General features: G+C 38.3%; 1 protein-coding gene across 1 annotated transcript; it reads left to right on the top strand.

Annotated features, from left to right (window-relative positions):
- The first annotated feature begins 162,056 nt into the window (after positions 1-162,056).
- Positions 162,057-277,883, top strand: tmem132e (transmembrane protein 132E). The gene is made up of 9 exons (XM_053331500.1): positions 162,057-162,135; positions 162,795-163,755; positions 212,083-212,223; positions 224,676-224,868; positions 236,239-236,382; positions 247,358-247,563; positions 255,501-255,780; positions 270,746-270,940; positions 276,810-277,883. Exons 1-9 carry the CDS (start codon positions 162,057-162,059, stop codon positions 277,881-277,883), a joined length of 3,273 nt encoding a protein of 1,090 aa, XP_053187475.1.
- The last annotated feature ends 10,475 nt before the right edge of the window (positions 277,884-288,358 follow it).

Raw genomic sequence — 288,358 nt, 5'->3', positions numbered from 1 at the left:
AAAACGGGCAGAAAAATATGTTGAAAAAGCAGAGTGTAGTCTTAGAGAGTGGGCCTTGTGGTCTCTGTTTCTAATCCTGTGAGTCAGTTTATACGAATATTCATACCCTGTCAAGATGAACTTCTCCCTGAAGCCAAACATGTAAAAATATATATTGAAATCAGGCTACATGCTTATACTTAGTGCAATCTAAGAAAACCGTTTGATAGACGGCTGTGGCTCAGGAGGTAGAGCGGTTTCCTCCAATTGGAAGATTGGCGGTTCAATTCCTGGCTCCTCCAGTCCACATGTCGATGTGTCCTTGGGCAAGATACTTAACCCCAAATTGCTCCCGTTGCTGTGCCAACGGTGTATGAATGAGGATGAATGGTTAAAGCAGGTTGGCACCCTGCGTGGTAGCTCCTGCCATCAGTGTATGAATGTGTGTGAATGGGTGAATGATATGTAATGTAAAGCGCTTTGAGTGGTCGTAAAGACTAGAAAGGCGCTATATAAGTACAGTCCATTTAGACTCTAATAACCTTTACACTTCATGTAAAGATAATGCAACAGGTGAAATTTGTTGTAAAATTGTATACATTTCTCTAGGTTGATGCAGTTTGAGTATCTGTAGGTGGCCTTTTCTGTTTCTTTATTGGCTTATCACATCGTCACCCAGCAGCAACATAATGATAGAGTGAGGTCATGGATACTACATAATACAGGGGTATAGTCATTTCATGCACTCTTGATACTTAAGAAAGAAAACAAAGAGAAAACAAACTGCCAAAATTCCTTGTTTGTTCCTCTTTCGGCACAAAGGCTTTTAAGTTTGAAATGTGTCAACCAGAGTTTTTTTGGTGGGGTTACCCAGAGTTCCAATGTAAAGTAGCAGAAAGGAGAAGGTCTAGAAGAGGTAATGCTGGAAATCAGTCGTGACTGAACTTTTGAGTCAGTGACTGCTTCTTGTAACAGTAAGCGTCTGTACTGTCAGTTTGAGGACTCGTTTATGGGCTGTTTGTCTCCACAAAGACAGGAAATCCACTCCAGCAGTCAGAATGAGCTGAAAATTCACTTCACTATGCACACATTTTTTTTAATTATCTCCAACCACTTTGTTCACTGAGATGAAAGTTTATCTTGGATTAAGCAGGAACTAAGATGGACTGATTTAGGGAAGAAAAAAAAAAACAATATGCTTTGCACTCTATCCACATCACTCTGGTACAACTGTTCGGGAACCAGTTGATAACATTTCCTTCATATTGATCCATCCTAAGTAAAACGATTCATCCACATAGTGATTCATCTCTCAGCTCTTTGATACTTATCATCAAATATTGAGCCAATATTAATCGTTACACCCTCACTGCTTGCTCTGTTTGTTCATTACTGCTGTTACCAATAAAGTAAAGATGTTTGACTTCCTGTGCAATTTATATTGTTTTGTCCTACTCACCACCAAGCTGTATACAATAACACAGCATTTAATGTTGCAATATCATTCAATATTATCATTTGTGCAATGTCAATATCCCTTAAAACTGCCATAAAAGACTACAGAAATACCCTTTGGAGTTTAGTAGCTGCCACACCCCTCCCAAGCTATGATTCAGCAATATTTACAATATTAAGGACAGACTACAGCCAAAACTAATAGAGGCATCACTCTTAAAAAATATAATGCATGCATTCTCTGCAGAGTTAAGTTGTTAAAATGCACCAGCAATCCATAAAATGCCCCCTACTTTGTCTGGAACATTGTAATTTCATTTAGATAGGGGGTTTAACTGCACCAACAAAACAGGTCAGACAGATGTGCCTCTGTCTGACTTGGGTTTTTTTTGGTACAGTTAAACCCTATGGCTACACACATACACACATGGATAAACTCAAGAGAAGTATAGTAATAATTTACTGTACAAAAGTCAAATGAAAGTAGCTTATATCTGTGCCAAAGACCTTAACACAAACAACCAGCAATAGACATAACAAACTGTCCTGAAAATAGAGTCCATATATCCATGACCGAGAGGCGTAACAGTATTTTCGATATGATGCCAAATGTAACATGACAATCTCATTGGCTTTTCTCTGGTTGAGAGAATCAAGGCTTCAAGGTTGAGCAAATTAATTTAAGAGTCACTATGTGTTTAGCTGTAGCTTTTCTCTGCCCCATTTACTATATTGAATGAGGCGTCAGTGTGAGTTTGGCAGCTGACATAAGGTGGTGTGTGTAAAAGCCTGTGTGTGTGTGTGTGTGTGTGTTGTTGAGAGCTCGGCCAGAAAGTACATCGTCATTCACAGTTTGCTGCCGAGCGATTCCTGGAACTATGATAGGATTGTGGTGACTCCTTTTTTTTTTTTTTTTTTTTTTTTTTTTTTTTTGGAGATAATCTGAATTTTCCAACACGCATCTAGAATCCAAAGACTTTTACTAATTTGTCATATCACTCAACATAATAAGCTTCCCACTGCTGTTTTGCTGATGTGAATTAATGTCACTGTACCTTCATACTCCTTCCTGAGCGCTCCCAAATTGATCATAATCCTCTGGAAAATCCGAGAAGGTGGAGACAGAAATGAATGCATGCAGAAAGTTTTTGCCCCCCAAAAATAGTAGGAGATTAACCAGAAATAAGTGTGTGTGTTCTCCTGGCAACTTTTTTCTTGATCACTGAAAGAATTCAATACCTTTCACATAATAAGCACAGACCTCTTCTGATGATTCTGACAAAAAGTTTGCCTTGAAGATACCCTAAAGGATCAGCCTGAAACTGTACCTGACAATCAAGCTAATGATGGCACGAATAGAAGAGAAGCACAAATCCTGTAGGTGTACATGACTGCTAAGGCCTTCGCTTCATTATATATCTCACATCTATCACTCTGTAGGTGTGCACTCACATCCACATATGATATTTAAGTTGATATAAATTTGACCTGGATTTGATTCTTTTTCATGTTTTTTTTTAATATATTATATTTTTGTGTGTAGTTCACCTTTAAAACACACACTGGATTCAGTCAGTGTTTTTGTCTACACTGATTCAGCCAGAAGCATTGAGCATATCTTATGTTAGTGTTATCTAACTCAAAGGAAAAGATAACATCTCTTATTTTTGATGAAGATAGTTAATTTATAATTTTAGCAGTATAGCTCATACACAATCATGACACAGTAAAAGAGGGGATGGGGAGTAGGTTAATTGAAGGCCTAATTACTAATGATGAATACTGTCCTGGGATTTTAAAAAAAAAGGTCAATTTCCACTTCCCAAGAACATGAAGCGCTTAATAGATTTTAGTGATGAACTGAAGAACCAGACTGCATTAAGGTCACAAAAAAAGGACCATAATATATCTTTACTTTATTAGATTTCATGTTTTCAAAGTTGAAGCTTAAGGCTAAGGACGTGTTTCTGATTGATTAACATTGATGGCTTTTTACACAAGAGAAAGCATTTGATTGATGTTGAAGGTGTTCTGTGGTAGATTTGACCTCCAGTTGCTCTATGGAGAAATGTTTTGAAAAGTGTGTCCCTGTTTTAGTTTGTAATCTATAGTTTGTATGTATGAGCCATATAACACAGAAAAGAAGAATATGAACAGATGAAACAAGGTGCAGAGGAAGAAAAGTAAAGCAGCAGGCAAATAAAAATGTACAAGCATGCCAGTAATACTGAATAAGGAAAACATCAAGAGAATAATAATTGCAATGGTAAAGGAACTGTAAGATATCTTTAAGTTTCCCAACATTTAATTGATTTTATGGCTCAACAGTTGGTGGCAGTAATGTGCCAACAATTGTAGCTATGTGCTATCAAAAGGCAGAGAAGAAGACAATTGGTAGTAAGACTGTTTTTCTAAGATTATTATCAGTTTAAGTATTTTTTTGTCAGGAAATGGAGGAGTTGTTGATTTTCTTTGTCTAATGGAGATTTTTGCACTATTAGTCACACAAAAGAGTCCATTTAAAGATGTCAAGTTGGACTTAAGGATATTTTAACAACCTTCTATATGTGTTGATATTTTATAGACAGGATGATTAATTGATTAATTAAAGTTCCAGTGATGTGCAAATTCAGCTCGAAACAAGCAGTTATGAGAACACAATTATACAAAATGCAAATAAAAACTGTTTCGAAATGACATCAGAGACCTTAAAATCCTGATTTCATGGACAGACATTGGCAGTAGCTGTGCAACGGCGCACACATCAGAAGTTAAATTACAATACCACACTGACTACACTGACCAAACTTACAATATTTCGAATGCTCAACATCGGCACAGGCTGCTCTGTTTGATCCTCCAAAACATACAAATCCAATCCAATTCCATCTAATTTTCCAATCTGACAGCAACTGAAAAGTACAGACTGTTCTGTGTGTTTGCTCTGTTTATTTACTCTCTACAATTAAAGTTGCCTCCAGGGCAATCAATATTGCCAGTACCTCATGTCGGATTCATAAAAGCTTTTCACAACATAAACTTGTCCCTGGATTCCCTTTCTTACCTCTGTATCCCTACAGCCTCTCTACGCTTGGGGGCCTGTTTGGTGTTGTGGTGTTGAGGGGAAGGCATATCCTGTCGCTTCAGGCTCCACAGTGCATTGGGAATTATTGCTTTGCCCTCAACACTGTGAGACACATAGAGGTTGCGCAGAGGCAAGCCAGAGAGAGAATAACAGAGATGAAGAGATGGTGTAATCCAATGGGCCTTACTGCTGGGACACTCAAAATAGTCCAAGATTGACAGGGATTGTTCTTTATGTCTTTGTCACCATCGGATTTGGGGCCTAAAAATCATCGCTCTTCCCCTCGGCAGCATTTCCTTTGAAAATCAAACAGACCAACATATTGAGTAGCGTAAGGAGTTGCAGCTGCTCAGGGATCTTTCTGTAAGCCTTTTGTTGATGCTATTAGCCACTGCTTGACCTGTTCAATAATGAACATGTGTAGAAGTGAAGGCTGTTAATTCACAATATGGTGAATTACAACTGAATACATGTTCTTAGGTTGTGAGGTTTTCTTCATGCTTTATCTAGTCCAAGGACAAGGAGTATATAGATGTACTGTAACAGCACAAAAGCTGCAGTACAACTTAAGTTACTGGATTAAGTTACATCAGCCAGTCACAGCAGGTTAGTTTGAATCTAGATCATTATTATTATGATGTGTAAGATCTGTGATCCCATCATCCCATGAGATTTTAGATACTGGAAACTCAAATTAAGGAATTAATAGCAGTTACAGTTCAAGTTTTATCATCTATATCACCAGAATCAAATTGGTTTTGGTAATTTTGTCATTATAGATAAAGATGGTCATGTCATTAGTCTATTAGAGTTGAGAGAATGCCAACTTGCTGAACTTTGTGCAGTGTGAGACAGTACAGAGACTTTTATAGGACAAACCTTTCCATGTGGTCTGATTTTACAAAAAAAGTGAGGACGAAAAAAACCCCAACACATTTGTATGCAGCACATATTTCAATCAGGAGTCAATACAAAACAATCTGAGCCGGTAAACAAGATTTAGTGCAGGTCTATTGTCGGCATTTTGTGGAGCTCAGCAACTAGTTTTTCTAAACAAATGGTGATGATTATATATTTATTATTTGGACATATTTTACAGGTATTGCTGTAGCATTGGACAGCTCTGGCATCTATATGAAAAGTGAATCAACAAAAAATGAGTTTTTCTTTCTCAGTTGTTTGATGTTATGTGTAATGTGTTATGACATGTCTAAAGTGGCCATAACAGATATATACAGGGAGTGGATGTCAGTTATATAAGTGTGCATGCGTGATACATTTGTGTGTGTGTGTGTGTGTGTGTGAAGCAAGGATAAGGATATACTTAGGACAGCATAACAGGGTTCATCTCACTAAGTATGCAAGTCATTGGGTGTGAATATCATTAGCATCAGTGGTGTTATGGTGTGCCTGAGTATAAGATTTGTGTGTGTGTGTGTGTGTGTGTGTGTGTGTGTGTGTGTGTGTGTGTGTTGAAAGGTGCAAGAAAAATAAAGCAAAACTAAGTAAGGCAACATAACTAAACCAGACCGATGCCTGTGGGAGAGGGGGAGGAGAGTTGCAGTAGCAGCTGCAGCCTCATGGTAGAGCTGCAGACAAAGAGAGGGCAGGAACATACCGGGGCCCTTGGGTGGGGGAAATCTCCTCAATACCCACAGTGTCCCGCCTTGCACCTCATACCTCAGCAACAGGATTTTGGAAGCCAATTAAAAGGAAAGACAGAGTAGAACAGAAAGGCACTGATGGAATCTCCAAAGATAGTCTAGAAAATTAACCCTCTGGGGCTGACTAACCAATCCCAGTTGGGACAAAAAGTTTAAGCAGCGGCTGCAGGACCTGAGGATTTAGCAGCCGGTGACACACACAGATCCCGGGCAGCAGAGCTTAAGTGGGAGCTTTTTAGACTACAACACGAGACAGGAACCTCAGGAGCATTAATGTCCCCCTCACAATCTAAACTCCCAACAGGAATGTCAGCTTCTGAACACAGAAAAGTAGTCACAAGTGTGGGAATAATATTTACTTCCTGAGCTACAGAGTCACTTGCATCACCAGGGCTAAATGTTTGATGGTCATACAGTTTTTTTTTAACCTAACCTTGCATACCCTCCAAATTTTTCTGTGCCACTTCAAAACCAAAGGGCTGGTTACTGACTGGACTGGGACAGAGCAGAGGAGAGCAGGCTCAACAACTTGACTCCGTTTCCCAGTGAGCTAGTGCTTTGATGTAAGCAGAAATATCACACTTTAACTTTAAAAAAGAAATACACTTTAATACCTTTTTATTTATCCACAGTTATGTCCACAGTTGTCATGCAGTGTTTGCAACACCCATAGACTGGACGTCACATTCCAAAGAAATGGGGACGTCACCCATTGGTTTGTGGACTGCTGCTCAGAAGCCAATAGTTTCGAATCTAGACTAATCTAAGTCCTTTTGACACCAATATGGTCGCCCCCTGGTGGCCTTTTGATAGAATGCAGTTCTAAGTTACTTCCGCATTGGCTTCATTTCAGAGGACCAGAACTCCCCACCTGGCAACACCATATCCCACAAGTTACTCGCCACAAGAACCTGAAAACTCATTTCCCACTTTCTTACCAGCAAATTCTCCTGGACAAAGTACCCATGAGCAACATAATAGAAGATCAGTCAGTGAAACCATGTACAGCTTATTGCTGCCTTCAGATCACTCCGACCGCTCTGATTCAGCTCCCCAGACGCTAGCGGTTTGGAAATAACCACATACACTGCAGCACATCAGCCCACACAGCACCACCAACCAGGCCATTGCCCAAAATCATAACCACATTGTCTAAGTGGCAACATAGGGCATAACCCGACTGGAACAATGCCCTGTACCAGCTTTCCTCGCTCCTCATCTCCTCCAGGTTCAAGAAGATCCTTGACAATGGCGGAGGAAGATTGGTTTCCGAGTCAGAGCTGGACAAACTGCAGTCAGACTTAAATAACCTGGGACAATTTTAACATAATGAGGAAGAAATGGTCATTATTAAACCTCAGATAAAGCATTGTAAAGGAGATGATTTTCTGAAATGAGTCTTTTATATGTGACATGTAAGATAAAAACAGGACTCATACACAGGAGCTACTGTTGTAAATGAGGTGACAGAGTTCTTAAACTTTCTATTGAGACTGCTGGGAAAGAGCAATTGGCAAGGACAGAATTTCAAGGGTGTTGATTCCTGACATTTTTCCATGAATATGTTTTGAGATTACATCTCTATAAGCAACCCTGATTACATAATCACTAGGCCTCCTCATCAAGTGCTTCTGTAGATCTGAAGCCAAGGCGGAGAAAATTGAATCTTTGCACATCCAGCACTGTCTTTTAATGTAGCATGGCATCACCAGATGATGAAAGTTGCATCAAAGCGATGGACTTAACCAAAGTGAAAGTCTACAAAAACACATCAGACCACAATGTTAAAATTAGTATGACCATCATGAAAAAGCACATTTTCACACATCTAAAACCTTTCAAACAAGAATCAATGTTTGAGGCTGTATCTTGCGTTTGCTGCAAATACTTTCACAATTTGGGATAGGTGTTATACCGTTAAGCCAGTGTTCTGAATGCTATGTTTACATTTCATTACACTATATTACATGCATGTTTTACCTTATATTACATTAGCATACCCATTTAAAGGATAGGCGGATAGGAGCCCAAATGAACAATAAGACATCATTTCTCCTGTTCACATGCATCCACAATAAGCATATATCAAATAACCATACATCTACAATGACTCAAACACAAAGCATCAAAAGGAAGGACCAAAGCAAAATTGTCTTAGAAACCTTGCACATGCATAATTAGAGATAAGCCTGAAGTCCCCAGACATAATTACCAGATACACAATATTAACCCCTTCTATACTAGTCCACATTGTCCACCAGAATGTAGACTACTCGGATATTATATCAAAGAACAGGTGGGCCAGAAGCAGCAGATAAGCAGTCAATCAGATGTGAAGTCTATGGAGCATGATAATCATTCCCATTGTGTGCACCATTTATAGGTACAATATCTCAGATGTAACAATTATCTCAGTATCACTTTCTTCTTTGTTCCCAGTTTCCACACAGTCAGAATTGTGTTTTTAAGTTTGGTTTCCAAGCTTATTAAATCTGTACTTTACTCGAAAAATGGCACAGTTCATGTGGAATGCTCTTCATCTATGGATCTATGGATCAATGAGCCGTGGTCATAGCAGCCACAGCAGTTTACAGCTGAATGAAGGATATCCTTGGTTGGCAAGTACTGTTGACATTTATGTCCTCTCCGGTCCATTTATGTCCTCTCTGGTCCGTTATACCTGTATGTTCCAGCACTGACATTATTGTATTGGAAAACCTCTGAAGGTCAGTTTTCAATGACCATATTGAACATTCTTTATAGACCAGTTCAATGAAAAGAAAGCTCAAACGCTCAAAGAAGCAGTGTGGTTGGAGGTAATCTGTTAAGGACTTGCAGCTTATATTGTACATGGTAAGATCCAGATTCTGATTATGTAGCATAACTCTAATAACCCTGTTCAAATATGTCTAGTAACATCTATATTTTCCTGCAAGGAGCATTTGGTTTGCAAATTCAACACAACAAGTTATCACAAATTGTCTAAAAATGTGCCTACCAGATGAGTCATCCAAATGATACACTAGCAGTGCAAGATACATACATTGTTGTAAATCAACATCAGAGGCTGTAATTTCCTGTGCAAATTAAGAATCCCAACTAGGGGGAAAAATGGGTCTCTGGCTTTCTTCTCTGAATCATCCACAAGGCATCAGTTCAAACTGCCTTCAAAGGAATTATCAAGACAGCAGAGGATTGATTTAATGTGTTTCTTTCTTTTTTTCTTTCTTTCTTGTTTTGTCCACAACTCAAAGATATTCAGTTCATTGTCATAGAGTACTAAAGAAACAAGAAAATATTCACATCTGGCAAATAGAATCAGAGATTCAAAATGATTCATCAATTTCAATTAGTTGTGTAGTCTATAACATGTCTGGAAATAGTAAAACATTGACCACTGTCATCTTCAGATGTTTTACTCGATTATTAGAATAGAAGATTTTCTGTCAGTCATTGAAGCTCTTCTTTCCTCCCACTTTCCTTCTTTCCATATCTAGCTTTAACTTCATCTTAGCTTTGTTTCTAGTACTACTGTCACAATAGTGGTTTGTTGGTGAAATATGCTTTACAGCTGTGTTGAACATATATGAAGGTTTTCAAAACAGGCATATCTATGTAATCATAACTGTAATCCTTATACTAACTTTAACTGTAATACAAAGTTTTGACCCTGAGTCTTTTAAAGAAGTGAGAACTGGCCAAAAAAGTGCTCACTTTCCAAAATATCACAAAGTCTAAAGCTCATATATTCATCCTCATAAAGAAATACACATCCTTATTGGATATTTGTGGGAATTTATATGAATTAGTTTGTTCACTGTGAATTGTAAGTCGCTATTGAAGTATGTAATGCACATTATTGCAAATCAAAGTCCTTACATTGTGCTTACCAAGTTGAGCATCTTTTCATGTAAAAAAAGTTTTTACAGTTATGTTTGTTTGGACACTGGTAGAAGAGTTAGTGGGAGAATTCGTAAATTGCAGGTGTGAAAATCCCTTATGAACCTCCTACACATTCAGACAAATATATCTCACCAACAGTAGACCTCTTGCTCCTCTTGTCACTTTGTCATGAAGCCTTGTGGAGTTTACTGCTGCCATGTTACATGACACGTGGGAATTAGTACTCCTTCAAATTCACACTCAGCCTCTGCAAGTTTTTGGAGCTGCCAGTGTACAAAGTTTCTGAGTGCATCTTAAAGTAAATACGAGAAAGGAAATAAATGCTTGATATTATTAAAACACTACTTGACTTTAATTGGCCAACCACATATTTTCAAGCTGTACTCCCCTCATATGACCTGGCAGCAGACCACAGCGAGAGTGGAGACAGCATTAATACACCCGAGTGCAGCTACAAGACATTATGACAGGGGCTGCAGACTCTACCAGCAGCAGCCGTGTTGGTGAGGGCTGATGAAGAGAGATTGCCAATGCTCTTAAACCTTGAAGAATGAAACTGAAGATAACTTGATATCCGTCCTCCCCGCGGCTGATGTGTAATGATCCTGCATGACTGACACTAAAAAAGCTTTTCCTATGAACTGATAGTCTGACTCTCAATATACTGGCTTTAATCAGGCCCACAGCGAGCAATATTGCCTATCTTCTCTTCAGACTCAGCTTAGATCTCATATCGCCTCACCTTTGGGGAAAAAAATAAATTAAAATGTTGGCAGTGACTTTTTTCCTGCTGTTGTGTACTGATGGTAGATATCTGAGGCTTCTTTGCTTTTAGCCTAGATGACAAGCACGATCATTCAATGTCAAAGCCCCCCAGCGTTGCATTAATCAAAGGGCATTATCCCAAAATCACATTAATGGTTCTTACTTACAGCTAGCCAGTAGTGTAATCTTTCACTTTAGCTGCTTGTCATCTGTGCTGCCACTGAAGGAGTAATACACAGCTGGGCTAGTGAAGACAGGAGGGGGACACACCCAGACAGTTCCTCCCCTTGAACCAAAACCAAATAGAAAACATTTGAATTACGTGGTATTAATTTGGCACTTCAGACAGCTGTCCCATGGGAGATAGGTGTCAAGCAAATTTAAATTAATTTCCCACTGCAACACATCTCAGGCCACAACTAATCCAGCCAGAGTCGAAAGCACATCCCATTGATAATGAGTCAGTTGGCTACAACACAGATGTCTGCAGTCTTTCATGTGCAAATACAAGAAGGCATCTTTGCCAGTGGCAGATACTTACAAGTCAGGATGTAATAAATAAATTTGTGAAACTATCGCATTTGAAAATAAGCACTTAAATCCATCACTCAGCTGCGATCATTTTGTCTTCTATTTCAATTTAAATCATTTAATAAAATAGTTTTGGTCACATTTGTCCATCGGCTCTGTGTGATAACTTTGTATGCAGCTACAGAGCAAAGCACCTCTGGGCTTGCTGAAAGGGCATTATGTTCAGGTATGCCAGACAGAATTATAACCCAGTGGCAAAAATGTCACCAACAAGCCATTTGTTCCTCCTCCACCATCATTTCTGTGTCTGTTTACAGTCATCCACACAGCTGCAACATACTGCAGCTTTCTGTCAGCCATCGATTCTGTCTGTTTGTATTTTGAGTTAGAACTGTAAAATTGAAAGGAAATGCAAAGGTACATTTGGTAACTTTGATTAATGTATGTAATGACAGGTGTATTGATTAGGACTAATGATTATTTTTGTTATTGATAAAAAATCTTTTACCAAAGAAACCAGAAAATATTGAAGTTCAAGAAGTTGGATCAAGAGAATTTTAGATTTTTTTCTATAAAAATGTAAAATTCAGTTTGTATTTGTTTACAATGCAGTTAAAAATGTTGGATAGGGTGTAAGGCCATAAAATAAAGAGAAAAAAGTGTCCCTGTTCCATCATCCTTCAAGCAACTACGACCTGATATCTCATGCTGGGTGCAAGGTTGGTAAAAGGCGTTGTTTATCTTGATGACATGCTGCAGGGAGACAGCTTGTTGCCTGCAACTCTTCATCTTCAACACGTCTGCTCATACTCCTCTGGCCTTGCAAAATTAAAAACGATCGGTGAACAAAAAGTGTAGAAAATGACCGTGTCTTGATCCGTTGAAGCCTTACCGCTAACCTTGGTAACAAACAATGTGCATTCCCCATGTCTGCATCACAATACAAGTGTCCCTGTGGTTTAACAGTTGATTGTTTTTGATGTGAGGCAGCAGCAGTGGAAACTGTTCACTAAACACGGCTCTGATGTGGCTGTCAGAGAGTAATCAGTGCACAGGGAGCCTCCTATTAACAACAAATTCAGAACTACTTTACAGAAAGACTTTTACAGATTGTAAATACATTGAATTACTGTCGCTGTAAAATATGTTAACCTTTTAATAGTATAAAAAACGGAGGGTGGGAAGGTTATATAAGGCTTAGTTAAATGTTAATGTTGGGTTTGATACTCGCATGCCATTTCCACATTATTTGACTGCTTTGGATGGATGGATGGAAATGAATGGATGGATGGAGCTAGGGGTGGCGGGCTTCCCACAGAGTGTCATTATAAATTGTTTGGAGGGCTAGAAAAAAAAACATTAATAATGTATTAATGTGAACCGTGGCAACATAACATGCATGTTGCTTTGTTGTACTACCTGCTGTTTGTACTGATGAGAATAGAAACAATTGCATCATTGAATATGTCCATGGCCTTATGATTAAAACTCATAAGTGTGGTGAGAGGTCTCACTGTGAGAAACATCTGGCCTCCCAAGATATGAAAACATTGCTGCCCTGCACCACTGAAACACTCAAACCAATTACAGTAATGAGTCATATGCAGTGTACAAACTGTGCTGCTGGGAACATAATACGTGACATAACTTCATCCACAGCAACACCAATCTGATTGTCTTGATACAAATTAGATAAGCATCGTGTCATGCAGTTTATCACTCGCCCACTAAGAGTCCTGGTAACTGGAAATATCACAGTGTGACACCTGATTCACTATTAACTCCAGGCTGTAGTGATATAATGAATCTGGAGATGGGTCTTTCATGAGTGCAAATGGGTGAAATGCAACAGTGGGTAAATGCCTCAGTAGCATAGCAATGTACCACATGCAGTTTATTCAATTTAATTTGTGGTTAATTTGCTAATTCATATCAGAAGGGGCAAGTTTCTAAAGCATTAAAGGACTAAAATGTCAGTGGAGCTTAAACCTGCATTGATTTATTGTTTTTGACCACTGACAAACACAGCTGATCACAACACTGGCATATTATCATCCAATAAGTTTTCTTTTTGCTTGTATTTTTATGGTGAATATTGCAAATAGCTGTATTTACACATTCAAAGGATAAAAAGCAGTATTCACATTCATTTGAAGTTGTGTTTCCAGTCCCCAGATTAACATAAGTCCAATATTTTCTCTCCTTTTTAGCTCAGTTTCAGTCTCCTGTTGCTCCTTAGCTGCTAAATATTATGCTTTGTTTTTCCACCTAATTGCCAACTGTGTCTCTGCCATTTAATGCTGGGCTGGTTTACACAGAGTGGGTTTATCAGAGCTGTTTCTTACTGGAAATTGCCACCTGTTGCTGTTGAAAGTAGTGAGAGCCAACCCAAACAGTAAAGCTGATGGTTAGTAGTAGTGAAAAACCAATACAAGGGGATGTAAGAGGTTATAACACTCTATAGAGCAGAATAGTTTGATGATTATCTGATGATGCATCATTTACATTGAGTATGCTTTGTACTTGCTTAGTCAGCAATACTAGATGAACATCCATGTAGACTAAATAGAACAGCTCCATCTTCTGAGTAAACAAGTTAATGATCCAACTAAATAAACTCATATTTTTTAACATATAAATCCTTTGTTCTTAGATAAACTACTAATATAGGGCATGACAGAGATATAAATACTCAGTGAGATGAGTTCAGCCCATTATCAGTGCAGTACTTGATCTCTTGACATCATCCTCAGTTGCACTCAAGCAGGAAACTCCAGGTCTGAGAAATGAAGCGAAGTGTGGAAGTGCCTTAAACCTGTATTCTTTCTAATACTAATTGCTATGTCCAAGTCTTCTTCAATACAGCATGATGTTCATTTTGTAAATGGACATAATGACCCTCTAAGGAGTTGACTGTTCAGTTTTTAAGCTAAGTACATTTAGTTTGAATGGTTTTAGACCTGTTATCCGCAAGTGAAAATGACCATTAGCATTATCGTAGTTAAACATAGACTGTAAATGCACTGTGCTAACAATTTCCAAGTCTTCTTCAATACAGCATGATGTTGACTGTTCAGTTTTTGGCTAAGTACATTTAATGGTTTTTAGAGCTGTTATCCGCAAGTGAAAACGACCATTAGCATTATCGTAGTTAAACTGTAAATGCACTGTGCTAACAAAGCCAGCAGGTAGCATGAGGCTCAGCTCCACCCTCTCGTCCAAATATAGTCACTTTCGGCTTCAAAAATCCAGGATGGGGACAGTCAAATATTAGACTCAAGGCTTCAAAGTAGTACTCCACAAATGAATAAATGATGTCATGGTGACTACATCCATATATGTGTTTTTTTTTGTTAATTTAAAGTGTAAGCTCACACATTTTGAATTATCTTTTAGACATCGATGTAAAAATCATCCTTAGATGTAGCCAGCAGGCTGTTTAGCTGTGTAGATGATTTTACAGCTGTTCTAGGCATTAAGTTAGATAAGATACACTGAATTGTCAACCTAACAGAAATTGAGAGGAGCACCTCTTCCTTGTTAATTGTAAAACTAGTTTTGGCCTGTTTAACCAAATTAAATGTAGGTATTGAGTCACTTCAACGATTTGAAGTGAGTCTGCAATTGCTGTGCAGAGGCCTTTCCACCCCAACCAGACATCTATATATTATATACATTTATATATGTATGGTATATATTTCCCACTCATATGCTGAAGTTTATCTTTTTGGGCTCTGTTGACCCTTTTCCAAATAAAAACCTTCCAGCCTGGGTGATAAACGTGACTGTTCTGTCTGCAGTTTACTGACATAATGTTCCCTGCCACTGAAAGCAAATAACACAATTAGTTTCCTCTCAGAGCAAATTGCAGCTTCCTGTGTGCTAAATTACTTTGTACCGCATGAAAGAAAAATAAAATCCCACTAAAAACTCTAAGGCTGTATACACTGATCTTAATTTGTATTTTCTTGATTCATGTGTACAACTCACCAAATAGACAATGAGTTTATGTATCGATTAGTCAGTTCATAGACAAATAATCATCAGCGGTTTCATTATTATTATTATAAGTAAAATGTCAAACATTTGCTTGTTCTTTCTTTACAAAATAGGAAGGTTATTTGTCATTTGAAAAAAAAAAGCAATCGACAGATTAATTCATAATGGAAATAATCATTAGTTGTAGCTTTTAAAGGCAATATTGTCAAGATTTGTCAAGTGGAGCTGTAATGGATTTAGTCAGAAATATCCTTTGCCAGACCCTCAAAATCAAATCAAAGTCTTCTTTGTTAGAATTTCTATTTTTCACAGACGTTTCACAACTACAAAGAAATGTGTTTTATCCTCACAAAAGTTCTTGGAGGATGCCAAACCACATTCTTAACAAATCCAGAGTGAAATTGTGATTTCAAGTAACAGTGAGTCAGACAGGTTGAGGGAAAAAAAACATAAGTGGGTACAGCAAAAAAAAAAAAAAAAATTGTAACCTTTCTTCTCAATAAACCTCTTTAATAAATTCCACTTCACCATATTATAATTCATATTATTTGAGAACAACAGGGTGGATTTGACTTCATTCAGTTCTTCTCTTATTCCACCACATTGCCCCTAATGTAACTCCAATTTGCAGAAAATTAATATGTCCATTTCGTTTTCTCAATCCATCATGGGCTTGTTGCATTATGGGTAATTGATTTGTATGCTAAGTGATTTTCCCCTCGTCATTCACCATTGGCACTCAAGTAATTCACAGGGTTAAAGCATCCCAGCACTTACTGCGATATAAAGTATTGTATGCCCTGGGGGAGGGAACCATAGAGCAAATATGTCTCTGACATCTGGCTTCATAGAAGTCTATTTTATTGATGTACTTTGAATCTTTAAATTCCCCTTCAAATGTACAGTGCAGTTTAATTTTCATTACTGCTCTTCAGTCTAATGTGACATCCGTATATATATTTTGTGATGCAGGCAAAATAGTTGATAAGCATCATTGCAGCATTTAATCATCCAGTTCAGGAATATATAAAAAGAATCAGGGGAAGGAATTGTATGTTATGTTTGGAGCAATCAGCATAAAGATTTGCTTATCCAGCACACAAAAACACAAGTCTGTTCTACAATTCAGCACCACAGCCACAGAAAGAAGAGAAAATCACTGTTATCACCTGCAACTCCGAGCGCAAAGCCAGGAAAAGGGATGTCAGAACTGTGATAACAAACAGCCGAAGGCGACCAAACTCTACACCGATTACCTGAGACAGCTGATTACTGCACCGCCCATGATGATGATGATGATGATAAACAGCCCGGACATTGTATTCATCAATGTTTGTTTAACACAAACGGGGCATGAATAAAAATGTCCCGGTGACTCCTTGTAGCTAAATAGGAAAGATGAAGCCCTCCATCTTGTCCAACAGTAACTATACAGATACTTTGAAAGACTTATTAAAATGTGTTATGTTCATATAATATGGAAAGTGAACCATATGTTTTCCCTGGATGTCACTGACTGTCCTTTTGCTTGTAAATGAGAGCAGTGATGTCTCTGTTTCTTCTCCTTTGAAAGTAATCCTACTCATCTCCTAAACTGTGTCCCGGTTATTAAAACATGAACATGTTTTGCATAATGGATCACTTCAAAACATCATTAACCATGCATACATTCACTCATCTCACTGAATTTACCATTATTCATGTGATTTATGTCATTATTAGGTGAAAACTGTCCATCTTTGAAAAGGTCATGTTTTTGATCACGGTGCATTTTTTTTGACATGATTGAAAAGGTTTCATAAGCTTTCACTAGGATGTTTCCTACCCATAAATCATCAGGTGATTTATATCAATATTTGGAAGATATATTTGAAATGAGAAAGCCTTCACAATAACAATAACAATGACTTTTGTGGATGTGCGAGCATGTATTCCGACTCCGTGACAGATTCAATACTCTAATCCCTTAATTAAAAGAAGAAAACATCATTACAGGTTTAGATAATCAGTACAAGCTGAATCCCTCCTGATCTAATTGTGCCTGAACTGAATTTCATTTGCTTGACATCTCTGCAGTTAATCACTTATGTGTGATAGTAAATCACATTTATCTGCGCTATTTGTTGCCACTGGGTCCTGAATTCTTTTATTTTTTTATTTTTTTTAACAGATGGATATGTTTTTTATTTCTTATAAAGTTCTTAAATTATACTTGGCCAACCATGTTATGAGGGAGATTGACTGCATGTTGAAAAAAAATTTAAAAAGTTTAATTCACAGTAAAATCAACAAACACAAATGAAGAACATCAGAGTAGATTTCAACACTTTCAGGGTGTCTGTTTAAATTCCACTCTTTTTAAAGTGTCATTTAAAGCTGCAGTTGGTAAGTCTTATAAAAGTAACATTTTGTCATATTTGCTAAGACTGTCACTATGTAAAGACAGCATTACATGAAACTAGGAATCTGTAAAAAAAACAAAAAAACAGGCTCATTTAGCCCCGCCTACTGCTCCCACTGCAAATTGCCAGAATCCACCATGACCGGACAGAGCCAGGATTGTGTCTGATGGAGCGTCTGACAGCTGTCAATCACTGCTCACGCACACAGCCCCCTCCCCTTCCTCCTCACAGGCCCCTCCCTCTTCCTCATCAGCTCGGTCAAGCTCATATCTCCAAGTTTCTAGGTAAGGTATAGCCATGTGAAAGTCACTGTAAAGCGTTTTATATCTAGCTGTGTGGAGTGTAGGTCATATATTACTGGTCGCGTGCACATGTCGCATGCACGTGGTCGCGTGCTGGTGTCGCATGCACGTCAGCCTCCTCTGGGGGAGGGACTTTGGAAGCAGGGCAGGAGTGCAGTGGAGAGGGAGGGGAGTTGTACTTATTCAAATTTGATGCTAAGTCCTCTCTCTCCTCAAAGTTACCAACTGCAGCTTTAAACACTGAATTATAGTAATGATTGACTCTTTGTGTAGTTAAAATGTAACACTTCTCAACACTAGTGTTCTTTTACATATTTTGCCTCCCTTCCCTCACACTTCCTGTGAATGGATTCAAGTCCTTGATACATTTTGCTTTAATTCAAAGCCATCATTTTCTAAATTGTAACTTTAAACTGACACTGTAACTTTTGAAAGAAGAAATAAAACAATATTCCTCTTATAAATAGAAAGTTGACTTAACAACCAATCTAAGCAAAGCAGGTTGACAACAGCATTTCCATATCCATCATTGCCCAGCCAGGCGTCGCACCTGACATCAATAAAAGTGGACATTGATTGTACTCTGATGAATGAACATGGTGAGTACAGTCAATGTTGTGCAGCTGCTCCAAGCTATTACGTCTTTACTACAAGTAACACAAAGTAATGCTTCACAATCAGCTTCAATCAAAGGTATGATTAAGAAGAGGCAATTTCACAACACAACCGATCGGTTTCCAGAATGGCAACCTGTGTTAAGGACCCCACTAATATGAAAATCAATCCCTGTCAGACCCTTGTTGAGAGGAGGGTCTCATGTCAGAGCAGAAATAACCAGTTTCTCACTTGTAAATGCTAGGGGTGTGACGATACACTCAGCTCACGAGACGAGACACGATATTGAGTTCACGAGATCAAGACAAGACGAGATTTTAACTATAAGAAAACTTCAATGAGGAAATAAATGACTGTTCTTTTATTTGAAATTCACAAAATGGAAATTTAATTGAAATGTTTTAACTAATTATCTTGTAATGAATCAACAATCTGAGGCCGTAATGAATATAATTATACTTTCTAAATATATAATTATCATATGCAGTATGCAGCACTGGAAAAGGTTTCCCCATATAGATATTTTATAGATGGATCATTTTGATATTTATGGAAATAACCATAAATACAAAAGTTAGATACAATCACAAATACTAAAAAATGAAAGAGTAGAAACAATTCTAATATATAAATATAAATTAAATAAAGAATCCAATTATCACACATTATAACATATTGCTATTAAAAAAAACAGAAATAAAAGTAAATTGCACAAATCCTGTATCACATAAATACACAAGTAGAACAACATATAAATTGTGTTTATAAATTGTTAGTGTGACTCATTTTACTTTTGGCCTCATTAGGCTTCCATAGCTGCGCTAGATTCCTCCGCTCCTCCTACCTCAGGCCCTCAGTGTAGAGACCTGAGGTTAACCTGCTGCTCCTCTCCTCCTCTCATACTTCTTACTACTTGAGATCTTCTCAACACGTACAGTACAAGCTGTAACAAGGTTAATGATCCACAAGAGAAGACATGAAGTGCAAATGAGCGATAGAAAACCAAGTCTTTTTTTTTTTTTTTGGTGCACCACTTAATTATAGCTTTGCGAGACAAAATTCACTTCGACGAGAAATATCGTCACGTTTCATCTCGCGAGATCCCACGAGATCTCGTCACACCTCTAGTAAATTCATTTCAACATCGAAAGCTGGATATATCAGGAAACTATGAGTACATCAAACTCATGAAGGATGTGAAATGAACTTCAATCAGCCATTTTCATGTCATTGGAAGAGCAGCAGCCACAGTTCAGTAAAAGCTACATCCTCTCACTTTAATTCCTCTTAAATACAATAATATAGTTTTTTAGTTATAATGTACGGAAGCCTATTGCACTCATTTGGAAAAAAAAAATCCGGTTTTTCTGAGTAATTTATTTTTTGGTCTGTTTTTCAAGGTCATTATTTCTGTTTTTCTGAGTATTTTTCTCTCCAGTTTTTCTGACTAATCTTTTTTCCTGTTTTTCTGGCTATTTTTTCCCCTGTTTTTTGGAGTCATTTTTCCTGTTTTTCGGGGTAATTATTTTTCTGTTTTTCGTGGTATTTTTTTTTTCTCTGAATTATCGAGATACTTCGAAATGTTGCGAGAACATCCAACCTGTATCTTGTATCCATGGAGCATGCCATATATGTCTAGCTGCTCCTCTCTTCATCTCATACTTCAGACTGAGATCTTCTCAGCAGGTAGAAACTGTAGCACGTCATTGAAAGCTGGATTTATCAGGAAACTATGAGTACATCAAACTCATGAAGGATGTGAAATGAAATTCAATCTGCCATTTTCATGTCATTGGAACAGCAGCCACAGTTCAGTAAAAGCTGCATCCTCTCACTTTAATTCCTCTTAAAAATATATATATAGTTTTGTAGTTATAATGTAACTGCAGAGAATAAAAACATGTTTACTTTAGAAGAGAGAACAATGTCATTTGACCTGAATTACTATCTCGTTTCATCTATCTAGTTGTCAAAGAGTTATTCCCTCAAATCTAGATTAAAAAGTCTGATCTTCTATTCCTCCTTTTATTCATGGTTCAGAATCACATTTATAAGAACAGATAATATTTTAAAACATATTAAGAAAGACAGGAACACACAAGGAAACAGAATTTGTTCTCTCCATCTTTTTCAGAAGCTTAGTTTTGGGTCTCCAAACAGAGCTCTTTTGTGTGTTTCAAAGTCTAGATCAAAGACGAGATGATCAAGCATTTTTTTTTTCTGCAGTGAGGGCCCTTAAACTTTGGAACAACTAGCCTGAGGAAATATGCTGAACTAACTATAACTTTTTTTAAAGACACAACATAAAAGCCATTTTAAAAAACTTGGAATGTAATGAAAATGTATAATGGCTGCTTTTATGCTGCATGGACCCTGACTGTCCCCCGTCAGTTTTCTTTGGGTGGTCAGTATGGTATCAATTTATATCTAACCAGAGTTAAACTGCAACCTGCAAACCTGGATCTTGTTTTGTGATTTCATACCATCAAGATGATTGAAAACACTTGACATTTGGACCACTGTTCAGTTAATGATGAAAACTCCTCAGAGCCCAGATACAAAATAAGTGTACTTCACCTTTTAACCCTTAAACAGACAACGTGCACCAGGAGATACAGACTCTTTAACCTTCCTGTTAACCTCCCGGGTCCTTCCTCTGTCCTTCCTTCCTTCCTCTGTCCTTCCTTCCTTCCTTCCTTCATCTGTCCGTCCTTCCTTCCTTCCTCAGATCTAAGTTCAGCTGTTAGGGTAAATGTTCCCTCCTTCTGTCCTTTCTTCCTTCCTTCATCTGTCCTTCCTTCCTTCCTCCCTCCTTTCCTTCCTTCTTCCTCCCTCCCTTCCTTCCCTTCCTCCATCCTTTCCTTCCTTCTTCTCTCCTTCCTACCTTCCTTCCTTCCTCCCTCCTTCCTTTCCTTCCTTATTCCTCCCTTCCTTCCCTTCCTCCCTTCCTTCCCTTCCTCCCTCTGTTCCTTTCTTATTCCCTCCTTTCCTTCCTACCTTCCTTCCTTCCTTCCTCCTTCCTTCCTTTCCTTCCTTGCTTCCCTTCCTTCCTCATTTCCTTCCTTCTTCCGTCCTTTCCTTCCTTCCTTCTTTCCTTCATTCCTTCCTTACTTGAGGTGCAAATGACATAACTAGTAAGGTCTGTTTAAGGGTTAATGAGGCTAACAGACCAGCCTTTCACTCTATTTAAGATCATACTGTGTCTTCTTTGTCTTCTTCAAACTGTTGCATACCTTTCATTGTGCTGTTCATGTCCATATGTGTTACGTTTAATAACTGAAACATTGCATTCAACAGTTATCTACTTAAAATCGGAGAAAAACAGAATCTTTGTAAAAATGTAGTATATTCAGTTGTCATACGAGAATAAATCCATTATATAGGAGGCAGGGAAGCTAGTTTGTCCACCCACGATCTCACCTCTGTAGACCAGACAGCTGTTTAGCACCAGCACATAATAGTCTTTGAGTGCATGTACAAAGCAGTTAACTTTGTACTGGATGATTTTCTTTGTCACCCATGCTCAAGTATAATCATGCACAATTACATTTTTAAATACATATTTGTGATTCCTGAAAGAGAGTGGAAATATCTCAGTCTGTTTAGGATAAAATAAAACATCTTAATCTAGAGAATAGTCAATGTAAAGGTGCAGCGGCAGCAAATGAAACACATTAATACTAATTCTCAGGGGTTTGAGCAGTGCAGTTGAAAGGTTTTGGTTTTAACTCTCATCCATTCTGCATGAACTTTGCTTGTTCTCATGACTGTGCAAGTTGTCTTTTATTCCAGCCTGAGGACCTGCAGATGGGATGAAATTAAGAGTTTAAATTGCCCATACAGTGGTATACAAACATCTGGGTGTGAATATCTGCATGTGTGTTAGTCTATTAATTACAAATGTGCAGCCATAAGCATTTTAAAGTGTGATCCCTTATCAGCTTTTATTTGAATTGATATAGGATGGGCCTGTATTAAAATAGAGTTACTATTATTATAGTTACTCCTCTTCTACTAAACACAATACCAGTAACAATGTTAACAGAACAAAACCAGGCCTAGCTGCTCTGACACAGTGCTGAAGTTTTTGACTGCGGTAGACAGACAAAGTTTCTCCTCCTATGTAGCTCTGTACATCTCCTACAGGTTTTGTGCAGGGAAAAGCAGCATATCAACAGCCTCAGGCTCTCCCACAGACTGTATACTTAAGTCAGGAAGTGAGTGTGAGGAGAAGTAGTCTGGTAAAACACCTGTCTGTGTTTGACTTGGCCATCGGTGTTAACGAGCGGGCAGCAGACGGAAGACTCTTAGTAACAGGAACAGGAACACATTGGCTACCGGATAGTGAGCTAGCGTGGCTACATTAACCAGTAATGCTACTATTTATCATCATTTAAGGATACTAAACCAATGCTGAGAAGTTGCGGCTTGTGCTTGTGCTTATTGCTGATTTTGTTGGCATAGGACACCTTTATTTAGCAGTAGACTGACAGGAAACGTAGGAGAGAGAGAGGGGGGGGGGGGTTGTGACATGCAGCAAAGGACCTCCGATCGGGATTCGAACCGGGGTCAGCTGTGTATATATGCCATGTGCTCTAACCACTCGACCACCTGCGCTCCCTGATATTCATTTTAAAGCTTTATTTGCTATCATCTGAGCTGTTGTCTTTGAACCCGACAGCCTCACTCTCTACCTGGACTGCCGCTGTGTCTCTCATCTATTGCAGGTGAACTTTGTTAAAGGGTAAAAGAAGGGAGATGCAAACACTTATGTATGGCTTTTACAGAAGAAATGTGGTTTAACACAATATCAAACTTATATTGATGCAAAAGGTATTGTCTCATCCTATATCTCTCTCAGGGTGTGCGGTGAGAAGTCCTGTTGAGGTGGCGGGACTGCCCTTCACTTCACTTTTTATTATAAATGTCCTTCACTCTGCATGAGCACAGCAATGGAAACTGTAAATATGGTTCAAGCAATTGGCAGGAGGACTGATGCAGAGTTCAGCCTCCGCTCTCAGACAGCAGGAGATATCTGTTTGCATGTTAATTTGTTAAGTCCTGCTAGGCTGAGAGTACTTTTTTACTGCCTTTTGTTTTTTTGTTTTTTTTGAATGGAGTCTTATAAATATGGCTGATAAGGATAATGTTTAGAGCATTGAGGAAATACATCTAGATAATAGGCTGCGGTTATGAATTTGTTTTTTTCAGAGTGCATCCTACTATAAAGTGCTTTGTAATATGATGTAGTGATTTGTATTTAGCATAGTATTTTCTCTGCCAGAACAGTGTTTTTTGTTTTTTTTTTTAGTTCAGGCCGATTGGAAAACTAAGGATTAGTCGTATTTGCTATGTTTGCAGAATTTGTTTGCAAATTAATGAGCATCACCCCATACACAAGCGATACGAATTCAAAGAGACAGATGCCAGATTTAGTTCCAGCTGGATCTGGGACAATGTCAGACTCAACATACTTGTCAGAGTGCTACTGAATTTAACCCATGTAAACCTGAATGTGGTGTCAAATGGTCTTTAAACAGAATAGTATGTTACGTCATGTATTAAATGAGATGGGGGTATTATTAACTTTCAAATGATATATTAATGATATATCAAGGTGACTTCTGTCCAGTGTTTAGAAGCAGCACTGTGTAATTAGCACCATAATATATTTACATTAGGTTTCCATCTAACTTTCAAGCATATATTTTAACACAATGACTCCACAATGCTTTAATAATGATTTTACAATTATATTCAGAAGCCTTTATTGGTTTAATGTGAATATTTAAATGCATGCAGTCATGAGCCGTTACCAAGCAACAGTTAGGAGAAGACGAACCGGTGCCATGAGAACAGTTGGGGGGAGAAGGAAATGATCAAAATGTAGAAAAGTGATTTTTTTAAAGGAGTGAATTATTTGAAAAGTGGAAGCAGAGTCATGATTTTGAAAAAAAAACAGTGATATATCTGAGCTGAGATTTTTGCTTGATAAATGACTTAAATGATTGATTATGTTTTTTTAAATTGTTGGATAGTTGTATCACGCCTGGCTTGCTCTATCATCCCCACAGATGTTGAGGGGAAAGAAATAAGAAAATGTAGAAAAAGGCAAAATGAGTTAATTGCTTTTACTTTGCTATGATTTGGTTCCTGAAATTTGCAAAGCCACAGAAGCTCAGCTTTTTCATTGCTTTTTGGTATTTTGATTGCCCAACAATCTAACAAATGGGCTGTTTTCAATTGGCTCATTTCACTCATGGTATGATTCCATTGGCGCGTGGCTGCCATGGGTATAAAATCCCATTAATAATCAGGATAATAGGGGTTGACACCAGCGCCTCATGTAAGAACTTCACACACATGCCGTTTTATAACTCAGGTTTTTATTAATATAAAAAAAGCAGGTGGTAGAAACCTTTTTTATAATCAGATTAAGCAGATAAGTCATGTAAGCCCAGGTTCTTTACTTTTCTTTATCTTCTTTTACTGGGTTGAAATAACGTTTTTTTCTCCAGATGTTGGGCTAACTTAAAATTTCCAGCAGTATGTTCTGGGAATGTAGATTGTAGATTATTTAACCTTCATTTAAGATAAGATAATCCTTTATTAGTCCCATAATGGGGAAGGTTGCAGAGTGTACTATAACAAGAAGCATCAGTAGAAAAAACAATATATAATGAATACAAAGAAAATCCAAATATATAATATGTAGACAGACTGAACTGTTGAATTGAAATCATTGCACATAGAAAATATTGATATCACAGAGTTTATTATACATTTATTCAGGAAGGTTTCACTGAGAGGAAGTGAAGTGCAGATGAGGAAACTTTTAATTAGTTTTGGAAGGCAAGTGATACTGACTACTGACATGTTGATAAGAAAAACAGATGAGGAAAGGCTTGTATGTATAATTTAGAGGACGTGTTCGACAAGAAGTACATATGTTTGGTTTATCAGATGGTGGCTCAACAATCCACACCAGTAATTTATATGTAGTGTTACATTACAGTATTTGACACTTTTTGCTGTTGTTTTTTACTAGAGTCATAATTTTATATGACAGTACCTGAAGAATAATAATAATAGTAATTATTATCATATGATATTTATTTGGATAGCACCTTTCATTCACAAAATGCTGCTCAAAGTGCTTTACCGTTGTTATGACTGGTCATTTCTTTTGGTCTGCTGTTTGTGTGCCCTGTGTTTTTCTTTTTTTCCTCTGACATGTAAATAGGGGTGTGCCATAATGATACTATGATTGGTGGAAGAGGTTTGTGTCCTGGCCTGTGATTGGCTGCAGCTGGGAGGCCACTTGCTATAAAAGAGCCAAGATGGCAGCCGCTTGGTGGCTTCCTCCTCTCCCAACCGGCCACACTTCTCTTCTGTCTTGTTTTTGATATAGTTTTGATAGTTTATGTTGAGTAATAAGGGTGGTCTGCCAGTTTTCTCTTGTTCACTTAGTTAGGGAGTTAAGTTCTTGTAATTTGTTTTCTTAGAACAAGTTTCTTATTTTCTAGTTATTTTGGCCTTGGTCCATCCTGAAGTTTCAGTTTTGTATTTTATTTATATCTATAAATGTATTTATTGATTTGTGTAAATACATTTTCCTTACACACAACCTAATTTCCATTGTGGCTACTTGGGAATTGGGGAAGATGGGGCCTATTCAAGTTATGCCCTAGGCACCCCTAGACTGGGGCATAACACAATAAAATAAGTTAGATGCCAGTGCTTCACATAAAATGAACACAAAACATGTATGCACATAAGATAGAAAATATAACCCACTTGATAATATGAATAAATATTAGATAAAATAAAATGAAAATTAAAAAAACATAGAATGTGCACTTTACTGGTGTTAATTTGAAACTAAACAAGCACAAAACTCAAAGTATATTTCACCATGTGTACACAATCAGTGAATCAGTGGCCTGGTCTCTGAAGCCATAAGCAAACAGAACCTCCCTCTTCCCAACAGACACAACGGTCTTGATTAACCGAAATAAGCTTCTTTTGAACTTCCTCCAGAACGTCTTCCCACGGGTTTAACCTCACTGTGGGTCTTATCTGTGTTAGGCACAACCCTAAGCTGCCCCGGAAAATATAAAACCACCCTTCGTAGCGCTGTGGGGGTTAAAACACACACCACAGACCTACCAACTACTGACATCAGCACCCATGTAACATAAGATAGAAAATAAACCCACTTGATAATCATAGTAAAAATAATACGTAGCATGTTGTTCTTCAGTGGTGGTAATTTGAGACTTAAGAAGAAAGAGAAGTTAGTCTCTAAAGCCATACACATGATAGAACCTCCTTTTTTTCATGAGAATTCAATTAAGCATCAATTAGTGATTTTGATATTGAATGATAATCAACATTATACAAATATAATGAAATCTAAACCTGCTTTGTATAGAGTTGCTTTTCTGATGGCAGTGTTTGGGAGATGGCTTGTAGCTTACCTCAGTCAACATAGTTTTACTTCTTGTCTCTGTCTAACTTTAAGATTAACCCTTTACATACTGTTCATATTCTGACTCATAATCACCTATTAAATTCCCCATTAATCATTAATGAAAAATGTATTCTATTTATTTATGGGGAAAAAATACATTTAAAATCCCTATTTAATATTTCAGGAGAACATTTTATAGAATATAAATAATACAGCAACATGTTTTATTTGTTTTTTTAATTTTGTAATAAAAACATGCATGTAAATGTGTATCAGCTGCACAAAAATGTAAAAAAATTATGTTTTATCTCCATTTTTGTATATTCAAGGTCATATTAGGAAATGTGTCCACCTAGAGGAAATAAGTATTCACCCTGAACAGTATGCAAGGGTTAAAGCGTCATGATGTTTACATGCTATTCTCTAAATTATATGCTTTTTAATTAATTTATATTTTTTGTGCCAGGTCACTAACATATTCTCACCTCTTGCACAAACCTAATCAAAGTATCACACATGAAGCAAGCTATAAACATCCATGCTCTCAATTATTCTCATTAGGCTGAAATGCATTAGGACACACTCCACATTTGTCATTATCAGTTTCCTAACACATCCACTTTTCTCACTGACTGTGTTTCCTGTTCTATAAATACATACATCCTGTGCCTTCACCAGCAGCCACAGTAGCCAGTCCTGATCACAGACTGCATCATGTCACCTTTCAAAGATCAAAAAGCACTTCCAAGATAACACCGGATATTCATTGACCATGTTTCCAATTAAGTGTCGCCAAAATCAAGTTATCACTTGAATGTATTGTCGGCTGTTTGATTAAGGGGCGGCCTGAGCTCTCTGTTAGCATCTGTATAGAAACATATTGAAGTGAAATCAAACATGAAACCACTGCAACATATTTATAACTTTGACAAATATATCTACATTGGAAATCATCCATTGAAGTTAGCTGGCCAGATTTCTGATGGGAAAATATTTATCTGAGTAAAGGGTTAAATAAGCCTGAGTATCTGATATTAATATTCATTCCCCAGATGGCTAAGTATGGAAACAGGCTGCAGCTTGAGTCATAGAGTTATGAATGTTGAGGAAACTGAAAATGTCAAAGAAAGGCAAAATATTACCCTAGATTTATTTTTATTTTTTTTTGTATTACAACAGAGTATCTGTATTTATCAGTGGGGGCTGACAGCGGAGCAGTTGTACCTAGAAAACAATCAGCTTAACTTGTGCTGGCAGCTTTAGAAAACAAACACATAAGACAAATATGACATTAAAAATATTTGTGCTGGAGGTGTTTTTTTGGAGCGGTGGAGCAATTTAAACTTTAGCGCTGCCATATTTTGTTTTTAGCTGTTGTTTTAAATATATATGTGTAAAAGCTACAAGGATTTTGTGATTCTGACTGTGATTTATTTTCAGGGGGTAAAAGCCTCTTGAAAAGCCTCATTCAGTGATATTTTAAGACTCTAATCTGACTCCAGTGTTACAGTTTTTCAGCGTAGCAGGCAGATAGTATACTGTATGTAGGATTAGCACTGAGGGCAGAATGACCTGTACACATCTGTTGTATAGTGGGTTATATGTTAATAAAGGTTTATTTTAGTTTATTTGGGACCAAATTGAACCAAAGCAGTAAAGCAAACAATGGGCTGCCTCTTACGAACCTGTTGCTTTTCCACCGGTAAGGAGCACTGTATAATAGCCTTTGAAGCATTTCCAAGATTCACCAGTGAGAGGCAGCAACATGGCGCAAGGCATCTAGCCTGCCGGAAACGAAGAAGAAGAACAAGCTTTGGCAAAAAAAGAGATAGTACTTTTAATCAACACATCTTTAACCCTCTGTAAATGCCATGTTAGTCTGCTAATAAACGTTAGCTCTGTTAGCTGACTAATAAACGTTAGCCCCGCTAGCCGGCTAATAAACGTTAGCCCCGCTAGCCGGCTCCCGTTCTGAGGCTCGGGGGCTGGAGCTTTGGCGGTGGAAAAGCAAAGAACCGGTGCTTAGTCAGGCTCTGGCTCCGAACCAGCACCAGCTCCAGCTCGGTGGAAAAGGGGTATGAGAGGCATCTTCCAATGGCTGGCCAATCAGAGCAGAGTGGCCTGTTTGGGAGGATTTAAAGAGACAGGGGTTAAAACAGTCTGTTTCAGATAGAGGCAGAACTTCAGGGCCTCATAAAGAGCCAGTATAACATAAATATATAAGTCATGCAAATCTATTAGAGTAGAGCCTCAGAATAAAAATATAGACCCGGAAATGTGCATAATTTCTTCCCTTTTAATATAAAATTATTGATTATAGCCATGCTAAATTTCAATGACATTTACTGTTCACATTACATTATATTAATTGTTACTGTCATCTTTGATCATAAAGTATATTGTTCAACTGCAAAATATCTTAAATCAGACATGCTAAATGTGATTTTTTTATTTTATTATTTTTATTATATTACTGGCCTCAAAAATCCAGTGTCAGTCGGTGTTGTAATCTTGAAGCTTGACAACCTGACTGACTGATATTTGATGTATGTAGTGACAGGCCGCAGTGTTGGCTCAGTGTTTCAGTCTATCAGCATTTTACTGTATACTAAAAGGAAATATAAGCACTCGGATGTGTGTTTATGATATGCAATGAGATAGATATAATCAGAAATCTGTTGTGACTAGCTCCCCGCTCTAGTCTCACATGTCTTATCAAATCTATTAAATGGCCACCTGCACATCCTGCTCTTACTCCTCTTCCCTTATCTAATTTTGGAAACACTTACCTGTGTATTGAACTCTTACTCTTTCTGCTCTATCAAATCAATTTTATTTTTTTATAAATGCTGTCACTCTTCTTAATCAAATCTGTACATGTAGCCCGCCTGCATACTTATTCATCTGTGCGTTATGTAGCAAATGTGTTCTGTGCAAGCGCTCTAACTCCTGTTTGTCTATAAAAAATGTGTGCCAGGCATCTCTGTTCATAAAGCTGTTCTATAAAATACAGATAGTGTGAGCACGCTGGGCTCCGGCTCCGCCAGTGTAAGTTATATTCCTGTTATAGGCAGCATTTTTCACAGGCTTGAGCGAAATTTATTACATTTAAGTTTTCAAACTAAAAAAAAAAATGTCATTGTCATTTATCCAAAGCTGAGATATGTGCACAGGAACTGAATATTTAAAGGAGAAAAAAAAGAAGCAAAACCCCCAATAAATGCACTTCAAAAGTAAATGTTAAGATGTGTGACTCAGCTTTGCTTGCCTGTCTGTCATGAATACGGTTAAAGTCGATGTTACTGTGGGTTTAGGAGCACTTTGTTAAGTTTAGAGAAGTAAAATAACAAAGTTGAGCCAGGTTCAGCAGTAGTTGTTCACGTTTCCTGCCTCAGTCCTGTGTCTCACTACCTGCTGCCACTTCCACAGTGGCTCTCTCCCACTCTGTCCCCTGTGTGTGATTGTGTGAGTGGAGACAGATGTGCTGGAGTTCAAGCAGAGCCCCACCAGCTGCAACCTGTTTCATAATCAAGAACACTTCTTACTTACTTCATATACTCTTATGCTCTGGCAAATCCACACTGCACATAGGGTCTGTTCCGAAACGGCATACTTTCCTACTACTCGTACTAACTCTGACGTCATTTGAAGTATGTAGTGTGTTTCAACTGCGTAGTATGTGAGAAGTTCCTGGATGGTTTACTACATTCTCCAGAAATGCGGATTGGACTACTCACTCAAATTACCCAAGATGCAACATAACTTCTGAAAAAAAACCCAAAATACAAATGTCACAGATCATCACCTTGGTGGTTTCAAGTTAGCGACAGCGAGGGTATGTTCGCTTCCTGTTTTCAAAATAAAAGCACCAATTATATCGTTATGGTTTTCTTAATAATAAAAGGTAACAGGTGTTTTATTTTGTGAAAATGACAGGAAGTGTGTTACTTGCTACGGCTAACTCTGAATTCTCAGGAACAAAACTTTAAACAGGTGTTATTTGGACAAATTAGCGTCACATTGTGGATCTAAAGGGCTACTTTACTTTCTTCCTAAAAAGGTTAGAAATGTGGATAAAGTGGTATATTTACAGAGTTAGAGCTAAAATGAAATCAGCTTCAGCCTGATGATTTCAGCTCGGGTAGGAATGAAATGCATTGTGGGTTATCGTGTAGTTTACTACAGTGTAAACAGTCTGCTTACTATCTGGTCGTTTAGTGTGTAGGATGGAAGTATGTAGTATAGAAGTATGTAGTATGTAGTATGCAGTTTCAAACAGCTGTAGTCTCTGCATCATCCAGTCTGCTCTAGCTCCCGTCTACCTCTCCTATTCTCTGCAGTCTTGTTAGCCCTGCTTCCCTGCTCTGGACCCCTGTAGCCCCAGCCTGCCTCAGCTCCTGTTCCCTGCTTCCATCCTAACCCTGTGTCTAGACAGCACATGTGTCTGTGCAGACTTCGTGTGTCCGTCGTATCTCACAGGCATAACTGTGACCTGTGGGAAGAATTTGCCCCGAGCAAGGAGAAAGAGCCAGAAGGCCAAATCAGACCAGGCAGAGGTCTTGTCCGTGAACTCGGAGGTGTTGTTTCAGAAGCAACGCGATGAGATGGAAAATTCTTCACCAACCACCCTGCTCCTCAACATACCATTAAATACATATAATAACACTTTAGCTGCTAATCACTATGACTTTTATCTCAATCAGGTTTATATTAGAAACATTAGCCTCTGCATTTTCTAAGTGTATGTTATCATATTTTAATAAGCTGCCCTGTGTTCTGATCTGATCCCATTTAAATGTCAGTCCTCCATGTTTACCAGTTAATTTGATAAAGGAGGATGTTTGTCCTCTTTATACAACAACAGTCATGTCATACTCTCTATACAAGTGACTCAAAGTTTCTCACTTCTTAGTCATTTCTGTTGGGTGTTAAGCTAACATCAGTGAATATGCATCATTTCCCATATAAAGTCTTCCAGGGGCTTCATTTGTATATTATCAGGTAGGCTTTTATACTAGTACTAATAATAATAATGATAATGATGTACTTTTCAAAACCCATGTAAAACAGATAAAACCAATTCTCTTTCTTTTCTGATAAAGATACAATGAAAGACGATTCAAATAAAATAAAAACTCAAGTAAAGCTCTTTGATAACGGTACGTTTCAGAGCCTCGGGGCCTTGACTTTTACAGAGAATCGTATTCGACATTTGTTGCGTTCACTGACAGAACAAAATACTGGAAATAATAGGTGTATGAGACCAGTGTTTGTGTTCCCTCAGTGATCCTCCTCTTAGTAATCATCTCATTATCAGCCTCTATCTGAACAGAAGTTAAACATGTGTATAAATGATAATTCTTTCTTTCTTTCTTTCTCCTCTTTCTTTCTCTTTCCTCCAACTTCTTGTTCTTCAATCTCTTTTTCCTCTTTCTGTCTTTCTTTCTTTTTTTCTTTCTTTCTTTCTTTCTTTTTTCTTTCTTCGAACTTCTTGTTCTTCAATCTATTTATCCTCATCTTTCTTTCTTTCTATCTTCCTCCTTTCTTTCTTTCTCTTTCCTCCAACTTCTTGTTCTTCAATCTCTTTTTCCTCATCTTTCTTTCTTTCTTTCTTTCATCCTTCCTTTCCTTCTACTTCTTGTTCTTCCATCTTTTTTCCTCCTCTTTCTTTCTTTCTTTCTTTCTTTCTTTCTTTTCTTCTTTCTTTCTTTCTTTCTTTCTTTCTTTCTTTCTTACCACCTTCTGAATTTCAATCAGGCGTTTCTGTGCTGTGGATGTGATTAAACATCTGTGCTGGTTACACAAGAGGGCTGCACATAAACGCACCGCTAGGGACATGGATGGATTACAGCTCTATATACTATATAAAACACTCCCAGCCTCGCTGACTGCAGTTTCCTGCATCCTACAGCGTAAATTGAATCGACTGCCATCGAGTGTGTGGACACCGTTTTGGTTTTGAATAGCAGAACAATTTAACAGTCAAGAGTTCTCATAACAGCTTCTTTTTTTTTTCTTGCTGCAGATTTTGATATGTATGGGGATTTGCTTTTCCATGTTTTGGCTCAATTCAGCTTTTTATACAGCTGCCAAAACTCCAGGAAGTAATAGGTGAAAGTTGTGATGTATGCTGCCTTTTTGTTTCCAGATGTTTCCTCCATCACATTCAGGAGTGACAGACATCTTTCCTCCCTTGTTTTTCTGTCAACATTAATCTTCATTAGTTTGAAAGACACAGGTTGGCAATTATCTGTGAACATTAATTTCATCTGGCAGTTCGGTCTCAAAGTTGTCTTCAACGAGGATTCATTTGCATTAAGTGCCTCTCCACCCCCACCCACTCACCCATCCACCTACCCACCCACCCACATTACATCAATCTGGAAAAAATATTCCTGCTTTTCTCCTGTGGACAAAATAATGGCAGTGCTTCAACCTCCTCCTCCTCTTCATTGTAGTTACTTTACTTTGCTCACACAAGACAAATCCCTAGCAAATGTCACACAGTTGTCGGGCTCCCTGTCACTGGGAGCTTTTATTCCTGAGCTGTCAGCTTATTTTAACAGACTCATAGAATTTGGCTAAAGGTATTGCACCCACTGTCATGAAGTTGATGTTGTCACTGTTTGACTTCCTAATGTTGTGAATGGATTCAGCAGTCTTTCAGATTGTGATTACTGTGTGTGTCTGTGTGTGTGTCTGTGTCTGTGTGTGTGTCTGTGTGTGTGTGTGTGTCTGTGTGTGTGTGTCTGTGTCTGTGTCTGTGTGTGAGGGCACGTGCAGGAAGGGGGTACTCTACCATGTGTAGATGCATGCAGATCCAGCTTGGAAGTCAAACTTGTGAAAATGCAAATGATGGATGATATTCTCACAAGATAGAAAAAGAAAGAAGCACGAGACTTGAAACTTTTAATAATTTCCAACAGTTTAATCTTTTTAATCTAGTTTTCACAGTTGCTTATGAACTAAAATGATGCATGCAGATCCAGCTTTTATGTTGGAAGTGGAACTTGCAGAAAATGCAAATGATGGATGATTTTCTCACAAGATAGAAAAGGGAGAAAAGAAAGAGGCACGTGACTTCCAATTTTTTAAAATAATTTCCAACAGTTTAATCTTTTCTATCTAGTCTTCACAGTTACTCATGAACTAAAATGAATCTTCAGTGTTCAGTCGATGCTTCCTCATAAGGGACGCGGAGGCTGTGTTAACTTTTCTATCCTTCTCTATTTAAGCTTTTGGGACGACAAGTGAAAAGTATCAAAGATTATAACTTCCTTACAGTTGAAGTAATGACCTCATACAGCATATGCATATAAGATTAAGTCCCTCTGCTTACTTGTGATCAAATTTTCATTTTGATCAGGCCATTCACACAATCTTATAATTCATGCACACATATTAATTTGCTTCCAGAGTTTAGAAACTATATGAATATTTCCTTCTTTTTTTTTTTAAAGCACAGGAACCTTTTGAAAGTAAAAGCTTCAGAAGTAGCCCAGGCATTGATTGCAGGGGACAGATATAGACTCATAATCAGTTGGATGTGGCTCTGATTTAATTTAAAAAAGCCTGTTTCCTGTGTTTATAGATGGAGATATGTTTAATAGCATTGTGGCAGATGAACTGATGTGGTTGATGTGACTAAGCAACACTTAACCATATATTTTGAGCCACTAACCCATACTGTTGTGAGGATGCTGACTTTATAGTTATTGTTACTTTATAGTCAATTAATTACATGGGCCCATAAGAAGTGGCTATTAGTTTTTTTCCCAGACCTACAGCATGTGTGTGTGTGTGTGTGTGTGTGTGTGTGTGTGTGTGTGTGTGTGTGTGTGTAGAGGAAGGTATTGATGCCAAGAAAGAAGACATAATGACCATTAATTCTCTGTATGACCCTGCTAACTGTAACAGTGTTGCCAAGGACGACCTCTCAGCTGCAGGCATCATTTATATTTTACAGAGGTCTCATTTAATCCGACCTTCATTCTGGTTTTCTATGAAATAGGCATGCTTTCAATCCCAGCTGGCTGGAGGCATTGTTACCAAGAGCAACTTTTTCAAAGCATTAGATTTGTAAAGCATTAAAGCACATTAGATCTCGCTGTGGCAGTGTCTCAATCCTGAACGTCATTGTGCTTTCGAAATGTGTGACAGTGAATACAGTATTGAAGCTTCAGCGGTGAGATGATGCACAACCAAAACAGAAAGCAAACAGAAATATAGATGACGAGGGGAGTCTTACTGAGACGGCTAGACGCAGCATCCAGCTCAAGAGGCGCTGAAGGATGATGGAGTGTTCGCTTGGGATTTCTTAGATGAAGCGTGAGTGCAGCAGTGCCTCGTGGCAATCATTCAGAGAAGCCAGTATAGATATCAGACTATGAATGCAATCTGGCAAATGTCAGCTACAGTTCAGCACAGATCATGCAATGAGATGGATATTAGGCTTAGTTAGGCTTAGACCAATAAATCTGTTTAGAGGCATAACAGGCTGCTTTTGGGATTTTATCTAGACAAGATTTTTGGTTTGTTAGGTCTGTCTAACCTTAACAGGATGAATATCTCCGTTTTTTTTTTGTAGTAATGACTGCAGAATTGATGAAATCCCATTTTTATTCCTTTTTAACATTTGCAGTAGCTATTACAGTATCTTGTAGAAGTGTGTTTTATTCAGAAGCCCTGGAGGAAGCTGTTACAAAAATGTAGCAACTCTATAATAGCTTGACACATGTTGTGCCTCATGCTTTCTTGGATCAATGAAAATGTCTTCTTTTCTAAGCTTACTTAGCCTCTGGGCTCACTGGAGAGACTTTAGTCTCTACTGTACACACTTTGAGAAGATGTACGTATGTACACAGTACCGCGGTCTTTGACCTCAGGGCCATCAACTAACAGAACGGTAAAATATTGTAAGCCTTTGTAAACCTTAGAAATTTTCTTTTTTATTGTCAATTTTTGCGCAGATAAGCAGAGGAGACGTAGGACATTCCCTTCTAACCTGAGAAATATCACAATATATCATATTTAGTTTTAGAAGTACAAAGAACAGACTAAACATTATGGAGAGAATAAATGTAGAATAAATACCTGTTGAAACTTAAACTCTCTCCCCCCTGTCCCCCCCCCCCTGCCTCTCCTCTATCCCATGTCCAATAAAGGCAAAAAGAGAAATAAACATCATGATCTAAATACAGCTAACCTGGAGTACATAAAAAAACAAGTCAGGGAATGATGGCTGATTCACTCTGACATTTATTTAGCTTAGAGCAAGTCAAATGTTCAAACTTTCAGCCGGTTTGGCTTTTTCATTGAATCATGTCTCTGACTTTAAACAAGGCAGGAAAATGGCAAATCACTTGTATGCAGTTCAGAAAATGACAAACTCAGGATAAGCCTCGGAACTGTTGTTTTATGTAAAAAAAATATGATAATTAGCCCGTTAGAATGAATACTTTAAGATATTTTTTCTAGCAAGTTCTTTGTGGCCTAGTTTATATCCATCACCTGGAGAGACTCAATTTTAATAGAATACTTTTTTTTTTCTTCCTCCCCATTAAATTAGCAGTAACCAATTAGAAGTGGAGCTGAAAGGTGTGTGCAGATTAATGATAGCCGTCTCTTTATCAGCGCAGATGGAAGATGACCTCTCATTTCCGCTGGGATATGAATGAGATTTCTTGCTGCTTTTCCAGTTGTTATTTTCAGGTTTATGACGCTTTGCTGAACTCTTGGGGGTAAATCATTTGCCAAGTGCTTTACAATGGGACACTGACACTTGATCACATGTATTGATGATGCCTCTTCTACAGCCTTGTTTCTCCATCTGTGAGAGCAGATTGTTCCGGATAGGAGCAGGTTGGAGGTTTCAAAACTGTTTTATTGGAACTTAAGTATGCAGTTTGTTGCAAAATGTTGAACAAAATTAAGACTTATATGGTATAAATGTGTAGTATAAAAGTAGACAGACATATCAGCTATGTACCCGGCCATGCATGTCCTTTTTTAGCTTCTCTTAGCAACCAGTAGGAACTATGACATTCAATATATTTTGCACTACACAAGCCACTGTTCACCCCCCCTATCAGCCCTCACAGATATGGTCATTTTGTTCTGCAGGGGGAAGAAATCTAGCTTTTTGTCCCTTTTTTAATAGAAATATTAGATTTTATTGTGTCATTAGGAGAATGGACAGATTAGGAGAGCGAACAGATTGTTCCGGCTCCCTCCATCCAACGTTATCCGTCGCAGCAATCCCCACCCCTTGATTCCATGTATCAGCCCTTTCAAGTTCCGACACAGTCAAGTGCCCACCCTGTCAGATAGCAAACAACATCATGCAAATGATTCAAAACATTGAAGATAGCAGAAATTCGATGCAAATTTGTGTGTGAGGGTAACTACAAAGCACCAAAGCAATATCAGCAGGATGTGCAAGCATCAGAAAAATGCCAGAGCAGAGATGAGAGCATGAGGGTTCATAGCTCACAGCAACACAAACAAATTTTCCAGGGTACATATTCCAATTGAAATTTATGAGACATCATAAATTTATCTACAAACGAATGTGGTATGATTTTTGGGCCTCTGGTGGGCCCACGTCTTACTTGGAAATCCTGCCGTAGCTCGATTGATGATGAAAGGAAAAATGACTGTGTAAAGACTGACAATCCAAATAGAGCTTTGGATGTGTAAGTTTAAACATCATGAATCTGCAAAGATTGTTCATGAAGTGGCTTATAAGGATTTGATTGATGACACAAGGAGGCACAATGTTTCCATGTAGAAAAACACACACATCTACTCAGTCTAAATCTAAAATTCTGCTCACGGGAAATGATGAAGAGAAATGAAAGCATGACAAAATGTAAAATGTAGTAAACAGCTCTTTGTCCAATGACAGCCTGACTCACCATTATTAGATCTGTCGCCTCTTCTTGTCCCTTCGGTATATGTTGATGTAAAAAGCAAAAACCATCACAGTCTGGGCTTGTAAACAGTAGCATGCTGTGAGCGGTTTACTGATGAGAAATTACGTAATTTCTGGGTTTTGAAGTTAATAATTTTCAAGCAGTGATCTCTCCATGCTATTTGGCCCCGCTGACATGAAGTTAACTGGAGCCACACAAAATCAGAATATGTTGCAGAATTTGAGACGAACAAGCAAGTCAGTGAGTCAGTGAGTCGGTGAGTCAGTGGTTTTCTGGTCAAATGTTAACTCGAAGTTAAATAGATACATTATTATGATTTGCTTAAAACTTTGCATTTTTATACAGTGGTGTGCTGACTCGCATTCCCACAGTGGAAGTATGCAGAGTGATCCTCATTACCCAATATCGTAGGTCATCCACATTTTCCGCTGCATGCATAACACTGTTGGATGATATTAACCATGTTGACATTACCAGTCAAAAGTCAAGCAGCACAGCATGCAGCATGTACTCCCTCTCCGAGTCTCCACACTTCACTTTATTGTTCTTTTGACTTTTGACTAGAGCTCGGTTCTGCTTGAGGTTTCTTCCAGTTAAAAAGGGAGTTTTTCCCTCTCTGCTGTCACCAAGTTCTTGCTCATGGCGGGATGTTAGGTCTCTGCAAATAAAAGAGTATGTGAACAGTGCCCTGAGATAACTTCTGTTGTGATTTGGTGCTATACAAATAAAATTGACTTGACTTGACATCTTGATTTTTAGCTTCTTCATACATTCTCACAGTGGTTTGCACCCATGACTCTGTGTAATCAGTTAAAAATTGTTTTCTTGATGCGTGTGTGGCGATATGCCCTCGTCTGACTTCGGTAGATGAAGGGTTGACACTTCGACATTTGAAGTTGTTCAGGACAACAATTTCATCTTAGTGGGAAGGTTTTTTGACTTCTAAGGGCTAACAGGACTTTTTTTTGTGGTTTTCTTTCTACCTTACTTCCTATTCTGTATTCAGTCCAGCTGCACTAACTTTTACTTGGACATAAAGAATGGAAATGATTGCCTCTGGGCTTTATAATAGGCCCTCAAACACCTAGGCTCAGTTCTGATGTCTCATTAGTCTGAAATGTCTAACTTGGTGCCAATATGTTCATGGATTTACTGCATATTTTTGCCTCTATAACCCATGATGTCTACCATAAGTTTTTGGCCACCAGTTTGAAATATATTGCTGGATATATCTCAGTCTTTAGTACCTGTTTTGGACCACTGAGCTAAGAATTTGACAAAAAAATGAAAGATAAATATGCAGTTTAGTTCTGCTGATGGAGTATTGTATATAAATTGTAAGGGTTAGAGTGTATTTTCAGTTTATTGTGATGCTGTGCTATAGCTGTATCAGAATAGAGCAAGGGTATTCAATTAAAATTCACTGAGGTCCAATTTGTGAACATTTCCTTTCCAAGTGAAGGAAATGTCCTACAGTCCGTGTTATTTTTCAGTACCTTGAAGTAGCATTGTAGTTACATCAGCATCTGTGTCTAGTGGCTAGATTATAGCCACTAGACACTGAACTTAGACACTGAACTTAAGGGATTCAAATAAACAATAAAATAAATAAAAGAATAACTGGAAAAGAATATCAAATAAAGATGGCATTTTAAAATAAAGTGCATTACATAAAGCTTTTTATTGTGCTTCTTAAATAAAGTGCTTAGTTTTAGAAAAAAAAAACTTTTACTTTTAAACTTGAATGAAACTTAAACCATGAACTTAATTTTCCATCTAATAACTTTATAACAAGACACATTTTTTTTCATGTGTATCTCACTGACAATCGATTCTCTCTGCGTGTCTGAATGCACGCATTTGATTGGCTGATAGTCACCTGAGCAGATTGGCTATGAGTTTCCGAGGACCGCTTCACTTTTACCGTAATAGCTGGAGAAGCTGCACCCCTTAAAATAGAATCGCTCACACAAAATTGAACAATCCTCAATATTTCATCAGTTCCATGTCTGGGTCCGGATAGGACGGTGTCTGGGTCCGGATCCAGACTGTGGTCCACATATTAGTGACCTCTGGAATAGAGGTTAGGCTTTTGGACTGACAGTTCATAAGATGCCTCTATAAAGAAATCCTTTGACACGGTCCACCATGTTGAGTTACCAGTGAAGAAACAACACTGCATCAACGCCGACAAACAGGTTTTTCATCCAATGTGTCACTCGGCTAAATTTGGACAGGAATGAAGAAGGGTGCCGTTTCAGAGATTTTACCATTAACCTTTAATCATTCCATCCTGTTAGCTTGTACAAAAAGCTTAATCTATTGGCTGGAGGTTGAACTTTGGTCAACAACAGAAGGCATATATGTTTAGCTGCTGCCTGATTAAGATGGATAGAATTAAGGAAACACACAGGACACATTTGGCTTTTTTATTCACCTCATTTTATGAGAGGACGGGGGGGAAAAATCCATTGGTAAGTACAGCTGCTGCTATGATTTGTTGTTTCCAAAGTGGCTCTCTGCCAAACATTTGAGTACCTGTGAGAGAGAGAGTAGCTTGTAGCTGTTTGAATTCCCTGTGCCATATATTTACTGCGCTGCATAGAACCGGGCCTTTGGCAGTTTTATGCACTTATCAAGGTCAGGGTTGGGATCTCATTTGAGATGTGTGCTTACTTAAGCAATAGCTGCACCATCCTCACAGATTAAAGCAAAGATTAAGCTACTGAAAATAGATAATTGTGATAGTGGATACAAACTGATGAAAGAGAAGTTTTGTCTCTTAAAGTTGTCGTCCCAGCATGACTTAACTGCCAAATTAATCAAGCCCATTTGCAGCAAATTTTCCATTTCTACCTGCAGCTTTTCATGAATACAAAAAAGGCCAACATTTCTGCAGGAGGGTTACAGGGCCATGGCTTATGTTGCAGCACAAATACCTCAGCATATCACAAAAACCGTGGAAAAGCCTTGAGCCTACCAAAGCCCCTTTGATCAGGTGTATGAGGCTGCTTATTGTGCTATGGGTGCAGAGAAGACGGGGACGGGGGGGGGGAGGCTTAGCACAGATTGATCTCAAAACACTAAATTTTTCGGCCGAAATGCAGCTATGTGAAGAGCTGATTCGTCCAGATGCCCACGCATTACCATGGCCACCAGCTACGCACATAGCTTGGCTTTTCAGCGTATGCGAGACTTGACGCTCTATGATTAATTCCATTAGACCTTCATCACGAGTCCTGCCAGAAGGTCTCCGTGTCTTAGTGCAAAAACTGATCTGTGCTCTCTCTTGTTTACTACTAATATCCTGTGGTGAGTAGCATGAAATGGTACGAGGTACTGCTACTGTTTTTTTTTTTTTTTTGTTTCTTTTAAATCTTTTAATACTGAGTCGATATTTACTGTTATTCAAATAGTTTGAACTCTAGTAGAGAAACTGAGGCTGTACTTGGGTTTGTAATGATTTCAAAGCTCAGATTTACAGTTTTTCTGGGCAAAAAGAAATCTCCAAAAAATGATCAATACCATATTGAAACTGAATTGCTCTGCAGTGAAGTTAAATATGTGTAATATCCTCTATCCTCCGAGTTTCAGTCAGAAGTGGGGCTGCAATTGTGGACTGTAATCTGGAGATATAATGCAGGCTGTGCAGGGAGTTAATGTAGTCAAGATGTGATTGAAAGCATAACCCCAGTTTTCAGGTTGATTAAATAAGGGGAAAAAAATGGAAATCTTATTTGGAAAGTCTCCCAACGATATGGCGTAACTGCTTAACATGTTTGACAAGGCTTTAATTGGATCTGAAAATGTGTCAGGATTCATCCAATTTGAAGATTGATTGACAAATCTTGTTTTCTACAAAGTTGTTTTCCTGTTTTAATTCAATTTAACGCTTGTGTGATGTCGGCTCCAGTGTCACTCTGGCTGTGGCTCACCACAGCGACCTGATATTTCCTGGATGGCTACTTTTGACATATGTTATAGACTTTGTACATGTAAAAGTGCTTTTAAAGATCAGATGTAGTCAGGTCACCTTTGACAAAGGCCAGGTAGAACAGGGAACATGACTAGCTGTCAGGAGCAATCTGGTTCCCTGGCCAGTGTGTGTATGTATGAGTCAGAGACAGATTTAATGTTCCATTTTATGTCAAAAAGATTTGGACTGTGATCACTGTCATGCTGTTCACTGGTCAGCTACATGCACAGTTTGCTAGGTTACATGCTGCTGCAGCTTTGGGATTAACTTGTCAGGGATTGTGCACAAAGGATGATTTCAGTTTATTACAATTTGGGTCTGATGGTTATTTGCCCAGTGTTTTCATCATATCTGTAACTCACTGTGTGTTTTTCAAGTTAATTGCTGAGATCTGGGAATGCAACACAATTATGAAAAATAAAGACATACAACGTTCATGGTTTGATTCCAGCTGAGTTGCAAATGTTTGTTTCATATTATAAAAATAAGTCTCTTTTAAAAAAAAAAGACTGGGATAAGAAACAAAAGTAATGAGATATTTTTTTAACCCTCCTGTTGTCCTCGAGTCAAGGAAGGAAGGAAGGAAGGAAAGGAGGGAGGAAAGGAGGGAAGGACGGAGGAAAGAAGGAAGGGGGGAGGGAGGGAGAAAGGAAAAGGAAGGAAGGAAAGAAGGACAGAGGAAAGAAGGGAAGGTAGGGGAGGAAAGAGAGAAGGAGGGAGGGAGGGAGGAGGGAAATGAAGGAAGGAAGGAAGGAAAGAAGAAGGGAGGGAGGAAGGAAGGGATGAAGGAAAGAAAGAAGGAAGGAAGGAAGGAAGGAAGAGTCAAAACTGACGGGGTCAATTTGACCTGGGAGGACGACAGGAAGGTTAACCATGACATAAATGTGATGCATAAAAGGATCATTGTCTGTTGTAAACCTTGATAACAGTTCACAGACCAACTTCCTGGTTCAAAGTAGACCTGCTGTACTGGAAACTATTTTCCTCTGCAGTGAGATAGCATTTCCCAGCTTTCAAGTGTGATCACATTATGTCTCAAAAGAATAGGATGATGTTTTGTGAACTATACTTATTTACTTACTTGCCAAGAGTTAGATAAGAAGATCAATACTATACTGTAATCTGAGAGTGGTATCGATCTTTTTGTGGAGCTCTTGGCAAGAAAGTGAATCATTTTTGCCATAAAACCAAAAAAAAAAAAGTTGATTTATTCCTTTAACTCCAAATACAATTTTAGATAATCTGACAAACTTTGCCTGATCATGTGCTTGCTCAAGGTTTAGTCCTGTCAACTGGTTGTAGCAAATACCCCCTGTGTTCACACATCACCGAAATGACTTGAAATGATGTCCAAAAACTATGAAAATAAGAGCCAAGGTTGTAATTATCAAGACATTGACATGTGCAATTTGCAGGGAGTGATAGTGGGAATGTGGAACATCACCATACCCAATGAGCCCTTTGACAGCTAAAAGAAAAATAACAGCTATGAACACTAAGACAGAAATATAACTAGCAGTATTTTGAACCACTTGAGCCAATCCAATTTAGTAGTCTGTAGACAAGATTCAGCTGTTCTTCTAGTTTTCTCCGAGGTTCACTCATGTTAAAGGTTGGCCCCCTGCTACTCATCGCCACCATATGTCACTCCATCACCCATCGTTACACCTTTGCTATGTGGTTAGTGAGGCGTAGGGCCAATTACTGTCTCCATCACCCACCACAGGCTTCTGTGCTCTCTCACCACTTGCCTGCATTGTCTCAAGGAAGAAAGGCTTTTTCACAGTGTAATTCATGCCTCAGAAGAGCAAGAATTAGGACTATTCCACTGGCTCTGCATAGTCAGACCTCTGAGAATACAAATGACAAAACAACTTTTCCTGTAATCACAAAATAAACAAAAAAAGAGAGTCAATTGATGCAACAGAAGCCTGGGAAGTGTGGTAATGTACAGTAGTAGGGACATGTGCCATGGTGAAAACAGGACATGTGTGAATCTGAATTTGCTGGAGCTGAGAGACGGTGATGGGTGCAGTGAATGTAACCTTACGCCTGGGTGCTGATGGGTGGCTCTGGGTCATGTAAGCAGTGGGATATATGGCAGGAATCTGTCACAAATCATGTTTTGGCAGAACGACGTCTCAAGGATTTCAGTAGGATTAGGAGCATTATGTGTTACTGATTAAGCTGTTGCCAGAGCTACGCTTTCAGTAGAATGTATAACAAAGTATATATAAAGTAAATTGATACCTAAATTCATTCAAAGTAAATAGGGTTAAAGCTATTAACCTGTTCAGTCTTTTGTTTTAAAGTGCAAAATAGTGAAAGGTTCACAACCTGGGATATTAGGAGCAATAAGCCCAGTGATTAAATGGTCCTGATTGTCGTCCTAATAGCATTATTAGCAATGCCATTTAAGCAAGGTCAATCTCACACCAGCCTCATTACTGGATAACTGGAAAAAACTGCCTCCAGTGCAAGTCTGGTTACCACCATAATCACGTCATAGCTCAGTTACAGCATCTCTTAAATTCATCAGGATATATTGTTATGTATTATTTGCTTAAGGATATTTTGCTCTAATACGAATACACACATGTATACACAGTGTGCTGTAGCCGGAGTGAAGTGTTAGGGAATGTTGTGGGAGGCATGATGAAAACTGCAGCCTGTCAAACATGAGATTTACATAATTGGAAGTTGCAAAGCATTATTTCTTATACGCTTGGGGCATATTAACGGTTATTCCATCAACAATATGATTCTCATGCAGCTAATACCTACGAACCACTCCCAAATCCTCAGAGCATTAATTACTTCAGGGGGTATATTATAATTGCAGTGCTTGTATCCTCCTCTCACTTCAGTTTGATCTCTCAGGTGTTGACTGCCGTCGGAATAACAGTTAATAAATAGAATCAGACGGAGGAGAGGTGTCTTCCTTGTGCCAAATGTGGAAAATATCTTTTTTAAATTGTCTTCAATAGCTATAATCAGGCACCTCCCTATGCCAAAATGACTACTTCTTTCGCCATGCCATTGAGTATTTTCCAATCAGTATGCGACTGCATTGTAATCACAAAGTCTTTTTTTCCTTCACATTCTACAAAGCAAATATGTCCACACTTGGCAGCTGGCACTGCAATTAATTCTGAAGTCCTTCAGCCTTTTCAGATCCACGGTCCAATGTAGGTGAGAAACTAATTTGTCATGTTTCCACTTCCCATTTTCCTTTCCCATCTTTCAACACGATCATCACTGTTCTTTCACATTAATGACTAATACTGTATTCATATCATCTAATATGAAACAAGAGCCGGCACATTTAATTATTCCTCCACAGGAGACGGGCACACTCCAATCCATTTTTTGGTGCAGTTATCCTTCACTTTTCCCTTGCTCTAATCAGACATATTTAAACATTGAGAGTGCATGCGTTCCTGATATGACGTCAAACATGAGGTATGCATTCGCTGTTTTATGGGAATTGCTAGTACTTAAGCTAATAAAGAAGCCAGATGCCTCATATTTAGCACCTAGTGATCGTAATTTCCCATAATAAGGACCAATCTGTTGTATAATGAGTCTATCTGTCTGCTAAAAGTACATTCAGTAGAAATCCGTGCTCTCATAGGTGATATAATCCTTTATGTGCACAATGTGGCCCAGAATATATGGACAGCATGTCTACATAGAGCACTATTGTGTACCTTTGGTCTGGGGCTGATTTTAGAGTACGAATTGGCCCTTTAGTTCCAATTAAAATAAATTATGACACATTACCTTATGCACAAAACCAGGTCCATAAAGAAATGATTTATTGTGTTTGGTATGGACAATTTTGACTGTCCTGCTCAGAACCTTGACCTCAACCTCATCCAACACCTCTGGGATGAACTGGAACTGCAAGCCAGGCCTTATCGGCCAATATCATTCACCAATATTACTAATGCTCTTATGGCTGAATTGGAGTAAATCCCTGCAGCAAGGTTCCCAAATCTCATGGAAAGCCTTCAAAGAACAGTGGGGGCTGTTATAGCAGCATGGTAATCATGGTAGTCTACGGTTTTTGCGATGAGATGTTCAACATTTGTGTATAATGTTCAGATGTCTACTTACATTTGGCCATCCCCTCTCAGTGTCAGAGCTAAGCTTTATACAGTCTTAAGTTAAACATAATTCTCCTAATTTTCATGACACTCCTCCTTTGTTCTATACTCAGAGAACCATGTCTTGCTCTGTGCCTTTGCTCTTTCTCTCCCTCTCTCCTCTGAAGAGCTCTATTTATGGTCCAGAGCTGAGGTGTTGATAAAAGTGTGTGCTTGCTCCCTACGAGGGGGCAAATGTAAAACACACAGCACAATAGAAGTCGGGATCCACGCACCCTGATTCTTTCTAGCCAAGCACGTCTTCTCTACGGAGCCCTCTGGCACATTGCCGTTCTCTTTGAAGCTTCTCCACTATTGATCGTGAACAGCAAAACCTAATGCATGCAGATAGTGGCTCCAGTCAACAGGGTTACGCCAGCAGATACTGTAGGCCTATAGCCTCCACAGAGCCTTTCCCCCCATTCTCAAACAACAAGCTTTCTCTTTTGTGTTTGATTTGTTTTATTTTTGCTTTGTTAAAACTGCATTAATATACTGTACCATGCTGCGAAGTCCCACTCCAGCACTCAGCAGCATTGTTTTGTTTAGTGCATTGATAAAAATAAAATAAAAAAAGTCTTCTTGGCCGATGTCTACAAGGACTCTCAGAATTACATTCATTAAAGAAAACTGCTTCGCTTGAATAAATCCACCCACATCACTCATTACATCTTGAAACTCATGATTCATGATTGTAATGTATTGTAAATTTGATTATTATTGATTATTACCGTAAACAGGATTTTTTAAATTAGGCTTCTGATGTGAAAACAGATGTCAGTCTTTTAAACCTAAAGTGGTATTTCGCAAATGTTACAAAAGTTAGTTTAGTATGTTTAAAGTTGAAGTATGTAACTCTGACACCAAGTGTTTAGAAATGGTACTGCGGCTCACGTTCAAAACACTGGAGAGAGCTGTCTCTCCTCGCCCCCCTCCCTGCCAGAGTTGACGTTCACGCGGGTTGCCAGTTGTTGGACGTGATCCTGCAAAGGCATCTCCTATACATACCCTTGTTTTGTTTCTCAAATTGTCACGACATATTTGAGTCATAACGAGGCTTTTTTGGTTTTGTAACATCAGACATTATCTGCAGTGTTCCTAGCTGCAGCTCAGTGGCAACTGGCAACCTGGATGCTGAACTGCTACTGACTCGGTGATTGGTAGATAGGTGGTGGGTGGCGCATCAGGCCAAAACACAGAATGACAACATAAACATTACTTGAGGGCTGCAACTGAGCTTTTCAAATGCAAATATTCTGGCTGGACTACTATTGTCAGTGATATCAGTGTTTGAAATGAACATGATTCCTTAATGTCTGGTTACATTTTAGGGCCATTTTATGATTATTTGGAATATAATTGTTACATACAGCTACTTTAAGTTAGTTTGATTTTGGTTGGTTGGTTTGGTATTACAAACAGAGCTGTGAGGAGCTTGACTCACTCATACTGTAACTAACACAGCACATCCTCAGTCTCTGTTGCTTCAATTTTGACTGGATTTATTTCATACGTCTCTATTGAGTTTCCCCAATTTAATAGAAGTGCAATGCTAAATCACTGGAGTGTCACTTCAAGTTGTCTGTTGTCTCATATTTCCTCTGACACAATACAATTATTTCAAGTTTGAACATCCTCTAAAACAACACTTCAGCAACCTCCAACCATGTAACAGCGAAGGATGAGAATCTACTGATCCACTTCAGTCCAATAGAAAAAAATAAGTGAGCAAATTTCACCCCTTTTTCAACTTGGGAGGAAGAACTAACCAATACAATCAGATATTGTAGCCTTTAATTGCACAGAAAACCTTTTGTTTTTTAGCCATTGTTGTTATGAAAGTGCAGATCACAAGACACTGAACCCCTCCAATGAAACCCATAGACTGATGTAATTCCTTGAGGGTTACCAGCTCGGTAAGATGTGTTGACCCACACCATCTGTTCAATGGTAGAGGAGCCTCCAGGATATATTAGGTCTTTAGATGATGAATCAATTTGCATAAAACATGAATGAAAAATTACATGAATAAGCAGTGTGTAATAAAAAAAAGTATATTGTAATATTATGTTCACATACTGGCAAATTAAACCCTTATGCACAGGCACAAATGACAATAGTTCAAGATGGTTGGCATGGTTACTAAGTGAATAAGAGAATGTAACTGATAGGCAACAAAAAGACTGTTCTTGCCCCGCATCTGTGAAATAAGAGGGCGAATGCATACAGTGAGGTGAAAGTTAAATGAAGAGGAGGGACATGTGGATCATTTCAGTCCTCTTCTTAACACTTTTATATTTCAAGGGTAGTTAGTTGCATCATTGCTAAAACCTCCGGTGGGCGTTGAGTAGCATTTGAGCTGGGCAGAAAGGTGAGAAAGATTTTTCTATTGATATGATTACTCAAGGAATTGTCATATAAACACATGCCAGAATATTAGTCGGGCAAGTGAAGAGATTCTGAGCATTATAAAGATATAATTTTATGACGCATCATCTGCAGATCTCTGTATCTCCTTATTGACTTTGCCAAAGCAAATATCTATATCTTTCCATCCTGTGCTTAAAAAAAGCTTATGTTTGTTTGCTTGTGTGTCTATAACCAGATGGTGTAATGTTTCAGAACAAATTTAGCAAGTACCAGAATCCTTTAAAAGGACCTTCTCATATCACTGACATCCCTCGAACCCTAACGTGTACTCCATCCACATAAATATCATGTATAGGATTGGAGATTTTGTTCAATGAAACCTCACGTGTAATTGTCTTGTCAATTTGTACAGCATGGAATCGCTGCCACATTATGCAAGAGCTTCACAATCCCCTCAGTAAGTGAAAATGACAACCCCTGACCTAAGAGCGTGACTGAGAGCAAGGCACAACTCCCATGTGAACCTCATTAAGACTAAATGGAAGAAATCTACAGTAGGGAAGCTGTGGGAGGAATGCACTGTGCTGCTATTAGTCCCTGTGCAAACAGGGACTAATGAGCAAAAATCATCATAAAAAGTCTCACTGCATTAAATTCTTGGGAACAGCAGTTTGGCTAAACTGTTAAACTAATTCTCATTTTTTCTGAGGATTCACTGGAATTTTTTCGCTATGGATCCCTGCAGCCTGCTTTAGGCAAACACATCTTGAAAGTGACAAGAGATTGCAAGAAATTGCAGCTATGGAGGGGGGAGTGTCCGTCTGTTCATTGGACCAGTTCGCTATAAGTCACTTTGGAAGTAGTAATAAGCATTAGGGCATCACTTAACTGATGTACAGTATGAGCAAATTAAAGTATTCGCCTGATTAAAACTGAATATATGTTCAGGGTTTGACAAGTTCAGCTCTAACGGCGCTCCATTAGGGGTGGGCTATGAAGGTTGTGTGTCAAGCTTCTGCTCGAATGTCTCCCTCTTCCTCATTCTGTCACGCCTGATTCCACAGCATGATATTCGTCCTCATGTAACTAGTTTTCTTAAAGGCAGATATTTTAAAGTATTTAGTAGTATATTATTTTAGTGTCTGTTTTTCCATAATGCCATGGTAACATGATTGGTCTAAGGGTCGTCCTTGAAGGCACCACTACAGAACGTCTGAGGCAGAGACTAGCAGTCTGAGCTGAAGTAGTCCTTGCCCCCAATTACGTCACCATACACATGAAATAACAGCGCTGGTAGCAGAAGAACAACAGCTGTGCCTCAGAGAGCTGTTTTTGTTTTTCACACTACATCCCTAATTAAAATACCTAGAGATAAGGTTGAAAATCGGCAAAGTGGTCCTTTAATATTTAATTTTACTGGTACTCTGCAGAACACCAATCACATGCAAAGGCACCAAAAGGTGATTGTGATTAAATGTTACAACTGCAAATAACTTAACAAGTAATTGTGTCTAAAATTAACAAACAAATACAATTAATTAATTTTATGTATAAAGGTTATTAACCAGATTTTAAAGCTGCCTTATTCCTAATGCTTAATTCCTGAATGTCTACTTTTTACCTTTCACAGATTGGTAGTTCTTCTACTATGAACTTTTATTCATATATTTTCAAAGGAAATTAATGAGTAACCACAATGAAGCAACACTGATGCCTCCTGCTGATCTGTATAGTTTGATCCTTTGGATCAAAACACCTGGGTGATCCAGGCATTTTGAGAGATCTATATTAGCTGTATATTCTTGATCCTTTGTTTGTTTCCTGTGTGTATGCAGCTATCAAATATGCCTCATTACACTGAAATGGTTTCTCAACATGGAGCACTGTGAAAAAAATGAACTGCGGAGCGGCATGATAAAAAACAAACATCAGCCAGCTGTTTTAATTACTGATATGTCAGTGTCCATCAGTAAACACTGTGAGCAATGCTTTGGGTTAAATACACAATCACTGTGTATCTGGTTCATTAAGAGTTTGCAGGTGCACCTCATCTTTTTAAAATGCAGCTGTTCAAAACTAAACTTAATGTTCATGCTGTAGATGAAGATAAGCTCAAGAAAATCCAAACTGACACACTAATATTATTAATAATAATAGTAGTAATAATAATAATATATTTTATTTATACAGCAGTTTTTAGTCAACATATGCTTTACTGATGTTAAAAGGTTCATTTAAAAACCATCTAGTTTGCTTTACAAATTATATAAATACAGTGCATTTTACTGCCTTATGTAATTAAAATAAACACATGTATAATAAAATATACTGTTACTGTATAATAACATTATCTTGTGAAAGATATTTGATAGCAGAAATAGTGCAGAGAAGCTTTCCCAACGCTTGTTGCATTATTTGTGCTGTGAATGCCTTCAGGCGTAACATACTATAGGATTCCTGCTTTTGGGGTCACGCTACAATACTAAGAAATAATGAAAAAAATACTTGTCCCTCTGGCAACAACACTAGAAGTACAGAATCAAAAGCACTGTTTTTTTGTTTTATATGTGGGCAAAATATTCAAAATTATTCATGGTTTTCATGTTTTTGAGAAAAACTGAAAGACGATTCCAGTAAATTGCACCCCAGTTGGATGGAGTACTTTTCATTGCATGTTCGGACTACCTGATGTTATCATTTGTCTCACTGGCCTCACTCATGTTTTCTGATTTTTCGACTACCAGTATGCTGTAAATAGTTCTTTGAAATAACTCTGGAGGAAAAAAACAAAAATCCTGTAAAATATTTCTATACTTTGTTTATACTTTGTTAAACAATCTATCTGTTACACCTTTTACAGTTGGTGTTGGCACATCACGGTGCCTGTTAATCCAAAATGACCCAAATGTGGTATTTAACAGATCTTAAGGTCCAGTGTTCTAAAGAAAGTCACTTTGATGGTCAAGACATCTTAGCAATTGTTGCATTACAGCACATAAAGACCCCCATGACCACAGTAAACAGCATGCAGAGGCATTGAGTAAATGCATATTTGGATAAATGTTAAAGGCATTGCATGAAATGATCAGTAAATTGAGCTTGCAGATGCAGGCCGGAGGTGGGGTTGCTATCTGTGACAGTCCAGCTGGAACATGGTGTGTGGTATAAATGAGAAGTTCAATGTATTTGATTTGGCCTGTGGCCTGTGGCCTTTCCTGAATAACAGCCTGAAGGCATTGGCTCTCACTCTTCCCACTACAGGTGACTATGAACTGTTGCGGTCAGTGATACCCCAGCTTTGCACAGGACCTGCTAATGCCTGGACATCAGCGAGGGCTGTATGCTCAAATAATGCTCTTTGGCACTTTCCTGTTATTGTATTTTTGTTTTTTTTTCAACCTCAAGCTTCTGAAATCAGTGCAGCAAAGGTGAGAATCCTCTTGATATACAGACCGGAGTCAGTACCAAGGTTTTCCACGTGGCCCCCATTGTTCAAGATTTATTAGCAGCAGGTGTAATAAACTATCCCAAAAACACAGATTTGGTGACCCTGAAGTGGTGCTATCCAGCTCACTTTGCTATTTTCATGCCCATCCCAAGATGCAACACACCACCCTGAAGAATACTTGATTTACTTCCCTTGTGGGCACTGCTGCAGCCATTTTCTCCTGCTCTACTTCCTGCTGCTTTTGATTGCTTTCCACTGTCAGCTCTTATGAAGAGTTTTTATTACTTCATATACCGTATAAGCTTAGATTTTGATCAATTTAGTGGCTAACTTTTTTCAGTCCTATGACAGGCTGCTATAAATCTATCTTTGACATGGCTAATTGATGTGTTTAACATGTACACTCCTTGTGAAAACAGAGCTACTTTAGTATAGTTTAAAGGGAGGAAACAGAGAAGGACGCAGTGAATGAGTATCTTCTCTCCAGACAGCATGCATAATTGCAGGTTGCTATGCAACTGATATATCCTCTGCAATAAATTATCTCTCTGTCAGTAGAAAGTTGAGATATGAAAAGATCTCCTTTGCATACAGTATGAATAAAGCAAAGTTGTATTTGCAGATAGGAGTGGTATCAATCAAGATAAAAATCCATATGCAAAACATGACTTGCATGATTTCACACAAGTGCCAGGATGGGGAAATGATGTAGAATTCACTGACAGGGAGGAAGACCGTTTTAATTTGTGTCAGAGTGTGTTCTTATCAACACTTCGATAACATCAGCCATTCTGTGCTTGAAGCGCCCATGTGTTGAATGTTTACATTTTCAGTTTAATTCCGTCAGCAAATCACAATGGCTGTAGGACATCAGGGCCACTGTAGAAATTGGTTTCATTCTCTATTTTGAATGTGTACAACTGATACAGCGGTACATTTTGTGCAGCACAAAGATGGTGCTTAGCAAGTCTACAGATTCTAGCTTGATATGTAACAGCTACTGTACTTGATGATAGTACATATTCAAAACGATCCCACCACACACTATTTGTCCTACTTAACAGCCTAACCCTATAACCACAATCTTTCCCAAAATTAACTTCAGATGCCTCGACTTTGACAAACTATTAAATGGCTACTCTGAACACTGTTACCATGACCATTACTCAATACATTTTTCTCTTGAGTTCTGTTTTATGATTAAAGCACATTTTATCATCAGGAAGAGTGTCAAATGTTAAATAAGGATGTATTCAAAACTGAAATTATACATCAAGTAAAATGGATATATAAATAACTGAATGTGTAATGATGTAACACAACATTGCTCTATGTTTTCTAACAAAAGAAATTGCTTCAATGCACTGAAGAAGTGAAACAGATATGCAAGCGCTACAGTATATAGCCTGAAGTCCGGTTCATACTTTTTTATATATTTTTTATTACTAGAGAATAAATTCAGAGCAGTGTGAAGACACTGATAAAGAGCTGTTTAAAAATCATCATCAGGAACATTTTATTGAAGCTTGATTGAACAGAACAAATGAAAAAAACTGTGCAATGCCACTCGTTTCTGCCATCTATTTCTGTATATGAGTATTTAAAGCCTTGACCAAATCCTTATCCTTACTATTTTTCATTATCTGTCGGGTATTGAACTATAAACAAGACACTACACTCAAGTCAAGTAGTCTGCGTATAGGTCATATGCAATCTATTCTAAAAAGAGAGTAGTCTGACCATCTGCACAAAGCACAGCGTATCTCCACCCGACCTTGGTTTCCATAGGACCCAGCCAGCCTTATCAAGACAGCTGCTTATCCAGCCAACCTCAGTGGGCAGACAGATGAACTGCTTTGGAAGACACGGGTCATGACCTTCTCCTCCCAGGATAGAAAATGACAAGAGACTGACCCGAGGAACACAAATCTTTCCCACACTGACAAGATTAGAATTGATTTATATTTAAAATACAACTAAATACGGTTTCTAGAACAGCTTACACCAGCAAAGTCACTAGGTGCACTCAATAATATATCTCTCACTGGACACAAATCTAAAAAGGTCAAAACAAAATCAAAATACTGAGAGAAGTTTGGAAAAAAATTAAGAATACAGGCAATAGTCAGTATGAGTCCTTCCTCCTGTCTTGCTTCTGATGGGATTCATTTCTGCATGTATAGCTGGTAGCTAAGTTTACAACAGTTTTAAGCATAGACTGTATAGAAGAAATGAACGTAACATCTGTGACATCACCCATTGGTTTGTGGACTGCTGCTCGGAAGCCAATAGTTTTGGATCAGGGCAGCGCCATCTTGAAAATTTCAGGTGCATGCTGGGAAAAATAAAAACATGGATTCTACTTATATGGGCATGAGGCGGAGCCATGGGCGGAGCCATGGGCGGAGAGGGGAGGTTGCTATGGTTGCGAGGACATTGGTCAATCAACCTGTCAATCAGGACGTAGCCACGCCCTAATGCATACCCTGCTTTATCGTCAAATATAAAATCAGGGAGGCCAAAATTTCACAAATGAACATCATACTGCATTGAAGAAGGCTTTAAACTAGCGATTGAAACCATAAACACATTTTGAAAATTTTTACTGAGGTTTGAAATCAAGTGAGAAATTTGTGAATTCTCCATTGACTTGTATAGAGACGGAAGTCCTTTTGACACCAAAACGGTCGCCCTCTGGTGGCCTTTTGATAGAATGCAGTTCTAAGTTACTTCCGCGTTGGCCTCATTTCAGAGGACCGAAACTCCCCGCCTTGTTTTAAGAGACATTTTAAGATTTGTGGCAAACTAAGCTGAATTGTGAGGCTACATACAGACAGCTTCTGTTTGATCTCGTCCATGACAATTTTGTATGGACAAAGCCATGAATCTGCTTGTTGAACAGGTGCTTTGATTAATTACTCTCATAGGCTTTTTTTTTACTCGCAAAGCTTTTCTTGCCCTTTCAGTAATGAGTGTAGTTGTGGTTGACTCAAGTAAAACTTTATCTTTCACATCATTTGGTTCAGTGTCTCCACAGCAGCCTCTCTGAGTGTGTGTGTGGAGACTCTCAGCATAGTTTCTTTCCTGCTCAATCAGCTCAGATGCTGTGATAAAATACTAAGACACTGTGCATAAGTCTTATAATAGTAGGGAAAACCTTGATTTTTAGAAATACCATCCACAATATTCTTCATTTTATAGTTTAGTCTATTTTTATGATCAAATTCTGCAAATCCATCCATGTTTTCTGCAGCGTGGAAATCATACAGCTCGATGTTTGACTGACCAGATTGTGGCTTTTGATGAAAACATGAGATGCTGTGGGAAACATTTTCAGGTCGTGTCTGTGTATACATGAAAGTATTTCCATTTGTCCTTTCTGCTATCAGAAATGTATGGGCAGCAGCTGTTGTGACTGTTCTGTATATTGCAGACTGCATGGTACAGTAACCTGCCTCCTTCAGGTCTTTGCTCATTACAGAATTCACTCACCAGATGATTGACTGCCTCTACTAGACAGCTTGACAGCATTAAGTGACAGGAAACATGCTGAGAGAGAGAGGGAGGGGGTGATTTTTGAATAAAAGGTTGGCTGGACTCAAATCAGCAAGGTTATTGTAGCTTGGTGAATTTTCTGAGACTGCAAGGCCACCAGAGGACGCTCCAGTTGTCATATTTGAATGTGCGATACTGCTCAACCGGACATTGGATAGCGTCAGAGGTGGATGAAGCTACTTATCAGGATGTATTTGTCTGTTGAGCTTCTCGAGTTTGAGCAAGTAGAAACAGTGTTGGCAGTAATTTGACACATCAAGAAGCATAAGGAGCATCAGCACAGGGCACCTTGAGGTTTGACTCCAGCCTTTTCATTATTTATGCCGTGGAAAACATCAGTGTGGACAACTATGTCCAGGGTTGCATTGTAATGAAGTACTAATATTCATGGAAGTGTGTATTTGAAGGAAGTACATATCTTGTATTCATTCCTTGATACAGTTTGAAACACTTTTAGAATGAAATAATTTTAAGGGGAACAATTTTTTTCATTGGTTTCTTACTGAAGTCTCTATTAGGCATTTAATGATACATTATGTGAGCTGTGAAAGTACAGCACATCCTTTTTATGTAGTTATTGGGTATTTTTTGTATGAATGTCCTGTCCATGCCTGTAATTTCTGCCTTATTAAATATATTTTATATTATTTTTTTCCTTTATTGTATAATGTCATTGTACAGAGTAGACAGGAAATGAGCAGAGAGAACTGAGGAATGACATGCAAGATATGACCAAAGTCTTTCCCAAAATTAACTTGAGCTGCCTCAACTTTGGCAAACTTTAAAATAACAAGTGACAAGTGTAAAATTTCATTTCTGACACAGCTCAGTGTGTCACGGTAGCTTTATGATTTGAATGTAAGATTGGCCATCTAGAAAGTAACGTAGGCTGGAGATGCTGCCCATACAATGACCACCAGCCCACGCTTTCACCACCACAAACCAATCCGAACCTATCAGCCCCCCCTGCATCTTTGTCACTTTCACCGCCATCAACGTTGGACAAGACTGTCATCATGGGAGGCTCCATTGTGTGAAATCTGGCCACAAACTTTTTAATGATTTTAAAGTACACTGTTTCCCCAGGGCATGAGTTTGTGATGTTGCGCATGTTGTCCACCTCAGTAAAAACAGACCATTTTACTACTGTTATTATTCATGCTGGTAAAAATGACATCAGGCTACAGAGATCCGAGACCCTCAAGAAAGATTTCATTTCACTTCACAGCAAGATAAAATCTTCGACTTGCAGAATCATAATATCTGTCCCGCTCCCTGTCGACAACCACAGCAGTGAAACTTTCAGTTGCCTGCAAACAATGTTGATTATATTGACAACTGGGACTGCTTCTAGGGGAGGCATCCATTGTTTAAAAGGGATGGTCTTCATCCGAGTCGAAACGGTGTGTCAGTACTGTCAAATAACTTCATGGAACATTTGTTACTGTAATGACAAGAGGACTCTACAATAACGGATCAGCGTGCTCCTATTTGAAGTCCAGTAAGAAACCCACTGCTTGAACATTTTACTCATAGTCATTATGACTGCTATACTGATACTGCTATCTGCTGGTAGAAATGTCTTCAATATTGAGACTATTATTTCTGATAGAAAAATCAAAGCACATACGATGTCAAAGAGAGGATCCAGCTTTATTACCCTTAGCCCAGCCAAATAGTTCAGACATGGACAAAAGGGTAAAAATGACTGTATTAAAAATCTGGGCACTTACAAATAAAACTTTTATTATTAAGTATCTTATTAGTGAACACAAGCTTGATTTTTTTTTTCTGACCAAGAAATGGCTTGGTTCATTGGAGCCACTTTCTTAAATGAATGCCCCTTCCTCCCAATTTATAGCGGCATATACTCGATACCTGAGGAGAAGAGAGGAGGAGGTCTGGCTGCTATATTTTCTGATACTTATACAAGCCTTTGAGTTTGGGTAGCTTCTCATCTTTTGAATATCAAGCTTTTATGTCGGGAAATCAAACCTCAGTGCCGTAGACTACTATTCATCAACCACCGAGGCATATAGCGTCATTTTTTTTTTACATGAAATGACTGAACTACTGTCAGTCTGCTTTATTAACCATGAAAGCATCCTCATAACTGATGATTTGATTTTGCATATTGATAACATCTCAAGACTGCAAGGCTAAGGACTTTATGTAACTTTTCCACTCTTTTGACTTTACTCAGCATATCGTTGGGCCACAACTGTGACCAGACACTAGATTTAGTGATCAGTAGACGTCTAAATATTGTTGCTGACAAGATTGTTGATATTAATGCATCAGATTACTGTCTTTTCTTTAACGTCTTTAAAAATGATGAGGAGTGCCTCATTAGAAGACACTTTTTAAGTCAGTTTTCAGCTCTTGAGTTCTCTAATAACATGCATAGTCAGCCTCTCTCTGATGAAATTATATTAATTGATGAAAAATGAAACACTTCAACTCTAAATTAAGATCACCTCTTGACATAGTGGCCACCTGCAAAAACGAACAAAAAACTAAGAAGAAATCAAAACTAAAGAGGGAATACCGCAGAACTGAGTGTATGTGGAGGAAAAACAAATTAGCAATTTGACAAGACTTGTTTTTTTCAAGCAAAAAAAAGAAAAACTCTAAAATCTGGTGTACACTATCTGCCCAGCACCAAACAGCAGACAAAGTTAGTGCTGGAGGATTTAGTTGGTTTTGATGAAAACAGAGCTAAAACAAGAGTGAATATTGGTTCCACATTTGCCAGGTGGCCGGAAACATGACTCCCAATGTTTATGTTGCTTCTCCTGAATGTTTAAATAAGCAGCGCTGTGTTTAATATGCCGTAGTCGAATCGTGGATGTTGCAGTTTCGTGGCATTCGCTTTAATCAGTAAGCTACCGTGTTGCCACTTTTTGAACATTTCTTACTTTGGCCACTCCATATGAATGGACCAGAAGCATCAATGTCCTCTGGGATTTTACTTTTCTTCAAACACAAATATGATATCAGAATTATTTAAAAGATATTTATATCACTTTAAAAAATGCTGCACACAGTGGGTTTTAAAAACTGAATACAAAACATGAAGGATGGACACACAGTAGAAAATACTGAATATATGCCTTAAGATGACAACTTGCCACACTTCAGTGGAAACTGCAGTTTTTGAATTTGATACCTGAATGATGTCTGGGTTGTGTGAGCCTTGTTGGAGCCATTTGCTCGGAGGCCAGCAGCTGATCTCCTGTTTCTGCGGTGTGTGCAGCTAAGGTTTACCAGTCCTTCCCCCAAGGCAGGATGCCAGTCTATTACAGAAGCCCTTCCCCATCCATCTCTCTGACATTGAGTGTCAACCAGACTTTTTTTGGGTCCTGATTTTTAAATCTGTTTTGTAAATCATTTGGGCTTTTCTGCTCCAAACCTTGACAGTGTGATAGCTCACCCTTTTTGAATAATTTCTTCCAAAGTAGATAGCACAAGGTAAACACAATTAATATGTTTGTTGATGCAGTTGTTTGGGCTTTTTGTACATGTGCAGGTCATTAGGCTTGAAGGATAGTGCAGTAAATATTGTCTAGTAGACTTTGATGAAAAGACAGGAAACTGAAACCTGCTGGCAGACTTTATCAGTGCCCACAGCAGGCATCAGATTTTACCTAGAAACCGATGTTATGGTAATAGATACGAGGGTCCAGCCACTAGCCCAGGCATTCATGCTATCGATTTTGCAGAGATATTTTCCAGAGTAATCAAAGAGCTGTGAAATCCTTACTCTGCCAGTGCTCGGAGCTTCAGGGACCCCTAACAGGATTGCTTTCTCTGGTGAAGTTGAGAGTTCAGTAAACTGATACGTCTTTCACGCTAATATACACACACTGCTGTTGGTGTAAGTAGGGCCGATCCAACTGCAGTCTACAAACTTGGCGGTAAGGGTCATGATCTGGGTCAGTGGATCAACTGTATATATACTGGCTTTACTGCAAAAAGGGAGGCGGATTCTGACACCACCCTCCATCCCAAACTGACACCCACCCCTGTCTTCACATATTTGTGCTATCCAAGTTGGATGACATAGCGGGTAACAAGCTGTGGAACAAGTTTAGAAGGTTTCTGACATCAACGATCATCAGTGAATCACATAAAAACATGCAAACCCACAAATAGCCAGTTTACACATATATTAGAAAATGATGTACTTGATGGCCATGTCTCAGTACATTAGGCAGATTTTTACATTACACTATACAATTGCTAAATGCAGTTTATTTAAATGATTTTTATATGTAATTTTAGTTTGAGCCATGGCCTTCAGTGAATTATTGATATAATAATAGTAAAATAATAACAGTTTTATTTATTGTATTGCTCTCTATGTTGTGTGAATATTAATTTTATTTATTTAGCATAGTTGTATTTTAGCAAGCTCTCTAGAAGCTTCAGTTTCTTAAAATATGGATGAGGATGTAAAGTTGTTACATCTTAGCCTTAGGGTACATCGAAAAGCAATTTGTGAGTTTGTTGATTGATCTAATACGTTTTGTGATAGATTATTCAATTGATTGAATTATCAGTTTACAATTAGCCTATTGATCTAACTGCAATAACTTTCAATAAGGTGATTTTAAAGGGACTGTCCATCAATTTATCATGTCAAGTAATTTCACTAATCATGGCCTGTAAATCATCAGCCTGTAAAACTGTTAAAAATATATACTATGCCTCTCATGTTGCTGTTTATTCAGTGTACAATGTGGTATGGTTGTCATCAGAAAAAATGGAACGGTTTTTAATAGTGTAGGAAAAAATATTCATGAAACTTGAGTGAAAAACTTTTTAAAATTTAAAACACACTTGAAATAGATTTTTTTCCCTCTTCATTCCAACCAAAATTATTCTTCTTTTCTTTTCTACTTGAAGCACAGCATTATCATTTTTGTTTAAAAGCATTTTTCATGTGGCTCCCAGACAGGCTTCTTCATACTGCAAATCGAACAAAAGATAGAGCAAGAGAGGGTGATTAAGTGGTAATGTGATGTTGTAACATATGTTATATATTGAAAACATATTACATACACACTATAATGCATTAACCCCTACATACAGTACTGTTCATACTCTGACCTGATGTAAGTTTTCCTTTATAATCAGTGCCTATACCAAATGTACTTTGCATTCATGTCTGTTGGACACTATTTATTTATAGAGAACATAGATTCTGAATCCCACTATATTATGATCTCATGTTATCTAAAACCAGAACATAACAGCCATACAGTAATTAGTTATATTAATTTACTGTAAGTGAAAGATGCAACCTTTGAATGGTAGGTTTCATGATAACTATTAACACCCTCTATGTCCAAAAATGTATACCAGCTTCATAAACATCAACAATTTCAGGCTTTAAAGATATGTTATTTAGGCTGTTTGTATTGCTTTCAGTTGTCAAAATGGGTCAAATTTGACCTGAACATTTGACCTATGTAAGGTTTAACTGATACTATTATTAACACTGGATATTTAAAGGGAGTTTAACTTATTTTAAATGATCAGTACTGTACAATCCTCTTCCCCCTCACTCTATCCGTCTTTACATATCTCATGGAAAGATATTTTAAGCTCTCACCAGCAACTAAAAGCTAAATTTCAACGCTGAAGATGATCAGTTAAATGTGATAAACAGCTACTTGATATTTGACTGCTTTTGCATTCAGCACTTGTGACCTGTTGCACTTGTTAATGGTTTATTTCATTATAGATTGTATGTCTTACTTCTATTAAACTGAAATCTGATGTAAGAAAACAAGAATGTAATAGTGTGTTCTCAAAGTCATTTTTCTGCCCTTTGCACCTCAGCTACTCCATATAATTGATCCATTCCACTGACTTGACTTAAGACACTTCAATAGTGTGATATCGTGCTGGAGTGTTTCTCTCAGGCCTTGACAGCACATTGAGAGTCACTCACTTTCTCTGCTCATAATGTCTATTTACCATTGCTACTGATTGACTGTATTATTCAGTCAGTCTTAAGGTCAAATTCTGGCATGTCCTTGGCTTCAGTGAGGGGCCAATCCTCATTCATACCATCAATCTGTCTTTTTGAAGCTTGTTTTTGTGTGGGCAAATCAAATATGTAGCTGCTGGGAGCACACACCCAAAAAAAAACCCAGCATTGTCAAAGCATGGATGATCTAAAATGAAATCCTTGACTTTCTGAGGGAACAGCGGTCACATGTTGAAGTAGTCTCACAGAAGTGGCTCTGGGTTCACATTTAAATTCCTGTGTAATTGTGCACCAATCGTTTCATGAGGATTGCTGGAGTTATCACGATGTGCACTGAATGAACAAGCCTAATGGCAATGGGAGGTATGTGTTCAGGCCCCTTATTTTTATTTTATGGCCTGAGACAGGACAGCGAGGTCAACCTCATCTTGCAGCCGAGTCATTATTGCCTCTCATCTTCACCGCCATTGATTGCTTGCAGCATTTGGGATTGGAATCCTCCATATTATAAGCGCTAAATACCTGTATTAATCATGTATGAAGTGACGGATCTTCTGCAATTAAACATGGATGCATTTTCCTCATGCAGCTGGAGCTAGGTCCCTTTGATTTCTAATAGCAGTTGCTCTGCTTTGCTGCTCCATTTAATATCCATAAATCCTTGATTTCAAAACTCCTATCAAAAGCCTGTAAGATTTTTTAAATTTTTAAATGCTCTATTAAAAAATACTCCTCAATTGTGTAATGCTGCATATTTACTGTATATTTGCTGTTTAGTACTGCCACTATATTGTGCCATTGTATTGTTGCTCACCAAGTACCTCTCTTATGAGAAACTGCCTTGCTCAGGAGAACTTGAGCAACACACAACAAAAAAAAAATCTATTTGACAACAAAGCAGGTTTTTCCATCCATAATCCCAAAAGTATCACCTCTTTGATCTTGTTTTTCTTGGTGCATTGGGAGCATCCTTGTCATTTGATGTTGTCTCAAGAGCAATAGCTGATGGAAATGCATGTAAAACAAAATCACACTTTTACAGTCTTGGTTTGGCTTTTTGCATGTGCTGAAATACCCAGACCCCCAAACTACCTACCGTAGCCTCTAGTGATGACACACAGTATGATAAATAATCCTGTTTTGCTTCAGCTCTCAGCATCGTATGCTTGCAAAAAAAATGGTTTAGCACTGGTGGTATTTCTGATGTGTTGTATTTCTCAATAATTTACAGTAGGAATGTTTTGCTGTTGCGAAGGAATGGGAATAATGTGTCAAAGGTCATAGTCTTGGTACAGACTCTGGACTTTGCAGATACAGGGGTCATGCCCTGAGACTGAAGGATGGTGGTACCCATCTAAAAAAGACACAAAAACACAAAAGATTCACTCTACAGAAATAATGCAGCACTCCAACTCCACTCACTGTTGGATACAGCCATAAGTATTCCTATGATTGTTAGTTTCACATCATTTCTGAATGTGTCCTTTCAAACCAGACCGCCTCAACACCTCTGACCACCCAGTGTTGTCACAATTACAAGCTTGGAACACAAAAAGCAATACTCATCATTAAAAAACCTTTCCCACTGGCTTTTGTTACTCAAAGACTAGCATAGCAATGGCTGTTATTTTTAAGGTACTCAAGGTAAAAACTGTTATTATTTAAAACCTTCAGCACATTTCAGATAATACGGCAGCAATAATTGTGATTATTCACGTGGAAAATGTGATTTTTATAATTAAGGCAACAGAATATTTTATTGTGTTAGAAATTACGACAAAATGTTGAGATGCACTGACACAAAGAACACTTTGGTTCATGGGAGAGGGAAGGTCAATGTATCTTGCACTATGAAGCCAGTTGATTTTGAGTGTGTGCACTAGTGTTGCACATTATTCAGTCTTGATGAGTTGTTTGATTAAGTTTATGCACTGAAAGTTGTTAACTCAACACAGTTTCATGATGGAGTTTAATTAAATGTATATACTAGGCATAGGCCGGTATGATATTCTGGTGGTATGATAACCATAAGCAAAAATATCACGGTTCACGGTATGGCGGTATTGCAATTGCAGCTCTAAAATGTTCCTAAAAGGAAGAGAGATAGAAGAATATACACTGTAATGACAGTTTGAGGGGTTGTGATACTCTATGCTGCAGCTGCACCACCTGAGGGATTTCTGACCAGCACTTTCTGTCTTTGACCAGACTATAAACAGCTCATACCTTAGGAACGGTATGACAGAACATTTGGCGGTTTCGGTCATCGTGGCTTTTTCAAATCGCGGTATACCTTGAACACAGTTATCATCCCATGGCTAGTATATACAGTATAATACACTTTGATATGTGAATATACATTTTAGTTTTTTAGTCAGAGTGCAAAATTATGAAGTTGAGGGAGCACTTTTTACTGGTCCATATAGAAATACAAGTTCATGCCCTTTTAAGGCTGTGTTGTGTGTTTGTGTGTATGTGTGTATTAAACTAATATGTGCAAACTGTACAACAACCCGCTCCTTCCCTCCCCCCCTTTTCATAAGCTGCTTACCAAACAACAATGGGTTTTGTTTGCATTGCAGATGAGAGGGCCCCCAAGGACACAATTTAATGAACATGTAGGTCATTTTTGGATATGCTGTGTGTACAGTAGCATTGACTGGTGAGTTTGCCACACCAACTCCAGCTGAGATGATTGTGGTATATATAGGTGAAGGGGTCCATACGGTGGGGCTGGGGCTGAAGTGCTTTAATAACATAACAGGGATTTGCATGTGGACAAACAAAGATGTAGGGTAAAGATGTCTGCTTATATTTGGCTGGCTAAAGTTAATGAAGCATTAGGCCGTCATTGTCCCAATCTGTCATCAGACAATCTGTCTTCAAATGTGAGATTAACAGACTGGCAGGACCCAACGTTTCCTCTATAATTGTACAGGCTCATGAGAACCCCCACCAGGCCAAAAGTGTTTTAATATATATATATATATATATTTAATGCCATAAATAACAGCAAATATCCATTCATTCATAAATCAATTATCACTTGTGTTTGGGAGTCTCTGTGCAGCACTGCTCTGAAATGTAAGTCAACTTCTGTGTGGCGTCCTGGGAGAAGGAGGCCCGCCCGCCCCTTCTGTGTGAAACAAAATATATCTTTTTATGTTATTTACCTCATTTACATACACTCATTTCATTTCTTTTCATATAAATACTACTTCTTAAACTGCTTGTTTGATCCGGTCCAAATGTTCTGTAATATTGTGATTAATTAGGTTAGCACTCTTAATCCCCCACCTCACAGCCCATCCCACCACCACCACCACCACCAAAGCCAAAGCAGTCAACCCTTGGTGACATTACAAATGAAATTCTTTAATAATGAATTTTCTAAATTATTTTTTTTTAATCTCAATAATCTCACGCCAGCTAAAGAAAAGCTCCTCAGAGGTCAGGACTTATCTCAGAATCAACATGTCACCTAATGAACTAGCATTTGATTGTAACCAGTGTCTGATAATATGTTTAATTGAGCATTATAAGCTTTCCAAAACAATTCCCACTACATTGCAAGACTGGATCTATGCATAAGTCATTCAGGAACATAGATCACTGGCTCTAGCTCAGACATATCTCTTTAGCTGTCTCATTACTTATGAATTATGGCAGCAGATGAGCATCACTGCGGCACCAGGCACCAGTCATGTGGTCATAAATGTGGCATCGTTGCACTTGGAGAACTTTTTTTTGTTAGTGGGTGGTGCGTGTATCCTCAGATCAATACCGTGGTGTACAGTGATGGTTTGGGGTGGGTGGAGTTGCTGACACAGCTCTAGGGACAGGACTCTCTTGGGACAGCAATAAGTGGAGACCCTTCCAGACTTTCTTTGTTTTCGACTCTGCCTTTTTCCAATCACCTCCCCTCCCTCCCTTTCGTAATGAAGCCCAAGGCAGTTGGGAAGCACTTATGCCCACTGCTCCATCGTTGGTCCCTAATGCACATTTCCAGACCAGACCACAATTAAAATTTTACAACTAATTTCAACCCTCCTGTATTATTTAAAGCACCCAAAGCTGCTGCTGCTACATCTCGAGGCCAAATGGGGGACAATAGAGGGTGTGTCCATATGTTTTATGTTGGTGCATGTCTATTCAGGCATGGAGCTTAAAAGAGGAACAAATTAAGTATTTTTTGTATATTTGTCAACCTCTGTCTGCACCGGCAGAGATTCTGAAATCAACAAGTCTCTTCTCGCTTGTGATTGGCACAGCTAATTAAATCACATTTTTGCAATAGAGTTGGTTATCTAATTGGTGCAGAAATGTTTCCCTCGAGGCAACATACATCACATAGAATATGAAAATAATAATCACAAAATAATCCCACTTTTTCCATTTGATATTTTGGTTTAACCCTCCTTCCTTGTCCTCAGGTCAAGGAAGGAAGGAAGGAATGAAGGAAAGAAGGAATGAAGGAAGGAATGAGGAAGGAAGGGAGTAAGGAGGGATGGAGGAAAAGAGGAAGGGGGGAGGGAGGAAAAAAGAAAGGAAGTAAGGAGAGAAAAAAGGGTGGAAGGAAGGAAGGAAGAAAGGCAAGGAGGGAGGGAGGAAAATAGGAAGGAAGTAAGGAATGAGGAAGGAAGGGAGAAAAGAAGGAAGGAAGGAAAGGAGTAAGCAGGGAGGGAGGAAAAAAGGAAGGAAGGAAGGAGAGAAGGAAGGAAGGGGGAGGGAGGAAAAAAGGAAGGAAGTAAGGAGAGAAGAAAGGCTGGAAGGAAGGAATGAGGAAAGAAGGAAGAAATGAAAGGAGAGATGGAGGAAAATAGGAAGGGAGGGAGGAGAGAAGGAAGGAAGGGAGAAATGAAGGAAGGAAAGGAGTAAGCAGGGAGGGAAGAAAAGAGGAAGGAAGTAAGGAGAGAGGGAAGGGTGGAAGGAAAGGAGGAAGGGAGGAGGGAGCAAAGAAAGAGGGAAGGAGGGGAAGAATGAAGGAAAAATTAAAGAAAGAGGGAGGAAGGAAGGAACAGTCAAAAGAGATGGGGTCAATTTGACCCAGGAGGACGACAGGAGGGTTAAAAAGAAGAATCTTTTACTTTGAGATTGTGCTCAGGTGTTGTGAGAGTTTCTAGAGGAGATAAGGAGGGTTTTTCTACTTTTCTACTTAAAGACCATAATTGAATGCCACACATTACAGCACCTGGCAAAATAAAGTCATCGATTAGCAATCCTAAATAAATAATGCTGACTTTATATTGTGAGCACGAAGAAAAAAAGAACCATCTTACTTTAGTTTGCCCTGCGATCTCCATGTCTCCTGTTTTCTTTAGAGATGTGAATGGGCATCAGGTGCGTTGCAGGACACACAGATCAGTGTTTTTCTTTGTTGTTTAGCTGGCATAAACACATAGATTTCTGCTGTTTGTTGTCTATGGGAGTCCCTTTGTTTTCTCTCCAGCCAGGGAGGTGTGCTCATGCATATAATGTATCACATATCACAGTGCCTGTTAAAGTGCCATCAGCAGGATCCTCCCACGGCATGTGTTGTGTAATGTAGTTGGTGTGTTAGACTGTATAAGCATATATTGCCACATCATTTAGCAGAACACCTTATGCCTGCTTCTCTGTAAAGAGTAATATTCTCTGAGCAGCCGTCTTAAATCACCCTCTGTCATTTTATTGAATCACAACTAAATGCGTATAAGCTCTGTGCCTTTGTAGCTCTAAAGCAAGATTGTATGAATAGAAAGACCGTGTTTCAGACTGAAAAGACTGCAGCTTTCAAAGATACGGTTTACTAACAAAAAATTAGAGAATCACTGCTTTTAGTGTTGGCATATGTTTTATTCTTTACATATGGAATCATTAGATAGACTCATTTGCCAGGATCAAACATCAGCCTCACACCTTTTAGATGACTGCGATTAATTATCAGTGAAATATCAAATTCATGCAAGTGTGAATTAATTAAAGTGTAGCTGCAGTTACACCGGGTCTCAGTGCAGTGCAGCTCTGTATAAGAAGAAGAAGTAGACGGCTATATTAAGCTACTGTCACTCTCTCTGTCTGTCTTTTTGAGTTTCTGACTTCACACTCATTTCTGGGAGGCCACCCATGCTGTAGGTGTTGGTTAAAGTAGGTCATTCCACCTCATTACACTCTGTTGGTACTGAGCAGATCTTGTGGAGCGATAAATTGGAACTTTGGATGAGTATTATATGTTAAAGATTCATTTTGAGCATTATATTTTATTTGCTGCTTTCTCTGCTACAGTCCTTCACAATAAAGAACCTTATATTGGCAGCCTAATATTTCCTGAATATCCAGCAAATCGAGAATGATCATACTAAATTATTACATTTGGCTTTAGATTTTTAATGAATTTTGAAGCTAATCTGCACTTAAATTTGAGTAATATCAAATCAGCAGCTGTAGCAGTCATCTACACTGATTGCACCGCTTGCAAAGGAAGAGTAAACATTAGTTGAACTTCACCTCTGGCACCTACATTACCCAAAATGCAACTTGACTCAGTTCCCTCACAGATTCAGGTGTGTTATGCTAGTAGTGGCTCATGTAGCCGCTAGCTTCAAGCAGAGATGAGGAGTGGGCTACAGAGGTCTAGTAACCTCACTTATTTCTAACTACACACCCACAGATTTTTCTCATCTTCCATATTGTAGTTTCTGGCCCAAAGGCTCCATGTGAAGTTAAAATGAAATCACTTGAGACTTCACACAGCTCCCTCTGGAACCACAAAAGGCGTAAGTTTTCCTGCATATGCAGTGGAACTCCCTAAGACCTGTAAACAGGCTTTGATGTGTAAAATCGGTGGAGTTCCACTTTAATATAACCTTAGAATTTTAAGCTTATTACCTTAAAAGCTCTGAAATGGCACCTCCAGGATTCAGGGACGAGTGCCAGCTTGTCAGTCTGTGAAAGTAGCTCAGCAACCACAGTGGAGACGAAAGCTGTCAACAGTGTCATATAACACTGTGGGATGTGACTTAGCCACTGCTGGTTTATCATTATCACTGCAAGTGGACAATCAGATGAGATTTGTTTTGGATAATTCTTATTTTTTAATGTTGTTTATAATAATCAAATCAATTGTTCAAATCACAAAATAGAAAAAAAAATAGTAATTTTCATAATGCAATTTTTTATAATAACTATCATAATTAACAGTGTCTTAACAAGCTCTGGCAAGTTGAAGTTAGAGTGTCGATTCCTCCAGATGACTGTCACTAGTAGACTCACTGAGCTGTAGTTAATTAACATTTATTCTGTGAGTTAACACAAAGCACTTAGCTTGTATCTGTATATTCACACTTAGCCTAATAGGGTTTAGTGGAAGAGGAAACACCACTTTGAATTATTTGTGATGGCCAACAGGCTCGTTGTCTTTAAAACAATCTAGATGATAACCTTGTATATTTCAAGGTAGCTAGCAGCTGGTGAAGCTTTAAGGCAAGGCAAGGCAGCTTTATTTATATAGCACATTTCATACACAGTGGCAACTCAATGTGAAATAAAAATAAAACCCAAACATTAAAACATACAATTAGCCCCCCCACCCCACTAATAGTAATAAAAATATAAAAAAATATAAAAAACAAAGTGCAGAAAAATAGGAAGAATAGAGCATTAAATTAAGCATATTTGACATCACATATTAAGAGTTATGGAAGCTGATCGTCTGACAGAGTTGCCATCAGTCCAAACCAAACATTCAAACATTCATCTGATTTACCAAAACTGTATCCAAATCACTCCCTTATTCACTCATTACCAATCTGAACTCCTCAACAAGCAGCTGCATTATTATTTTTATTACGTTAATTTAAAAACAAGAGACATTTTATGAATATCTTTCACACAATCAGTATGATCTGTGATTTAAATTATAGACAATAATCTCAATTTAAATCCCAGTATCCGTCAGAGAAATAGCAATTTCCTCAAATCGTTCAGCCCTAATTACAGTCTGTTGGATCATAGTCCATTCCTCAACACATCTTAATTCTTAAAAAACATGGGACAGGATTGGACTGAACCTTTTCCTTGGAGCCCTGCCACCCTGCTATCACTACTAGCAGTGATATAAAAAGAAGCTGTAACTACTTCCAATATCCTGAGTTGTTATCTCACAGTACTGATTTCCTCATATACTGATCCACTTCAGACTTAAAGTGTGTTTGCCTGTATTGTAGTTAATTTTAGTTGATTGCACTCGTTGATAATACAGTATTCGGTCGGTTTCCTGTCAGTGTGATTGTGCTGATTATGTCGAGTATCAGCCTCAAGATTGAACACACATTCATGTAACAAAGCATGAGTGGCTGAACTATAAACCTGCAGGACTTATTGTACATCTCTATCCTTCATCCACACTAGTAGTTAAACCTCAGATTCCTCAGATGTCACCATGCTGCCAATATTCAGTCTCTTACACACTAAAGACTTGAGCACTGAATTTGGTGTGTGCCAGAAGAACTGCACTATTTTCATACCTGACTAACAGTATCACCAGCACTAATACCACCACCACCACCATCCCAGTTAGCTTTAAGCACACTGCCCACTGATTGCACTAATCCAATCAGATAGATCAGGTGTGCCAGCTGTCACAGCGAGACACTTGGCAGTAACACCGGAGAAAAGCAGGCGGTGTAACAGCCGGTGAGCAGCCATGCAGAGCGGATGTGTCCTGTTAAATAATCCATTAAGATTTTTTTTTTTGTTTGTTTTTTTGTTACCTCGCCCGCCTCTTTAGATGCATCCACATTAAGCTAACTGTACAGCTAAAGGTTTTGTCACTATTTTCCTTTTTCACAGTTGCTCTTTATTCCTTCCTCATATACCAGAAAACAACATAGTCTTATGGAATCAGAAGTGGCAGATTTGGAGCCAGATTTGGAGCCACCCAATCGCCTTGTAGATGTTGCCCAGCGCTGCTTGTTTCATGCACACTGTCACTATTTCTGCTTATTGTTAGTATGTTCTCAAATGAGAAGGACATTTCACAGTTGAATGCCTTGATTACCGCCCACTCCCATCTAACTGTATTTTGAAGACATATATTATGTAGCCATTCAAAGGGAATATGGAGCCATGTTTCAATAGGTTCTCAAATACCATCAGTCACTATACCACAGCATGGAGGCATTGTGTTATACTTTATTTGATTCTAAGTAAATCTACAGATTAGACTCCTTTATACAGCCCTAAACACTATAAGTGTGGTATAATTAAAACTGTCTTTTCCATTATTCTGATTTCCAAAATGACAGCTTAATGGCAGACTGGCGTTTTTATGGTTATGATTAATAAAAGCCTTAAATGCACGGACTACAATAGAAAAATAAACACTACAAGAAAAAAATACTACAAGAACAAAAATAGTAACTGGGCTGTCTTTGAGGTTTTTTTTATAGTAAAAGCTTAAAAAAGAAATTACAAAATGTCTCTTTTTCTTTTTTGAGTTGTCAAAGTTAATGACCATATATGTACAAAACAATGAATGTATAGATTTATCATGCCTTTAGGGAAATTGTCTGGGTAGATGAAGTCATTTACTGTATACTCAGGCCTGTTATTTCTTCCACCCAGATGGAAATTGCACTCTGGTCTGATAGCATCCTGAGAGTAGCCACAGGCGCTGCAAATGTGCGCACACTTAGCTTCTTTTCAGTATCTAAAAATGCATTGTTCAGGTTTTCCTTCCCTTTCCACAGCAGCACTGTACACTTTTGAACTTGGAATGACACAATTTCTCTCTACCCAGATCAGACGATTTGATAGATACTCTCTTGGACAGATAGATATAGTGTGTAGGGTGGAAAGAGAGGGAGACATTTTTCGAATGTGGATAGAATAAATAAAACAAACAAACAAAAAATTGGGACAGGGAGTGTGTTTGCCTGCAGGCGCACCATGACTCTGACTACCTTCCTCTTCCCACACTACACTTTCTGAGTTACCCTAAAGGTGAAACATCCAAGGACATCTGAACATAGAGCAGCATGTGTATTTGCGTGTGTAGGTGAGTAATTGTGCACGTAGAGTTGACTAATATAGTTTTGTTTAAAGCTATATGAGACTGGGTGGATTAATACTTTGAAATATTCTAAAATAACCTCCTTTTACATCAATTTCTTCCATAGATTTCACACCCAGACTAATTACTATTTTTTTATGATTAGTAGCGTCTTATGTCAAGGTTACCTACCACATTTATTTAAATGCAGGCAAACTTAGGGATACATTTCTACTCTTAAATGAAGAACTAATTTACAAAAAACACCATTACTGAACAAGTAAGGGCTGAAAAAGGGCCATCAGCTATATTGGTCTAATTCTAATTTGGTTATGTGCGCACTTTGCTTGCATATCTGCACGTTGGTTTTTGTCATGCATAGTTTCAGGTCAGTCTAATGCAGTGGCAGTGCATTGTGCAGCGGCTGTGCACTGAGTGGTCCAGGTTGTCCAGGATCTTCAGCTGGGAAAAGCCTGTCCCTTAATCCCTAGTCCTGTGTTAATGGTCCACCCTCGGGGGCCCTGGGGCAGCAGTCTGAGACGGAGGATGAGTGAGCAGTGAACTTCAGAGAAGAGACTGATGCAAATGTGAAGAAATAGGCTGTATGGATGAGAGAACAGAAAAGTCAAAGAACTGGGGCTATAAAAAGCTGGGCTGGGCAAAGGATTGTAGGATGGAGGGGAAAGGCTGGACAGGCGCCTTCTCCCCACCTCATGGGAATGCGGCAGCTCAGCTCCAGTGAGTAACCTAGAGGAACGCTCTGACATGTCAAAGCAACATCACAAAAATTATTTGATCACGACTGAGGCGAAGACGTGATGTCCCACTTGGTTGGAATGTGATGTCTTATCCCCGGCTTTGTTTTTTAACAGAAAAATGTGCCTCTGTAGACCTCTGTAGACCTCTGTGTGTGGCAGCATGCCTCGTGTGATGTCATTTTGTGTTACATATGGCAGTGAATGTCTGTGTTCAGAGGTATCATCTGGAATGGTGGTAAAACAGTGAGTTTGAACCTTTTGTTGTTTGTTTTTGTGAAGCAAACCTGCACATAAGGGTAGTCATCAATCATAGGTCATTTTATATCGACTATTATTTCCTCAGTTAACTCTTTCTATAGATTTGAACAGTTGGTTATCAATCTGTAAGCTTTATGGCGAGAATCTGCAAATCCTAATGGAATTGTAACCCTCAAAATTATATTAAATATTATGAACAGATGTGTTTTCATCGTGTGAAAAAAGGTGTGTTTTCATTTCATGTCCACTGAGTTTGCAGTAAAACCTGCATCCCATCTGCTTCACTAAACACAATTTGAATCAACACATGTCCTTCTTTTTATGTGCCTCCACTGTCTTTCATGGGAGGCAGAAAATCACATTGTTATTGTAGAAAATGTGAGTTATTCAGAACCACAGGGAGATGTGGATGCCTTAAAGTAAAAAATATTTATTAACAACTTAATTAAGATTAACCCTCCTGTCGTCCTCAGGTCAAGGAAGGACAGGAGGAAGGGATGAGGAAGAGAGGAAGGAAATGAGTAAAGAGGAAAAGAGGAAGGAAGGAAATGAGTAAGGAGGAAAAGAGGAAGGAAAGGAGTAAGGAAGGAGGGAGGCAGGAAGGAAGAAAAGGAGTAAGGAGGGAGGAAGGAAGGAAGGAAGGAAGGAAATGAGTAAGGAGGAAGGAAGGAAGGAAAAGATTGAAGAGAGAGGGAGGGAAGGAGGGAAGAAAAGGAGTAAGGAGGTAGGAAGGTAGGAAAAGAGGAAGGAAGTAAGGAAGGGAGGAAGGAAGGAAAGTTATGGAAGGAGGGGAAAAACAAAGGAAACATTAAAGAAAGAGGGAAGAAGGAAAGAAGGAACAATCAAAAAGAGATGGGGTCAATTTGATGGGAAAGTGTATTCGTAACATCCAGATAAGAAAAGTCTGCCAAACACAAGACCTTGACCCAAGTGATAACACAGATACGTTGCTAGGAGATAGTTTACATGTGCTGGTGTTTTCATGGTAACAGCCACTGAAGAGAGGTTAGCCTGACCCAATAGGGGACAGCTGGACTAACCCTAACCCCAAAGATCAACAATAATTACCTACAATAATATCCTTCAGAGTTGGAGGAACATAAACCTGCGTTAATCAGTTAAGCATCATGTGAGTCAAAACATACAAATGGTAGTATCAATAGATTATATAACAATTCATAATTAATTTAATATAATAATGTGATGATGATGAATGTAGTGGAAATAGTGCATTATCGTGAATATCAAATATTTAGACCTGCTAACATAAATCCATAGACATCTAATCAGTAGATATATGAAGATATTTTCTTAACTCACCTGATCAAAACAGATGTCATAGAAATAAAACTAAACATTTAAATGTATGTATTTTACCTGACTCTGAGAATAAACAAGCAGTCAAGTTATTGTTTAATTTATATGGCTATGAATGATTAATTAAAATAACCCTATGGAAAAATGAGCATTTACATGGTTGTTAGATTAAAAAGTAATGATTTAATTGATTCTAACTATTGGATCATCTGATAAATGTACTACAAAACAACAATTATGCCTTCTTATTTGAAGTCTGTTCAGGGTTGTCAGTTACTTGTAGCGTTGTGGTTCATATCTAAGTTAATGGATGCCCGACTTGGAGATTCAAATATATGGCTTAATATCTTGGTGAGCAGTCTCAGTATGCGACAGGTGAGGTTCAGTTAGTATGCACAGTCCTTTTGATTCTCCACTAGTACTATAACCCTCAAATGATCCTGAATTGTTCAGAATAATTGTTCAAACACAGTTCTTTGGAGAGGCAGTGCTAAGTCAGTGAACCTCATCTGCTGTTATGTTTCCAGTGTCAGTGGGATCCCAGGCTCCCAAACCACTGGTTCACTACTAAGTACTTTGGTGTTCACCTATTGGTCCTCTCCTTCTTCTGTCTAGTCTGAGTGCAACCCCACTCTGTCCTGATTGTAGTCTTTTCAGCAGATTCCCTGATTATTTGGGCGATGTCAAGGGGCTTGGTCAGGTTAAACTACTCAGCTGTATCTACTCAGCTATGCTCTGTTGTAGTGTATGGAAATCCCTTTTCTTTCCCTGGTTCTTGTAGTGGCTAGCATGGACCAGATGGCTAGACACATGGCTCTTTTTCTGACCTTTGCCGCTGATGCTGTTGTCAGCAGAATTTGGATTGGTCCTTTTCCACTGAGACAGAGACAGAGATACTTTATCCAGACATTAGATTAATGCAAAATCACCAAAATCATTAACTCTCTCAACATTTCTGTCGATATTAGTTCAGTTGGTCAGTTAGTTTTGTGGTTGCAAAGGTGCTCCGTATTAGGGTTGCAAAGGGGTGGACAATTTCCGGTAAATTTCCGGAAAGTTTTGTGTGCTCTGGGCTCAAAAGTGTGGTCCAGAATTGTAGAAATCATCTGTGCATGTGATGGAGGAATGCACAGTGCATGTAGGGGGCGTGTTCTCAGTAGCCCTGCAGTAAACAGTGTGCTATGTGAGCATGTGATAGCATAGATATTCAACTGTTCTACATGATATCTGGTTGTTTTAGTCAGGATTATGCTAAAATATTATTTTACAATATTATTTTACACAACTGTGTTTAACATACCTTCAGTTTAGTAAATTCCCTGTTTATTCCCATTAATTCCCATGGAAAGTTTCCAAGTTTGAAAATTCCCGGAATTTTGCAACCCTACTCCCTATTAGTACTCTGTAGGTGTTTGATTTGCACATCCCCTCCCTTAGATCAGACCCTTCTATGAAACGTTTACTGTGACGTCTTCCCGTTTCATTATTCTGCATCACATGGTCTACATGCTGAACCGTCAATGAGAATGGGTCAATATTAGGTATTGGTGTTTGCAACAGCTCTGGTCTTGCAGATATGCTCATTTCAATGAAACCATGGCAGTGGTGCTCATTTTCTGCCTCAATCAAAAAGAGAATGGCTGGATTTAAGGAGGTGAGTGTTAAGACATGTGGGAACTTTGAAGGATGATCATCTCTTATCCTGAGCGATGTGCTGTTGTCATATGCGGGGTAACAGAGCATCTCAAAGAAGTCAAATGAAACCCCAAAGTATGGTTCACATTTTCTATTTACTGCTATAAATCACCGTTGAAAAATGAATCACTTTTATGATGCGACAGCACCATGATTAAAGTTGGGATAGGTTTAGTGAAACATTTTGGTTTGGGTTAAAATCCTCACTTCCTTAAGGTGAGGTGACCTCCATTGCCATGGTTACAATAATTATCACATGTTTATGGATGGGGGACAATAATGGTAACAGTTAGAAAGACAAAACAGCCAATCAATAAATCCAACTTTATTTGTAGAACCTTTCAAACAATTAAAACACAACACAAGAGCTTTCCAAGTGAATGACAAAATGGATTTTCAACATCGTAGACAAATGCTCATCAAATTAAACAAGCAAAATAGGTTAATTGAAAAAGATGACAATAAAAGATGGGTAGCTAAGATAATAAAATATCAATAATAAAATATAATAATGAGGGCAATACAAATACTAAAAGAAAACTGAAATTATGTGAATATAAAGAGATTTGTAAGATAGTAAAATGTTAAAATGAGCTCCTGGCATACAGTTTGGAGCGTAACGACTGAAAGCAGCATCTAACCCTAAAAGAGGAGAACCAGAGGATCTGAGGGTCCTGCTGGTTTCACACACCAAAACACAGATGTATTCTGGTGCAAGGCTGTGTTACTGCCTCAATACAAAAAACAACCTTTAAAATAGGCCTAATGTGAGCTCTCCTCTTGGTCTTAGTCAGCACTGGTGCAGCAGAGTTTTGAATTCATTGTAGCTGATTAATTGTATTCTTCAGTCGACCAGAGAAATGGCCTCTCTTTGGAGGAGAAGTTCCTCAAATGACAAACTGCTGTTTTTGTGACACTCTGCACATGAAGCTTGAAATTAAAATCAGAATAGAGATTTCTTGCTTTTTTCGGTTTGGGTTGAGTACTTGTGTAATTAGGAAACCGACAGCATCTCCCATGTTTAAAGTCTGACATTTTGCAACACTTTAGCATGCACTACATTAACTGACAGCATGGTCAAGGTCAACACTGCACGATCAGCTGTGTTTAAAGTTGAGACGATCCTTCAGCAAACTTTTTTAATTTAATGTTAATGACTGGTTATCACACATGGCAGCTGCTGTGCCCTAATTTATTCAGTGCATCTAGAGTCTGGGTTCCTAAAAACTATACAGTGCACTATGCATGAAAACTGATGAAAATATGCTCAACCCTTTCAGCATGCTACATCCAACCCATCCCAAAGCCAGGACACTCAAGCATTGTATTGTCACGTTGATGCTGTTATCCATAATTGGATCGTTTTAGTCCCACTGAGGTTTTGTGGAATTGCAGGGGCTTTTTTCATGTACTGTTCAATTAATCAGAGCACACAAACATTGCGGTAGCTCCACCACACAGATGTTGGGAAAGAAGATTCCCGCTAAATCATTTTAATTTACTGCCTCCCAAGCTGCACAGCGTGGATTTGAAACACATAGAACTGCAGCTAAAGCTAAACTATCAAGGTCAACGTGTCGATGCACCCTCAACTCACAAAATTAAGACTTTGATAAGTGAGGGCCGATGAGGCATTTAAGATAGTGTAGATTAAAGTACTGGCCTGGAGATGGAAGAGGAGAGAGGATGAGGGTGAGGAGCAGGTGAGGGTGGTAGGGGGAACTCGCTTTATGGGGATTTCATCAGGATGACTGTCAGGGGAATTAAGGTCTAGCTGATCTGTCCCAGATAAATTAGGTCTTTTGTGAAGGTTTTTTCTGACAATGGGCTCAGGAGGGGAACGTCACATGAGACAGTGCTCATGAAATATATTGAGGTCTAACACTGACAATGCTGTGAGTCACAGATAGCAGATAAATACTACTATCCACATGTGTTTTGTCTGTATCTTTGCAGTTGTTAAGCTGCACCCCATGGTGAGAAAATCCTAACAGGTTCCTGTGAGACATGATGTCTCAGAGAGGAGACATTGGAAAAGTGGTTGTAATCTGCTTTGGAGCTGTTTCATAAGGTTTTTAATTAGTTCTACAGCTGCAACTATAAGTCGATTAATTGATTAGTGAAAAAAAACTTAAACTTAAATCAATCAACAACTATTTTGATGAGGTTCAAATGATCTGATTTCAGCCTCTCCAATGAATACTGGTGTCTTTGTCCTCTATGACATTAAATTGAATATCTTTGTATGTTAGACTGTTGGTCGGGACTAAACAACACATTTGAGGACGTCATCTTGAGCTTTGAGAAGCAGTGAGGTGACTCGTTATCTTTTGCCACAGGACTAATTGATTAATTGAGAAAGGTAACAGATTCATCCATAGTGAAAATAATAGTTTTAGTCCTAATTTGTTCTCGACTTCATGCCATTCAGACTTACAATTCTGCAGGATTTCAGTCCAGACATAGACTTTACCAGCTGAAATGATCAAATATTTACGTGTTAGGGGAAACTCAGCTGCTTTCATGATAGGTTGGGATATAAATCGGCAAACTCTTGGGTAAGATTTTGTTTCTCTTCATTGTAATTTTACCATCCTCACTCCAAGCACTGATCACGTATATTCCCCCAACCCAGCCGAGGCATTGCTCTTCTGTTAGTGTTTCTCAGGATTCTTCTTGTCTTTCTTTTTCTTGATTGTTTTTTGTGTGTGTGTGTGTGTGTGTGTGTGTGTGTGTGTGTGTGTGTGTGTGTGTGTGTGTGTGTGTGTGTGTGTGTGTGTGTGTGTGTTTTACAATTTAAAGTTGCTTGTATGCTGTGCAGACTGTAAATCCCTCTGATACAAACTTTTGATCTTAGGCAATATAAATCAGCTTGACTTGACTTGTCTCAATGGCACACGGTTCACAACCACTAAACTATACATGCAAGTGTTACCTTACGAGCAGACACACTGCAAACTGTCAAAATATTTAACGGTCACTGATTTTTCACTGGGCTTTCAAGAACAAGTTTCTGTTTCGATTTGAGGGTGAGCTGTGGTCCAGTTTGCTTCACAACTTCAGCTTGACATAGACAAAAAAAAAGATGAGGGTATGATGTTATTTCTCAGCTGCAGACAGGTGGAAAAATGTCAAAGTTTCCAAATGTCACAAGGCAAAGCTCTTCGCTAGCACCTTGTCTAGACATATATCATGCTGCTAAAGGAGTACGTTAACAGCAGCTTCAACCCTCTGTCAGTGTCTGAACCTGATCCATTGAGCCACAGTACCTCTGTGTACTCATAACCTAATGTAAGATCAATGAAGTTATATGTTCAAGTAAAAAGAAAATGTACCTGGAACCTAAAAAAAATGCTCCATCTTGTAGTTAGGCTCATAAAGTGACAGTGAAACACTGTTTTATGTGACCTGTGAAGGCAGCTATATTGATTAAAATTGAACCTACCAACTGGTGTGCTGTGCCAAAGAATATAGCCACAATAAATAAAATCAGGTTTTTTTTAGGAGGAACAAACTGAAGTATGAAATCAACTGGTTTAGTCTCAGAATAGCACAAACCTGCAGCCTTTATTTTTACAGGTTTTTTGTGTCTTGGTGAAATGTTGCAATGCATAATTTCAAACAGAAACTGTGACAAAAGGTCCCACTTATTAAATAGCAAAGTGGGACAACATCCAGAATATATACAAAGCAAACAATTCTTGATGCCAGGTCTTGTACAGTACTGTCAGCCTGCTCCTCTCATGTTTCCTCTGTTCATATTTCCCCTCAAGCCACAGACACTGTCCAGATATGATTTGCCCTTAATTGCCTGTCACGCTGCCACAAAACTGTACTTGTGTTTTGTTTTGGTTTTTTTTTACAGTGCACAAATTCTTCGGGTCACTAAACATAGTAGAGCAACTGGAGTGGGTTGAATGAAAATGTTCTAAAATGTTCTAAAAGGGCATCAAGCATGTCCCTGAGCATGTGCGCTGACGTGTTTGCCCATGCAGAATCTGCGCATCCCCTTTTTTCTTTTTTCTTTTTTTGTGGGACAGATCACGCTAAAGCCACCATGATGAGTAGAGAGGAGGGGAGAGGAGGGGGGGGGGGGTGGGGTTGTAGGGTTTGTAACAGCACCTCTGCAGGTTTGTGGCAGTGTTTTATCCTCTGTACCTTGAAAAAAAATGTAGTCTCCTATTTTTATTTGAATTTGCTTTTAGACAGCTGCAGCAGGAAGTAGTACTGTACTGTAACTTGGGCTCAAGTAGCGTAATTAAGATCCTCCAGTGTTTCCCCTGTTTTTCTCTGCCTGTGCCCCCCCCCTTCGGTATTAGAATGCTAGCATACTACAAATGGAATCTTTACAAATCAAAGCCACCGCAGGAGCCTTTGAGGAAACCATAAATTGCATTGTGCAGGGAAGTCTATTTATTATCACATCACCACATTCCCCATTTCCCCCTCAGTTAGCTGTAGGCACAAGTCCATCTTTGCTCTACTGGGGAATCATGGGAATGATCAATTTTATAGTACTTTAGCGGCATTGTGTATTACTGTCTACAGGACACGCAATGAATTGCTTATTAGATCGGGATGCTGTTTATTTGTGTGTGCTCACTTTTACAAGGTGTGTTTATGTCTATACAGGGATTCATTTGTACAATCCAACGTGAAAACTAAATATATTTTCTGCATGCTTCCCTCTCTCCAAAACAAAAAATCTTAGACATAATCTAGAGCCAATTTTTGTGGTAGATCATGAATTAAAGATCCCACGTTGGGCCACCGTCTGCCTCTTGTAATGTTGCAGGCAGGTCTCTTGTCCAAGGCTGTCTCAGCACTGGAGATTGATGTAGAAGTTTCAATTTGACTCGGTTTAACCTCAAGCCAGTCACTGTGTGTACAAAAATCTACACAACACAGGTAACACTACTTGAAAGATACTTCACTAGATATATACTGAGCTTCTGTGTGATCAAAAAGGCCGGTCAATTTTATGCTCCAACAGGTAGCATTGCTGTGTGGAACCATTCATGAGTGTCCATGGATGTATGTTACCTATATTTATAATCTATAAAATCTATATATTTGTAGCTGTAATAGTTGGTTTTGGTGAATAAAAGAGTTGTGCTGCACTTCTTGTTGGATTTAAAAGAAAAGAAATACAATTTTTCTGTATTTTTTTAAAACAAAATAAAACTGCAAAGCCCCCCCCTTGACACACAAGGCTTTAGGCAGTTGGCTGACTCTGCTTGTTGGTAAGTTGTTCTGTTATTATAATGTGACTTCAGAGTTTTCCTTGCAGACATTTGCTCTTTGATGGACTGAAGCCAAGGCCCAAAATTACCATCTGCCAAGCACCAAATTGAAGTAAAATGAGTTGTTGGGAGGATAAATAAATCCAAATCACCTGTCACACTGGCAATAACGTACACTGCAACACTTCATAATGCTCTTGTCATTTGAAATCTGTTTCACTTCATGATGAATTGTAAACTTCATCTGTTCTTTTCAAATTACGGTATGTGAACAGCTATACAGAAAGTGTCAGTTTCTGCTTCTCATATATGTGAAACTGCATTGTCTGTCTATTTCTCTGAAGAATGTCCATGTTGAACACAAACTTTGCAAAGGCTGAACTTTTTTAGCATCTGACAAATATGACTCAGTCTTGTCATCATCCATTCAGACTCCAGCATCAACACTGTGGCAAAGTTCTTTTTTTTAATACTATCCATGTTGCTGCATTGTGAATGAGCTCTGCATGGGCTGCATCAACGGAAGCGAGACGGACAGCACTGTCTGTCAAATTTCTATCTTCACTTAGAGTCACTGTGGCCACTCCCTAATTCTTCAGGCATAGACTTTGTAACCCTGCGGTGCCTTTTTACCCGACACTCTGCTCTCTTTTGTGTGATTTTTTTGAACAGGGGCCTTTCATTGTGCTTCATTTAACTTATACAGTTTTCATGCAGAGGTTCGCACGTTCAGACTCTCTGACTCACACGCTCACATATCCTTTGAGCTTCTTGTGGTGCATGGATGGATGGATAGCATGTGGCAGTGCAGTACGAACCCATAAGACTGCTGCAGATATTGTTCAGGATAGCCTCAGGGAATGCCGCGCCGTTGCGTGTTTGCCCTATAAACAAACTCCTCATCTTTTAAAAGATCATTACAGTGTATAAACAGCCACAATGTGAATTATTTACCATTTAAAGTCTTAAAAATAAATACATATTCTTATTTCCAGCCAAATAAGTGCACGGTTTCTACAAATTTGATCTCTTAAATTCTGTTTTGGCTTTGAGTAACTACAAAGGCGATATACTCTCAGCTTTCCAAACATTAATGTGATGTCTTCCCTTTTCGTAATTACTCCCACATACTGAGTACCAAGCCACATTAACCTTTTGGCAGAGAGCACCTGTGGACCAGTTTTAAAAGCCCTGTTCCTGTGCAGCCTCCAAAGTGGCTGCCAGCTTTATTATCCTTGTCTCAACTGCATCCATTTCAAATCCAATTTGCCCTGTAGGTCTGATTCATTCTTAGTCATAGCAATTATTGTTTGATAATGAATAGTTAGTGGTACTTTTTAATTTTTTTTTGGCTAAATGTAAAGCTAAATGCACTATAGCTTCATTAAGGGGAAATAAGCAAGAGGATCTACTGTATAAGTATCACGGCTAAAGCAACTTAAAGTACTGCTTTTTTATAGTGTAGCAAAATTGTCCTCTTATTTATAAAAAAAAAGCATCTGTAATTTTTATGCACAATTTATAGAAAGGTCAATTTTTTCAATTCAACAATCTGGTTTCTTCTTCTTTTGTGGTTCAAACCAACTTATTAATCATTTTTTGGCACTTTTTTTTTAATATAATACTTCTGAAATTGAAACTAAGGAACAAAAAACACTTACTGAAACAGAAAATATATGAAAAAACAAAATAGAACATGTCTACAGCTGATAAACTGAACATTGCAAGAATACATAGCTATAGCTTTAATACCATATATAATATATAAGAAAAACGAGGAGGTGAGTCTTCACCTGTAGACTTTAATAAAACGTCAACCAAACATATGACATATTGATTTCTTCAGAGGGCTGCTTGAAAACAGCACATTATTATATTAATATTGGACTCTTGTTAAAACATGTCATACCGCTTTAACTCACCAGCACTGGCTTAATTTATCTTTTACAAAAGATTTTAGTTTTTATTTTTCAATTTTATTCTCATTTCGTAGTTTTTGCCATGAAGTAAAATGACGGCGAATTAAAAAAAAAAAAAAAAAAAAAAAAACTGCATGCTTGTCATGATTTAATTCACTGGATTAGCCCCAAACAGGTATTCTCATTGGGTCGATTTAGCTTTTAATATCACTCCACATGGACACATTTCCATTTAAATCTCATAATAATACATTACAACATACAATGTTATTTCATATACCATGATTGAAAATTGTATCATTATTCCCATGGAGCCCAAAATGGAAGAATTGTTTCTGGTCTGGAAGCACAGAGCAAATGATATGAAACCAGTCACATATATAATAACTGCTAAAACAATTACTCACTCAAAGCTACTGTTGATAATTAAAGCAGGAAATGTCTTTTGTCGCAAATGGGTGGTTAGAGAGAGATGCACTGCTGTTGTCCACCTTAGACTGTCTGTGTTTTTTGGGGGGTGGTGGGGTGGGGGTGAGGGAGGTTGAGAGGTTTCTTTGCAGTGACTCATAGAGTGCCTGTAGGAGAGGATGATGAAGGAGGCGAGTGCGATCATTGCCACTCTCAAGATGACAATATTGTGCTCCTCAAGAGTGGGAATCTGTTCCCTGTGCATGAGCTTGAACTCTATTCTCTATTCTTCTTCTTGCTAGCTAATGTTTTTTTTTCTTCTTCTTCTTTTCTCCATGTGCTGCCAATGTGGTCACTGATGGTCCTCTCATCATATAGGTAAGTCATACATGCAATCATTATCAGACTGCTTCCCCCTGTTTGAGATGTCTTTATGAGGGTATCCATAATGGAATGAATGACCTCTATAGCAGGAAATGACCTGAAGTATGTAGGTTACCGAAAGGCCCATGCAATCAGTGAAGGATCTGAAAGGGTTGTTTAGCTGGAACATGTTTAATAAGTGGCAGTGCATTTCATGGCGAGGCTGTGACTAAGAAAAGCTCAGAGATGCACAGGGTCAGGTCACCGCTCTCTTTCCACATCCTCACGGACCACAGGTCGCATTTCATATTCATCACCAGAGGCAGAAGAGACAGGAGGGAAGATAATTCACCACAATCCAACTGTGTGTCGCAACAATATGGTCGAAGAATGTGCGTAAATAAGTCATGGTCTGCCTGCAAGTTTGAATTGCTCATCATTCATGGTTAGGCTTCTGAGAGATGAACATATTTACACTCCGATTTTAATTAGAGGTACTACATAGTTCCCCAAAATTAGAGCCACATCAAGTTATGAATTAAATATATTACAGAAAAGGGATGGATGCATCAGGGCTGGTGTAAAAACAAGAAAAATGTGCATGCTAGACATTGAAATTACTTCAATTATAAAATATCTCCTCTTTTTGCTTAATGAGGGGTGAAAAGATGTGATGGGCAACAAACTTTCTGTTCAATTAAAAAGTTGAAAGATGGCACACAGGAACACCTTATGCATCCTTTTTCCCTTTAACCATATTTCAGATTTGATGAAGCCATTTGCTACATTGCACAGGTCACTCCAGCTGAGGTTCATCATATTTATGGGATTGTAAGGCCCCAAAAGCAAAGCGCACTGTTTGACAAGGGAGAGCCGGGTATTAAAATTTTAATGAGCCTCCAGAGAGGATGAGGAGGCGGTCTTGTTTACCGACAGGCACTGAGCTTTTGTGGGCAGGTACAAAATATTGATGGTACAATGTGGGTGTGGGCAGTACAAACATGTCCACTTCATCTCCTCTTCCAGCTCTAGTCAATGAGGGCTTGTCTTTATTCTACAGTACTCACAAAACTATGAAGTTAATAGAGGTTCTGCTCTATAACCTGCTAATACATTGAAACAGGGATTTAATCCTCTTCCCCAGTTAGCAATTGATATGTGTTTTTTATTGCTTAATTATATATTTTAAAATACAATTGTAAGTCAACTGACCTTTTAGTTTCATTGTTTTTAATTTTACACTGGCAAAGTGGGCAGGGAGTAGATGATTTCATGTTCAAATAGGTTCAAATATCTAATAATTTGTGAGATCCCTGTTTGTTTGTTTGTTTGTTTTGGGATTTTTTTTTTGTCTTTACTCTTTTTTTGTATGACCATCTCTCATTTCCCAGAATGATTTTCAGGTTAATTCAAAGCCAAAACAAAAAGAAGTCGTTTTTACTGTAGATCTGTTGTAAGGAGTGCAGTGGAATAGATAGACTTTCTATTCTTTTTTTTTCGCCTTAAGGCCCATTTATGCTCAACGTTAAATACGGGTACAGAGACGGAGCCTTCTGTCCGTGCTCTACGTTCATTTCGTCTGTATTTCTGCACGTTTCCATAAAGCTTACAGATACGGACCAAACGGAGCAGTACCACCGGAAACCATGGGGGTGCAGTGTTGCTGTCACTACTCGATATGTAGTTCTAGTGAGACACGAAGAAGAAATAACAATGGCAGACCTTTTTGAGGAAGGTTTTGCGAGTTGGTTAGAAACTTTAAACATATTGTTTTTGTCTTTTATGGAAGAGGGACATTATCAATATCTCCTCCACAGTCGCCATGTTTGTTTTTGAGTTTGTTGTTGTCATAAACTTTTGACTCTGTGCTGCCCCCTGGTGGATGTATTGGTTAACATCCATGCCAACGTAAAGGACGCATGGAAGTATGTGAGCAGTGACGGTAACATCGTTTGAAACGAACATATACATTTTCATATGTCCGTTGAGCATAAATAGACCCTTAGCTGGCTGTGTCTGTGTCTGACTCTTTCTGATTGCTTGTTTTATTTCAGTGTAATCAACATATGATGATATCTTGATCCGAAATTGACTTCAAATACAAAACAGTGATAATGACCGAGGCTCTTAAATACTAACTCATATAGCCACAGTTAGCAGCTGCATTGAAACCCACAATCAAATCACTATTTGCTGCATTTTCAAGTCATCAGCTTGAAATGGATTTTGTGGTGGTCGAGTGGCATTGCGGGTAATGTCGGTCCCATTTTTTTTACAAGAACAAAGGTCCTGCTGTGCTTAATTGAATGTTTTTTTAGAAAATGTTATGGGAATACAATGCTGAATTAGTGGCATACTGTTTTCCAATACAACAATAAGCACCTTGAACGGACTCAAACATACAAGATGAATGTTTTCTTTTTTTAATTTGGGACTATAATTACTCAATTTTATCACAGCATTTTTAACTGCTACATTTATTTATTGTTTTGTGTGAATGAATGTGTGGAGGATGTGATTTTAATTTGCAGCACTGTACAAGGGTAGCACTCTAAATTGTATTGTATGGCTTATAATGATACAATGACAATAAATGCATTCTGATTTTCTGATTTTTGATGTCAATGAAAACACTTTGCTTGAAATCTATAAATGAGGGCTAAAAATGATGTTTACAACAGCGAATGTGTTGTAATGAAGGCAGTTGTATTTCAGCAAATATTACAATGCATGGGCTGTTGTGTATAAATGAATATTGTTCACTGTGACCAAAGTTAAACTCCTCGCTTTGATGTGGAAAGCATTATGTTGAGGTTCCACATTAAATTTAAATAGCTGTAGGAAAAAGTAGTTGGAAAAAAAAATCAAATGAATTAATGGCTGAATGGCTGGCTCCATTTAGCTGCTTCAGTTTCAGGGTCCTGGTACTGTGCATGCTGGCTCACTGTCACTCTGTCGTGGCTGACAGGGATGTTTGTGTAGAACGGAGCCATTGTGTTTTCCCGTTATTACAACTCAAAATGCCTACTGTGAAAAATGCCTCTCCAACCTTAACACAGCCTGTTTTGTTCTATTTTTTTTTTTTTTATAGATGTGCTGCTGTCATTTGTGGCGGTATTGTATGAGATTGTGTTATAGTGAAAGGAGTTGGGAACGTTTTGTCCACTGTTGGCATAATGATAGATACCTTCATTGGTAGTAATTGAATCCCCTGGCATTAATCTCCTTATGCTGATGTTTGTTTCATTCCAAATGTAAATAATTGTCTTTTTTTGGTGTCACAGCTTTCCTCAAATTTTCGACTGCAGAAGAACTTGAAGGGCATTTAATTTAAAATTTAGTCGAAAAGCGTCAACAAATAAGCATTAACATGGACAGCTTGCTTCCTGTTTTCTACATCTGCCGTCACTGCAAACAACAACTAAGGCGTTCAGGGAATACTCGCCAGCTAACAAGGAAACCAGCTGAAGCATAACACCATTACTCCTCCCCACCATTATTATTCCCCGCTTCCCGATATGATATTCTGTCCATCATACTTGACAGATTTATTGCATCTTGTTAGTGATGTCAAGTAGGCTTTTAATGGTTAGCACTAATTTGTTAGCTGTACACTGTCTCTTTACCAGTTGTACCACTCTGGCATTGCTCTGGAAACCCTGCTATCTTTGTTTGTATCCCACTGTGTGATTTTAGATTTATAAAGTGGATACTGTATATCTTGCTAATGCATCTTAAATGATGGCTTACGTCTGTAGATTTCATTTAAATGTATTTCCGAATTACTTACTATTGTTCTCGACATCTCACTGATGGATGAGGATTTATATTGCTTTAACATAATCAAACATTCAAAGGGCTGGTGGTGGTGGTGCCAGTATGGAACTATGTCATCTTCACTGTAACATTTTTCATAATAGATAATTTTGTGATAAACAACAAAAAAAATAAAAAAGAAGCCATTTCCCAATTGAACACCTTATGGTTTTTCAACAACACATCCATTTATTATCCCTCAAGACACACAAACAATTGAGCATTTATCTTCACGCATGCATTTATTTTATTTTAAGCTTTCCTCAATTGAAGTGCTCCTTATTATGCCTGTCATGTCATTGTATAGACAGTGGTGGAGATACAATGCTTTGTGTATTCTGTGTGCATAACGCTGCTACATCTGCTGGAATGTAAATGAGTCTTATGCCGTTTATATAATGTACCAGGTGGTTTTGTAGTATACATTGTTATAGAGACTTTTTATGTGCATCGTGTTTTATTTGAGATGTTTGATTGCGGCTTTTCTCTGCAGGGAGGTTCAGTGTTTGTTCAAAGTTTAAGGCAAAGGTGTCGACTCAAGTCACATGATTTGGATTCTTGGATTTGTGTCAGACTCAAGTCATGAATCTAATTACTTTAAATTCGACAAAAGTTAAAAAAAAAAACAACTTACTACTTCACTTTGACTCTACTACATCTTGACTTCACTTGGACTGAGTGCAAAGTGCATCGACATTCTCAAATTTTATACGAGTTGGTTCTCAGCCAAAAAAAGTATTGATTTCATTTCAGTCTTGGGGTTTTAGTTATTTTCATGTGTTGTTACAAATGTTTTAATGTTAAAGACAATTTGTTTCAGTAAGAGATTCAAACTAATGATGATTTAATGATCTCAAACTGCTGCTCTACTCCCTGGAATAATAACCAAGACACACAGGCTTATTTAGATTGAACATCAGTAATAGAGATTTAAAAATATATATACATTTACTACACCAAGTAGGTAGCTTGTTAATACAATGAATAAAATAGAAGTGTGTTACATTTGAGGAAAGGGCACATAATGACTTGGTTAGGACTCAAAACAGAGGGTTTAGAAGTGGTCTTGACTTGTCACTTCATAGAGAAGATTTACTTGTGACTGTCAAAACTATTACTTCACCCCACCTTAGCTCTGAAGTCTTCTTGTGGAAGTCTGCTGATTTGGATATTTTAGCAAGAATAAGCTGATATCAACCCAAATAGTGAAACCACCTGCCAGAATACCACAGATCAGCTCTGTTATGTATCTCATTGTATTCTGGTCAGTACATCTTGGGCCGTACTGCAGTGCAGTGAACTTAACTTTCAGCCCACTTAATCAGAGGTGTCAAATAAGGCAAGTGTAGTCAAGTTGAGACTTAACACTTTGCCTCTGTGAAAAGTGCCCTCTAAAGAAATGCAGTGTTAATGGCCCAGCAGTCACAGAGATCCTGTGGCACTGCAGGACGGCATGGTGTGAAGTTACTGCACTATTTAATGAGTGGAGACACTGCTCTGCTTAGAAAGTTATATATTAAAGCGTTTCATATGATCTGTTCTTAGGTGTTCACTGATCCTGTCACAACTACAGCAGTCAAGATAATAATCATGATTTTTTTGTAGTATGATGATTGTTATGAATTTAAATGAAGGGGGATTTCATATATTTGCTTTTCATCATTTTGTATTGTAATAAGCTGCAAATATCTAATTACGCCATTTGTATATAGTTCTGAGGTACTATACTTGAATATTGACGTTATACTGTTTTGATAGTTCTACTCCATAATGTCCACTAGGAAATATTATCAGATTGAGATTTGACATTATCCATTCATGAAAAAATAGTATGTGCTATTTGAGATTCTCTAGTTACATACAAATAGTAATCATTATTTAATTCATTATATTCCATATTTTCAAACTGAAACTTCATCGAAGACAATTACCACCCAACTCTTCAGTTCCCTTCAGTTTCTGGGAACTTTTTAGCTTCTTTCAGATAATTGTTTGTGGTTTTATGGCCCAAAGTGTAAAAACTCTGAACATTATGCAATTTTTTTATCAACATGATGCTACCTGCCCAGCACCAAAATGCAGCCAAAAAATATTTTCAAGTAGCGAGTGAAAATAGTGGAGCATTATATCTTTCTCAGGAGTGTGGGGAGACCAAAACTGAGTTTAAAGGGAGTGAATATGAGCCCTCTAAATCAATGCTTATGTTCTCATGCTCTCTATCTGGTGGATATAGGCAACTTTTTACTAGCATGCTCCCCTTAACAACTTTGCCAATAATGCAGCTTTAAGACATTTTTTTATTACAATACTGTTGTACTTGTACTTAAATCGACATTAAGTGAGTGTTGCAGATTCAAGGTGGTAGAGGTGGGAAATGGGGTAATAAGTGTAATTTGCAGGTTGAAAAATCAACAAACAACAATGAGCTAAAAACAAGACTGAAATGCTTTGCAGAACCTGTAGTGTTATGTGAGTTGCAAGCAACATCATGAATGTTACCGTATCCAAAATTGAGTATATTTATTTTGGAGTATTCCATTTTTTTTCTTTTACTGAAGTTAGGGAAAACTTCTTGTCCCACTGCTTTACAGTTTTTCTCCATGATTGAAGTCTTTTTTATTTGGGAGGTTGCCAAATTATTGACTGAAAACACAATAGCTGAAAATATCAACATGATTCAAAGCCAATAATCATCCTCATATTAAAAGGGCTAATAATAAGTGGAGGAAAAAGAGATAGTTATCCAGCCTATAGGATCCTCGCTTGAGTAATCAGTTTGTTTAGCTTGCTCATGCTGTTGTGCAGTATGGCTTTTGCAGGAGGAGATGAGTTGTATAATGTGAAAATCCAGCAGAGGATAATCCTGTATCAGCATTGGCAGCTATCTATGGATTCTGTACTATGTAGACAGTGGCATGGTCTGATGCACTCCTATGCACACTTGACAATCCACTCACATTTTCATTTGTACACATACATGCACCCATCAATCTAATGGAATTTACACAGCTGAAGGCAGTGCGAGTCGATTCCTAACATGTGCTGCATGAACAATATCTAGGAAATTGGCAAGAACCTCATTTCTGTTCTCATACATCGACAGAACAAAAGGATGCCTGACACTGTCCTGCTGTCTGTCACCACACTGCTGCTCAGGATGTAGGATGTTCATTGTACACCACCTCATTTAACCATGTAGGCTTAATTACAGTGATACAGTCAATGCGTTGCAATTACAGCCAGGACTAGGTGGACCTTTTATTGGAAAGTGGTTCTTCTTTTTATGTGATAACAGACTGGGTAATCTAGAACATTAGGCTGTAATTTAATCAGTCTTGAATGCATAAAACCTGTATAACTTTATTATATCTTATCTGGTCTCATCTCCACTCACCGGTGCTCTGTATTTGTTACCATTTACCAGCTATTGTTATCCTATAATGAAGACTACTCAGGCAATATGATACACTGCCAGTGAACGTTCAGATATAGAATACCTGCAGAATAATGGCACCTTAAGTGCACTTGTAATAAACGGGATGTACTTTGTCTGTACGTAATGGAATAGAAATGAAAAAGCAGCATTTAGAAATCTGTTCAGGCAATGGTATATTTCATTTTTTTACAATGTATTGGAAATGTATTTACTGTATTTTTCCTCCCCGCTGTTTATCTGGTGATCAATTCCCAGAAAGATCAATTAGGTTATGATTCATTGTTGTGTCAGAACGATTGTGGCAGTCATCTACAGTGCAGCAGGCTTTTAACCGAGTGGGTTCCTTTGAAACAACCGAGCGTCCACCACATCAAACAATGTTTAGGCTGACGAGGCCATCGGGATGGGATGAGCCGAGGCAGGTAGGTGAATTTAGGCTGGCAAGGCAACTTTATTTGTATAGCATCTTTCACAAGACATCATAAAAAAGATTGAATAATAATTTAGTTTAGTTTATTTGGATCCCCATTAGCTGTTACCCAGGCAACAGCTACTCTTCCTGGGGTCCATGTTAAAATAAATACAACCAATTATAATTACAATTACAATATAATATAAATGCATACAGTACCTAAATAGAGTGCCCCCCCCCCCCCCCCCTTAAAACAGTGACTTCAAACTCGGTACAATTCCACTAAAACCAGCTTACATCATTGGTATCAAAACACACAAATATTAGAAGAAGACAAATTTAGAAGAGTTAAATAGAATAAAAAAATAAGCTGAAATAGAATAAGACAGATAAAAGAGGAGATTAAAAAATACAGAGCAGTGTGACATATGAATAAAAAGCCCCCACATTTGATTCAGTAAAAGGTAGTGTTAAAGAGAAAATTCATCACTCCTTATTTAAAAGAAGTAGTTCAAGTAGTGCGATAGGGATCACCGAGGTCTTTTTTACTGAATACATCATGTACTGCTGTACAGTTTTATTTGGAAGAATAAATCTGATATGAGAATAGTATTCTGACCTAAACTGCAAAGCACATTTAAACATTGATTATGAACTAGACACAGGGGCTCATTCTTTTCATTTTTACCTTCCTCTTTAATAATGTACACGTATTAGCTAAGAATCGCTATGACAACCATACAGGGGACTGACAGAGCGCTGCATTGAGTTGTATGCTGGGAACTTTTCTCCTTGGAGTTCATGTCATCGGGTGTAAGTATTAATATAAATAGTGAAATAGTAAGTGATTATATAAGTGAAAAGCATAGATCATAGATGAGCCTTTACACTGAGATTGTTCAGGAATCATTGCTAATGCTTAACATGTTTTGCCTTACTGTTAATTGATAATGAAAAAGTGGTCTTCTCCAGATTTTTTCTCTTTACTCTTTATGAAGTTTTAATGAAAAATAATTTTTCACCATTCTGATTAACCTCCTCAGATTCCTGAAATGTCTGTTAACAAAAACCTTAAATTAAATTACATTTTCTCAAGATGTCTGCTACTGCATATGCCAGCCTACTATAGTTCACAGTGAACAGATTTGAATGCAGATGGTGAAATATTCCATCAAAGCTAAAACTTTGGCCTGCCCTTGAAAGAAAAACAAGTCTGTAAATTTGCCCTTTAAGTATAACATGGAACTGTTTCACTCGTTGTTCTGTTTATGCCATAAAACAAGTCCCTGGGATATCTACACATTTTACTCCCCAGCCTGTAAAGAAGTCGCTGACACAGTGAAAGATGAGGCATTTGAGACAGAATTACATTAGCAAGGGAACATGTTTTTTGTTCAGGTGGGTGAAATAGAGGATGATGTAACCCCTCAAAAAAAAAACTCAAACATTCTTCATTAACAGCTTCTTTCCATGAGAATGTTCATTTTACAGTCTGATCTGCTGACTCTGTGAAAGAATAAAGGCAAATCTCAGAATTTTACTTTAAAAAAATTATGAATATGTAAACATAAAAAAGCGTCTTCAGACTTAATTTGGCAGTATGTCATCTGACGCATGCTTTCATATTCTGCCTTTCCAACAAAAGGGACTTCAGATCTCTTACAGTACATGATAATGAGCTGTTAGCGTGTAAGAAAGGAATACTTCAGTTCATACAAGTCCAATGCATAAAGAAAGTACAGCCTGTCATTACATTTATTGTCTGAAGCAAAAATAGAAGTTGAAATACCAATAGGGCATCTAGAAGTTGTGTTATTCCCCCCTTATGCTGCAGTATGAAAACGTGTGTCTAAATAATTTCCCTCAGCAGCTTATTTCTGTTTTTGACAACTTGATTATCACATGTGACCTCATTAAAAGACAGCGCTCTGTCAGTACCCTTGCACACTAAAATTGAGCTCACCACAAGATTGTCTTACTTAGCTGACGTGTGCAGTGTTTTTGTTAAGTTCTCCAAAGAACTTAACTGTAGTGAAATCACTGGGCTCAGAAGCATTGAACATGTAGGTGGGACAGTCTTGTGGGGGAAATACAATAAAGGTCCATTGCCGGACTCTAACCAGTGACATTGCTACTGTAAGGCAAGCACCCTAACTACTCAGCTTCCCAGGTGCTATACGCATAGACTGCATAGAAGAAATGGACGTAACATCCGTGACGTCACCCATTGGTCTGTGGACTGCTGCTCGGAAGCCAATAGTTTCGAATCTAGGCAGCGCCATCTTGAAAATTTCAGGTGCATGCTGGGAAAAATAAAAACACGGATTCTACTTATATGGGCATGAGGTGGAGCCAAGGGGCGGAGCAGGGAGGTTGCTATGGTTGCGAGGGCTGGATCTCGAAGACATTGTGCAATCAACCTGTCAATCACAACGTAGCCATGCCCTAATGCATACCCTGCTTTATCGTCAAATATAAAATCAGGGAGGCCAAAATGTCACAAATGAACATCATACTGCATTGAAGAAGGCTTTAAACTATAGTGATTGAGACCATAAACACATGTTGAAAACGTTTACTGAGGTTAGAAATCAAATGAGAAGTTGGTGAATTCTCCATTGACTTGTATAGAGACGGAAGTCCTTTTGACACCAAAACGGTCGCCCCCTGGTGGCCTTTTGATAGAATGCAGTTCTAAGTTACTTCCACGTTGGCCTCATTTCAGAGGCCCTGAACTCCCCGCCTGGCTCTCCGTCACATATTTTTAGGTTAGACTGTTTCAGCTGATTCCAAAGTGGTTATGCTGTGCCGGGTCTGCTCATTCGGTCTACCAGTCAGGTGCAAACCAGTTTGCCTGCAGGCCTCCTCTGCAGGGTTACCTTCAGTGCAAGCTCTGTGCAATGCATTTGGTCGCCAAGCAACAAGAATGGGTATGAGCGAGTAATTAATTCATTTTATGTTGTACAGGTATCAGAGTTGGACTATTCTTCAGGAAAACATTGCCTGGGTGATATTTGCTGGGTTGTTGAATGATTTGACAATGAATTCACATTAATTCAGACTTAGGCAGAAATAAAGTGGATAAATACAGTGTGAAATCACTTCAGGAATATGTCTGGAAGATTATCCCAGGCCACATCAGGGGGTGAGAGACAGAAAGAGGTGAGAAATGAAGAGAATGAGATGGAGAGAGACTGAACGTAAATTTATTGTTGTGTTGGTTGTCTCTTTAAAGAAACTTAAGTCTCTTCTTCCATGTGGGAGTGGAGCCCTCTTGACTTATATTCTGTCCTGTTTTCTCCATCTAAAAAGGATTCAAGGGGTCATCGAGTGTTTTCACACCCTGCTGTTAATTTTGTTATCTTGTCAGACGTTGGCCTCTCCGGGGGTTCAGAGCTCCGGTGCTTAGTCTGACCAGTGTCAATTGTGTCACCCCTACTGTGAGAGATGAAAGGCCAGTTCTGCAGATCTGACAAGTCTGGAAAAAACACCCACCTTGTCTTTTTGTGAAATAACGGGTTTGTCTTGACTACAAAACACTCCTTTTTACCTTGTACAGTCCTCCCATTTTACAAGGATGTAAGTTTTCCCCAAACACACTGTTGAGAGTTGATTTCTTCTTTTTGTATGTCTTGATGGGAGTGTTGCCTGTGTTGAAATGATTGTGACAATACCTTTTTTACTTCAAGGGCTTGGGTTACAAGACACCAGTCACAGAATTTTCAGATTTTTTTTTTCTAGACTAGATTTTTTATTTGGAAAACAGCCAAAAACTCCCACTGCAGTGAACACGATTAGATTCTGTTTCGCAAGGACCCTGATTAAATTTAGTATTGATTTGGTTGGAGATATTTCGGTTACAGTAGCACTTTTACTTGGACATGAAAGAGATTGTAAGAGAACTAACACTGTAAATTCTGCAAGGAACCCTCTACATGGTGGAATATTAAAACTATTAATACTTACATTATAATTTACCCCAAAGCAGTTGCCTAAACATGAACACACCACAGCAATATAGTAACTATGAATATATAGCAACTCTACAGACTCTACAGTCAGTGAGTATTGATTATTTGTGCATCAGGTTTAGCGATGCCTTCAATGGAGCAGCTCCCGCCTTGTTCAATGAGATCTGGCCTTGACATCTCCAGATCTCATTGCCAGATCTCGCCGGATGTATTTAAAAGCAGATGTCTGAATTCATTCCAGATTTAAAATTGACTGGAAAAGGCGTATATTAAAAGATCAATCTTAGATTTTATGAATGGATATCAGAAAATGTAAATGAAGTTTGATTTGAATTGGTAAACCCACCCTAGTGCACTCAAAGTGTTAAAAAGTCAAATCAAGTCTAAGTGAAATCATTAATTGACTTCTTCTTGCACTCAGAAATAATAATGTTTTACAAGCAGTACCTAATTTTTCTGATGGGTGATTATTTTAATTTTCCTGATTTAAAAAATGTATCTTAATGAATAAATGCTTTTAAATGTTCCCTCTGTTTTGCAGAAATGTGGCTGTTGGCTTTTTGCCCTGGCTGCAATATGTGTCTCTCTGTTAGGCTTGCAGATCTCCTGCAGTAACAGCAGCAAGTAGCACCTCAGTTGAGATACAGCACATACTTTCATCACACAGGGATAATGGCTCCCCTGGTCCCTCACTCTGCACTAAACATCTAAGTCTATTTTTCTTCAAAACCAGCTGATTAAATCTAGAGACACTGTTCCTGGAAAAAGCACAAAGCACAGACCTGGTGTAGGGAAGGAGACATAAAAAAAATAAAATAAAAATCTTACCTTTGCTGTTACCTAGTTTAAACTATAAGCAGCAATTACCATGGCTTGAGGTTAAAGCCACTGAAGAAGCACTTTAAAGTACAATGCTGCTGATTCCAATTAACTATTCAAAAAGTTTCCGGTCCTCTTTAGAAATACTCAGTCAATCAATTTTTTAAAACAAGTCATGTTCTCAATCACGCCTTCTAATAAGAAGTGGTGTAAATCTTAAACAAACTCCCGATGAGACTAAATACTGCTTCTTTGGTGCTCAGTTTGATTTTAGAAGTGATTCTTGATTGAATGATTAGAAAAAAAGGGAAGAATTTCCAGTCTCTAGCTCCAGTATATTCACTGGTAAACTTAACCCACTGAAACACAATATGAAGCATATCTGGCAGATGAGAGCAATGGTCCACAGTCAAGCATCTTACAGTCTCCTGCCTGTATGAGAATAACAAAATGAGGAGGAGATAAAATGAATGATTTGTTTTGTTCTTATTAACATCACGTCCTCTTTGCTGCACTGCTAGCTCCGGGGGGGAAAGCCATGAGGTGAAACAGACTGAGATATTTCCTTTAACTCAGAGGTTGAAGTTGTTAAATGCGGCAGTGTGTGTTGGTCAGTTGATTTTGTTTCTTATGACTGATTGCTGCTCGGCTCTGATGATGTCAGTCTCTGAGTGACAGCGTAGAAAGTTCATAATATACTTCACATTTGTCTCTCAAAGGAAATGATTTAGATATTAAATCAAAAGATACTAGATGAATAGCTTGTGTGTGCTGTAGACTGTCCTCGCCATTGAGTTTCCACCCATACTAATAAGTCTGCTGTTGATCATCTTAGCAATGATTGCTCTTTTAATAAGATTAGACTTACAGTAGCATTGATGTCTGTGTGTAGGCGTTTGACTGACAGCTGTGATAGACAGTTCGCTCACCTGCTGCTCATCCCGCCTCCGGGAAGTCAGACTGCGGTCACAATATTTCATACGTTTATTGTTACTTGATTATGATACCTGCCCTGTACACGTAATTTAGCTACATTTCCAAGGTAGTGTGGAGTGTTTCCAGAGTGTGAAAAGCGACACTTCAGTCCTTGGCTCCAAATGGACAAGATGATGCTGTCCTGTGGGCTTTAAATAGGCTTCAATGCAAATTAATGAGTTAAATCACACTTTGCTATGACCATCTTTATATACAGTCTATGGTCTAAAAATAACTAATAAGCAAATGTACAAAAACACTTAAATTTATTTCATAAAATAGCCGTTTTGCTATAAGAAAATATAATTCTTGTTATTATAAACTGACACATTAAAGCTAAAACATGCAACTGTTTCTTTTCCCAAGACAGGAAATGCATTGTTGTGTCTTCCTCCTCTTAGTTCATCCTGGTCATGCCCCAACACTCATCTTGATTAGCTGTCTACCTTGAAACGGCACGTAGCCTGAGGCTGAGCTGACCAGAATCCATAAAGCCATCATAGAAGAGAAGAAGAAGACTTGAAAACACAGCTAATCAGCAATAATAATAAAAAAAGAAAATAAACAGTGATGTTGTACATGTTAATGATCAGATCTGGAGTGCTGAATGTGGAGCTTCACTGTTTGTCCTTCAGTTTTTATTGCTTTCCTTTATCTTTTGTGCTCAGGATTGCCTGTAGTTATTGAAAAGACAAGTTTATGCTAACAGGAGGCCAGACGAAGCGACAGGCAGTGATGATATCTTGTTTTTATTATTTAATATTAGAATAAATGAGTTTAATATTGCAGCTATAACAATATGCATTTATTTCTTACCACTAACATAATAGCCGTGCATCATTAAACACAAAGCTGATGTTTAAATGTCTAACAATAAATGCTTAATAAAAAAGTCAGCTGGAGAGACACTAATGCTCTCTCAGAAAATAAATTATAATTTGCAGATTGTGATATCCACAGTATTCTATAAAGCAAAGTTATTGTATAAGGTTTTTAAAAGGAATGAATGCAGTGCTTTTAGTGTCAATCAACCCTCTGCACTTTTCAGATTTGGAGATTTTGAAACAATAATGATGATTTATTATCATTTTCTTAATCTATATATGGTGTTTAATTTGATTATATACAAGACACATTGAATTACCCGCCAATATACACATATCAAAATATATAGAAATAAAATATGTCCATCACAATAGATAGATAACAGTGGGAAAACCTGTCCAACCTGTTACATGACCACCTAAATCCGTCCTTCTGAGAGATATACTGAGGGGTTTTTATTGAGCATGCTGGACAAGTGAGGTTAGTGTCCCATGATTTTTTATGGACAGTGGGGGCAGGAAAAAGGCTGTTGAACTTTTGACTAAATGCTTCCTGCTGACTGCTGCAAACTAGGACTGAACTCTGAGCCATGGTGAGCAGACTTCTTCACATACTGTAAATGCATACCAGCGGGTCTCCTGTGTAAAATCTCATAATATGCAGACATACTGGGGCAAAGTATGGAGATTTTTTTTACACATAAGAGGTGAATCTAATAAAAGTCTGTACAGTATAATGTAATTAAATATGTAATTAAATCCCTTCAAATAACTTTGAAGTTTATTATTCATACTGTGTCAAAGATATTTTTCTCAAACTTTTTCTTAAAGTTTGAGACCTTTAGATTGTAGCATGGTTCTCTATGGTTTGCATCATGCTGCAAAATATCTTACATTTCTGGTGACGGTTATCCACTCTAGTATGTGAAGCAGGCTAAAATCCAGAGGCATCAACTTTCAGCGCCAGTTTGAGGTGTCAGATCCTATTTGATCAGACTGAACCCATGTTTAGGTCAAATTGGCATTATAAAAAAAAAAACTGCATTGCCTCCAGTACCAGTTTCAGGACTTTAAAAGGTTGTAACTTTGAGATGTAGAACTCTCTCCAACTGGATAAATGCAAACACTTTCTCTCACTGGAAAATGATTTGGCTTGTTGGCTCAGGCACTGTTAATGTCTACTCGCCTCTATATATATATATATATATAATTGTATTTTATATTATGTTAGAGAGAAAATGATAATGTGATGCCTGTCATTTTAAAGGTTCTGAAACTAAAGTTATTTTAGAGAGAGATGTTTCTAGTTATTATCTTGACTTCTAAATGCTACCTTTGAGCATACTGTACATTTGAGGTTTGAGGATATTTCTGTTCTCTCCGAGGTTATTTTATGAGACACTTGAGTCACATCTTGGCCACATGTGACTAAGAAAATGCTTTAATTGTTGGGCTTCCTGTATCAGATTTAGCAGCAGTTATGACACCTGAATTCTACATTTGCTCTGAAGCTTTGAAACCCAAACTGCATCTCTCCATAGTATCCATACTATCCATACTGAGAAAAGGAGTCCATGTTGGCGTATGTATTTTTCTTTCATATCAAGCATGACAAATATTAGTGCAACCAACATGGGGGCAAGGCTTTTAAAATGTCACTGGTTCTTGAGAAAGTCAGCAAAGTCTTGTCATGCGAAATAAGAGCTTAGACGAAGAAGAGACTGGATGTAAGGACCAAGTTCATCAAAACAACATTTGTTCTGTTGACTTATTTATTTCCATTTTCTAGAAAAGCATATATGCATTATTGGCCATACCGCATATCGCTCCAGTTTACAAGCATAGTACACTCCTCCACTTATACCACAATTACTACGTCAAATATATTTTTTTATGTTGTATTGTTGTTATTGTTGTGACAATCATGAAAATAATACCTTAAATACATCAGGCTCTTCTTATCCTCAAAAGAGTGATCGATATTTTAAAAAAATAAATAAATAAATAAGCATGATAAATTAGAAAATAGCAGTTCAGGTATGAATGGAGAAAATGAAGAATGTAATTTGGATAGCAAGTCGCTGCTTCTCTTCTCCTGTCAGCATTGATTTCATCATGAACATGACAGCTTTACAGCAGCTGTCTCTACCACTATCCTGTATGGCAATGCTTCAGCAGAGAGGCGCAATGATACTGGAGCCATTCAGTTGTTGCAGTGCCATTACCTGCAGAGTGTTTACCCTCTAGCCAGGCCCCAGGGGGCTTCGGGCGCCTGCTCTCCCCTCCTTTAAATACTACATGAGAGCCATTAGGGACCGATGCTCGCTCTGTGTCCCCCTTCACCTTTAGTGGTACTTTTCAATCTTTTTCCCGCTCCATTTTAGAGCAACTAAAAATAAAACTTACTGATGGACTCTGTGGGAGAGAAAATACTATATTGTCACAAGGTTGTATTTCATATGTTTCATAAGGGAGACAGATAGTACTTGGCCCATTTAATGTGTATCTGCTAATACATTGATACGGAATTAGACAATGTCCATATCTCATCTTTAATATATTTATGTTGTATTTGTGTTGTTGCCACTGGTTGTTATTGATAACATTGGTAAGTTTAATCAGTACATTTTTCCAGTCGAACCAACTAACTCACTAACCCCCCCCCCCCCGATATTACAGCAGACATTTTTCATCTCTGCTGTTTATACCCAACTGTCATTACTCATAAAATGGGGTTGAGTTGTGGTCTGGATTAATAATAATGCTCATAATCAGTTATCTTTATCATGAACTCTTGTGACACCACAGAACATAAATAAACACATATGAAGTAGTAAAAGTGCAGCCTGACCTGCTGCAGTTTGATTTTCTCATGTGGGTTCATGTGGCTGCAATGATGCAGGATTAAATCACTAAAGCTGTCCCATTTATGACAGCACATATGACTTCATGCTCATAGCTCTTGGTTCACTTGTAAAAAAATTCAACGTGAACACAAACCAGAGCAGAATTTAGCTTTTTAAGCGAATGAACCAAACTACAGATGTTAAAGCAACCTTAAATATCAAAAATCCAGTTGCAGTGAGGCTCTGGTAGTGAACTAGCTAAATAAACATTAACAAACATACTGCAGCTTAATGGAGGAGTTTGGGGCTTTTTTTTTTTTAAACGGAGCAACGCTCTATAAAGACTGCAGTTTAATATATCACAAAGTATTATACTGTGAGACAAAATGACTACTTAACTAATGAAACAAGTGAATGTAATTTGTGTGCGTTGCATATTTATGATCTGAATTTGACAGATGTGAAGAAAAACATCATCAAATGCCAATTAATGTTTCACAGTGTCATTATGATGGGAAAAATATATTTTCCCACAGTCACTTTATGGATATATTGTTCCACTTTCTAAAAAAAGACAACCACAGTTCATTTCAATTTATACATAACAAAACATCAAAACTAGGCAGCCCTGGTCAAGTGACTCTCATCTCGATTAATTATAGTATTACCTACAGACTGTATGGCTGTGTTTGAAACCGCATACTACATACTACATACTGTACTTCCATACTACACGCTAAAGGACCAGATAGTAAGCAGACCGTTTACACTGTAGTAAACTACACGATAACCCACAATGCATTTTGTTCCTACCCGAGCTGAAATCATCAGGCTGAAGCTGATTTCATTTTAGCTCTAACTCTGTAAATATACCACTTTATCCACATTTCTAACCTTTTTAGGAAGAAAGTAAAGTAGCCCTTTAGATCCACAATGTGGCGCTAATTAGCCGAGTTAGCCGTAGCTAGTAACGCACCTCCGGCCATTTTCACAAAATAAAATTTTACCTTTTATTATTAAGAAAACCATAACGATAGAATTGGTGCTTTTATTTTGAAAACAGGAAGCGACCATACCCTCGCTGTAGCTAACTTGAAGCCACTGAGCTGGTGATCTGTGGCGTTTGTATTTTGGGTTTTTTTCATAAGTTACGTTGCATCTTGGGTAATTTGAGTGTGAGTAGTCAGCTCTTGATGCATACTCTGCATTTCTGGAGAAACTAGTAAACCATCCAGGAACTTCTCACATACTCTAAATCACATACTACGCAGTTGAAACACACTACATACTTCAAATGACGTCAGAGTTAGTACGAGTAGTAGGAAAGTATGCGGTTTAGAACAGACCCTATGTGAGGAAGAGGATTACTATATATGGCTGCTCAAAACACAAACAAATTGTAGATGAATCTGCACAGTAATAATCTCTCCCTTTGACGACTGTTTGTGTCTCACAAGCTTGAAAATATGCTGACGCTGCTGTAAATATGCAAACAAAGGCGCCGGCTGCACAAAGACACAAACACACTTAACTTTGTCTCTGTGTCTCATCTTTTTTAAAATGTTGTGCATTCAGAGCAGAGCTGGAATAGCTGGCAGGAATATGACATTGGATATTTTTGCATTTCCTTTTATAAAAGACACAACGGGGGTGATATTATTTAAGAAATATGACAGGTTTTGGTCAACTCCACTCATTTTAATAAGAAAAACCTTTTCATCACTAAGAATATTTGCCCAGTAAAATTTGACCTTTTTATGAATGCCTTTCAAAAGGTCAAGATATTAGATCTAAATCATTTTATGCTAGTCACCTCAAGACTTAAGGTCAAACAGATAAAAATGAAATTACTTAATTGGGCTGCGTTCAGCAAAAAACTGGGTTAGAAATATTTTCTATCTGATCCAAGAAAATTAAACATTATTCTTACTATTAAAGCCAAGGTCAGAGACGACATGGTTGGGATTTAAGAGGATAAAATATAAGACGAACAGTGTGGAATTTCAATATATAACAAAAACTGAATGATTAAGTCCACTGTCATTTATATTGATGGTAGAAGTATTGCTCTACTTTTCTTTAATCCCTGCCATAATGCCCTTGAGCTATGTTTTCAACCCCTGATTACTGCAAGCCAGTTGCTCAAAAGATCATATTCGATTCCCTCTCACTGAAATAAAATCCACATTTTGTGCTTGTTCATATGTTGGGATACTTTAAAAGGTTTTGATGTATTTCTGTGTCTGCCCGTCTTATATCTACTGCAGGAAAACCCACTTTCCGAGTAACATAGAGGACATATTTCGTATTGATTATCTTGACCAAAATTGATAGCCGGTGCCACTCTCTTCTGAAATTCAATCCACTGGCTGCAGCCATTAACTGGGCCTGCTCTTCATTTACTATCTATCTGGTCTGAATAGGAGCTCGCCTCCACACCGACTCTCTACATAATTCGAAACTCACCCAGTGGCTTCTGGCTCATCTACTTTTGTGTTATTTGTTCTGGTGGGTTTTTTTTCTCAAACCTCAAGATATTCATCTGAGGGCGGAAGTTAGGCTCTTCTGATGTTCTTAAGTCTTTGTGTGGGCCGGCTCTCTTATGTGACGACTGCCAAAAATCATGCATTTTTATATAGAGACCCAGTGTTAAAGAGCAGGCTACCGGACTTCTTGTGTCATCAGTGAACGGGTTTAATAGCTGAGATTTTGAAATGGCTGACAGGAAAAGAAGGAGCAAATATATTGTCCCTCTTAAAACATGTAATGTGATCTGTTATTGATGTAGTTTTCAGCAGACGCAGTTCTCCACAGGGAGGTCAGATGTCAGGGTCAGTCACAGAAGAATGGACACGGAGGGTGCTATAGACCTCCAGGCAGCCCCATTGATGGATAGCTTATGTGACCAATAGGCCAAAAATGGTGGAAGCACTAATGGTACTGATAAGCTGCAGTAGTAGAAGTAATTCTGGTAAAGGAGTCACAGGAGAAGTATACTGTAAATATGACTTGTTTTGTTTGGTATTGATGTAAAACATTTTTAAGCATATTTCTGATCATTAGGCAAAATAACATGTAAATATGTTTCCATGAACAACCTTCCTGTGTGTATGTAGCTGATAAACAATTGACATAATTGTGGGTTTATTATATGTATATATATATTTTAAATGATTAATTTCTGATATCATCATTCAGGTTTTTTGTTATTTTTTTAGCACATTAGAAGCAGGTGCAATGTTACAATGTTATGAATTTAAACCTTAGCTATGTCCATATCACTTAATATTTAGTCATACTGATAATGATTTAAGTATGTATACCTCTCACACTGTAAAAATTACCACATGTTATGTACCATATATATATAGTCTACAATATTTACCTTTTGAGGTAAATAAAGTATCAATATTTGAGACAAAAATCATAAAAAATAATTTGGACGGTCTTTGTTTTTTTAGAGAAAAGACATTTGTGACCAAGATATGTACTGGGTCCAATATATTTCTGTTGAAACTTTCCAGTTCCAAAGTTGCTTTTGTTGTCTCCTCTGAAAAAGTTGTGGATTAAATACATTGCTGCACAGAAATAAGACCTCAAACATATCTTTGCCATTTGGCCATTACTGTAATTGTTGTTATTTATTGACTAAAATAGATGCGCCACTACTAATATACAGTATACACTATGTGAAAAGCTAATATTGGCCAATAACAGGGTTCAATGTATCATTTGGACTCTAGTGGTAAAATCTTAGGAGGCTGTTTTAAATGGTTTGGTGAAAGGTTGGAAATTGACTTTTGAAAACTGTTGAAAAACAAAAGACAAAAAAAAAATGCACTGAAATTGGCAGCAATGCTTCAAAGTTGCAGTTTTATTGAAACCCATCAATCATTGTGTCATTTCCTGCCAGTAAGACATCTTGAAGTAGATATATTTTTCTTCACAAACTGTCAAAACAGTGCACTGTCAATACTGGCACATGTTGTATCACCTATTATTCTGTGTGGGATAAATGACCTCGAGCTGGTTGGCACGTTTACTCACACGTCTTACTTACTCATGCACGATCACTTTGTGTTTGCTAGCCACTGTCTGTATTTATCAAAGACATCCGGGATGTGTGTCAGGTGCTTGACTCAAACAAATCCCTCAGGGGGAAGCAGTCGTTATGTGAATCTCACCAAAGTGCATGCCATCTGTGAGTTAAGGCTCCCATTTAGCATTTCCTACGCAAGAAATATTGCTGTGAAATACCGGGAGTGCTGCCAAATTACCCCTTTTTTTCCTCTTGCAAGAAGCAGATTCATCCCAGTTTATAGTAGGAAGTGAGGTGCATCTGACATCTGCTAGGAACCGAAGCTCAACAAGCCAATCTCTTCTTTTTTTTTTTTTTTGCTTTGCGGGATATGTAAGACCCTGCAGACATAAGAGAGGCAAAGCTGAGACAAGATTTGAACTCCCAAGTCAAATTACAAAAGGCAGATGACATTAATATCAAACAAGGTTTGGCAGCTCGTAAGTACATGGAAGGAGATAGTGTGGAGGGGGGGGGGGGGGGCACACAACCCATCAGTCAGCTTTTCCCTCTTCCCCGTCCCCTCTCTCTCTATCTGTCAGCCATGTCAGTTTTTCAGACAAATGCTTGGGGGCCCTTGATGGGTTGCCTCGCTACATGGAAAGTGGGTAATCAGCATTGTAGTTTTTCTGGGAATAGAAAAGAGATCTTCTTGTTTTGTGGTTTATTTTGTTGACTTTGCGTATTTTTCCTCCCAAACCTCCCATAATCCTTTGCTCCATCTGTTTTTTAGTCATTTGTAATGTGTAGGTACATCCTGTTTGTTATGTGAATATTTTACTTGTGAGTCCTCTGATGGTTTTCTTTTTATTCTCTTGTGAAGGGTCATCACCTGTTCTTAACCCCAATGATTTTAATGCAAAATTAAAAAAAACATTGCTATCCATAAACACCAGTTTAAAAGTCGTTATGTTACAATCTCAATTTGCATATAAGCATTAGTCTAATTTTTCCCTCTTTCAAACAGTCCCAGTAGGATACTTTGATGCAAATCTATGTGATTGATAGGTGAGTGACTGTTTAGACAGCTAATCATATTACCCAGGTGCATTATCACTGTGTCAAATGAGCTCCCAGGACACATGGGCTTATTATGAAGGTGTCAACTTCACTTAAGTTCTGCAGGTAATTAAAAAGTGATGAGCGTCAGTGACACCTTGCTCTGAAATATGACCTAGAAGCTAATTTTAAATCAAACTTTTTCATGGTGATTATTTGATGCCAAAGAATTTTCAACGATGGAAAATTACAAATGGCTAAAAATAGAAGAATAGAAGGGTTACATCTTTGCCTGACCTGGTCGAGGCTTAATGCCATAAGACATATTTTCCTGCACATATAGCTACAGCAGAAGGCTGTGATATTTGGGGGTGGTCTGACATTTAATTTATTTTTGTGTGTTATTGTGCTGAACATTGCTTTTGAGAAAAATGTGCTTGGGAGTTGAAGAAAATAAAACAAGGAGCACTGACTTTTTGACTGCAAGGTCTTTAACAAGAAACTTATTTTTTGCGTGACAAGAAGATTAATGGTGGTATTACCTGCATTTTTAAAGGATTGGATGTGCTATTCTTGAGTTATCATGCAGTGATGTTGGATAAAATAGTTCAAGTTGGCCCAGGGTCATCGGAGGTGTGCATCCTAGTATGCTGTCCTTATCACTTAATGAATTCATTTCTATGAAATCATGAATTTCATGAGGGGCAAAAACGTGAGGGCAGCTATAGTCTCCCTTGAGCGATCTTTATTGAGTACATGGCCTCTACATGTTTAGGAGCAAGGTTTTTTTTTTCTTTTTCTTGGTAGACTCTCACATGAATTACAACATCCTGCAGAATAAAATGTTGCCTGCTGTCACACTCCATGTGCTACCTCTGTATATTATTCTCTCTTTACAGCAGTAGGACCTCAGGATGACCCAGAAAAATAGATCCTGACAAGAACAGGTCTGACTGTCACAAAATGTTATCGATGTTGATGGTGCATTATTTAGTGCTAACTTCAGGTCAACATTTTTACCATTGAAAACTTTTGTCCATGGAAAAAAACTTACTGGAACAACTGTATGATATTTGTAGATACTCATAGTTCCTAGAAGGTTCATCTTAATCTCTAGTTGGCAGATCGACATGTTACTTGCTGTGTAAATTCATTTCCTTTAGATTTTTAGTAACCAATTGGCCTTTCATCAGGACAAATGTTATGTTATGCTCCCCCAATACTGGTGCTGAATGGCAAAATCAATATGATGAGTCAGTGCATAATCTGAAGGATTTTCTACTTCTCAACCCCTCTTTGTACTTTCTATTTTTCCCCATGAAGTGATCTCCATTGATCAGGAGCTGAGAGCAGACGTTGAGGGTGTCTGTCTGGCTGAGAGTGGTATGCTCTGATAAGATTAAGGCGAGCATTGCCGAGCAGGATGAGGCACTTGCACCGTAAGTGAAGGAGCAAACAGGATGAATTTGGAGTGCCTTGGATGGCACTGGTGAGACAATTACCATCATGGTGCCAAGGACAGTTTTTGGTCTGCTCTCAAACATTTATGCACAAAAATTTGGAGAGAGACACAGAATTATAGCGTCTTGAAAGTGAAGTCTTCATCTTTTTGCTGTAGGTTTGCAGGGTGTGAAAAGCATTAAATTCAGAGTATCTCCCAAGCACTTCTGCCCTTGCTTTGAAAAATACAGCCTCTAAAGAATGCCAGCTTTCTCCTGAGAGTCAGCTATTATGAGACAATGATTTTTATACTGGTGACACTGAGCGGTATTTTCTCTCTGAAGTCCTGCGCCTTGACGATTAAAGTAGACCTGTAATATTATGTTTTGTTTGGCTGGAGGCTGGTTGGCAAATTAATGGGACTGAAAAAAAAAGCAAAAATAAGGGCATGAGACAGAAAAACACCTCAACATATAATACTGTTGCATAATGAAACAAGGTCAAGACATTTAGAGAAAGTGATTTAATTATAAAAGCTTGTCATCCTCAGGAATGACAGAACTATGTTCCAGCCACTTGTTGTTTTTTCCCTGTAACTTCAATTTCTACATCCAATATTAAGGTAATTTATAAAGTAATGACATTGTGACATTTTTGTCTTTATCAGGCAAAATTTGCAACTGTACACACATGCAAGAAAATCCAAATCTAATAGGCAGATGTTATCACTTGCTCAGCACATATACGATCCTAAGAATATCAATCCTTTAAATGTTAGTGCAGCCCTCAGAATGAACGATACATTCCCATGCTGTTAATCAAAAGCCTTTATGTGTCCGTTCGCTTCCAAGTATCCGAGTCCAAAACCGTTATTTGGGGCTGGGCCCAAATAACATTTAGTCTAATTGGGTGGGGTAGGTTCCTATTTGTGTGACAATATGTCTAATACTGAAGTGGAAGTGAGCTCTCATCATGTGCTGTCGTGGAAACCATCACAAGAGAACATTTTGGATGCAGATGGGTTTTCTATGGGTCCAGTTTTAAATCTGGTCAAAGGTTTTGTATCAATTAGTACCTTTTTTCGTGGGTACAATGAAGATCGTTAGGAGCCACTAGCAATGTTTCAAAAAATTCATCTTGAATTTGTTTGAGATTTCACCTTAGTTGCGATTTGTGAATTGAGAGTTACTTTATTGTTCTTTCATAAGCAACAAAGATAATAAGACACAGCGTTTCATCTGTGAAAAGATAAGCTTCAGTTCCATGTCCAAATTAAAAGCTGGCCTGTGGTTTTAGTGGGATGATGTTTTGATCCTGCTTTCTAGCACCGCCCCTTTTCAGGCACTTATCCATGAACAACATTTTGCTGTTTGTCAGCCGCCCCCTTGCCCATTGACTGTTGTCCAACAGAGGGGGCTTTAGGCAGGTGCTGGACTCTGACATTTAGACCTCTATTGTCCTCGCCTGCTAATCCCTCTATTGTGAGCGATTAGCAATATCCTGGTCACTCAGCTCTGGAAGGGGTGAACAGGCCGTGCGGGATGGGAATAGTGCCACAAATGAACAAGGACAATGCAGCGTCACTAACTACGCTGTCTAATTTCATTATGCTGACATGTTAGTGCTTCAGTGGCTGCGTGTGTGTTGCGCCTGATATGGGGTGGAAGGATTGCAGCTGATAGACAACAGTGGTCAATTTGTTGAATAGGTCAGCTCTTTGTCTAGATCATTTTGATTGGCATCGCTTTTTTTTGTTTTAAAATTTTTACAGTTAGAAGGTTTTCAGAAAGCAGTGCCAGAGGCTCGGTCACTTGGGCAAAATGACTCAATCAAAAAGAATTAGATTTTGATCACCAGCATCGGTTGACACTACATACTCTTTACTGAGATTGATGGTCTGTCCATATCACATCAGTCACAGTGACACTCCTCAATCCAGCCAACAATACTCAATTGAATAGGGCAAATAGAGAAAGACAAGAGATAAGAGCTTAGGAGGTGGGAGGGATGCACAGACAAGAACAGAAAGCTAAGAACAGAGGATCCGGATATTGACCAAAGCAGCCTGGAGCAGATTGACAGGCATGAGGGTGTGCAGGGGAGTTATTTGTCTAACTTAAGGTTGGATCATCTGTTGTTGCTCCTAACCAACAGAGTCAAGTCAGAAGTTATGCGTGTAGGTCTGTGCCAAGCTGTGACACTGATTTAAACCCTTGTGTCTTTGGTTCATTTATTTTATTGTAGATTTTAACTTTTTACTTATTTGCTTCCTCTTTCAAAACTGAGCAATTGTAACAAAGCAATTTCCCTAAAGAAGTTTTTTTCTAGTTGTGGCCCACATGTATGTCAACTAATGCATTTGCTAATATTGAAGATGGTGCACCTGAGCCCACATCAGTAATGCAGCATGAAATGGTGCAGGGACTTTCAGGCAAAAATGAATTATTCATGCGGTCCATATATTCTACACATGTAAATGTAAATCTAAGAAATAAATTAAGTGCATGATATTTAGAGAATGATATTATTGTCTCCATGGAAACTCAATTTGCAAATGTCCCCAGGAGAAAATATAGTGCATGACATTCACAATTACAATAGTAAGCAACATTCATGTCAACAATATTCTTCTATTTTATTCCTTCTATTCACATGTATGGAAAGTATTTAGCTGCATGTTGTATTTGGTAGCTTCGTGAGATCTCACACTCATGTCGAGGTCATCCCTATGTTCCTCCATTTCTAAGAAATTGTCCTCCCATCAAAATTAGGACCATGCCCCCCTCCCCCACCTTATGTTCCCTCAAGGATTTTCCACCAAATTAGGTCCTATGTTTCCTCAGGCTTTCCCACAGCACAGGTATGGCCATTCCCTAATGCACATAATGTGTTGTTGCCCTCTTTTAACCTGTTGTGTCATCTATGAAAATGCTGGAAAGACAGGAGCAATTCTTGATTTTATTATTAAACTGAGGGAACATGGGGCTGTAGAGATGATAAAGATCCCCATGTTTACAACAGTGATGAGCTTTGGCGTCTACTTTCAGGCTCTACTGTATTATGAAGCTCTTAGTCAGAGTCTCCCACTTGTAGTTACGACATGGTAAACATTGTTTACAAGTGGGAATCTTGTAATTACTATAATTCTGATATGTCATGAACAGGGCCTTCAAAGAGAAAAAATAAATAGATACATAGTAATATAAATGTTTTCCATGTAAAAATAGAGTGTATGGCAAAGAAAAGATATGTCAGGAAACACGGAAATTTGTTGACAATAAGAAAAATACAGACAATCACAAGTCTTATCCTTTAAACCATTAGGTGAAGATGATTGTTGTGTTTACAAGAAGTGGCACGAACTATGGAAAATGCTGGCAAACAAAGCAATACAGAAAAATGGCTTAAAGATGGCAAATGGCCTTTTCTTTATCCAGCAATTAGTTTGCAACTGAATTTTAATTTAGGGATTTTATAGATGGAGTGAGCACCCTCAAAATGTCACAGTATGTATTCATGATAGTACATGTACATGTGTAACTGGAAAAAAGGCAGTTTAATTTATATATATATATATCCGGTCCATACTGACGTGGTCTCTTAGTAAACTGCATGTCACAGAGCCTATGCTTCAGTACAGACTGTGCTTGAGGCTGTCAATGGTGAAGCAGTCAAGCTTGGGAAGTCTTTCTGACTGTCGTACCTAGCTGCGAAAACAAGAAAACCATTGACGTCAAAGTGTGTCACAGATGGAGGTAAACTAAGCTGTCTGTAGTGAAAGAACATCATCAGGTTTTGTGTATGCTTGACTCAGACACAGAAATGAGTTTGAAAACAGGTAGTGTGTGTCTGCCTGGTAATTTTGTTGTTTGTCTCTGCTTGTTCTGTAACAAATGACTGTATGTCATTAAGAACTGAAACTGCACATCCATATTTCAACTACTGTTATATATTTTCTTTCTGACATGCTTGTTCTAACAAAAGTAACTATGAGATTGTTTACACTTGATCAGCAGAATTCATGTCTTATGCTATTATTTCCACTGCCTCACTATCTTGAGAATTCAACTCTCAGTAATGCATTAAGTTCAAACATGTTGGACTTTAACCCTGTTTATCAGTAACAATCAGTTTACACCCAACAGAAGATTGGAGAAAAGCGTCTGAATTTGTGGAGATATTTCACTAGTTCTCTATTTTCAGCTTTTTTAGTATGGAGATAACAGTTTTTGAATAAATTAAATCTGACTCTTGTTTATTCTATTGCTTCTGGTTATGAACACTTGGCATGTTCACTCAAATCTATTGCACAGTATGTTTCTAAAGGTGTGTGAACCTCGACCCATGTATCTTCTAATGACAGGCATGATTTGTATGATCTTCAGGGCCTACTGGAGCATAATTCGCTTTTGGAGTATTGATTGATTGTAGTGAGGTTAGAGAAGCATCAAGTGTGGTTTGATTGAATTGTGAGTAATGATCGTCGAGACTACATTCATAACTGATGCCCCCTAGCATCCCATTCAACTGACAGTGCTGTAAAAGGCTGGGCTGTCTTCCCAACCCATTGGCTATATGTGGAGTCTTGTTGTAAAGCTTCAAATTACTAAACCTAAGACAATGATAAGGTTTCTGGGCCCAATATAATCACTGATCTCCCGATTCGACTTTGATTCCACATTTCTGACGATGACTGACTGACTCAATTGATTGATATGAGTAACTATGAAGGATGTATTTATTTCTTACGAATAAAACATGACTTTTAGGCACTAGGTGAAAAGCAGCTAAGCAACAAAAATAAAAGACCTGCATAACTAGCAAGGGCTTCATCATTATGGATAGTTTGAAAAATAACACATGAGCTATCAGCTGCTATTTCGACTCGGTCAAGCGCATCCACATTAATGATCACTTAGAGCAGACAGCAGAAATTGAATGTCTTAATTAATTCATCTGCACTCTTTGTATTTGTATTTGTGGTGACAAGACATCAGTCTTACTGCACACGCTTTAGTTGACCTCCACGGCTTCACATCTGGAGTTTTTTCTAGGTCTTCTCTCGTGGATGTGATCTCTACATCTTCTACAAAAAAACATAGACTTTATAAAAGAAATGGACGTAACATCCGTGACGTCACCCATTGGTTTGTAGACTGCTGCTCGGAAGCCAATAGTTTCAAATCTAGGCAGCGGCATCTTGAAAATTTCAGGTGCATGCTGGGAAAAATAAAAACACGGATTGTACTTATATTGATTGAGACCATAAACACATTTTGAAAACGTTTACTGAGGTTAGAAATCAAGTGAGAAGTTGGTGAATTCTCCATTGACTTGTATTGAGACGGAAGTCCTTTTGACACCAAAATGGTCGCCCCCTGGTGGCCTTTTGATAGAATGCAGTTCTAAGTTACTTCCACATTGGCCTCATTCCAGAGGACCGGAACTCCTTGCCTGCAAAAAACTAACCATCCTGACTAACGACTGTCCCATAAACTGAGATTGTAGCTATTCACTGTCACTGTTCACTTTATGTTTTACGGGACTGCCATGACTCAAGAAGGCTAATATTGCCAGCTATCATCCATTTTCCTTTTTAACATCAAATAAGCTTTTTGTACACGCTGTAATGATTCGATTTCCACGAAGCAGACATTTTACACATCATGCAGCTCTAACGAGGACTTACAACAAGTAAACACTGCATTCACATAACATTAAGTGCACATGTGCTTGTTCGAAAGAAGCAAATGTGATTATGGATCATTCAAATAAGATTTGTGATTAATCAGAATCATTTCTGGGAGCAAAGTAGAGCCACTGCTAAAGACTGACTAGATATTATGAACATATGTGGTTGTGCTAATTTATTAGATGAAAGCATAAAATAAGTACCAGCTTAGAAGGAAAATCATCATCAAAACAGATGTGCTGAAGTGAGGTAGTTTGAGGACATTTTATAAAACTAAGTAGTTTTGTTTGTCTGTTTTTTTTTCCTGTGCCTTCTACCTCATCATTATTATGTTTTGGTTTTGATGTTCAATATCGATTGAGACAGCTGAAGAATAAGCGATCTATTGTGTAGTTGTTTTGCTATTCTGCCATGTCAAGTCACAGATGGAAAACCCCCAACAAAATACTTGGAAATAGTTTTCTGATGCTGAGTGACAGAACATTTAGCACAAACTCTAAAGGACGAGAGAGTAAGTCAAAAAACAGAGATCGAAAAAGCAGTTTGGGAATGTACGGTAGCGAGCAGTAATTCCATGCTATACGGGTTGCCCCCAAGCCACCTCTTAGCTTGAGGTCGCCAGATGGGCTGCTGCCTCTCCTAGCTCAGGGAAACACATATATACTTTGCTGATGTGCGTCAAGTGCAGGGAGGCAGAGGACGCACAAATAGGATGAGGAATGTCTCCATGGGGGGCACGGCCTCCTCCTGTTGCTCTGTCTGTATGTTCAGAGCACAGGAAAGACTTCTGACCCAATGGCTGGGTAGCAGCTTTGTTTTCCTGCAATGCCAACTCCCAGTGCAGGCCCACAGGCTTAGTGCAGGATGTGTTAAAACATGCTGGCTTAATCCTCAGTACTGTGGCAGGAAGAGCAAATAAATTAAGTGTCTTATTTTAATGTTCACTGTTTCAAATCACATCTGCTTCAGGGTTTATTTGCAATTTTCATACTGTCAGCTGCTGCTTCAACATCATGTAACAGTGAACAGTGTGTGCATTAATGACATATATAACAAAGTATTTGCCGCGTGTTACGTTAACATGGAGCCCAAGAAATCTCCTGCTTGTCTCTTCTACTCTTTGAATGTCAACATTTCATGTGGTTGGTTTGCCCCTGCTGGCAACCACTCTTCCTTTGTTCAGGAGGAAAACAAAAATTTATACACTAGCAGTGTAAAACCTTCAACCCAGGCGAGAAAGAGAGTGCTCCTGTCGCATTGATTTACTCCATCAGAAATGGCGAAACAAGTGAAAATGAGTGTGAAGATGAAAGTCAAACAATAACCAGTCAGACACCCAGAATAACCTCCAGCACCAATACATGCTGAGGCAGACCAAACCGAACAAAAGAGAACCATTAAGAAAGCTTGTGAAAATAAATGTATGCTCCAAATCTAACACAATGTAAACACTGTCAGTGAGAAAACAAGTGCACATCATTTAGATCCACAGGGATTGCAAACAGGAGAATATGGTGAGACGGGGAGCAGCAAAGCAGTAAGTCCCATAGAAGCTGATGGACACCATTCATCTAAATATGAACAAAGCAAATCAGTCTATGATGGCAAACGAGATCAACACTGGTTATTATATTTATCAAAAAGGCCCTTTCTCAGCCTTAGTGCAGGTCAGGTTGAAAACTGGCTCTGATCCGACATATCTGACAAACTACACATCAGATCAGTGAAGCAGAAAGTAATTATTCTGCCTATTGTAATGCAATGTGTTAATGCTATTCTGTCATTGTTCACTTTATTCTGCATTCTTGGCAGCACTGAGCCAATTATTTTTTATGTGTACCTGTGTGTGCTGTTGAGAACCCAAAAAACAAAACAAAAACAACAATAGAATAATTTAAAGAACATTATGCATTATGTTGAAAAAGAAATACTATTATTTGTTTCTAGTTGGTGACTTTTACATTTTTACACTTATCGCAAGGTTATAAACAGAACACACTTACCTATGATCATGTGTAGTCAGAGGTTCAATAGATTCAAACTTTTGAACTCAGAGGGAATTTAGCACATCAATGCCAACAATACAACAATAGCCAGGTTTCTGTAGGTGCTAGGCTTATGATAGATCATTCTGAACCTATCCCTATATGTCAAATACTGATTTCCAGCTATAACAGGCAGTTAAATCACCTGTGTGGATGGAGCATATCGTAAATGTGCAGGGCTTTAAATGTAGAAGACCTACAGTTTACAGTCTTCCTGCTGGTTGTGTTGTCTCTCATTAACCTCAACTCCAACCAATCTTTCACTAATCTTAACTATGCTATAGTATAATTAGTATGCAGATATTGAAGAGAGAATGAATTTCAAAAACAGCATTGGATGTGGAGAAGTCTTTTTGAGTTTCTGTTGAATTATAATAGCATTAAGGAATTTGTGTAGTGATGGGGTTAAGTGTGTAGTTACTCTGTAAACATATCCTGTTTATGTTTTTTTCTTTGTTTTTAACTGAAGACATTGTACAATCTTCGAGGACTAACATATCTGATGAATGCATTTCACTGTTGAAACTTGCATTTCTTGCAGTTTGTGTTCTTCCCTGCCTTTTGTCAGCATTTTGCCACATTTCTTGATATGTAGTTCTGGTAGTGGTAAAAAAAAGAGTCTACCCTGTACCTTTTCTCATTATTGTTCCCCATTATTAACCTGCTGGTACACTTATCAGATATTACATTTACATTTCACATTTCCTTACACTTTCAGTCATGTTATCGTACAGTCAGCAGAAATACGTTTGATCTCCATTCATTTCTCTATTGAATGTGTTAGTTTAGCTTTATTAGTATTGACAGGTTGATTCTGCTTTGTTGTAATGTGACTAAAATGTCCCTGATGAACCCCTTACGTCACATAGATGATCAGATCTTCACTGCCTTCTGCTTTCCTTTGCACACTATGCAACCACAATGTGATCACCCAGGTGGTGAATTTAATGCCAGGTGGAAACATGGGTTGCCTCAGAGGATCCTCTCTGTGTTGCATCCGTACATGCAGCAGATGCTTCTTTAATCTCAAAGTGGCAGTAACTGTCCTAACAAGCTTGCAGGCAAATGAGCAGCGATCATTAGTGAGTCCTTCATGGGCCGAACTGTGTAAAGTTACGGCAACACCGATCTATATTAAGCAAAGCCACATGATATGGGCTACTTCCATTCCCAAAAGATCAGCAGGACTTCATTACCCAGATGTCACTCTGTTCAGACAGCACCCAGTACCTAACATCAGTAGTCCCACCACACACTCACATACACACCGCTACTATAGTGTCTTGATAATGTGATGTATTTGACTTTTTGGAGGTATTAGCCATGTATCAGTAGGAGCAGAGGCCGTTTATTACAAGTCTGACAGAAGAGACTTGGGTGGCATGAAGCCCGGCAAATGCACATCACACTGCTATCAGCCCATCACGTCCTTGGTCCATCGCTTTTGAGGAGGGTGGGATGGTGGGATGGAAGGATGAAGGGATAGGGGAGAAAAGGATAGAGAGAGGGAGGGAGGGAGAGAAGACGTGAAGAGATCCAGAGGGAGGAGGAGGGTGCTCAAATGAAGGAGAGTGATCTGAATAGAAAGGAGGGGAGGCGAAGCAAGAGGATGGAGAGAGAGACGGGGAGGGAGGAGCGCGAGGAGAGATAGGAAAGACAAAGAGAACAGCAACGAGTGCATGAGTGATGAAGGCTGGAATGAGCAGAGAAAGGATGAAAAAAAAGGACAGGACAGGAAAGAAGGTGGGGTCAAAAACAAAACGGGGGGAAAACAGGAGTGAAGATGACGCACGATGGGGGGTATGTGCTTGACAACGATGAGTTATGATAACCCTGAGCACATTCAGTAAATGAACACATCAATATAACCGGATTGTTTTAAGCAGGGTGTCACCGAACCCCTGCAGTTACATTGCTCCTGATTAGCGTCCATGGACTGCATCTCTGTAGCAGCTCCATACATAACATTACACACTTTGAATAGTGTCATGTTTTGCATTTAAATAGAAGACAACGGCAGTATTATACTTTCACTGCAAATCAAAATGGAAATGGGATGCTGAGCATTCCCTGGGAGTGGAAGTGAGAATGCTCTTCTGCAGTTGAATCTGTGACTGTGCTGACAACAGAGGGGGAATAAAGTGGAAACTCCCTCTGGGAAGTAATTAGTATGGACAGTTTTTAGTGTTGACACCGCTGGCTTTGCTTTCAGATCTCTCATTTGCTTTTTCCTGCTGTCTTGGGAAAACATTTCAGTGCCAGTTTCATTTTTTTTTCTCACAATGAAGGGTTCTACGGTCTATTGTGTGCTTACAAAGTTTCAAAGTTTCATGAGCTGGCACCCTGCTATCACCAGTAAAACACCATAGTAGATTTTTAAAAATGGAAAAACCAGACCATAGTTTACCATTTCTTATTAAGTTAACTTTTTGGTTATTTTTTGAGATAGTCTTTTTATGCCATCTCTCTCTCTCTCTCTCTCTCTCTCTCTCTCTTTGGCTTTTCTACCTCAGATATCGTCCAGTTACAGTTATTCAGCAGTGTTATTGTTGTGTCTCTACTTAAAGTTTAGCTTGTTTGTACCAAAGCTTTTAAATCTCTGCAACACAAGTGAAGAGAGTATCTGTACTTTGGCTTCTTTCGGGCATATTTTTGTACATTTTGACTTTAATCGTAAATCACTTTTCCCTTGTGGAGGTGGGTGCTTGATGATGTGAAACTACTGAAGCATCATGTATTATATAACTACCATGCATTACAGTGTATAAAAAACTCCTATTGTATCACACAATTAAAAATGTCTTCACATTATATAACTGGTACTTCAATGAATAAAGAACTTCCAATAGCTTATTGAGGTTACACTTAGAAGTAGGAAGTCAAAGAAAGTCATAACTGACCTTGTTGTGCAACTGCCTTTGACTCTTTGACTCTCCCTCAGAGCATTGACCCATGCATTGCACCTTTCATTGTCTTTAGGGAATAGAAACATACTTCTGGACATGTTTTTCTTCCAGTACACAGAAAACAAGCAACCACACTACACAAATAGTCACTGGATTTTTTTCTCCCCAGCCAATTGAAGAAAGGTGAAAACCGTGCTCATGTCATGCCCATTTTTTTTCTGGAAATATAAAATTTCTGCTAAACTATTCCACTGTGTAACAATTACAACAAGAAATCTAATTGACAGTAGTTAAATTGAAGATTATACAGTTGTCAGAAACCAGTATCACTTATATCCAAATCAACTACTTCACATTAAGATGCTGCCTGTGTGTGATGTCATGTCATCTGAGCACATCTACAGTATAATCCTAAACTACATATTGGTTATCTCCACATCCTAGTAGAAGTTTCCAGACTTAAAGCTCACAGCAGACACAAGGTTTTGAACAGTTGCATTACAATAATTCAAGTAACCTATTGTACAATTACATACTGCTGAAACCCTTAACTTTTAAGATGTGTTCAAACTGAATGTAGTGTGAATGGCAGCGTAATTGCTCTAGATTGTGTTGCAGTACCTCCTTGTTGTTTATGGTATTTCTTGAGTGCTTGTCTGCGTCTAATTGTTTCTTACTTGTACCTCAAGTGTCTTTGTATAACAGTGTCTACCAAATGATAAAATACAAATGCAAAATTTAGAAGAACGTATAAGCAAAATATTCACTTGGGCTCATCCTAATCATGAATATTTAATAGTGCTCGAAGGTGTTATCACCATAATAGTTTTTTTTTTTAACATCAAACTAGACCACTTACTTTTCTCGTTTGACAAGCTGTTGTTATTTGATAAGTTTTATTTTAGTCATATACTACACAAAAACAGAGAGACATAAATCACAACCTGGTTGATGTGAGTCTATAGCATAATGTGATAAGCTTATTCACTCACTCATATTAAGGAAATCATAAATCAGTCAAGCCCCAAGGAGGTTAAGATGTTAGTTGGAACAGTTTTAGAGGTACCACACATTTTTTAGGTTTGAGTAAAGTTACTGATTTGTATATAGAGAGAAAACTCACGACCTTTGATCAGCTGGTTTGTAGATGCGCCATCCCTAGAAACCACTTCTTTAGATACCTACAGTTTAGGAGCATCATAGCATCACAGACTCACTTCTTAGGGGAGCCATACTTGTCAGTCATAGAGGACCACTCTAAGATTTACAGATATTTGAGGGCAATTGTCAGTAATTTCTGTTCCGCTCTGGTCCAGATCAAAGGACAATTAACACTCAAGGCTCAATTCTTGGAGAGATGATCTAAAAGTAGATAATCTAGCAAATGAGTGGGAAACTGTTTAATAGCACAAACACAGAATATCAACACAGCACTGGAACTGATAAAATATAAATGACTACTCAGTACCTGTAAAACTTGACATTCATGACAGCTGTACCAGATGCAGTGTTAATGTTGGTACTCTGCAGCAGTTAATGGAGAAGCCAAAAAGGTCCAGTTGTTCTAGAATGATGTAGTCAATCTATCTCATGTATAGCTGCTGTGGAGACCCCTCTGGAGGCAAATATCTGTATATTAGGTATCTATCCTAAACACTTTACACCAGGCTGCAAGGCGGTGCCCTTGATTAATATGTGCCTGCTGTAGGCACAAAGATTGATTACATTGAGGCAGAGAAGTATGGACAGCCCCACACCTGCAATGTGGTTTTCGGGAAATGTTGTCCTGCCTTCATTTGGAGAAATTACATATGTGGTCAGAGGGAAGTCACAGAAATTCAGTGAAATATGGAACACTTAAATGAAATTACTGGAACATGAAATTGAGGAGTGAAATTGATAGATAAACCAAAAGCACATGGAAAGTACTATTCATCTTATGAATATATTATCATTACTATTACTATTATTATTATTATTATTATTTCATTTTTGTTTCTTGTTTTTCTTTCTTACTTCCTGAATATTTGGAAGGAAGAAGGTGAAAGGAGGGGCACGTTCATAAATGTCAATGTATTTATGACTGTGTATTCTTTTTTAAATATAATGTTTTTTTTTTTTTTAAAAAAAACAGTTCATGATTCATTTCCAGTCAAAATGGGTCACGACATTTTTTGACTGATGACATAACCTTGTTTGAAATAACGGTTCCATAAAAACCCCGCAGGATCAGATAGTAACATTTGATGGATTTCTGTATTGTACATTTATACAGATCAGACTGAGCTGAGGTCAGTGTGCAGCATAGGTAAGCCTATGTCAACATTAATTTATGAATAGGTGTTTAGGTAAAAATCTAGATGCTTATCATGTTTGAGTTTGTAATGTCCTCATCCATTTTCATATTATTTGAGGATTACATTTAATCTGAAATGCATTTCACTTCAGATGAGTTGTATATCCTATAGCTTAAGTATATGAAGACAAATCTGAGCAGATATGTATTTTAAGTTCAAAGTGACTCACAGAAGATGAGTTTAGTTCTTTATGTATTATTGCTCTTTAATAAGATGGGCAGACGTATCTGCATCCCCGTCCTTCCCGGCTTACTGCAAGCATTTTCACTGGACGCGCATGTCATCTCCACTGGGTCAGCGGGATTGTGGCAGTCGCCTGGGCGTGGAGGCTTGACAGCGACACCTTCAGTGACCTGAGGAACGGCAGCTGTGACAGGCCGCTGACGTGGCTGTCACTTGTCCTGACTGATGACAGACATGCAACCTCTTCCTGCCAGCTAACATCTGGGAGAGCAAAGAGCCCGAGACTCATCCTGACAGCAAGGGGAAGATGAAAGTGAAGGAAGAAGCATGAGGAGAAGAGAAGGACTACAGCTTATATATATAAACATATCTATGGGACCCAGTTAAGCATGCTAGTGAGTCAGCCTGTGCAACACCAGGGCCCAGGAACTGACTCACCTAAATGTAATGCAGCTATTAGAAATAGTAGTAATTATACCTGCTTTCCCTGCTGGGGCATGTCAAAATCCTTTTTCTTCCTCTGTGGTATTTATGATGTAGGTTTACAGGTGTAATAGAGACACTGGCTTTTTGTGTGTTTCATGACTTGGTTCATAAAAACTGCTGTAGATTCAATGCAATGGCCTTTGCAGTAGCCCAGTGTATATCTACAGTACATGTCATGATCCTGTCAATCTTGCTCTATGTCCATTAGTTGTCATTTTTTTCACCAGTCTGTCAGATGCCTTCAGACTTCCCTCCCTGTGATGTGAGGACTGGACTGAATGGGAGAAGGCCATACATCGATAATTAAGATGAACAGACTTTTTAATCCCGTATTGTGCTTGAAAGCCTCTTTCACACATGCAGTCTAATCCCTGAAATGTTCAGGAAGATTTCCAGCATGGGGTCATGGAGCAGGGAGCAGGGAGCAGGGAGATGACCAGTATGGCTGCGTTTATGAATTGCAAGGAAACGCAAGTAAAGGCTTAGTTACGTCCATCTGACAGAAGACACTTTCACATGGAGCAAGCAAAGACTCAAAGATGGTAAAGGGCCATTGCTATTTTTTTTAATGTTTTTATATTTAAAACAAAATGTTCACAATCTTTTATACATGTTTATTCCTGTAACTTTAATGGTATTGCTTTCATAAAGCCATATCGATTATTCAAAGCTGTCTGAAGCTAAGCCACGCTTAAGCTGATTATTCAAAATCTTCAATCTGACAGAGCCTTGAATAATCAATATGGCTTTATGAAAGCAATACAGTTAGTAATGTGAATAAACATTTACAAAAGAGTGTGAACATTTTATTTGAAATATTTAACACAACACAAAAATAGCAACGTCCCCTCTATTTAAGCAATACATCCCTTTTTCAACAGTGCGTGTGTCTGTGCTTGGTGCGACAGTATCACAGCATCATGATCCATTTAACATTATTAACTTATATTTAATATCACAATCCAAATCACATCCATAATGGTAACTACTCTTAGGGAGCGCAGAGCAGAGTTTTGGTGAGCATGCATATAGAGAAAAGAGATGCTGGGTGTCAGATCCACAGAGAAGAGGAGGAAAAATGGTTAGTTATTAAGGATTTAAAATTCACTTGTCACATAATGGGGCTCAGTGGGCCGATATGCCGCTTCCCCACAAACTTTGCTAAATGTATCTACAGTAGGAGCATTTACTCACGGACAAATAGCCTAAACTGTACACACATTGCACAGCTAACATTATACTGCTGCTAACTTCACTCTCCCGCTGTCTCTCTCTCTCGACTACACTCCCACACTAACTAACTTAATAGCATGTGTGAAAAGATGCAAGACGGAAATGTTCCTGAATTAAGCTGCATGTGTAAATAGGGAAAATCACAAGTGTGGCCTTGAAAGGTCATATCAGTAATTTACTGGAAACTGTGTAAAAGAGGCTCAATAATCGCCATATGATCTGTTTACTATGGATACACATGGACAGATTGTAGGGGAATCTGTATAGTTAGATAGAAGGTGGATGTTCTGGCATAATTCAACATGTTAAATGGTTTGACAGTTTGTTTGTCAACCTTGGTTAAAGAGGTATTCTTCCGTTCATACTGGCTGCTTTGTCCTGCATTTGGGTCCATCTCCTGATGCTCTTATGACAGTACAGACCCTGTGGTAGTCATAATGGTAATGGTAGATGGGAAGGAATCGGACATTATCTTGTTGAATTTGATGGATTAATGAGATCTCCTGTTGAACTATAATTTACAGTGAAAACCAACACTTCCAGATATTAAAATGGGACTTAAACAAAAGAAAGAATGGCCAGATAAGTTGAATGCTTTGTCTGCAATGCCTGTTAAATTGAGAAGGTATAAGAGGTATATCGTATCATACAGAGTAGAGTGTATGATATGATATTTGCACATTGCCTATTAAATGTTATTTTTATAGAATAGAAAACCAAAGGGCACATGGCATCATACACATTCCTTGAATATACAACCATTTTTAACTAAAACCAAACAAGATGCAATGAGAAAAGACAACAAAGAATGAAGAAGAGACTACAGTAAGCAATCAAGAGTTTGTCCTTGTATTTGACAGATCGTTTTCACAATTAATTAGACTCATTATAGTCAATTATGGTAACACTGTAGCAACAACCACAGGGGTTATAGTATAGTATAGTACATAATAGTAACTTTTAAAAATGCCATAATGTGCTCCCACTTTATTTTCTATTTTTTAAATAAATTGTTTATTTGTTAGGTTTAGGTTTCAGATGTCTCATTTAGTGCATTAAATCAAATCAAATCCAATATTCTAGCATTTAAATTCTAGCACTTAAACTGTAGATGCTGCACAGTAAGTGGAAGGAACTAGTGAGGCTGCTTAGTGGCCAACAGATCAGACTGTGGTTGTACTGGGCAGCTTCCAGGTGTGAATGTGTGTAACTGTGTGAGTGTCTCAGTGAATTTTCCCCTGAATAAATAGTTTAAAAAAAAAAAGAAGTCAGGGCCACACAGTTCATGTTTGCCCTGGAGCCTTCCAGCAGGTTAACCTGTCAGTTTCTATGACCATAATATCATGTCTTTTTAATAATGGCTATAATAATGGTTATTGTAATGGTCATTGTTTATAATGATAGAATTACAAGATCAAATCTGGATCCCATTTTTAACCACATAAGAATTACATTCTGGAGGCTAAGAAGTACTTCCACTGGAGCCTCCAGTGGAAAGCTAATTCTGCAGAATGTTTCATTCATTGTTACAAAGTGTATTTTTAAAACGTAAATTGAATTTCTTGAAGCCCACAGTGGGCTGCAGTTAACACCCATCCGAGGCTCATTGATTATGTTGGACATATTAAATTGACAACAATGAGAAACAAACATTTTGTTCCATCAGCAGCTCTAAATGTTTCTTGTCTGCAGCAGACAAAAGACAAACAACCAATGTGTCTTTGCGCTTTTAACCTTGGATGAGTGTGAGTCGGGCCACATATCATTTTAAAATATACCCACACTTCCAGAGGAACTGAAACGTCTCCTTCAACAGATGTCATTTTTCCCTTGCTTCAGTACACTTGACAAGTACATATTAATTTGATCAGTAGGCTATTTAACTTTGCTCTGTAGCAGCAGAGAACAACTATTTGATAGCTAGTTGTTATGATGGGAACAAACTGCACATTGAGCATCAATATACAGACCTGTCAGTATAATGCTCCAGTTGCCAAACAAATGGATTGCCTCTATTCTCATGGCTATTTTCTCTTGTTACAAATAACCCGTAATGAATAGTTGAGCTTTTCCTGTGAAATTATCCCAAGTCTTCATTGAGCATAATAACCACAAAGCAAAAAATGTAGATGTGTAGACGGAGGGTAATACGATGCAGTGATAGACAGCACTTCGAGACGCGATCAATAATGTCAACCACATGGGAAAAAAGGGTTAGGCATATGCTGAAACAATTGGAATTTGCTGGCATTTACAGTCAAATATATTTACACATCTTCTTGAGCTATGGCTCCTAAAAAAAGTCTATTTATGAGCCTCATATAAATGCATTTTTACAGAATGTGAAAATGTCAGAGAATATTATTTAAGAACGATAGCATAGCATTCTCAATGAAATATGATGGTGAAGAAAGGAAACTCTTCACTAAGCCTCAATCCCTCAATAAAAAGGAGCCCCTGGGTTCCTCACTGTTGGTGCTTTCAGAGATGATGTTCTCAGTACTGTCTGTCAGTGTCATGGTGCCGCAGCATGGTGTAGATGTGTTAAGATATACTTACTAGGGCCAGCATGAAACACAAAGATATTATTTTCTGTTGCTTTCATAATGTATCTCTCAGAGGGGGTGACATGGGAAAATAACTTGTATAACTTTTATTTTCTAAAGCTGACAGACAGAACGGAATCAGTCCAAGTGGACAAATAAGGGATTTAATCTATGGTTGCATAAATTTGTATTGCTTTTTTTTTTTTTACTTTGGGATATAGGGGCCATCTGTGTGTGTGTTTGTGTGTTTGTGTGTGTGTGTGTGTGTGTGTGTGTGTGTGGGGGGGGGGGGTTGGAGGTTGTTACACTACTTTCTTCTTTTTTTGAGAAGTAAGGTATCGCAAATTATAAATAAAAAACATTAAAACATTTTCTTTATTTTGACGTAAAGGTAGACATAACATGATGTTTTATTCTAGTGCTTTGAAAACCTGTCATGGTGGAGATGGCAGAATGTACAAAGTGTCTTAAATTGACACTGAAGACTGTTTGCCTCTTGTCTCTTACCAGACACTGTTTTTCTTCTCTTCTTTTTATTGAGTTTTTAGTATATTCTGCATTACAAATGGTGTATGAGATAACATAAAGAACAACAATACAACAGAGTATGAAACAAACATTCTTGTCTTTTAAGCCTGAACCTAAACTTAACCAAACCTTAAAAGGAAGTGGCGGGTCAAAAAACACCCCTATACATATTTTTTTATAAGGGTCATATGTGTTTTAGAAGGCACTGGCACATTATCTGTTTTGTTGCTTTGGTTGAATTGCATGCAAAGCTATTTCTGTGCCTTTCTTGAGTAAATTTGAATACTTGCGGTGTTTTTGCATTATGCATGTATTTGCCTCAGATACAGAAATTCACAATTACCATGTTTGTGTGACCACGCAATAATTTAATACTTTATGGATCTCACAACTTACCAGGAATCTCTAGTTGTTTTGTGTGAGTTCAGTCCGTGAAGTGATTATAATTTTTGTTGATAAAATCTCATATTATTTTGTATGAACTTGCTGCATTGCTCATCCCTTCCAAATATTCTGTCGTGCCCATGTGAGCAACACTTTCAGCTGTTTGGTTTTTTAAAGAAAAGAGATGTAGCTAACCAGCTTTGAGTTTTGTAGGCTTATTGTCAAGATTTTTCTTTCCCTATTTGCTCAGTGTGATAGTAGTCACTGCATTTTTCTCACTGATGTCAATAAGCCTGGCAGTAGTTGGTCGCTAGCAAGGGAGCTTTATTAGTTCACTGAGTTGAATTCAGAATTGCAAGAGGCACCTTGAAGTCAAGCTCACAGTAAAAATGATTCTCTACCCAAAAGGTTTTATTTCAGTACAGTCAGTATTTCTATCACACACTATCTATGTTATAGCAGCCTATAGCCTTCTCAGTTTGCCCTTATTTCATCTGATTAAATGAGAGCAAAAACTCAATTAAAATACTCAATAAAATACACTGTTTCTGATTAGTTCACATTTAGATACAACTTTACTGAATTACTGATTTGAAGGTAGAAAATAGATTCAAATAAGAGGTTAACATGTAAGGTTAAAATGCATGGGCAGTCACAAGAATGAGTGTCAAACAAGAAGAATGTAATAAAAATGGCTTCTCACCACTTGGTTAAGGTTCCACTTTCCGCTTTATAAATAATTTAAAAATCAACCACTGGTAAGGACACGTCATATTACTGTGCCAGTGTGAGTTTTGATACAAAGGTAACATTTCTTGGCCTGAAATACAAAAACCTTCCCGATCTGAAGTCAGTAGGTGATTTCTTAGACACATTCTGTGCAGCAGCCGGAGGTGCTAAAACCATGGGATTCATACAAAGCTTAGCCTCATCAGTTCTATTTTAAAACATGTTTTCAGGGCTAACATGTAGATGCTGTATGGTTTTGCTGACAAAAGTGTACTGTACGTTATTGTGACTTGTAAGATGACCTATTTAGAGAGTGCTGCTTCATCAGTATTCCAGATGGTGCTATCAACAATACTAAAACAAGCTCATGTCTCATTGTGCATGCAACATGAGGCTTACATTGTTTTTTCTTCTGTATGGTTGAATCATTGAAGTGGAGTAATGTATAATGCATCTATATAGTTCTGTGCGATATGGACAACATGTTACATCCCGATACATTTGGAGTATCCGACGGTCATTCCGACGTTTAGTTGCATACCTAAATCACAACTGTAGTAATGTTCACATTGGTTAGCGGTGTTAGCCCATACGTTAAAATTACAATATAAATGACAGAGGGTTATATCGTACGGTAGACTTTTTTTATATATATCTAGCAATTGAGACCATAAACACATTTTGAAAACGTTTACTGAGGTTAGAAATCAAGTAAGAAGTTGGTGAATTCTCCATTGACTTGTATTGAGACGGAAGTCCTTTTGACATCAAAACGGTCGCCCCCTGGTGGCCTTTTGATAGAATGTATTTCTAAGTTACTTCCGCGTTGGCCTCATTTCAGAGGATCAGAACTCCCCGCCTGGCTATATCATACGGCAGACATTTTTATATCGCACTACAATATATATCGTAATATTGCACAGCACTACATCTATATACAGTATGTACATTATAATGGATCTTATGCATTTAGATGTCTGGACATGGATTTGCTAGCATTATCTTTATTCTGGGAATTGTTACAGATTTACTGACTTAATCTTTCTGAGAGATTTGTATTATAACAACGTCACAGTTATCTTCACATTGACCCCTCTTCAAAGCTGCAAGAAACTGCTTCGTGGCCCCAAACACCCATGGGTCTCCAAGAGCCTCAGTTTGACTGTGTGGCAATCAATTTATGGTAACTCAATTAACTACTATTTTACTTGGGAATATCGACCATTGAAGCACAGTATCAGCTGATGTTATAAGGGCCTTAAGGTGGGTCCTTCTTTATTACCGAATCTTGTTACCCTGTCTTGAAAACTATCAAAATCTCCCTAAGCTGTAAGATCTTCATAATGTCAGCTGGTATTGTGCTTACATGGTCCATTGCTGAATTAATTGTGTTTAATCATACTACCACACAGCAAACCTGGGGCCATGTTATATTACAGCAGGGGAATACTATACACAGAGAAGAGGAGAGAGAGAATGGGAGCTTAATAGAAACTGAGCAGCTCATTTTTACCCCGGGCCCCACATAGCAGGTTAATCCAACCATGCGGCCTCTATCTTGCAAGTACTGGGAACCATATGTTGAACTGCTTACTACTTGATAATCTAACACAATAATATGGGCGTTCTCAACAACACAGCATCTCACAGAAATCCCTCTTGACAGCTTATCTGACCTCTTGTAGACTCCTGTCATGAAGACCAATTCATTTTCCTTAAATTGTATTTTAAAAGAGGAAATTGATGTGATTTGGGGACCAAGTCAAAACAGAGACTAAAGCCAGTGAAGTTAATAATGATTTGAAATATTATATTCTTTAAAAGCAATACCAGTTTAGGCAGTAAACTGCAACATTTTATTTTATTCTATATTATTAAAGCTTGAGGGGGTGTTTCAGGGAGTTGTAGGAGCTCATCCCACAAATCACTCAGTCAATGCATACACTCTGCACAAAGGTCGAAGTAGTGCTGTAGGGAAAGTAAACACGCATTAATCTTTGGAATTGTTATTTTTAATATATTTTGTTTGAAAAAAGGTGAGTGTAGGTGAATAAGATGAAGAAAAGTTTCGGTTAAAAAGGCTGGAGATGACAGTAGTTGTTTTGACGCCCTCAGTCATCGTATCCCGGTGATGTTTCTTCCACACATCACGCCCCAATCTCTCCCCTGTCTCTACTATAAAGCTGTCCAAGACATCTAACCAGAAAAAATATCAATTCATTTGTTTTATGGTTCAGAGTAGGGTGTCTTATAGAGGATGGGATGTCAGATGTCACATGTTGCATATTGTGGAGAACATGTGCCCACAGAAGATAAAGAAGATAATAAACGTTAATCATCAAGAACTGATTTCTGTATGTGAACAGTATCAAGTATAATATTACTTTTCAATTACAATATCACTCCTAATCCTGTGACAGATATTTGGTTGTCACTTTGAGGCTTGAGTGGAAAAGTACGTTATCAAATGTTTTAATCTGGCATCTCCCTTGTCAATTAGCAGAGTTGCAGAGCTGTCCAAACCTGTTAAAAAATGCCTGCAGGTGGTGACAAATCAGTCAAATGTGCACACATGTCACATTTAGCTTTAAACTAACAACTTCCTCCTTGTGAGATACTGATTTGATTAACAACTCTTGTGACAGAGTTTGCCTGCGATAAAATCTCTCATGACACAACTGATGCTTAATTGGTAACAAGGAAATACAGCTACAGCGTTGATGATCATGGTCCCCCACAACTGTGATTCTGTTAATTGCCAGTGAAACCACATACGTTCAGTCCCTACACTCGTTTACTCGGGTTTGTCCTTTGATATGTCTGCATCATTAAGCCTCAATTAACCATCAATCTATCACTTGAAATATGTCCAAATCTAATGAAGCAACAATAATATGAAAGCGTTTTATGTCACTAATTTTAAGAAAGCCACTGAAATGTCTAAATGTTTTTATAATTGCATATATTTTGGTTTCACATATGCACTACTTGACAGTATCTTATGGCATTTATGGTATTTTTTTATTGCATTTTATTACCTGCATCAACCTATCAGTCTTCCACAGAGTCCACAGAGAAAAAAAATTAGTTTTGGTACTATTCGTTCTCAAAATAGAACATCTTGTGTGTACGTGTAATCTTTATCAGTCTTTACGTTATATTCAAGGAGTGATTGTCAGATCTTTGATATACATGGGCCTGATCACATTTTCTTAATGCCCAGCTCTCACATTTGGTTTCTTTACTTTTGGTTTTTCTCAGTTTAAATAATGATGCCAGTCTCAGACCTGGACGTTCTCCAAACACTTTGCTCTTTTAAAAGATGCAACAGTGCAGTTTGGCAGCTGACACAAAGGGAGAGCTAGGAGACAACATATTACACATGACCAGAGCAGGGCTTCTAACTCCCACATCTAAGACATCCAACATCCAAAGTACACATTTCTATCAAAAATGCAAAAGAAGTTTTCAGCCTTTAGAGTAAGCTGGCCATTTTTCATGAAAATGCAAAATGAACTGGCAAGACTTGCAACATTCTGGACAGGATTCATGTCTTTATATCTGTATAACCAGTGGAAGATCAAACATGTTAAAACCTGGAGATGTTTGACTTGTTGAGTGCCTGAATAATATGCATGTATTTATATGTACAGGCAAATGATTAAAAGCTAAAAGACAGAGAACTATGGAGAAAGGCAAGGATCTTATTAAATATTTATACCTCAAAAGAAATGAGTAAAAATTCAAACCAGTCAAGATGACAGTAAAACATGTCAGAGCTGGTTGAAAGAAACAAAAATACATCACTACCCAACAATGAAAACAGTATTATTAAAAAACGAATTGACAACCATAGAAGTAAATATGCTACAATAACAATGATGAAAAAAGCAAAGAAACAGAGGGACAAAGTTTCATGTTAATAATGAAAAACGTGTAGCAGATGGCCTCTTATTCAAAATTTGACATTGTTTAAAATGATTCATTTATGTGTTTGCAACCTTTCCACAGTCTCAATCATGAATTGCCAGCAAGTTGTCATAAATATAGACCTTTTTTTTCTCTTCTAATCATCCGTGTCTCCATGCCATCTTTGTTGTGGGTGACTTCATGCATTTCTGAGTATTTTTGGATCTCAAACATCACACAGACTTCCTCTTCTGTTATATAAACTTTTTCTTCCACCATGACAACTGATGCGTACCTTCCTCTCACCTCTGCCTCAGTGGAAAAGCTGCGACCAATCCCAGGTGGTGTAGGATAAAGTAGCCTAAGGATCTAGAGCTGCTGTCCAGAACAGTTTTTTTTAATCAAAGAGCTATGACATTGAGCTTCAGTGAGGGTATGAAGAGAGGGAGAAGCTTGAGGGAGAACTGCAGCACATTGGGAACAATCTGGTCCTCCTGATGCTTCCTTATCATGATACTGATGGCCTCATCAGCCAGCCTGATGATCCATGGTGCTCTGTAGCTTACAGTCATTCAGTCTGCATTAAATAATATTTCACTTTTTTGGGTTTTTTTTTTGTTTGTTAGTTTTTTGTAGTTTTGGCCCTTACTCCTATCAGTATAACAATGTACTCACCAAGATGAGATTTGGCAGCACAAAGATTGCTAAAAAGAAATAAGACAAGGCAAAAAAAAAATGTATGTAGCAGTAAGGTGATATAAGACAGGAATGATCACTTTCATTTGACTGTTCTTGTTTCTTTTCCTTTGGGACTTGTTTAGATTTGATCAAAGATGGTCGTAGCAAGGTGTAACATTACCCATTGGTTTACATTGGAGCTGGATTAAAGTCCAGAGATGCTGCTTCTATTTGGCGCCATCTTTCCCGTTTGGAGCCAGGATCTTCCAAATAAGGACTGCGGAGTGTTGCCTTTCATGCTCTGGAAAGTCCTACACGTCACTATCTTACTTGGAAAACCGAGTGGTGCACCCTTGGCTTAACTTAAATTGTGCTAACTGGGCAGGTATCACAATCAAGTAGCATTTACTAACTAAATTTTTGCAACTGTGGTCTGAGTCAGTGTAAGGGTTAGCTGGGGGAGAGCAGTAGGTTAGCAAACTGTAAATGACCTCTAGAGAAAAGAGGCAGTTTTTTTTTTAGCCAGCATCTAGTGGCCATCGGTGGGATTGGATGTTAAGTTACTTCAAAATTGGCTTCAAACTCAGACCACGGTAGTTTTTAGGATATAATCTGTCTGGCATGAGAAGAGGCTAGATGATCATTTTATCACCCTAGTGACAACCTCCAAAACAAAAAGAGAAAAAATCTTTAATGTTATCTTTGCTGTTGCTCCTTTCGACACTCATTATAAACAGTCTCACTCCCCGAGAGATTTACTCCTTTGCTTCTTCAGACAGTCTGTCAGGTGTTCAGCTGTCAGCCCACATGGGAGCTGGGTTTTGCTGCTGAAACCTCAAAAACTCCAACTACATTTTTTTCTACAAGTTCATAGAGGAGATCAGTGGTCTTAATGCATTTGCACAAGAGACACTTCACAGGATTTACTTGGGTTGTCTCACTGTGGGGTTGAAGCAAAAAAGGTGAAATATAACTTTTTGTATCCCAGCAGAATCTCTAACAGTTTATAGAGTCTTATTATCCATTTGTTTTTTGTATTTTTAACCATCTGCCATTTAAAACGGTCTTTATTGCCTTAAAAATGATCCAAACATCATGAGCATTGTTCTAATCTGCCACCATTATTTTGAATTTTACTATGTAAGAAACCATTTTTGACTGTTTTATAGGAATTGGCATGAACACCAGTCACTATTGTCGAAGTCAGACTTTGTAGACAAACCATCCAGCCATCCAGGCGTAACAACTCGAGAGAAGCAATACTTCCACGTTTGCTTCTTTAAAAAAAAACCAGCAGTTATCACACACTATCGCAACGGTACTTATTAGAAAAATGTGAAGTGTTTGACATGTTTTGCTCAGATCAAGATATCTGCCTGTTGTATTGATATTCACAACTAATAAATCCTGCTGTTTTTGGTGAATCCTTGACATTTCCCGCAGCACCACCATCAAGCTAAAGTTTCTGCCTGTACACATCAAACATTAAAATCTAAAAAAAGAAGACTACAGCAGTAGAAGCATGTGTTGGCCCAACATCTTGCTAAGACACTTTATGTTGGTTTTTTCTTTCATTTGTCACCCGCCTGTATGTTTGGTGGCTGCTGTGAATTCCTGGCATTTTTCTGACAGCTTTTCCCAGGTTGCTGTTGTCCTTGACAACACACAGCAACACATCTAAGTCCACCTTGCCTGTGAAAGGAAAGTATTGGCCCCTCCAATGTTTTCTGCAATGTGGTGCATTCGAGCATGTGAACAGGCTGCACAAGCACTGCCAGACCCTTATGATAAATTAGTTTACCAAACAACGGTTGGAATCAAAATTTGTATCCTTTTTGTATCTAGGAGTTAATGCTTTGGGGCTCACTATTGAATCTACTCTCTTTTTGTCTGTAGAAAGATTACTCTAAAAGAAGTGGAATGGAGAGAAGCCTCATAAAGTTCTTTGTACATGGTTCCTGACAGAAATGGGGCATTTTCATTATCACACTCCAGATTTACTGATCACATCTTTTTTGATAGTATTCCCATGCTTATTCTTGCTTTTGAACAACTCACCATGCAAATTATTTGTATTTACAACAAACCTGTTTAAAAAGAACCTTCCTTGCATTAATGAGTGTTGTATAGAATGAGTAAGAAGAGTTTAACATGACTACTGTGGTGCAGTAATGCTGTTTTATTATCTGAATCACTACTATAATCATATTCACAATCCGTAGCACGGTTATACTGTAGATTTCCATCAGGTATTATACTTTGATACTAAAAGCTCTGCAGTGGAAAGAAAATTGTCTTGGGCCCATTTGACACTGAAATTGTATATTGTCTTTTTAAAGCTGTCCATAAAGTAAATGATTCAAAAACATTTTTAATTTAACAAAACACTATTTCTGTTAAGCCTTTTTTGCCTCCTTTGTTGCTTAACATTTTAGGAGGGAATCCTGCTACTTATATTGATCAATAGGCGGAAGCTTAATACCGTAATCATGTAAGATCTTTATAAATAGAGAAGTTTATTTTCAGAAGCTCTTCTAAGTGGTGTCTTTCTCCAACTGAGCTATCCAAAGCCCCAAATTGAAGTGATGGAATGCCGCAAGATACTTACAAAGAGAGTTGCATATGTATGCAAAGCCTTTTAAGTGTGAAAGCCAAACACAGTCATGTTTCAATTTTTTTAGGTGCATATTGGTTGTCCAGAGGGTACTACACTCAATTTTCATATTTTAGCATTAATATACAACGGGGCATTCTTTACTGTGACTGTGGATAATGTATTAATGTACCTATATCCACGTGACGTAAGGGTTGTTTACCACATATAGACGCATAGTGTATACGCTAATTAATTCACAAGTTGGTTCCTATTTTGGTCTTGGCTGTAGGTTTTATAATTAGCTGTGCTTGATGAGCTGAAAAGATGTCAAGAGAAGAAAATGCAATGAACCATCTCACTTTTTCACAATCGAATAGAATTTAATGTCAACTACACTTTGTTAGGAAACAAAAAGCTTTGTATCATAAGAACAAACTTTTTTTCAGTTTTCTCTATTGCTCAACTCCTTTTAAAAAGTCCTACAAGCTCAACTTCTAACAAGTTAAAAATAATGAGTTACAATTACAGCAATGAATCCAATTATGCACAGAACAAAAGCTCATAAGTGTGTTATATCATCTGTAAAAAAAAACATCCAGCAGTGTGTTGAAAATTACAGGTGCTAAATGTAGTAGGTTGTTTGGCTTTACTCAAATTTAGGATCATATTTTCATAAACCCCTGCTGCTGTTTCAAAAGGGATATTATCTCTTGTCCCCTTGACTGGCATCACATTTGTTTTGAAGAGCATAAAGCATAAGAGGCAATAACAGCCCTTGAAATATAATAATATGTTTTGCACAAGTAAGCTAATGTCAAGTTGAAAATGAGCAGGTGGTGAAGCAGGTGAAAAAGTGTGTATTGCTTGCAAAGTCAACACACTTACTATTTTGTGCCAGAAAAGCACCTCAGCATCAGCAGCAGAGTGCTCACCACAGCTGATTACAGTCCCTGCTAAGTACAGTCTAATGCAATGAAGAGTTCCTTCGATCCCTGGATTGTTTGCGGCTATATGTTTAAGCAGCACTCCACTGATGTAGTGCTGCACGTCCAATATTAAGGTATTTGCGAAAGATAAAAAAGGCTGGCCAGAATCAAAGCAGCAGAGAGAGAGTAAATCCAAAAAATCTCAGAATGCTCCAAAAATGATGAATCCTACATTTTCCAGAATGCAACTCGATAGTGTTCCTGCATTACCTTCCAACTTGGTAAATGTGCAAAATCCGTAACATAAATTATAGTCTCATGACATCACCACAGTTAGCTCAAGATCCAATAACAAGTATTTTCCAGCACTTTTAACCACAATAACAGTTAGTTTGCTCAGTGGTCATGTCACAGCTCAAGTGACCTATGTAGAGGTGGTGATCTAGACAGAGTAGTACTTCTACATGAAGCTTACTGGATTTCCATAAATAAATACCATGTCTCTGGCTAATTTTTTTTTTTTTTTTAAGTATATTTTTTCGGGCTTTTTTGCCTTTAATGTACAGGACAGTGGAGATAGACAGGAAACAGGCAGAGAGAGGGGGAATGACACGCAGGATAAGACCGCTCGGTGCGGGATTCAAACCGGGGTCACCTGCAACGAGGACTATAGCCTCAACACATGGAGCGGGTGCGCTACCCGCTGAGCTAAGCCTGAGCTCAACCTCGTTTCTGGCTAATTTAAATGAGGAAATATGACCAAAACAACTTACTGAATACTTTAAACCACTTTATTGTCATATTTTTTGTGGTCAACCGTGGTTGGAAGCTGTTTACGATTCGCCCATATAACCCATATTGATATATGTTTGATTATATATCTATAGTCTGTATATAGTTCTGTAAATGTACTTATGATTTTGTTTTTAGTGGATTTAAAGTTGGTGAAGTGAGTGAGGTAGCATGAAAGCATGAAGGAAATAGAAGGACTCTTGCACCCTGAAGAGAGCATCGCTGAAACATTGTGCATTTTCTCACCTTCGTGCTCACATTGGATGGCGATAAGTGAATAAAATGAACAACCTCACTGATTTGGAGACCCTGCAGACCCTTTTTCAGACCCTTTGTCACTAATGACAACTTACAAAGTAGACCTTATTAGTAGACCTATTTTGTCAAACTACAATTTCCAATGTCAAAGCTCCTTGAGAGGCAGAAAAGACATTGCTTAAACTACCCATGATGACTAAACAGAACGTTACGTGCAAAATCAGTAGATTGGCCCTTGGATATCTTATTTCTTCATCATTTTAAAAGAAAACTTGATTATAATAAGTGGGCTAAATCTCAGTTTAAGATAGAAGCACTTACCCTTTTGATCAAATCATTTTTACCCCTAGTTTCTATACCTGCTAACTGCCAAACTCCTGATTAGGACACAATGGCAGCCAAATTCTAACACAATGTAAATCTGCATAAAGACCACATGCCTTCAATTTAAATCAAATCTGATGCTCCCTCTGATTAATGTGGACATTCATATGAACACCTCAATAATTTGTAATTCCACTGTGACAGCACTGAAATGGCAGTAGCTAGAATGAAGATTAGAGTCAGTACTACACGAATCACTGATGCCTCTACAAGTATTAACATTAATTCCACTTAGCCTTTAAATTCATACATTCCTTAAATCCTTATAGTGCAGTTACACTAGGCAGGCGTTCTTCATCATCAGCATTTACGACAGCACTCACACCAACAAGCTGTTTGAAAACACGTACAAATTACGAAGAAGTGGCAACACTCCTTCAGTTAATTAACAGGGATCTCAGTGTGTTGGTATGCTAACAGACACACAACCTACATAAGAGGGAGGGGGGGGGGGGGGGGCTGGAGGTAAATGAGGAAGGGGTTGACGGATATTTGCATCTGTCAGTTGCTTTAATGTAGCACAGCCATGGCAACAATCAACACAAAGCAGTGGGATGCCATCGGTCACATCTGTCATTTCTCAAACAACCTGTGTTAGTAAGGAAATATGTTAATGTATGCTCATAAATTAGACATCAAATAGAACAAGACACATTGTTCTCCAATGTATTTTACATAGAAATCTATGATGTTTCTGAGTTAGCTAATACCACACCTTGACGAAAAACACTGTCACACTGAATGTATGAAAGAATTACATTAACTTCATCGTACCATTATTATATTTAAGTCTTCTGGAGGGACATTATTAATGGGGATACACAGAAAATCGATCACCATAGTGCACTTTTATTAAAACTCGCTGATGAAGTGAATCTAGGTTAAATACAAAATAATATACATAGATAAAGGTAATATAGCATTAAAAAGGAGGGAACACACCAATATAAGGAACATAGATGTCTACAAAAGTTTCTATATTCAGTATACATCTAGTTTGGTTGTATAAGAGCTCACTTTTTTCTCCTGCGTCTCTTGCTTTCCACAAGTATTGGACTGCATCTTGATAGACAAGTTACCAGGCAGAATAATCCGTGACCACGTCTTCCTCTCTGACAGATGGAGTGACAGATCTTTGCAGAGAGGTTTTGATCTGGTCCTTGGATGTCCTCCTCAGCTCCACAGAAGAGCCCTGGCCTAGATGGAGGAGACAGTTGGCGCTTTTGAAAATGTTGGCGTCCCAAAAGATTATATTTTCTGTTTAGAGCAACATTACCAAACCAAACACGCTAGACTGAAGTTTAAATGGCCAGCGCTGGCTCTAAGCAATGGTAATATGTTGAAAGAATGTTTGGTTTAAAACTAGTTGTTCCTCTCTACCAGATGGAAAAATGCATATTTTGAATGATTTCACTATTTTCAGCTCTTAGTAATGTAGAGGCCACTTTGGTTCATGGTAGCACTTATGCAGTATAGGGGCCACCATGCTGTTTTGTTCTCCATTTTGGAAGATATATGTTATGCAGTCTATTAAAGAAATGTTGATTTTTTTCTATTCATGTCTAACTTCAAAAAACATAACTTCCATGTCAACTCAGCTACTGTACAGTCATGAAAACTGAAAAAACTCAGTGTTAAAAACTCTTGAAAAAGCTTTTTGCCGACTAGATTCTTTATTGACTTCTATAATAACTTCAAGTACATTGTCTCTTATCTTAAAAAAATATTTATCAGTGCCCTAGCTACCAAAAATTAGTCATAAGAGCAATTTTTGATCTGCCACCTCCACTAACTACTTAAACCATATCTTGGTTAAGGTTATGGATAAATCACGGTCCTGGTTAAAAGAAGCAAACTTGTCTGTTGGTAGGAGACAGGAAACAAACTGCTGTCTGAAGTGTTAAAGTCACATGTGTCACATACTGCAACATCCATCTGTAAAGAGAGAGTCCAGCATTATTGTATGAGTAAAACATCACCATGCAATATTTAAGGCACAGTGGCATACAAGTCCAACTTAAAAAAGAACATCATTTGCCCTTGATAATACATATTATACATATTTGCTATACTATAATTTGGAGTTCCACATAATTATATTCAGTATGCTGTATAATTGCACTCTACCTCCCTGACAAGCAGTTTTTTTCCCTAAGAGAAGCAGCCTGAGGTATTTTCCTGGCCTGTTAGGCAACTGTCTGCTACTTTAAAGTGGATGAGAGAAGCTGATGTAACCGGCCATATTGAAGCTTGCCCAAAGTCCATCTGCTGATACTGTATTCCTCCAACCTACAATATATTCATCCTGCTCCAGCCACATTTCCATATTGTGCCACACTGCAGCAGGATTATGCTTGTGGCTTAAGCTACAAAAAAATTAGCTGGCCTTCTACATGGGCTTGTGAATTAGTTATGTATTGTGTATTGATTGGACTTAAGGTGACATTGCTTTAGGTGGATGCTACAAGCCACTTTTACATTACACATACATATAATACTCTCTAAACTCGACTTAGTGGTTTGACTGTTACCATGCCTAACACTCCTGCATGTGCTCCATAAATGAACAACAGACTGCTTTGTAAAAGTGATCAGACCAGCAGTCATTAGCATCTAGCTGAACCAGCAGCATGGTGTTGACTGATTGTGACATACCTCGTGTAATTATCTATGAGAATGCACACACTTCTAAAATATATTCTTGGGCTGATTACATTTTGAATTCAGATGGTAGTTTTAACATCTACAGTTTTAGCCGAGCACCGACACACTGCTCACACATTCTCCAAAAAAATGAATTCACTTCTGTGCCCGTTTGATGCTGTTTTCATAAATTATTGATGCTCCCATCCTCCTTCAACCCTGACTCCAAATTCTTCATCCTGGGAGATTATCAATGAGAGCTCCTCTGTAATTCCAACAAACAGCTACCTCTTTTGTTCCCATCTGCTCGGTGTAGAGGCTATAGCAGCGAGAGCCTCTGTAATGCTGACGTGAGGACAGACTGGAGCAGACACCTCCAGCTGTACCGTCTGTACCTGTCCCACCTGGAGCACCATCAATACTGTTTCCTCATAGGGGTGTTAATGTCAGACTGCTGACGGCTTTATTCTGCCTTCCTCAACTTGTCACAGTTGAGACCACTCTTGTGTCCCACAGAACGATCAATATGGAGATAAAGTTCTGAAAGACAGGACCATATTGAACATTTTTGCTACTGAGACAATCCAAGAGCTGTTTAACCGTGGAGGCTTGAGGACTGTAATCGTTGTATCAATTGCAGATGTCTCTATAGAAGGAGATCAATTTCAATTATTTAAAGGAGGTGTAAAGCAATTAGTACTGCAGTGGATGGTACTATAGAGGCCTATGTATGTTTCCTCTTGAATTAGTAGCAATACAGACTGCATAGTTATGTAATTGATCATGTAGTAGCTGCAGGTGGTACTATCACAAAGATCCACTGGGATAATAATGCAAGTAAAGGAGCGTAAATCAGTTAATGCATGAACAGAATGATTAAATAAGAGTAATCTAAATGTGGATTTGTGCTCAAATGTAGGTTATTTGGTCTTATGAGTCTGTCTTTAGCCATGCTACCAGATGCTACCTTTTTTTTTCTCTCTTTTTTTTGGTATCCATGGCTATAGTATACTTCCTGCTTGCGTCATTCAAAGCGTAATGGGAACAGTAGTTTTATTTTTGTTTCTCGGGAGTCCGAACATAATAATCCTTAATGTTGGCAAGAGAAAGATGAATAATAAGAGGGACAAAACCCATGGATATAAGCTTTTTTCATTTGCACTATGGGTAAAAGAAATGTCACATTATTAAGGCTCAGATTGTCTTTCTAACTGTTTAGACATTTGCCATTTGATGAAAACCTGTGTCCACAAAGGCAAAAGACAATTTTTTTTTTTACATGAAATATGTATAGCACAACTCATGAAAATGATGCCATTTACCAGCGCAACATACCCCTAAAATAAAAATATATGACCCAGGATGTCTAACTAAGGCATGGAGTGATTTTTAATTACTGTAAATAAAAGGAGTGAAACCCAAGCAAAAAAAAGCAACCTAAAAATGGACTGTAATTAACAGGAATAATAGAGAACAGTATACAGATGGATGTTGTTTACTGGGCACAAGTTTAGTTCACAAAAGGACAAATTTGGGTCAGTGAGCCTTACACTGCTTTTTCATCTTGTGTTCAGTGGTGCTCGCCCTGCCTGGTGTTACAGTTTTCATTATCACGGTCAGGGGAAACAGCAGAGGCTAATCTTTCCATGACCAAGTAGATTAAGCTAGCAAAGCAGTTTTTTGTATAACAGGAGCAGAATTATTGTTTGCAAAATGCTAAGGCAACAGCACTGTGACTTTGTGCTGTGTTATTACTCACTCGCCCTCCAGTACAGTCTCAGATACAGTGTGTGTGTGTGTGTGTGTGTGTGTCTGTGTGTGTGTGTCTGTAGCTAGAGTTAATTGATATGTGTGAGAGAAAATCATTTTTGGATGAAATCTATTAAGTTTTTAAATGGTAACAAAGGATTTTGTCAAACAGGCCATTACAGTATTATTATGTTAAGTTATGACAGCAGGAATACAAATAATTGAATCTGTTCTTTCTGACAACACAATGAATGAAAATGTTCCTGATGGTGCTCGTAAATTCTGTCAAGACTGTCATGTGTAGCAACAGTTGTTTGCTTGGTTACCTATAAGCAAAATTGAGCATATGCACTTCCTGATGTTAACCATTTGTCATGAGTCAGCCCTGATTATCATAATGCTCATAATAATAATAATAGTAACAATAATAATGACTTTATTTGTAAAGCACTTCTCATGCAGCTCGAAGTGCTTACACTGCATTTTCTCTGTTGGGGGTCGGAGCTGCTGCTGAAAAAAACACCCTGGTTATGTCGATAGTTGCATAAACATGTACTCATGTTTACAAAATCAGGTTACTATACTATTGATTAATTTGAAAAATGATACGTTATGAAATCATACACACTCTGGATGAGTTACACTATAAGATATGGGTTGATCATACATATGCTAAAATGAGTTATTTCTAATACACTGCACTTTCAGATATCACTCGAAAGCAATCGTTGTTGGATGGATGCAAAAATGAAGAAACAACCATGCTATTTATAAATCTTGATCAGCTAAAATGTAAAGCTTAGCCTGAGGATGGTGCCAGAAAAAAACATTTAAAAGATTTATCCTGTGTATGGTGACCGTTTAAGGCTGTGCCAGACTCAGCTTGTCAGGCTCAGTTCAAGCTTATCAGACTTGGTTTCATCATCATCAGTCCTCAGGTGGACTTTGTCACCCTCAGCTGGAGTTGGACATCTCAGGATTTCATGATATTAGTATGGTTTTGAAGATCACCACACTCATGACACAATGGGAGAAGGAGAGATAAACAAATACCATGATGAAGGTCTTATTTTACTAACCCTAACCCCTAACCGTAACCCTTACATAACTTTATTTTCTTTAAGATGTCACCTTAAATCTCAGCATATAGTTAAGTCTGACAGGAATTTTGTCATGAATAAAAGTGTTGAACAATTAATCATTTTGACTACTCTGAGGATAAAGTCATTTCACCACAATCTCATTTAATAGTTGTTGAGATTTTTATTCTAGACCAATGTGGCGGAAACACAGGCAGACTGACATAACTACCCTTAAATATGACCTATCCCTACATCGCTATACTCCACATTTGCATTTTGGCATTTCAATGCAAGCTGTTAAATGGACTAAGGTCCTAGGCCACAGTTAAATGGAGAGATGGCGCCATAGTCTTGTGACAAGTTATTAGTTCTCACTTTAACAATTCACAAATTCTCTGCTGTGTTTACTGTGGCTGGCCATTTTGTTGCTCTCCTTTTTCTTTCTGCAGCTCTCTTAGATGGCCGAGGACAAGTAACGCTGCCACCACTAATCTCCCATTCCCATGTTTTATCACCATGACAGAGAGGGAGTTGTGATAGAGCACTCTGCAGGCTGAGTAATCCTTTTGACAAAATTGCAAGCACTGTTTATTCAACGCCTTTGACTGCAACACAGAAGAGAGGCTTCATATCTAGAATAGAAAGCACACACTGGCAACCTGGACACATTTCCACGAACAGCAGCCTTGACTTTTTTTTTTTTTGCCCCAGCTTGTACTGGTGATGTACTGGGATTCAGTGGGGTGCTTCAACCTGGTTTGAAACATGCTGATCCATTGTTACATGCTAGGGTTAAGGTAAAGACGTGATGATGTCATTTGTGCCTATTGTGTCTAAATCAAGTGTTTTTTTAAGACTTGTTTGGCTTTTGTTTTTCTGAGTGAATACAACTAAGAATCAGGCCAAGTATCCAATGCCAGTTTTGATACTTTAATAACATCAACTTTGATAGTTTTCAATACATAGAGATACATGTTGGCCCCCTATTGGTAGTAATTGGCAGGACAACACTGTTTGTTTCAAACCTGTTACAAAAAAATAAAGAGGATTTCTGATGTAATAAGGCTAAAAAGAGATTAGATTAGGTGTAGGGAAAGATTGTGATTTGGATTTAAATGATAACTTTGATAAGGTTAGAGAAACATATGTTGTGGGTTAAAGTTACCACATCCTTAAAGTGAGGTTACCTTTGTCATCATGGCTACAACAATAACCAGGAAATTAATGTAGTTACTTTAAAAAACAAACTCTCAGTTAAAAGCGGTCTCTCTGTGGAAAATTCCAGTGTAATTCCATGTTATTTTTGGGTGACTGACATTATGATTTACTGCGTTATTTTAAATGTGAGGACAGTCTCTGTTATTGCAGGTTTTAGTATCTAGAACTCTATTGTCAGGAGAATGGGAACCACCACACTCTAAACTAATAGGAATTCCCTATACTGAAATTCCCCCCCGATGGATTTTTCCTCTTGCAAAGTAACCATTAGTATCTTTACAGTCTCCTGTGAAGCCACTCAGGTAGGCCCCTGCCCCGCTTAATGGTCTGAAAACAAAAGCATAGACTTCTTCTCTCGCAAGATCCATTAGAGAACAATGCTCAATCTGACATTCACAACATCCACTTAACCAGTGTCCATGTTGGCAAGGCTCTTTGTCATCCGCCTATTCCTTTGTTTCAGCTGTTTGATCCCTAAACAAACAGTCTCCTTACCCTTCTATTCATTTTTCAAACCCAAAGCTATAATATCTCCCTAGACAGTGAGCGCTACCCCATACATGTATCTAAGTGGGAAGCTCCAGTGAATTCCATTAGCCTCTCGAGCAGAGTGTTAACCTTAGCCTTTGTAGCGTAGCGGGAAAATGGCTCTGGAGGGAGGACCGTCATTTTTCCTGTATTGCCATGGTTCTTCAGTGCATAAAAAGTTCAAGTTTCACTTTCCAAGTGCTTTTAAAGGCAAGAAAACCTGAGACTCTATTGTTCCATGCTCCCAATAAATAAAACATATGCCGCTGCATGTCAGGGTTTTGTGAATATTTAATCTCACCACTTGTTTCCTTTTATCTGCCAAATCACCAAAAAAAGATCAAGAAATCTTTCCCACTTGGTGACGGAATTGTTACCCTTTATACGCCCCATTTGAAGCGAGGAAACAATAAACCTAGAATCACAAAGGGACTGGAAAATCCCTGTTGAAAGAGTTATTCTTTTCTATCCCCTGCATCCAACCTCACAGAGAGCGAATGCCTAATGTTTTCATCAGTGAGTAAATGTAAATGTTTACCTATTGTACGCTTTGGTTTTCTTCTCATTATTAGAGAATTGTGTTAATGAGATGTAAATATGTCTCATTTATGCTTCCGCTGAAACATCTATGCTTAGTATAAACGTATTAAGATCTTAATAAGAAGAGAATCAGTGTGAATTATTTCATTTTCACTATTTGCTGCTCTCCATTGTTAGCTTTTTGCAGACATTGGCAACATTAGTCTATACATATAGCTATATTAATGCCATGGTTTTCAAAGAAACATGGTTTTGGCTCAAACAACAGTCAAGATGAAACATACAGTAACACAAAAAATAATGCAAACTAGGTCAAAACTTTTCATATAGACTTCCCAAGGCATATGAAAGTTTAGTTTTTTCGTTCCAATTGTAGTTTTGTGTAGATGTCAGATTAAATCATATTTTATTATAAGCTTTTCTATCAGTATTGGAAATATTCTATTTATAAGGTCCAGCACCAAGTAAACAGGGCATGTCATTGTGAGCTGGCTGAATTTCAGATTTTGCAGAAACCAACAACTTCATGCTGCCAGCCTACATGGTTGAAGAGACCTGAAGAGCAGAGGGTAAAAAAAGGAGTATGCATACTTTAAAATGTATTTTTTAACCCGATCTGGCTACCAGAAAGTTATTTTCCAACTGTAATCTATGGAGAAGAGGAATAAACTACCTCCTAACAATATGAATTATTGCAGAGGCAGCACATTTCATCATTGTACATCGACTTTATTTTCAGTCCCACCTGTTTTAAAGCTGGCTTTACTTCTTGGCCACATTTTCAGTTATCCATTATATTATTACCTTTGCAGCAGAGTTCATAAAATCATAAGTATTAGATTAGTTGGATCAGCAAGGTTCAGTATCTGTTTAGAAAGTGCTGCATTATATGAACAATTCCAGGAAAAACAACAGGAAGTTCCTATTTTTCAAGCACAGAGTTCATTGCATTTTCCAGATATTTCCCTCTTTCTGATGATATTAACATCACATAACCCCATAATAAAAAATAACCCTGCAATTAAGCCTTAAGACACATTAAAACTATTATTATGCTGCAATCTCACATTCCTAGCACAGGCTGTACCTTGTCACTGTTACTTGTTGATAGGAACGTAATTCTATGTAATTAACTGCATTTAAACTTTGCACAATCCACCACTCATGCACTATTATGAAAACGCCTTTATTTTCACTGAAACAACTGGAAAGCCAAATAAGTCAAAAAATGAAGCCATTCACTGTTGATTAAGGAAGTACATTTTTATATTGTTGCTTTTCTTAAATAATGATTTTCTCTCTACCTTTGAGCACATTACTGAATTCATTTTTCAATCTGTATGAATCAGCATTTGGCCTCATTATTTCCTCTTCCCCTTACTTCTTCTCTGATTGCCTTCTTTTATTATTCACTCATCCAGTGACATTGTAGTTTTTGAAAAATGCTCGAAATGAATACCATTGTAGAGGTGATGAAGCCTCGCAAAGAAGTAACAGTCATATCATGTTTTTGGATAGAACCTTAATCTATACACTCATTCAAGTAAGAAAAACAACCTACAAACTCCAGCATGGATATTTCCATATTGTTTTCCTTTTGCAGAGCTTTGGGCTATGCTAATATTTGTTTTCATCATTTTTACTGAGGTATATTTAACACTACAAGGAATAAATGGCCTCCAGATTACATCTTTGTTGAGCCCATTCAGTGTCAAAACAAATGAATTCAAAACTGCTTACAGATTTGGAGTGTGTGTGATATTATGCACATACTAAATCAGTTTTGTCTTCAGTGAATGCCCCTTTAAGCCTTTAAAAGGTAATGAGAAACTGCAGTATACAGCTCCCTAGATGAAGTCAGACTTGTAAAAATAATAATAATAAAATCCTCTCGCTTCAATGAGTCACATTGAAATCAAATCCTTCGAATTACTCTAGCGTCTCTTAGTCTCGCACAAATCCTGTGTCTTAGCTAAGAAAACCTCAATGCCCTGATCTTAAGCCGTCTTATGGTGCATAGTTAATTTAGTGCCTGTTGAAGTGAAGTGCAGATATTCCATACATGTAAAAAAAAAAGTAGTGGAGCTATTCTGAAATATAGTAGTTGGGAAAACTTTAATTCTAAAGCACTGATTCCCCCAATTTACAAAACCTATTTTCCTACTTTCCTCTAGTGGAATCTGATCATGCAGATAGGTTTAGTTTTATTTGCCAAGGTTTGGAGATATTTCCATCTCCACCTAATACAATGGAGATACTGTAATACTCCAAGTACCTCACCATAATTCATTTTCATTGGAATCTTTTCTACTTTTGTCTATTTGTAATTTGCATGAAACAAACCTGTATGCACTGATCATCATGGATTTCATACTCATCTACTGGCTCTAAACTGTATCCCTTGGACACATTTGCTTCACCAGCTGTCTGTATTGTAGTTTCTATGGTAGTCTTACCTTCAGTAAAATAACATGACAGTACACTAAATGTCTTCTTCCAGGATAACGGTAGTTGGCAAAGCAAAAACTCCCTGAATCAACTGTCTCCACTAAGTAGTCTGTTTATTCTAGGAAGTAATACTTTGATAGGAATTAATCTCATAGAGCAATATTAGTGAGCTGTTATATGCAAATGTCAATTTGCTGAAGCGTTGGCAATATTGTAATGGAGGGAAGGTGGTTTATACAGTATTATGGAGACATGCCTTGTAAAAGAAATCTTCCCAGGCAGTGATTCTGGGGTTTGGACATTATGATGGCGAGTAATGTCAAGTTACTGACATTACAGCTTAATGGACAAGTTCAGCGGAAGGAATTTGAGACTTGCAGCAATTTTTTGAGTAATATGAATGTTTAGAATTACGCCATAGAGGGGATTGAAGCTCCAAAAAGTAGAGCGTAACATTTTCACCAAATTTGGTGACTTTTAGAAGTTGTCACACAACATTTCACAGCAATAATCCATCACAGATATAGATCCAGTTTGTTAGTAATGGAAAACATGCTATGGTGAACAGTGGTTTGTTGGTGAATTCGCTCATTAAACACTTGTACTGCACATTGAAGGTTATATAAATGTGTTTTCAAGATCCGTAAGTGGAGTTGTTAGAGTTGCCCAAAGGCTTTTCATTCTTAATGTCTGTTTCCGATTAACACTTGCATGTTAAGAATTCTTCACAGACGCTGCACTTTCTCACTGTTTCTCAGTGTTTTATCAAGGTTGGAGATATGATTTGAGATCATTCAGTCTTTTACTTTTCTTTTCCTTTTTTTCTTTTTTTCCAGAGCCCCTCCACCCAATGACTAAACATTTGAGTTAAAACATTTTCTGTCTCTTTAATCTGCCACTGGAGAAAAGACACTGTTTCACTATGCTGGAATCAAGATCTTGTGTTCTAAGCCTCTACTTGTCCACGAGTGAAAGCTTTTCCCTGACACCCCTTTTCTAGCTTGTTGTTATGGTGATTTGGCAGGGAGTTGTGTAACCCATCGCCATGGGAACAAAACAACTAAAAGACGTGTGTTTGTGTGATAGTGATAGGAAGGAAATCTGAAACAAAGATATCCTTTTCTCCTTATAGAGCACTGAGGCATTCCACTCAGAAAGCTCCACACTGCAGGCTGTGTGGTGGCCATGACACTATGAAGGGCTGCTGCTGTATAATAGACCTCCACCACAATAGACCAAAGGCTGCTGTTTCAGTTTTGATTTGAAAAGCATCACAAGCAGTGGATAAGCTGTGAATCTGAAATGTCACGTGGGTGCTGGGAGGGGGAAATGGGAATGTTGATTTAGCCAGAGTCTCCTGCCTCGAACATCAAGGTTGTATGATGTCATGCAAAAATGTTTTAGCCTAGTTTTTACGAAATGGACTAGTGAAGGTTTTAGTCTAACACTTTTGGAATAAAGATATGGGCATAGTAATAATGTATGTTAAGAAAAGTAACACCATACTCAAATGTTTTCAAGCTGTGCAAGTGGAAACGTTTTCGCCTAGAAAAGTTGTAGTTATATCCCAAAGCCTTCTCTCGCCTGTTTCTGATTATAATTTAATCTAAATTCCTTAAAGATTCTGCACATTTTCTCTGTTTCCCAATTATTTATGTATTCAATGAGAGATGGTACTGTTGTAAAATTTATAGACCACCAGTTTTTGATCAGTCAGCCCCCTGTGTGGACAGCTAGCACCTGATGTTATCTAAGAAATTTAAGATACCAGATTCAAATTTAATTGATTGGATATGTAGAAAAGATTTTTTTTTTTCAATCTTTTTACTACAGTCAGGGGTCTCCACATAAACTCTAAAACCTGTAAAGCTGCTTAAAAGGGAAAGGAAAAGAGGCACTAATTACATGGACCAGTGGCATGGTGATATGAAACTGCAGTCAGATTCTTTTGTGTATTGCTGGTTTAATATCTCATCTGTTATTGCAATGCTGCTGTCTCCCTATATTCACATTGTCCAATACTGCTTATCTTCACTGTGTCTCTGAAGTAAGATAAAAAAACAGAATTCAGAGAACAAAAAAGTAGCAGCATCAATGAAATTGAAATTGAAATTGGTCTGCAGTCACACCTTACATGTATTGTGATAACACTGTCGGTTCCAGGAAAACTGTGCAGCGGTGTGTGTGTAGTTAGACCCCAAAGTGGGCCAACCATCCAATTATGCAACCCTGTCTTCTATTAATGATGCTGATACTGAACAAATGAGTAAAATGTTGAGTGACCACATATTTATTTTTTTTCCAGCCAGCAATATCACACTTTTTTATGGTTACATTAAGGCATTGGTAGAACGTGGCTAAGGTAGGGCAAAGATCATGGTTTGTGTTTAATACTGATTTTAAAAACAATGTAATCCAATGCCCATATGCCCATTTATATCCCATATGTACGTTGAAGGAATTATTTGTCGCTGTGATCAATCCTTTGTCTAGTTCTAGTTGTGAAGAGATATTTTTGTAGCACAACTCAACTATGTTAGATGAATCAAGTGGATATTTTCCATAGCTACGGTCTTTGGTAACCAATTTTACTCACTGACACAGTCCTATGAAAATGTTACCTGTCTATCTGACTAAATGTAACAACTCTTGGTCTAAAACTAAAATGCTCACTCTAACCAACGCAGTTTAAGAGAATTATAGAACCCACCAAGAGTTGAAAATTGAGATTTACCAGCAATACTAAAAATATAATAACATGATGTATTTATCCCCAACCTTTTACCAACAACAAAATCATTCACCACCAAGGTCTTCATTTTATAAAAATCATCTTCATGCACAACACTCCCAGCCTGAAACCACTGGTAAATTGATTGTTACCTTTTCCAGAATATAACAACAAGGAAATCAAAAGAGACACCAGTCATTGGTAAAACTACGCATAAAGCTCTCAGTTCAGATCCCATGTGTGTGGAATAGTGAATCACTCTTGCTCTCCCTCTCAGAGTAACCACTGTTGAGGCGCCTCGAGCAAGGAACCAAACCTCCAACTGGTCTGTGGTCAACCAGGAGAAGGTGATTGTGGCCACACTGGGTAGCTCTCAGGTGTAAAATAGGCTGTGATGTAAAGCACTAAGGCTCTCTAAAAGCTTTCTTGAACAAACAAAGGTTACAAAAATGTTAATAGCATGACTAAATGAAATGCATACTAGCAAGGGGATGAAGAATATCCCCACAGGCAATACATTTTAATGATCAGAGTCAGGGAAATCAAAAGCTGAGAGGAAATATCCACCCGCATGCCGCCTACGGCCCTTTGGCGAATAACACGTATGTCTACAAACCAATCTTATTTCCTCATTGCAGCTTTTCCCCAGGAGCCAAAACGAGGTCTCATTTTCATTTTGCCATGGGAAAAAATGATAAGATAACATTCATAGACAAAAGCTTTAGAAGGTTTAGCTGATCACCCATAAATTATAGTTAATTTATATTGAAAATTAAGTGCAACAGTTGTGTGACCTCATCACTGCAAAGACTAGCTCTTGGCTTTGAATCCAAAAATTGATGAAATCGTATTTGGAAATATGAACAACACAATTACTATATGAGGGCATAAATCTGTCGAAACTCAGATGCTGAAACAAATTTGATCCAATTCCAGTTAGCAAATGGACCCTTAAGGGTAAAACAGGCTTGTTTGTTCATCTAATAACAAGATTTATTTTTACTTTTCATTATATAGTTGTTAACACTAAAATACTAACTAAGAAAATTAATCAAAGCTTTTCTTAAAAAACAACTTGAAAGAGTGCAAGGCCACGACGAGTAGTCATCTCAGGGAGGTCAGCACTTATTTTCCCTGATGATTGAACAGCCTTGAGAGAGTATTTTGTGTTTGGAGAGGAACCTGTTTTTATGGCTGTGTGTCACAGAGGGAGAACCACTGCGATGCCATAGCAAATTAGTATAACAACTTGGAAACCAATTACTGCAGATACTGTTACCATGGTTGTTTCAGGAAATGTTACAATCACAACAAAAATGCTTTCTAAATTAAGAGCCTTTCCACATCTATGAGTTGCTAATTTGTTGCATTTTGCTTCTGGGTTGGTTTGGATTGGTTTCACCCATAGACTGTATAAAAGAAATGGACGTAACATCTGTGACGTCACCCATTGGTTTGTGGACTGCTGCTCGGAAGCCAATAGTTTCCAATCTGGGCAGCGCCATCTTGAAAATTTCAGGTGCATGTATGGGCATGAGGCGGGGCCATGGGCGGGGTCATGGGCGGAGTGGAGAGGTTGCTATGGTTGCGATGGCTGGATCTTGAGGACATTGGGCAATCAACCTGTCAATCACAACGTAGCCACGCCCTAATGCATACCCTGCTTTATCGTCAAATATAAAATCAGGGAGGCCAAAATCTCACAAATGAACATCATACAGCATTGAAGAAGGCTTTAAACTAGCGATTGAGACCATAAACACATTTTGAAAACGTTTACTGAGGTTAGAAATCAAGTTTGTGAATTCTCCATTGACTTGTATTGAGACGGAAGTCCTTTTAACACCAAAACGGTCGCCCCCTGGTGGCCTTCTGATAGAATGCAGTTCTAAGTTACTGCCGCGTTCGCCTCATTTCAGAGGACTGGAACTCCCTGCCTGGTTTCACCCAAGCAAAATTTAAAACAAACCAAAATGTGTCAACAAAAGCCTACTGGGAGCTGTCACTTAATTGGTCAGAAATCTGGTGGGCGGGGAAAGAAGAGTTGATCTTTCTTCCAGGTTAGCTTATTTGGGCCATATACCACACCACATTATGTGAACATGCACTTCAAGGCAATGTCCCGCAAACAATGTTTTGCTTCGTGTCATGCAAAGAAGTGCTGCTTCCAGTCGGCTGATGAGGAGAAGACAACGTATTTCATCACAGCTCCAGGTCCACCCTCGATTAATCTTTACAATACAAAGCTCTCCCTCAGTCTGGCATAGTGCAGCTGGCTACGGGGGCTGGTTTTGTCCAAAATGCGTAATGTTTCCTGCAGTTGGGTAGGATCAAACCAGACCGAGACCACCTCTTCTACAAAGTTTCAGTCTAGTAGTCTTGGTCCACACCTGAGCGCGATTGCTGTTTTTACAACTGTCCAAACGAACTGCACAAAGGGAGAAAATACACTAGAGTTCAATTCAATTGCATTGAGTAAGGCAGGTGTGAAAATGCCCTAAGACGGTAAGAATCAATACATTAAACTTTTTGGCTTACGTATAAATTGAATTGGATTTCTGTAATTTCGGTCTTCTTGTAGTTTTCTATTGGCAAGAAACCGGCCAGGGACATTGATTGTGAACAAACCCCTTTAAAAGTCAATATATTTTGTCAGCCAAATTATTCATTTGAATAATTACCTAACTAAAATGTAGTTGTGTGGACTATTAACAGCATGCTGGGTGCGTGCCCATTTGTTTTTTTACCTTCACATAAAGAGGTTTAGATAATAACTGGTGGCTTTGCTCAGGTTATCTGCCCCATCCGACTTTGTTGTAGCAATGTTGCTGAGATCCCACATCGTAGCAATACCACTTTGGTGAGTAAAACACAATCATAACCAATATAAATGACCAAAGCTCTAAAAATAAGACACATATTGTAATAAACCTGAATTATTGTAGTTATAATATACAGAACATTCAAAATAATTAGCTTATTTTTAACATGTGAATTTAAAGGATGAGACTGAGAATATTCTATTTTTACTTCCCACTGCTGACGGGTTGGCAGATGATGCTGGAGCTCTCTCACTATTATCTCTCTTTTTTTTCTGTTTCACACTTCTGTGAGTCTCTTATCTTATGTTTGTTATTGCCAACAAGTATCTTATTCCTCTCTGCCACGGACATCCATTCTTCCCCAAAAACACATCAATGTCGCTCTGGCTGACATGTTTCTACATTACAATGTAGTTTATTTTGCACAAATCCAACAAACACTGTCTTGCTGTGGCTGAAAAAAATCCCCAACAAACTGCACTATTTATTCCTTTTTGTGTAATGTTTACTAAAGACTGCATTACTGAAACTTTTTTTTTGTTTTTTTTGGGTTTTTTTTCCAAAATAAAACCACACTGTATATCAGTGGGTTCTTTCTAAAGATTTATCTCCTCAGTAAGAACCGATGGGCTTGCAGCTCAAAGCAACAGAGAGACAACGGGAATTGAGAAGAACTGATACATGAACTAATGCATTGTTGGTTTTGGTCTTTGATAAGTTGACAGTAACAAAAACCTTTAAGAATGTTCTTGTAATTGGCTTTCCTCTGCTGGAGTTTGTTCCTCTGGGGTTAAAAAAAAACCTCATCTCTGTATTGTACTGAAGTTTTGTTTTCCTATAGTCTTGCCTAAACTTTTATATCAAGATTGGAACTTGCATTTAATCTTGCAAGACATGTTAAAGGGGTAACACCAGAGGGTTGAAAACATATATGGTTATAAAAAAGTAGCTTTGTCCAGTGCTGTATTCTGTTACAATATTCATTAGAGCTTTATTATCCCCAAAGGGCTGCAATTAGAGCTGTGCTGCTGAATCTGGTCAAATACAATGAAAGACTGCCAATGTATAGCCTGCAAATCAGCATTATGTAACATTAATTAGACTCACAGTGGTTATAATAAAAGTCAAGACAGCCAGCTTTGCGAGGGAGTACAATGAAATCAGAGTCACAAAGATGTTTTGAAATGAGGATTTTTCCACATGAAGTTAGCTTTAGTATTTGAATGATATGCCAAATAATGCAAGAGCTATCTTGTCTCAGTGAATTGCACGCATCCTTGGGGCAAAGCCATTGACAGATCATTCAAAAGGATGGTAAAAAATGGACGTAAATTGAGTGTAAGGCAAGACGCTCTCTCACTTTTATGGATGTAACTTGATATATTTTCCTTCATTCAATTCATTTGGAGTCTTTTCCCTTTTTTTGGTCATGGATGTGCCACTTATTTCAGGAACCTTGCCTGTTCATTTAAAGAGATGTCATCATTTTAGATTAAAATGTCTATAATCCTCTAAAAAAAAAGAAAAAAAAAAAGAGAAAGATAAGCTGAAGCTTTATTGATTGCCACGGGGAAATTAGGTTGTTGCATCTGCAAAAAGTTATGGGTTTCATCTGGGTTAAAAGTGAAATAGAGTTCAAGGATTATAAATAGAATCTAAAGCAAGAAATAAAAGTCAAATTGATGGTTTTAGACAATAAAGCAACTGATTAAAGCAAAGGGTTATAGATGCATATGGATTTATACTTTTGACAATTGTGACATAAATAACATAAATAAGAAAAATGCATGTAGAAAATAATTTAATCAATAAGAAAATTAATAAAGCGAACTTTTACACAGCCAAATGATATGACTCAAACTTAAAAACTTGTAAGGTTTATTGTATCAGATAGTATAGATTTGCACAAGTCTTTTGTTTAGGAAGTCCTTTTGTAACTACTGCTGTATAAAATCGTGCAGGCTCAGTTTACCTCACACAGAGTGTATCCCCTATGGGAAATCCTGTTGTCTAGAGCCTTATAGATTGCATCAGCCTTGGATCGTATTGAGGCACAGATCATGCTGTCACAAGGCATTTGCATCCTTTCATCAATACACTACTAACGCATGCAGTGGCTGTGTCTATAAAGCTCCATTTGGCAACAGAGAAACAGAAGGCAGGGGCCATGTTGGAAGCTGCAGTGAGCTGAGACACACATTACTAAATACACCAACGTAACTGTAACTTTATGCAACTTCATGCATCATTATTGTTGCAAGGTCTTGTTTCTAGCTGTTATGTTACTCTCAGCTTTACACACATAGGTTCTACTCTCTGGTACTCATGAAGGTTGTTGGTGAATACCACGCCTATTGAATTTGAATTTAAAAGCTTCTTTGTTGACCAGTTCAGCTTCCAAATGTATTCAGGATACATGTAAAGTATTTAAAGTGTCAAAGTAAGAAGTTTTTCTGCAGAGAGACTACCACACATCATGACAAGAACACACTGGATTATGATGATGATGTCTAATTGTACATGTTTGCACTTTTTTTAGAAAGTGAAAATTAAAGATAGAATCTGTGGTTTTTATCTTGAAAATGAGTTACAGGATGAAACGCAGAAAAAAAATTACATCCAAAAATCTGTGTAGCGTATGCATTTGGAGATGGTGAGTCAAAAAGGTAGTCAGTAAGCAAAATGAAATGTTAAATGACACCATATAACATGTTTTAAAATTGAAATTGTGTGAAAATGTGCTTGTAAAAACCTGTAAAGAGAGTTTCCTTATAAAATACATGAAATGACATTTATCAATACAAAAGTGTCACTTACTTCAAAGTTGTAAGCTGAATGAAAAGCATTTTAAGGATATGTGGTTTTAGCCTCGCACAATGTAAGCTAGCTTTCATGATCAAAACAATGTGGGAAGACGAAAGGAAGAAAATGTGTGGGTGATGGTGTTTTTGTGTCCCCTCAAAGAGCTCTTACAACTAGATGCACCATATATTACCCTGCAATACTTCCTTTGAAAGCTCTGCTTTGGACTAATTGGCTGGTAAATATTTGATGTCAAACAGTCGTATTGGTATCTAGTCTTCTCATCAGTGAGAGGGACACAACTAAATGATAGACTCTTAGCAGCGCTTTAATCAGAGGACCATCATATTAAATCTTGGCTCAGATGTTGCTTCATCCAAACAGCCTCCTCTGGACCAGATAAGGGAACTGATAATATAAATTATGGATGATTTTATGGGTGCATATAAAGGATCAATGATGAAATGTTTCATTTTCCACTGATGCTGTCACACTGTTTATATAATCTTCCTTTTTAATCTGCAAATTATGCCTCATTAAAGCTGCACTATAAATTTAATGTGGAAACACACCACTGTTATCAGCCTAAATTAAAAAGAGAGACTTAAACATAGAAAAATATTCCATCTTCACTAATTGAGACCCTGTAGATTCGCCAAATTACATCCTTGTGCCAGACAATTCTAGTCAATAGGAAGTGATTGATTGAAAATTGAGAGAAAATTTTGAGCTGTCCCCGACAACCCACAGAGGGAATGCTACATCTAGAAGAAGTTAGACTCACCAGCCTGAGATTATTGGCCCATTTCTTCCTTTTGTTGTCCTTTTCTATCATTTATCACAAACTAGCCGGGGCTGAGTTTCCATGAAGGACACCATAACAACTGAAGAATGTCTTTAAGTTTTTACTCTAGACTGTGATCATTTTCATGAGTCTTTCCCAACAACCTGTTTTTGTGTGACAGCCAGTGACAGGTGCATTTTGCTACCTGTACATAATCTACAAGAAGATGTAAAAAATTAAATGGCCAGCCAGATCGTTTATCATTCCAGTTATCAATCAAGTGTTGTAGACAACTCATACTGCACGTCAAATGACAAGCAATCTGGTAGATATTGAGCCCAATTCTAACATTACTCTGAGCTGTGGCTCAGGGAATGAATGAGTGATCGGCTGCATTTTCGGCTGGACCGGCCACGGACCAACCCTGTAACTGCAGCTGTCCGTGAATGAGTGAGTGACTGAGTGAGTGATGAAGTTACACCACTGGCCATTGCTCTTTCAAAATGAATCAGCACAAGATGATGGAAACAGGGGACAGCAGCACAACGCTGAGTGACTGTGTTTCCAGCTCTGTGGTCTGACTCTCAGACTAAACTCCTGTTTAAACAGATGAGTACCAGTGTCTCTACCGTCCAGTATGATTGACTCTTTGACTGACATTACTGTCAGCAGCCTGCAGGAGAGACCCTCCACAGTGTTTTTGGATTCAACTCTAACCCTAACCCTAACCCTAACCCTAACCCTAACCCTAACCCTTACCCTTAATTAATTAATACCAGGACACAAGCTTTTTATTTCTCTGACATTTGCACATCACAGACGATGAACATTACTTTAGCATCAGGTGGCTGAGTCTCCTACATTAACACCCAAAATGCCATTGAAACTTTCCTTTACAATGCCTCCATGATCATCAACCAGAAAAGATGCATATAAAAGGCACATGAGGGAGAGCACACATCTACAGTATCACAAATGACAATCAGTGACAAAATACTCAATGCACAGTGAAAAACGAGACATCTGCAGAGTGAAACAGATAAAAGAGCAGGGGAATGGTGATTAGAATATGAGTGGAAAGTATTGTTCTTGCAACTGTATTTATACCCTTTTCAGTTTAACCATGTCATTAGATACGCTTCTTCAGTACATTTCTGTGATCATGACAGAAAATTGCATATGAACATTTAATGTCTAGGAATTCACATTATAGAGACTACCACTAACTATCCCAACAAACTGGCTACAATTGTGTCCAATGGTCATACATGGTCAGCCATATACTAGCTTTTTTTTGGCCACTCAAAAATTATTTGTCTTTTCAAATCTGCAGTTATGAATTAATATATACAGTGAAAAGACCAGCTGGGAGATATGAATTATGTATATGCTTATCCATAACTGTGATGTGAGAGGGGGAAAAAAACAGTAAAAAATGAAGAAAAACTCTTCAAACTGACTTCCGCTTCTGTACATTGCATCTATATAGAGAATGCTGCTGGTGGACGTTTCATAATGTGAAAGTCATGGAGACAGACAGTTCACATACTGCAGGAGTTAACTCTAACTGGCCTTCCTATCTGTGTTTCTGCTTCACTGCAATGTCTGTTGCTCATAATGTGATTACTGAGATGCTCATTCACATCTTAGATCTGGTTTATACATACGCCTTAGGGGTTATGCACGTATAATGTACTGAAATACATGACAGATAGCCTGTAAGAATGACTGATTTAATTTATTCTAAATCACCAGAGTTATCTGACTTCATGCAAATGCATTGACTGGACAAACCTTCTCCACTGTGACTGAAACTTGATTATAATTTCCCTATGCATACAGATGAAAATAAAGCCACACACAGTCTGAGATAATCTAGCTGCAGTGCAGTTTTAAAAGTAATCCAGGTCTGATTGAGATTGAAATATACATTACTCATAGATGGGTGAAAAAAAGGACTTACTCCACCAGTGTTTCAAGTGCTAATACAACTTTCATCCCCAGGCTAACATATATTTTTATCTGCATTTTGAGTTGCATTCACAGCTAATTTAATGATAATGTGAACCTTTTTAGATTATTGGTCTTTATTTGCATACAATCTCAGCCAAAGTGGGATATGAATAAAGCATCCTGAAATTAAAAGTTGACAAGAAAAAGTATAATAACTGTGTTTGTTAAGTCTTGTTAAACTCACACTTTAGTATCTCAAACCATATAGGCTGCAGAGCATTGACGATTTTGTGCTCAGTGAATTGAAAAGGTATTATTTCACCATTTCAAATGTAATGGCAGTATAGTGATGCTCAAAGCAGAGAGTAAAAGAAGGGATGAAATGAAGGGTAAGATAAAGATCGATAGGGAAACCCTCGGAGCTGGAACATTAGTAATGCTGTAAGGATGCTCAATCTCTCTCTAAACCCTCTCAACAAGTTTTCCTGACCTTTTACTTGAAGAGACGTTTATGCGCCTCTCTTTCTCAAGATCAAATGTCTGCCCTCCTCATAAGACCCTTTCTATATATTTCCCCTTGACTTGGCAGCCAGTTTTTATGTTTGACAGCTTTTGCACGGGCAGCAAGACATACAGTTAAGTGTTTTATTTAACTATGGAACAAGGCATTTTATCATCAGGCTGTTGAATGCTTTTGAGGAGGTTAAACACTTGCACAGAAGTTTCTTTCAAATCTTTCTAAATGTTGAATCCTAGAATATGCAGTACACCTGATTGAATTGAAAAAACACAGTTGTGCTTAAGTGGTTTGTTTGGGTTGAAAGTGTGTCTGTTCTGGCCACATGACTCAACACATTATCAGAGATTGTATGTTTGCCAAGGTCTTTTTTCAGATGTATTGCTTTGTTCAGACCCACCAAATTCAATTTTAGTAAAAGAGGTCTGACCTCCTGCATTTTGTGAGAATGATGACAAAATTATTCCATTAAATGTTTTCTAAATTACATTCAGAGGGGGAAAAAAGCTTACCTTGAATGTGTTTAAAAGTTTATTCTTGTACTTGAACAAGTGGATTGATTATTAAATTTCTCCACTTGGATAAATCAGCAGTATTGTTGTTGGGATCATTGCTGTTTTCTCTTATCTAAAGCGTCTGTCTTTGCAGACTGTTATTGGCATGAAAGTAGAAGTGGAAAAAAAAGCCTGTTTCAGTGTCAAAGTGGCCCGATACTTTCATTAATTGACATGAAACAAAGTAATCTGATGAATAGAAAGTGCCCTCAGACTAGATGCACACTCACTCCCCTACCACACACACACACACACACACACACACACACACACACACACAGAACAGATGTTTCACGTAATGGGAGCACAACAGGAAGAGAATCCAATTCAATTTGGCCTGAGGTCTAATAGGACATCAAGTGGAAGAGGAAGGCGATAGGGTTTCACACTGGAAAGCCCATCTGTGTCCATGCTCCCCTTCAAACCCACCTACCCAATGATGTTAGACTGAAATGAGACAAGAACACCCTGATGCATCGTAGGCTGTAATCACCTTCTCAAATGACACCACAAGGCCTCAGGGTTGAGAGCAAGGGGCAAGGATTTGTTTAGATGGCATTCAATGCAAGTATTGTCATTGCACGGTTTTCATTGCATTTAAAAGGGATTTAAAGACTCCTATGCAGTAGTTTGGTGACCTTCAGGGATAAGATGAAAGTATCAGTGTCAATATTCCTTCACAGTCTTTAGGGCTCCGCCATAGTCAACAAACCATTGTTGCTTTTAGAACAATGTATTCAATATACTCCTGCTGTGTATTTTAGTCCAGCAGCACTGCCAGTCTTCTGCTGTTAGCCACTGACCTATTCTTCCACTGCATGAGGGAGTACACTGTATTTATGGACAGTGTTTACACTGTTAGAAAATGCAAAGAGCATGCTAACCACACAGTTGTATTATTAAAATACAGTTTATAGAGTACATATAACTATAGCCTGACTGATTTGGAAGGTTTTTCTCATTATTCTCATTATATTATGTCACCTGATTTCTTGGTCTTAATATGAATCCCATTGATTTAAAAAAAAAAAAAAAAAAAAAGATACATACGCTTATTTAGTGGGTAATTTCACAGCTGAAAAATCCACTTGTTGGTACTCTCTGGTGGATAAACAAATGTCTCTGTTTTGCATTTCCGTAGTGCAATTTCCTCTTTCCTGCTAACCAAAATCTGCATCAATACCAATATATCTGCAGTTAGTTATGTTAGACAATGTATTTCCTATCGCAGTTTATTGGTCTAGCTCTAACAGTAAAAGAAACACATTGAACTCAACACACTTGTTGACTAAAAAATATGCTGTTAATGCACATTTAACAGAAAGTGGAGAAAGAAAAGACGAAGGAGATGGTGTTCATGTATGTGGCTACTTCCATGCTTTTGGAAACCTAGAATTTGTTAAGAGCATTTACAGACTTTTTTTTTTATGTTTAAAAATGCTCAGAAAAATCAAAACCAAAGTCACAGCAGCATCACACCATTAAAGAAACCTCTCCATGACCACCACAGAATTTAATCTTATTTTAATATGAGACACTGGTAATATGCATTAAGTCTGTAAGTCCTGTGAGAGGATACATCTTCTACTTTTGAATTTGAGAAATGTTTGTGTATTTTACCAGTCATAGGGGTCATTGCCACACATTGTTATATGCAACGCCTACATCACATTCCTGCTGTAGCCTGTTGATCTAACAGCTGGATTATAGTGCAAATCACTGGCAATGCAAACATCCAAATATTGTGCTGTTATTGGGTTTCACACATTGAAATCGCATTATAGGCAAGCTGTTTGGATTTTACCATGACTTTCCTGATGTCCCCCTTCAGCCTCCCTGTGTTTAAATGAACAGATGCAGGAGAGAGAGTCAGTCAACAGCGCAGAGTCGGAAGCAATCTGGTTAAAAAAAGGATACCATTATAAAAACTAGCAAGCATTTTCTTTTTCTTTTCTTTTGGGCTGTTTGACCAGCAGCAGGTGCTCACGGAAAACATTGAGACACATTCCTTCAAGTGCCCTGCTCAAGGCCACCACGACATTAGTTGCGGTGGCAGGAAGCAGCGTTTTACATTTACTTTTAAAAGTCCCAGCAGGTCTGAGGATTCAAGGTTTCTCAGAGCTCTAGGCGACTGCTGCCTCTAGACATAGAGAGATAGATTGAGCGAAGCAGTGGGTAATACTGTCCCAATGTCTTTTTAAAAAAAGAAAAGAAAACACGCCTCCTTAATATTAACATTGGCAGGGATATTAGGTATATATTCCTATATACCGACTATGCATATTCTCTTTCCTGAGGCTAGAATTGGTCACACACTTCCATCATTTTATAACGTTGTCATGTGACCACTAAAATATACAGTAATGGTGGCAGATCTGAATTGTGGCTGTGCGTTTTGATGCAGTAAGATGGAGCATATGGGTCTCTGATAGAAGAACCCTTAAGGAAGTTTGTGGATTGCTGTGAATATGTGTCGCTTAACTGTTGATCAAGGCAGCAGCAGCTCTTTTTTTCTAAACACACACACACACACACACACACACACACACACATTCCTGTGAGGTAGAGAGCTTTTGGTTGATAAAGACTAGACAGCCTCTAAGTAGCTTCTCTTATCATTGTAGTTCCTCCGGTCTTCACTATAGCTACGACTGCTCATTTGTAAGTGCGGGATGTTTCCGCGGGCTATGGCTTCATCTTTTGTTGCCCCCACTGTTTGCCATTCAGTTTATGGGGCCCACACACACACACATCCACACACACACACACACACACACATCCACGGATCCCTCTCTCTCTTTTATTATGGGAATTCCAGGCACATGTGAGTAAAGCAGTGAGGCAGTCCAGATACCCCTCCCCCTCCAACCGGCATCCCCTCATTCTCATGGATTTCTCATGGGGCTAAAGTAGACGAAATGTGGGGATGGGGAGGAGGAGGAGGAGGAGGAGGGAAAGAAGGAGAAGGAGGAGATGAAGGGAAGGAGAGCTAGGCTAATTCATCAATAATCTTTACCTAATCCCTCCCTCTCCCCTTCTCCCTCTCACTCTCTTACTCTCGCTCGCTCTGCCTGGAGGCATTCAAGCAATACATCCACCCCCCGCCCCAACTCTCTCACACACACACACACACACTCACACACACACACTCCCAGCCCCTATACACACACTTCCATGCACACACATATGAGTCTGCCTGAACACGTCCAGAGGGAGAGGATGAATCGAGCTGGAGAGTGTTATTTCTTTCGCCTCCATGTGTGTGTCGGTGTGTGTCTGTGTGTGTGTGTGTGTGGTTTAAGTCGAGTTCTCTGAGGGCTGTGTGTCTTAGCTCTGACCGCGAGCTAAAATGGTGATTATAGACTAGAGACTAGGTGTGGCAAGATGGGGCGGTGTCAAAGGCTTTGTCTATAGTTCCCGTACAGCCCACCAACCGGGAGGAGGCTCTGCCTGTCTATCAGAGTCTGTCCTGGAGCCATGCTCAGTCTGGGATTGAAAGAGCTGCTGCGTGGGTCTGAACTACTCTTAAACCAAGACCTAAGCCACGGAGAATTAGACAAGCACAAGTTCAAGAAGCTCGGTGGAACCTTTATAGGGAGCAACAAGAACATGACCAAGTGAAGAACTGCCGGAGTGTATTGCTGTTTTTTTCTTTTTTCATCCTCATTTATTCTTCTTTTGCAATACATGACAAAGAACCAAAAGAGGATCCAAACTTCTGTGGAGTACCCACTGTGTAACACAACCTTTTGAAGAAGCTTTCCTTTTTGGGAATTAAAAAAAAAAAGATCCTCATTTTTCCAGATTTAAAGGATGCAATTTCAATGATAAAACTATTTGGAATATGGGACTTTTAATCTATGATTTGGACCATGGGGACAGGCAACTATGTTTTTGTACTCAGCTCTGGGTAATTTTGATAAGTATGTCACATTTATTCTGTTTGTTCTGTGATGATTTTGCCCTATTTAAATTTCAGTGTAGTTACTTAGTTGTTAAACTATGTTGACTTGTTTTTCTCAACAAGTGCAGTGAAGTACATTGAATAACAATGTACAAGTGTTCAAATACAAACACAAATATGATTTTTTTTCTCACTTTTCCTATTTTTATATTTGTTTCTATTTCTGATTTTTGCATTTTGGTCATTTTTTTTTATAGATTTGAAAGAGTTTTGGGTGTGTATGTGTTCCAGTTCGGATTGGTGAAGAGACAAATACTGCTTGTTTGTTACGTCTTAGAAAACTATCACTTGCATTGCACCTCATTACTGTGAACATTTCTCTTTGGATAGCAGGTGCTCTGGATGCTTGACATGTATTGACCAGTTATCATCTGAATAGTGTATGTTGACTTCCTCACATCTGCCCTTGTGCTGAGACTGAGAAGAGCAGACCTCTATGATTTCCTGCTTATACCTCCATTTATTCTTTAATTCCATTGACCCCTCGTCTTTGCCTCTTTTTCTTGGACACACTTAGTAACTCTTATTTATTTTTATTCCTGTCAAAGGTAGTGATAAAAATCAATAGAGAAACTATTTAAAAGTTTAACCTCTTTCTTCTCCTTCTTCTTTTCACAGCTCTTGCAGGTGAAATCTCCCCAACCAGCTCAGATGCCCTCCTCAGTTCCTCCGCGATGACGGCCAGTCCTTTGCCACCCAATGTGTACCTACCCGCCAACTTCAAAATGTCCAATGCACAGCTGGCTTTCTTTCTGCGGGAGGCCCAGATCACAGGACAAACAGTTGGCGGCAGCAGTAGGAGCAGTCCCAGCACTGGACACCCGCTGCAGCGCTCTGAGAGTTTCGTGGTTTTCCAGACAAAAGACCTCCCTGCCATTAACATAAGCTTTGGGCCTTTTGCCCGGGACCAGGCCCTGTCCAAGGAGTTGCTTCAGCCAACCAGTCCACTGGATATTCCCGGCCAGCTGACAGTCAACTGGAAAGTGCGAGCCTTCATTGTCCAGGCGCGGGTCTTCTCCAACAACCCCACTGTCCAGGTGTTTTTCTACATTGCTGGCCGGGACTGGGATGACTTCAAGGCTCAGGACAAGCTGCCCTGCGTCCGACTGCACGCCTTTCGAGATGTCCGTGAAATTAAAACCTCCTGTCGCATGAAAGGCAACTTGGCGCAGTGCTTGGCCCAGCTGGATCTGCCTCCATCCTGGTTTAACACCAACGTGGCTCCACTGGGTCGCAGGAAAGGCTCCAGTGATGGGCTCTTGGATGGGCTAACAAGTGAGACCTTGCAGGCTGAACTCTACTACACACTCCATGAGCCTAATCTGGAGGGGGAGTGCAGTGAGGGTTCAGGTCACAGGGCTGGTGGTGTTTCCAGGGGAGAACCTCTGTCACAGCACCCCCTGCTGCGCATCGGAAGCATCAGCCTATACCAGGCCAGTCAAGAGCAGCTGCTGGTGGACAAGCAGTTAGACAAGAACATGTTCCTCAGGCTGCCTGAGAAGCCCCTTAAGCCTGGAGAGACCCTCAAAATCTTCCTGTACTTGATGCCAAACTCCACTGTTGAACAATTCACCCTCAAGTAAGTCCTTGAAAGTGTAATCTGATGACATAGTTGCTGTGGTCTGATTCCTTCCAGATCCTTTCTGTTTCCACCCTGAATGTCACATTTGAATGTGTTTGCTTTCACACATGTACCTGTTTACATGCAAAGCAGCAGCTCAGTCTGTGAATTTCCCCTCTTAGATGCAATCATGTACAAAATAATTATTTATGAATAGATTAGTTGCATACTTCCCAGTAGACCGTAGCCAACATAAGTAATTTCCTCCCTTTCATAAATTGTAGGCTTATGTCTCCCTTTATAATTACGCTCACATGTAATAGTCTGCAATTTGTCCAAGGTTTAGACTTAAGGCAGTAAGACAAAGCATGTCGTAAGTAAGGCATGTAAACAAATCTATGCAGTGTGAATGCATGCATCTTGTGAAGTCCCCATTAGACAGGCTTATAAGACATGTAGGATTTTCTTGTCCAAATAGCCCTCCATTAATGGAACAATTATCATGGCACTGAATGTCTTCATTACAGGCTTCATAATCAGACTAATTCAAAACAGCATAATTAGATAAAGGTTTTTACATGACCTCAAAATTAATTGCAGCATTTTTGTGATAGCATGAGATCACGGTGTGCATGTAAGTGTGGCCAACATTATGTAATCCGTGCTATGCAATAATCTCTGTCTTGGTCTTTCATCCATGTGAGTTGCAATGCCATTTACTCTCATTTTAGGTCTAAACAGCCAAATGAGCATGTAATCACATATTTCATCCTTCTCATTAATTTCTCCTTTACCGAGCCAAGTCATGTGCCAGCAGTAATTACAGTCATGTAAGGTAAAGAGAATAAGACAGGGTTAAAATGTAGCAGCACTACAGGTTCACCTTTTTGAAGTGGTGGCTTAACATCCAGAGATGCCTTTTTCTCTCTGGACAGGACTGTATGAATAATTTGCAGTGAACTGCTGCTCAAAGCAGTTTGTGTATAAAAGCACAAGGTCTCTGCTGTTTGACCAGGTAATGGTTGTGGATCACATATTGAAATGCCCTCCTACAGTGCCCCATGGTATTTCATGCTCATGCAGTATTACTGTAGCAGAGAACAAACTGAATCCACAATGTGGGCGCCAATATTAGCATAATTTAGTTTTCATCATTTTTTGCACAGATGTTGAACACACACTAATGATACCTATATCTACATACTGTCCAACAGCCTTTGTTCATTTTAAATGTTTTACCTGCCAGTCAAAGTTAAGATATGCCAAAAAATTGGTAATGTATGAAACTTTTTAAACTGCAGTTTAAATCTTTGAGCATAACATCAAATTCTATAACATCTTCATCACCATTATGAACTGTAAAATAGCATTCAATGGGTTAAATTGAACACCTGAAATAAAAGGAATGATTGGATGTTTATGGGAGTAGGGACTTTACCTACTACTTCCAAGAAGCATCTTTATTATGACACCAACATGTTTCAGCTTGTGGCCTTCATATGGGTGATGGTGTCGACAGTGGAAAGATGACACAACACACAGACCTTGTTCTTGTAACCATAAATGTTGCTTGAGTTTTGACCTCTTTTGAATTTAGATAGGAAATCATACTCATATGTGCCAGAGCATTATACATTTCTTAATTTTATTAGCAGATAGAATAGAATTGAATCTGGGTACAAGCACCTAGAGATAATATGTATCTTCTCAGGTGTTTTAGTTAGATTTACTATGTGTTTACTATGCGTTTAGAACTAGTTAATACCAATATAGTTTAATTTGCTTCCATTTTTATGGTTTAATCGATACACTGCACATTGATTGAATATATCTGTATACTGGAGTATCTCCAGGGCCGGAATACCCTGCTGGGTGGCCCCAAGGCAAAAATGAACTATGCCAATGACTGAGGAAACATAAGGCTCAGCTCTGTTCTCCCGTCTCTGCATTTATTTTCCGACCTCAGATGTCAACATAATATTCCGGGTTAAAGAATAAAAGATTATTTGCTCTTGACAAACATTGAGGGAGGTAGTTTTTTTTGTGGTTATAGGCATGAAGGCAGCTGGAAACGTGACTCAGGACCACTGATGAATCACACTATAAATATGATTGTTGTAATCTTAACAGAATCTCTTACATACTGTACCTAAATTTAGAGATTTACAGATTATGTAACTCATTAATCACTACAAAAAAAAAGGAAATCTCACTTAAGAAATAGCACATTAATAGTAAATCAAATTAGGTAACAAGCATCCATTCACTTTTTGTGAATGTAACCTGTTCAAAAGCATATGTCATAACTCAACATGTACACATATGACTGAAATTACATTTCTTTAGATACAACGGTGCTGTTTTTTCTAAATGTTGGCAATAATGAGCTTCTCCAGTCAACATTTAAAATAACATTTGTAGTAATTATCTCTCTTAGCCCATGATTAAACTCTAAAAACAACTTCATAAAAGCTTAATGATGCATTTGTGAATACAGAGTCCACCTATACATTCACTCTGGTTAGGTTTAATTTTCTACTATTCCTTTGGCCTCAGCACTTTACACAAAAACATGCACTGAACAATGATGAGTCTTTGTGTTACCATCCAAAAAAATAGGAATGGGTTCAAGCAATACTTTGTAGAAAAAAAAAATTATAGTATCTTACAAAGTGAAATTCAAAGATCAGTGTCACTGTAAAAACACAATTGTCTACTGTAAAAACAAAACTAATGATTTGGTATGAAACATTTATTACATAAGATCTTTTAAATGCCAGAGTAATTCACAGAGTTTACTGGTACCAAGGACTTGTATATAATCAACAAAATGAGTCAGACGTCTTGACTGTGGAGTGATGTGATAATAATGCCAACAGCACTTTGTTTTTTGCAAATAATAGACATCAGAATGCATTCATTGGAAGAATTAAGGCCTTAACAAAACAACAAAATTAAAATAATGACTTAATTTGTATAGCACATTTCATGCAACAATGGAGCCCAAAGTGCTTCACAAAATAAGCTCAAAAACAAAGTTAGGCCAAAAATGAAAGTAAATTACAACAATTAGTAAGAAAGTTTGATCGCAGCATGATAAAACGTTAAAATAGATAACAATAAAGGTAGTCCAAATTGAAAAAGATACTATAGGTCTTTAGGAAGTTTGCTGTTCTAAGATCCAAGAGGAGTTTTGTTCCACAGAGTTACAACTTAAGCAGCCACTGTAACTCTTATTCTGAAAAGCTTAACTAAAGGCCACACTAAAGGCCCATTTGCCACTTGTTGATTTACTTGTTGAACCCGCCATTGTGTCCACAGCAGTAGTATGTGAAGAAAGTAAGCAACACATTCAGGGCATCAGTAGGGTCATGAGGTTTGCTGAAATCTAAAATGAATGTATTAAAGAATTCTTCTGGAGTTGGGTTTTGTGTGTATACTTAAAGGTCACTTCTTGTAGCCAGACTAGAGTGTTAACCATCCATTATCAAAGTCCCAACCCCCAGGAATCCCAAGCATTTGTCTTTACGCCGCCAGAGCAGTATTTACACTCCCCAACACTCCCCCTCTGTAAAAATGCCTGATCTAGTGTCAGTCATGGTATTCTATTCTCATAAAGTAGTACATACAGTAGAAGTGAGTCTCTGCCTGACTGATGTACTCCTTCATCAGAAATCTAGATTACAAAATAGTTTCATTAAGTCAGGGAGAAGAGTGTCTGTGGGAGTCTCTCAGTCAGGACATGGTGTGACAAAGTTACAGCAAGGCTTTGTAGTACGAGGGGGAGGCTTTGTCATATCCCCTGCCTCTTGAAACATTTAGCTGACCATGCTGGCATCTATACACCACTGCAATTCTTAAGCAGGCTGACTCTCTGGGCCCCTTGCAGGGATGCAAATGAGGAGTGATAAAACAGGAGAGTTAAAAAAGAGATGGGACAGGGAGAAGAAAACCTAGTTTTTAAAGATGCATCAGAAGGCTTTCTCTTCCTCCTTTGACTACCCCTTTGACTCTGTCGTTCCTTTCAATTTTACTCCTTTTCAGTCATCCAGCTTTGAAGATCGTTGACTTGTTGTTGTCGATGATGGCATGCTGGGAAGTCAAGGGACAGAACTTGGTCATTTGTGGAATCTGCCCTTGTTTCCTGTAGCCTGTTTGCACCTGCATGAGTGCATGTCGTGCAGTAAGAAGAGAGGTAGAGGTGTGACAAACTTGGTTACTATGGCAATACAATAATAATATGTGTGGCTGGCTGTATCTAATGTTATCTAGCATGCTGTGTTTGTCATGGAGCAGACTGATATTGCATTTCTGGATGAGTTTCCGTTGCATTTTAAAAGTCTTTAATCATCTGTAGTATTTCCACACATTGTAAATACATATTTGTCTTAGTCTCCGTCACAGATTTCTATGCAAACACAACAGTGATTCCATCAATGCCCAGCTGATGAAATCTACTCCACCTTTCGTCATGTAGTTATTTTACAGGAAAAGTCTGGTGGTGGATAGAAAGTGATGTATTTCATAATGCATTTATGGTTGGTTTGGAATACATTTCAAGAAAATATTGTGTCACAGCACTGGATAAACTAATTATGTGATCCTCGAGTAATGTAGTGCCAAAAGAAAATGGCATTGGAGTTTTTAACTGCATGGCTAACACTAAAATAGCTGGTGAAATATCAAGTATCCAACAGTACAGTATACCATTTACACTGAACTATGATTTTTGGTGGTAAATTGCTTCAAGCTCTGTGTAAAATCATGAGCAGTGGTTGAAGTTATCTAGGGAATATTGTCATTATGAAACCAACTTTAGATACTGGTTCACGAGTGGTTTTCTAAAGCTCCACTAATCTTTTTTTAATTCATTTTTTAAAAATCACTACTATAACTACATACTTTATTGGTAGTGATGAATTCACAGACTGATCTCAGGCCCTCTTTTAGTCCATTGTTTTTTGTTTTCCAGCCCATGAAGTCAGCTCTCATTAGCCTTATTTTCACCTGCAGTAGGCAGCAGCTTTCAACATAAAGCTCTGATAAACCCCACTGCAAATTTTCCTTGCCACCAACTGATTAAAAAAAAGTCTATTAATGCACCTTCATGGAGTCGTAAAATGATGGCTGTAATGTTGAGTTTCAAAGCTGGTCAAACAATATTTCACCCCTACAACTCCATATTCTGATCTCGAATAGAAACACTCAGACAATAATAAAGAAAAAGCTCTAAAATCTCACTAAATCTCCAAAATATAAGCTTATCTTTTTTATTCTGCTGTCACTCCAAGCTCTTGGGGCTCTCTGTCAGCCTCAAGGACAAGTAAACAATTTCCCCACAAAATATAAAGCTTTGGCCAATAAATTATTCAAATGCCTATACAGTCATTTCTCATCACTGAGCATCAGTTCTACAGATGCATTTACTAAAATTTGTCTCCCAATGCACTTTAACCTCCCAGTGTCTCCTCATTTATTGTCAAAAGCTTTCTGAATGGCTAGAGGCCCAGCAGGGTACATGGGAGGAAACCTGTTGTAACGGGTCATAGAAAGACCTCTTCATAAAGACTGAGTGGTCGAACATAAGGCTTTTCCTTGGAGCTCATACACATACAGTGACACAGAAGTTCATTTTAATGAGCCAAAACTGCAATGTCTGCTGCTTTACAATCTGTCAGATCATTAAAAAGTTACTGGGTAAAGCATATGTGTTGGCTCACCATGTGGCACAACATGCGCTTTCACCCCTGTATCAGTTATAGGGTGCCATCTGTGAACATCATAGTCAGGTTATAAGTACATTTTTATTTCAACGCACTTACAAAAACAGACACTAACTACCATCATTGGTAATGAAATGATAATTATTTCAACTTTTACTAGAACTAACCTCGCTGTGCCAAAGAGCTGCAGCTGGTAGGCAGCCAGAAACATTGTGCTCATTCATATGGATACTCAAGTTGCTGGATATCAAAGGTTCATGTAAATAGCTTAACCTGAATAAGGCTTTACACAGCAGCTAGGTCACTGCATGCAATTTAGTCAGTGATGAGCTGCCAATTTAGATTTTGGTGACTCATTAAGATTTTTGCTGAAGTAAACAGGGTTTTCGTTGAAGTACTCAGACATGAACTATATTTATATTATGCTCATCTATGTGCATGGTACAAGACATCTTGGAAACAGTGTAGTACGTCAGAGCCTTGGGTACAACATGCAGTATTCAAATGCCCTGGCTCCAAATAAAGGCTTGAGGAGAGAAGGCGCAGTGGATGCCAGGGAGAGTGACCCACATTCAGCAGTAGTGGCTTCATCCCCCCGGCAGCTAGATGGTAGCTTGCGCCTCATAGCGAACACAGCAACTTCCTGACCTCAGCCTCTGTTTCCTGCCAGCTCTGCGGTCTCTCTCCGCTGCGTGTCCCACATCTCATTGTTGCTGTCAGTGTCGGCTCATCTTTTCCCGATGCTTTGATGGGAAATGTCAGCACCTCTCTCCGTGAAGTGTGCATGCGTTCAGATCGTATGACTCGGGAAGTGATGCCACTGCCACGGGCCGTCTTGTCAGGACACATTGGGTGACATGAAGAACTGCTGTTTATCAGCACTCATCTCCGATAAAAGAGGAGGAGGTCAGGAGAGTGTTTGCTCGCCTTAAAATGCTTCCACTTTCACAATGATGAAATAAAAAGGAGCTTCTCCATGCAGGCCACATTTGACTGCACCACTAATATTACTGCCTCTATGCCTTTCTTCCTTTCTTTTTTTTCCTTCTTCCTTTCTTTTACTTATTGTCTCGGAAGTTATTGAAGGTCGAGGACAAGAGTAGAAAGTATTTACCATCACAAACTTTAATGTATGTGGATCTCCTCTTTAAGGCCTTTGGCACATATCACAAAAGTGGGATACACTGTATGTGCCAAGATTTTAATGAAACTGGCTGTTTTCCGTTCAAGTTAGTTTTTTAATGCCTAAAGAAAGTTTCCTGAGTCAGCTCTGCATGCCAGGTGAAATGCAGATATTTTTGTAAGTTTATTCCAGAGCTTGGCTACCACTAAAGTAATTCAGCGCTTTTCTAACCTTGAATAGGCAAGCTGAGTAACATTGTTTAGGTTTATCCGCTTGAGAGATTTTTAATTTAAACCCATATCTTTTGAGGGCTTTTTGGTGTGCTCAGCATGTCAGCAAAGTGTTAGGCTGGTTTTGTGTGAATGCCTTTTTAGTTTTTACTGAGACAAACAAACAGTGACCCAAGTATACCCAATTAAGTTAGACATTCTGTTTAACTCAACCCAAACCCAGTAAGTTCATCTGGGTCAAGTATACAGCTGTAAACCCATTAGGCATTTACACATGCTGTGTCTGCATATTCATGTCAGTGCAGCCTTGTTATATTACTCACATTTGTGAACATAGTCAGCCAGGAGGGATCATTCTCATCTTAGTATCACATTTTCATCGGGGCACATACATTTCTGCATTTCTTTTACCATGACCAGTCACGTATACTTCAGCTCTTATTCATTAACCTCTTCAAAAGAAACCAAATATCAAGCTACACAATAGGAAAATGGGTAATAATGACATCAAAAATGTTGTGAAGAAGTGCTGCAGAAGAGAGCATAATCAGAGCTCTTTTCCCCCCATTAACCACTTAATCAAACTTGAATGAACTCGTTGACGGCGTTAATTGTGCTGGACCTTTGTGATGTGCTTAGGCTTTGTGTGAAAATAATTTCACATATGTTTTTTTTTTTTTTCTCACCATAGGTCATATGATTTGAGAACCGTATGTTTTGGGAGAAAATTGCAGTTTCATCCCTATCATCTATTCCCACTGCTAAGTATCACTGTGAAGGCTTTTTTTGTAGTGTAAATGGCTTTCATTAATCCTTTTAAATTAATTAATATGATGTAGAAATACTACCGGGTGTGCTGTTCAGTCAAACCCCTCTGCTTGGTTTTTTTTGCATCTATTTGGTTTTTAATCACTTTCATCCAGAGATAATCTTGGCAATGAAATTTCCGCCTCGCAGACACGTGCAGCATTATTTTGTCCATTCAGGTGCATTGGTCTAATGATAGCGGTAGTCTTTCAGCCACTGAAGCATGAAAACCTTCATTTAACACTCATTTCATTATATCGACTTCTTTGCTTCAATTTGCTGTACCCCCTGATAGGGTTTTCTATATATAGTAGTAGCTCATTGATATGCTCACAAAGGTCTCATGCTTTTTGGAAGTAAGTTGTTCAAATATCTGTGTCTTGACAGATGGATAAACACAAACAGACCCAAGGATTTTCACTGCTTTTTTCAGCTTTTTTTTCTCCAATTCATATTTGAATGTTGCCAGATCCCCTGCAGACTGTGTTAGTTTTAGAGAGACCCTGAGAGACAATTGACAGAAGCTCAGAGCTCCTTATTTCCAATGTTTGCCAGGTAATGAAACGAGCAGTTGTCAGGTGTAAAAATTTAGTTTTTCATTTGACTGCACATGCTTATGTTAACTGTTTCATCTTTGTAAATTCATTTTTGTCACCAAGACGTGTTTGTTCTCTTTCCAAAACAAATTCTATGTTTTCAGCTGGACAGGTTTTTATGCTCAGGGATGGCTTCCTAGAAAATGTGTTTTGGCTGTGCTGCAACTGAAGGTGTGAAATACGTTGACATCTCACCAGGAATAACGACCAATGCACTGTTCAGTCCGTGTAATCTTTGATCTTTTTGTCTTGAATAGTCCTGATGATGGTGGCAGAGATGACAATGTAGGGAAAATGATGATTTTATGAGACATCTTAATTATAGTGTGTGACTCCAGAAGAAAGGGAGCATCTTACATGTGTTGAAAACAAGAACAAATGAAATAACAACTTGTCCACAATGACATTCTGTGCATATTTCTGACCCAATTCATGCCACCGTTTTCTGATGTACTTTAATTCTGATAACACACGGCCCTTATCATCATAATGAAAATTATCAGGATACAATCTGAGGAAATAAAGGAACAAAGTTACAAATCTTTACGACAGATACAAATTGAAGGTTAATTTATCTTGACCATCGGAGCAGATCATGATTCAACCAGGAACAAAATGTTGTCTCCTAATGCTTTAATAATGTTGAGACATGAGGTGTTAAGTCATCTCTGAAATGCCAATCTTACCAAAATATCTCCCAAGAGCATCTCACCCAGAAAGTCATAAGAAAATGTATTAATACATTTAAGTATCAGCAGAAATGTTGTCACTTTCATTCTGGAGCCAAAGAAACTCACATGATAAAAAATGGGATTCATGGCAGAGTATAGAAGGATAGATACTGTCATATGAATACTCATGTCAAGTTTACCAGAAAGCACATTTGGAGCAAGTCTCTATGGGCAGATGAGTCAAAAGATGAACTTAAAAAAAAAAAAAAAAAAAAAAAATTAAATGAGCTCTTAATACTCAGAAAGCCACAAATGTCCCTGATTAACAGCAGTTCTGCATGAAGAGTGGACCAAATTACCCCACGCGTCTGGGAGAAACTGATTAATTCATCAAGAAGTTTCTAGCTGCAGACAGTGCTGCTCAATGTGCTGTAATCAGTTATTGAGTTTAAGGAAGTCTCTGCTTTTTTTTTTTGACACAGCTATGAAATGGATGTTGCATAACTTTATTCAAGAAATAAACGAGAGGCAGAATGTGCTCACTCTCTGTTGCTTTTTTTTTTATCTAATAGCAGATTTCGGCTTATGATTGGATGACATTCCATGAGGGAAATGCAATGTGGAATATCAGACGATGGGAAGATGTGTAGCTTGATAGGCAGGTGGTGGGGCATCTGTCCCGAGAGGTTATCATATTTCTCAGTCAGTATCAAATTTCTGTCCCTCTTCCTTCTCTATTAGATCATTTTCTACTTGCACAAAGCAGCCCTCCTCCAACACACATAGCCTTATGTGGTTATCTTCAAAACCTTTAGGGGTTTAGGGGACAAGACTAAGATAAGCCATATTTTCCACTGCAGGCAGACTCCATTTACCTGTCCCTCCCTTTTTTATGTTGTCACAGACAGAAATTGGTGAGGTTTTATTACTATCTCTCCCTTCCTCCCTCCCTCCCTCTGTCTTCTTTTTTTTTATGATGCCTGCCAAGAGATTTGCCGAGCCAGTCTGTAGTAATAGACATGGCTCTACCCAGCGTGAAGAATTGTACTGCTCAGTAGGCTCCAGTTTCAAAGGGGGCAGTGGTGTGGAGACGTTGCATCTTCCCCCCACAGCTAACTTTTTGATTTTAATGATGTTCTCTCTGTCTTGAGTGAGCATTCGTTGCAGCTATTATTTGCAAAGTTGAACAAATCCTGTACACAAAGATCAAGAGATGCACTATTTTCGGGATTGTTGAGAGTAAGATTCTTTTGGATCATATACAGTTGTGAAACATATTGGGATATAAATTAATTGAGGGGGTTATTTGACGAGGAGAACAAAGTTTCAGCTTTTACTTTGTATTGATCCAAAAAGAACAAAAGGTCCCATGTAATTTTAAGCTGTCCAATATGTTAACACGGACCATTTGTGATGCGTTATGAAGTCACAACCTTGTATTCACTGTAAACACTAGATGGTTTGGAGTTACAACAATGCTGAGAAGGAATGAAACAGAAGCTGGTCATAAGGCTTTATTTATGGCGGCCTCTTGAAGCCAGAGCCATGTTCTTCCAAGCCGACAAAAATCCACCTTGGCAGAAGTTCTCTTCCTATTATGCAGCATAATGGCGGTAATGGTAAATGAATAATGGGTAGGATAATTCATTGTGAGCACAAGGGAAGCTGGCCAATCTCAATAGAAGAAATTTAGATGAAGTCACGAATGGGTTAATACATATTCATAAAATATGGCCACCATCCAGGACTACTAATCTAATGATTGTAAATGCATGAATTGGTTTCCCTTCTCACTCCCTTCTTGTGGCACAATTTGCATGATATTCCCAGTCACGTTTTTACTCCCACCACATTTCCATTTGAAACAGGCGATATTCATTCTAGCATCTGCAGTGATGTACTCGAGGGGCAGAGAGCTTTTTAAGTCAATGTATGGTACTCCCTGCCTGCCAATATACTGTAGTATTGTGTTCAAGTATTTTGGCATGCAATCATAAGAACAGTCATATTGCCTGAAATGTTCCTTCAGCTTGTTTTCACCATATCACAGAAATGGAAAAAGTCAATTACTTTTTGCCTGGTGGAATTTTTCTCAAGTTGTCTTTCGGCCCAGAAATGTGGACATCCAGTTGGCACATAGACAGTTGAAGTCTTTTTTAAGGTGAATTCTAAATGATGATCTACAATTATTATCTAGGAACTGACACAGGCGGTGTAACCTTTGACTGGCCAGGACACGGCTAGATTCCAAGTATCACTCTACAATATTTCCCAAGTGGCCTTAACCCGCAGCTGAAAGATCGGCCAGGCCTCTGTTGCAAGAAATGCCAGACAAGGATAAATATCATTACACTGTTGGGCTGCAGGAGCTGTGGGTTGCAGTGATGTACTGTTATTTCCATACACTCTCTGTGACAGCTCACCATGTGGTCATATACATACAGTATGCACATAATTGGGATGCATATACAGCCTGGTGCTTTCTCAGTCATATGTAGGCTGTTATTCTCCAAGTTAGTAGTTCTTTATTTCACAACTTGGAAACCACGTTTGAATTTGCACATTATTATGTATCAATAGAAGCTAAATATTACAACAGGACTTAACAATACAGTAAGTCAATGCTTCTCAACCTTTACAGGTAAGCCTCTTTTTTAGTGTCAATATTCCCATGAAACCTGCATTAGAGAGTTGTAATGAAAATTTTACAATGGCATGCAGCCTTGCAAAGAAGGTCCCCATGGCTGGAATATATTTGCATGATTTACACCACAACAAAAACAGATTATTTATCTCATACTAGCACTTTATGAAGCTCCTCAGTTCTAGCTAAAATCCAATCCAAAATATATGATAAAAAAAACAACCTCAGTAACAATGACAATAGAACAGATGGTCGTTTCTGGTCATCACGGGGAGGAAGAGGAAACATTGCTAACAGAGTATTCAGAGCTCACTTTTGCTATATACCTAACATACACATCCCATATCATAACAGTATAAGAATGAAAGGAAATCACAAAAAGCATGTAGTGCCCAATTTAAGTATATTATAAATCAAATTAACCGCTTTTTTGAAATAGCCTTTGACCCAGTTTACATACCATCCAACCTCAAGGCTAAGAAGCTATGCCAAGATAATAAGTGCCTTTTTTCCAATGGGAACAATTTTCTTTTGTAAACATAATGTATGCTGTAGTGGAGGGGGTTAAAGGGAGTTCAAAGGGAGTTCCACAGTGTGATGCTTTTGGCCTCTGGCTATTGCTACTGTACCTCTTTAACAACGGCGGGGTGACGCATAACAAATAGAAATTGCATTTATATGTGGTCAGTATTATGTGTAGGAATTGTCTGATAGCATCCCAGGCTGCATGCTGGCTGCACCCCCACCCACCTGAATACTAACCCCCCACACAGTGATCCCCGGCTCTTCTCTTCATACCACCATGTGTGAAACCTTTTTCTTTCATCTTATTTCTTTGTTCTTCTCGGGGGAGGAGTGGGCTCCAGAGTGGAGGTTCCCGCTGTTGGGAGGTTGTTATGTTAGACTGATTTTAATTAGAATAATTTTGAGCACACTCCTCAAAACTGATGCCTCCAAGCAAACTAGGACAGATTTGTTATGGCCATTTGCTGTGCCCTCCCTGGCTCTTTAATGGCTGTTTAGCACTCCAGCCTCACAGCTCTGTGCCAAGTCATGAACCCCTCACATTCAGTTTTTCTTTCTTCTACATTGAAAAGAAAGTGGGCAGTGCCTCTTAAAATCATTTGGTATAGCACTGAATTGACCCAGCTCAAATGAGCATACATGAAAGTTTAAATTTTTAAAGTAGTGTATATGAAGCGGATTGGTAATATATCCAAGAAACATAATTCTCCTCGGTGCTTGGGGTTTTAAGGAGTGTGGTTGTCTGTGTTTATTCCTCTGTGGGAAGTGTTTTGTTTAAGAAAGCAATTCTTCTTGTTGTAGCACTAGAAAGCATCCTGCAGCAGTGGGACCAAGTGAGACAGATAAGTGTTGTTATTTCAGGCTCAGGCTTGAAGGCTTTTCTCTAATTTTTTTGTTCTTGAAGGAAAACTCCTTTCCATCCCCACCGCCCCACAAAGGCGTAGAGTTTGTTTTTGCAGTTTTGTCTCATCATACTTATTAACTTCATTGCTAAGATCTTGGGAGGCACAACAACTTTGACCTGCACTTGCTCCTGTACATCATGTTTTATGTCTAATATCACTCTCACCCTCACCTCCTTTCAGTGGCTGTGAGTGATTGGTAAGAAAGTTGCCATTGGAACTTTTAACAACTTAGTATTTGTACTGACTGCAGTTAGATTAGATTTTTTTTTTTTTAATTACTTCATCATCAAAATAGCCTCCATTAGTTCTCTACCCACCCACAAAGCAACAGTTAAGGACCACAATAATCACTGTCACAGCCCACAGAGTGGAGGCTACATGAAATGAATGACTCCTACCCAAGATGTGAAACATGGAAAGGTCTTCTTGCATATTAAAGCAATTAACACAAGAGAAAACTGAGAAAACGTGTTTTTTAAAAATCAATAAACAACAACAATAGACAGCTTAATTAATCTATATGCACGTGCGCCCCCATACCTTCATTGCTTGATGAGTATAATGTTCTACTGTAGACATCTTCTGAGTAAATATCAAGATAATTACTACTACTACCATGATCACAGAAAACCTCTGATAGACTGGCTCATGTCATGTATGGGGTCACTTCAAATATGGTTCCTGTCAGTCAGCAGTTTCGTTCAAAATCAGCTTTCAATCATAGTTTCATCATACATGAGGAACTTTCTACAAATAATCAAATTTAAAAAAAAGAGATAAACTGAAAATCTGATTGTAGATTAAACAACAAACACAAAAACTGGATATAACAATGTAAGCAGCTTCCCTTTGTTCTGTGCTTTTGCTATTAGATAAAGTAAATTTGTTCTCCACGTTGTCCATTATTTTCACCTGGACACCACATCCTGCATTGATGCTTATTTAAGTAATCAATACCTAACAAGATACAGTAGGTTATATGTACCACAATTTACTGACTCCATGTTCTGTACAGCATTTGCTGTAGCATGCCTTTCAAACCTACACGGGAACAGCTTCAGTAAAAGTTACGTTTCAATCTCTATTCATTATTTTATTATGAGGTCATGTTGAGGTTTAGATTCTTATAAATATCACACAGCTTTGAAATGTATGGTTCTCAGTAGGTCACTTAAGATCATTTTTAATAGTTACACGAACTTAACAGCACAAAAGCAAAACTTTGTCGATCAACTGCTGAAACATAACCCCATGTAACAAGCATACTAATATAGCAAACCAACGCCTGCATCAAAAGTGTGTAAGTATACTGTCCGTTTATAAAAAGTTGTATGACACATGTAAGCCAATATGAATCAAGAGTAAACCTACTTATATGCCATCTAAACATGTAATCTATTTATTATATATCTATTACACTGTAATCTATTTATTGTAATCTATTAAATTGAGACTTTCAGTCCCATCTTCTCTTTCACCATTTCCTGTGAGAGGAGCAATTATCCTAAAGGCCTGTATTTCCACTAACTAACTACATACATGTTAACAGCAGGTGCATTTCATCATCAGGCGCATGTATCAATCCTAAACGTTTCATAATTGATAGAAAATCTATGTAATGGCAGTAATTATGAAATGTGATATTCCATAAATTCCTCTTGGGAAACATTCTTCTGTCATGATCCCCCGCCCTCGACTCCACTCTATTCCCCTCACACGCAACCTGATTTGTCATTCACTTACACAGAACCTGCCACTGCTTTGGAAAGCTGATAGCGTAACTGTATTCACATCAACCCTTTAATCCTTTGAGAACCAGGTTTGAAGATCAGAATGAGTCATATTTTTTGCAGTGCAAAATCATTTTGACAAGAAAATCATCCAGTTGGCACGAGAGCGACTGATACTCCTTTCAGAAAAGATATTTTTAGCTAGGTCTGCTGTGTAACCGAGCCAACATGATAGAGAGAGTCAAAAAAGCTGAGTATAACAGCATAAAGGAGGATGAATCAAATGAGGAGCTTTTTTACTTTTAAACCATAGTGTTTGTAGACTGCAAAGAATTAAATGCTCAAGGATTAATTTTGAAATACAAGAACACAACAATTTAGTAAGTGTATTAACCAAGCCTAAAATGGTGACATTTCTTTTTCCCCAAGTATACTTCAGTCTGTGTTTACTCTAAACACATTTAAATACCACGCAAATACAGAACCACTCTAAAAGTACCATTTTCCTAAAGGGGTTTTCAACATCTGTTTAAAATCTTTAGTAATTCCATATAGATTATTTAGCATTGGATCAACAAAGATTTAAAAGGGGATCATTTTGTTTTCGTGTGATCCGATGATGTGGGATTATAAATTCAGATATATATATATATATATCGCCTCCAGATCAAATCAGGATTTACCGTTATTTTATAAAACAGTTACCAGGCAACAACGCTAAGCCTAGAAAGGTGTCTGTATGCATTTGTTCAGAATATTAGTGCTTCATTTACTTAAGGAAATTGCTACATGTCACCAGAAGGGGGGTTAATTATGCTCTCCGTCTGAAACCTGAGATAGACATAGACATTGGAATTGAATTCATAGCGAGTGGCGGTGGATTGTTTGACTTCAGCTCATGTTCTCTCTCAGCCACAGTGAATGGCTTATGTAGTAATTCAGCCAGCTCTCACTGCCCAGAACATCACAGAGCCCTTTTGTGCAACAAATGCCATTTTGTTCCTCGTCTACTGTCACAACTGAGTATTAGGGAACATGATCGGTGACACAGAAGTTTCCTATGATTTAAAGTAGGCCAAATATAATGACTTAGTGCTGCATCTACGTAAAAGACAAAGTGCAAAACCAGCATCATCTATTACTCTAACTGAAGCACTCTTAAGTACACAGCATGTGCATTAACTTGTTAAGCAGCATCAATGCCCCCCTTATCATTTGCTGCAGTTAATTGAAGTCTAATGAAACCAGCAGACCGAGGTGGCAGTGAGGCTGAGTATGTGAAGGCAACTCAGCTCTCAGTTTGCCTCCCTATCTGTCCCCAACCAGGCAGGTGTTCTACTCGTCTCCCTTAGTGGACCTCAGAGAGGCTCGATGTGGGAGACCAAGCCAATTGGAACTGACAACAGATCCCTAACACCCTCGCTGCCCACCTCTCGGTGTCGTGGCGGTTGTGTACTGCCTCCCTCGGGGGGTCTGTGTTATCTGGTGTGTTGAGGAAGGCGAGAGGAATAGTTTGTGTTTACCAAGCTCAAACACCTGGGCCCTCTGTATCTACCACTGATCATGTTATACAGAGTTGAAGCTTCACTGGGCAAGATTTTCTATGTGGAAATACACCTGTCAGCTGCAAATGACAAATTGGGATAAAATAAGGTGAGAACAATGTCTCCTCTCTGCTGAATTACCTTGGAACCAATCACCTCAACACTGATCCATCTTGATTTTGTGTCTAGTTAAAGCTAGTTTGTTAGCTTTCCTGTATATTATGAGCTAACTATGACTGATTCACATCTATTTGGTATAGGCCTACTAATGATAAAAAATGGCACTGAAGGTGTTGACAGATGTTCGTCTTGTTAACTTATTCTTTAATGAGATATTTATTCATTTAAATCATACATTTGCCTGTTTTAGACTAGCTTAGAGGCAAAGTTCTTATACTACTGCTTGTGTTTAGACAACATGTTGGCTTCTTGCATGAAATTAAATTTGTAGGAAAATCGTTTTAATTCCCTAAAGTTTATGTTCATGTATTTTTAAAAAGTATGCTTTTGGTGTCACTGCCAAAATTCTCTTCAGCTTATCATATTGGCAAAAGTATTGGTCATTTCCAAATGATAAGAGTCAACAAATAGAGATGTCAGCACTTACAAATCACTGTATATCATAACTTTAATGGTGCACAGCAGCACAAACCAAATGGGTTTCAAATGATACCCTGCCCTAGCTTTACTAAGTGATTTTTGCAACTCTTATTCCAGCTGAAATAGACTGAACACATTTTCTTGTGCAAAGATCCAAAGCCCACATCTACCTTTTAGCAATCTGACTTTTTAGTGGGGTTTTTAAGAGCGTAAATGTAAAGCTTTACTATTAGTTTGTTGTGATAAATGCTCAGCTTTTTCAAGTGACACAAACTGCTGCTCCTGATTCACAGCACGCAACGCTCACAAACGTGTCTCCCACTCAGTTTAACATTCATTAACAAACATTTATTTAACATTGATGCACTTCTGCAGACAATAGTTCAGCAGAAAATGTCTCAACGGCCACCGAATCACACTAACTGAACGACACTCGGCTCATTGTAATTCATGAAACCAAATGAATAGCTGTGGAACATGCACATTTAATGTGTGTGTGTGTGTGGGGGGGGGGGTGGGGGGGTTAACACTACTACACTCTCAGCTAAAAATAGTCTTACTTTTTCAACAAACAACAGCACTACATCACCCTTTCATGTAGTCTGGAGACAACAGTCATAGCCCTTTCATGCGTTAAAATGCCTGTAGCAGTGTGTTGCATTACTGTAGCATCATTCACTGACGCAGAACACCTTACACATAAGTGTCCAGGTGAACAATGAACGTGTCCAATATTTGTGCCATATGTGGAGCGTGGCTCGCTGCCAGGAAACAAGGCATCCAGTTTTATCTGTCGCTGCTTTCACCTCGGCTGTGCTTCGTAGGAGTGAGAGGGAAAAGGAGATCTGAACTTGACTTTGATAGAGGTCCTGGTACACATAAGAATATGATGTTCTATTTTCGCACGCTACAGCTGAATAGCAAAAATACAGCTTGTTGTGTGAAAAGTAAATGTCGACCCCACCAGCCGAAAAGCCTCATAAGCTGCTGGTGAATACTCGATGGAACGTAGACCTTAAAATTGGCCTTGACTTTGATGATGGGCGATGGTGTTGGGATGTTCTTCCAGCTCAGTGCTCTCATCTTTTCATGCTTTGAAGGGGTGAGGTGGCTCGCTGTTACTGTCGCTGTCACTGTCACTGTTAATATCGACATGCTTTATGCACACATAATCGAGCGAGGAACAGATCCACTCTTAACTCTACGTGTGTTCACGCATGTGTTCTTACACAAGTGTTTTTAGGCGTGTATCTGTTGGACGTTAGGGGGGACAGACACTATTGAAATTCAGGCTCGGTACTTCACTAACCCCAAACTGTTACATTCCTGGCCTTGGCTGATTTTGCTGAGTTTCACATTCCTTGCCTGAGATTTATTATCTCCTACCCTGGCTGGTATTTTACGGTTTAATGACAAGCAATCTCTCCCATCATCAGGGTCAGTTACAATTACATCCACTTTGCCTCTGCTCCAGCAATTGCAACTTAGTTTTTCTGCCTCTGGGATCCTTTTGGTTTAGAATTCAGGAGCTCACTGAATTTTCTATGACTGTAGATGAGAAATTATACAGAAAGATTAAAATCCAGAAACTCCAGCCTGCGTGATATTTTATCCATCCACCATGTTTGTTTATGAGCTATCTGGATGTGGCCTTGAATCCGCAAAGGAGGCACTCACACTGACCATTGGAAGATATTTACTGTTGGAATAGAAAGCAGCATCAGCTACAAAATAGTAAATGGTCTTAGGTCACCATCCTTCAGTTTATGCGAGTCAACATGCTTCTCTACCTCGATTGATTGACTTTGTGTTCACCGTGGCGATGTATTAATAATTAAAAATTCGATACTTTGTCCAAAGTCAGCAAAAAGTGAGGTAAAAAGTTGCTTATGAGAGTGGACATATGCTCACTTTTTTTAGTAAATGAACAAATTATTCTTGAGTTATTGAATCCGATATTTAAAGGGACATTCTGTGAGGTATTTCTTTGAAAAGCATGGTCATGTTTCACTCCCTCTGTCCGTGTTGCTCTCCCAAACACACAAACACACACAGACACACACACACACACACAGAAATACACATTTATCAGCCCAAATTACTTACACTCCACCAGTAGCAAAGACTGTCCAAAACTAAAAAGGTTTTTTTGATATATCATCTTACTGCTCATCACTCTTTACCAGTCTACCCTTCATCACATCTGTTTTCCTCAACCATTTACCTTTACCATCTACCATTTTCCCATCTCTTCTCATCTCCTCTAATCTATCCCGTAATCGCCTCCTCTTCTCTCTCACATAGCAGAAAACACACTATACGGTTGTTTTGACACTAGAGCCAGACTGACAAATCATTTATTTTAACAGCAACATTCCAACACATTCACATTAATTTAGTTTGGGATGAAACTGACATGAATAATGAGGCAGGTTTGGCCCTGTTTTCCTTTCTGCAAAAGCCAAGTGTGAGGTTGTAGAAACACTTTATTTTGTATAATTCACAAATCTTATGTGCATATTACATAAACACACACACACACACACACACACACACACACACACACACACACACACACACACACCCATACCCATACACCACACGAGGATTACCTATGCTTACCTATAACAATGAATGCTGTCCTGTGTATAGCCCACATTTAACTACTTGTTGTACTAGCTACTGTAACTTAAATGAATATCACACATTACTAATACAACTGTTATGTAAAATTAAGAATAAGTGAAAATTGCTACATCTCAAAGGTAGTTTTTTTTTTCTTTTGGAAACACACTTCCTCTGTGTCTTGCCCAGAGTCACATACTGTAGAAGGATCAATATCAATTTCAACTCTGAGTGTCTCGTAGAGATGCATGATAGCTACTCTTCTTTTAAACCATGAGTGGAGTAAGACAGTACATCCAGTGGGTTTCCTGTTTTAAAAGCCTCTTGTTGTTCTCATCTCCCTGAGGTGGTTTTCATTTCGGTGCCTACATAAGACAGACTAGAGTTGCTGTATGAGATTTATAACATGCTTGGTGCTAAGCTGGACATCATGCCACAAATATTTGTATTATGAACCATGTGAGCATGCTTTTTGCAAATCCACATATATCCACAGAAACAGCATATCTGTATCTGTGTCATCAGGTACTGCAGGATAAGGAGTGGGTGTACATAGAGACTACAGATCAATGTAGGAGGGTCCTTAAGCCTTCACTTGAGAGTTGGATGAGTATGAACAATAAGAGTGTTTGTATATGATTGATCTGAATTCAGTGGCAAGTGGGAGATATATATAGGAGTTACAAAATAAAGGAAAAACCAACAAAAACTGTTTTAGTATGGTATTCGACCACCATGTGCCGCCAGAGCAGCTCCCATGCACCTTCGCCATTGATTCTACAGTCTCTGAACTCTACCAGAGGGATGAACAGCATTCTTCAAAAATATATTTTCTCATTTGGTGGTTTTGATGATGGCAGCGGAGAGAACTGTCTAACAAGTCGATCCGAAAACCTCCCATAGGTGTTCAATTGGGATGAGATCTGGTGACAAAGCACACTCTCGAGGTATCCACCTACTCTTTTATTTATAGTCTCATCTTAAAAATCTTTGCTAGGTCTGTCTTCAGTAGCCACCTATGCAGTAACTACTCTGGAGCTTTAGGGTCGCCACCAGCATGACTCCATAAAGGAAGACACCTCTGCGGAGTGAAGTGGATAATCAGCTGCAGCTTGAGCTCATGTGTGTGTCTGTGTGTGTGTGTGTGTATAAAATAGACCATAAAAAAGTTAAGCTGTTTGGCTGCTTCACATTCATAGAGACAAGATGTGATATTTAGAGGAGATGAAAGAAGGAATTGATAATGATATTTGAATCTACTGTGAAGTCTGTTTTTCTCGATGTAAGAAAAGGATTCAAGTTACTCATAAAAACATTGGCTGGATCCCAAAGGGGCAGCTTCAGTTTGCAAACTAAACCAGTGAAACACCTTTCTTGAGATATTTCTTTTTAAAAGATATTTGAAATAATTCATTTTTTATGAATTAAAGTATTGGGAAAATATTTGATTTACTGTATATTGCAGTTTAATATAATATCATAAAAGAAAATTGTGTGTTAATGTTTTCTATTGTATTACCATTGACAGTGTTAATTAGTATAGCAACTTTTTTTCCATTAAGCATGCTTGTCATACAATTAGCCATGACAACCATGCCTAATGAGGAACTATACCAATTTTACACGTCAAAGTCAGTTAACTAGTCATGGGGAGTGCTACTGATTCTACATAAACAGTTGTTTCATGTCTTTTGTGGCTCTGAAGCAGTCTGATGAAAGACGTTGTCAAGTTGCATTATGAGTAATGTAGCATCCTCTGTCTTTGGAGCTTCACCTTTAAGTCAGCATACCTCAGCCTCTACTGCTTTTTGACATCTTTCAATTTGTCTCTAGTAAGTCCCCATTATGGGAATGCAATGAGGTTTTCTTTTAAGAGACCCATAGAGAGTGACAGTAGTAAGTCTGACAGTGCTTTATACTGACAGTATGTGCAGCACCTATCACTGTAGTAACATAATAAATTAATGCTCTAAGTCACCTATCTTCTGATGTATACCGCTACCTGAATGCTTATATCTACATTTTTGCTCCCATTGTTTCTGTTTTACCTTTTGCCTAACTGTAATGAACACATGAATTGAACTCGGTGTGGTGTAGTTTCCTCAGCGATTTTCTATAACAACCAAATGTAAGAGAAGTGACATTTAGGAAGCATGGCAAATAGGCGAGAGCTGAAGCCAAACCAGCTAATGTTTAGTGGTAAAAGTGAGGACGACTTTCCATCAGTAAATTAACTAGAAGCCCGACACACCTATTTACCTTTTCATTCTGCCGTTTCAACACCAAGCAGCTCTGTGAGCACTAAAGCAGCCATGAATAAAAAGCCTGTATTGAACTCTGTATTTTCTTATCAGCAGGGGCGGCCGTGACTCAGGAGGTGTGGAGCGGGACGACCACTAATCAGATGATCAGTGGTTCGATCCCCAGCTCCTCTATAGTCTGCATGTTGAAATGTCCTTGAGAACGATACTGAACACTAAATTGCTCCCAAAGGCTGCTCCATTGTTATGCGTATGTGTGTAAATGATGAGCAGGTTGGCATTTGCATGTCTTTGCCATAAGTGTATGAATGTGAAATGAATGTGAAACTAGATGAGCGTTGGTATGAGCTGAAAAATGCTTTTAGTGGTCGGAAAACTGCTATGTGTAATATTTCTTGGCAAACATAACTGCATGTGTGAAATGCTATGCTTTATAACTTTCATACTTTAAGAGTTGAGCAATGTTTGACCCTGCAAAATGAACATAGCACAGAGTTGTTAATCACATAGGTTTGCTGTGCATTTGAGATAGGCGCCTTTTGCTCTCCTTTTTTTTTACCGTTTTAGAGAGTTGCATTTATTGTAAATATTTGTCTTGAGCACAAGTAGACAGAGAAAGAGTTTTTCTTTTCCCCCAGGTATCAGTATCCAAGTATAAACATCAGATGATCCACCAAAATGACAATGACATGAGGTTTGAAACTGCAAAGATGTGGGTGCCAGAAACCTGACTCTTGTGGAACGCTTGAATATGACTGCATGCTGCCTGTCGCAAGCAATGGCTGTCAATGCGGAGGAGATGCCATCTGCATTCAGTAGCAAGCTTCCTTCACATCTCTCCCTCTCTCCCTTTTATTTAGCTTTCCAAGCCCAACGAGTTGGAGGGCTAGATAGGGTGGACTCCTCATCAGCTTTTAACTGGAGGCACAATTGGTTGCCTCATTTGGCAAAGCAAGGCAATTAGAGTGGCCGGGTGAGAAGACAGAAAAGGAACAGCGAGTGAGGAAAGAGAAGACAAAGAGGAGAGAAGAGTCTGGAGGATTGAGGGAACTGGAGCGGAGTGATTTAAAGGGAGCCCGGGGAAGTACATTAAGGTGGGGTTGACATGAGGACAGGTCGGCGAGTATTGGAGCCAGGCATTAAGAGGTGAAAGCAGTAAGGCTGTAATGATTACATGCTCAGTATGACGTGAAATGATTCACTTCACTCCCTGCCTTTTCTTTTCGGTTTTGGTTTAGTGGGTTTAATTGGCGAGCTATTTGACATGTGTTACCAAAGCAAGTTGATAAATGAATGATAATGATCGAGAAATACTTAACAACATTAAAGGTCATGGTGAGGAGTGGTAATGATTTAAAAAAGAACAGAATATCATATATGAATTGTGATACTGAACAGCTTTTTTGATACTAATCAGTGCCCTGCTTTCGTACTGTGAACATTTTGGGAATTAATGTAGAGCTACTGTTGTGTTGCTATTATTTATACTGTTTCACCATTTCTATTCAGGTCAGCATCATGGCCCCGCGTCAGTACGTTATCCAGGTTTTTTTTTTTTTCCCCTAATCAGACACTCTGGTCAGACAGTCTACTACTAAATACTCTCTACTTAGAGCCAAACAGTATTTTTTTTTTTACTTGAGCTGAATTGTGTTCTTCAGAAATGTCTCTTGCCTGGTTGTTGACACTAAAAGGAAAGGCCCTCTTATTTAAGAATCATTTTGCTGTTTGATTTGAGATCACTGGCAGAAAAGAATGAAAAGAAAGCTTGCCAGTCCAGATCAAGTCAATGAAGTCCAGTCTCAAGTCCTCTTTTGTTAAATGTGTGATTTGAGTATAACTCGTTTCAAGTCCACAGCTCAGACTCTAAGACCAATCACATGTGCCTCATGGCTTTTCTTGATAACACTTCTTGAGCCTCTGGTAATGTCAAAATGAGTAGATCTGAGATGGTCTTGAAATTGATCCTAACTCAGCCCTTACACTTACCACACAAACACAAATGCAACCATCTAACCACTGGCTTACATGCTGACTTCATACATAGAAAGAACGGTAGAATATCTCCCTATTTGCTTTTTTTATCCGCCTCCTACTGTGTCGAAGGCTGTGTCTCATCTACAGGTGGCATCCATGTTGTGGAGCTTAAAATAATGAATGATACATTAAAAAGAGGAGGAGAACATCTGTTGCTCCATATTTTGTTGTTCAGGAAAGATGGCCTTACATTTCATTTCATGTATTTCCAAAGACATGTTTTCGCAGCTTGGTGATCTGTACTAACCATTCCAATCATGTGCCGATTGTACGGAGAAGCCTTCAGTTGTATCTCGTAATGGTTTAATTAAACATTGATGCATATTGGAATGGAAAGTGTACTGAAGCGAGACAGTGAAGGTAAATGAAGAGTAAAAGTGTGAACCGTTTTACACTGTATAAAGAGGGGAGAGCATTTGCTGAGCAGCACTTCACCAAAAAGCAAAGAGTGAGAGGCGTTTTGCTCCAAGGATGACGGCCACAATGCAGAGAAACATTACCACCAAACTCCATTAACAAAAGCTGTAATTTAACATAACAATGATTGGTGATTGATCGCATATCAACTACACTTTTTTCTGAAGTCCACATTTACCTAGAAAACCGGTTCCAAATTAAACAGTGGCTCCTATTACTTTCATTTTCAAATATCATCCATATTGCTTGCCTCACACCTCACACCCACAAACAAGACGTATTTTAAATTCAGATGACAGACAGCTACAATAATTAAGAACCCTGACTTGAGTCTATACACTTCATATACCTGCATCACAATGTTTTAAAACCAATATTTTTGATGAAAAACTACATTTGAACTACATCGGGTGGAGAATTTAATCTTTAATAATACCCGATAGCAGGAAAATACCAAACATGTGACCCAAATCAAAGAAAACCATTCTTTTAAAATGGTTTTCTTGGGGTTATACATCACCCATTCTTCATACTTGGCAATACTGTATGCAGGGGAGAGAATCTGATATTTCATTGATTTTTAAAAGCGCTCAACCTGACATTTATATCTTCTTGAAATTAATCTGGCATCATTGTTTCTGCTCTTTGGTGAAAGGGCAGAGAAATGAGAGTGCACACAAAGATGGATGAAGAAGTTATATAAACTGCACAAAAATAATACACTTTTCATCAGCGCTAATTGCCACAGGGAAGCGCCCCCTCTAGACCGTGCCTGACAACAGCAGCCACAGATATTGTTTTACACAGATAGCATTGTGAGATATTAAAATAGAACTAAGATTGTTTGCATATAGGATTTTAAGATCAGCAAGTTGAAGTAGTAGTTAGTAGTTTTAGTTTGAGGTGTGTTTAATTATTGCAAACACCCAACAACACTTATCTCCAACTGCTACTATGCTTTTTTCCACCATGATTGCTTTTAGAAAGAGAAAGAGGAAAAAAGAGATTGATGAAAACTGTGCTGTTTTTTTTCCCTACTGCAAACTGAGCTAAATATATCTTTTTTTTCACAATGCCAGAAAGTGAAATGAGCAAAAGGCCAATGGAGAAACCATTTCTAACATTTAGCCTGTTCAGTGAAAAGCAAAGAGAAAGCCTCTGAGCAATGAAGGCAAAGAGGAGGAGAGATGTATCTGTGGAGCAATGGGGTTTAGAGAAAATGGAAGGCTTTTTTTTCACAGTAACATTGTAAGAACGTAGAAACAGTTTTTTGTCATGTAGCAACGAGTACCCTGCTTTTTCATTCAACTGTTGCACCTTCATTTGTCACTTTTATTTCCCTACATTTTACTATACACATGCCTTATTAATGTCCTACAGTATTAAGCATCTTAAACAAACATTTCCATCAATTTATTATCTCATCTAATTTTATCTATTAAGAATGTTACTCTTGTTTTCATAGCTTCTTCTTATGTATTATCAAATGCTCACACCATAGAGCATTAAGTAATACATCATGCTCATTTATATGTTAGGATTTCTGAGGTCTTTGGCAAACAGAGTAAAAGTTCCAACATTTCAAGTGAGCATTATGTAAAAGTGCTGCAGAGATTCAACCTGCTCTGAACTTGCAAAGTACACCTACTAACATAGCGAACAGCCAAGTGGCCGTCTGTTCAATCATCTCAAGGTTTTTCATGTTTGTCCACTTGCATATCTCAGCTCGAACACGTGATTTATGCAAAAAGCTTACATGTTGAGTAAAGAATGAGAAGACGACGTGAGAAGAAGGTACCAATTTAGACAAGTAGATTTGTGTCCAAAAGGTTTGAGGCTTTGATTATACTGGGAGGATGCTTATCATTAACAGTGGAGAATTATTTGTACTGAGCAACTGCATGTGTGACTGTAACTGTAAGTGTACTCAGTGTATGCTTAATTTATTATAAAAAAGCACTAAAAATAGACATTCTACACCTCGAACCCTGTCTTTAGAGTAGCTTTGGGCCTTTGTTGCATAAATCTTCCCAGTATCTCCATAGCATAACTTTTGCTAGCATCTAGATCATTTGATCATTATGCATGATTCCTGATAACGAAATGCATAGGAGAGAAAAAGTATGGTGGCTTTTGTTAGATAGCAGTACACAATCACACTATTTGCATTTTGATGAGATTCCCACAGGGAGACATCCGAGGCAGCCTTTATACTGTATTTGGGAACAGCTTTGTCTCTAATTGACTTTAGAAGTTAAAAGTTATGGATCGCTGCTAACCTTCCAAGAATTCACAAGACTAATTCCCAAGCAGCAGCAGTAGAGGTGATCGTGTATACCCTTGTGTATCTCCAAGCATTTTTATTTCCCTCAAAGTGCACCTGATGCTTAGTTATGAGTGGATATGCAGAAAGTGTATATTGTATTCCTTCAACTTTGTTTTTCCAAGTCTGCGTCATTATATCCTTTTTGAATACACTTTAATTAAGGAAGGCAATTTCCCATTCAGCTTATTAGCAAACAGTTCCGGTGCATTTAAAACAACATTCTCTTTAAATATTAGCTAATTTAACTAAGTCATTAGAGGTAGAGTACACAGAGTTTATGGCTTAGTGGATTTATAAAGGCACAATAGGACATGTAGATGGGCTGATCTTTGGCTGTCAAATCAGCTTTAATGTTATCTTTTGGTGCAAAATGATTGTGTTATGTGTAAACCACAGTTGTCCTTGTAGTAGAAAGACAACAGTATTGGGATACATGAAACCAGAACTTTAACCTCAGTACCACCGCCAGTATTTTTTTTATGTGTGTAATAACCGAATAGTACCACCATAGCTGTATAAAATAATGGATCACGAATCTTAGAATGACAGCTTGAAAGGTTTTCTGTTCTCACTTCCGACTGTGGATGTCAATAACACATGAGAACTAGACCTTTTCTCCAGCTGTGCATAACCAACTACCTGCATGTATGAATGACATGAACATATTATTTTGTTCTCTCTATCGCTATCTCTTGTTTCATATTAAAGGTATGGTAGGTATAATGGTTGAAACTGTGACTTTTCAAGACTGCAGCTGTGCCTACTCCAGTCCTTTTTCTTGTTATATGTTTTTATCTTCCTTTTCCCATACTACTGTATTCTAGAGGTGCCACTGACATCTATTTAATAAAAAGTATGGAATATATTGAATCAGTGTTGAAATCAATGTTATGGTCAAATTGTTGCTATGTCCATGTAGAATTAAAGACCACTATGCAGGTGTGTTTTCATGTAAGAATGCTAGAGCTACATGGGTATTTTCCACCGTGTAAAGCTCAGTAAAGAATTGGTAAAAGCATGTTTGCTCCGAACCACCATTACAGTACGTGATGAAAAAGAGCAAAGATGGTTCAGTTAGTTGTCTGTACAGATGGGATTCTGGCTGTGTGCTAATGATTTACTGGAACTGCATGTCAAGAAGGCAGTATTGAATGAAATGCTATTTCACACTGTTGGCAGTTATTTGTTATTTTTTCTCCCTTTTCATTTTCCAGGTATTTCTGAATCATCTCTCTCTAAAAATGCCACAGGGTAGTTTTCACCCATTCCACACCTCATCTTACATTTGCTTCAATCAATTGCCTAAATCTTTGTGTACCTTCAGGCATGTGTTTAAACTGAGTAAATGGCAAAGCGGATTAAACCGCCTGATCAGGAGTGCATTTTTTAGGGGCAGTGCGTGGTAGATTTAACCATGAGAAAAGAAGCAAAAACTTGTGGATTTTCTGTCATAAGGTCACATGTTTACTAACAAATGTCCTGGAATCCTTTTCACATGGGTAAATACATATTGCAAAAAAAAAACAGTATTAAACAGTATTAAAATGTCACACATGTCCTTTCAGGTTTTAAAGGAAGAAGGAGTCATGTTCAGGATTAGGAATGTAGTCCTGTTAGTGTAGTGGCCAACCTGAATTACTTCTTGGTCCCATGGCAATGCTAAATTCCTCAAGTAATAAGGTTTCCAAAGAGAGAGAAGTCCATTCAGTTGAGGCAAGGGACTGGATAAAAACCTTTGTCGTCAAGGGCACATAGAGGATGTCTCTGAGATGGTGCAAGACCTTTATGAAGTCCTAGAAGAGACAAAAAAATTACAAGGCTTTAAAGGAATCAACACAAGCAAATCTATTCTCTACCAGGAAAGTACTTCCACAAAACTACCGGTCTACCCAGAGGCAGGCCAACATACACTTTTTGGCAGATAATGACAACTATATGGGCTTGTGATTTCTTTTGTAATGTCATCTTCCCGAAAATACAACTTCAAGGTATCTCCCATTTTTATATTAAACCCCATGTGGAGAGATGTCTAGAAGGGCTCACTCATATCTTTTAGCATTCCCTCTTCAATTCTGTTCAGAGCGTAGACAGCTCTGCATAAACTCAAAGACATCACGATGACGTTCAGGTGGAGCCTTTTTCTCTGTCTTGGGCAAATTATTGGCTACTAGTCCATATATTCAAGCTTCTGTCTCGAGGTATGTCTCTCTTTCTCTTTGCCAATTTGATATACAGTGGGTGCACAGGGAGGAATTCCTGTGCCTAGGGGAAATAAAGCCAGATTTGCATTTGAAAGAGTAAGATCTGCAAGGTAAGTGTATGTCAGATATCTCAAAGCCGTTCTCAGGTGTATTGCTGTCATTTGTTGCTGGATAATTGACATCATTCAGGGGGCTACTGCCAGCACTATGTCGGAGAAGTTCTGTTTGCCTCAGATTACCAAAGATGTTTTGAAAATCGATTGCAGACGAGGCACAAGAAAGCTAGTTGTATGTTACTGTGTGAATCCGAGATGGGAGGTTTCTCTTGGCTGTAGATTGAGCTGCAGGTCTAGTGAAGATCTGGAGTGGGTCTTGTCTGCTTTTCATCCTGTCTGCAACATGACCTGTCTGGGACATTGATCATCTAACTGAGTCTCCTTTCTCTGAGATGCAGTACTTGAAAGAGTGCCATACATAAGAGTGTGAAGTAACTTAACAAGCTCAGTGTACAAGTGGTGTACAGCACCTTTATCTGACTGTCGCATACTGTATGTGAATTATATATTGTCATTAACTGTTCAAGTTATCAGCCGATACTTTTGAGATGTTATGGATGTTATATGGTTAATGTTGTTCAGGACCACACACGTGAAGACTGATGCTGACGCGTGACCTTTAGAGTCCAGAACACTTTAGGACATTTTTCAGATACTATACTCATTGCAAATGCAGCCACGATCCACTTTTCATCCATGTCCAAATACCCTTCTAATATCATACAGTTCAAGACACAGTTTACATTTTGAATAGCTTGAGTTGAACCAAATTATAGATACTGTATACACAACTTCAGTGTGACTTTACGATCCACATATGTTAGAGGATGCTAAATTTAAGTGTTTTATTTCAGTTTAATCCTGCAATACAAATAGAATATGCCTTACATGAAGCACCTTAGATACTAAATGTAATTTTTAATTGAATACAAACTATGTGATTATTTAAAGGAAGGAAGGAAATATGGCTTTTTAAAAACATCAAGATTTCTTTACAGTAATTACTTATCTAATTATGGCAAACAAAACAATTAACAATTAAAATAATGTTTCTCACATGAGATTCATCTTTGGCTTCTCCCATGATGTGAGGGATTTGTTTTTATCTTTCAAATAGTTCCAGTGGGATAAGTTTATATAGTAATATTTTAAAGATAAGAACCATTTTGTGCCATAAAACAATCAAAATAAACAAGTAGCACACCATGAAATGTAATAATAAGACTGCAGCTAATGATTTTCCATAACTGATTAATATGCTGATTATTTTTTGGACTAGTATTTTGATCTATGAAATATAAGGATCCATATGTTTTCAAAGCCCAAGATGTCATCATTGGTTATTTTTTACCTTTATGTATTTCAGTTTATAATAATAATATAACACACAAGATAAATATATGTACCTTCTGATCATTATAAAGCTTTGTATGTCAGATACTGCAAGACATTCCTTTGTTTTTGATTTATTTCTTGTGGAGGCATCATTTGTGTTATGAGTTTGTGTGTGTGTGTGTGTGTGTGTGTGTGTGTGTGTATGTCCAGAGAGAGATAGCATTTCTTGTACACTGGCCTCTGTGTGGGTGAGGGTCCCAAGAGAGAGCTAGTTTTACTTGAAGCTGTCCAATTTGAAATAGAAGTTCCTCGGGGGAAAAGTTGAGAACATCATGAGCGCTGACACCACTCCCCGCTTGAAAAGATCTTGAATTTAATCTCCCATTGTTGGTACCTTGAAGGGAAGCTCAGTTGCCCACTTTCACTATATTGTAATCACTGCTATTCATGAAGAGCGGCCTCACCGTCTCGCGCTCCTATGAGTAGTGGTAACACACACATTTGGCTTGATCTATGAGTTGGTGCAGCAAACTGAAAGCAAACGGCCGTCCCTTGCACCCTGAACTTTGCATATCTACCCTGAACCCTGGCTGAAATATTATTATAATCACTATGTATGCATAGTGATTTGAACTCGAAAATGTCAGCAACTAGGTTGCAGCAAGGCCCCAATTTTCTTCCCCTTTGCATCTGTTGGCAGGTCTGAGCTCTACTCGCCTTATCAAATAAATTGGACAGTGGCTATTTCCCCAATTGCCTCCTCAGAAAGGTTCTGGCTCACCCGAGGGTCTGCTCATGGCTCTGGCTGATGGGAAAACTACTTAGAATAATTGTCCTCCAAAAGGACGTTCTCCCAGCCAATGCTGCCGCCTCCATGCTACTACATGTGCATCCTGCGTGTGTGGCTGAGAGGAAGAGACACACAAAAGGAGAAAAAAAGAGGGTACTATTTCTATGGTTATGTGTCAGGATCTGTGTTCAAAGTGTGTTCACTTCTAGCACTACCTTGTTATTGGAACACTGAAAAGCCAGGGCATATTTATTTGTAGTGTTGCAAGTGAAAGTTTTCTTTTGCCTTGACAGCAGTACCAATATGTTATTGTTTTTACTTTGATCTTCTATACATTACAAGATGTAAATGTAAGGAGTGTATGGAGAGGTTCATACAATATGTATGAGTGATGCCTTTTGACGCCTATCCACAGATGTCATGTGCAGTAAGTTGGTGTCTGATGATCGGTTCATTAGCCCTCAGAGTGTATGTTTATGGCTGTATATTTGAAATGTAACTGCTTCTATGATGCAAGCAAATGTGAAGATCCAGCTTTGATGTTATGCTATGCTTAAAGGACAGTACACCACATTTACATATGACTCATATGTACTGATACTGTACATGTGTTTCAGTTTACTCATCACTCAGTCTGTTGTAGACGGTTGGAAAGTGTCTTCTGTGACTCTGGAGGGAATTTTCCTGAAAATAATGTTTTTTATTTAATCAGGATTATCTCGGCTTGGTTGTAAATATGGGTGAAACTCACATTTTGAACTGAGTGCCTGTATTATTCAAGATTCAAAACTTAAAATATTACATTTATTGTCATTTCCTTGTGTATTTGTACATACAAAGAAACAAACTTTAATGCTGTTCCTCCCAGCCTACAGCAGACCAACAAAAAGTTTAAACTATCTAAAAAAATCACTTTAAAAGTTCTAAAAACATATAAATCGCAAGAAAAAAGCTACCAAAACTTTAAAAATGTGTTTCAGTTCAATGTGGACAGCTGGTGCATGTCAACAAGTGACCATTACTGATAGTGGGGGGTTACATAATCCATGTTGGGGTCCAGAAAACAAACATTAGCCAGCATGATGGTTGGAACAGTTAGCAGTTAGCCTAGCTTGCACTCCTGCTCCCCTGACCCGCACTGTTTCCTCTCCAGTTGCAGCTCCAGGCAACGCTGTAGTCTCCTTTGGGCTCACTGAGCGTAGCAGACCAGCCACTATTTCTTGTAGCAAAAGTCTTTCTTATGAATGTCCAAAAAAACTGACTATCAAAACTAGGAAAGGCCACTGCGGAAGTCAGTTGCACCACCTTCACATTATTTAATGGTTATTTTGTAAAATGTTCCACTTTTTAGAACACTTATTTGTTTCAGTTATTCGGATGGGAGGATTTGCTGCTGTTTTATACCCTTCAGAAAATACAAGCAATATTACAACTTCCCCAGGAAACTTGTAATGGAGAATTTTGTGACATTTCATTGACCAAATTTCTCTGCATTTATCAATAATGACAATAATAACTAATTGCAGCCCTAATATACTGCAAACAGTTAATTCACCACCATGATGTGGCTAGAAGCAAAAGGTTGTCTACTTTACAACACATTTAAAAACACAGGAGGACATCAATACAAACTGATCAATCACATTAATTAAATGTGCAATTCTAAGGATTTTCTTCTTTGTTTGCTCTAACTGCATTCTCTATTCAGACAAATTCCCTCCAGGGTTAAATTAAGCATAGTTTCAGTCTAATGTGTTTTACTTCCAGACAGCCTGAGCACTATAGTCTGCCAAGGTCACATCCAGATGCAGTATGAGCATCAGTGCTATCACACACAGAGCTTGAAGCAACATGTTGGGCGATATCAGCATGATAGAGTTTTGTAGTGATATCAGTTCATATTGCAGGTCATGGAATCCCATCTGTTCTACTCAACAATAAGAGAACCCATATGTGCTGCTGTATAAAAGTAAATGTTCCTCACTTCATGTCTCGATGCATACCTTCAACTCCAAGCCTTCTTTTGAATCAAATGTATTTTTAGTTGTTCGAGGTTCAGTGATCTTGAATGCGCAGTAGCATATGTCATGTGCTTACATTGTATACTAGCAGAAGACAGTCTTTCTTGTCTCTTCCATTTGCATTTGTCTGAAGTATGTGGGAAAAAAAAGAAAAACTGCCTCCTAAGTCAGATGTTGAACATCAGTGGCAACAAATGTTTCAAATGATTGCCAACATAGATTGTACAAAACAGTATGGGCTTGCCAAAGGGGGACTTTGTGAAACCCTCAACCCCTTTAAGGGAAACCCCACCACAAAACCCACAAAAACCTTTTCATCTGCTGTCAAGACAAACTGCCTTTGTTTTAAGGCCTTTAATTGAGTTTTACTGTAAGAAGTAAGAATCCAGTCAAGTAGGAACGTGACTGAGATTTAAACTTCTAAGATACCAAAACTTAAGATGAAAAAGCTGAGCCTCTTGAACCCTCTCCTGCACACTGTAATTATATTGTGTAGATCCTTATCCATAGCGACGGACACCACCGGCCTTGGTACAGAGAGATCTTTCCCCATAGATGCAAATATTTGTTTAACCTTCGAAAAACATTCTTTCATTCATGCTTTCTGTTTTAATTTTCAAGCTATTTCATTTTCCTGTCTTTTTTATCCTCTGTTGCTACTGCTGCATACATATAAAACCTTGCATTTGTCTAAAATGAAGCCGCATTAGATCAGTAGTCGTAAGAATCATTCTGTGCAGTGTCAGAAAAGCCCCTCATCAAAACTACTATTTACTACTACTACTGCTGCTTTCCACTCATTTTTTGTCCTCCAGTGAAGTGTCAGATTTGGCTAGACCCTGACCGCTGGGCAGTACAATGATGCACATTTTACCCTTTTTTTGTATTTCAGTCAAAAGTAACTGAATTACTGAGTTTGTTGATGTCCCTGTTGGCTAAGCCCTCTCGCATGGCCTTGCCACTGTTTACTGTTAGAGGGATGTTCTTTTTGTCTGACTCTCATTACAAGCATTAGGGGTTGTTTTTTTTTTTTGCAGTATTGTGCATCAATCTGCCAAATGCACATCTGTGGCGATGACTGCTCGGGTGTTCATGACTGACTATGTTGTGCAGCCCCCATATTGACACTGACACCTCTCTTGTCCCAGGGCCATAATGATGAGCACATTGCGTGAGCTGTTTTTGCTGAGGCCAAGCATTACCGAGCTGTGTGCTCATGTTAGAGTTAGTGGTGCTGTTATGGGATCGCGGGGAGCCATGATGTGTTAGAATTGTCATCATACACACACAATAGAGATGAAATTGTGGAGCTGTACAGAGAAAAAATACTTTTTTCAACTGGTAGGCATCAACTTCTTCAAGTTTTGGCTGTCATTGGTGCTCATTACAGCAGTGTCTCTGCACTGCATTTTCCTGACACTGTCAACTGTCAAACTTGTCAAAATGTCATAGCACTGTGGGAATTACTGTGACATCTTTATTTTTGCAATTTTAATTGATCATACTTGGTTTCTATACAGTCTTACATGGTATTCTAACTACACCGGTGTTTCTCTTTATTTAAAATAAACTGTAAACATAAAATTGGCAAGTTTATTTTTTAGCAAACTTCAACATCAAGGCAATTCAAAGTTCTTTACATACAATATTAAACGCATCAAGACAAAGTGCAAAAGAAATGCATTGTTAAATGATATTTGAAAACAATTAAAATAGTTATTAAAAGGACTAAGAGAATAGATAATAAGAACAAGTTAAAATACAATTAAGAAAAAAGATATGAGAATAAAAGTTATAGTGCAGTGTAAAAATTAAATCAAAAGCCTCAAATTTTATTTAATGAAAGGCAACAGCAAACAGAAAAGTCTTCAGCCTTGACATAAATTAACTGAGAGTTGCAGCAGACCTGCTTTTTCTGGTGCATAAAAACTAAACGCTGCTTCTTTGTTTAGTTTCGACTCTGGTAACAAAAAGCAGACCTGTCATAGACGACCTGAGACATCTGGATTATTCATATCGTAGTAGACAATCAGACATATATTTTGGCTCTAAACCATTTAGTTCTTTATAAACCGACAGCAGTATCTTAAATTCAATTGTTTGACAGACAGGAAGTCATTGTAAAGATCTGAGAAATGGACTGATAGGATTCACTTTTTTGGTTTGTATTGAGGACTCAAGCAGCAACATTTTAGAGAGACCTGTGAAGAAACCATCACAGTGGTTGAAGATAAACGTATGGACAAGCTTTTCCAAATCCTGCTGAGAGAAGAAGTCCTTTAATTCTTGTCATATTCTTCAGGTGATAGTAGGCTGATTTTGTAATTGTCTTAATGTGGCTGTTGAAATTCAAGATTTCAGGCTTAGTTTGTGACATTTAGCATTACTGATTGAAGCTGAGTGCTGACTTTTAATCACTCCCCCTTGGTCCAAAACCAGTTACATTCATTTTGTCTTTGTATAGATCTGAAGCCGTACAATTTGAAACATTTTTGGAAAAGCCCTTTGGCCAAATGACCACGTTTCTATGGTTGATGGATAAAATTGTGTGGTATTTGAATTGATTTTAAGTTGACACAAGGGCAACATATATACCTGGTACCTGATATGGGAGCAAATGAAGCGTTTTATGAAGATCAGAATGGACCTGGATCTACCAGAGTGCGGAGAAGGGCTGCCCCTAGATTTTCAAAATGCTTCCCACAGCCCAGGTTTACTTTAACCAAAATCTAACCTTACCTTCACCTTAAATAGAGTATTCATCTTAAAATTAAAGGATTTAAGTTTTGGAGACTTTTCGTCCCCATAATGTGCCTGTGTAAACAGATTTATGTCCCCACTACATGAGTAATACAAGGACACACACACATACACACATACATACATACACACTCCCTCCTCTGTTAATCTTTCCATGCGCTCTGATTTGCTGATCAAGCAGCACAAAACCCAGAGGGTGGCAAGCTCTGTCTCATCTCCACCACTGCAAAGAAGTAATGCTTGGAAATGAGTATAGGCCAATTTAAAACTGCTAAACCACAGGTTCAATAAAAAATGCAATACCCATTGTATTACAGTGACAGTTTCTTCTTTATTGCACGTGTGCGTCTGTGTGTGTGTGTGTGTGTGTGTGCTGTGTTATTATTTGAGCATGCAGACTGACTGTAAAACAATATACTACAGTATGTTACTGACTTACCTCCCCAATGGACAGTGCCGCTGCATGACCTTGGCAAGGAAAAAACCCACAAAAGTAGTGTGCCTTCATAAATAATTTTTTCCAGTTTGCTCATTCAGCAGCAGCAGTAATAACAGCTCAGCTTTCCAACATAGTGTCTTGAATATTTGCCTGGAATATTAATTTATAATTTGCTTTAAAAAGGCTGAATGAAGTAATGTGAGCCTCGGCGGCAATTTGGAGAATTACTGTTCTATCAAGGAAGTATCCAGGTTTACATTGGGGTTCACTATCTTGAATTCTTGATGCTTTGCTTCAAATCTCAGTAATTGAGTCTTATCATTTTGCTGCAGTGGTGGCTCCCAAAGTCAGGAATAACAGAACAACACAATTGGTGTATTATTGTGTGAGAAATACACTGTATGGTTTGTGTGCCTAATCTGTATTATGGCAGCATGTATCATGTGACCATTAGTAGTATATTTGTAGTGGTGCCAAACATTTACCCACCTCATGCAGTCACCATGTACTCTTGAGGATGTTGTTATTTTTTGTGTGACTGTTTTTCCCCATATATGTAGCATTTTATATTTTCAGTTCTGGAAAGCTTTATATAAAACCAGAAAAATAAGTGAAAAAGGAAAAATCTTTCTGCTTTCTAAAATTGGAAGTAGTATACAATGGGTGTTCATGTTTTCCAAAGTCATTCACTCATTTATATTATACCCTGTTTCTATGGCAGTTGCAAAGTGATTTAGTATTTATTTTGAATGTAAGGTCAATTGAATGGTTCACTGAAGCTCTGAAAACCAGCAACAAACCTTTTCTGCTCTTGAACTGTCCCCTATGAACATAACATACTGGAAGCTGAAACAGCTCGGTGCACAGCACAGTATGTAATTGAATCACATGTCATTGTACACATAAAAGCCCCACATCCACGACAGGCAAAGGACAAATAAAAATCTGCACTTATTTTGAATTATACATATCTTCATGGAATGGGATTTGTTGTGTCTGCAGTAGCACAAGTGGCAAAGTTGTCTGTAAAGTGCCCCCTCAGAGGAACTAATGGAGCTTCTGCCTGCAGATGAGTGGGGAAAAAAAGGCTTTGCTGGCCAAATTTAGATGTTGGGGAGAGGCCCCATTTCTGCTGTAATGCAAAAGGGAGTGCAGCTAATGCCTCTGAGACATTCAAGTGCTGACATTTTAGTTGTTTATTTACTTTTCTGCCTTCATCTGCGCATCGCTAAAGGGACAACCGTGAAACCCAACTCCATCTATCAGGGTTTTTCTCACCAATGGTGGCACTACAAGTGTTCTGTGGACTGCTGTCACCACCATCCGTGATCAAATGTTTGTTTACGACTTCCCTCTCGGCAGCCTAACATGTCACTAATGAATGCCAAATTCCAGAGTCCAATCTGTTTGGGGCTGTCAGACAGAAAGGAAGGTCTTGGTCATGTCATTTGATAATTTCACAAGGGAATGGTCAGTGTCTAACAACTTACACTAACCAGAGCAGGGGAGTTGACTTTGGTGAATCTGAGAAAAAGAGGAGAAAGAAGCTGAATGAGGGGTGATTTTAATCATCATTTCAAAACATTTTGTTGGTGTTCTTGCAATGTCCTGGATCTAATTTGACATTTCATGATGAGTGGAGGGAAGGGTTGTAATTAGTAACTCACTCACCCCAAGGAGAAGGACATTTTTAATGATTCTGGCATTAGTTCTCCCTTCCATAAGCATTGTAAAATGACTAAATTAATTCCCAAAAATGACAAAAACCCATTCTCTTATCCTCAAAATGTGACACTTTACAGCTTGAGGGAATGTCTAGTTTGCCATCAGTGTTAATCTATTACTACTGACTATAATGTTTTTTAGCTCATTTAAATGATTAGTCTGGGTTATTTCAATTTGGGGTTTTCTATTTGTAGTTTTGGCTTTAATTGCTATCGGTTATGATAATATTGTAATGAAGTAATTACTAGGATGCAGGACCGTGGTGACATCACTTAAAAGAGAAACATGAGTAGCCAGATGATCAGACAGGTTATAGACTTTAACAGAGCACCACAACAACACACTGTGAAGAGTCAAGTTTCCATTTCAGTTACAATTTGTATGAAATTACAGCAGCGCACATCTAAAATAATCTTGTCCCCATGTCATATGTTATCCTCAGTCATGACATCTTGTAATATTTTTAATTTAGTGTGATGAAAGCAGTCCAGGTCGGCATGAGGATTAATGCTTTCATGTTTTTGTGTTTTGAGTTAAATGAAGGAGATAAAACTAATGCAAAAATGGAAAGCTGGACAAGTCTCCTTATAATAACTGGCTAAAGTAAATCAGCTATATACGGAGCTTATACTAACACATTCATGCTTTATTTTCTCTATGAAAAAGCTCCTTGTAATAACTAAAAAATGTATATGGTTCACTATTCATGTTTGAGATATGACAGCTTGGCACTAATGATTTATTTTTGTTGATGCACCTTCTACATAAAGAGGCAGGTAGAAGATAAGTGTGAACTGAAGCCTGGTTTAGAAGAAACTGCAGCTATTCATCATGTCTTAGTCCTCAGAGTACTGTAAGAAGGTCTGAGCTTGTATAGGGGAACATCTCTGTAGTTCAAAGGCAAAGAGAGAAAATGTTTGAAAACCAGTCGGTGGTTAATCCAGTGGAAAAATGGTCCTCCCCTAGTACATCTCTGTCACACATGTTTGGGCAGCTTTTTGAATGTGATGAAGAAATAGAAAGATGATATGCATGTTCAGGCATGTAGCATCACAATATACTTAATTGTGTGCTTCCTCACTCCCTAAGGCCTTGTGAAAACATTCACTTGGAGTGCCCTAGCATCAGCTTTTAAGTACTTTTATTTTAAAAGGGCATGACAGTGTTAAGACTTTTAAATCTTGTCATGGTCATACATTAAGGGGGGGGGGGGGGAATTTTGCTCAATACCAGCAAGTGCTCAGATTTCTTGCTTTTAAAACACTAGGGTTGGTGATATTCTATATGCTTCTAATTGTTATAAAAATGATAATAAGAAAAACAAATCCAACAATGTATTGATCCTACATACAAGCATTGCCTGTAGCTTATTCTTCTGCTCCATTGTTGTTCAAAAAATACACCGTTGCACTTGAATGACATCTTCCTTTATTGCATGAAAATGGGCTTTGTAGTTTAAATCAATCCTACACACACTGTCCTGCTTACATAAATACTTAATATAGCACCAAATATGTATTATTCCATAGCTAAAACCTATTTCATTCCAGTTTCAGTAATGTTTGCTGAAAAGCACCAGCACCCAGCTGTTTTGAGGAATTACTGAACCTTTAAAGAAATTAAGCCATATATTTGTGACCCCTTTTTAAAGATTATGTCTCTATTAGGAATCCATGAGCTTGGGGCTGAGTTTCACAGACAGGATAGGGAAGTTTTGTGAGACAAACTAATGCTTTGTTGGTTTTGGTCCATGCAATTTGCTGACAGTGTAGAATAATGCCAGCCATATCGTTTGAATCTCTGTTTCATTGTCTTGTTTTGGAAGCAGACAAGGGGAATATCACAATTTTAGCTCCCTTTCCCTCCAAGTATAACTATCACCTACTATCATTTCCAAGTCCTCACAAATGGAGGGCTGAACAGGAACACATGCATCATAAAATGTTCCAACACTGAGCATCATTCTCCAGACTAAGAGAAAATGACAAAGCAGTTTTATAAATGTGAAGCTTTGTAACATTTTACCCAAGCATTACCTGTTTTTTGTTGGGTGCCTGCTATAATTATCTGACTTACTCATCTCTTCGGTTAGAATGTGACTTTGTTGTTTGCTTTAATTACAGACCGCTGTAAGCTGGAACAAAGTGTTGCTGATAGGACTTGAAAGCCAAGCAGTTGTATTTGAAACCATGGCTCCATGGTTGTAAATGTACAGTAAAGCATTTGAAGGGTTAATAACAAGGAATAACTACGTAATACTTTGTAGAAACCGCATTTATCATCAAACTACGTTGCTCATTTTCACCTACAAAACATTAATCAGTTCAGCATGTTCAAACCAGCAGCTGCAGTTTCAACTTTGTAATCTGCTCTGTGATATTTCCCCAGCTTCTCATATTATAATTTTCGGAGCCTCCCATTAAAAATTCTGTCCCTGGCAGGTTCACCCTACCGTCTGGCTTTCCAGCTGTACATGTCTGTGCTGCTGCCGCGAGAACCTCAAAGTTGTTTACTTGTGAAGATAAACACCATAGATATCAAAATGCTTGAGATGATTGATAAGATTGCTGGTGGCGATCCAAGAGCGAGGCCAGTGTTTGTCACTTGAGAGTTGCTGTCTATTTCAAGGAAAGCATTACAGTGCCAGTGAAATTTAGGGAAATAGCTGTTTTTTAGGAAGAACAAGTTACATGAAAAGCCCCTGCAGTAGCTTATGTTAGAAAATGTTCTTACTGCAGACACACAGATGGGTACCTAGTGTCCAGTGTACCTCTTTAAGCACCTTTACACTGAGCAATTTTTGGGCTGTCAGAGATGAAAGTTGACAACCGTGATAGTCGTCAATATAAAACAGGGAGAAACATTTCCGCCTACAACAGATTTGAATCTTTTGCTGCCAGGGACAGCCTGAGGTAAAATTCTGATGGTGTCAGAAATTTTGACCAAATTCTCACAGTGAGTACTGCTATGACCCACGTCCACAAACCAACCAATCAGAATACAATATGAAATGACACTGGCTGGTGCGACATTTCGTAAGTGCATTTTTTTCATAGACTGTATAAAAGAAATGGACGTAGCATCTGTGACCCATACGTCACCCATTGGTTTGTGGACTGCTGCTCGGAAGCCAATAGTTTCGAATTTTCACGGATTCTACTTATATGGGCATGGGGTGGGGCCATGGGCGGGGTCACGGGCAGAGCGAGGGAGGTTGCGATAGGTTGCGAGGGCTGGATTTCAAGGACATTGGTCAATCAACCTGTCAATCACAACGTAGCCACACCCTAATGCATACCCTGCTTTATTGTCAAATATAAAATCAGGGAGGCCAAAATTTCACATTTTCATGAACATCATACTGCATTGAAGAAGGCTTTAAACTAGCGATTGAGACCATAAACATATTTTGAAAATGTTTACTGAGGTTAGAAATCAAGTGAGAAGTTGGTGAATTCTCCATTGACTTGTATTGAGACCGAAGTCCTTTTGACACCAAAACGGTCGCCCCCTGGTGGCCTTTTGATAGAATGCAGTTCTAAGTTACTTCCGTGTTGGCCTCATTTCAGAGGACCAGAATTCCCCGCCTGATTTTTTTAAACACTCTTTCTCCTGAATACGTACATCACTGGCACACAAAAACCAAAACGATGAGGTGAAACAAAAAATGAGTTTGAGTGACTTTGCTACATTTCAAAACATATGAACGTCACAGATGGATGACGTGTCTCTGCTGTGATTCTTTCTTTTTTTTCTAGGGTTAGGATTCAGGGTTAGGGTTAGGCATAGTGCTACAATTCCCCATGCATTAATCACAGTCACGCATCCTCAAATCTGATATCATACAGTCTGACACAGATTGCGACCAAGATTTTATTATAGGTGTCTTGCAAAATGTGACATGCAATAAACACAACTCGCTGTTGCTGCACAGTGTTATGTAGCAATTCAGAGATGTCACATTAATAACAAAGAGCCTTCCAGCTGTGAAACGGTTTTAGTGTCGTGTTTAGATAGGCAGCCACTGTTTTGCTCCGTAATAAAATCATATTTAGTGTGTTCTCAAGCTGCTACTGAACACATTGCTGTTGGCAAACACCTGCAATACTCGCTGCAATCTCGGATGTGTATCCACGTCAATCAAAACCAACGGTGTATTACCGTAACAGGCTGTGCTAAAGATTTGAGCCAGTCTGTGCACTGGAGCAATCTGAGCCACTGGGCTTTCTTTCTGTCTCAACCCAGTGTCCACACACCTCATTTCTCAATCCCAGCTACCGTACCATGACTATTTCTATCTGATGTGTGCTAAGCCTGTCAAATGGCGCTTTTGTAATGAACATCCAGATTAATCTTATACAGTACGCATATGTAGCCTAGACTATTAAAATTTTATTTCATTGGAAAGATTTAAAGTGATTACAGTCTTAAAATGCATTTTTTACAGTCAGTCTCATTATGCCATGGAAATATTTCCAATTTGTGACTGTTCTGCCTATGGGGACTCTCTCTTCAAATGTGTCCAATTTGTCTTTCCCTTCAATTCTCAAACTCTTTAAAAGGGCCAATAAGGAAAAATTAAAGACTTGAAAGCTATGATTTGATTTAATCCTGGTTTGCATATTTTATTTATTAACAGCAGCCAGTTAGATTAAATTACAGTGTGGGGCATGGTTAGTTGACATGATTTCTGGCAGCAAGTGCCATAAATGGGTCATGAGGACATGGGCCTTTGTGCCCAGTGGAAGGCAATCCAAGTAGTACAAGTGTACCATGGAGACACAGCAAGCTGCAAAAATGAGACAAGGAAGCTTTAATTAGACGATGCAAAATAACCAAGTGGTAGAAGAAGTATTTTTAGACTTTGTTCAGTAAATCTGTATTTGTTTTATCTTCTTTAGCACTATTCTTTACTTTCAAGTTTTTGGGAAGATGGAGGAGTTTTAAAAGTGTCTTATAAGTCATAAAAACAAAGGTAGTGAGAATGAACTACAAAATCACAGAGGCCACTGAAGTAATTGGGCTATGATCACTTATTGATCACCCTATGTTGTGGTCATTTCAGACTCTGGGAGAGTACCTTTTTTTTTTTTTTTTACCTCTAAATACAAAACAAAACTTGATAACATCTGGGAGAACTAACAGGCAGCTCAGAAATCTGGTCTGGAATGTGTTGACCAAAAAACTCTGCTATTTAGCAGTCCGTCAGCCAACTCAGAGTCTAATAGGTGTTGCCATGGCAGAAGGCATCTGTGTGGAATGAGTAAGTAATAGCTCTGTCTTAGCTCAAGTGGTTCATGCTGCCTTTTCACTTTTTTTTTCTTTTTTTTCTGTGAAGCAGCAGCAAGGCTCACACAGATTCTGAGAATTTGGCTGTATATTATTGCTGGTTGCTACCGTACAGCTTTTCCATTTGCTATGTTCTTTCATTAATCAGCATTAACACTGTACAATGGGGAGCCCGATTTATGTGGCGCTCCCATGGGTAATGCTTCATTCCCTCTCATTTGCAGCCCAAAAATGAAGCAGAGTCTCTTAAAAGGGCCGTGTTATTAAGGACATTGATTATGTACAATATGCAGGTTCTCTGTAAAGATTGGTGATGAATTTGTAGTTGCTTTTATAAGCAGCTGGTTAGTGTAGGCAATGAATATAAAGAGTATTACTCATCAGGGTTTCACACCTACCTGGACATGCACTGGAACCGGTTATGCCCCACAATAATGTGTAATTATCATCTCTTATGATCAGTATTTTTACAAGCTTTAGTAATCAAGTAGCAACTGGGTCACCTCATTTAGTGGGAGTCTGAGAGTATTACGTTTCCCCTTTTCAACTCACATCAAAGGCAGCACGCTTGATCAGGATGATTTCTTAAACGTTACATATTTCTGTTTCATCTCCCCTTGACGGCGCTGTATCAGATAATTACTGTATTTTCTCTAATGTGGATGATTTGATGAAAGAACACAATGAGAGCTGCAATAACAAGAAACAATGTTTAAAAATGTGGAACCTGTGAACCTGCTCCTTCTGTTTATTTCAGACAAATTGGAAATGCATCATTTTATTTGATGGGAAGATTTGTAAGACAGCAAAGGGGGAAAGCTTTTTGAAAATGCATAGATAAAATAACTTTATAATGAAAATATATATATATATATATATATATATATATATATATATATATATATATATGGGCATGTACAGTAATGTAAAATATAAAAGCATGGGTAGACATTGTTGAATAAATAGATAAAACAGATGAATAAGTGATAATTAATGTATATCAACACTTAATGCCAGTTTTAAAGAAGAAAAAAATTTGATGCTAAATGCTTCACAGTCAGACGACATCTTCTCCCGACACAGAGGAGAATTGTCTCAGAGTGTAATGGCAGCTGGCAGGTAGAACTTCCTGTTGTGTTCCTTGTTACAGTGGAGCTGCAGACATCCCCTGCTGAAGGTGCTTCACCATTTGACCGGTAGGTTATGCAGAGGGGTGAGAGATGTTCAGTTATCCTTATACAGAGAAAAGAAATCAGCATTGTCCCAGAAGAAATCTATCTGGGTTAGAACCAGGTCTTTTGTTTATGTGACAGTTAAGAAATCAGCTTACCTGCGTGTAATCACACTGCATCATGATGGTAGCGGGGGAGGCACAGTGTGTGGTGCTGGTATTTACTGTGAGGCGACAGTGGGGGCAGGGATTATGTGTGGTCTGTGTGTCTGGAGGAGGAGGATGAGGAGGAGGAGGAGGAGGAGGAGGATGGGGCAAGCAGGGACCCCATGCTGAATCTGTTGAAGAAAGTGTTCATCTCATTAGCTCAGTTCAGGTTACCCTCAAACTGATTCCCTTAACCTTACAGCCTGTGATTGGTTTCATTTGAGACCATGCATCTCCCACATAGTCCTAATGGAGATTGCTTTCCACCATTTTCTATCTTTCCAGCGTTGTTTTCCACTTGCCTGTGTTCCCCGTATAGACTCTCTTCTCTTCTCATTCAGCAGCTCCTTCAGGTTACCGATGATCCCAGACATTTTTATCTTATCTTATCCACACAGACTCATTGATGTAGTTTGTCATGGAGTTGATGTCCTCTCTGTACGTCTGTCTTCATCTTGTTTGGTCTATAACAATAAAAATCTAAGAATATTTGAGCTCACAAGGAAAACAACATGTGGGTTGTTTGTTCAAATGCAGTTTGTAGCACCATAAAGCCTCATAGGTGGGAGGAGGTCAGGTGGATGGTTGTTTCCAAAAGTCAACTTTGCTTTCTTTTAATCATGACTCATCTCTTTCTCCAAGTAGTTTTTGTCATAAGAAGAATTTTTGTATTTTGTTAATGTAGATATATATTTGTGTCTTATGACCATTTTTGAAAGCACTGATAAACAATGTTAATAGGGGCACTGCATCATTAAAATACTCTTATAGGGTGTTTTTGAAGGGCACTGCAAAAACTTTGAAGACTTTTTGAGATAATTTCACAAGAAGATGGTGGATAGAAGCTGAAATAAATCTAAATCTGTGAAATAATTTTACCTCAGTGGTTAATGATGAGTTAATTGTCGTAGTTACCTTGGTACACAGTATCAGCAGCAAATCAAGGACTGTGGTGATAATATTAAAAGACATATTCAGTTTGAGCTCTGTGCCTATTCTGTCAGAGGAGAGGGAGACAGAATCAGCTGAAAGTCAATTGCTTTCACAAATCATGGATGAGTGGTCGATGCACTGAGCGCAGGTTAGCGTAGCAAATGGAAACACCTCAGCAGGACTTCAGAATTTTTATCTGTCAAAGAAATGAATGGAACGATCTGGAAGATGTTGCTGGGGCCTCAGACTTTCAGATGAATGTAAATGAGACACTTGAGAGAAAAATGAGATTTAGGTAATCCTTTCAGTGAGTTTGTTCTGAAAGAGCTGATGTTTGTCGGACTAAAAATGCAGCGATGTCATGGCGGGAAGAAGAAAACAACACTGCGTCTTCCTGTAAACAAAGCAAAATCATTAAGATCCCCAGCGTTATGACCGTAGGAGAGCAGCAATTCACACTCACAATTTTATAACCAATGTAACAACCTTCTAGACAGCACTGCCTGATACTCTACATATCATTATCTCAACGATTATTATTATTATAACACAACGCTACAACACAAGCTAGTGCTAACTTAGCTCCTGGTTGGGTTAGTAATGACTTTTCTTGAAGGCAAAAGCCAGACAAACAAAAGCCAAATATGTTAATAATTCATCTCCGTCTTGAGTTTCATGAAAATGAGACCATCAGATCAATAGTCTCCATTCGCTCTGTATGTCTATGGATGAGCCGTTGGTCTCCATCATGCATCAGAGTCGGAGTCAGGGTGTGGCTCCATGGTCAAATAACCAGAATCACAACAACTGAAAGGAAGGGCTTTTGTTTGTCTTTTTTTTAATTTCCTTTCTCTGCTATTTTGTATTCTGTCAGTGGACACCTTAATAGCATGTCTAGGTAAAGTCACAGAGGACAGCTGCCAGAATGGGTTTCTTATCCGGCTGATTGAAACTTTCAAATTATTCGTCATTGATTTGAACAGCCTTTTGGTTTAAGGTTGAAACCAGTGCTGTCATCAACATACAAAGCCAGTTTACAAATGATCTTAATTCTATATTAGCATTAACAGTTATGAACCAGAAATGTATATTTTTTTTACCAGAAAATCCTCAGTACTAACTTTCATTTACCTTTTTAAATATTGATAGTCTGGGAGCAGCTGAAGTCTAAATCAACTCATCTGCTCACTGGTAAATATTAGCTGAATTACTATAATTACCTTGATTTGTAAGATTTAAAAGTTTTTACGCCATCTCGGTCAAGTCACAGAGGGCTGCTGCTCCTCAGAGTCTCTAAATAATGTAATATTTAACAAGTATCAGTGCATTCATTTTAATTTTGTTTTTCTCTGTTTTGTGCTGCTATTTACTGTATTTATCATCTGTCTTCCTTTTAGCTGTTCTTCCAAGGCTTTCAGGCGTACAGAAAGACATGCACATACATGTTTGGAGCAGATATGGATTAGTTTTCTTTGTTTTTTGTAGGTGCAGCAGTAATGTATTGTAATATATGTGCAGATTTATACAGCTACATAGGTTTGTCTTGCGTGTATGTACTTTATGCACTTTATGCATGCAAAGTCTCCGTGGACACTGTAAATGTGTGAGTTTATTTAGATTCAGGGTAGATTCATTTGTGTGTGTGTGTGTATGTGTGTGTATTTATAGTTTTGAGTGGGAATATAGATATACAATACATGTTTGCAAGATACACAAAAATGCATTTCTTCCTCTTTGAGTGGGAGTAGTAGGTGACATGGAGTGGTTTTGGAGATAATGGAGTGAGTGGGACTTTCATCAGATGGTGTAAAATCATGTGATTAATATTTATGATTATGATTATGACATTATAATGATGTATGTTTTTCTGCAATATGTACCAAGTGAACTATTGTTCATACACATGTGAATCAGGTTAATACATATGAATGGAAATACTGATTACATTTAAATTACATAGTTATAGCTATAAAACAGTGTTGTGCTCATGTTATTCCACTGCATTACAGTTCATGGTCTATTTATTGTAAATACCTGAAATATTAAAGCTAAAGACACCACAGGGAGTATGAGTTCTGCAACCCCCCTCCCACCCTGCTGAAGTGTCCTTGAGCAAAACATGTGAATCCTTACCAGCTGCAGGGCTCCCATTCTGTAGCTAGCCTTGACCTTTCTAGTATTTTCTCCCTCAAGAGTTCAGGGTTAAGGAAAGAAGACCTCAGAATTGATAAAGTGCCATATTATTCAAACTTAAAGAATCACAAAGTCATTAGTATGATATTAAATGAATCATTCTGGATGTTTTCACAAAGCTGAATGACTGAATTTGGAGGTTTTCAGATGTCAGTGGTTAATAATGCTGTAATAAATGCCCAGTGGGTGCAATGTGAAGCCTTGTAGATTTGATTTTATAGAAAGTGTTGGTGAACACTGTGACCTCAAGTAATCCTAGCCTTCTGCTCTCATGTATCATTGTACTGTCATCTTCATTCATCTCTGTTATTGATTCATCTGTGGAATTGCTTTTGCCATGACGCAATGCAAGGAGGACTCCTGCACACAGAGGGTGGTCACCTCTGACCTTGCACATACATCATCCCCTTCCTAATAAAATTGACTCATCCCATTCTTTTTTCCCTTGCTATTTCCTGCAGGGTCAAAGCAAAGAAAGGGGTGAACTTGCTCCAGACCAAGTCGAAGAACGCTCAATGGAAGGTGGACTGGGAGGTGCAATCTGGTGCCAAGCATTCCATCACCACCATCGAAGTGAATAAGAACAAAGCAGTCAAACAAGGGTAAGTTAACTGCCTCGGGCCTAAACACACACTGCATCTGTCAAGCTAACTACCGCAGCTGTTGATTCCTACCTCCACTGCTGCCACGCTACACTAGACAACAATATTTGCCTTGTCCAACAATGGACAAAAGGTCTTCAAAAAGATTTCCTTGTGTGTCAACATCACTGCTTACTCTGATTACAGGGACATTTTAAAAGCATACACTATTCTTTGTAGATGCCCCAGGAGCTGCAGAAGATAAAGTATAGCTTCGGCCCACAGCAATGACTAAAGCACCCCCTGCTTTGTACTACAAAGTTAAATGAATGGAGATGTTATCTGCTTAGTCTGACCACATCTGCTGTTAATTCAGTCTAGGTCTAGCGATGATTTAGAAGATTTGACTGCCTGCATTAAAATACCTTTGAGATGAGATCGCGTCTAAGAACAGTAATTAATGCCAATTTCCTCAAAAGAGTAAAAAACACCCAATCGCAGTCCGGGAAACTAGAGTTGCTTAGTGATTTGCAAACTTAATGTAGTCTAAATGGTGCATGGCTTATTCATGCATTTGTTAGCCTGCTTTTAGGAATACAGCCTAAATGATTAAACCAGTAAATTACAGCACTGAGATACCCATGGAGAGGCAGTTCCTATTTACACATGTCTCCTTTCACTCGGATAAGAGGTCAATTTAGTCCAAATTACAAAAAAATAAACACTAAAAGTGTAGCCAAGCAGATAGTTTGGTTTTTATCTGAGCGTTTTTAAGATGTCTGACTGATTAAAATCCAAATGGAAGTACTGTATGCTGGCTGCAGTATTTGATGTTCACAGCAGTGAAATTTTCATTTAAAAAGTTCAAATAAATATTTATTTCCACACATTTTAATAGTATTGTAATTGAATAACCAGGTCAGAGATACTTACAAATAAAATATCACTGATAAATACTAAATGCCTGAAATTACGTATGTTCATCTCAGTTGTGTAGGGGGGAAATACAAATACAATCATATTATATGCATGCACACTTCTATGGAGAAGGTTTGTTTTATTACATTTGGATGACCTTGCACATGAACAAAATAAACATTGATCATATTTTGTTCATGGGTTTTTACACAAGTGCAGTTTTGTCTGTGTCTGCATTGACTCCTCTGAGGGGGGGCAAAAAAAAACCAAATTAGCAGCTATAAATCACTATGTGTGATGTTTTCAATTCATTAACAGAAGAAGCTCTGGGAGGCTGGTTATCACCCAGGCTTGCTGACACTAAAAACTGCTGATGTAAATATTGGCATCCCCACAGACTCCATTATGGCTGGGAAGAAAGAGAACAGCTAACAGCTGTGCTAACAACTCACCTGAAAAAGAAATCCACTATTCATCTCTTGTTTACTTCTTAGCTGCCTTAGTGGAAGCCTTTCTTGCTATATTTAGTGACCCATGTCATGTAATCTTTGCTACCCTGTCATCATGTGGGAAATGTCCAGTAGGGGGTCAAGCATGGATAGAGAAACTTTGTGTCATGCTGAATGTAGTCAAAAGCCCAGTCAATTCTGTGACCACCTAAAGCCAAACAGCCAAACAATAAGCATTTGATACAGAGAGAGGTGTTTTGGTGCTTCAGTGTCGTCAAATTGATTGAACATGAGCGTGAAATCTGTTTTATATAAAAAGCCTTTTGAGATTTTCTTGTGGAAATGTTCTCTTGGAAAAATTGGTTGTTGTTTAAAAAATTGCATGATGTGTTTATTTGTATCAAATGGAGCAGAAATTCAAAAAGGTTTAGGGAAGAAAATCCAACAGCAACAGAATAAATGTTAAATAAAACGTTCTCATCAATAATGTCTTTCCTTTGTAATGTACTCTATTTAATGTCACTTAAAGAAGCATTTCATCCTTTGTTTAAACCGATTATTCAAGATAATCCAGATTTTTCCCTAAACCGTTACCTTGAGTATCATTAGTTACCTAAACCAAATACCACTTAGTGTGGAATTTTAATGAAAGGGAAAATTTGTTTTCTGCTACAAAAATGAGACAATACTGATATAAATTGGTTCAGTATAAACACTTTTTGCATTTCATCCCTTTATGCATTGCAATCTGCCACAGTGTTTTTACAACTACTGGAAGGCACCCTGGTTGGAAATGTTTAGTTTCCACACACAGTTTATCCAGTTTTAAAGAGAAAGAAAAAAAACTCCACACTGAATAATTTATTGTGTTGTGCACATAAACACACAGATTCTTACTTCCACATGATTTTAATACAGGGTATTTTAAAAAAAGATATATTGTTTGTAAAAAAAAAAAAAAAAGCCTTTTTTGCTCAAAATATATGCAGCTGCTTATATTTGAAAGTTTAGTTCAGCCAAATTCTTTGGTGACAAAATATGGAAGACTGGAAGGTATATTTGTTATATAAACTGCCTTGTCAAGTATAAAATAAGTATAAACACTGTCTAAACTTTGCTCCAGTTTTTGCCACTCATACAGAGCTGGAAAGATAAAATCATATATGAACCTCTACTGTGGCAGTAAACACAACACACTGGATAGCTGTTCTATATTTAGAGCTTAACTAGATACCCATGTCTGATGAACAGTAATGTTATACATGATTAGCAGCTATGACTATGCCCTCTGCCTCCAACGTCACCCACTACGTAGCCACAAAGCCATCTATATTTGTCTACCATCCATACTCTGCTGCTTTTTGGATTTTTTTATTAAATATGTTATGAGAGAGGATTCTAGCAGAATTTAAGGAAGCAGTAACCCTTCAACCACAGAGGTGGCAGTGCAGAAAATGCTCATCTGACTTGCTTTTGGAACAGTCAAAAGGTTCATAATAGACAAATAATGACACGTAATCTATTTTGTTGTTTAAGTGTGGGAGTATTGCCTGTGGGCAGCAGTAGAACAAATTGAAATTTCATTTCAAATCTTTTGGCCCTGAGCCTCCAGCCCAAACAAGTCAAGGGGTTGAAAATGTCTGCTAGATTGTCATGCAAATTAAATATTATGCATTCATATGCATTCAATTTCTACTTCACATTGATGGAAAATAGTATTTTGCATATATTCCAGACTTGAATATCTCCAATAAATGTTTTCCTTACCAATTTACTTGCAAAAATATGACAGGATTCAAGGGAGAGGTGAATACTTTCCATTATTGTTGACAAATATAGACTTGCAACTCGTGGTACTTTCAGTTTAATGGTCCAGTGTGTTTGGGGAATAGTTTCTGTCATCAATCAATTTTTATTTAAAGTGCAGATTCACCATGCAGCATGGTTCCAATACACTTTACAATTAAAGTAGTAATACATAGTAATACAACATACATATAGCATGCAAATAAAATAAAAGTTAAAATAAAATCACATTGATAGCATCAGGGAAATCGGTCCATAATTGTTCAGAAAGCGATTTATCAATTACTCGTTACAAGAATAGAAATGTTCAAAACAGGAAACAGTAACTCGAGAAGATTATAACATATAGGAATTAAATGTACAGGTTGTAGGTGTGTGTTACACCTGTAATAGTTTAGAAGCAGTTACCAGACTGGAAATGATTTCAACCTGTAAATCCAGGAATTGGAGAGTTCATTGCCATCGTTCAGTGTGGACCAGAGACTTTATCTCTGACTGAGTAAATCCTATTTGTGAAGTATTTCAGAATATCATCAGCATTGAATGAAAAGCTATTGGCAGTGTGAGTTTGGTAACCATATCAAACAAAAAACAGTGATTATTTTTTATTAATGTTAATCATTTAAGAAAAATATGTTGTCCAATGATCTTTTATACTTCTTAAACTTTAGATTTTAATTAGTTTACATACATACAAATAATAGATTATATTCATATAAGCAACATAAGATGTGAAGGAGACGTGCACAAAACCATCAGGGGGGGCTCATTCTAGGCAATCTCTAGTGCAAGGGTTACATTAATGAAAGAAAAAAGAGAAAAATAAGATTATTAGACGAAATGTCAAAAGAGAAATTAAGATCTCACAAGATAACAGATTTCTTATGTGGTGTACAATTGCATGAAGAAAACTAACATTAGGATTAATGGGTTGTTTTCCAAGATAATCCAGAAGGACAACATTGCTGTTTTCTGGTTGTAAGAGGACTGATGGAGTGCAGCAAGCCACTATACAGGCTGTCTGTAAGAGTATTAAGGGAATTGGACACATTAAAATGGCTCTGCAAGACTTGACAAGAGCAGTTGACAATAATTCGGAAAATGCACATAGAAAATTAGGATTGTGCTTTGGGGGATTTTGCTTTCAGCGCCATCATTCCCTATAGCTATCTTTCTGATTATATTGTTCTATCATTGTTTTATCAAGTACATTTCTTGTTTGATTAGATGAGCTAAAACTGCAGGGTAACTGGAGGTTTCCCTCTCACATTTTAAGGAAGTAACTATGTGCAGCAACCTATGCTTTAATGAGCCTAAAAAAAACATAAATTCTCAAGACGATTCTCCCCCTAATTACCCAATTAAATGCAGCAATAAGAAGAAATCTAATAAGTTATCCAAGTTCAATAATTGTTCTCATTCATATCTTTTTGTGCTAGATTTAAGAAGCAAACTACTCACTATTTAAAGAAGTCCCTCCTCACACACACACATCCTTTCTTCCCAAATATACACACACACTAGTGCTATTTTGCATATCTCATTGCTGAATACATCTGAGTACCAATCCTGTTTGGACATCTGGTTTTGTTTACTCAAAATTACCTGAAATGACGATGCTTTTCCTTCTGGGCTCATTGTTGATTTCTTCATCACTCTCTTCTCTTTACTATTTCTCTTCATCAGATAACACTTTACTCAGTGCTGGAATTCAACATATTTTTCTTCTGTTTTCTTCTCTTTCCGGAGTGGTCTAATGGCAGCTCATTCATGACACCACATGAGCTAATGCATTATTGATTGTGGCCAATGGGTTGCAGATTAATAATGTTCTTGAAAATGCTGTGGCATTACCACTGTTACAGTCAGGATGACAGAAATAGTCAACAAGATAATTCTTGGTAATTTTTTTTAGCTGTGAATAATGTATTGATAGAAAAAGGGATGAAACAACAAAAAGGCTCGTTTGTAATAGTAAGTATTGACTCCCAACATGAACTTCAGCAAGACAGAAAACTAGACACTAACCAGTGCTCTGTTTTCAAAGCTACACCAACAGCTTGCTCGATGCTGATGTTTGCCCATTTTTAAGCTGGAAAAAGAAGAAAATGAAGATTTTTTAGCACTCTGGGAGCTGTTACCATAAATAGTTAACACATTCAAGTGAAAATATTGTATTATTTACAATGTGAATATTGCATGATGACAAGTTCGGTTGGCCAAAAGATAGGAGCTGTGTGCAGTGAAATGAGAAGATCAATATGATCTATGTTTGTGGCTCACGTACAAAGCTCTAGTCAGGACATGTTTAACCTAGCTCAGCTTTAAGACTGGAAGGAGAGGAAACAGCTGGCCTGCCAATACCACTAAAGCTACCTTATTTATGACATAACAACATATAACATATCTTGTTGGTTTGACCTGTACATGACAGAATAAAATGATATATTATATAATAAATGTAGTTTAGTGTGACATCACTCAGTTTGAAGCCCAATGTTGTTACTTATAGTCTGCACCATCTTTTAAGTTTGGAGCCAGAACCTTCAAAATAAGCTCTGGAAACAGGCCGTGCTACTTTTGCTAAATTGTGCTAACGGGATAGTTATCATAAACAAACTGGGTGTCCGACTCGGAGCCAGGAAGAGCAGCTGGTGAGCAAACTGTCGCACTTACTAGAGGGTCTACATTTAGTAATTGAGACCATAATGACATGTTGAAACAATTATTGACTTGGCATCTCTAGAGATAAGTTGGCGTTATTCAAATGGGAGTCAATTAGAGCCAGGGACTTTTTTTGGAGCCAGCATTTAGTTGTCATCAGTGATTTTGCACTTTAAGGTGCGCAACAAGAACTAACTCACTCAAAAATCCCTACTTATGTTTAATTTCTAAAAGAAAAACAATGCTTGACTACAAAGTATAGATTTAACCATTCACATCTCTCTATTCACTATCTCTGTTCTTCTACTGTTGTAACTCTGCCTTGCGGTGCTTTGATCCAATGAACTCTCCCTGTTAATCAGTTCAAACAGACCTCTGATCAAAGAATAAAATCCTCCTGAGCTCTTAAAAAGCCCCAAGCTACAGCTTTTAAGACATATACTTTGTGCCATACAGAGAGAGCATCATTAACTGAATGGAAACAAGGGTGGACATGGCTGAGCTGTGTTTACTTCTTCTCCCTCCTCCTCTGGTATGAAATCACTCATTTACCTTTTCACCACCCACTCCTGTTAAAAAAAGGGCCTTTACTCTTTAATTTTGTTGTCCAACATGAATTTTTACACGAGTTGTTATCAAAGCTGAAACATGTCATGAATATCATAAAAGATTTAAATTCTTTATTTTAATAATGCAAAGATTATAGAGAACAGTTTATCAAAACATTTTCCTCTATGTTTCTTTAAATAGTGATTGAGGAGTTGTATTTTTCTCTCTGAAACTGTAGAGAACTGGACTCAAGTGACAATAATTAAGTAACGCATACATAATTTAGTATTTTGATGAAAAGGTCACTCAATAATCCTTTTGAGATGTCGAAAGGGAAATGTAATAAGACATACTTTAACTGAGCAGTCTGTAAGAGCAGTGGAGAGGAAAACACTGATTTGAATAAAAACTGTGCGAGATTAGGTTATTTTTGTTATTTCACACATCACAATGCACTCAGTGACAGAAGACACATCTAAAGGGAAATGCAAAGGTTGCATTTTAACTCTGTGCCATCACAATGCTCATATAGGGGAGATAAATAGATAGTAACATAAAGCATGGCCTCAATAACGGTTTGGATAAGGCCATATGCAGACAGACAATGACGTGATATTTCCTAAAAATCTGTTCTTTTGAATCAGATATTATGTCAAAATGTCAAGTGCAGCTGTAGCTCATTGCATGAAATGTGAAGTAGAAATGTCATTTTCTACTTTTTTATTACTCACTTACATTTTTACAATTTACACTTCACTATGATAAAAAAAGGCTTGCCCCCTTAACCCAGTCAGGGCATTGCAAACATCATTTTTCCTTCCCTCCAGTGGTGACAGTCAACACTGTATTGAACGGTTGTATATGTACTCACCCTGTGGGCCATATTGATGACAGCTTTAGTGTGTCACAGACTGAAGGGGGTGTTTGTTTTCAGTGAGTGATGTCAAGACAAATAGGCTGAGATCTCATCTCGATGTTCCTGAGAGGAACCTTTTGTGGATGGAGGCTCGTACAGATAGTTTGATCCAGATTTCATTAAAAGGCACTCAGACTGAATGGTGGGATGGTTTTGTGAAGGACACATGGCGAGTGCTTCAATCTCAGCTAAAGGTGAAGGCTGGATGGGTTGATTCTCGTCACGGGTGGAGAGAGATTTAATTTGCCCCCTTTGCTTGTAACCGCAGGATTACAAGCCCAATTAGAAATATTTTCATAACAGGAAAGCTGTATTCTCCTCTATATCACTCACTCGCATTATTGTGAGAGTAAAAAGACATGCCAGTCAAACTTGTTGGTATCTTTACACCAGTGAGAAGAAAAATAGGGAATTCTCAAATAGTTCATGCACACAAAAATCAGTTTACCTACCAAAGGTTATTGATTGGTAGCAAGCAATTCTGCAGCCACTGCAATTATGGTTATTTGAAAGTGAGAGGCAGAACAAAATTTGCAGTCTCCTTGTGCAAACTCTACACTCAGGCCTTCAGATAGAAGAAGAAAGAGGCCCAGCAAGATTAGAGAGCAGTGATTGTTTATTGACAAGACCTGCACACTGTTTTCATTCAGAGACAATCACTGATTAATTCATGGCATATGATAACTCCATCAAAGTGAGCAGGGATGCCATTAGAAGACTGTCAATTCTGATCAGTTTTAGCAACTCTCTTAATAACAGTCTAAGCTGTCTGGATTTTATTCACTGGGAATGATTTTCCTATCGAGGTGACATGTTTACACTACCCAGAACGAATAGGGAAGAGGTTTGAATGGATGTTTGAGTATACAAAGCACATTACTTTGAAACTGTGCACTGCATCCCATGTAAGGTTCAGGCTACTGAAATACTTGTAGGAAAAGATTGTGGTTTTGGTTAAATGTTATTTTTTTTGTAAACCAATGCTCTGAGTCACTATTGACCTTTTCAATATTTAACCAAGACCACCATGTTTACAAGTTGGCAAAACGTAACCATAGAAACCATAATATTTCTTTTGTTGCCATGAGAGGATATTAGGAAAACAAATTAAACCTGCAATAAATAGTTTTTTGTTGACCTGGGCTCATCGGAAACAAGCTGTAAACACAACGCTGAAAAATGATCAGCTTTAAGTCGATATGCTGAAATTGTTATTTACTTATTGTTTATTTACTATTGTTTACAGCCAGACACTCAGTCAGAAACTGGGAATTTCACTTAGTGACATTTTTTCCCCACAAACATTAAAACTGCAGAAAATACTAAATAAAATAAAAGTTATGACTACTGCAGTATAAAATTAAGACATTAACTGCATATAAATGAATGTGGATTCAACTTGTTAAAGGATTTACATTAAATTGAATGATACTAAAGAAAAAGAAAATTGGGGTCCTTTGTCATCAATACAAAACAGTTAACAATAGGAAATACCCCAAATAATAAACTGAAACAATCTTGGAAATATGAGTTGACCTCTTACATCTGCACATCCAGCACAACTGTGACTCTCCATTTGGCTCAACCTTGTCTCCAAGAAATGATGTTAATATACAACTAAATTGCAATACCTAATGAGTTTTTGCTAGAAATGTAATACTGGCTGAATTACATTTTCAACATAATGAGAAAATACTGTCAATTAACATGTCTGGCAAGTTGCAAAGATAGATACTGAATGCATGAGTGAAAATGTTCAGAGAAAATGTACCTAGTTGTTTTTTCTCCCTCACCAACATATCAGACAATATCCCAAGGGTAGAAACTGCAGCTTTATTAAACTTTCAATGGATATGTTTAAGCACTGGCAGAACTTCGTTAAAGGTTAGGCAAAGATCATAGTCTTAGTGCAATACAGAAAAAGTCTGCAATGAAACATAACATATGTATCTGTATACATGTACAGCTATATAAACACCACCAAACATTGAACAACCGACACATATATACTGTATATCACACTGAGGAGGCTGGGTCCATATGGGGTTATTGGGGGAGGTTAGAGTGCTGAGATGGCAGACGGGACCAAGCTCTTGCTGAAGCGTGCCCGTCTCCATCTCAGAATCCTGTATCTGTATCCAGATACAGCTGCAGCGGCTCACTGGTTCCATCTTAGGGGACTGGTCTCACCCCCTCTATAGTGACTTCCTGCTCCTCCCATCTGGCCACAGGTACACCGTACCTAGGACCAAAACTAAAAGGCACAGGTCTAGCTTTGTCCCTGCAGCCATCATACATCTTAATAAGAACTTGTGATCCCTTGATGATGGTTGGGGAGTTGTGGAGTTGATGATGATGTTGACAATGATTGTGTTGATGATGGCGTTAATGATACGTATGATGATGAGTGCACTTATGCACTTTATGCCATGCACTTTTAGGGTAGCCACCCTACATATATAATGCACTTTATGACGCAGCATGGAATGATGATGGGGATGATGACGAATTGTGTAGCTATTTTACTGTTTTCATTTTCTTGTATTGTTTTGTATGAATGTCTCTCACTGCGAACCAAATTTACCTGCGGGTACAAATAAAGAAATCTAATCTAATCTACTCTAATCTAGATCATGGTTTTAGTGTAATACAGAAAAAGTCTGCAATGAAACATAACATATACTGTATACATGTACAGTATATGTGTCTTTAACTCACCTTAACCAACTAGTCGACTGCTACAGTACATCTTAATGTGATACTAATGAAAATTTCCAGTCTGAACCAAAAGATGCAGACCTTATAATCAAAACAATGACTTTACTAAAACTGCATGGTAAAACAGAGACATGAACTTCTTCTCAACTCCAAAGACCCTAAACATGAATCTGCTGTTGTATTTCAGAGCAGAGACTCGGGTCTAAGGAGTTGAGCAGAAGTTCATGCAGCTATTAACCGTGCAGTATTAGAGAGTATTAGAAGCTATGCTATTACAGCCTGGTATGGTAACCTGACAGTGCAGTTGAAATCACAGACTGCTGGTCTGGTACAGACTGCTATTAAAATGATGGTGGTTAAAAAACACTTGTCCCTCTCTGAACCACCTCCCTGCCTATGTCCACTAGGCTTCTCCAAACTAATATGTAATGTAGATATTGGACATGAGGTTTGTGCAATATGTTGCCATTATCAATAGGTGTGTACTTGTATATGTATCCAGGCAAACTGTTGTATATGTGTATGTGCAAACTGTATTATATGTATGTATGGAAGCCATGATGTGTTGTGATGCTGATGTTTTTCTTTTAAAATCCAGCATGTGTGATTTTATCTTCTGTGGCACTGCAGGATAGAGTCCAAAGCAAATTTCCCTACAGGAACATTAAAGTATATTTTATTTTATCTTATCTTGCCTTCAAGATGCCGGAAGAGATAGAGGAACAGGAAATGGTTGATTGTTCACAATTGTTCACAATGATGATGAACTCAGTACATTAATACATCATTAGTTACTGTAGATTCAAGTAGGGCTAAATGCAGTCCTAAATGCAAAAAAAAAAATCATTACCATTACAACAGGGGTATTTTGTATTCAGGGTTTGTGGCCAGAAAAAACAGCTTATAAAAGGATTGTGGCACCAAAGGATTAAATTGCAGCATGAAAGAGTAAATCATATTTATATAAAGTGATATGCTTTCACAGAGTTTCAGATTCTTCACCTTGACTTTATTTAATCAAGATGGATGTGAACCGAAACCACTTATCATAATGGCTGGACATTAAAATTATATTAACCAAAACCACTAATAGTAATGGTGATTGTCTCCTTACAGCTTCGGTGTTGACATCGGAACCTTAATTTCATTATGGGGTTGCTTTTACTGCTTTTTTTTTTTACATCAAGAAATGAAACGTACGTGAGTAAAACGAGGTGACATTTGAAAAGGGAAGCCAGTTGATCAATTGTTGAGGGCTTTAGGATGTAAACTGCACTGTGACCTTTAGGATCTGATAGCTATTTTAACTGCTTTGTTTCTGTCAGGCAGTCAGAGATGCACCAGTCTGAGTGAAGGAGCTGTTTGTTGACTGGATGAAATGTCAATCAATGAATGTGTGTGACACCTTATGAGAGCTGTGCTGAATGTAAAACACTGATTACACTACACTGAAAGCTACCATCTGTTTTGACTGCTCCTTCCTTCCTTCATTCCTTCCTTCAGTCTGTCCTCCCTCCCTCCCTCCCTCCCTCCCTCCCTCCTTCTTTCCTCCCTTCCTTCCTTCTGTCTGTCCTTCCTCCCTCCTTCCTTCTTTCCTCCCTCCATCCCCTTTTCTTCCTTCCTTCTGTCTTTCTTTTCTCCCCATTATATTCCTTCTTTCCTTTCTTCCTCCCTTCCTCTTTTCCTTTCTCTCTCCCTCCTACCTTCCTTCTTTCCTAGCTCACTCCTTTCCTTCCTTCCTTCCCTCCGTCCTTCCTTCCTTCCTCCTTTCTTCGTCCCTCCCTCCTTTCCTTCCTTCCTTCTATCCTTTCCTTCCTCCCTCCTTTCCTTCCTTCTTTCCTTTCCTCCTTCCTCCCTTCCTGCCTCCCTCATTTCCTTCCTTCTTCCTCATTTCCTTCCTTCTTTCTTTCCTTCCTCTCTCCTTAAAACTACGATCAATCTGTAGTAAAACATTCAGCGCTTATGACATTCTCCTCTGAAATGGATCAATGGCATATGTATAATTACACACTGCAGCTCTCTTTTTATTTATTTTTAACAGAAATACATAATCTCAGATATGTAGATGTGGAATATCACTTTGAATAAAGAGCAAGTACCAAAAATATGCCATCTGACAGGCATCTACTCAGCTGTAAGGCTTCTGGCTGCAGTGCTCCATGTGTTGAAATCTTGATGAATACATTATCTCGCTTTTTTTTTGTTTTTTTTTAACTCGGGGTAACTTAAGGAAAACTTTAAAAATAACTGCAGAGAAGTGTGTCGACAGCTCACTAAATGGCATGTTTCATAATGAAAAACAATCCAGTAAGCTATTTAATTACCAGAAGCAAACACATTGCCAGTATTTCTCGTTATACCCCTGCTATGCTTTTCGTGAATATATTGCTGTAATTGATATTTGCCCTTTCATTTTGGCTCTGTTTTATGTGTGTATTTTTATGGTTTGGCAGAGATATACTGGGCAACGTCGAGGTGATGCAGTTGGATTTTGAGATGGAGAACTTCACCAGCCTCTCGGTGACCAGGAGGATTAACTGGAACATCGACTACAAAGGGCAAAACCCACCTCCCGATTCAGAGAAGGTTGTGACTGAGCTGACGGTGGTGCAGCGGGATATTCAGGCCATCATCCCTCTGGCTATGGTGAGTGAGGGTTAAATCAGTTCATTGTTATTATTAAGTTGAAGGTTGCATATATACGACATCACACTGTATTTCACACCAAAGAAATTTAAGGTAATCTGGCCAACTAAGGTCCTTGTTCTTGTTAAGCTTTGTTAAATGAATCAAAATGTGGGGGTGGAAGTTTTAATCAAATCAGCATTGAATTAACCATATTATGTAATAATTTATCACTCTATTGTTCACTCTACAAATTTTACCACTCTATATTTTTTTAGCTCACATACACTTTTATCACCTCCAATTGTATCAAATAATTTCTGTAACTTCTACCTCATGTAGAGTTGAAACACCTCGTTTTTAAAGGAAATTTTGTGTATAAATGTTTGGTTTAAGCCTTTGAAATGTAAGTTAGATTATTAATGTGCTGTCAGATTTCACAATAGCAAAGTATTTCGCTCGAAGCAATCAGTGAGTCTGATCTCATGCAGTAAAAGCCTTGTTCCATGTGAAATACTACACCTCCTATTGTGTAGCCACACAAAGGCGTGTTATACCTGGTTGGTTTCTTTGAAAACTTAACACTCCTATGGGGATCTGAACATGAAAGAAATTCTGTAAATCAAGACTGTCGTGAGATTATTATATATATATATACAGAATATACACAGTATTCTTCCTATATAGTACAGGGTGCACTTATTCTACAGTAAGTCTATTTTTTTTATTATTCCTTATTTACAGGGGAAAGTGCACATTTATCATAAGTACTATTTATAATAACAATAATCATACATATTATGAGCTATGATTTTTTAAATGCTATATACAACACATTTTCTTGTAGAGTATTCCAACGATTTGCTGCTCTCATAGAAAAAACTGATTGTCCAAATGCTTTGCCTCTATAGGGGATCATACAGCCACCTTTGGCAACTGCCCTTGTTTTCCTTGTGGTGCTGCCCATACATTTAACTAAGCATTCCCTATTTATTCTTATAAAATGTAGAGCTGCTCTGATGACATAGTATTGGCAGCTGGATTCATATTTTCTAATGTCAAATTTGTAATGTTTTTCTCTGTGTGAGGCCCATTGCTTATCGACCTCTAGGTGCCTCTAAAACACAAGTGACCAAATCCCAGGAACTGGAAGTTCACTTGCATCCAATTTCCAGGAAAAAAAAAACTAAAACAAACTCTAAAGCTGACTCTTTCATTGCTACAAACTCTCTTAGCCAGATATCTGTATGAGTTTTCCAGGTTATTTAACACTAGTAATGATTTTTGCATGTGTACAAAGAGTAAGGCAGAAATTTTGCACATCAAGGACGCTTTTGTCTCTGCACTAAAAAGTTTGTTTTAGATATTTAATTAATGATAGCCTGCATTTGTGTGTATGTGTACAGAGCATAAAATAGATATGCAGATGAATATATTACCATTGAAAATACATCTAACACCTTTTATTCTCTGCAATGACTTACTGATCCATAAGAAAGGCAACCGATCCCAGAACACTTAAGTGTCTATTACTCTTGTGCCTCTTCCTTCTCCTTGCCTCGTGAAAGGTGGCAATTAGTGAGGGTGGTAAACAGATTATAGGAACACAAGGAAATTAATCAAGAAAGAGGTGCTAAGTACCTCGGGCTATGCCTTACCTTCTTTTACTTCCTCTCTCATCGTCTTGTTTTACTCATCACTAGTGGAACCCAGTCAGTGGAAAAAAGTCCAAACCCATGTGATATTTGCTCATTAAAATTTATTGCACATGGTAAATAATATACAAGACTGAATGGTAGTAGTAGTAGATGTGTAGCACTTGGAGAAAGGGAGAATAAGGTTTTGTTTTTCTGAAGACAGCATTGTTCATCATCATCTTTGCAGCTCACAGACTCTCCAAGAACTGGGAGGTATTTGCTCAGTAGCACATTCTCTGAAGTCTACTGTAGATTGTAAAACACATAAACTATACAAACATGATATATCAGCATGTATTTAAAAAAAAATCTAAAAAGTGGGATACTTTTAGCAGTGTTATCTCGGGTATCTGCTTTATATTTACATAATTTTCATAATTTTCATAATTACATCTGTTCTGCAGTTGAGTTGCAGTCATGACTTTGTCTATGGCACATCTGTTGTAACATAAGGTTCACTTCATATCTCTGGTCCCCTTGACATTTAGGATTAACATGCATCTTGTACCCAGATGTGTTTAACTGCGTTGCAAAATTAGATTTCTGCCTGTGTGACTTTTCCTTGTAGAATTTACGTCCTGAAGCAAGATGGCACAAACTATCTATGAGCTTTTTTTCTCTCTCTCAGTTGCATGCCACCTCTGCACTCTATTAGGTGGTTAGCTCTATGGTTAAATGCTTATGTTGCTGTTATGATACAAATGCTTTTTAACTGCTGTCTCTAAGCACGATACATCTTAGAACAGCACGTACATTTTAAGGAAGGGGCTGGTATTCTCATCATCAACATTTTTATTTGACAGGGAATTTGAAGGACATCAGTTGTCTTCCCTGTCACTGTTAAAAAAAGACTTGTTTTAAAATTGGAAGGAAAGGAAACTGCGACACACTGCAGATGAAGACCAGTCAGGCTTGATTAATTCAGAAAGTTTTCACACCCTCTGTTGCTCCCAATTAGTCTATCAAGCACTGCCGACATTGTTCAATGATATAAATAGTCACAGTACACTTCAAAACCAAACTTGAGGCAACATTTATTGATTCCCAAATGTGAGCAAGTGCTGCAGGTAGTCACGGTGGTTGCCCTGAAAGATTAGGTTTAATCCATCATGTCAGTTGTGAAGACTAAATGGATTGTAAATTATATCAAAACAAAAAAGTTAAAGGATAACTTCACAGTTTTTTTATAACAACAGTCATGAGCACATGAACACTGAAACTGAAAGGTTTTGCTTGCTGGAATCATTTCTCCTGTTTGCATTGGCCATTTAAACATCACCCCATAAAATACTTGGATAGGGGATTTGTCCAGACTGTGTGTGCAGAGCTACCATAATTGGCTGAAATCAGTGGTCAGATCTTGCACGCTGGGAAGGTTCAAAGCCTGGATATACCAGCATGTGATCTTCCCAAGGTTCCTTTGGCATCTCCTGGTGTATGAAGTGCCTGTCGCAACAGTAGAGGCTTTAGAAAGAAAGGCGAGTTCCCACCTTTGAAGAAGTCCTTCACTAACATTGCACTCTCAGGAAACAGGAACAAACTCAAACTTCCATTCAAATCCATGGGAGAGGAATTCAAGTGAGGAGTAGTGACTAGGAGCCAAAGCAGGAATTTGGTGAGAACGGGCAGAAACTGGCAGGTATAGAGAAAGAGGTCCAACAGGGTGAAGCATGAGTCTGCCACAGTACACTGGCAGGCATGGTCACACATGGCAGAGCTGGACTGGGATTATGCCCTTCTCCTCACATGAAGACCCAACAGTCAGGAAACCAGCACCTAATACAGCAGGAGGCGAGGGTAGCCATGGAGGATATAAGAATATGCAAAGCTGTTGGCATGAAGAAGCAGGGAACCTGGACAAAATGGAAAGTGACCTGGGTCGACCTGTAGAAGTCTGAGCCCCACAGAGTAAATTTCATCCAGGCAGTGTTTGAAGCACTACCCAGCCCAGCTAACCTCAACATGTGGATTAAAACAGAATCACCAACATGCCCGCTATGCTCAGGATGTGGAGCACTCAAGCACATACTGAGCAGCTCCCCAAAAACCCAAGAAGATGGGAGATATCACTGGTGCCATGAGTTGGTACTGAAGATCATTGTGGGTTAGGTTAGGCATTTGTCTAACTCTAAACCATCAATGAAGGACTTGAGATGAATAGGTACACCCACTTTTCCATTGCTTATCAACTTTGTCAGAGCTGGAGAACAAACAAGACCCACTACTAGAAGATCTGCAGGAATCCTGGCTACGGCATAAGACTTGAAGATGTTTGTGGACCTGGAGAGGCAAGTAAACTTCCCCCAGCACATTATCACCAGCACCGTACGTCCTGATGTGGTTAGTCAGACTTCACCAAGCATGTCATTCTATTGGAGATGACATTACCATGGGACGAAAACTTGGATGAAGCCATGTTGTAGAAAATGTGGAACAATTCGACTTTGAATGGAGCCTGAATTGTTACTTTCGACTCCATCAGTCAGGACGATTGACACACAGGTAGTTTAATATGACAGTATAAACTTGATTTGTTTATATTATTCCTGGGGGTGGGGTTTTGTTTAATCTGACAGTGTCCTTATTAATATTTAATTGTAAAAAGATTATCTATCTTAATAAAATGAGAACATTTTACAACAACATAATGACCAATATAACTATCATACAACAGTGTAAAATACATAAATTCTCTTTTTCATTCATTGTCACAGATGTGATATATATAGTACCCTGTGCCACTAGTATATAATGGCACCCACACTTCCCCAGGCAAGGATGAGCTGAATGTCTCCCCACACACATCACATTCGTCTCCTTTGACCAGGGAAACTAGCTGCTGTGGTTTGATCAGAGTAGAGCCTGCAGACTGCTGCCACAGTGTGACCACATTAGCAGCAGGACGAAAGAAACAGCTGCTACAATTGTCCTAACAATTACTCATCACAGTCAAGCCTGACCTGCTTCTTTACTGAAAAGCTCTGACATGGCAAACTTTAGTATGTGTGTGTGTGTGTGTGTAGTACTTAAAAATCTGTCAAATGATCATGACTATGACACATGAAACCATAAACACAACCTTCCATTCAAACTTACCATGATTTAAAAACAGCTGTTCAGGTTAAAGGCTGCATAAGTATGACATATCCAGGTAAGCGTGGTGTGCTGTATGTGGTGATAGAGCTAGACATAACAAACGTGGGCTCTGAGAAAATTGCCTTGTTACTTGCATACCACCTTAACCTTATTTATATGCTCTTCTCTGCATAAGTTATAAAGTTATAAGTTATAAAAACAAGTTTAGAAATAAAAAATAAGATGAATTTGTACCTTTTTTTCCAATATATGTGGTCAGGGTTAGGGTCTTTTTGGTATTTGTTTGCTTATTTTTCAATATTAAACAATGACTTCAGTGTTAATGCATTTCTTAATTGCAAGTTGTTGTTTTGAAGAAGCCAGATGTGTTTAAACTCACTGGCATTGTGTGATTTGAACAAACCATGAGGCTTTTTATTGTAAAATTGGAAAGACAAAAAAAGAAAAAACTGTTTCTGTTCTGAAAAAGGAAAAAAAGTAGTTTCTATAGTCTGAATCTGATCCTGCAGCAGGTTCTTATCTCTCACAAGAACACAATCTGACACTGAGGTAGAAAAGTGACGTTTTAATGCTTAACATCCGTATAAACTGTAATCAGCACAAAGTACATGGTCGCTGAGTATTCATCAAACCAACCAATGTGTCTCAAGAGCTTTTTATGAACATGTCTGTGCTGCTCAGGTCAAGGAACTAAACCAGAATACAAACTAATCAGGTCAGAAATTGTGCATTTGCAAAGGAAAAACAGCCTTAAACAACAAAGTCTGGCTCTGAAGAAGCACGTCCTTCCTTCCTTCTTTCTTTCTTTTGCTGTAGAATAACTGTCATTCTGAGCTAAGCTTTGCAGATGTGAAGCAACTAGCACTTTTCAGCTGGTGCGGTACACCCACTGACAGCTCATAGAACAGATCAGCACTTTCAGAAACTGCTGATCTAGAGAGGTGGTAGGTGGATTTGTCTCCAAAATACAAACATGATGCATTTTGTGTAATAAAAAAAGCACAACAGAGATAACGGTACAGGATGGGGACCCCTAGCTCTTGTGAAGGAACATGAGAAGAGAGAGAGAATGAAGAAGAGGGATTTTTCTGGTTGAAAGATCACAGATTGTGTGCCAACTACACTTGACCTGTCGCAGATGAAGGGCACAGAGGTGGAATTACTGGTGAATTTACAATGAAAGAGGAGAAACAACTCCTGACGCTGAGGTTAAATCAACCCTGTGGCTTATTACACACTTTATGCCAGTATTAAGGCTTCTTTCTGATTACTCTGAGAGAAGCGGTATAGGAGGAAGAAAACAGGAAAGATGATGCAGAGCAGAAAGCGCTTATGCCACGTTCCCAACTCCATTAGCTGCTCAGTGCCACAGTAACTGCCAGATGTTGAATAAAAAATAGTGTTTTGTGTTGCACAGTCCCCCCCAGTTTGAAGTCGCACATCATGTTTGCACACGTATATCTTTGTGCATTCATAAAGATACACATCTGGCCAAATGTATTGTTTACATTATTCAGAAGCATGTGGACATGGCAGTAGTGCACTAAGCGTTTAAGCGGCACACGCTAAATAATCTCGCTTCAGTGCTTGTCAGACTATAAGAGCCTGTGGGCAATTCCAACAAAGCTCCACAGTAATGGATTACCTTTAATGGGATGACAGTAACCACAAGTAAATTACTATCTAATCTGTGAACACAGTGGAGATAAAAAAAAAGGGACTGATTTGTTGCTTTAATATTTTCTAATAAAATATTTAGACTGAGATTACACATATTTGCCAATTCTGTAATGTAGATTATTTCCAATAAATCCTTAAAGAGCATCTATCGTTCACATTTTCAAGTCTGTATTCATATGTTGGGGCTCTATAGGAACATTTTTACATGATTTAGAAATTCAGTGTGTGAAACAGGTTGTTTGAGCTCCTCTATCTTTAAAGCCTCCTCCATCACAGACACAAGACATAATGTATTGATTCCTCTGATAATAGAAGGACCATTTCACCCAGTATAACAAAAAGTGCTTCTGAACAGGATTACCAACCCGACCTTTAACTCAAAATTAAAACTTTTCAAACACATTCATACATAACCAAGTCATCTCTTTCTGTTCCTTCTTTCCTTCCTTCCTTCCTCTTTCTTTAATTTTTCCTTAGTTCTTCCCCTCCTTCCCTCTTTCTTTGCTCCCTCCTCCTTCCATACTTCTTTCCTCATTTCCTTCCATCCTTCCTTGCTTCCTTCCTTTCTCCTTCCCTTCCTTCCTTCCCTCCTTACTTCCCTCCTTACTCATTTCCTTCCTTCCTTCCTCCCTCCCTGCTTCCTTCCTTTCTCTTTTCCTACCTCCCTCCCTCCTTACTCCTTTCCTTCCTTCCTTCCTTCCTTCCTTCCTTCCTTCCTTCCTTGCTTCTTTCCTCCCTTCCTCATCACTTCCTCCTGTCTTTCCTTGACCTGAGGACAACAGAGGGTTAAGAAAAAGCAGAAAAACTTCTTTTTCAAAGGAAGTTCAAGGCAGTGAAGTCCGGCTGTATTGGCCCCACTAAAATGATAATCAAGTGCTTTGTTGCACATTGAAAATATATTCGGTTTGAATTGTGTAACTTTATTGGCAAAATGAGCAGTTTTACTCAGTATGATGCCAGAATTAAAACATTTCTGTATCACCATTGAACCACCGTTTTACTGCTTTATACCGAACATAGTAATTAAATGAAATGATAGCTGTGTTGCAGTGATGACTGAATCCAGGTAAACCTAATTAGTACTCCCAAATCAGCACGCATTTAGTTGAAAAGTGTCTTGTGTAGTTTAATACTTTCCAGATGCCAAAACAGGAAGTGGAGCTCTGGGATAATGTCTTTCAATTAGGATTTCGCCCCTGAGTCCAGTCAATTATCCAGAGGTCTGCTGTGCTTTGCTTCCCACAAAATTGCCACATTTTATAAACACAGATAAACAAAAACAAAGCTGCCCTGCCTGTCTGCCACCTCCGGTTTAGGAACAAAAACAAACTCCACCGAAATACTGTCAAACTGGGTTTTGATCTTGGGGTTCAGAAAGAATACATTAATTTGCCGTTCTAACAAAAAACTAGAGTATTTGGGGTGATGTGATGAGATTGGCAGCAAGTTCACTGATTTAATGGCATTTTCAAAGGATTCACAGAATATAGTATAATGGTTTGATTAGACTTGAATCTGAAAGGCTCTCTATACTTAACTTATGATAATGTTTAATAAAACTTATCTTCTTTTTTATTTTCAGAATATTTAAAAGGTCAAATTTAAAGTTTCACACACTAACTGCTGCAATATAAAACTAGTTTGTATTTTGCTGCTAATGATTTTTCTTGTCAACTTATTTCTCTGTCAAAACTAGAAATAAGCTGACCCTGACAATTTTGATTCCTATTTTCACAAAGTAGCTGCTTCACCTCCTACATATATTTTTAATATTCTTACTAATGAGATTCCCAAGGTATGGAGGTCAGCCATGAGTGTGTCATCCATCTGTTCAACTGTGGAGATGTCATCTTATCCAGACCTATTTTTAACTTGTCAGTGTGAAATATGTAACTGACTAGTTCAGTCTTGTTCATTCTGTTGTTTTCAGCTTGAGTCTGGAATTAGAAAAGCAACAGTGTGCTATTACTGCTGCAATGAAGCTTGTGAATGACATTATTGATCCCCCAGACAAGAAGCAGAGCTTTGCAGCCTTATTTATTGATCTGTCTAACACCTAAGCAGAGGTTGATCAACATTAGAATATCTGACAAAGCATTCATTTACAGTGGATAAGATGTGTGTGAAATTAATGGACTTAGCTGTATAGTAGCTGTTTTACTATACTTACTACTTGGAGGCACTTTGTCAACTACACATTTTGATATTTTGCATTAAAAGCTGTTTCTAGTCAAGTCCTCCAAATTAAATAACTAAACAGATCATTTACCCTCGTGCACTCCAGAGCGAGACCCAGGAGTGCTTTCTAATCTGCTGCCCCCTATTGGCAGTAATCAGCAAGACAACATCATTTGTCTATGCTTTCCAAAATTGTTACAAATCATTATTAAAAAATAATTATTTAGTTTGATGTGCCGGACCTTCATCGTCATGGCTACAATAATCCCTTTTTTTATTTTTCAAACTGTCCTGACACCTTGTTGGAAACAGGAAATGAACAACAGTCTCCTGCTGTGTCGAAGTCCACTGTTGGGTTAATGACTCCATTCACCCCTCCTCCTCTAAATGGGGGAAAACTGTCCTCATCCAGACCACTGCAGTGTTATAATAACTGTGGCTGCTATACAGCATCCGTCACTCAAACGTAACTATAGCATGTTTCCGGCCGACTGACATAACAACATATTGTGTCGTTTTTCTTTGGAGCGCAGTCTTTCAAACTAAGACTAAGAAAACTTTGAAGAAAGCTGTACACGTTGTAGGAAATGTTACAAAGAACGATTTTTTGCCAGTTATTGGTATTTGGGTTGAGAAATTGTGATCATAATATACAGACGTTCTTTTCCATCACTGTGTCAGGGCGCTGGTTGTTTTTCCTGAGATGGGAGAGAAAGCTTTGTTTTCTTCCTTAAAGTCTGTAGAAGATATTGAAATGAAAGAACATGGTGATTCCATTTGAATTAAAAAACAATTGTTATACTGTGGGTCCATGCATGGTAAATGACTCTACTGGTAATTGCCTCTGTTATTACTAATTGTGTTGCTTCATGTATGAGTTTCTGTTATATATATACTAGCTATTCTCTCTCTTTCTCTGTTTTGTATATCTTGTGTCAGCCATCTGCAATTTAAAAGAGGTGTTTGACCTCAAAGGGATTTATCTTGTAAAATTAGTATTTTCTTTGCACCTCTTTGTGTTATATCACTGTCTGAGGTGAAATTCAGTGTCATGCCTAAGGACACTTCAGCAACGACTACTTTTGTTATTTGCTTAAGGCTATACCGAGTAGGTGCTTTGACAACACTCAGTGCTGAATCTGTATAATATTCCCTCTATGAATAAACAATTCTGGGCCTGGCAGCTGAGTGGAAGCAGAGGGGTAAGAAGTCTCATACTTCATGCTCTATACCCTTATTAAGACTTTAAGATGAGTGTCGAGCAGAAATTTAAATATACTTTTTTTTTTTTGATTTCATGGAAAATTACATGGTCTCAGTCTCTCTCTCTCTCTCTCTCTCTCTCTCTCTCTCTCTCTCTCTCTCTCTCTCTCTCTCTCTCTCTCTCTCTCTCTCTCTCTCGGGCTACTTGTACTCCACAAATGAGAAAACTTGTTACCCTCTTGCAGCTTACATGATCTGCAGGAAAAATAATGAATTGATTCAATCTCCAACTGAAGGCCTGGTGTGTATTTAATTGGCTGTTTGCATTCCAGTGCAATCAAAATAAAAAATTAAAGATGGCATGACAATGTTGGCCTTGTTTATGGCGAGTTTATCAGTGTTTTTATTGTTGTGTACAATTTGCTGTATTTATCACAGTTTGATCCCTTTTTTTCTGAAGTTTTAACCATGTAAAAAAAAAGAAAACCGCAGACATTTGCTCTATGATTTCAGCTACCAGTTTATAAATTAGAGCTGCAACAATCAGTCAGATACTTTATTAGCTAAGCAACATAACATTATCTGATACCTGGCATTTATTTATTTACTGGTTCCTTCTCAAATGGGATGATTTAACACAATAAGAAAATAACTTTTGACTCTGGGAAATTATAACATGAATATTTTTACTAGTTTAATCGATTAATAAAGAGGATTCTCAGCAGATTGATCAATAATGAAAATAATAATAATACATAATCCCTATTATAAATACATTGTCAAAGAAAAATGAAACAATTATACTGTTATTGACAGATTTATCAATAACAAAGACATTATCTTCATTTTTCTACGCTCTCTGCTAAATTCTATTGAGTGTAGTATTGAGCTTTTTAACATTAATGGAGGAAGCATACATGATTGAAATTGAATTTTGTAAATGGCAGACATAATGGGAATGACTTTTAGGCATTTCTGGGAAATTTGCTTGTATATCTCATTCTGACAGCACTTTCTATATTTTCTTTGGAGTTTTGATAAAAGGCATCCATCTGTGGTGAAATTCCAGCTGTGACCTAATCCATCTCTTCCAATTATGCGCTCTACCTGAAAGTGTACATTGGATAGTTGCATCAGATCCTGTGCATCAGTACAGTAAATGTCATGCCTTTTATGTAGCCTGAAATTTAAGCTTGACGCTGTGATTTACCTGGTGGGGACTACATTTTTAAAATGCATTTAAGGTTAAGATTATTACCTTTCATCAAATTCTGTTCTTTTTATCAAAAGCTTGATTTGTATTCATTTACTGCTATTTTTCATTGGAAAAAACGAGTTGAAATGAAAATGTCAGTTGATGAAATCCAATGAAAGATGTCTCAGTAAAATGAGCTCTGGTTTGCCACTGAGTATCACCTGGGAGGCAGAGGTAATGGTTTTAAGTATGGACATCAGTAATGCTGATGAAATATCAATGAAAAAAATCACTCTCTACCTCTCACTGTCTCATGAATATTATGCCTGTTTCTCTCCATAGGACACTGAGATCATCAACACAGCCATTCTGACTGGACGCACTGTGGCTATTCCTGTCAAAATGGTCTCCATAGAGATGAATGGAGCAGTCACTGATGTCTCAGCCTTTGTGCAGTGCAAGTCCTCCAATGAAGATATTGTTAAGGTACAGTAAACCTGATTTCCTCGGTCTCTGTGTCTGGGAGAAGATGTCAATTTAGAAAATGTAATCCCTTTACTCTTCCAGTAATACCAGAGAGTGGCCTAGCACCAGAGTCACAACATCAGGAAAGCATAAAATCTTCATTTTGGGTTGCTCTATGTGTACGATTTGATTCACTAAGATAAAATCAATCGATGTTCATAAAACTCATATAAATATGGTTACAAAGGACCAGCTAAAGCTCAATTTATATGCTTTTTGAAGCACCGCACCTGCTGCTTTTCTGAGAGACACCTTGTCCACAGAGTTATGCTTATCTGCTGTACTACAAAGCCCACACCCTCTTGTTGTTCACTTTAATGTGATTGCTACAGGCAAATACAGCACCAGTGTCCCAGGATGCAGAACAATCACCACTCAAGCTCACAGAGAATCAGAGCTGAGACTACAATATCAAGTCTCGTTTGTTGATTAAATAAATTAAAGTGGGATCACAACAACTTGCAGAGCACATTAGAGTCTGTGATTACGCTGTTATTATTTTCTCCAGTCAATTACAATGATAATAGATTGCACTATATGCAGACTGCATAATTGTATAGGCAGTACTGTGAAGTGCTGCAGTGCCGTTTTGAACTGTTTATCATATTAAAGGTGACACAGTAAGGACAAATGTGGCCTTAGATGAAGCAAATAGTTTAAACTGTATGTAATTATAGTCCAAATCATACAGCTTGCCTGCCTACATCCCTCCTCTCAGGTTTCCTCTCATGCAATCTACAAGAAAAGTAATACTTTTACATTTCCAAAAGCAGACTTTATAAAAATGGGTTACAGGAGGACATTGCAGTAATAAAAAGGTCACATAAAATGAGAAAAAAAAGAGAGAATGAGGTTTGCAGGATGCATGTGTGGCCCACAATCCAGCACAATCTACCTGATGCCTGCAAGTCAGCACTGACCGAAATAAGCAAAGACTGTCTCCAGAATCATGTTGAGTCCATATCTTGCAAACTTATATTGTACCTCGTAAATTGGCCACTGAGTCTAGCAATGTATACCAGTCTCACGTGGATCAGAGGAACAGAAAACACTAAAAATAGAATATGGTATGGCATGGTAACAGTAATATAAAATAATTTAAAAAAAGACTGGTGGTTTTCTACCTGTGGACAATGGATAACATTAACCCATTTTCCAGTATTAGTGCTATATATATATTGCACACTGAATGGCTCATTTTTGTCTCAGTGATTTATAATGTGTTTAATTTAAGTTAAAGCTTGTCTATTAGTTCCAGCCATTTCTTTTTGTTCTTCCTCTGGTTTGTTACATGGACGACTGCATAAGATTCGTTTAAGGTGTGTGATATACTTTCAAACAGGTTTCATCATATCACGCAGTACAAAATGTCTCAGACTGAAAGCCCTCTCTCACCCTGTCTATTATACCTCCAGAAATGGGCTTTTACCATGCTATACTTCACTGGTTAAAATATGGTTTTAGCCCTGGAATCTGGCCGTATTTCTTTCTTAAAGCAGTTTAGATGTATTTATCGCACTCAACTATATCTCCCTCTTATTTAAAGGTTAAGCTCTGAATACAGTAACAGCTTCATGCACTCCGTAGGAAACAGCCAACAGGGAGAGGGAGGCCAGACGTGACTCGCAGTATGATCAACTTGTGAATTGTCTCCAAGTAACTGAAATCTTTAAATTGGCTCACATTATTTTCTTCTATTTAAAGACTGCACAATTCAGTTCACTCCGAAAAGCCTTCTGGTCAGTCTACATTAAAACTACTCATATCAAGCCAGACTAATGAAATCCTTTTTTAGCAGTTTTGCAGCTCCTCAAGGTCAGGTGAGGCGGGTTTGACTGCAGATTTTACAGACTGAGGCCATCAAGCTATCAAGCCAAATTGGACACTGACTTCTATCATATCGGTTTTGATGGGCTTGTATCTGTTTTTATTAAAAGACCAGTATCTGTCTAATATATTTTCACTCTGATATACTGAACTAAACCTACTGTTTGCTGCCTCGCACTTGTATACAGATTGGTTTGAATAAATTGACCCAGATGCCTTAGGGAGAACAAATCAACCTATAAATCAAACCTATAGCCGAGTACAGATCAATGGGTTTCCTGTGTAGATGTGTTTCTTTAATTTTTAAGTAATTTTATTGCATTTTCCTGCCAATAGAAAAGAACAGGTGTTGCATTAGGGTGGCTGGTCTCAGAACGTCATTTATAATTTTTCATTATCCATTTAAGACGCTGGGCCATGTGATATTGAGTGGTCTTGCTTCAGTGCCCCTGCCATTGAACATTCAAGGCTAATTTCAAATGAGCCCTTCAAGCCCTGGAAATACACCAGTAATGACAGTTCAATAAAACATCGCCCAGAACACAGAAATAAAAGATTCTCAGGGAGCTCCACAGAACTGAAGCAGTCCATTACTTGTTTGGTTTTTTGTTTTTATATATACTGTACTATTAATCTCATATGCTAAAAGTCATGCCAATCTATTCTAATCAGATTTTCTTGTTTTAGTTGAGGCATCCTATTTTTCCTATTTTTCCTATTTCTGAGTACCACAGATGAGTGGTGCAAAATAAATACAGCACAACGCTTTCCAGTACCTTGACACATCTCCAACGAGCCTCGTGACTGGAAACTGCAAGTCAAACAGCATTTAAACTAAGATTATTTTGAAGACTTCTTCCCTAAAGCTTTATTTTTAGCCCAGCATTCGTCTCATTTGGATATTTGCCAACCCACAGGCTGGTGTATTTTTTTTCCAACTTTGAGAGTAAAAATAGGTGAGACGCTGTCATTTTTCTTTGCTGGCATTTTTATTTATTTCTTTAGTTCTTTCTTCTTTGAAAATAACCAAGCTGCAGTGTACATCAAGAGCCTATAGCAGATAAACCAGTTCTGTGTGTGCTGTGTGTGTGTGTGTGTGTGCCTGCAGGAATAATTATTAAGGCAACCTAGTTGCACAAGGTGGGAAAGGGTAGAAGGGAGAAAGATGTGAGTGTGTAACGAGGGTATGGGGGGCTTGCCAGGCCATCATAGGCAACACGGACCAACCTCCATCCCCCCGCTGATCATCCTCTCCCCTGGCGTTGTGACGCATGAGACCCAACTGAAGGCAGAGATAAGGCCTTGTGTCTGCACATCACATCTCATGCCTGTGGTCATCCTGCTCATACTGTACCTGGCTAAAGCGAAGGCTCCCTCTTTCTTTGCCTCACTTCCACAGTGGTGTGACACATTCATGTAGAGTGCAACTCCAAATTTAGCATCTAAAAGACGAGAATTAACTAATAACATTGGGGACAGCGCTTGTTTTCTTGCCTAAACATGACTGCAGCTAAGGTTGGAAATGGGCTTCATGACTGCTCAAGGTTTTAGAAGTTATATTGCAGAAGGGGAATATGTGAAAATGTAATTGGTGACAGCTACAATATGGTAACATCTTAAGTATGTGGACCTGTGTTCTTTGGTCTGCTTTTTCGTGGCTTGAGGTACTGCATAAAGGGCATATATAAGGATATATACATATTTAAGGAGCTTTTGGAACTCGAAATCATGGAAAGATATTCCAGTGGAGCCCTTGATTAAATTATAGACCAGTAAATAAACATATCCCCCCTTTAAGATTAATGTTAAAGAATTTTAAGTCTATATTGAAACAACATGCAGATGCTTGTATGTTCATTGGGACAGCTTTGGTCTCTCTAAATGCTCCAGCCATGCAAATTGGAAAGATTGGGGACAAAAATGGTCGATGGACTGTGAAAACCCCAGAGACAACAATTGAAACAATGCCAGGTCCTGATCGCAAGGCTACATCAGTCTGACTTAGCCAATTCAAGTGGGTAACCTCATAAATATCAGTGTTGTTAGTATGAAATTCCCTTAGTAGTATTTCCCTGCTGTGCTGCAGTGTAGGGGTAATAGTACAAAAAGGCAATTCCACATTAAGAAGAAAATACCTTTAGAAAATAAAAGGTTTTTTTTAGACACCTGTCTCTGAGAGTACTGCCTCCAACCTACAGTGGAGGGGAAATGGCAACATATAATTTGGATGTACAAGCCTTTAAAGTATACTTGATCACTACTTTGCAAGATAAAATAAATAAAAACATTGTACTGCATGCTCCAAAGTCACGGTTTTCCAGAACATCAGATCATTTTCACACCCAACATCATTAATCCAACCAACAACAGGCTAATGGAGGGTGTCTCATTTAGCTAAGAGAGCTAAATGAACTTATTTGTTGCACTGCTCTTGAAGCCAGCACACATCCATCACATGAAGAAAAGCTTCATAACAGCTACAAGACACAATCCCAGTAATGCTAGCCATATGTCAGCTTTCATTCTGTGTTCATTTAATACATATGTTATCTCTAAATGGAAACTCCATTTGGCACAGTGTTGTGGCAATCAATTTAGTGAGAATTTATATTTTAAAATGAAATCCAGGATAATTGTGGTTTCTGTTTGGAAACATGCAGCATGAATATTTGAATGTCATCTAAAGGACTCATTTTTTTCCTGCTGCATCCTAATATGTATCATGTAGTGTAGGTCCATGACATTAAAACACAGCTGAGAAAATTGCTCGCCTTCATATAGTCTGTTTGATACACTTAAAGGAAATTAGAGTATATTAGTATAGCATCACCTGCAGATGTAAGACTACAATAGAAGCTGTTGTTGTGTGATCACTCAGTATATCGTAACTTTTAAGTAGCCCAGCTCACATTTCTCACAATCTCCAAGATAATATCAACATCATTATGGAAAATATTTAGAACCCTTTGTCTACCTCTGATTTTGTTTATTTTCATATTTTCCCATATTTTGTTTTATTTTTATTTTTTTCTCTAAACCCCTTTTTCTGGTTTTTGTTGACCAGCTGGTTCATACATCTGCTGCACATACCATGTAACCGTGGCAACTGAGGTTCCACTCCATTATGTTGCATGTCATCTCCTTTCTCTCTTGACCTCCTGCTGTCTAATAAAAGCAAAATGTCCCACATACACTATAAATTTAAAAATATATACGATGCTGTCACACCATCTGCTGTTGCCCATCCACCTACAGTATATAACACTCAACCAAAGCCAGACTTAAGATTTCTGTTAGTTATTTAATTACTGCATTCACATAACAACACATTCTTGCTGATGTTATGCTTACTCTACTCCGACAGATAAGTGATTAATCAATGGAATTGTGAATTATGAATTAGAGTATTAGTATTTTATGTCTTTTATTGTAATCTCTGGCTTTGTATTTTTATTTTGTGCACACATAACCCACAAACATGTCCTTAAGAGACTAACATTGTCACATCAAGATTATGACTTGGACATTAAAACATTTTATGAAAATCCTGCTTTAAGGATATGGGCATTTACCACACATGAACCTATGGGAAGCGCAGGATCCAGTTTTTTTCACAGTATGCAATTAACATCTCGTCCACTGCTTGCATCGATTTTGACCATCAGTTTTTTAATCTGTCTGTTGCAACTTTGTGGAAGTGCAACACTAAATTGCCGGAGTACCTTTTTAAGAGTCATGTGTAAATAATGAGTCGATGACATCACGGCACTAAATTTGTTTTAGCAGTTTGACTACTCAAGATGGAATAAAGTTATGGCCCAAGTTCCGCATTGGATTATGTGAACAAATGAGTTTAACTGCTGTCGGCACAGAATGTGGATGAACAGAGAACTTGGCTGTATTAGTGGTGCTATGTGAATGATCGCACCATATTAAAATATCAATAAAGCATTGCTCGCTTGAAGGACAAGAGCTGCTGCCTTCACTGGAACTGTTTGGAAAATTAATGCAGGTAATGTTATGGAATGAATGTGTGAAAGGTCTTTAGGTGTCTCCACCTTTATTAACCCAGCCAGTCTTTCATTCTGTATCATGTGACCAGTACACGGTCAAATAGAGGCAGCACTTGCACTTGTCCTGATGATCTGTCTCCACCCAGGCAATCTGCTGGCACCATGGAAAATGCCACAGTGAATTAGCAGCAGTGTGACGTCATGTGGCGGCTCAGTGTGTGAAAGCCCTCCTCTGCAAGCCCCCACAGGGCTACTGATAACCAGGGTTGCTAACAGCTTTTGACTTGCAATTAGCTGGTCAAGTTTATCAGCAGCAATAGCCGCAGGAGCTGAAGTGATGGTGCAGCTAGAGCACACTTTCAGTATGTGTCCATGTGCCTATTTGTGTGGCTTCAGGGTAGAAGAGAGTACATGTCAGGGAGATGTTCTTGACTCTAAGTAAGGTAAGCTGTGCTGTGATTAATCAAGGTGGCTGCGGGTATTGTGGTGAATTACTTCTTTTTCTTTCTTTTGTAACTCATACAGATAAGACTACACATCAGCAGACAGAACAATAACACACAAAGGATACCACAGGAGCACATAAGGTCAAACCCTGCAAAATTGCATTAACTGAACCAGAGGGAAAGGCTGTCATCTTAAGAAGTCTTTCCACCACCCACCTCCTCCCCCCACTTTGGCCTGTCTGCATGGCGGAGGAATTATATTACCCAGACCTCCTCCCAGTTATGATGAATCCCCAGCCCTGAGAAGGCTGGCCAGCCCGACCTCCATTTGCAGGAGATTAGATCCTCTGATTACAATGCCAGCTACCTCCCACCACTAGATAAATCTTCGAGGGGAGCCCAAAAGCAAAGCTCTCCAGATCCATTGCAGTTAATAATTTAGTGTTAGAGGGGGACAAGTATTTATGATAATTCCAATGGAGCCGGAGATTTTTGAGTAGATGGGGAAAGCTAAAGAATGGTTTAAAGTTAAAAATGGCATTTGCTGTGACTTAAATTTAGAAATTTCCATATATTGAATTTATACTCTGTGACATTTCTGTCACCAATTATAATACATTACATGAAGGTCTCATGAAAGGTGTAATGTGGGTACATGTTTATTAATGTGCCTTGTAGGTGTTATCCAGTAAAGTTCATGTAAAATGTCACACTGCTGTCAGCCTTCATATTATATGAATTCTGTGTTTGCCTAAAAGCTTTTGTTGGCATATTACGTGTCTGTATAATTGTTTGTAGATCATTATGCAGGGAATGGGCAAGAGAGGAGGTGGTGGGGTTCGGACGTGGTTTGTGTAGTAATCCTGTGCATGGGTGGTAGGAGTCCCATTGGTGCTGGTTGGGCCTTGGGCCTTGTCTCATTTAGTAAAGACTTCCACTTGTTAAGCCCCACTGATGAGGTTTTTTCTCATTCAAATTTAAACAGAATACAGCAATCTCTTCACTGATGAGCTTGAAAAGTGACCTGTAACCTATTCCATGACCCTGATGTCAGACCTGTTTTTCATCCTATGACTGCATTCCTGTGGCTATGAAAGACAAAGTTAACACTTAGCTAGACAGGATGCAGGAATTCATTACTCCTGTCTCTGAGCCAACTGATTGGGTGTCATCTATCCTTGCCACCAAGAAAAACCACAAACAAGAAATCAGAATTCACATCAATCCAAGAGACCTGAACACTGCTTTGAAAAGCTTACATCATCCCACGCATACTGTGGAGGAAGTGGTCACACATGTCAAATGCAACTGTGTTTTAGGTCTTAGATGCAAAGACTTCTTTTTTATACGTTTTTACAGATGCTTTGGACTCAGCTCTGCCAGTGAAATGTTCCAGTGCTCCATGGAACACATTTTTGCTTGATATCTCCTGTGCAATCATAGTCAACGATATAAGCAGAAAAGTGCTCAACTATGCCAGAGAGGTGAACTTGAGGCTTAATCCTCTTAAGTGCAGGTTCCAGCTGAACCAAGTCAGCTATGTTGGCCACAATTTAACGAGTAAAGGCCTTAAAACCAACCCCTCCAAAACAAAAGTAATCAATGAAATGCCAGTGCCAGCAGATGCGCCAGCTCTGCAAAGATTGCAGTTTCCTTCCCACAAGATTTGTCATACTATAATGTGTATACATTGAAAAGGGGTTGTGGCTTTTGCAGGTTCAAAATTCAATGAGGCAAGCTGTTGACCATAGAAATGGAACACCAGCCTCTGGTCACCTTATTGAAAAAGCCTGTAACATGCATCAAGATCATGTTCATGTTCAAAAGTGGGAAACAAATCCAAAAGAGACATACAGCAGATGATACAAACCTACAGACACTCAGCATTATCAACAGATATGAATGGCCCAGCAAACAATGCAGTCTTCCACATGCCCTTTGTCCATATTTCCCCTTCAGAGTTGAATTCACAATTGAAGACAGGGTCATCATGAAAGGTCAAAGGACTGTGTCAGCATCGTACATATTGGGCATCCTGGTGCAGAAGCTACTAAAAAGAGCAAGAGACATCGTTTTTTTGGCCTACAATAGTAGACATCATCATGGAAATAGAGTTGTGTTCTGTGTGTAACAGCACAAAATCACACCAGCAGAAAGAACCACCCCAGCCGCATCCAGATCCAAACCTGCCTTGGTCGACTCTGAAAACAGACAACTTTGAATGGCACAGTCAGCAGTACTTAGCACTAGTGGACTCAAATTCAGTCTGGTATGAGATTGACCTTTGTGACACTACTTCAGCAACAGGCATCTCAAGAGACACTTTCAGTTCGTGGACTACCACAAGCCGGTGCTTTTAAGACTTTGCCACACAGTGGGACTTCACTCATGTTACCAGCAGCTCAGATTATCCCCCATCTAATGAGTTAGCTGAAAGAGCTGTCCACAGCGCTAAGCAACTAATGAAGAAATCTCACAGAGACTGATCTGATGTTTTTCTCAACCTCCTAAATCTCAGAAACATGTCACATGACACAAAGCTAACCTTTCATGAACAGAGACTAATGTCAAGGCAAACATGTACCACTTTCCTGTTCTCAAGGACGCTTCTTGTACTACATATATGTAAGCCACAGGAGGTAAAGTCCAGCTTCTCAATAAGAGCCATTAAAGTTGTGTAATGACAGGTCAAGCTAACCGCTTCAGCCTTTGATGGACAGTATGTCAGGTTTCAGGCCCAGTGAGGTTATAAAATAGACTGACATGGTAAAGAGGATTTGCAGAGCTCAGATCTTACCTCATTCACTCAGAGGGAAAGTTGTATCGGCCCATTTTGCCCATAGTCAAACCTGCCCCAGCACACCTCAACCAAAGTGACAGTGCCCACCAGGATACTTGACTTAGGTCAAAGGACTATAACACTCTCAAAAGAGAAAGACAGGATATGATGGACACTGAGCAGTTCCAGGTTGAGGTGCCTCGAGCAAAGCTACCTTTAAACACAACTGAAAGTGTATACAGAACATGCTCAGGTTGTGTTAGTAAGCCAAATCTGAAATACAGAGACTGAATTCACTTGTCAGTATGCATAGGCATATTGTTCAGGTTAACTCATAAGTGTGATAGGAGCTGACAATGAGTTGTTCAAGTCAATATTTCAAGTGTTTACATTGTTGTAACTTCAGTTTTGTGGCTACGGTAACTGATTCATGTTGTTTACATATTAAGCAGGATGTTTTCTTATATTTTCCACCTCACCTTCCGTTACTCAATATATCTGCTGAATAGTTGTCATTTTGTAAGCTTTTCTACATTTACTACTTAATAGGATAATTTTTTATGTGGAGCATGAACTAAGGAAAGGGGATGTAGATCAGTCACTGTGTCCATATTAGTCTGTTAAGCTTTTGCAGACAGTGTTCTTGGAGGAAGTAATCCTGTGCATGGGTCTTACTCAGAGGCATCCCATTGGTACTGGTTTGTGTGACTGCTGCTATGTCTGTTGCATCCTCAATAGCGTGGTCAATAAACCAGGTTTGAAGTTATACTATTTGTCTTATTTCTGCAAACATACAAATGGTTTGCATGACTGATTTATACTGTACACGTTTAACAAACTCTGGATTACTAAGAAGCACTGATTTGACTGCATAAAAGATGCAAATTAGATTAGACAACAGCCCACATTGTATTGTTTACAGCAGTGGTTTGCAGCACTGTGCCACCAATGCCAGAGAGTCTGTAGGTTTTCATTCTGAGCAAACACAGCAGCAGCTGATTTTCACTGATTTGTTCCACGTTTATAGTTAAAACCAGTGAAAACCGCTTCTGTAGTGTTTGGGTAGAATAAAAGCCTGCAGACTCTAAAGCCTTAGTGACACTCAGCTAAGAGGCACTAGTCTACAGCAAACATACAGCTTCTTTTACACAGCTGTTTCACCCAAATTACATCCAACCCATAATGGCACTGAATCATGCAGATACTGTAGTTTAATGTTTTTGTGTTTTGAGATACACATCTCTGAGGTTTCCACCATAATGCAATACAGGTGAATTGAGTTCATTGTGCTTCTTCAATGGTTCCTATCACACTGTATAATCCACAGACATTTATGACATTTATTGAGACAATTTCTTTAGTAGAAAGTCATTCCTGGGTTATCTGAGATATTGCCTTTGGAAGGGGAAGTTGCTGCAATTCCTTTCAATGATATAAGCTCCACAAACAAAATCCCATTCACATCCATTGTATTGAGTTTAATATCAAATGACAAAAAAAGACAGAAATCTCAAATCCTGGCAAATACAACCAAAATGATCTACATAGTTATACCCCTACTAGTGCCTAGAGTTTATTTTTTTCTTTTTAATTTGGGTGAACTGCTCCTTTAAGTCAAAAGTGATTATTGGCAGACATGGTTTATGTGCCCTCCGCTTCACATCACATTCAAATAACTAAGATATCTAAATCCTTTTTGTATATTTGCTCTGCTGAAAGTATCAACCTTGAAACACTATGGAATGAATTGTGGCACTGACAGCTGTATCCATACTGCTCTATATATCATCTCACATCACTTAGATCCTCTCCCATCGATGTGACCATTACCATATAGATGGTCTCTGACTTCTGACCCTGATCTGTCCTAGGTGTCCATGAATTGTGACTACGTGTTCGTCAATGGGAAAGAGACGCGGGGCTCGATGAACGCCAGGGTCATCTTCAGCTACGAGCACCTGAGTGCACCACTGGAGCTGACGGTGTGGGTGCCCAAACTTCCCCTGCAGGTGGAACTTTCTGACAACAATCTCAGCTTCATCAAAGGCTGGAGGGTTCCCATTCTGCCTGACCGAAGGTGAGGCTCAACTCCACATGGGGATACAGCTACCATGCATGCTTTGTTACAGTTTCTATCATAACACTGTAAAGTACTGAGGTAACTGCTAAGATTTGGGAACATGGCAGTAGTCAGAAGAGGCTATAAACACTGGCTGTCCATCAAAGTCTACATACATACTAAATGTGATTGTACACACACATAATCTGGCTCAACTGTTAGCTTGTTAATAGTGTATTTGATCATCTGATTGTTTATGTTTTTTTTGCCACATCAAATCTCAATGTACCAATGTTGCAGTGTTCCCAGAACTGCTATAAATGATGGCATGTTTCCCAGCACAGGTAGTAGACGCACCAATTTGGTTCGCAACCAATCAATACCCACCCTGTGACTGTGACACATAAACTACGAAAATAAGATCCATGGTGCTATAACCCAGAGTTTGAACCACTGTTCAGTTCATATAATAGTATGTTTCAAGGGAGCACTCTAATACCTCCTCTACTTTCACTTATGTGTACCCTATGATAAAAGCACAGAGCCATAATGCATTAACTGAAGTACAATATATATTGGATGTCTTATTTTGCACCTGATTACCAGAGGACTCATTTTCCAAAGAGCATGAAACCCTGCAGTCCTAAACATTTGAAACCAAAGAGTGGTCCAGCCTTTCTCTCTAGTATGCAGGATTTTATGTGTAGCTGTTTGTTTTGCTCCAATTAGACGGTCTGGCTCATGTACATGGCAGAAATGTACCCTGTGAAATCTTTCTGAAGTACAAATTGATCTGCAGGGTTGTTGTGTATGTGTCATACCCATCTGAACCCATTTTAAACAACAAGAGGTCCAAGATGCAGACTAAATTAGACTTTGAGTAAGTGTGCAAAAAGCTTTTTAGAACAAATATTGGTTGTACCTTCAGACAGATAATGATGTTTTTGGACTGACATGCACAAAGGTTTTTAGAGGGTTATTTTGGAGGGTTATTTTGATTCAAACAATGGTCAGAGTTTAGCAGTTGTTATAACATGTCTTCCAAGAATCTGTTGATGCAGTATTTTACATAACTGCCAATTGTCTTTCATTCGGATATGCAGTAATACAACCATCTATTCTGCATAACCATTTTTTGCCTCATTAAGATGGAGCATATTTGCACTAAATGTCAAAAGTCAGTAAGTGGTTGATTAAATACACATTTTTTAAACATTATGACAGTTCTCTGCAATTATTTTTGTGTTCTGTTTATATCCTGACCATTGTAAGGAATCAAGGCCATTTCTGTGGCCTTCATGTCAATATTATAGAAGCTTTGTCAATAGAAATGAATCTGACAGGCAATAAAAGAATTAATGAGTTTCTGCCTACAAGCATTATAAATATAACACCTTTAGATGTGGAAAACTATGGTACCAATGAGAGATTAAGGTTGTTAAAGCCAGGACCCCGATGACAAATGTGGTCTTGGGTTAAAGAACCTTGGCTCATTAAAATATTCTAGCATTCTTGTCATGCATAGAGCTGTAACAAACAGGCCCACAACCCTTCATTTAGGAATTATTTAATGGGAGCATTAGCACTCACGTGGGTGGCTGCTGTCGTCGTTGCTGGAGTACATCACCTTAGACCAAATCCATTTCTACTCAACCTGAATACAAATGGCTTGTTTAAGGAGTTGTTTGAAAAATGAAGGTATTTCAAATGACCTAGAGTGGTTGGAAAACATCTTGCGTTGCCTCATTTTTCAAAGATCCCCAATGGGCTATAATGGGCAATAGATGGTGTGTTATTTTGACATGCAAAATGTCTATTAAATCCCCACTTTAGCACCATTTATTCATTCATTGTTTTGAAAAAGAATTATATATAGGCTTTTATCAGATTTGTGAGATGTTCAGACCTTATTACTTTGAATGGTGTTTGCCGTTTGTCCAGTGTTTACCAGGCCCCAGGGTTTGCTGGCAGTCTCATATGATATAACTCTCATAAAACAATATTACCTTTGTTACTGAATGTTCCATGAATATTAATATCGCATTGGACCGCATTGTTTCAAGCAAATTGGTTTGGTTTGAAAGTTTCTTTATTTAAAGTATGCATCTCTACAATTCTTCCAACCCATTTTCTATGCACATAACTTCCCTTGTGCCTTCATGAAAATAGTAATCAAGGACCCCTTGGGAGCTATTTTAGGTTGTTATGATTGCCACACAGCCAGGCCAGAAGAATTCATTTCACTGCAGGTGAAGCATTTCTTTCTTCCATGCTGGCATTTGGATTTACTGAGCATATCATTTTCTTTACTTTTCCCAGTAGTTCTATCATCAGGCAACATCATTTCTGGCGGTGGTGCTGGACAAATCTTCTCATGTGTACAAAATAGCAGGTTTTGTTTCTTTCTCTGTTGCCTCATCCACAGCTGAAGCAGTATCACAGCAAGTTGCCTCTCTCTCATGCATGGTGCTATTCAAATGTGAAATATGCTGTTTTTCTACATCAAAAAGTTATAACAGCTTTAATTTGAGGCCTTAATGTAATTACCATATAACCCAGAGGTGTGGGCTAGTGTAAAGTAATGTAGCTTGGATTTATGTCACTAATATTATTATGGACAGGGGACTTGACAAAATTGATAAAGACTCAAATCCCTCCCCAAGCCCAAAGAGGAAGATTGAGAAACAGACCAGTGTTCAGACTGGAAGCTGGAAATGAATGATTGTAACTCAATGGCAGGATTTCTTTAAGGCAGAGAGCAAAGAGAGGGATGAGTGCTTGTGGAATGAGAATTTGCTCTGATTACATTTGTTTGAAAAGACATTTTATTTAACAGGCAATAGATCAATTCTTGCTTGTGTTTGCATTTTTTTACTGATTGATTCAGTAGTATTTGGTTTGTTTTGTAAACAGCCTACATCTCATTTGATGGATAACTCTAGTTGTCAGAGTGTGAATGCTGAGGCGCTCCATGAATCCCAGTGGATTAAGTCTGGAAATGTAATACACCTTTCATGTGTGGCACATTCACATATAGGCACATGTGGTTTCAGATATTTCACACATTAAATGTAAGGTATCACATGGGGAAACATCAGTTTCTCATGTTGACAGCCAAACAAGGTCCACTAATTTGCTTATTCTGGAGCTTTGACTGTATAACATGATTATGAGAAGCTCAAGGACTTCTGTCTTTAAAAGCTGACCTTAATAGTCCATCCTTGACAATGAAAATTCAACATGTGGGCATATGTGTTTTTTGGAATTTGCAATTTCACATATAATCCAATATGAGGCGTTCAGGTGGTCTGTGGATTTAAGAACATGTCATAACAACATCTGCAGTTTGAGTCAAGTCAAGTTTTGAATGACATTCCACATCTCTTTTCCTCATTTCCCATCAGTTCTCTACTTCCTACAATCATAAAGGGGGACTTAAAGAGGCTTAATCCAAATAAATTGCATGTGGGACATATGGAAATGACATATTTCTCATGAGAAATATAATATTTCATATGTGAAGGATAACATTTCACATGTATTTCATGTGTGTTTTTCAAGTCAAGTGTATTTTAATTTGTATAGCCTAATATCACAAATCACAAATTTGCCTCAGGGGGCTTAATATGTACATGAATACAGACTCTTGATTTGAATAAGGAGAGGAAACCTTTTAATGAGAAAGAAAATAGAAGAAACCTCAGGGAGAGTAACTGAGAAGGGATCCCAGGACAGACAGACATGCAATAGATGTTTGGGTACAGAATAGACCAAGAAAACAAAATTACAGAAATACAGCAATCTCATTCATGATCCTCAGTAAAATTCATTCCACATACTACTAATTTATTATTCTGCATCAATGGCGAAGACACCCAAAGTTTAGTATTTTAATTAAACTTGAGTATCAAGACTCGAGACTACTTTATGACTTGCACAAAAACAACCTGGACATCCATTTAAGAAGACAGTATCACTGCCAACAACCGCCTACAAGAAAACCAAGATGCCAGAGAGAGAGAGTAGAGTGAAGAGACAGCGACAGATTTTATGAGAAGTCATTTTCATTTTGAGAAACGATAGCACCGACAGAAGTTAGCGTGTTCCAGGTGTCTCGACCTTGATCCTGTTTGTTTACAATGATTATGAAATGCTGTGATAATGAATTTGGGGATGTTTACAAAGGCCACACAAAGCACTCTAAATAATATTGCAAAAAAAAAAGATGGTGAGTAAGAATTTGAATACAATGCTCGTTAGTCATTTCACAGTAACACCCCAGTAACACCAAATTGTGATGATTATCTTCATCAGACTCTGCTAAGCTGCTTTATTTTGTCATTATTTGACTGAATGATTGTCTTCTTAGTATCTCCTCTCCTGCTTGTTTTCCTCCTCTTGCGAGCACTCTGACTCTCCTTAACACCACCTCTAACCTCCCACACTCTCTCCCTCGCCTCCTTAACTCTTTTTATTTTCATTTCTGTTGCAGTTCCTCCCATCTTACATTCCTTCTCTTCTGCAAAGTGACACATTCTGAACTTTCATGTGCAGCAAGGTCTTTTGGCCTGCAGTGGGCCTTTGCTACAGTGCTGCAGAATTGCTCACTGGCTGCATTATCCAGTAACATGCTCTAAAAAAGGAAGGAAAGTGTAATCGGGCGGGCAGTCTGTGTGCACTGAAGCTTCATCTTGTACGGTTGTATCAGAGACTCTAATAAGAACAGACAATATTCTTCTGGGAGAGAAAAAATATCAACCTTATTTTCAGGTACAGACTCGGGAAGGTAAACTTTCACTGACCTAAGCCAAGACTTGTGAAACTCCTTAACACAGACAGATAGAGTCTTACTGTCTCCTTGGGTTTTCCTCTACCTTTAACTGAATGAGTAACTGGGTGTGCAGTCTCAGCATCTGCTGTGGAGTTAACTTGCTTACCTTCAAAGTGCAACAGCAACTACATGTCCTGAAGCTACACTGTCAGTCTTAAACACACAGAGGCCTGCAGGATGAAGTCCAGATGACATCCAACCCAGAGAGTTAATGTGAAATACAAAAGTGCACTATACCTAAGATCAGGTTTAGGTTTCAGTTTTCCAGATTAGTGTCTTCTTGAATTAAGTTACTTCTAAGATGATAGAAAACATCAGGCAGCTGCTTTTGATTAGTTTTTCTCTTTTATGATTATTTAGGCACAAAACCTAGAAACAGGTACTCCAACAGTTTAGCTTTGTACTCTTTTTGAAGTTAGGGAACTCATTAGATAGATAGATAGATAGATGGATAGATAGATAGATAGATAGATAGATAGATAGATAGATAGATAGATAGATAGATAGATGGATAGATAGATAGATAGATAGATAGATAGATAGATAGATAGATAGATAGATAGATAGATAGATAGATAGATAGATAGATAGATAGATAGATAGATAGATAGATAGATAGATAGATAGATAGATAGATAGATATGAATTAAAAGTAAAATAAGAATAAAGATACTAAGAACAGTATACTAAACAAATAAAAACCAAGGTCCACATTAATGTGCTGAGGCTGTGTGATAACGATAAGGCAAGATTAGAAAAAAACAAATGATCAAAATTGTTCTAACTGAAATAGTGAAACTGGAATATCCTGAATTGTATCCCCTATTATGGGTCAAGCTCCAAAAAAACTAGATCCTACATTTCCCCTAATGCACCCATTCTTTTGTTAGATCCTTCCTGCCAGGCAAGCATCTATATCTTCATAACTTTACACCTGCCGTTTTCAACACAGCCACATTTTTCTTAATTAGTAGCCCAACCTGAGACAGAGTGCAACACTTAAAGATGTCATCATGGGTTATATTCCCATACTTGACAAAGTGGTCAGTAAGTAGTACTCCTCATCTTAACTATATAGAAAGGACTCTCTCTGTCTGTGTGTGTGTGTGTGTATGTATGTATGTATGTATATATATGGACGTGCAGTGTCGTATTTGATGCAATTTGGACACAATAAAGTTGCTCTGTATACTACAAGTGTTTAGCTTTGACCATTTTTGGCAATTTGGACACACAAAATGTTTCATATTACTACATTTTGATGAAACATGCCAACAGCTAGCTGCTCAGCTCCATGTACAGTGTTACGTCACAATGGGGCTTCGGGGCTCTGACCTGATGCAAGCATACGGAGCATCTCTCCTGCAGACTGCTGAGAGCTGAAGAGTCGATTCCACTGGACAGTATAGGAAGAGACAGCAGATATGTTGGTACTTAGTTTATCCGACTGAAGGTGAAAGTGTCAGAGTCAGAAAACATAACCCTAACCCTAAACCAATATCTGTAATATTTCAGTTAAAGTATTTCTGTAACATGCTTGTCAGGCCACATTAAAGCCACATACAAGTGCTACTACCCAGAACTGTATTATGTATTCTCAAAACCTTTCTAATGTGTGATTTAGTATGTGAGCTAGATCATTGTTTAATTTCTTTAAATCTCAAATGTCAAAATTGCTATAGTAAAAACAGGTTGTTGTATTGCCCCTTGTAGTTACAGGCTATTTCTGTTATATTGTTAGTTTCGTTCTTGTTTTTTTTTTGACCGCATACTTTGTACTAATGTGTACTAAAGTACTGTAGCACTAACTAATGTACTCAAATCTCTGTAGCTTTTACCTGTCAAGGCAATCATCCCCTTTAGTATTGAATTCACAGTGGCTTTGCTACACTGTTAGAAAATCACACAGCTGCCATGAAAGAGCTTTACTTTTTTCTTTTTTTACCTCAGTGTTACAAATTCAACCAACCATAGTAGCACAAGTGATACATCTACAACCTGTGCTTAATCATAGAGGAAAAGGTTCATGAGGTCAAGTTAAAGTTACTTGAATTAATAACTACAGGCAGGTATCTCCAATGACCCATGACAGCTTTTATTCCTAAACATCTCATAACCTGCCAGTGCAAAGTTATAGGCAGAGCAGAGTGCTGAAGTACTGGTGGGAATGATGAGGTGTGGAGAGGAGTGTGTTACGATTAAATAATTATCAAACCCAACAATATATTTTGCTGTTAAAAGAGCGTATTCAAAGTATTTATGAGACCTCAGGACAGAAGTGCTTAGCCTGGTAATCAGACCTTTTCCTTGAATCATTGGGTCAGATATATATACTTTGTCGGTGGCTGACAGTCCCGCTGCCTCTCCTGAACCTCAAGTCGTGTCGATACTTAAGTCAAAGAAAGATTAAGCAGAGGAGTGCTTTTTAAGGAGGAACTGGCAGACTGTCAAGCCTGCTCAGGGAAGTTGGGTAACTCATACATCTTGTTGTAGAGCAGATTGCACTCGGTGGGGGATACACCTGGCATGTTTAACCCTGCTGCTCAGGGATCCTGTGAAATAAGAAGGGCAACAGTCCAAAACTCTTCTCTTTGGTGTTTATCATGCCTTCCCTGCTGGCTCGGAGGACTTTTTTTCCACATCGCTGCTACATCAGAACAGATAATGTGTTGGATTTGTATGGAGGGGTGCCGACTTTCTCATCAGTGTTATGATGTCAAATTATGAAAGAAAGGAAGTAGAGACCCTTAAGAACAGACGGCACAAATTGAGATGTAGCATCATGCCACAGTGCTGAGCGTAATTTGGCAGCAGCTGCTTGGTTTTAAAGAAGCGACAAGCTGTGATTGGTGATGGTTTTAGACTTCATCAGGGGTTCTCAATCTTTTTGGTGGCCAATTCCCGACACACTTGGCCAAATCATGGTTATCGCATTTATAGAGTCTCAAGTTTTTTAATCTCAGTTTTTATATGAAGGAAACGGCATCAAAGACCACATCCACAGCTGCCCAACATTAACACCCACAATATTCATGACTGGTTTAAGACTGCTTCTGTATTTTCTGTGTTCTTGTTACCAGCTAATGATTGCTATTTCAATTATTCCCTTTTCTCTCTATCCAAGGAGCACCAGAGACAGTGACGCTGATGACGAAGAGGATGATCGCCGAGTGAGCCGAGGCTGCACCCTGCAGTACCAGCGGGCTCTGGTCAAGGTTCTCACCCAATTCCATACCACATCCACAGAGGGCACCGACCAAGTCATCACCATGCTGGGACCCGACTGGCAGGTAGATGTCACAGACCTGGTCCAGGACTCCCTGAAGGTGGGCGATCCCAGGATAGCAGAGCTGGTGGACAGGACAATCCTAGTGGGTTTGGAGCTAGGATCCACCGTGCTGAAGGTAAGCAAGACCACCTTTCCACCTTTCGAGAGCTCACATAGATCAGGAGTGAAAATGAAGTGTCTCGTAGATGACAAATGATTTGACTGAGTGAGGAGCTTGGAATTGGAAATGGTGTTCCTTGAATGTGCACTCCACTGCTTCCACGCACAAAATGAAAGTTGAGTATAAAGAGATGAGGAAGAAAGATTTAAAAGTCATAATACTTTCTGAATTTACAGCAGCTGTTCATTGCAAAGGAAACTAGGACTTTTGAAGTTTTGTTGATGCCTTGATTAAAGGATAATGATGGTTCATCACAACTCTGGTCTTACTTTCATAAGTTTTGGTCGTCATTTCTATTTCTTATGATAATATTGTGCTCACTAAAGCAGGAGGACTTCAAAGACAAGCCTTAGAGCACCTCTTAATATATCTTCACTGCATCATAGGTCCAGTCGGGGGGAGGGGGGCATTACATGATCTTTTTTTGATGCAAAAACTCCAAAACTATGTAATGTATTATTGGGAGAAGTGAAATCTTTGTTGTGTAATAAGGTCTTAAACCTGTTTATAAAAAGGTGCAATGGCCATGTCTCGATGGTGTAAGTGTTCATTAAGGAGTTCTCCACTGTAGTCATCTTTCAAAATACTGGATTTTGAAATTATTCTGCTTGAGTCTCGAAATGAGGACTTAAACTGGTTTAGTCTAGTGGTTCTTCCCATTGTGTTTTAGGGTTAGTTTTTTTGTTTTTTTTGTTAGCAAGCTAGTTTGGTGTTGTAGTGGTGTTTTATGTTCCCACTCTTCATAATAGGTGTGTTTTCATTGCAAATCAAGCACAATAGGCTCATACTAAAATCAACATGTATATCTCAGTCCAATCATCCTTAATTTCATTCATTCATTTATTCATTCTCAACCTTTCTTTTTCTTTTATCTGTTAGTTTTGATATAGACATCAGCTGAAGCTCCTTCATTCGATAATATACAATACATATGAGTTGAGGTGATAGTGATGTGTCACTCAAAAGTGGTCCGGGTCAGGATACAGTTTTGTTTTTTTTATTTCCAGCTTGGATTAAGGTGTTGTTCAGACTGGATGTGGACCAGAGTCTGCCTTTTGAGTTTGTGTGCACTGATCACACAGAACAGACAGGTTGTAAATGAACAAACAGCTTAGCCAGAATATCTATGACAGTTTAAAAGCGAGCGCCTGGATTTCATAAAAATAAGACCAAAGTTAAAATATGCATGATTTACAGTATTCTTGAAGTAGTAGATTAACAATCATGCAGCAATTATGTTTCTCTTTGACCTTTTGTCTTTATGACTATCACTTCTCTCAAGTAACAGGTATTCTTATATCTATATCTGCCCTCTCCATGGATTTCATTGCTATGTGGCAGTGCAGTGAAGTTTATTTTGAAAAGATAGAGATGGGCAATATTTTCCTCATGCGGCTTTTGAATTGCTAAGAAGTTAAGTCTATTTTCCCATTTCCAAATTTTTTCTTTCATTTATTTTCACTTTACTTTTTCTATGTCAGAAATGTGAAGGTAATGCATTAAAAATATTCTTGGCAGCTTCTTTTCCCTTCCACTTAGTCCGCTAAGTTGTGTGGTGAATTGTATGTTTACTCTCCCAATGTTATCTTCCTCCAATCTCCCGTATGCGAGTATAGTTGGAAGTTGTCAGCTTTATCTGCCACCCCTGCCTTTTGATCTCTACCTTATGGGGCTTTACTGAATGAAGGCAAGTCATGCATAAACGCAACTTTGCACAACAGACACAGCAGAGTTGCCCCTTATCTCCCTCATACACACACACACAAAGACACACACACACAAATTCACACAGAAAATTAAAAAATGTGCGAATGCCAACGTGCACACAAAATATTAACACATATTCATGAGAGAGAGAAAAGTTGATGTTTTTAAATTCTATTTTAAACCATATTGCTCTGATTTTGATTAAATGTGAAGCTTTCAAGTGTATTATTATGTTTTCATGTATTTAAAAATGTTCATATACATTTAGCTGGAAACGTACTGTAACACTTGCTGAATTACTTTTTCTCTCATCATTAGGAGAAAATGTTAATTAAAGTACTAAAAAAGTAAAAAAGTAAAAAAAAAAAAAAAAAAATTAAATGAATTAAAAAATCAATTCTTGTATGAGAATCGACTTTTAAAAATCGCCAGAAAAAAATCGATTTTTCGATTTTGGCCCAGCCCTACTATTCAGTCATGCAGTGTATGAACATTACTTATAGGAGACAAGGTTGTTAAAGTGACAGTGGATGGCCTGATAGGACCTGATTAGTTCTGACTATAAAACAACACACAGTAAATGCCACTACACTGAGGAAATGAATAGAAAAGATACTCATTTGCTTTTACTGATAAAAAATAGCTTAATTTGATTAAACAAACTACAAAGAACTTGAATTAACTCTAAATGGAAAGATCTTAGGAAATATATGAAATGGGAAAAAAAATAACTATCAGAATCAGAAATCAAGTTCATGTCTTTGAAGAAAGATGGGAAAAATGGGTTAGATACATAACAGAATGATTGATATTTCATTATACTATTTAACTGATATATCTGATGAACTAATATAGTTGTTTGTTTGTTGTTGTTTTTTTTTGTCTTTTTCTTTTATTAGGCTATGTCTGTAACACAAATTTATAAAATGCCACTACACTAATTTTAATTTCAACAAAATCTTAAAGGCATCTTGAAGCTGCATGTTCTGCAGTTTTAAGCAGCAGTTAATTACTATTTTCATTATTTGTTTGATTAATTCAGTTGATCAACCCGACAACTCCCAAATGAGTTCAGATACAAGAAAGAAAAGCATCAACATCATTTAAGAAGCTGGTAACACAGCATGTCTGGCATTTGGATTAATGATTCCAATGAGGAAACAAGTATAAGTATAGTTGTCAGTTGATTATCTGACAAACAACTAATCAATAAATTGACTTATTATATCAGTTCTCGTGCAGCTGCAATTACGTGGGCCATGAGTGGTCCCATTTCCTTGTAGGGAAGGTGCATCTTGCTGCTGAATTGCCTGGAGGGTCATTTTACAGATCTTATGAGTAAATGTGTTGTAATTGGTACAACAAGCTTTTGAAAATTACAATATGATTGTTTGGGTAAATATTATTTCCAGTATTTTATAGCCTAGCATAAAACTTATGACTCGTGGGTAGTTCATTGGTCATTTATGGGGGACAAAGAGAAGTTGAAGATTGGTGAGAGTTTTGATCACCATGAAAGATCACAGTTTCAGACTGTCAGGAGAAGAATAGCTGCCTGATGGATGTGTCTGATGATGGCAAAATAGGGAGGAAAGATATAAGCCACCAATCCATCACTTTAAATGAGCAATGGATCATTTGTAATCTGTTGAAAGGTATGAATAATTATACATCAATTTACCACCAGACGTAACTTTCCACATTGACTCAGTGATTGTAATAATAAATAAATAAAGTGTTCAGAAATGATTTTATCCCTTACACATTTTTTTTTTTTAGTATTGCAGATTGATGCCAAGTCTGGAGATGTTAGATTACTAAAAAACTAACGTAATTGGATTGCAGTCTTCCATCAGGTAGCCCCTGAGGCAAATTACAGTACGTGATGTTGTCCTTCTCTTTTTCGGGGGATATCATTTAATCACTTTTCTAAAGGTCAGAAATAAGGGCAGTTTATGTATATTTACAGGTGGATGTCGTTTTTTATCCGTGCAGTCATTTGTCAAACTTCCCCAGCATTTAAAGTTAAATGATCGGTGTGTGGTCGCTGAGTCCGAACTGAAACTCCAGCTGCCTCATGCACCTGCAGCTCAGTCCCTGTAGGTGTGAATGAATAAATGAAAGGCACAACTTTTAAAAAAAAAATCCTCAAAGACTCATGTTAAAACACCATGAAGGAAACAGAAATGAGAAAATGAGATCTCTGCGGACTCGCTTCCCATTCAACATGAATGATGGATGGCTTACAAAACTCAAATTACAAAGAAGTTAAAGAGATCCCCTGCTCACAGTCAAATTGTTATGCTGCTTTTCTGAAAATGAATAGTATATATACTGTTTCATAAAAATGGTCCTCTTACTGAAATGTTGAGTCGGTCAGAGGATTTTTAAATAGTCTTTGAGTCTTAGGAGACTGATTCAAATTGTCCACTGAGCTCATGAATATGAATAAAGAAAAAGGAGCAGCTTTTGTCTATTTAGTTCAATATTCCAGACAGTCATTTAATTTCTTTCTTTATGTAAGGTTGGTTGATAATTATTGCATGAATTAAGTCTTTCAATGTTAAATCTGACAGGCCTGCTCTAAGTAAAGGCAGAGAAAAGGCAACATCTGAGGTTTTAAGGTTAAATTTTAGAGACATCACATCTTGATTATAGTGTAAAGAGTGTGTTTACATTCTTTGGTTAAGGACAAAGTGATGACTTTCTAAGAATGGACCAGACCTGGTGGGAGTTGGGGGATTAATCCAAAGGATTACTGAACAATAGCTGCCTCTCAGAGTGAAAAGCCAGAGTTGGACTGAATTCAGTGTTCGTCCTCTGATCAGAGATGATTTAATTACAATGAGCAAACATGAACCACTCTTTCTAACAGAAAGCAGAATATATATAAAATTGAGTTTAATCTACAGAATCGTTCATCACACCGGAAAATGATTGTCCAATATTTACTGTACTGTTAAAACAATATAGTGTGTGTCTCAATAATGTGGTTCCTATTTAAAGTCCTACTGGAATAACATTTAATCATCATGTTTTTAAATTTTGTTAACCCTTGTGTCGTCCTCCTGGGTCAAATTGACCCCGTCTGTTTTGACTGTTCCTTCTTTTCTTCCTTCCTTCCTTCCTTCCTTCCTTCCTTCCTTCCTTCCTTCCTTCCTTCCTTCCTTCCTTCCTTCCTTTCCTTTCCTCCTTCCTTCCTTCCTCCCTTCCTCTTTTCCTTTCTCCTTCCCTCCCTCCCTCTGTCCTTCTTTCCTTCCTTCCTCCCTTCCTCTTTTCCTCCCTCCTTCCCTCCCTCCCTCTGTCCTTCTTTCATCTGTCCTTCCTCCCTCCTTTCCTTCCTTCTTCCTCCCTCCCTCCTTTCCTTCCTTCTTCCTCCCTCCCTTCCTTCCTTCCTTCTTACTCCCTCCTTCCTTCCTTCTTCCTCCCTCCCTCCTTCCATCTTCCTCCCTTCCATCCATACTTCCTTCCTTCCTTCCTCCCTTCCTTCCTTCCTTGACTCGAGGACAACAGGAGGGTTAATAGTTTTTATATCATTATTATTATTAGAATATAGAAAAAAAGATATTTGAAAAAATGGCATAAATGCTCCTTTTTGGTTGTAGTTGGCTGGAGGGGGCATGTGACAATACCTGGCAGGCAGTGTTACATCAATAAAAACAGAGACAATGGACATAAAGTGTGTCTAACAGGGATTTTGAACAGAAATCACAAAACCATCATTTAAAAGTTTCAAAGTGACATTTTCAGGTATGTTTACATGCTGTGTAATAAGCTGCAGCTGAGAAGCCAATTAGTTATCTAGCCTGCAGTGAATGTTTGTTTGGTGGCTTGTTCAACAAACTAAGGTGCAGGACAAGACGTGTTCATATTTGAAAGTTAGATAAGAAGTAGACTTTATCAGGAAAGCTTATGTGGGATGTCGTTCAGAGTTTGAGGCTCTTGTGTTGTGTAGCAGGCTCAGTGAGACCGTTTGCTGGCTATGATAGTTATTAAGTTATTGTTAAGTTTTCATTTGCTGTATCAAAATAGGAATTCACCCTGTCTGTTTTGACTGTTCCTTCCTTCCTTTCTTCCTTCCTTCCTTCCTTCCTTCCTTCCTTCCTTCCTTCCTTCCTTCCTTCCCCCCTCCTACCTTCCTTCTCTTACTTCTTTTCTTTCCTCCCTCCCTTCTTTCCTTTCTTCCTTCCTTCCCTCCTTCCTTCCTCCTTTCCTTCCATCTTCCTCCCTTCCATCCATACTTCCTTCCTTCCTTCTTCCTCCCTTCCATCCTTCCTTCATTTATTTCTTTCCTTCCTTCCTTCATCCTGTCCTTCTTTCTTCCTTCCTTCCATTCTTCCATCCTCCTTTCATTCCTTCTTCCTCCCTTTCTTCCTTCCTTCCTTCCTCCTTTCTTTCTTTTTTCCTCCCTTCCATTCTTCCTTCCTCCTTTCCTTCCTTCTTCCTCCCTTTCTTCCTTCCTTCTTCCTTCCTTCCTTGACTCGAAGACAACAGGAGGGTTAAACAAATTAATATAAAACAAAGGGCACGGATATGAAATTAAAGAATTTAAAATATATGTTTCTCCCTTTTAGATTCAGTTTTTTTCCTAAATGAGAACACAGGACATGTTATTCACAGAGCAAAAAGACAAGTTCAGCTGTACTTAAAAAAACTAACTTCCCTCCATTTAAATTCAGATTTATTCTACAGATAAAATGAACAATGAAAAAAAACAAGAGCTGGGGTTTTGTTAAGTAAATAGGCAACACAATTTCCACCCACTACACAAATAAATATAGATATACTGCAGTCAGACTCTTCAAATATAAACATTGCTTTTAAATAGACAGACTTCTAGGCAGTAGACAGGCAGATCTCTTCACATGAAACTCAACTCTATAGATAAGATAATAAATATATTGAAAAATATTTGTGCTCCTCACAGCTTCATCAAACAAACTGTAACCTTCAAATCCTGTATTTATTGAAATGTGCCCCTCTTATTAAAAGCCTGTAGCTAAAAATACGTACATGAGCATATCATTTCATGTAAATGGCAAACACAATAGAGACTCAATATATCTTATGAAAGTTATCATGTGTCATTCCCTCTCTGTCTGTCTCTCTATACTTTGATGTGTCTAATAAATTCAAATGTTACCCAATAAAGTAAGTTTTATTGGAGTCACTCTATCAGGGACACCAGGCCGACCGCGCTGTGGCTTTTAAGGGGCCCCTTGTCTTACAGGGGGTTTATTTTGCAGCTGTTTGACCCCCGCACTTTGCAGTGTGGGAAGCTGTGTAATCGCCTGTAAGTTTACAGGGTGGTAAAATTTAAAAGCGGGGTCATGTTTTCATTCTTCGCTGCATTTCAAGAGGTATTACATCTGGATTTCATCAGTTCATCCTCTTGGAAGAGAAGCACTTTGTTTTTTATGCAAACAAGCATAAAGAGACATACATCTCGGTGCTCGTCAATCTCAATTATGCCGATGTAAAGTCTAATGTAAAATGCCTGTCATTGCTGCAAGATGAAGGCTTGAGCATGTAGCAGTCAAAGCGTAACCAGACTAAAACTATGATCTCTCACTTTAATCCTTAAAAATTGATCTTGGTTCAATTCGCTAAAGCTCCTCTTCTGAATAACAAATTATATTTTTTATTGTTTCGTTTTGCTTTTTTATTGATGTCATGTACAGGTAATGCACATGTACTTAAATGCAGCACCAGTTCACAACATCTTATACATATTCAAAAGTACATATAATATGAATTACGTATATTAACCCTCCTGTTGTCCTTGAGTCAAGGAAGGAAGGGAGGGAGGAAGAAGGAAGGAAGGAAAGGAGGGAGGAAGGAGGGAAGGACGGAAAGGAGGGACGGAGGGAGGGAGGAAGGAGGGAAGGAAGGGAAGGAGGGAAGGAAAGGAGGGAGGGAGGAAAGAAAGAGAGAAGGAGGGAAGGAAGGAAGAAGGAAGGAAAGGAGGGAGGGAAGAAGGAAAGAGAGAAGGAAGGGAGGAAAGAAGGAACAGTCAAAACAGATGGGATCAATTTGACCTGGGAGTACAACACGAGGGTTAAAGTTACTATACCGTAAAAAGTTGGTTAAAAAGTACTCCCTGATATAAATGTGTCTTTATTTATACGTCCAAAATCTATTTTTCCTTTGACTTTGTGTGCCACAATATGCTATATTATATTTTTATTATTTAGACACCAAGAGAATTTCCTGTTGAATATATTCTCAAAAACAGTGTGTTTGTGACATTATTGGACATTTTGGGTGTGCAGTGTGAATCTACCAGGACTGGGCCGATATGCTTTTGTGCCGATTCGATTCTCTAACGATTTTTGGGTCCCGATATTTCAATTATTGTGATTTTCTTTCCTTAAACAAGAACAGGTTGAACCAAACACTTGATAATACATCATGAGTCATATTTACAAAAAACAATCCACACATCAAATCAGTTTGAGATTTATTTTTAAACCTGTGAACCTGCCCTCACAAAAAACATTAATACACAATACACAATAACAAACACAATAAAATACACAATAAAAAAATTTAAAAAATTAAATAAATAAAAAACGATTCTCATATGAGTATCGATTTTTTAAAATCGCCAGAAAAAAATCGCGATTAATATAAAAATGGCCCAGCCCTAGAATCTACAGTGTCTCAATGAGTGTGAATGATATACTCTTACTGCTGCTCAAAATCATGATTTTAGTTTAATAAGGCTTCATAAAAGTAAAATAAAAACATCCAGCTGAAGGTTTAAATTGCCTTCTGCAGATCCTTGCATCATGACCTTTGTTGGCTGTGTTCACTCCCAAACTAATATGTAGGATTCTCTACAGATGTGTAAGCATGTTTTGTTGTTTGAAAGGTGTTATTGTCAAGTGCGTTTCCGCTACGATGCCCAGTATAACATAGCCATGAAATATGCAGCTTGCATGAATGAATCTTCCACTGATTTTCTGTTGCACCGAGCACCCAAAGTATGATTTATTGGAAGTAAGGATTGAGAAGGGAGGTGTAGAGTGTAGTAGGGAGAAGATAATGCTGTGTGATGCCAGTAATATGCACTAGCATGAGTAAATGCTCATCCAGGTTTAAGTGATGATACCCAGCTGGTCAGTGTCAATCTGCTGCTTGGACTCATCATTGATCTTCTGTTTGCTTTAAGCGTCAGTGAAATTGCCGTTGCCGTCTCCCGTGAAGGCCACACACAACTCCACGCACTCGCTACACACACACACACATAGACACATAGCCATACACTCAGTGCTGACAGATAGAGGAGCTCCTAGCTGAAGAACATGTAAAGTGTAACTGCTTTTGTGCTTCACTTCACTTCCCCTGCCTGCAGTTCAGATGACAAATTTAACTAGGAGCTGGGCTAGAGGGAGCTACACAACTACAGCTGACCTCACCTTGACTGGCGGAGGGAAAACCTTCGTCATTCATTACTTTGTGTAGCTGTTAATCAATATTCATCCCACTGTTATATCAAAATATCTCTGTTTACTTTCAGGCAGGAGGGTGCTGGGTTTTCATATGTTAATCATCAGCTAGCATCAGGAGCAGGAGTGGAGGGAAAAAAAAGAAAAAAAAGTCCTGTTTATTTTAGGGAATACTTTATTAGTTTATTTGCTTTCTTGTGTAGACTTTAGGTGAGAAGATCATAACAACGGAGGGCAATAAACCAGTGATGATATTGAGAGAGGTGTTCGTGTCAATGCAAAAAAAAGCATTGGTGAGTTGGCAGCGTTCCTAGGTAATATACAGTAGAGGAAATCATTTTATTTTTAAAAAAAACAAAATGTATTATTAATAACTAAAGGAAAAATATAGCTCCAGACGTTGCTCATGGAGAGAGAAGAGAGGACATTTATCACTGGCCGCCTTGTTTCCTACTATATAATATACTTACTAATAATTAAGTGACAACATTAAAATAAAGAGAAAAGCTGATAAGTAAATCTTCTACAGTGGGAAGCCAGGGAAGATTTATATATATTCCTGTGTCTTTGGCTTTTTGGTGAAGCTTAGTGCTGGCAGTGTGGCAGAATCGACGTGGTTGAAACATTGAAATTGGGAAGAATAATTACTGAATAATGAATACAGTAAATTAAATGTATTTATAAGTGTTGTTGGTCACTAAATATCTTAAAACGTGCAAAATATGTGACCTATAGCTGGTCTATGTTTCAATTAAACTTGACAGTTAGCCGGTTCAATCTAGTCCAAGCCCCCTTGTTAGTTTTTGGAAGCACTGCTATCCCCACCATGGTGAGCTAAAAATGTCAAGTATACCTTAATATTATGCTAAGAATCATTATTTAATCCCCTCCAGTTAAATGTTTCATATCTGACCACACCCTGAGTCCACTTCTAGGAAGGGACTCCAACCAGTAGTCAGCACAGGCAAGATTTTAAACTGGTCTTAAGAGAAAAAAGTCACAAAGCTCAATTATATCACATTATGTTCTAAATCTGCCACCAGGAGCAGGTGCTGTCCCATTATAACACAACTTTAATGCCAACTAGAGAGCAGTAGCTCAGGCAATAAGACTGACACATATGCATAAATCACATTATCACAAGCACAAGCATTCTCAGGGAGCGCAGTTACAAGTGTGAGGAAACTTAATGTCTTCGGCAGGCAGAGTGAGACTGTCGAGGAAAACCTGTTTTTATCGCTTTTATTCTTTTACCTATCAGTGGATTACTTTTATCCTGCTGGTTTAAATGTTCTGTTTTGACAATTGTGTTGTTATATGAGTTATACTTAGACTGAAAACAAACATGCGTGTGTGGCTACATATTACAGATTTGTTTTTATTTATTTATTTTAATTTTATTTCTTGTTTTCCATGATGTTTTTATAATTGCAATTGTTAAAAATTCAAAAAAGGTTGTATTATAGCTTAGTTTAGTTTAGTTTATTTGGATCCCCATTAGCTGTTACTCAGGCAACAGCTACTCTTCCTGTGGTCCATGTTAAAATAAATACAACCAATTACAATTACAATATAACATAAATGCATACCTAAATAGAGTGTCCCCCCCCACCCCCCACCCCTCCCCCTTAAAACAGTGATTGTGTTATTTGTGATTTTGAGGGTTTATGTTAGCAGAGAACAACGGAGGTTTAAGCATTGATACTAAACTTGCAATGCAGCACCTGATATGTAGAGACAAAAACATATTTTTCTTCAATATCCCCGACACTGAATATATGACAGCTCAGGAATAATGTCTACCCAATATGATATGTGTTTCAGCACAGATCATAACCCCAAAACAAGATTAGTTTTTCTGATTACATTTCTTCAGTTTATACAATCAATGTACAATTTGGCGTATCTTTTGAATTGTGTTTTGACATTTGTACACATTCGGCAATATTGATTTTTTAAAAGTAGTGTAAAAGAATGTATTTAAGAAAATAGTGTCACTTTAATTGGCCTGTGAAAATATCATCGACAGCTTGAATGAGACGTAAAAATAGGAAAATCAATTGGAAGCAAGCGGTTTTCAGTGGCGGAGTCGTGCTCGGTCTGACCTCAGTAGGATTTATACTCAGCTATGTTTTCACACAGAAGACAAATCCTTCACCTCTCTGTCAGTATTCATAAAAGTGAACTTCATCTCTGTTAGCTCCCATTCAAACCTGTACCCTAGAAATAAAACAAAAGCTAAAAAATTAAGCTAAATACAAAGAATTGTGTTGAAGAAGAAGAGAAAAGGCTCCTGTGGTGAGAGTGATCCATCTTATAACTGAGTCATCCTCATGAAAAGTTTATTTATGCACGTATTTACTGTAACGCCTTCAGGTTTGTGCATGCATGCTTGTGTGTGTGGTTACATGTGCACATGTTTGTGTGGTGCCCAGTGAAGCGTAACTCTCCTCTATGGCACATTAATCCATCACATCCAAATAATATGCATACAGAAAAAGGAACAGGACTGTAGAAGTTTATAGCTGCATAAAAGTTTATTTTTGCCCCTCTTATTTTAGCCCTATAGATTAGTTCCTTTTCCTTTATAAAAGTTTCAGCAATACTTTAACTTTATAAAACTGTCCTCTGACATTGATGCATGTACACACAGCAATACAGTGTTTTGTGGAGTGATTTATATATAAAGCAAAAGTACGAAGGGCAAGGAAGTCAAAGTGCTGTAGGGGAACGTCGTTCACACACAGCTGACAGCGATATTTAACCGTTTACCAATGTGTAACATGTGTAGGCTAAGAGGGCAGAAAGGAGGAATTATTCCTTCCTAAGCAACAGACAGTTTGACAGAGTAGTGAGCTTGTGTCATTATAATGCAACCCGTCTCTTTATATAAGAGACATAGCCTATATAATGAGACTCTTTACGAACTTCAGTTACAGGTGTTTGGTGTGAAATTACAAATCAACCTGGCACCTGGCAGATGTTACACACAGCTGTAAACAAGCAACATGATGTGGCAGGAAGACATTTCTTTGCCAATATATAAACTTAATGAATAAGTATGAAAGTTCATTCTTAAACTGAACTGTTACTGAAATGAGAAACAGGATATTTACTTCACAACAACTGGAGCCTCTTAAAATAATCTCTGACTGACAGTAAACAGATATGATGTGCTCTACTGCAGGTCGATTGTATTTGATTTCTTCTCTTACCATAGTGTAAGACAATCGACCCAGGACAGGAAAGGAAGAAAATGATATTAAAACATTATCATTCCTTTTTTCTCTTAACAGTCTGTCTGTGTAGGTGCAGGAACACACTGACACACACAGACCCATTAAAGGATGTCAAGGAGACATGAACAGGCCTAAGAACCTGTACCTTCCTCTGTCAGCCACAGGAGGAAATTGGATAATTGGATAGTAATGACAATTCAGGCTCTGCTTCAAGATGTCACAATTTTAAGTTAAACAGTGTACATGTATTATTTAGCTATGGTTTGCTAGGATAAAGCCTAGCAAACCAAGTCTTCACATATTCTATATAAATAAAATAATTCCCCTTTGATTTGAGTCTGTTTGTCTCCTCCACACAAAAGAATTAATTAATAATGAGTGTGGTCCCTAAAAAGTGCACTAAGGATCCTCTTTCTCCCAAAACACACCTCCTAGCTAGTCTATAAAAACTTTTATAACTCTTTGTCAGGTGAGTGTTGTTCTGCCGTCTTGGCTTGCTGACCACTGCTGCTGCTTCTGTTTTCTCTCCGCCTTATCAACCATGATAGCAGTACTGTGAATGAGAGCTGAAAGCTCCAAAAAGAAGAAAAGATTGAAAGATTCCTAACCCACAAGCCAAGCCGTGCCGGTTTCAATTTAAATAACCTATTATAGTGCTAAACTCCTATTTTTTTTAGTGGTGTAGTTCAACTTTTTAAAGACTTTTCCAAGGACTTTTCTGATTAGTTTAAAGCTCCATGTATCCCACTCTGCAACCTGCCACTGAATGCATCAAAGGCTGGGTCACCTCCGCTACAGTATGTGGCCTCAGCTAGTCTGAGACTGGACTCTCTTTCCTGAAGAAGTGCTGAACCAGAGCGCTTTACTGAAGCTGCAGAGTTTTCTCATCTGGCTGTCACTCTGGCGTAAAACCACGTACCATGCTTGTCCCTCAGAGTTGATGCAAGAGCTATTCCACATACAGTATACAATTTTATTGGCTGTAGTTAGAGCCTTGGCCCCTCATTGCGTTTTCAATTAATTTTTGAATACACTTAATCATTAATAAATTATGTTGGCAATGACTTATTCATTTAATTTATCCATTCATTCATGCATCTATCCATTCATTCACTTCAGCTGTATGTACTGTATGTAAGTATATATGCATACTGTAGTGTTTCCCATTCATCCTTATTGCTTGGTAGTTAAATAAATATCTTGTTTTATAGCAAAGTCGTAATTAATTAATTAACTCAACAATGGAGATGGTGCCCTCATTAACTTTATGATTGCTAATATTCATTTCCATATGTAGTGGTATTCATACAGTAGCACCATCAGCCCTCGATGCAGCTTACAGCACAAAGAAAATCATTCTAAAACTATAATATCTGTTCATCTCGCTGCTGCAGAGAGCTCACTGACCAACAAAGAGAGCAAGAGCACAAACTACAGGGGCTGTAAAAAAAAAAAAAAGAAAAGGGCAGGCTGCTTCACTGTGTGTGTGTGTGGAGTGTGTATGTGCATGTGTGTGTTTTATTAGAGAGGTTTATGAGAGCAACAGAAATGGTGATACATAGACACCAAATTAATAATAAAACCAGACTCCTGCAGATGCATCTGTTTCTACAGATGAGTTGGCTCGAGTATTTATGTGACAAATTATCACACCAGATTGTGTGGCGCTTAGATCTGATCCAAAAGCAGCAAAAAGGCAAGGAAAAAAATGATGTGGAAAATATGCACAGGACAAAGCTGTAGTAGCATTTTTTGAATATCACCTCACGTTCAGGGCGAATTCGTAGCTTCTAAATGATGTTGTTAGCAAGGAGCTCCTGTGTATCTGTGTTGTAGTCGGCTCGATGTTTCAAGGTTTCAGCTGATGATGATTGGAGGAGCTTGTCAGAGCACAAAAGCCTTCACTGCTCTAGCATAACACGCTTTATTTGACACAAGCCACAGTTTCAGAGCATTCGAAGGTAGAAAATATTTCCGCCTCTAACTCTTAAGGACAGGGCCACTGCTTCTTCGCTGAATGGCTCTTTACTTTATTCAAGTCCCTCATGACCTCTGGGTGCAGGTGAAAAGTACAATCATGTTGATAAAAGTGCTCAAAGTACCGGGTGCAAGAGGCCTGTCTGTCAGAAGCCTAGGATTACCCAGAGAGGTGAGATCGACTTTAAATGTATCTGTGTTTCTTGTTGTGACGCTTTAGGCACGAGTGTTTTTGATAACTGTCACTTTGAAAGCATGTGGTGACTGCTTCAGATTGTACCTTGTTGTCTGGTTGCTGATGGATTCTGTCTTTTTTTCTTTTTTTCCTCTTTGTTTTTTTCACCATGATAGACAGAAAGGTATTGACACATGCATTCAAGACGCACACTGGAACAAACAACTGCACAGACCACTTTAATCTGAAATTGGCCTGTCATGGGCATTATGAGCTTCAGACAGAAAATAAAGCTGTTGTCTATTCTTGACTTATACGACATCTGTTTGTCATGTGGAGAAACAATAAAAGGAGCACATTTTTCTCCACAGGTGGAGTCTCCGCTGGCTGTGGATGCGGTACTGGGAGAGTCGGCGTTCTCGGTCACAGACGACAAAGTTTCCATCACAGAGCTGCGGGTTCATGCAATTTCAGGCCTGACCCTGTCACTGCAGCCGAGCCCTGGCAACAGCCACACCATGGTGGCCAAGGCAACCGGCCTCCAGACACTCATCACTCCGAAACAGGTAGAGCATGATTTATGGCACTTTGCAGGAGAAAAGAAATTTCAAAGTTTTAACCTTTGTGTCGTCCTCCTGGGTCAAATTGACCTTGTCTATTTTGACTGTTCCGTCTTTCCTTCCTTCCGTCTGTTCTCCCTTCCTTCTTTCCTTCCTTCTTTCTTTTGTTCCTTCCTCTCTCTTTCCTCCCTTCCTTCCTTCCTCCCTCCCTCCTTTCCTTTGTTCTTCCTTCCTTCCTTCCTCATTTCCTTCTTTCTTCCTCCCTTCCTTCCTTCTTCCCCCCTTCCTTCTGTCCTCCCTTCCTCCCTCCCTCCTTCTTTCCTTCCTTCCTCCCTTCCTTCCTTCCTTTCTTCCTTCCTCCCTCTTTTCATTTCTCCCTCCCTCCTTCCTTGTTTCCTCCCTCCCTCCTACCTTCCTTCTTCCTCCCTTCCTTCCTTCCTTCCTCCCTCCTTTCCTTCGTTCTTCCTCCCTTCCTTCCTCATTTCCTTCTTTCTTCCTCCCTTCCTTCCTTCCTCCCTCCCTCCCTCCTTTCCTTCCTCGAGGACAACAGGAGGGTTAATGCAGGATGGTTGCATTGAAACAGAATCCTGAACTGATCTCTGTCGATGTACCTCCATTGTGTGTGTGTGTGTGCGTGTGTGCGTGGCTAACTAGCTAGCTCCACTCTCCAATCACATAATGACTTGGAGCCATCCGCTTCCTGAAAAACTTCCCACACTACAAAGCGATGTCAGACTCTTCCGTGTTCAAAGCTGACTGAAGTCTTTACATTGTATTTTACTCTTTAAAAAATGCACAACAGTCATTAAAATATACCAGGCACACCACACACACTGTACTACATATTTATGAAGGCTACATGTGCACTGATGGTAAAGTTACCAGGAGTCTACCCGAGGAAAATAACAAGCATTTGCAACTAACATTACTTCCAAATCACTCCTGCTATTTTATTTACAAGGAAAAGCATATATAGTTGAAAATATCTCATTTGTATGGTGGTATGACAGTGACGCCCTTTCACTTAAAAATTCATCCTAATTGGGGAATAGCCAAAAAAGTTACCCAGTGTATCATGTTGACTATTGTTGGGAAGGCAGAATGCTTCCTTTTCTGGAAATTGTCATGTTTTTTTTTATGTAGCGACTAAAAACCGACACATTTTTATTCATGAGCACCTAAATCAGGGGGGTCAAACATGCGGCCTGTGGGCCAGAACCGGCCCGCCGAGAGGTCCGATCTGGCCCAGTTTCCTTCTTCCTCTTTTCCTTCCTTCCGTCTGTCCTTCCTACCTTTCTTCCTCCTTTCCTCCTTGGCTTCTTTTCCTTTCTCCCGATCCTTCCTTCCTACCTTTCTTCTTTTTCTTCCTTCCTTCCATCTGTCCTTCCTTCCATCTGTCCTTACTCCCTTTCTTCCTTCCATCTTTCCTTTCTTCCTTCTCCTCCTTCTCCTCTTTCTTTTACTTACTTCCTGCCTTTCTTCCTTCCTTCCTTCCTTCCTTCCTTCTTGTCTTCTCTTCCTTCCATCTGTCCTTACTCCCTTTCTTTCTTCCATCTTTCCTGCCTGTATCCTCTTACTTCTCCTCCTTTTTTTCCTTCTTTGCCCTTGAATGAAAATGAGTTTGGCACCTCTGACCTAAATGTTTTCAATCATTTAAAGTTGTGGCTGGATCAATATGAAATTGCAGTTGAATCAAATCTGATATTGGTACACAGTGTTGTAATAAATGTATTTAGATGTGTACCAAATCATCTGAGAAGGAAAGACACGCCCCCTTACCTCAGGTCTACATATAATACCATTGACATCTACTTGTATTTAAATATGGTTGTGATTATATCCAGCAGTCACTATATACAGCAGCGATGTACTATCACTGCTTTAAAAAAAAACTCCTTATGCCTTGCTGACACTCAGCACTCAGTGTGTTTCCTCATTTCTGTCTCCAGAGTTGTGACAAGAAGTTTATTTGCAAATCCTTCAGTGGCTTTATATCAACAAGCAGGCACTGGTTTCCCTTCTGGGTAATAAAATTATTTCCAAGCTAAATCTTTTAAGCCCCAGCCAACATTGTTAGCAAGGACACCAGATAAAGGCAGCTACAGTGAACTAATAAGTATTCTTGGTGCTGTTTTATTACAACCTCCATATTAGCCAAGCTTAGCAAAACACTTCTAATTCGTCCAAATACATTTTCTAAAATGGATTTTATTGCTCAAGTGAGAAGTGAGATGATGTGTGGGTAAAAAAAAAAAAAAAGGAGAAAGTATGCTTTTTCTTCAGTCATTGTCTCTTCACACAGGAATAAGCATCTTTGCAAAGAATTAATTGGCAGCCCTGCTGAGTGTGTGCATGTGTGTGTCTCAGCTTCTTCTGCTTTGCCCTTTCATTGGCCTGCAAGTTGCTAAAAATGCAACGACAACCACATCAAGCATCAGCGAGAGAGAAGCGAGCATTAAATTCCAATATTTCTTGCTTTCTGCTTCTTGGCCACCTTGAAATTTAATTATTGTAATGTATTGTCCTAAGTGCTCTCCAAGGCCGGGCCATAAAAGGCAATAAAAGGCAAAGGAGTACTGGAGCCATTTGATTCTGTTTCATGGGAAAACTTTCTAAATGTCCTTTATTACTCCAGAAAATGAATGAAACACATAAAGTATGGATGGGAAGAGTTGGATAATCAAGGTCTCTTTGCATTATTCTCTTTTCCACTTGACAAAGTTGAAGGCTTTCAGCTCTTTCAGCTCTAAAAGCCTTCAAGCACTTGAAGGTTAACCATAAACCATTTTTGTGTAGGTGTAACTTACTGTTACTGCTTAAATGAGCAACTAAATAAGGTGTTTATGAAGCTGAAGTATTATAACATCTGAAGTTGATGCAAATGTCTCAGTATAGTATTTCCAGGGGAGTAGTTTTCTGCATATGCATATTTCATTATCCAAACTGTTTATGTTCAGTTTACATTTTCATAAATTCCCCGTTGACATAAAACATAAATTGACAAAGTGAGGGAATCTAAGATGGGAAACTTCATCTTAATGCATATTACTTTATTGAAGTACACAGATTACAATTATTGTGGAAATGGTGCGCCAATGGTTAAAAATATATTACTATAATGTGGAAATCTCTCTGGGTCTCATCACATCGTTGAAACCTTCTCTTTTTAGCAATGCTTTAACAATACACTAAACAAAATCAGTGTCTCTACTCTACAAGCATAACTTTTCTCAATTGAACCAGCTTAGAAAAGCGTGTGACAGTTGTTTTGTCAGTGTCAAAACACCCACACATTGCCTTCCTTTCCCCTATATCAGCCTTTTCACAGCAGAGTCAGCTCATAAAAACAGATATGCCATATTCAATGTATTATTTAAATCATCCATATCAAAGGCATGCTTCATTCTGTCATGTTGAGATGATAGAGGTTTTGGCTCCTGGTGGAAAACTGTAGTAGCCTTGTCCCAAACAGGACTGAAGGAATATTTGACCTAAAAAAGAAAGTGTGTGTGTGCGTCCTCTGCAAAATAAAAGTTCAAAACTATCTGAAACAAAAATTGACACCCTTTCAGATTATGCAATGGTTGAGTTGTTGATACAAAGGACTGTCAAATGCAACCTTGATTACACGGACACCAATGTTACGCTTTGTTTGTCGGCAGATGAATGACGTCAGGTAACCACCATGCATGAATTGAGGCATCTTATCTGGTTTCTCTATAGGGGATTATAAACTATAAAAAGTGATAGCAGATACAAAATGAGAAGATCACACACAACAAACACGATGAGACAGACTACAGCTCATTGTTTGAAGCTCATGCTGCTACTGAATGTGCCTTATCTGCCTGTGCTTGCAGAACAAAAGATGTGTGTGTAGGCTTTGGGACAACGCAGTCATCATAGATATAAAACACTACATGCAACATTACGTCAAAACTCAGGACTGGGATAACCATTTGTCTTACCTGTGTGTTGGTTACAGTCGCCACCTATAGGCAGGACCTAAGAGACCATGGTGTAGAGTAGTTGAGAGATCTTTAACACAGTTGAGTTTTGTGTGTGTGTCAGAGAGAGAGGGAGAGAGATAAATATATCTTCTGTACAGTTTATAACATTTATATTAATATATTACAGTAAGTGTGTTTCTTTCTTGTCCCTCTGATTGTAATTGCCTGCCAACGTAGGCCATAATATTGAATCTATTTAGGATTTATATATAAAAGATATTGCTTAATGTAGTATATTTGCCATTGAAAATAGCTAAGACAGTTCTATCATATTATATTCCAGCTAAATTGAAAAAGGAACATCATTATATGAAATATAAAAAGCTTATGTTCATGATTGAAAGCATGATTTGTTCCCATAAAGCTATAATAATCCAAATTCTACCAGACTCTTTGGGGTTTTGTTTTGTTTTTGTTTTGTTTTTTTCATCATTCAGGATAGGCACAGTTGTCTGACACTCATTACTTTGAATAAAAAACAATATTGGTGTATTGGAAGAAAAATATGAGGATTATAATGACAACATAAGCCCCTTTCACCACAGGTCCCAATTACAGCAAATATAAAACTGCAACCAGGTAAAATGACTGTTATATGGTTCCTGCCCAGGATGGCAAGTAATTGTGACACATTGCATCTAGTGTTTTATATCTATGGCAGTCATCCCTACCACCCCTTCCTCCTCTGTGCTTAAAAGTGATTTGCTGGTGTGCACATCAGAGGCAGGCCGTCTGTGTGCATGTCAAGGCTTGTACTGAGCACAGGGTACTGCGGATGTTCACAAACGCTCTGGAGATTTAGGGATTGGAGCAAGTCCAGAACTTCAAAGGCTCAGTTGGGAACAGATATTCAAATCAGACTCAATGCCATGAAAGAATGGGATCTGCACCATTAAAATATTCTTTGGAGACACATAAACATGGGGCAGCTTTTTGACTCTGCGTTTTACTTTGATATTATGTAGGCAGCATGTTGTTAACTTCCAGACCTTATCAAACATATAGTACATGCACCAAAGTCTTAAAGCTGCTATATGTAACTTTTCTCCTAAAAGTTTTTTTCTTATTCTGATTTTGTTTAAGTATATTCAAATTGTAGATACTTTCAGTTGCAAATGTGTGATTTTGGTGCATAGGTAGTCCTTGTCCATCTTGACCCCAATACAATACACAATAAGTGGACCTGATGTTTTTGCTCTTGGACCTTTACTGCCTGCAATGACATTTTGGCAGAGATTTTTGGATTTTTTGATTAACCCTCCTGTTGTCCTCGAGTCAAGGAAGGAAGGGAGGGAGGAAGGAAGGGATGGATGGAGGGAGGAAGAAGGAAGGGAGGGAGGGAGGAAGGAAGGAAGGAAGGAAGGAAGGAAGGAAGGAGGAAGAAGGTAGGACGGAAGGGAGGCGGAAGGGAGGAAGGAAAGGAGGGAGGAAGAAGGTAGGAAAGAAGGGAGGAAGACAGAAGGGAGGGAGGAAGGGATAAAGAAGGAAGGAAGGAAGGAAGGATGGATGGATGGATGGATGGATGGAAGAAGGAAGCAGCGATGACCAGGCCCAACTTGTAAAACTTTCTACTCACTGAAGTAGTGTTTCTTCCCTGCTCATTAAGCCATTACAATATTTTCAATGTACTACTGATTCTATTAGTTGGTCAGAGAGATTAAATACATTTAGCTACGCCTGGGATGTTGGTAACTTACATGGGACAGATAAACTAACAAATATCCACAAGGCTTTACAGTGTGATCTGGGAAGTTGTCATGCTGTTGTAACCTATTTATTTTGGTTTTGAAGTAAACAAAAAAGTGTTTTTGTGGTGTCAAAGTAACTCTCCATCTGAACAGTATTTCTCTCTTTTCTTCTGACAGGAGGCCAGTTTGTCAGTCTGGATGCTTTTCAGTGACAACACAGCCGCCACTCTGACTTACTTTGATCCCAAAGACTACAACCTCAACGCCTCCTCACTGGATGACAAAGTTGTGTCGGTATCCCAGGAGCCTCAGCAACGCTGGCCTGTGGTGGTGGCAGAAGGAGAGGGATCTGGTGAGATGGTGCGTGTAGAGATGACTATCTGTGAGGCTTGCCAGAAGACCAAACGCAAAAGCATTATTGCATCTGCTGCAGTTTATGTCAAGGTCCGCTTTGGTCCAGAAGAAGACTCAGAGGAAGAAGCAACAACTGAGGGTGAGATTGAGTTGGCGCCCGTTACCAGACGTCCAATCATTGATCCAAACATCAGTGGAAGAATTTATGAGACATCTAATGAGCAGCCTGCTAGTGTTCCCATTGATTACACCAATTTCCCCACCATTAGCAACCAGGAGCATCCAACTGAGAGTGATGAAGAGGAGGAAGAAGATGAATTTGTGCATTCACCTCGCAACATGACTGACCTTGAGATTGGCATGTATGCTCTGCTCGGAGTCTTTTGCCTAGCCATCTTAGTCTTTCTGATCAACTGCATCGTCTTTGTGCTAAAATATCGCCATAAGCGGATCCCACCCGAGGGCCAGGCCAACATGGACCATTCCCACCACTGGGTGTTCCTGGGAAATGGCCAACCACTTAGGGCCCAGTGTGATCTGTCACCACAACAGGTAGAAAGTCCCAGTAACCCTTTGGAGGGTGTACAGACTTGTTGCCATGGGGACCACCACAGCAGTGGCAGTTCCCAGACTAGTGTTCAAAGCCAGGTACATGGGCGGGGAGACGGCAGTTCTGGCGGCTCCACAAAGGAGAACGGTGAGGAGGCAAGTTCACCAACCTCCAAGCGCAAGAGAGTCAAGTTTACCACCTTTACCACCCTTCCAACAGAGGAGCTGCCCTATAACTCCATCCCCATAGCAGATGAAGAGGACATTCAGTGGGTTTGCCAGGATATGGGCTTTCAAGACCCAGAAGAACTGCATGATTACATGCGCAGAATAAAAGAAATCGCCTGAGACAGAAGGTGCAGCGTTACGCACCGCTCTCAGCTTTCTAAAGAAACGTTTCTTTCTATTTTTCTCTTTTTCACCTAAGTGAAAGATAATTTTTCACAGACTAAAAGGCCAACTGTTGTTTTGGTTAGGGTTTGTTCCATTTAGTTTGCACAGTGCTGTAATCTTATACACGCTCACACTTCTCAGAATGGAAAAAGAGAATACAAGGAAGCCAAAGACTTGACCTGAGGATCTCAATCAGAAGAGAAATCTCTTAATCTTGGCTAAGGGAAAACATGTTTCACTGGGAAGCTGAGCCATGGATATAGAAGTGAGAGCTGCTCCAGTTCTCCTATTTTCAGGATTTGATTCTAGAGGAAACCTGATATGAACAGGAGTGTAGAAGAGGTTTGGAAAAAGATGTGTTTTTGCTGGTGCAGTTGGATTCTGCAGTACTGTACCTACTCCAAACAAAGAGGCCTTTGATGAACAGAAGAACTGTCAAAGACTCTCATTAAAGCTATCTTAAAATCATTTTTGTTTTTGCCAAAGTAGGAAAAATGTTGTTTTTAAATGGCAAAACTTTCTTCATTGTTGTTCTTGGTGCAGCACACTCATAATTTGTACTCATGTCCATTCCTTACATTTTTCTACATTTCATAGGTAGTCAAAAGCAGTGCCCTACTATTAGTCCTTCTGGTCCTGAACAAATCTAATGCCTTATAAAAAATGGTCACGGTTCACTACTAATATCAGTACAGACACCCTGTTTTCTCACTACGGCTAGAGACAGTGTAGTAAGAGCAACTATGTATAATACTACAACTGATCTCGAGCATGAGGTATAAAAAGAAACGAGCTTGTGTATTGTGAGGATCTCTAACATTCTTTGCATGGAAGGGGATCTTGAGGCACAATCAGCAACTTTTTCCAAATTTGTAAATGTTTGTATTGTAATTGTATAATCATTCATACACATGACTAAAGTAAATATGTTACCATGCATTACACGCATGCCATGTCAGGCCTACATACATGCAGACGTTCCTCTCTAATATATGTATATACCGTATGAAGTGAGGGATGCCTCCGGTTACTAAGATAGAAGCATAGGAAGTCGGCTGAAGTCTTGAAAATTTCATAGTCTTGTGGTGAGTAAAAGGTTCCCCTTGGTAATGTCATGACAGATCTGTAGCGTTAAAACAAACTGATATCACATTTGACTGGTGAACATGGGGATTTGCTATGCATCGAAATTGTAACAGAATGAAATCTTTCTCACCGAACACAAGATCCTCTAAACTCTGCAGGAAATGTCATCTACCTGAAACGAAGATTACCGAATAAATTATTGATTTTGCTCCATCATTTTAAATCATGGCCATCCCATGCTGTCATGCTGTCATGCTGTTATTCAAAAACATTGTGTTATTCTGTATGTAGTCCCTATTTTGTTTAGTCTATTCCAGTGAGCTCATATCTAGAGGTCACAAAATTTGCTTTGAACAATTGTGTAAGGACAGTGCCAGAGACTAGCAGTTCTTACTATTAACGAAATCAGTGCTGTTTGTACTGGCACTCAAACTGTGTGGATACCATGGGTGTTATTTTGACACCATGTAAAAGTATCTCAGGATGCTGATTTGGTTTGATAAAATCCTGGCTGGACAAATCAGAGTGATTGAAAGCAACACAACTAGTTGGTGTAATTTGCAGGTTTTGTTTTTGCAGGTGTGTTAATTGCTGTGTTGAGCTTTTAAAGGGTTTACTGACGTGGGGGGCTTAAGCTACACTGAAGCAGAAAAAAAAAGGAACAATCTGGCAGATTTTAGAAAGAACATAAAATATCTGAAGTGAGATTTCCACCAAAACAATGTTGAGGCAGCCCGGCGACGTAACCGAGAGCATGATGACAGCAGAGCTAATAGTATTTTTAATTGCAGTTGCCCTGTTAGTGTAGTGTATGCTTTTTAGTACTAGAGTGGATGACGTTTGAAGGTTGTTATTCCAGCTCTGATTTCACATAAAACAAGTTCTTTCAGGACTAATGAAACAACCGAGAGATTAAAAAAAAAAATAGTTTCTGAGTCACTTTCCTTTAATGCTGTACTGCATTTTAAGGGCTTGGATTTTTCTTTTATGTTAACTGACTGACTGATTTTGGTGATCCTATGAGAAAACTAATGTAACATGCTCCCTTTGTTGTGATAATGAGCATAAGCTTTTTTGTCACTTAAAATGTACATCTGTCACTCAAAATGTACAATATTTTGTAACCATCCAACCTGCTTTTCAGCCCCTACGGCCTTATTAAAGACCCAATCCAGAATTATTGTTCTCCTTGTGGCAGCGCTGTTTTGCGAAAGACACAATGAATTAGAGACATATTTTGTGTTCACTTTGAAAATGTGTTGCTCCTTATTCAACGACTAACCATATGTGACGGCTAAACTCAAGTGCTAAATGTGAGCTGAAGGTGGAAATATTGTCAATACAAGGAGCAAAACAGGCTTTACCTTTTCAATAGTTTGAAAGTTGCCATGAGATTATTTTCCATCAGTAAACCTTTGAATATTCTACATGTACATGTATATAGACCTACATTTGATACACTCATACATCCTGGATTGGGACTTTAAGGATTTGGTTTACTGCATGCCCTCTCTATGTTCCATGTGGTTGAAATGAATAATGACCTGATTCTAGTGTTACATAATATTCGATCTGTGTTAACATCTAAAGGGAAGATGAAGCATTGTTTTTGACAAGCCAAGCCCGTCCTTCAGCCACAGCATCACCCTGATTTCCCATGAAATTGAGAGCAGCAGTAGCAGCCAGCTGGAAATGTTTTAAGTTTTTAACGTTATAAATGATGGTCTCTCAGGATGAATGTAGGATTCTTAACTAAACCTGGCTGTTTTGTGTTTAGTGTTAATGTGGTCAAGCCCATGCTGGTGACACTACTATAACAGATTAAGTATCTAATAGCAGCTTCACACAATGTTTTCTTGTGATTTTCCTGCTGATTTAATCACACAGTATGTAAATACCTTGCCTATTACATGGTAAATCTCAAAAATATTTTATTTTACAGATAATTCTTAGATCCTAGTCCTTTTTCCTTGTTTTTTTTTTTTTTCTTTGTAATGCTGCTTTGGTGACGGTACACATACGGCACATTTTGTATTTTCTACAAGCTGCTACTAGAAACTTACAAGTAATTGAACATCTTGAATTGTACTTTCCTGCGACCCCCCCTTGTGCACGGTGTGCGCAGCTCAGTCAGCTGTGCCAAGTAACCACCACACTGACTATAATATGTTAATGTACAGAGCACTGTTAAATTTCCTGTATTCTCTTGAAAACAAACCCTTGTATTTTCCCGTTATATGTAAAGTACTAAAGAAAATGCAATACACAGAGGATGTGTCATTTTTGCTTCACCTACCAGTACTGAAGACTAAAGAAAAAATGGTAATTTTCTACTTCAGCAAGATGTTTACTATGTGTCAGCACAGATTTTATTAATAATTCAGCGTCAGTAGCTTATATGAAGGAACAGTCTGACCTTGAAGGAGTTTGGCTCATTGGTCGCTTAATATCTCACTAGAGGATTGGTACCAAAATCATAAACATCTTTGATTTATACTGAAAGTAATGTTTATTTGTAGCAACAGTCCTTCTGCAATTTATGAGTTACTTACATGTTATTTTAACCTCCACATAAAACAGTATGGATTGCTACAAATTCAGTGACAAGAACATCAAAACAACCAAAAAAGAAGGTTAAAAGTAGTTTATTTGCTTGAATTATAACTATACAGTCTATACAGTAGGTAGCTGACACCTTGGATGTGTCCCTGTCAGGGTTGATCAGATCCTGGCTTGGGTCCTACTATTGTTTGAAGTCCATGGATCGCTGCTGCTCATCCCTCACTGTGCTGTGTTTTGAAGTCTCTCCCCTCATATTCAATTGAAATTCCCGCAGCAGTGTTAAGATCCTGCAGAGAGATGTGTGTGTACAAACTTACAGTACTGAACTCCTACTGATGCAGAAACTCCTGTCCACAAAATCCATACTTGGAGGTGCTTATTACAAGACTGTAGTGTTTACTCCTTTACTTCACTTCATTTGGGCAGCTGGGATCAAAGCCTTTTGAACTCAGGTAAGGCACACAGGTCATTAGGAGGGAGTGAGTGGGTTTGTGGGACTGAGGAGACAGATGCTGACATCTGACTGCCAGCAGCAAAAATTTGCATAATGGACTGGAAAATAATACTGCCTTGAAGATCTTCATGGTCATAGTTTTGTATGAAAACTAAATGTTTGTCATACAGCAGAAATCACAAGTCTGGATTATTACCAAAGTGTTACGGAACAGAAGACGTGGTTTATGTTGACCAGATTTGGGACAAATGCATCAAAAATTAGTGGATCACATCTGATAACACTCCTGTTGTCCTCGAGTCAAGGAAGGAAGGGAAGAAGAAGGATGGAAGGGAGGAAGAAGGAAGGAAAGGGAAGGAGGGAGGAAGAAGGAAGGAAGGGAGGAAAGGAAATAAGGATGGAAGGGAGGAAGAAAGAAGGAAAGGAGGGAGGGAGGGAGGGTGGGAGGAAGGAAGGAAGGAAGGAAGGAAAGCGGATGGAGGAAGGAAAGAGGAAGGGAGGGAGGAAAGAAGGAAGGAACAGTCAAAACAGACAGGGTCAATTTGACCCGTGAGGACGACAGGAAGGTTAAAAACAACTCCTTCAACTCAGAAGGTAATTACAGTTATATATATTTTTAATTATATAGATTCATGAGCAAGTCTTGAATTCAAATGATTGAACAGTAGAATAATGTATTTCCTGTCTGAGTTAAGTTCATTAAAATCCAAAAGAAGTATGTTTTAAATAGTAGGTGTTCATGAAGGATCATAATTTGAATATCTTCAAAGTGAGGAGCAGTTTTCTGGGCCAAATCCACTTTTATGAGAAATAAAGTGTGTGTCTGTCTATTGATCCAAAGAGCACAGCACAAACTTTCATATCAGTAACATAGGAAATATGAAATGTTCCTCACTCTTTTTATTACATTTTCATCACCTTTGGTTTATTAAAATACTTCATGAAGATGGGAACAGAACTGTATGAAGAAACAAAAACCAGGCTGAAAGGAGTCGTCGAAAGTAGTCTGTATGAGAGTTGGTGGTGCTGGTGGGTCTGTGGTCCATGAATCACTGGAGAGAACCACTGTAGTTCCTTTATAGCATATAGTTACACAACCTCCACATGTAATATGGAAAGGTCACAATGCAACAATGATGATTAATATCTCCATGGAGATTCTGGCAAACTGTAAATAGCAATTTAAATAGAGCTATTTAAATAAAGATATATTGAGGGCATCAGAAATTTAACATGGAAATTGATTGCAGAGGTGATAACTGGTTGTTCATTTTAGCTGCACTGTCTAAATTGGACACTGTAAAAAGGAACAAAACATGCAATGCTTGTTTTTCACCAAGACAACCAAAACAAATGAAACTTTAGAATTTGACTTTTTGTCTACTTAAGATATAGCTGCAGGATTTGTGGGATCATAACTAGACAGACATGCATTAATACTATCTTTAGGACTCGTAACAGCAGAGATGTGATTATCGGGATACTCAAAAAAAAAAGCCATGGGCAAATTAACTTCACATACTATGACATATGATTTTAATACAGTAATAAACACTGTGAGGATGAATCTGAGGTTTCTGGTCCTGAATTTAAATGTAGGAGTTAACAGTCCAGCCACACCACAGGCTATGACTATGATGTGTCTCCATATGGCGCCATAGGAAAAAAGTACAGTAGAGTAATTGGATTCATGTCCTTTTTTCATTTCATTCTCAACCAGTAATACACTGTAGCAAATGCACTTAATTACACATTTTATTCTCAGACAAACAATATAAGTGCACCCCTGATAATAACAGGACTTCTCTGGTTTAACATATTATTTTTCTGATGCTGCATGTCAGTGGCATTTCAGCACTGGAATAGATTCTGCTCAGTGGCAATTTGTTTCAATGTGGAGTGCAGGGGTGACACTGAGTGAATCAATCTGCAAGTCCTGGGTGAGTGTACCAGCCATTTATGCCTTATCTAACCTGTAATAAAGGGTCACTTCTGCAGTGGGGCTCCTTCAAACCGGTATTCACATCAAATCGTTGAGGAGGAACCCCGCTGAAAATACCTGCATGTTACCAGACAGCGGATAGATACAGTACTTTAGCTCTGGGACTTAGATTTAATTACATTCCTATATTGATGTGTATTGTTGTGTGGTGTAAAACATTTCTGGCCCCATTTTATGTCTTGTTTTGTCTTTTTTTTCTTTTTTATTCCCGTGGATAACAGGCCAGTCATGAAGAGTGTGCTCTCATGTCAAGATATTTCCAGAGCAGCTACAATGAAACCTGACAGCAGAAATATCTTTTAACTATATAAACCATCACCAGTAAATGTCAGGTTTCTGTGTCAGTGTCTCGAAATCAAAAAAAGAGAGCCGTCTTTCTAGACTCACCATTTTCACAGGTGTGTGTTCAGCAATCATACAGGGAAAAATCCATCATATAGCATAGAGAGATAACAGCCTCACACTGACAGCTGCCTCTATAGACCACAATACAATGCTGGGACAAGACATGTTGCATTTTAGGTAAGAGCTACAACATTTCTTTGCATTTCTTTTTCATGTATTTATATATATATACTTTTTAAGTTAAAGCTTCTTCTCTGGAGAGATTAAGTGAGAAATAACTGACAAACTCAGGAACAGTTCACACCCAAAAAGTTTTAAACCTCTTGAGCCTCTTGTACATCACAGCTGTAAGTTCTTAAGTGAGATGAAGGTCACATTAAAGAAGAACTCTACCCATTTTACAGATGTTGAGGAGTGTGCCACTTGAGTCAGCGTCACTTAGAGCTAAAAAAAATTAAAGTTTGAAAATTGGGTGTGTGGTGTTAGAAAGAAGGGAGGTTACCAGATATCTGTATCCCAATCCTTATCTCTGCTTTAGGTTAGCAGCTCAGGCTACATTAGCTGCTAATTATCATCACACACGACTCTCCAACTGAACTGTTAGTGGTCAGTATCTCATTTTTTTAAATGTCCACCACAAGCCACGATTCCAGCAATATCATTGGAGTGCTTATGCTAAATGTGATTATTTTTTTAATGAGCAACACTAATCAAACAGTAATGTATTTTGAGATATTCTCGTTTAAGATTCCTGCATCCAGACGCGATAGAGGTGAATGTAATTTTGTGTGGTGCTCATAAAATTGGAAAAAGTCTGAGGATGAAAAGACCAAAACCACCAATGTGTTTATCTCTAAGACTTTATATCTAGGTCCTGTAGTTTTAAACAAACAGGAAATGTGAATTTGTTAGGGACTATTTTCAGCTGCGGATGAGTTCACATTTGTTGCTTTAGGCTAGAGAGTATTTACAGGACAGGACAGTGTATGTGGTTTGACTCAAAATAAAACACAGTGGCTGTGCTCATGGAAGTGAGAGAACATGTTGCTCCATGCAGCGGTGTGGCTAACTGATGCGTTTTTAATAGATTTTGGCCAACAATTGGTCTTTTCATAGGAGTTAGGGAAACAAAATCACATTATTTTCAGAAGTCAGTGTCCCTTTTACTCTGGATAGGGTTTTCACAGCTATTAATTCAGTATCAACTAAGTGTCAATGAAAACTGTTGACAGCTAATTCTCTAGATTGTCCAAATCCCAGGACATAATTTCTTGCTTCAGTGCCATTTTAAATGCTCTGAACACCACAAACAAAATTTAATTTCCCTGAGTTGGAGGAAGGAGTCAGTTTGACCTGTAAAAGCAGGAAAAGCACCGATGGAATTATTGTAATTAACCCTGTAAATTCAAATTATCTGAAACTGGAGTGTTTATTGGACCTTCTGACAAGTAATTAAAACAATTATTAAATTACACTTTGCATATATCAGTTTTATTTATATATCATATTTGATTTTTTGCTATTTATTTTTCATTGCATGTTTTTTTAAACATCATATTGAATACAACATATCACCACCTACAGCATTTTTAATACATGATGATACATAATGCATGAATTGCAATAAAATGACAATTGCTGTATCTGATTTGATACGATATGTTCAACATGAACTTACCATAAAATAAGCTACAAAATATAATTAATTCACCTTGCATTGGTTTATCTGTGCACTACATGTATCTGATTGTATACATTAGTTTTTTGAGGAAAGAAATGGTCTCACTGATGATATAGAAGCCTCTAAAACTCATGCATCAAATATGATTTGCTTGATGTTATTGGGTTAAGTTAATAATCATGGCTCCAATCCATAAGTGAGCCAGCTGCAGGGTCCTATCTTCATAATGCATTGGGATGGCAACTGGGACAATTAAGATAAATATAGATTCGTCATTAATGTCATTAATGTTTATGATGTCATTAGTTAGTTACTCCTGTGGTTTTCCTGCCATGACAAGTCAACATGTCCACTGAAAAACACATCTACTCTAAGACAGCAGACATCTCTGACAGATATCCCTGAAGTGGAACAAATAAAGTATTTAGTCAAATATGTTATTTTGTCACTCTGGCAATATAATTTTAACATAATAAGAGTCAGATCACCCTGACTCATATTTCGTTGTATTTCCATAAGGTTGGGTAAACAGGCTTTAACAGCTACCGTTTTTATTTTTAACTTGTGTTCACTGACATTTAGCTTTTTATCAGATGGATGTAAAATATATAGGGAGGTAAAGGATAATGAGGAACATTGAGTATCTGAACAGCTCTGGTTTACTGACATGACATGCTGTAGCATTAACTAAGCTACACAAAACCAGCTCTTGCAGCCTCTAGGAGGAGGACACTTTTTTCCCGAAGTAATCTTCAAGCAGTTACGATCAAACATACGAAGAAGTTGTTTGACAGAATCCACAATAGGATACAATTAGGTTTCTTCTGCAGCTTTGACACAGCGATGTTGCACTTTGTTGTTTTTTTCCCCCTCCTCGACAAACAAACTGATTTTCCCCCCAAACAACGAGAGGAGTTGCCAATAAAAAAATGGCAGTGTCAAAACAAGCTGCATTCACTGAGTCATGATGCCATCTCTCAGCCAGGTCAATGTGCTGCGCCAGGGGCCTTTCTAGCAGAACCAACATTATTCACCGCTTTAAATGGTGTGTACTCAGGAGCTGCTGCGGAGCGTTTGGCGAGCACTCACCAAACAATATGTCCTCCCACTGCTCAACTCACACAATTCCAGTATCTATTTCCTTCTTTCTATATCAAAGGGACTGGCTGTGCACACTGAGTGGAACTACTGTGATGTTTTAGTGTGTTTTTTTTTTCTATGGGAAGATAGTTTTGCATCCGAAGACACACAAAACAGCGGATTGTGGTGGGTAAGACTCAAGGCTCAAGGTAAGGGTTTCCTGTTTTCAAGTTTCGGCAATGAATGAAAGCCAAGAAGGTTTTCTCTGGTACATGAAGTCATATATGGCTCAAAGATTTTTTTTAAAAAACATGGTTGAACATGATAGAAATTATAGATGTTTTTCAAGCCTTCGTTTTAGCAACCTTTAACCCTCCTGTTGTCCTCGAGTCAAGGGAGGAAGGAAGGAAGGAAGGAAGGAAGAAGGAAGGACGGAAGGAAGGGGGAAGGAAGAATGCAAGGGAGGAAGAAAGAAGGAAAGGAGGAAAGAAGGAAGGGAGGAAGAAGGAAGGAAAGGGGGAAGGAAGAATGGAAGGGAGGAAGAAAGAAGGAAATGAGAAAGGAAGGATGGAAGAAGGAAGGAAGTATGGATGGAAGGATGGAAGGGAGGAAGATGGAAGGTAAGGAGGAAGGAAGGAAAGGAGGAAAGAAAAGAAGGAAGAGAGGAAGGTAGGACGGAGGAAGGAAGGAAGGAAGGAAGGAAGGAAGAAAGGAAGGAAGGAAGGAAGGAAGAAAGGAAGGAAGGAACAGACAGGGTCAATTTGACCCAAGAGGACGACACAAGGGTTAATGCTTTTTCAATGGTCTCCTTGTGCTTAAGACTAACAGTGAAGACAGCAACTATGCAACACACCAAATAACCATACATGTTTTATGAACTCAAGTGCTGAATGACAAATTCAACTTTTCTAACCCCAACACCAAATTGTCCTATAAGTCCTATAAGTCCTGAAATCACAAGTTAGAGGTCACGATTCAACTATTATTTGTTTAAGTTTAATGTATGCAGTGTTGACAGCTCATGACATCCCATCCTGACATCCATTCGGACTTGTTCAGTTTGAGGGTGCTTTTCAGAGCGATCCCTCAAGCATGAGTGTGTGGGAGTCTGTTTGTCTCCTGGTACGGCACTCAGGAAACAGAAGTCAAAGTTGAGAATATAGCTTTTGGCCACTGAGTGACATCTGCTATGATGTGTGAGAGATGGTGTGTTCAGACCA

Source organism: Scomber japonicus, chromosome 13 (genome assembly GCF_027409825.1).
Source record: "Scomber japonicus isolate fScoJap1 chromosome 13, fScoJap1.pri, whole genome shotgun sequence".
Lineage (NCBI taxonomy): Eukaryota > Metazoa > Chordata > Actinopteri > Scombriformes > Scombridae > Scomber > Scomber japonicus.
The sequence above is the reverse complement of the archived record's forward strand: the minus strand, read 5'-3'. Positions and strand labels throughout refer to the sequence as shown.

Coding starts and splice junctions, on each gene's coding strand:
- tmem132e (XM_053331500.1), top strand. CDS start 162,057: ATGGGACTTTTAATCTATGATTTGGACCATGGGGACAGGCAACTATGT. Junction 236,383..247,357: donor CCAATGAAGATATTGTTAAG/GTACAGTAAACC, acceptor GATCTGTCCTAG/GTGTCCATGAATTGTGACTA. Junction 255,781..270,745: donor TAGGATCCACCGTGCTGAAG/GTAAGCAAGACC, acceptor TTTTCTCCACAG/GTGGAGTCTCCGCTGGCTGT.